The sequence below is a fragment of the Nuphar pumila genome, chromosome 13 (genome assembly GCF_984573655.1).
Source record: "Nuphar pumila chromosome 13, dmNupPumi1.hap1.1, whole genome shotgun sequence".
NCBI lineage: Eukaryota > Viridiplantae > Streptophyta > Magnoliopsida > Nymphaeales > Nymphaeaceae > Nuphar > Nuphar pumila.
In genome coordinates this window covers 12,474,057-12,762,414 of record NC_143261.1, presented here as the reverse complement: position 1 = coordinate 12,762,414, position 288,358 = coordinate 12,474,057, and the positions used below count along the sequence as shown (strand labels likewise).

Below are 288,358 nucleotides of genomic sequence, written 5' to 3'. Positions count from 1 at the left end.
TCTCATCGTCTGTCGCATTCTCCTTCACCTCTTCCTTCTCTCGCCGATCATCTCCCGTCGCATTCTCCTTCATCTCCTCCTTCTCTCGTCGCTCTCCGCACTCTCCTTCACCTCCTCCTTCTCTCATCGCCCGTCGCCCACCGCACTCTCCTTCACCTCCTCCTTCTCTCGTCGTATGTCACACACCGCACTCTCCTTCACCTTATCCTTCTCTTGCCGCCCGTCAGCCGCCGCACTCTCCTTCCCTCACTCCATCTCTCACCGCTGTGTGCCACCCCTGACAACCACCAAGCATCGGCGTTGTCGTGTGTCGTGTGCCACCGTTGATGTCTCTTGAGCACCGACGCTCCCGTGTGTCGTGCGCCAACCACCCGATGACCCCCAAACAACCTGATTCGTTCACAGTGCCTCGTGGTCCGACAAGGTCTGAACATGACTGGGCTCTCACCCTCTTCGATGCCCCCTTTCAGGGGACTTGGGTTCAGTTCGTCGGTGAAGACGCTTCTACAGACTACAACTCGGTAGGCAAAGCCTACCAAATTCTTAAGTTGAGTTATTCTTGGTTCACTCGTCGTTAATAGGGGAATCATTATAAGTTTATTTTTCTCCGCTTATTGATATGCTTAAACTCAGCAGGTAGCCTCACCTGACCTGGGGTCACTAAGATGAGATGAGTAATCACCTTTAGAGTTCCAGCAAACTTCTGACACTTCATGCGAGCTGTGGCAATCCACTGCACATAGAGTGCATGGCTGTGGTAATCCACTGCTTGCCTCACTGCATTGTGCCGTGAGCCTACATTCTAACTGATGGCATACCAATAAAAAAGGCATCGCAGGCCAATCCTCTGTTTATACATTTGTGCTTTGCAGGTGCGTAGTTGAGCTAATTGTGTGATGCTTAGTGCTAAGCATCGCATGCGGCTAAAAATGTCATGCAAAAAGAAATAAGAAAAATGCAAAGGCAAAAGCATACAAATCGGGTAAATACCCATGGTGAGTAAGTGATGTAGGCGCATCACAGGTTATTTATGAATATCTAGGACTACTTTGATGGAATTCGAAGATCATGTTGAGCATGATTTGAATGTATGAAAATAAAAATGCTCTTATTTTTGGAGTTCAGATTCCATGTTAGTCATGGTAGTAGTTAGCGGGATATTGGAGTGTGTTTCCTGCAGGTAAATGTTTGACATTGTTTTGATATGAATGATTTGAATGTATTGCAATGTTGATGTGACTGCATCCATGCTTGCATGAAGTTATTTTCAATTTGATTATGTCTTCCATGTAAAATTGTATCATGAAAACATGCTTCAAATGAATGTATCATGTTGATGAATGTGATTTCATCATTCTAAATATCCTTATGATGGGTGTAAATATGATGTGATGGTTTTGCACATAAAAATATTAAGTTATCAATGTTTGCATCATAGTTCTTGTGATTGAATGACATCATATATATATATATATGAATGTGTGTGTGATATATGTATCAAATCATTATATCCACCATCAATGCATGATAAATTAGATATTTTTCTTATCATAGCATTTTTATGATTCTTTTTTAACTGGTTAGGATAATATCCATAACATCATAGGACAAAATGGCTGCAAATCGTGAATGGATGTATCGTAGGATAGTTGACAATGAGGTATCGCTTGAATATATAGATGGTGTTGACAGTTTTATTGAATTTGCAACGGCAAGTGTCAGTACAGTGGATCTCACTAGTCGGATCAGGTGCCTTGCACGATGTGTAAGAACAATCAATTTGTAGAACCTCATGGTGTTAAACATCACCTATACAGGAAGAGTTTTGTGAGTGATTATCAGAATTGGACGCTTTATGGTAAAGAATTTTGAAATAGTTTTGATGCACGGGTAGATGTGGTGCACGATAATCTATATGTGAATTTGATATGTAATGCTGCAGGACCAGAATTGGGTTCTGCTATGGGTCCTAGTGATGTATCAACTTAAGTGGAGGAAGAAGCAGTAAACGATGCAGCTAGTAGATTTTATGACTTACTTAGAGATGTTGATGAGCCACTTTGAAATGGTTGCGAGAGTCACACTATCTTGTTTGCAGTTCTTCAACTACTGAATTTGAAGTGCGGGTATAATTTGAGTCAATCATGTTTTGACAGTCTGTGTTCTATTGTGAAGAGTATGTTGCCCAAAGATGAGAAATTACCACAAAAATTCTATCGTGCGAAGGTTATGGTCAACACTCTAGATATCGAGTATCAAAAGATAGATGCTTGTCCAAATCACTGCATGTTGTATTTCAAAGATCAAGAAAAATAGCAGATAATGCCCGTCATGTGGGCATACTCGGTTCATGCCAAAGACAAGAGGCAATGGTAGCACGAGGTTAAAAGAAGTGTTATACAAGTTGCTTCGCTACTTTCCTCTCACCCCTAGATTGCAACGATTGTATATATCTTTGAGGACAACTAAACACATGAGATGGTATGCAAATAAAGTTTGACATGACGAAAACAAGATCATGCATCCTGTTGACGTGGAAGCTTGGAAGCACTTTGATCATACTCATCAGACCTTCACAATAGAAGTGAGAAATGTTAGGCTAGGTTTATGTACAAATGGATTTAATCAATTTGGGGGTAGATCAACCTCATACTCGTGTTGGCTAGTATTTTTCATCCCATACAACATTTCTCCAAGCTTGTGTATGAAGCGTCAAAATCTTTTTTTGTCTCTATTGATCTCTGGTCTGACCTCTGCGGGCCAAAATCTTGATGTATATTTAAAGTCATTGACTAATGAGCTGAAAATACTGTGAGATGATGGTGTTCTCATGTACGATGCGCACAAAAAATAAAACTTCAATATGAAGGTTGTTGTTCTATGGACAATCAGTGACTTTTCTGCATATGGTATGTTATCTAATTGGAGCATACATGAAAGGTTGGCGTGTTCGTACTGCATGAAGATTACAAAATCTTTTAGATAATCCTTAACTTCAAATTGGTATTTGGGGCACTGAGTGAGACTAAACTTGTCTCCCTTAGCAACAGGGGTGTCACTTAGTTTACAATCCTTCATGCCAAATATATCAAAAATCCTTTCGATATAGCTCTTTTGTGATAATTCAAGAGTACCTCAAGAACGATCTCGATGTATCTGAATTCCTAATATAAAAGAAGTGTCACCAAGATCTTTTATTTCAAATTTTTTTGTCAGAATTTTTTTGGTTTCATGCAACAAGCTTATATCATTACTGACAAGTAGTATGTCATCGACATATAAAACCAAGAAAATGTATTTACCCCCATTGAACTTATGGTATAAGCATTTATCAACCATATTCATCTCAAAACCAAATGAGAGAACAACTTGATGAAATTTATGATATCATTGACGGGAAGCCTGCTTAAATCCATAAATGAATTTCTTTAATTTGCAAACCATTTTTTTGCATTGCTTGAGACAAAATATTCTGGTTGCACCATATATATTGTCTCATCAATGTGACCATTAAGAAATGCAATCTTTACATTCATCTTATGTAGCTTCAAATCAAAATGAGCCACAAGTGCCATCATTATTTTAAAAGAGTCTTTCGTAGAAACTGGACAGAAAGTTTTTGTATAGTCAATGCCTACCCTTTGAGTAATTTTTTTTGCAACAAGATGTGTCTTATATCTTTCTACATCATCCTTTGAATCTCTTTTGGTTTTAAATATCCATTTGCAACCAATGGTTTAACACCTTCAGGTAATGCGACAAGATCCCATACATCATTATTTTTCAAGAATGTAAACTCTTCCTACATGGCATATATCTACTTTTGAGAGTTAGAACTCCATATAGCTTGTTGAAAGTTGACTGTATCATCTTCCTTTAAGCCAGTATCACCCTCATGTTCTTGAAGAAAAATAATATAATCATCTAGAATTGTGTTTCTCCTCTCTCTATTGGATTTCCTTAATGACACTTGTTCTTGACTTGCTTGAGGTGTTTCTTGTGGTTGTTGAGTTTGTACTTCAGGAGTATAAACTTAATTTTGGATAGGGGGATCTTGAACATTGCTTTGTTCTTGATTTATTTGAATAATGTCAAAAATAAAAATCTGATCATTGTTAACAATAACTATAGAAAGAGAAATAGATTCTTCTTCAAAAGCAATATCTTTTACCTTATCACCTTCCTCAAACTCAGCATCCTCAAAGAAACAAACATTTTTCGTCTCAAAAAATGACTTAATCATAGGATTATAAAATTTATAACCCCTAGACCTTTCAGAATATCCAACAAACGAGCAGCTAACTATTCTTGAGTACAGTTTTTTTTCATATGGCATTGCCTCAGCTGGACATCCCCAAATATGAAAATGCTTCATACTAGGCTTTTTGCATGTTCATATTTCATATGGGGTTTTGGTTATTGCTTTAGTGGGTACTCTATTTAGTATATAAGTTGCAGTCTTTAAAGCCTCTCCCCAGAGGGATTTTGGTAAAGTAGAATGACAAATCATACTCCTTACCATATCCTTTAAGGTCCTTTTTCATATGTCAGCAACATCATTCATTCTAGAAGTGCCTGGCATGGTGTATTTTGGGATGATACCGCATTCCTTTAAGAATTTAGCAAATGGCCTTCGATGTTGTTCACCTGATGCATCATATCTACCATAGTATTCACTACCACGGTCAGATCTGACAGTTTTAATCCTTTTGCAAAGTTGAGTTTCAACTCCAGCTTTAAATGATTTAAACGCATTCAGTGACTGAGATTTTTGTGAATCAAATATAGGTACCCATAACATGAACAATCATCTATAAATATAATAAAATATTATTGATTGTTCCAAGAAACTGTAGGAAATGGCCCACAAATATCCGTATGAATAAGTTCTAAGATGTTTGTTCTTCTATCGACACCTATTTTCCTTATGTTTGTTCATTTTCCTTTTATGCACTCAACACAAACCTAAAAGTTAGTGAAATCAAATGAATCAAGAATTTCACTTGTCACAAGCCTTTCAATTATTTGTTTAGAAATATGACCTAGCTAATTGCTTATGTCATAATAAAACAGAATTCTCATTGGCTAATTTATGTTTTGTACAACGTGAACTTGAATGCAAGGTTTCATAATATGAGGCAATAGTATTAAGTAAATATAGGTTACTGACTACAGATAAAGAACCGGTTTCAATAAGATTTGAATCAAAAAACAACTTAAACTAATTTTTTCCAAATAAACAAGAATAACCAAATTTGTCTAATGCAAAAATAGAAGTCAAGTTTTGTTCAAATGATGGTACAATGTATGTTTCTTTTAAATCTAAATAGCAATCAGTCTTTAATAATAACCTAAAGGTCTCTAATACCTCAACTTGAACTAATTTTCCATCGCCCATATAGATGAATCTTTCAGCATCAATTGATGTTCGGTAACTTAAGCAACCCTGCATAGACACACTTATGTGAGTAGTAGCACCAAAATCCATCCACCAAGTTAAATTAACCTCAAAATAAACCAAAGTGGGGAGGATACATTTCTTTTCACGCCAAGCATAATATTTGGTACAATCCTTCTTCATATGACTCTCGCTCTTGCAAAAGAAACAACTGAACTTTGTATCCTGATGTTTTTTCTGTTTCTTCTATGATGAAGGGTCCATTGCAGCTTTCTTATCATTTTTCCTTTTCTTATATTTGTCTTTAGAGGTAACTACCAAGTGAGCATTTTCTATCTTTTCTTGTTTCATCATTTTTTCTTATTGCACATAATATAAAATAAACTCATTTAGAGTTCATGTATCCTTTTGGCAGTTATAACTGACCTTAAATTGACTGTATTGTGCATAAAGAGATATCAGAATTAAATGTATGAGTAAGTCTTCAGACAACTCTAACTTTAGTGCCTTTAATTTTGAAGAAAGATGAGACATTTTTATAATGTACTTTCTTATGTTTCTTTTACCTTTATACCTCATTGAAACAAGACTCGAAAGGAAAGTGCTTATCTTAGCCTTTTCATTTTTAAAAAAACATTTTTCAATTTTCTCAAAAAAATTCTTAGCGTTAACCTCTTTAGACATAGCGCCCCTGAAGGTTTTTGAAATGGCATGTTTTATGATCATAAGACACATGCGATTGGAACGATCACATCTTTCATGGTTCTTTTTATCCTCAATAGAACTCCTATCTGTGAGAGAAGTATGTTGATCCTCTTGAAGTACAAGATCCAAATCCATACATCCGAGAACAATCATAATGTTCTCTTTCCAGTTTTTGAGGTTTATGTCATTCAAAACAAGAATTGAATTAATATTTGCATATATTGTAGAAGTAGAAAAATTTATTGAATCAAGAGCAAAACAAACCACAGCAAGGTCACAATTAATATACATATTCACATGCATTAACATTAATTGACATATTTAAATTATAGTGAACCCCATCACAAGATACCCAGTACAACATTGATATTTAGTCTTTAGACAGAAATGTCAACTTGTAAGTGGTACTCTCATTACAGTAATCAAACATGAACAATTAATTCTATCAAATAACAGGTCTTTCTTTGGACCAACTCATTGCTCACATGAAAAACTTAATAATCATCTCATATTTATTACTGAAAGTATATTTGAGCTTGGCCAAATAGTAATTTTACTTTAGGTTTATCACTATTCGCATGAATCTCAAATATACAAACATCTTAATATTCTAAACAAGTCAATCTTCATAAGAGAGGTTACTTTGGTAACATATTTCAATCAACTCATTTTAGAATATTAGACCCTTATTCCGAAAATAATACCATGTTTCAAATATAATATGTGGTTATATGTATATAAGCAAAATAAAAAATAAAACCATAATCCAAATAGGGTCAAAAATATATTTGAAGTCAACTCTCTAAAGTGACTTGAAATGCATACTTAATGGCCTGAACCCAATAAAATAAAATAAAAATCTTTAAAAAAAAATTATGAGTCCATAGAACATGTAAAGGGGTCTAGCCCATCGGTTCGGACCAGACCTGACCTGCGGGTCAGGTCAGACTTGACTTGACGTAGGCTGGATCTAATGCATAGGTCAGGTCAAAATTGACCTGACATGGGTCAAACTACACCCGACCTGGGTCAATCCCCGAAAACCAGATGGGGACCGAACTAGGTCGGCTGCCAGACCCTGGTCACCCAGCAGTGGCTAGGGCAAACCAAAGGCCCTAGACCATCGTCGTTGAATGTTGGTCGATGTCTGACGAGGGTGACCAGCTGAGAGCCAGTCGGCACCCCCACCCCCCGGTCGTCTGAATCCAAAAGGGAACGGTCGATCGGCCCCTCCTCCGTCCAGTAACCCCCTGATCAATCGAAAGCACATGGGGAGGGTCGTTCGGCCCTCCTCTATCTGTGCCCTAATGTCAAACATAAAAAGGGGGGGTCCGACCCCCCCCCCACACCCCCCCACCAAAACTGATGAGAGGCTGGAGAGGATTGTTTGATCCTCTCCTCCTCCTCATTTCCTGTGCAGGCATCCGAAGGTGCCTGTGCCAAATACAGGACGATGCTCGATAAGCCACCTAATGTCGTCTGGTGGCCTGTGGCCACCTAAGGGGTGCGCCAGCTCTGCAGTTGGTCATCGGTTCGAGCAAAACCCCAAACCACACCGTCGACTGCAACAAAAAATAAAAAAAATATTATTAACGGCCCCTAATGTCGGCAGTCAAAGGAGAAAACTGAATCTGATAGGATTTTGATGACCCAAAAAATTAATGGCAAAATTGAATATTTCAACGATTTAACAAGAACAAGAAGTTCGGATACCAATTGTTGGATTCCTGATTAGGAAAATCATATTTCTTGATCCCTAATTTTTTTTCATGCTAAATTATTGAAAAGATAAAAAATAAACAAATAAAATATAATGCAAAAGCATACTCAAATCCATTGTTGCATCGATGGATCTTGATGATTAGATCTTCCAAAACCTCTATAGGTGGCCTTTTCTTCTTCTTTAAACCTAATAAAAGAGTGACAGATTTCTTTCTTAATGGGAAGGCAAAAGAGAACAGCCACTATATATGGTTTTGGGGACCATAACCTAATTGTAACCACCCTATAGTCTTCTTTTCAATTCAACCCATCATAAAATAGAAAATTGACATATGAAGGCAGATAAGGTATCTACATATTAATATAACCACACTCTATAAGATGTCATATGGCCCAATCTTATAAGATAGCTTTATGGGCCTCCACCTTAGTTTATAATGGGTGATTAATTATATATGTAGGCCCAAGTGAAATATCTAAGATCTCCTCCTTATATAAGTACATCTTGCTGAGTCAATTGACACCAAACATGATATTGCACCCGAAGCTAATTTTAATCAACGATCAAATAACTTTAGTCATGGTCAAGGCGAGTTTATTAGAGGTAGATCAAGGGGTTGAGGTCAAGGATGCCCAGATGCTTGTTGTTATCAGCAAAACAACAACAATAACCAGTTTATCCTGTGCAATATTGTGACAAACCAAGCCATGTTGCTCAGCAATGTCATCTCTTATAGAGAGAGAACCCCATGGTAGATCAAGGACTTATTACCATGTGTCAGCTTATAATTATTGAGATGAAAGTTGGTATCCTAATTTTGGTGCATCACACCATATGACTCCATATCACAGCTCTTTATCTTCATTCTGATTACCATAGAAACGGCATTTTCCTTATGGCTCACGCTCATGTTCCAATTCAATTTTGACTATATGCCTTGCCTAGTGTGGTTTACCTAATCATTCTCTTACCTCTCTTGAACTTTTGTTCAAACAAAAACCAGATTACATATTCTTGTGTTTTTTGTTGTGATTGTTACTCATACCTTAGACCATATCGCCAACATAAACTTGATTACATGTTGTCCAGTCATGTGTTTCTTGGCTATAGTTCTTAAAATGATAGTTATTTTTGTCTCAATCCTAGCACCCATATAGTTCTTGTTTCTCGTCATGTTATGTTTAATGAGAAAGATTTTTCTTTCAAAACTCATGACCCACCTTAAGAAGATGAAAACGTTGTAGTGGAGATGAGACAAACAATAGAGTTCAATGAATTTTGAATAATGTTTTCTATATGACAATGTTGGCCATATATATAATGTAGGTATCCACGTATCTTGCATGGGATATGATATACACAATAAGTTGCAACAGATCACGTAATGATAGAAATAGGTTACAAACTGATTTGTGAATCTCATCTTGACTTATCGTCAAGATGGTTGGCCATATCGCATATTCATTGTTATCCATAGATATATTCGTGATACTCCCCCCTCAAGTTGGAGTGTGAATATCCATAACACCCAACTTGGGCACAGGAATAGAAATCGATTTCTTCCTAAGGCTTTGGTGAAGACGTTGGCAAATTGTAAATGTGTAGGCACATGTTCCATGGCTATTATCCTTGTTTGGATCGTTTCACGATCTAGGTGGCAATCTAAATCGATATGTTTCATTCATTCATGAAATACTAAGTTGGAGGCAATGTGAGTTGTTACTTGGTTATTACAAAATAGTTTCATTGGACCTTCCTGGTTGTGACCGAGATCCATTAAGAGAGCTTTCAACCATATTAATTCACAAGTAGTTGTGGCCATCGCACGATACTCCGCCTGAGTCGAAGACCACAATATTGTGGTTTGCTTATTCGTCTTTTAGGAGAGAGGACTAGAACCCAATAAAGTAAAGTATCCAATTACCGAGCATCGGGTCATGGGGCAGCTTGCCCAATCTGAATCACAATAAGCTTGTAATTCTAGTTTTGCATTGGATGGTAGAAGGATCCCTTTTGGGGGGGGGGGGGGAGAGACTTCAAGTATCTAAGGACCCGCAATGCAGCCTCATAAGGAGGGACCCATGGGTCCTGCATGAATTGGCTCAAATTATGGATCTGGTATACAATGTTCGACCATGTAACTGTGAGATATATGAGACGTCCTATCAGTCATCGATATCTGGTGGGATCATCCAGTGCATCACCATCTTGTGTAGTCAGACTTAATTTCTGGTCCATGGGAAAGTCTATCGGTTTTTCCCCAACAAGTCATGTGTCAGATAGCATGTCTAATATATATTTTCTCTAGCTTAGAAAGATCCTAGTGGGCGACCCTGTCACTTCAATGCCCAAGAAATATTTTAATCGGCCCAAGTTCTTCAGGTGAAAACGTGAATTTAAGAATATCTTGATTGATGAAATCTCATGTTTATCATTACCAGTGATAAGGATATCATCCATGTATATCAATATGATGATGAATTTGGACCATGTTCGTTTGGTAAAGAGAGTATAGTTTGAATTGGATTGAATAAAATGCACATCCTTTAGGGCTAATGATAATTTTGTGAACCAATTCTTAGAAGACTGCTTGAGACTGTAAATGGATTTATTCAAACGACATACCTAATACTCCCCTTAAGCGTGAAATTCTGGTAAAAGTTGCATGTATACCTCTTCATTAAGATCCTCATGAAGAAAAGTGTTATTGACGTTCAGTTGATAAATAGACCATACACGGTAGAAGTGAGAGTGAGCAAGCAGTGCATGGTGGTCAATTTGGCCACAAGGGTGAACATCTCGTGATAGTCAAAACCCTTGATTTGAGTATAGTCCTTGGCCATGAGTCTGGCCTTGTATCGCTCAATAGACCCATCAAACCAATGTTTTACGTTATAAACTCATTTACAACCAATAGGATCCTTGTTCGGAGGAAGAGACATTAGGGTCCAAGTATTGTTGGCTTACAAGGCACCAATTTCAGCTGCCATTGCATCTCACCAATGGGAGTGCTTCACTACCTCACTAAATTTGTGTGGTATGTCATCAGAAAGAACAAAAGATAAAAAAGGCAATGTGTGAAGAAAAAAAATAGAGAAAAGCAAATGATAAGCTATGGGATGTGATGTACCAGAAGAGAGTTGATCGATACTTGTCAGTGAACAGAGAGAGGATGGGGTTCTTATAGACGTACACACATAGTCGGTGAGGTAGGAGGGTTTGGATCTTTGATGCGTGGAGCGACGCAAAGGGTGAATGACTGTCAGCTCTGCAAGTGAATCAATGGGAGACCACGCCAGAGGAGCACTCTAGGCATGGTCAGGGTCATTAAAGAATGCAAGTGAAAAAGGAGGCTTTGGAGGAACGGTGTCAGGAAAACCAAGAAGTATACCCACAGGTGTGGATAAGATAGTGTAGTCTTCAGTGGGAAGGTCCTGAGGTTGTGGTAAAATGAGTACGGTGACATCAGGACTTTTATCATGAAAGGGAAAGTAGGTCTCGTAAAATATGACATCCCTACTAGTGAAAACTTGGTGATTTTCAAGATCATAAACCTTATATCCCTTTTGTTCAAATGGGTAACCAATGAAAATACATCATCTGAATCTGGAGGCAAATTTATCATTAACAGGAGAATGATTGCGAGCATAACATAGACAACCAAAGATGTGCAAGTGGGTGTATTCAGGTTTGGTTTGAAAAAGAACCTCATAAGGAGATCGGTTTTGCAACACTAGAGTGGGTATACTATTGATCAAATATGTGGATGTGAGAACACATTCTCCCCAAAAGGAAATTGGCAGATTTGCTTGAAAACGCAGGGCACATGCAATTTCAAGAAGGTGCCTATGTTTGCACTCATCTCTCTCATTTTGTTGAGGAGTTCCTACACATGATCGCTGATGATCTATTCCATTTTGATTAAAATGTGTTTGCATATTATGTTCCATAAATTTAGTCAGTTCGAAAACATTGGACCGTACTCTTGAATTGATTTTTAACCATGGCACAAAATTTCCATAGAATGAAAAAGTTTCTGATTTTAATCTCATGAAATAAACCCATGTGCATCATGAAAAGTCATCAACTATAATTAGAAAATATTGTACACATGTGTGTGATGGTGTAGCTTACCCATCCCATATGTCATAATGACCTAGAGCAAATGGTTGGTACTAATACTAGAACTGATTGAAAATGGTAGTCTAGTTTGTTTAGCTCTATGACAAGCATTACAAATGTCAATGGAATGAAAATTAATTTCAGCATTGTTGGTTGTACTTTTTCAATGATATTTTTAAAATAAATTTTTCAATAAAAGTTTGGGAAATCGACAACCAAATATAAATAAAAACCGACTTCCACAATTATCATGAGTTATGAGTCGAATCCACAGGGAACGGGACGATATTCAAGATTTAATCTAAATATTTCACTTTATTAATATTGCATAATGTCTACAATGAAATGTTACAAGTTAATTCAAACACTAACTATGAATAAAATTAACTAAAAATTACGAAAATCTAAACTACGCTACTCAAGCACTCCTCCAAGTAAAAAGGGCATTTTCATCCTTTCACCAAATATGGCATTCATGTTCTCCACTTTAATGAACCTTTAACCTGCAGTACGCTTGCCAACCTAAAAACAATAAAGTAAAAAGTCAATAACTAAAATCAATACAATTAATTCAAAAATGCAATTAAAATTAATTCTAAAAATAACAACTACAAGTAATTTGTAATTTAAGTAAAAAGACACTAAAATGTAAGTTCTAATCAAAGTGGCTAATTTATGCTAAAACTAATTATACTAAATGCTATAAAAACAAACTATATATTCTGCAGAAACTAAGAAAAATTATAGAAAACTAATTAATTATTAAAAGGTCTGTTTTGCCCTCACTCTAGTGCAAGAATGACTTTCTGACAGGTTTTTGAAAATAGACAGTTTGAAGGGCCAAATAGAATCCAAAAATTGTAAAATTTGTTTTTTTGGATTTTTGACACGTGCAGGAATCAGACTCTTTTTACATATTTCAAAAATCCATTCTGAATCTCCAAATATAAGTGTTTCAAGAATGCTTAAAAATATGGAATTTTGTTTGTCCCAAAATTTTAACTTCCGAAAAAATAGTTTTTGAAAAATGCTTAAAAATATGACCAAATTAACTCTGAATGAGTTGAAATTTGGTTTGCAGACAGAGGACACATGGATAAAGAGAATAGAAAAAAAATAGATTTAAAATTTCACAAAAATCCACATAAAATAACGAGTTCAAAAGGCTAGAATTTATGGTTCAAAAGTTCAATTCAAAACTGCTCAAAGTTCATTCAATTCATCAACTAACGAATTTAGACTTATGCAATAACAGACCAATCAAACCTAATACTCTGCTAAAATACAGTAAACAGAATTTAGTTATGCTAAAAATTAAACCTAAAAGTAAAACCTAACTTAACATGAAGGAATTAATCTTAATCCTAACAAGCAAGTGATCAAACACTTAAATTAAATGAACAAACCTAAGCTAATGTTAATATTAAATAATCCTAGATGCACATCAATGTTAACCATCTCCTATATGGGACCTATTCAAATATAAAAAAATAATGACTATGAAATGAAAATATGAATATAAAAGACCTACCTAATTCAACCAACGAAATTAATACACGGATTAGCTAAGATGAACCGTCCCCTATGTGGGACCTACTTGATATTTAAGTACATAAATAATATAATGAAATGCAGCATGAAATACAATTAACTACTAACCTAACTAATATCCAATGCTAACTATTAAATGATATGCAATAAACAAAATGTCTAAGTCAATATTTCCTAAATTAAAAAAATTGCAATTAACTACCTATATTATCCTAACCTAATTAAAACAAAGGGCAATTAATACATAATTAGGCTAAATGGAATTAAGGTGGGGCCCATGATATCTTTTCTTAAAAAAAAATTCTGACCTCTCAAAGTCAAAATCGCCAGCCCTATTGAGCCCACACGGTTTTGACTAAAATATCTAATTAAGAGGAGATCTATTCCTAAAATCAAGAGTTTTGAAATTTAAGGTGATTCAAAATTTTGAATTACTTTACTTAATTGGATCAAAAGAGATCTTCAAGGAAGACCTAGAATTTCCAAACTAAAATTGCACAAAAATTGGAAACCCCTACTTAATTACCCAAAATCGCCTACTCTTTGAAATTCCCAAATTGCCCTTCTTTCAAAATTCAAATTCTCAAAATTATGATAAACTATACTTAACCTACTGTATATCATATCTAAATGAACTGATGCATGGTTAGAAATGGAATGCCAAAAAAAGAAAATCATTAATGTTAATTAACCATATAAGAAATACCTATAGTAATTTAATTAATGAATGACTAATTAAAATTGATGCCCTAAATGCATTAAACACCACATCAAGACTTGCTAAAGCTAAATTAAACTTTCTAAAAACACGTCAGACCTTGCTGGATCAACAATGGTTGCCATCTTCCTTGGAGAAGACAACAACCTCTAAAAAATTTGATTTTACCAAGAATAAAAAAACTAATTTTTAACTAGCAAAACAAAGCAAATTAAAATCTATTTTTATTTAAACTAAACCACTAGCTAGACTCAATCTTAGGATAGTGAAAAAATAATTTTTACCTACTGTAATCTGCTAAAAAAATCATAACATCAAACTTGGAAAACGTCAAAATCAGCTAGAATATGTCTAGCCGATTTTTACAATTTGGCTAAAAAAAGAAAATTGGAATGAATGAATACCTTAATTAAGACCAAAAATTGACCTTAGAATAGGGAGAATATGATTTCAAAATCCTGCAACTATAAAAAAAAATAGAAAATAAAAATGAATTTGGACACGACTTGACTCTATAAGGTTTGACTCAATCTAATCTAGAAGAAGGGGATGAGAAAGACGCACCTTAATGGTTGTCCGATGATGGAGGGGGGAGGAAGAGTGGTTAATGGAGGTTGAAATCACCCCCAGCACATCCTTAATGGTCTGCACGGTTCCTCTACGTTGTTGCACTCATCCAAAAGTCAAATCAAGAAAGGGAAAGAGGAAGCAAAAAAGAAGACTGCATGGGGGAAAGGATCGGCCGATCCTCGTTGATGTAGATGGCACACCACCAAGTAAAACTTCTGCAAGATTTGTAGCACCTGCAAGAAAACCCGCACATACACGGCAAAGATAAACAAAAACAAGATTATAGAAGGAGGAGAAGAGGAAAGGAAGAACACGCAATAGAAAGGGCGTGTGAGAGAAAGAGGAAGAGAGAGAGAGAAGAGGAGAGAGAAGGTTGGGCATCAATTCCAAGACTTCAAAAATACCTAGGCTTTTTTAAACTATTTATACCTCTAAAATCTTATCTAATTCTAAAACCTACCTAATAGCTAAATTAATTTTAACTAAATACTAAAACTCTCTACTATTTTTAACTAAGTACCTAAATGCATTATGAAGAGAGGGTTTTATCAAAATTCATGGAATGCATCTTAGATCACAGGGTTTTATGGATATTTTAAGATTGGATCTAGTCCATGATCCATGATTTGAGCTCTTGGATCGGATCTGGATCTAAATCCGAATATCTTTATAAATCACTCTAAAACTCTAAAAATGCTCTATTTTCTCCATTTTAACTCTGATTTAAGTGAAATTTGAATCGTAGCTCTTTCGTGCCTAAATATGTCAATACATGATTCTAATCCTTCAAAACACAATAAAATGCATGAATATTGTATGAAACTGATGTGCATTTCATGCATCATCAATTGTCTTTGTTTAGAAGGAAAACACGATCACTAGACGGATGTCCAAGGCGCATATGCCAAATATGTGAGTTGACCTTGCAAGAAATCTGAAAATCTTGATGAGGGGATTGAGTTTGAATTAGGTGGTATAGCCCATCTCGCAGTTCACCTGCTCCAATCGGTTTCTTCGTTGTTAGGTCATGAAAGACACAAAAGGTAGGAAAAAAGACGACATTACAATTCATGGAGTTGGTTAGTTTTCCCACTTAAAGCAAATTATATTGAAAATTTAGAACATAAAGGACATTAGTCAAAACAATTAAATTAAAAATGTGGATGTTGCCCCACATCAATGAGCAATGCATCTTGATCATTAGGAAGCTTGACAGGACACGGTTTTAAAAGAAGAATGATGTCCAAAATGTGTTCAAGGTGTGGCGTCATGTGATCTGACGCTCCTGTATCAATGATCCAAGAAAATGGTGAGGATTCAGATGACTTACTTGCGAGAATAGCTTCGGCTTATTTAGCATCTCCATTCAGCCAAGATGCAAGTTGGCTTAGTTGGTCCTCAGATAAATGCGATAATATGCTGCCCACTGTGGAGTAAGATGGGTTGCTCCCACTTGACGCAATATTAGATGTTGTCTTCCCAAATTCCACATTTTCTTTGCCTACATTCTTCGGGTGATTGAGAGGATATTCGTGAAGTGCATAACATGGTGCCTTCACATGTCCGATCATGCCACAATGATTGCACTTAGGATGAGCCTTCCCTCTTTCCATATCATGCCTTGGGAACGAACTAGACCGATTTTGGGAATTATTCCTTTTGATCATGAGTGTGTTAGCATCGCTTTGGTGCTGAGCGGATGGAATCAAAAGTCGTTGGATCTCATCTTGAGAAACTATTGAGTACACCATGTACACATGCAGCAAAAGCTCAATAGTTAAGATTTGGCTTCAGAGAGACCCGAGGGACTCGTTAAGGCCCATCAAGAATTGATAAACATTTTATTTTTATTGGCACTCATTAAACTCCTTAAATGCACCACATGTGCACTTAGGTATGGTTGAATATGATGCAAACTCGTCCCATAAAGTTTTGAGTGTAGTGAAGTAGGTGGTAAGTAAGAATTGTTCTTGCCTAAGATCTGAAATTACCTTCTTTAATTCATAAATGCAAGTAGTGTTATCTAGGGGAAAATGTTGCTCCAAGTCCAACCACACATCATGTGCTTTGTCTACATATATGACGTTGTTCGTGAGCTCCTTCGATAAAGCATTCAAGATCTAGGATAGGACCATATCATTACATCTGTCCTAGGCATCCAGATCCGTTGAATTTTCACTAGGTCGTGGAAGAGACATCAACAAACATCAGTATGTTCTTCGCACTCAAGGACATACGCATGGCCCGTCTCCAAGCCAAGTAATTGTCACTGGTTAATGGCGACGAAACTAGCATTGCATCTGCATGGGTTATCTGAATGGTGCAAGTAAAATGGTAACTTGTCATCTTCTCCTCCATTCCAAGTGACTTGTTGGTGTTGCTTGAATCATCCATGGATATAGATCTGCAACAACAACAAGGCTTGTCCGGTACCCGTCATGTACGAACCATCAAGACAATTAACTAGCAACTTCGCTACCTTTATGTATAATGAGATGGGGGGCATGCAGGGGCGGAGCTGGGGGGGCAGGACTGGGCTGTAGCCCAGTCCTGCCTCAGAAGCCGGGTCGGACCCGGGTCGGACCTGACCCAGATCCGAAACCCGGTAGGGTTTCAAAACAGGGCCCCTGCCCTCTGTTACGTATTGTATTATCTTTCTCCCCAGTCCCCCATCTCTCTCTCTCTGCTTGCAACAGCCGATGACGTCGGCGGAATCCAGATACGGTCATCGTCGTTCGGTGTTGGCTTCAGTGTCGGCTTTCAGTGAGTTGCAAAGTTCCTCAGCAAGCCTCGGTCAGTGATCTTTGAATCGAACTCTCTCTCTCTCTAGGTTGATTCTCATTTGTCTTTCAGTTTCTTCATTAGTTGAAAACGAAAATCTGTCTTCATCAATTCATTTAACAAAAAGTAATCTTGTAAAAGAGGTTCTTTTAATGTGGGTCATATGAAATAGAGGAACAAATTGAAATGAACAGTTGGGTCTTTGTTTAGATTTGCCCAGTATCTTATTTGGATTTGGTTGCCACTCACTAAGTACCTAGTGATCTCAGACGTTGAATGTAGATTCATTCTTTTGCATCAGCAATAAGAAAATGGATTCACTGATTATGGTGAATTGGGTCTCTAGGGACCTGTGATCTAGTTCATTTGAACTACTTTTGCATTTTGATGGTTGAACCAGTGAATTCTGTAATCCGGATCTAGCCTTGAACAAAGAGCACTAAAATGTTCCCTCTTAATAAGTTTAGTTTCTTTAACATTTTTATCTTTTTTTTGGGTGGTTATATTCAAGATACAGTGTCTTGGTGAATCTTGATTGAAGAATCAGTACATGATGGTTTTTGCTACCACCACATAATTTGATGCTTTTCATGGCAGTGTTGATCCAAAATTAATTCGTTCTTCTGGTTATTCACTTGGAAAAGTTAAAACATGTAGCCCAATTTCAGGAGATTGCTCTTGTTAACTCGTTTCAAGCTTCTGGATGCTTTAGTGAGTCAATCAGGATGTCATTGTTATGCTTATAAGTGCCTCTTTTTTCTTCTATCTTTAGAACTATATTGATTATTATATCACTTTTGCAATTGATGCACTTAGAAATTTTGTTGAATATTTGTTTTTGGTGGCAATGTCTAATAGGTTCTTATACTCCACATATATCTTCAGATGTGCATTACCAATTTGTAATCAATAGTTGGACATGTTTAGTTAATTGGGTACATTTATAAATAAGAAAGGTCTTTTAGGAGTTATTTTTCCTGTTGTTTACTTGCAAGGGAAAGGCCAAGCAAGTAACCGTCGGGGCCCATTTTAGTTGGTACTTTCTTATTTTGATTTATTTTGTCATAAATAAAATTTATGCATTGTTATGAACTTCAAATTATCGCACCAGTGTTATATATTGCCATTAGATAATGTTTAAGAACTTTATGTTGAGATTGAAAACGACTGCAGCAGATAGTTTGATTTGTCCATATGAAATAGATTTTTATTAATAATTATAGCCATTTTTTATTTTATCTCAAAAAAAAAAAATCGGGGGCGCTGCCCCCGAACCCCCGACTATCACACCAGCTTTTTTTCTACACCCTTGTTTGCCCCCCCCCCCCTCACATGAATCCTAGCTACGCCCCTAGGGGCATGATCAGTCGAGACGTCCTACTTGCTTTGATACCATAAGAAGAAACGATGTAGTGGAGATGAGACTAACAATAGAGTCCAATGAATTCTTAATAGTATTTTCTATATGGCAATGTTGGCCATATATACAAGTATGGTATCCACGTATCTTGCGTGGGATATGATATACACAGAAAGTTACAACAGATCATGTATAGATAAAAAATAGGTTACAAACTGATTCGTGAATCTTATCTTGACTTATCGTCAAGATGGTTGGCCATATCGCATATTCATTGTGATACACCTCGCAAACCAACTCAATTAAACCAGCCATCTGCAGTCCCTATAGCCCTATCGATGCCACCTATGCCCAAGTCGTCCTCAACTGAACCGCAACCATAACCCTCAACTCAATCCACACCCACGTCATCTAATCGTGAGCATGAGTCATCCTCTCATTCATTTGCTATTATTCTCATCGTTGACCTTGGTTCACCTCCTTCTCAAACACCTATATCCTCACCTGAACTTCCCCCTCCACCTCAACGCATGCATCCCATGATCACTCGTGCTCAAGATGGTACACTTAAACCTCCTTTATTTTGGGCCACCAAGCACCCTTTCCCATTGTTCTTTTCACTGAATTATTAACTGATGTTGAACCAACCGCCTCTAAACAGGCTCATACTCAATCTCATTGGTGTGATGTTATGAATACCTGAGTTTATTGTTTTACTCAAAAACCGCACTTAGACTCTTGTCCCTCCCCATCCCTCCCAAAACTTCATTGGTTGCAAATAGATGTATCTCATCAAGAGGAAAGTGGATGGGCCTCTTGATCGATACAAAGCATGTTTTGTGCACAAATGGTTTCACCAAGAAGAAAGTAATGATTATTTGGAAACCTTCGACCCAGTTGTTCAACCCCCAACAATTCTGTTTGTTCTCACTGGTGCTCTCAACCAGCAATGGTGGGTTTATCAGTTTGATGTGCATAAAGCCTTTTTACATGGCTCTATTGATGAAGAGGCCTACATGGAGCAGCCTTCGGGGTTTCGTGATATCAAGTTTTCCAACTATGTGAGTCAGTTAAACCATGATCTCTATGGCCTTAAACAGACCCCTCGAGCATGGTGCTGGCATTTGAGTCAAATGTTGATTGCCCGTGGCTTTGGAAAATCTGGTACAGATTTCTCTCAGTTTATTTTATGTAAGCCTACATTAACTTGCATTAATTATGTATATCTTGATGATATAATGGTCACTAGTAGCTCTCCTACATATGTCACATCTCTTATTCAACAATCAAGCAAATGCTTTTTTGAAGGGTCTTAGACATCTTCACAATTTTCTTGGCATTGTGGCAGTTCCCACACCTGAAGGCTTGCTATTATCTCAGCAAAAATATATTTGTGATATTCTCCATCGCACCAATTGTTGGGTCCAGCCCTATCCCTCATTAATGGTATGGGGAAGTGGATTAGCCACCCACTTGTCATTAATGTAGAAGAAGTTGAAGGGTTAGCCCTATCCCCTCATTTAATGATGTGGGGAAGTGGAATAGCCACCTAACTCCCATTAATGCAGGAAGTTGAAGAGTTAAAACCTCTTCGGTTTCTGGAATGAGTCTAGAAGGCTCACTTCTAGAAGGTTCATATCTAGAAGACTCTATGCCATCTATAAATAGGGGTGTAGAGGTTGTGTGCTAGATGAGAAGTGAAGAGTGGCTGTGTGAAGTGTGCAGAGAGAGAAGGAGTAAGAGAGAGAGAGTAGAAAGAAGTAAAGAAAGGAAGAAGGTTCGTCACCACGCATTGATCCTCAGAGAGAGGTGTTGGTTGTGGTGTGGGCTTTGACTCGGGTTGTGCACCCGAGAGGTAATCTTGTATTCATTTCTTTTTGTCATTTCTTTGTTGTTATTATCTTTAGCTTTGGGCAAGCTATTGGACGTTGTACTCTCTACATTGTACTCTCTACTTTCATTATAGTGGATTATTCTCTCTGTGCCCCGTGGATGTAGGTCGTGTTGACCGAACCACGTAAACCCTTGTGTTGTGATTTGATTGTGCCTTTGTTAGATCCTATATTGCTTCCGCATATTTTTGTTATCTTAATTTCTCTACAAGTGGTATCAGAGCTGGTTCGTGGAAAATCATGTCTTCTAAATCAGTTAGCTCTAAGTTTGAGGTGGAGAGGTTTGATGGTAAAGGAAACTTTTCCTTATGGCAAAGAAGGGTGAAAGCTCTACTTGCACAGCAAGGGTTGCACAAGGCTCTTGTCGGGAAGGCGAATAAGCCAGAAAGCATGACCGATGATGAATGGGATGATCTTGACTTGAGGGCTGCTGGTGTGATTGAGTTGTGTCTATCAGATGAAGTCATGTGTAACGTGATGGAAGAGAGGACAACAGCGGGATTGTGGTTGCGGCTAGAGAGCCTCTACATGACCAAGAACTTGTCCAACAAGTTACACCTCAAGAAACAACTTTATAGTCTTCGTATGAAGGAAGGTACTCCCATTCTTGACCATCTTAGTGTGTTTAATAAGATTATTGCTGGTCTGTTTAGTCTGGATGTTAAACTTGAAGATGAGGATAAAGCTTTGTTGTTACTAACCTCATTGTCACCATCTTATGAGCATCTTGTGACAACCATAATTTATGGAAAAGAAACATTGGATATGGAAGAGGTCACAGGTACGCTCATTTCCAATGAAATTAGGAGAAGACCATCACCGAATGAGGATTCTGGTGAAGGATTGATGGTGAGTTCATCCAAAGGCAGGGGTCGGTCAAAGGACAGGAAAAATGACCGCAGATATAGGAGCAAGTCTAGGTCAAGGAAGGACATCACTTGCTACAATTGTGGAAAGAAAGGGCACTTTCAGAATCAGTGCAAAGAGCCAAAGAAAAATAAGAAAAAAGGGAAAGAGACAGAATCATCAGAAACCAAAGAAGATACCACAGCCACAGTTGAAGGTGAGCTTGTGATTTTGTCTACTACTAATGATCCATGTATCTGTGTATGTCAGGATACAGATTGGGTCATAGACACAGGAGCCTCGTGTCATGCCACACCACAGAGAGAATATTTCAGTACATACAGGACCGGTAATTTTGGTGTTGTCCGAATGGGAAACACAGGAACGTCAGAAATTGTAGGTATTGGAGATATTCATCTCCAGACCAATCTTGGGTACATGTTGGTGCTCAAGGATGTCAGACATGTTCCAGACTTGAGGTTGAATTTGCTTTCAGTAGGAAAGCTTTATGAAGATGGCAGAAACAGTGTTTTTAGCCAAGGACAATGGAAACTCAACAGCGGGTCATTGGTTCAGGCCAGAGGAAAGAGATGTTGTACTCTTTACAAGATGCAAGGCAAGGTATGCAAGGGACAGTTGAATACAACTGAGGACTCTTCTATTGATTTGTGACACAGTCGATTAGGCCACATGAGTGAGAAGGGCTTGCAGATTCTTGCTAAGAGGGAGCAACTCCCAGAGTTAAAAGGTACACGTCTAAACCCGTGTGTTCATTGCTTAGCTGGTAAGCAACATAGAGTATCCTTTGTTAGAAATGCCTTTCATAGAAAATCTCACATTCTGGAGCGAGTTTATACTGATGTTTGTGGTCCTTTGAGAACAAAAATTGTTAATGGTTTTACTGATGTGAAAACTTTCAGTGGTGCACTCTATTTTGTTACTTTTATAGATGACTTCTCCAGGAAGGTTTGGGCATACCCTCTGAAAACCAAGGATCAGGTTCTTGATGTATTCAAGCAATTCCATGCCATGGTTGAGCGAGAAACAGGAAAACAACTGAAATGCATCAGGTCAGATAATGGTGGCGAGTACACAAGTCCATTCCATGAATATTGTAAAATTCATGGAATTCGCCATGAGTTGACAGTTCCAGGTACCCCACAACACAATGCAATTGCAGAAAGGATGAATCGTACAATTGCAGAAAGAATCAGGTGTATGCTTGCACAATCCAAGTTGCCAAAGAAATTCTGGGGCGAGGCCTTAAGGACAACAGTTGATGTGATCAACTTGTCTCCTGCTCATGCCTTAGCAAATGATGTTGCAGATAAGGTATGGTCAGGAAAAGATGTGTCTTACAAGCACCTGAGGGTATTTGGATGCAGGGCATTTGCACATATCCCCAAGGAGGAGAGGTCCAAGCTTGATGATAAGACGAGACAATGCATTTTTCTGGGATATGGTGATGCCGAATTCGGCTACAGGCTATGGGATCCAGAGAAGCAGAAGGTATTCAGATCCAAAGACGTGGTATTCTTTGAAGACCAGACACTTGAAGATATCAAGAAAGAGGTGTCAATTCAGACTTTTGCAGGTAGATCTATCCACTTAGATCCAGTTACTCCTCCAGTGGCACAAGTTGAAGGAAGAACAGTGCAGGAAGATGATGCAGAGGCGGATGTTGATTTACCTGCAGGCCATGTTGAGCAGGAAGAAGTTAGAGAACAACCTCTTCCAGAACCCCAATTGAGAAGATCTTCCAGAGAGTCACAACCTTCCAGAAGGTATTCTCCACATGAATATGTGGTGCTTACTGATGCAGGTGAACCAGAGAGTTACTAGGAAGCACAAGAGTGTGAGCAGAAAGAGCAATGGCTAATAGCTATGCACGATGAGATGGATGCATTGCAGAAGAACCACACTTATGATTTGGTGGAACTACCAGAAGGCAGAAAGGCCTTGAAGAACAAGTGGGTTTTCAGGTTGAAGACTCAAGAACAATGCTCTCAACCAAAGTACAAAGCTAGATTGGTTGTGAAAGGCTTTGGTCAAAAGCAAGGTATTGACTTTGATGAGATTTTCTCTCCTGTTGTTAAAATGTCTTCTATTCGTGTTGCTCTAGGTATTGCTGCTAGCCTGGACTTGGAGATTGAGCAGCTAGATGTGAAGACTGCTTTCCTCCATGGTGATTTGGAGGAGGAGATATACATGGAGCAACCAGAAGGCTTTAAAGTCAAAGGTAAAGAAAATCTTGTATGTAGGTTGAAAAAGAGCTTGTATGGGCTGAAGCAAGCTCCAAGACAGTGGTACAAGAAATTTGATTCATTTATGGCTGAAAATGGATACAATAGATCGACTGCAGATCATTGTGTCTACATAAAATGGTTCAGTGAGAATTTTATTATTCTCTTGTTATATGTTGATGATATGCTTATCCTTGGAAAAGATATGTCTATAATTGACAGGCTTAAGAAGGAACTGAGTAAGACCTTTACAATGAAGAACATGGGGCCAGCAAAGGAAATATTGGGCATGCAGATCTCTCGTGATAGAAAAACCAAGAAGATATGGTTATCACAGGAGAAATACATCGAAAAGGTGTTGGACAGGTTCAATATGAACAATGCAAAGCTAGTTGGTTCTCCTTTTGCAAGTCACTTTAAGCTGAACTCGGAGCAGAGTCCATCAAGTGACGAGGAGAAGGAGAAAATGAAGAAAATTCCTTATGCTTCAGCAGTCGGAAGCTTGATGTACGCGATGGTATGTACGAGACCAGACATCGCATATGCAGTAGGTGTTGCTAGTAGATTCCTTGCAAATCCAGAAAAAGAGCATTGGGCAGCAATAAAGTGGATCTTTAGATATCTCAAAGGGAGCTCCAAAGTTTGTTTAAGCTTTGGTGGTGGATCACCTGTCTTGACAGGTTACACAGATGCAGATATGGCTGGAGATATTGATACGAGGAAGTCCACATTTGGTTTTGTACTCACTTTTGCATGGGGAGCTGTGTCATGGCAGTCAAAATTGCAAAGGTGTATTGCTTTGTCTACTACTGAGGCAGAGTACATTGCTCTTACAGAAGCTTGCAAAGAGATGTTGTGGATGAAAAGATTCTTGATGGATTTGGGTTTTGAGCAAGACAAGTACTTGGTGTACTGCGACAGTCAGAGTGCCATTCATCTCGCCAAGAACCCGAGTTTTCACTCAAAGTCAAAGCATATAGATATCAGGTACCATTGGATTCGAGATGTGTTTGAGAAAAATTTGCTTCATCTTGCAAAGATCTCCACAAATGATAATGGTGCAGATATGCTGACAAAGGCCTTACCGATGGAGAAACAAAATACATGTCGGCAACTGGCCGGCATGAACTTCAATTGATTAGTTAAATTGAAGTATCCCCTAGGGCTGGAGGGGGAGATTGTTGAGTCCAGCCCTATCCCTTATTAATGGTATGGGGAAGTGGATTAGCCACCCACTTGTTATTAATGTAGAAGAAGTTGAAGGGTTAGCCCTATCCCCTCATTTAATGATGTGGGGAAGTGGAATAGCCACCTAACTCCCATTAATGCAGGAAGTTGAAGAGTTAAAACCTCTTCGGTTTCTGGAATGAGTCTAGAAGGCTCACTTCTAGGAGGTTCATATCTAGAAGACTCTATGCCATCTATAAATAGGGGTGTAGAGGTTGTGTGCTAGATGAGAAGTGAAGAGTGGCTGTGTGAAGTGTGCAGAGAGAGAAGGAGTAAGAGAGAGAGAGAGTAGAAAGAAGTAAAGGAAGGAAGAAGGTTCGTCACCACGCATTGATCCTCAGAGAGAGGTGTTGGTTGTGGTGTGGGCTTTGACTCGGGTTGTGCACCCGAGAGGTAATCTTGTATTCATTTCTTTTTGTCATTTCTTTGTTGTTATTATCTTTAGCTTTGGGCAAGCTATTGGATGTTGTACTCTCTACATTGTACTCTCTACTTTCATTATAGTGGATTATTCTCTCTGTGCCCCGTGGATGTAGGTCGTGTTGACCGAACCACGTAAACCCTTGTGTTGTGATTTGATTGTGCCTTTGTTAGATCCTATATTGCTTCCGCATATTTTTGTTATCTTAATTTCTCTACACCAACATGCTTGGCGCCAAGCCTATCAACATTGCTATGGCTTCCTCTAACCAATTGAGCTCCATTGGCTCACCGTTTCATGACCCAACCTTATATCGTAGCACTATTGAGGCATTACAATGTGTTATAATAAGCAGACCAAATTTGACTTTTGTCGTCAACCATGTTTGTCAATATATTCATTCGGCATTCTAAATCATTGGGGTGCCATCAAGCGTATTATGGGCTTCTCATATGGCATTCTAAATCAACAACTCTTACAGTTTTCTTGGATGCTGAGTGGGTCGGTAATCCAAATGATCGCAAGTCCACCTTTGAATATGATGTCTTTTTAGGCCCAAATAGAACTCCAAGAAACAGCATGCTATTGCACATTCGAGCACCGAGGTACTATGTTGTCGTCAATGCCGCTGCTGAAGTTTTCTGAGTTCATTCCCTGTTTTGTGAGCTTGGTGTCCTTGTTCGTTTGCCACCCACTCTATGGTGTGACAATGTCTCTGCTATGTATCTTGCTGCCAAACTTGTCTTTCATGGCAGAAATATACACATTGAAATTGATGTTCACTTTGTCCATGATCGTGTAGCTAAACGGCAACTGAGTATTGGATCCACATCCAAAGTTCAATGATCAAGAAGGTGGCCCAAATGAGAAAGACTTATAGGATAAGAAAGCAAAGAAGAAGGAATACTTGAAAGATAAGAAGTTGATCTTAGAGAGGACTCCAAGGTCGACTTCCCTTTTCTAAAAAGATGTAGTTGCCTATGACAAGGCCCCTATTTTTTGGTGATTGTACATGATGAGGATTTGTATCTCTTTGCATAAATAAATTAATGGAGGTCGACCCCCACTAAGAGAGAGTTTGATGAGGTTTCCTGTGGATGTAGGATCATCTAAATTCAAACCACGTAAATCTGTCATGTGATCTTTTCTTGTGTATGTCGTTCTCAGTGTTTGTGTGGCTCGATTTTACCAACTTGGCTCATTCTTGTAGTAGCGCTAAACCAGCTCCAATTCCTAGCAAACCTGAAAAAAAAATGCATTTTTTAAATTTGAAAATAATATAATTTGGAATCTATACCCACATGAGCAGGCTCAAACTCATTACAAAATAAACACATTCTTTCAAAGCTGTAGGTAATATGATTTTAACTCTAACTTATCAAAGAATAATAAGGAGAATTGCAAGGTGCTTGGAAGCAGCTACTTTGTGCAGTATCTATGTATCTATCTTTTTTCTAATTTTTTTAACAGAGGAATAAAGGTGATAAATGCCCAGGGATATCTTTAGTGAGAAGCTAGACGTCTTGCCTCCAAAAGAATCTCCATCCACAGCACTCTCCGAAGAAACATCCCAAATTGTTGGGAAAAAATGCTCACTTTTCAAACCGCCAAAAATTTTTTGCCAAGCAAGTAAAACAAAGCAGCATGGTTTATGTTGGGAAATCACTTAATATGATTCCATAACACCTCTAACTTCTAGACCCATGCCAAATCAAACTATACAGCCCAAAAATCACTCATCATTTACTCATCATCACATACTCTCAACCTTCTCTGCTTTTCTTTTTTCCCTTTGTTTTTCCTTTTTTTTTCTTTTTTCTTTTTCCTTTCTTTTTTTTCTTCATTCACCTATCATGGAGGGCTCTAGCTGTCTACCCTGCATTTTAAGTAAGCTGTATAAAACCTCAACTTTTTACACAAGGTCCAAAAATTTTCATTGCTTCCCCAATAGCATGAATCTCTTCCTTCTCCTCTGCACTTCATTGTGTGGCATGTACTCAAAGAAGTTGATGACACAGATCAATGCTGGTTACATTCACTGAAAAGAACCAATACTGTTAGCTGGAGGTATGCACTGTCCTATCATCTCCCTGCTAGAGGAAAATGACTGGCTAGTGAACTCAGATCTGCTCAGTAACTCATGACGAGTTTCTCCAGGAGGAACTCCTGAGAAAGTCTGTTGTACACATAGTGACAAATATTGCAAGATTTATGAAAATCTTGCGATAATATCGCGAGAGATTGTCCGAAAGTTTAAAACAGCAATTTCTCTGTGAGATTTTCAAAATATCCCGAGATTTATGAAAAAACATAAATACCGCGATTTAAACGCGATATTTACATTTTAAACGGCTATTTACCGTGAAAAAAACATGCATTTTTATTTTTAAATAATTTTTATTAATATTTTCATATAAAAAATAATTTTTATGCTTAATTTATTTTTTTATTGCCAAGATTTTGCTGAAAAAAACATGAGATTTATGAAAAAAAAATTCAATTTCTCAAGAGTTTTTGAAAAACGAGATTTTGCTGAATTTGTCACTATGGTTTTACATGCCCCTCTAGTCCAACTCCTCTCATTCGAGCAGCCAACTTATCAATGTTTGAAATAGCAGATACATTGGAAGCTGATGAAGAGTGTGGAGGCAAAAACCAATCGCTCCAATCATCCTGCCTCCTTATTTTATCTCCCTACATGTAGATATCACTCGCACCAAGCAAAACAGAACAGAATAAAAGAGTGTGGTAGAAGGCAGTCCCGGTCCATTGCCATCCCTATTTACAAGCAAGATTTGCCAATCCAATAGTGAGCATCTACCCGGAATACCGCCTCACCACAAGGCAGTTTTCGGTAACCATTGCAACATCAGTTCACACTAAATCAATATTGGAAAGAATTTCTAGAGAATGAATGAATAAATCGATTTGTTAAAGCGGAATGACTTGAATAAGTGGCCCCGTGCTCGCAACAAGCTCAAGCATCATTATGGAGGGAAATGGTATCACTATGGGCAAAGCAAATGCTAAAAATTTTGTCAACCATGTATGAATGCAATAGTTAAATTGCCCTATCATCCAAAGATTAATGTGGCATATGTTTAGGTTCTTACAATGCAATCGAATGGTTAAAATAGCTATATGCATCGAAATTGAAGCACATTGCACAAGCAATGAACAAAAAGGATGCAGATGTTGTCTCCTTAGAGGCTTTTGTTTGAGAAGATTTAACAATGACTTGGGTAGCCCAATCAAGATATAAATGACAGAATTGACCCAATGCCAGAAGGGTCACCTGGAGTTGTATTAGTTGTAAGGAGGCGTTTCATATATTTAAAAGGAAGTTATATATTGCATTAATACAGTGTTATTTTTGTTCTAAACATTCCACTTCTAGCAGATGGCAGCATTTCAACAAAACTTTGTTAGATCAAACTTAAGAGGGTATTAAACAGTGTCATTTCTATTTGGTTCTTCCTAGCTTCGCTCTACCTTGTACTTTCTCAAGTTTTATTGGCTGATTTTTTTTTTTGTTTTTTGTTTTTTTTTGCAATTTCGAGTAGCCATGCTAGTAGATAATAAGCTAAATGAAACTTATAAGATCTTAAATCACCATGAGTATCAAAGACCCGGCAGATGATGAAATAAATCTCTTAGATTGACAAGCTGGGTTGGTATTGCCATTCATCTCTATTAAACAAACGTATATAGTTATTTAGGCGTGGATGTCTCATATTGAAAACGTATTCCCTAGTTTGTTTTTTTATGATATTAGTTGGATACTTCTCTCTCTCTCTCTCATATCTTGGTCTATCCCAAGACCAAGTCTGAAGTCATGTCCCAGTCCAAACATAGATATGCCCAGGCAGAGACTGATAACTTCGCCATGCACGCCCATCAACAGTCGAGTCCCAGCCATAGCTTGGTATATAACGTGGAGAATCCCCAAGTAGATACTCAGGTCTGACAAGGGATTATCCAGTTAAAATGTCCAGCTAAATCTTTCTTGATATTGTTCACCAAGACCACGTAAAATGTTGGACTCAATGGGTCTCTGAAGTCACCCTCAACATTCATGTTTGGCTCGACTGAAGGTGGGCCTTCTTAAGTAGTCACAAGTTCAGTATCACACTCTGCCAAGAGCCCTTGTCTTATGGTGTAGATGGATTATCCCAAGTTGGAACCCAACATTTCTAATGTACAATACTCCAGAGCGACACCACAATCTTAGCTGAGAGGTCTTGGGTTCAGAATCTAACACGATTATCCCCACATTGTGGGGCTGCCTAGCGAAAGAAGCTTGGAAAACCAGCAAACCAGATAATTCACCTATCCTTATCAGACTCCACGAGATCATACTATGAGTTGATGCTCCATAAAAGAAGATGGTTACGGTGACCCATCCATGCTCAGTAATGGTGATCATAGATCAAGGGATGCCAGACTGCAAAGCTCAAGCTGCTCCCAACCATATCCAATGTTGAAGCTCTTACAAGTGGTAATGGAGAGGATTAGACTGAGTTGTTTAATAATATACTATTAACTGATTCCCTTGCTTAAAAGAGATATTCATGGGAGCTCTATTCTTTGGTAACCAGAACTTAGGCCTTCAATAAATAAAGGAATCGAAATCATGTGTTAGAGAGGGAGGGAAATTGCCATACCCAGATTCAACACAAGCTGGTAAATAGGTCAGGTCCAATAAAGGAAGATGGAAAGATCTGGAAGATCCCCACCAATATCAGTTGCATACCTTCTATTCAGGGACAGCACCAAACCATGTTTTTCTGTAAATGCACTAAGGCTACAATATGCTTCCCACGGTCATAATTCAAGGGTATTAAAAAGTTCGACATAGTTCAGAGTTCCCTGCTACTCTCCCCTCTTTTTCCTGTTTTCCCATTTGCAATGCACGTAAAGAGACACAATGCATCTGATATGATAAAGTAACAATCCATCTCAAGATGAACAACTCCAGCATGACAAAGTTTGAGAACCCATAGACGAGGTACAATAATCAGCAATCTCATGTTGCAGAAAAAGTTAATACCACGTCTGCTTTGTAAATCTGGATGCAAAGAAGCAAAGAACGCAAAGGGTGGAGGTTCAGGAAAGGTAGTTACTACCATTAGTAGGGGACCTTTTCTCATGCCTTGTGATATATGATTGCTAAAGGTCCAAACAGAAAGCTCCCAACTTCATGCTAAAGACTTTCAATTCCACAAACTAGATAAGCTATAACTACCACTCAATGCTCTCAGCAGAAATATAGAACCCATGAAATAGAATGGGTGTGTTTCTACATCTAGGCAAACTCCATAATTGCTTAAGTAAACAAAAGCCAGAGAATTGGCTTGAATTATTATAGAATCACACTTCAAGTGCACCAATCAAACCAATTTACAGTCTACTTTCAATCAATGTGTTTTATGAAAAAATAATAATGAAGGTGAAGTTTCAAGGAATTATTATGTATCTATGTAACTATCTTTTTTCTAATTTTTTTTAACAGAGGAATAAAGGTGATAAATGCCCAGGGATGTCTTTAGTGAGAAGATAGATGTCTTGCCTCCAAAAGAATCTCCATCCACAGCGCTCTCCCAAGAAACATCCCAAATTGTTGGAAAAAATGCTCACTTTTCAAACCGCCAAAAAATTTTTGCCAAGCAAGCAAAAATAAAGCAGCATGGTTTATGTTGGGAAATCACTTAATATGATTCCATAACACCCCTAACTTCTAGACCCATGCCAAATCAAACTATACAGCCTAAAAATCACTCATCATTTACTCATCACCACATACTCTCAACCTTCTCTGCTTTTCCTTTTTTCCCTTGTTTTTTTCTCTTTTTTTCCTTTTTTCTTTTTTCTTTTTTCTTTTTCCTTTTTTTTTCTTTTTTCATTCCCCTATCCTGGAGAGGTCTAGCTGTCTACCATGCCTTTTAAGTAAGTTGTATAAAACCGCAACTTTTTACACAAGGCCCAAAATTTTCATTGCTTCCCCAATAGCATGAATCTCTTCCTTCTCCTCTGCACTCCATTGTGTGGCATGGACTCAAAGAAGTTGATGACACAGATCAGTGCTGATTACATTCACTGAAAAGAACCAATACTGTTAGCTGAAGGCATGCACTGTCCTATCACATCCCTGCTAGAGGAAAATGACTGGCTAGTGAACTCCGCAGATGATCTGCTCAGTAACTCATGATGAGTTTCTCCAGGAGGAACTCCTGAGAAAGTCTGTTGTACATACCCCTCTAGTCCAATGCCTCTCATTCGAGCAGCCAAATTATTAATGTTTGAAATAGCAGATACATTGGAAGCTGATGAAGAGTGTGGAGGCAAAAGCCAATTGCTCCAATCATTCTGCCTCCTTATTTTATCTCCCTACATGTAGATTAATTATAAGTTTATAACCCAATAGGAGCAGTTGCCGCATCTTACAAACAGACTGTTTTCAAGACCATGACAAACATACCTGAATTTCTACCACAGACGAGCCTCTCATGGAATCCAGTATGAATGGAATGTTGTTTGTTAACTGCCTAACCTGCACAGGGATGCTAATGAATTTTTTTTCCTTCCATAGATGAGAAATAATATGTGCAGATAAATGGCATTGATGCCCAAATCTCTCAAAATGGATGCAGGCAGAGCATTGACCTAAAAAACTAAACCATCCCAAGTACAACACAAGGGAAAACAAGAATACTCATGCAAACCAACCATATCATACTTGCAGAAGAAGCAATACATGAAGTCCAAAGAATCAATATGATTAGAAAAGTAATTAACACAATGTGATTAGAAAATTAGGTTGGCGTAATTGCTAAATGAAATGACCATACCAGACAGCTAATGGATCAACCATATGGGAGTTCAAATGGTTATGAGTCTCACAGTTACAGGTCTTTAGTAGTATTATTAATTTATCCTGAAGTTAGTCCAGTGTTAGGATAGACAAATTCATAAAAAAGCATAAATGTGGAGATAAAAGAATCACAAGCTCCTCTTCTAGAAGGCATTTCTAAAAATTCTTTTTTACACAAACATATATATGCATATATATATAATAACAGAATAGTTTAAAGATAGCATGTAAATATAGGGCTTTAAATATCAAATTCATAAATCCAATATGTGCGACCAAATATTAGTCAGTCATCATTATTTAGCATCATTGCATCTAAGAAAAACTGAGAGATATCATGTCCCTTGCTCCATGGTTATCAAACTTTTCAAAGGTATAAAAACCCGAACAGCCAAAAAGGCTAAATTTGTCATTATATTTTTAATTACCAATTTAATAGATATGCTATCATCAGTAAAAAGATTTGTCGGAAATGAGGATAATCTTGTACAGAGCAGTTCAATCAGTAAAACAGCTGCAGGTCATGACTTCTTCGGGATGCTATCAAATGGCCAAGCTGACCAGCTCCTTTTTAATTTAGTGAATTGGATCAGATAAGATGAGCTACGATTCGAAGAAATAGTTTAGCTTTTAAGGAAAATATTTAAGCTAATAATCATGTTCCAATAAAATATGAAGCGCCCATATTTCAACAGGAGTGAAGGACAAAGGGTCTGCACACCTGGCTAGGTAGGTTGGTTTAAGGCATTCAAGTTGAAGGTGTCACGAGTTCAAAACCAGGGATATGCATCCCTTACCTTAAGAGAAGGCCAATGCAAAATATAAAAAAAAAGAGAGAGAGCTATTCAGGTCAGTGGATAAATGAGAAAGTTCTAACAAAAAAAATATCTGCAATTTTCATATAAACCAATTTAAATGCTTTTGAAGTTATGCATGTCTACCCTTTTTTTTAATGACCAAGGAGAAAACCACCAATTTTCTGGTTGCCAGCAAGTACCATCATTTGCTGAGACCTGTTTCTGGACCACCTCGGTGTAACACCCCAGTGGCCACCCTGCCCACCGAATGGAGGTCCTAACTTCAGTCTGGTGGCAAAGGACACACCCCATGGGTATTGAACTCATGATGTCTTTCAACTTGAGATACAAAAGCCAGCACCACACACACACACACACCAAAAGCAGTGTGGAGCCCTCATGGACACGCATGTGACTTGCATTTCAAACTATCATTTATAAATTCTGTTTAAAATTCAACCAAGAATAAACTACACACAACATATAGGTTCTAAGCCATTACATGTGACAGGCAAGGTGTTTAATATAATTACACCATATTAAACATATCACAGATACATGCTAAATCATATTGTAGTGCACATATCTTTACAACCATATCAGTATGTCATACAATAAATGATGCCACAAGGGATTTTGACCCTACTAGTGACAGTCCCAAGCCCGGATAAAGCAAGAGGGTCGTAGTCGATAGCAATCAGCTGTAAAATTCTAGCCACATTCTATGAATATGATGATACAATAAGTGCTATAGTTGTATCATATGAGTTAACTGCACCAAAACATTGTATCATACGAGTCAACTGCACCAAAACATATAGTTTTGGATGAAACTTTTTTTTTACTTTCTGCCAGTTTTGGCCAAACATTTTAGAACAAATAGGGTCATCTTCACACCATTTTCACATACAATACACTAAAGAGCTCATTACCCTCCCATTATAGGTTCATACCTAAAAAATAAGGTTCTTAAAATTTGCCCTAAATTGACCACTACAGGTTCAATTTCTACAAGATATATGGGAGTTTTCCCTAATTAAACCTTTGGAAAGCCCTAGTTCACATGTGAGGCCATCAAATTGCATTTTTAAAGGAGTAAGAGGCAAAAGCAAGAGATAAGAGGTTAGATCTATTATTTTTAACGGAATTTCCAAAAATATTTTCTTTTCTTTTTTTATCAAAAATGAGCGACAAGACCCAACTTGAGACCATCATGTTCCTATACAAAAAGAATAGGTTGGCTATTCAATGCAACTACTGCAAGGAGTAAGGAGCTGCCTCTAATAACTTAAAGAGAATAGGTTGATGCTTAGAATGCTATGGAGGAGAAGACACACAAAAGCCCACATAATTTGCGTAAACCTTATTGATATGGGATGCCCTAGTGGGCAGAATACAAAAAGGCATAAAACTTGTGGCAAATAACAAAGATGCCACGTATACACAAGCACATGATTCAAACAATCACTATTATATTGCATCAAATGGAAGGGAGATAACTAAAATACCACCAGATTCATTTGACTAAAGCAATCGATGTGTTGAAATTGGCAGCAAGATGTTTCATAGCATTTATTTATCAAGTGGTAAGATGTTGATTGCTCTCTTTTTATCTATAAATAACATGAGAATATGTGGATATTGTTGCATGTTGCTGACAGATTTATTATGCACAATGGGTCACAAATATCATGTCTTAAGAAGATTTTACATGATAAATTTCAAATGAAAGCCTATAGTGAGCTACATTAACCTATTGGAGTTCCAGTAGGCAAAAAAGATGATTCTTTGACTTTGAATTATGATACATATGCGCTGGGTTTGCTTAAGTGTACAGGGAGGACCAATTGCAAACCTATGTAAACTCCCATAGCACTTGACACGCACTTACAGATTAAAGAGATCATTGTCAAAGCCAAAAAGCATATGTATAGCTGCTTTGTTAGTACACTATTGTACTTAAGCCTTATACAACCAAGATAAGTATATGCATTGAACCAACTATTGAAATTTACACATGCACCAAGAGTTACTCATCTCAATGCTATTGACAGGACATTGAGATATATCAAAGGAACATCCACAAAAGGTCTGATATGTAGGCAGTTGTATTCTCCTCAACCTACACAAGAATTCACATTTGTAGCTTACAAAGATGCCAATTGGACAGATTATTTAAAAACTAGAAGGTCAGTATCTAGTCCAGTACAACACAGTGTATATTAAATTAATAAGTATTTTATTCGTGAACCCACTTCTTAGAAGGCCATTGATCAAGTATCAGCCTCTCACAAAAGACTCAACAGCAGTAAAAGTTATGCATTCCTTGGCAAAAATGTACGTTTTAGTTAGTTGGTTAAGCAAAGTGACCTTTTCTATGAATGGTTCTTACCTGGTGTGGTCATTTTGATTTGGATCTCTAAGGCCCTGCACACGTAGGTTTCTCAATTACATACATGATTTAGAGTGCCACAAGTACTTTTAACCCTCATGGTAATGTGTTCCCTTCCTGCTTGTTTTTGTGGAAAACAATAGTCCCTTTCTTCATTGGTTCTTACCATCTAGAATTTGCTATAGTAAGTTACTCAAGTTGCTGTTTAGAAAGATGACTACAAAGACAAACTAACTTGCACGGGAAACCCTTGCATGTTAAAGTAAGCCAGGATTGCAAGTAAAATTATCCTTGTGTGCTACAAGGGGAACCACTGCATTGATCCAATACATATTTTCTAGATTTGACTGTGAAGCATATCTAACATTCATGCAAAAACCATGCTCCTCAGCAACAAAGAGAAGTTTCAGGCCTTATTCATCAGCTCGCTGTTAGAAATGTCGTGTTTGTATGTAAGGGTAAAGTGGTCAGATGCTGTGTTTTGTATTGTAATGTAATATGCTGAATGTATTAAGGGTAAATTAGTCTTTTTCAATACCCGAATACAATGTTTATATGTTGATTAATGAAAACAGAACCCACAAGGAAATATCATGGAATTCTTGGCTACACACCTTCTTGTCTTCTTCCTCTCTTCCTTTCTCACGTGCATGCTTTGTTGTCAAAAGCGAAACCTAGGTGGGCTAGGCACAAGGCCACCGCCTAGGCTTATGGGTCCATGGGGTAGGGCTCTGTTTTTTCCACCTAGGCTGCCTAGGAGACACCAATCCACACCTAGCATGCAGGGGCATATTTGTCAATTTTTTCAATGTTTTTGTCTCCTTCCTTTACTTTTTTTCTCTTCCTCCCTCCCCAAAAGCTTTCTTTTTTGTTCTCTCATTTTCTTCTTCTCCTGCTTTTTTATCTTCTTTTTTTACTTCCTCCTCCTTTCCCACCACCCCCAAAGCTTTCTTTTTTTGTTCTTTCATTTTCTTCTTCTTTTGCTTTTATTTTTTACCTTCTTATTTTTATATTTTTTCCTTCTCTTTTCTTCCTCCTCCTCCCCACCCCCCCCCCCTTCCCTTGTGCCTTCTCTTTTTCTTCCTCTTTCTCTTCTTCTTCATCTTCTTCTTTTTCATCCTTTTTTTTTCCTTCTTCCTCCTCTCGCCCCTCCACTCTCTTCTTTTTTCATTCTTTTTTTTTTGTTCAAATGTTTGCATGTGTTTTTAACACACACACACAAAATCTATTTTTTTAGCTCTCTCTCTCTCTCTCTCTCTATATATATATATATATATATATATATATATATATGTGAGAACAGGGTTCATCCTGACCCATTTTCCTTTACATCACCATTAAGACCCTCCAAATGTCAAAGTTTTAGGCATTTTATACTCAATTTGAACCCTTAGATATGTTTATCAATACTTATTTATTGAGAAACAAGCTTTATTTCAAATTGATTTGGTGTAAAAATGTGTATATTTTATCATGAAATTTTAGTATGATATCAACCGATGATTTTTTTTACCTCTTTAAAATACACACTTGAGCATAAAGATGCTTAATTAATTACATGTTTTCTATTCATCAACAATCATAAACACATCTAACGGTTCAGATCAAGCATAAAACATCTAAACACTGATTTTTGGAGGGTTCTAACAGTGAACTAACAAAACAGGGGCAAGATAATCCCCCCTCTTGATATATATATATATATATATATATATATATATATATATATATATATATAGTAATCCGATGGTGTGCCCCAAGTTTTGTTGTATGTTCAATATTATGCAATTTCATGAATTTTGCAACATGTTACACTGAATTACACACTTCACCCATAGTTACAATCATATGTTTGTTACTAAATTTAACTATTTATTATAATATTTTTGTTTTTCTTGATTTTTATTTTTCTAGTCCCGACTAGTCTTTTTAGGGGTCTTTTGCCTAGGCTCCAACTAGCGCTTTTGACAACTAAGCGTGTATGCAGTTCTCAGTGAAGGCACGGACTTTAATTCACTTCTCAAACATCTTGATGCAGAGCAAGATGAACCCGGGTCCATACAGCGTGACCCAAGAGGGGCCCGGATTTACACTCTGGGGATCGGACCCAGGCAACGGATCCAACCCAGATATTGGTTCCCAGACATGGGGAAGAGGTCTCGCTGCGTACCAATTCCAGACGAGCACAGAGGGTACCGGGCGGACGGCTCCAGATCCAGCAGCACACCGAAGGGGTATCGGGTCCGGGGCCGGACCCGATACTCGGATCTAGCCAAAGCCTTTAAAAACCCCTCTTGGGTTGCGTGCACAGAACGGAGAATAGAAAAACCGCAGCAACGTTGTCTTTCGTTGTTTCTCTTTTGTTCCTTTTCCAGCAAACTTTTGCCCTTGATTATTCCTTTTTTTCTGTTGCTTTCGTTGTTGCTTTCACGCCCTATCAGTTCTTGCATTTCCAAGTATTCATCGTTGTTTAGTGGAAGTTCCATTAAAAAGAAAAAAGAAACAATACAGCACCATGTTTTGGGTGGCTGTTTCCCTCTTATTATTGCACATCATACGTTCGTGAGCAGCGTGCCAACCATCTCAGCAAACAGGAGCATTGCAATCGACCTTCCACACGGCATCAGTTGGTAGGTCTGCCCAGTGACAGTCCCTTAACATGACTGTTTGGGGATTCTCACGTGACAGCAAAGAGCAGCCACATCAGATTCAAAATACCGTGAAGGCTCCATCGTGCCCTCCCTGTATCAAATGGTATCAGAGCCTCGGGCATCCTCTACCGCCGGCAGCATGCCACCAAACGTGAGGAACGATCCGGCGAAGGGAAGGGAGCAGGAGGACACTGGCAGCGACGGTCAAATGTCGCGTATGATGGAGATGATGACTCGAATGGACGAAAATCTGTTGCATGTCAACCGGGACATGGCCAGCATGTCGAAATGACTCGATGGGGTCGAAACTCGGATCGCGGTCATCGAGTCGCGGATGGAGCCGCATACGGTGACTACACGTCAAAGGGGTTCGAGAGTGGCCGACGATGTTGTCATCCTCAATGAAGCTGCGGCAGTCGACCCAGATCAGCCGATGCACGTTCAGTCTGTACAAGACAAAGGTCCGAATTCGACTCTCCCTCCCCTATCCGATCTACCTCCTTCGCTCCAGACGAACCAGAGGATCCACGCAGGTATGCCCCCCCCCCCCCCCGGTTTACCCCTTTCACTGTAGCAGACTCCTGCGGCTGCACCGCTGGTCGAACCTGCCCTGCAGGACCCCAGTTTCACGCTGGGTCCTGCCGAGGGTCCAGGCTCGTGGTCGCGAGCCGCTGGGATGGCACCTCTGATTGGGTCGTGCCAGCAGAGTCCCAGCATCACGTTGGGTCGGGTTGTTGATCCAAGGGTGTCGACCCGACCCAAGAAGGCGATTGTTTTTTATGATTCAGTACGTGGGAGCAAGAAAGCAAAAAATCAATGGTCGGGTCCGGGCCCGAGAGGGTCCAGACCTGAGTTCGCGAATACCGGACTGGGCCCAGGTTTCGGGGACCACCCTTTGGGTCCACGGGAGCAAGTCCGAGTGTCGAAACCTCTAACCTGACTTACCCAGTTGGGTTTGGTTCGCGGATTGCCATGAACCTAACCCAACCCATTAATTTTGAACCTCAAAATGGACCCTTTACCGACTCAAACTCATATCGGGCCCGAACAGAGCTCCAATTTGGATTTGAGCCGGGTCACAACAAGGCCCATAATCATATGGATCGTGGATTGAGTTCAAATCAAGCCTTCTATCCACACAACTCGATCCTCGATCCAACCTATCCAAATCTGGGTCCGACGAGTGGTTTAGGACTTGACCTGATCCATATCCAAACGGGTAATTCATCCCAGTACTGCACTACCCAAATCCAGTTCCCTTACCCGGCCCAAGCCTTTAACCCAACCCAGATCCAGAATCACGTACCAAACCCAATCCACTACCCCTACCCTAATACAACCCATAACCCAGACCTGTACTATCACGTTCCTATCCACCTAGAGCCAGAGACCCGGCAGCTCCATCCCCCTTACCTTGGGCCTCTTGTCATACAGGTGCCACAACGCCAACCACAGATAGCTCCCGCCCACGAACCAGCCAGACTGAGGCAGATTCAGTAGGGACCGACGCGACCAGAGCGCCGACAACAGGTTGTCGGAATTCGTCAACCCCAGCAGCCAGGCGAACAGGACCACAGAGATGAAGCAGTGTGGGATGATGACACCTTCTAGAACGAGCATCCCACAGGAATGGTGGAGGCCCGACAACAGAGAGCACCAGAGTGCCCCTCCACGTATGGGGTGAAGTTGGAGCTTCCTGAGTTCGCAGGTCGGTTTGATGTGAAGCAGTTCTTCGATTGGTCATATGTCGTCCAGTTCTTCTTCGACTACCACGATGTCGCTGAGCATAGTCATGTCTCCCTAGCCTCTACTTGGTTGAGAGGCCTAGCACAGACATAGTGAGTTGAACTGCAGAGGTCAAGGGAGCGGCAGGGATTAGAGCGCGTACAGACTTAGGAAGAGATGCAGCGGTTGATGCAGTCTAAGTTCATAACGTCCGATCACGGCGAGAGAGCCTAACAAGGAGTACCTGACCTTTTGTCAAGGCACCAATACTGTGGCGGATTACACTATTGAGTTTCATCGTCTTTCCCCACAAGTGCAGATCGAGGAGACCGCCCGCCAACAGGTCACGAGGTATATTTTTTGTCTCCGTCCTGCTATTTCTGACGACTTCAGTTGTATCATAGTTGAGTCATTGGATCAGGCAAGTAGTTATGTCATGAATGTGGAGGAGAAACTGAAAAGGAGGCAGGAACATAGGAACATCCCGTAGTGATCAGTCCAGTCAACCCAAGTCGAGTTTCCCAACCAAGAGAGCGAGCTCCCCTAGGAAAGAGGACTCAAAGTCCACCCTTGGAGTCGACCCTAGCAAACACGATCAGTTTGGACCCGCGTACCATACCAGATCCAAAGGTAAGCCCAGTGAGTTCATTGTTCGATGTTTTACGTGTCTAGAGTTAGGTCATATTGCGTCCCAGTGTCCCACCATGAGTAAAAACACCCATCTTGCAGAGGGCATTGTTGAGTCCGCGTCCGATAGTGATAACAAGGGTGAGTCGCCTGTTGAGAGAAATGAAGAGATGAAAGTCATAGAGTTCGATGGCAGCCTTGAAAATTTGTTAACCATCCGTCATGTTTTGACCACATCCCGAGAGTCAACCCCGACAAAATGGTTGCGGAATAATATTTTTAGAACCCGGTGCAACTGTGAAGGGCGGCGCGCATGTGATGTTATCATTGATACAGGAGCATGTGAGAATACGGTGTCTGAGAGTATCGTGTCCACCTTGAACTTAAAAACAGAAAAATTGTCTTAACCCTATAAAATGGCATGGTTCAAGAAAGGGAACGAGGTACCCCATCACCCTGCGTTGCCTAGTTCGATTCTCCATGGGGGAGCATTACCACGATCAAGTATAGTGTGATGTGGCCCCTATGAGTGCGTGTCACATCCTTTTGGGATGCCCCTGGCAGTTTGACCGTAAGACCATATATGATGGCCGTAGGAGCACATACACATTTGTCTTAGAGGGTCATAAGATAGTTCTTCTTCCCACCAAGGAGACCGGGTTTCCCCGACTCACGGGCCAAGTACACCAATGTTTCCTCCTTGAGCTGCCCGAAAATTGGCATATTTCTCCGACATTTAATGTGTATGATCTAAATGCTTACTGTGAGGACAACAAGTCGTCAGAGTCGACTTCTTCCCAACCAGGGGAGAATGATGCAGAGCAAGATGAACCCGGGTCCATACAGCGTGACCCAAGCAGGGGCCCAGATTTACACTCTGGGGATCGGACCCAGGCAGCGGATCCAACCCGGATATTGGTTCCCAGACATGTGGAAGAGGTCTCGCTGCGTATCAATTCCAGACAAGCATAGAGGGTACGGGACGGACGGCTCCAGATCCAGCAACACACCGGAGGGGTATCGGGTCCGGGGCCGGACCCGATACTCAGATCCAGCCAAAGCCTTTAAAAACCCCTCTTGGGTTGCGTGCGCAGAACGGAGAATAGAAAAACCGCAGCAGCTTTGCCTTTCGTTGTTTCTCTTTTGTTCCTTTTCCAGCAGACTTTTGCCTTTGATTATTCTTTTTTTTTTTTGTTGCTTTCGTTGTTGCTTTCACGCTTCCAATTATTCGTCGTTGTTTAGTGGAAGTTCCATTAAAAAAAAAAAGAAACAATACAGCACCACGTTTTGGGTGGCTGTTTTCCTCTTATCACTGCACATCGTACGTTCGTGAGCAGCGTGCCAAAAATCTCAGTAAACAAGAGCATTGCAGCCGACCTTCCACACGACATCAGTTGGTAGGTCTGCCCAGTGACAGTCCCTTAACCTGGCTGTTTGGGGATTCTCACGTGACAGCAAAGAGCAGCCACATCAGATTCAAAATACCGTGAAGACTCCATCGTGCCCTCCCTGCATCACATCTCCATATTAATAGTATTCTTGATGACATGCCATCTACATTCACTAAAGAAAACCCAAATAAAAACACACCATTCAACAACTAGATCGGCTAAGCAGCTGCATTTTGGCTTGTAATTTGTAAATGAGTTGTCAGTAGTTGTAAGATGGAGAAATTCAGCAAAGAGATGTAAATCAGGACACAGTTGATCTTTCTCACAGAAACGACGATAAGCACAAAAGATTTTAAGCGATCACAGATGAACGGAAAGAAGGGAAGAAAAGGAGTTGACACTTTATGTTTTTATGAGGATCCACAGTGACAATAGTTATTGAAGTCAACATTCTGGCATACAGAAGAAAGCAGAAAGATAGTGATGTTGGACAGAGCCAATTCAACCATCAGTTTCCTAATTGCAGAAAGAAGACAGGTCTATGAAACCTTTCGCTTGTATCAACTATCAAGTGAAGTAAGATAGATTCGGAACCAAGAACCAGTAAGGATACTTTTAATAATTCTTAAATGAAATAGTTATCCTCAAAACCATAAATACCAGAAGCACCAAAGCCAAAAGTGTTACTCTTTGCCAAAAGAAGAGCAAGCACGAGGAAGCATGCTTCCTAGTAACTTGTCATTTGCTTCCCATGTGCTTCCATTTGGCTTCATATTTGTTTCTCATGTGTTTCCTATTACTATATGTCATTTGCAGAATATAAGTCTTATATTCACTTTCATGTTCATATTCGTTTCTATCTCAATTCCTATTTTATTCCACTTCTGCTTATATTGCCTCATTCATGTTTCATTTATTGCTTCCCACCACAATGCTTCATATTCCCCACTTTTATTTAACACTTGCTTCTTATTTTTCATTTCACTCACCATTTCTGGTATCGGTCTTCAATTTGGATGACTATGGTCAATGCCAGAGACTAGCTGATGATACAAACAAATGATAATTAGAACTGCCAAAGAGCATCTAAAAATCAAAAATAAGTATGGTAAAGTGGGTAACTTATTGATACATAATGGTGTAACACTGATAAAGCAAAAAGAGATACAGTACACCCATGAAACTAGTTTCATGGAGGCATCCTAACTCTATCGTGTGCATTGATACAGTTACATATCGGGCAACAAACCCAAAAAATGTGTACTGTATGACCTTGATACTACCAGAAACGCAATTTTTTGCAAGTCCAACCGATATATAGAGATCATTTTTAACCACTCAAGAGTACCCAAACTCATTTTTCTCATCTTGGGATATCTTTCTAGGGTTTTCTAGAATTAGAGAATTGGGAATTTTGGGGTTGTTCTTGTCTATTCACTTTACAACCCGAATTGGCATGGAAAGGAAGTTGATTTGTGCTCTTTGTGGCCAAGGAAGGTGATCTCTACCCTTCTCTTGTGTAAGAATCATAGTAAATATGGTCTCAAATGAAATAGCATGGTAATGGAAAACCCAAATCAAGCAAGCCGGTTGATATCATAATGCAACTTTTATAAGAGGAACATTGCCATGGGGTGTCACAACTAAAACATCATTTAGTTAGAACAGGCTATAACATTGCCCCTTACATGTTGAAAGACAAATAGATGCTGTGAAATAGCAATGAAAAACAAACGATTAAGAACTTCAGTAAGAAAGTAAAAAAAAAATCCAGATAACAATAATGGATCCCAAGCATCATGCATTCAAAACCTTTGTAAGTTGGTGAAAATGGTATGTAGAACACTTGGCTTGGAATTTTCTAGAGGGTCAAAATAAACTTAAATGTGGCGTTGAAGTCTAATTCATAGACTTATATTCCATGTAGGAAAATTTAAGAGTTTAGAAGATGGATAAATTTGAATGTAATTAATATTTTAATTTCTAGACTAATCTAAGATGAGTCTCTTAGAATCCTTTGAGGCCTATCAGTACAAATTTGGTTTGCTCTTGTAATCAACTCATTCTATGAATAGAGAGTTTCTTTGAGCTATTTTCTCCTTCTCTCCTTGTGGATTTAAGGATTCCATTATGTTATTTCCTCCTTCTCTTCTTTCCTTGTAGATTCAAAGGATCTTCCTCTTTCCCTTGTAAACTCAAGGAATGCCTTGTGCATTCAAGACAAAGTTTTAAAAGAGAATATTGTGGATTCAAGACCAACTCTTTAAAGAAAACATTGTTCATCTCCCGCACTTCCGTCTACGTCAAGATGTTGATAAGAGTAATCTATTGCATCCATCTCTAGTCCAACCTCTAATGTAGCATTAGAAGTTGCTAGGTGTGAAGTTAAGAGAAAAGAAGCAGAAATTGGAAGTGATAATACAAACAGGAGAGAAGAAAAGGATGCTCAGGAAGACATAGGTGAACAAATGAATGTTGCAATTATGACACTTAAATGCATAGTTGAGGAAGTGAATGTTGAAAATTAGAAGATGATTTTAATGATGCATGCAGTCCTTCCAATGCAGCAGATTCATTTTATTTTCAAGTGGCAGACATCATGAGTCATGACTAGTAATGACTCTATGTATAAAATGCCCTCATATTATGATTTGAGAGGAAAACTTCTTGATGCAAATGTGAAGAAATGAAGAATTATGGTGAAAAAATTAAGTATTTTTGGAAAGACGCAAGGTGTAGCATAATAATAGATGAATGGACAAGTAATAGGACAATTTTTTTAAATCAGTTTTACTTGCCAGATTTGTCTAAGACAATGGATGAATGATGTCATGTTTTTTTGCTACAACTTGTGGCTAAGGGAGAGGATTATAAATTTTATTTCACATTTTCATATTCACAATTATGATTCAAAGAATAAAACATCGAATAATTAGTAATAATACATCATTGTTAGGGGAAAGTACAAAAGCTATCAGTACAATGCATAGAGAAAATTTTGACCCCATTAGCTTAGAAAATTTTGATATGTTAAATGAACATGCTCAAGAAGAGTTTCGCCTGTTGAATTAAAAAGGTAAAATGGAAAGGAACAGAGGTAGATGATGAAGAAAACTAATAATGTTGACAATGATCTTAAGAAGCACGAATCATATGATGCTGATGATAGTGATGCTGAATTGATTTGAAAGAACACTTTATTCCATGGTTGCCAGTTGAGGAAGCGGGAGCGGGAAGCGATACGGGAAGCGGGAGCGGGAAGCGAGGCACTTTCAAAATTTTAGGAAGCGGGGAAGCGTGGGACCACTTAGGAGCGATTCGGGAAGCGTCTCGGAAGCGACCTAGGAAGCGTCTCGGAAGCGACCCAGGAAGCATCTCGGAAGCGAGGGGGAAGCGAAAAAAATAAAAATAAAAAATAAAAAATACAAAAAATTTGAAAAAACAGGGGAAGCGAGGGGGAAGCGTGGGGGAAGCGTGGGGGAAGCGAGGGGGAAGCGTGGGGGAAGCGTTGGGGAAGCGTGGGGGAAGCGCGCTTCCCATTAAAGGGAAGTGCGTCCCCCATTAAAGGGAAACGCGTCCCCCATTAAAGGGAAGCGCTCTTCCCAAAAAAGGGGGACGCTTCCCCCCACGCTTCGGAAGCGCGACGTTTCGCGCTTCCGAAGCGCGCTTCCCCTTTTAGCTAGGCGCTTCCGGTAACTCTGCTTTATTCTACAACAACAACAAACAACAACACTTTATTCTATTTGGAAATTTAGATTGTAAAACTTAAACATTTTGGTTATGTTATGAGTTTGCTCTATGTCACACGGACTCTTCTAACAGGGGACCGCACCCGCGTCGCACCCGCACCCAGGTAAGGTGAAGTCCACCTGGGTGTTAGGTGTGACACAGCTTCCTTTGTGTTAGGTGAAGTCCACCACACTGAGATCCATCTCTATCCAAAAGTAGATTCAGTTAACCTTAATCAAGTCCATCTTTATCTATATTATATATATAAATACATAAATGCACACACATACATGTAGTGTTAACTTAAAACTGTTAAAATTTATATATATATATATATAGATCAGAGTTACCGGAAGCGCCTAGGCAAAAGGGGAAGTGTGCTTCGGAAGCGCAAAACAACGCGCTTCCGAAGCATGAGGGGAAGCATCCCCCTTTTTGGGGAAGCGCGCTTCCCTTCTTCCCTTTTATGGGAAGCGCGCTTCCCATTTATGGGAAGCACGCTTCCCCCACGTTTCCCCCACGCATCCCCCATTTTTTCCATTTTTTTCGCTTCCCCCTCGCTTCCGGTTCGCTTCCGAGACGGTTCGGAATTTTCTTCTAAGTGGTCCCACGTTTCCCCGCTTCCTAAATTTTTGAAAGTGCCTTGCTTCCCACTCCCGCTTCCTCGACTGGTAACTATGATATAGATATAGATATAGATATATATACCCTCCCCGCACCCACGCACCCAAGTTTTTTTAAAGTGCCGAATTGCCGCATCCGCATCCGCATCCGCACCTATGTGACATAGAGTTTGGTTTATTTAGTTTGCTACTTGGCTAATTTGCATTTTTTCTAGTAGTCATGAATCTTGTTACTAGTTAAATTCATTTGATATTTTAGGTGATTGATCATTGCTCGTCATTTTCTGACTTTTATTTATAGTTTGTAATTTTAATTATAGCAATATGAAATTATTGGTATTTGGTGTTACTAGTAGTAGCATGTAGCATATTATATATGATCAAATATCAAAAATTAGAATAATATGAAATTTTTATACATTTATTCAATTTGGTTCACAATCACCATTATTTGTATTTTTTTCTTGTTTTCTTTTTCTAATTTTTTTAAGTGTGCAGTTTTTACCATACATAACGTAGAGTATAATACCATTTTTTAGCAATTATGCTAGAAGCTACTGTTAACAATATTGACAGAAATGACAATATCAAGCCAACACTAATGCAGAAGAGAAGATATGTCCAAAAAGCTGAAACCATCAGAAAGAAATTCAATTTCCCAGACTTTGAATGCAATCAACATAAAATTTTAAAGAGTAGGAAATAGTTAAGATGACTCTAGTGCCAATCAGATTAAATGTGCTTATTTTATGTAGCAAAGATGAATGCAATTAAAACATCTGTTACGCTTACAGCAACAGTTTTTAATATAAGGAAAAAAAATGCACTGTCCAAATTTCAAGGCCATATATTTTCACCATGAACTTTTAAAATTTTAAACCAAAAAAAAGGTGTTTCAAGGTCATCCAAGCAGTTCTAAGCAACATTAACATAAACCAATGAGAAAGTAATGACTGCTCTCAAAAAACAAGCTTAAGACTTTCATCAAAATTCATTGTGAAAAGCTGGCAGAACTACGAAATTCTAAGACAGGCAACATAATGGACTTGTTCCAACCCAACATAAAAGATGTTTCCCATCAGACTGGAGTAAGATCACTCTGCTCCGATGGGTTAGTCATAATATGCACATTAGCAGTACATCAAAACAATCTTCTTTTTGTGAATATCATGTTCCTGTTCTTCAGATGTTAATAGAACAAAAAGAGCAAGTTAACTTTTTCAGAGTTAAGAGTGTTCCATTTATTCAATATTGTTACCTCATGGTCTTATTATAAACAAGGTGTTCATCTGGCTTCCACTACTACAACCACCAACACTATGTGCATGTATGTAATGGACAGAAGTTAGAATATGACATTTTGATGACCAAGCGAGAAGAATTCAATTTATTTATACAATTCCCATGTCAAATAACACTTTGATTCTTAAAAAATGGTAACCATATAACAAGATAAATAAAGCACAATGATTTACAACAATTAAATTTTTACAACAAACAACAACAACAACTACGCCTTCATCCCAAAACAATTGGGGTCGGCGATATGAACCAACAAAGAAAATCATTTTGGGTCTTCCACATGAATCCTTCTCCTCCATTCATTTCTATCCAATGCCATGTCCTCGGTGAGGTTCAAAGCATTCATATCCTTTCCTATCACCTCCATCCATGTCTTCCTAGGCCTACCCCGACCTCTTTTAACTAATATATTTTCCCATTTCTCCATCCTTCTAACTGGAGCATCATTAGGCCTTCGTCGAATATGTCCAAACCACCGTAAACGATTCTCTCTCATCTTATTTTCAATGGGTGCAACGCCTACCTTCTTACGTATCTCCTCGTTCCGAATCTTATCTTTTATTGTATTTCCACACATCCATCTCAGCATACGCATCTCAGCTACACTCATTTTTTGAATATGATGTCTCTTGGCAGCCCAACATTCCGTACCATATAGTAAAGCGGGCCTAATAGTCGTCCTATAAAACTTTCCCTTCAACCGCAATGGCATTCTACGATCGCACAACACTCCAGTTGCACTCTTCCATTTCATCCACCCAACTTTTATCCTATGATTTACATCTCCATCAATTTCTCCATACTTTTGAATGATAGATCCCAAATATTTGAAAGAATCATCCACCGGTATTTCTTGCTCACCAAGCTTCACTACACTCCCATCTCTATTTCGTGGCTTACTAAATCGACATTCCATGTATTCTGTCTTACTCTTACTCAACTTAAAACCTCTTGCTTCCAATGTCTGTCTCCATAATTCTAACTTAGCATTAACCCCAGCTCTAGACTCATCAATCAAAACAATATCATCAGCAAACAACATACACCACGGCACATTTTCTTGAATTGATCTCGTAAGCTCATCCATCACTATAGCAAATAGGAAAGGGCTTAAAGCATATCCTTGATGTAACCCAACCGTTATCGGAAAATTGGTTGTCACCCCTCCACAAGTGCGGACATTGGTTACTACTCCTTCATACATATCTTTAATTATACTAATGTACTTGAGAGAAACACCTTTCACTATCATTGTCCACCAGAGAACGTCCCTAGGTACTCTATCGTAAGCCTTCTCCAAATCAATAAAAACCATATGCAAATCTTTGTTCCTCTCTCTATTTCTCTCAATAAGTTGTCTAAGAAGATGTATAGCTTCCATAGTAGATCTTCCAGGCATAAAACCAAATTGATTCTCCGATATCATGACACCCTTCCTCAACCTACACTCAATCACCCTCTTCCAAAGTTTCATAGTATGACTCATGAGTTTTATACCACGATAGTTTGTGCAATCTTGTATATCACCCTTATTCTTATATAGAGGCACCAAAGTACTCTTCCTCCACTCATTAGGCATCTTATTTGTCCGCCAAATCTTGTTAAAAAGATTTGTCAACCATTCTAAACCTTTCTCTCCCAAGCATTTCCAAGCCTCGATAGGTATACCATCTGGGCCAACTGCCCTTCTTGATTTCATTTTCTTCAAAGCCTCTGCAATTTCTTTCTTTTGAATCTTGCGCATGAAGTCATGATTCATCTCATGAAAAGGAATGGAAAAGTCTCCAAGATCCTGAGCATGACTTTCATTAAATAGCTTATCAAAATAATCTTTCCATGTCTCCTTAATCTCCTCATCTTTGACTAAAACCCTTTGCGTTTCATCTTTGATACATCTAACCATACCCAGATCCCTCGATTTCCTATCTCTCATTTTTGCAATCCTATAAATATCCTTCTCACCCTCTTTGGTATTCAACTTGTCATAAACCTCCTTATATACCTTATCCCTCGCGTTTCAAACTACTTTTTTAGCTTCCTTCTTTGTTGTCATATACTTCTCCAAATTCTCATTATCACGACTTTTACTTAGATTTCTATAACACTCTCTTTTAATCTTAATAGCTAATTTGACATCCTCGTTCCACAACGATGTATCCTTACCTAGCGGTGCACCGCCTTTAGACTCACCCAATACCTCCTTAGCCACCTTTCTCATGCCACCCGCTATCTTATTCCACATAGATTTTGAATCCTCCTCGAGACACCAAACAACTTCCTTAACTACCCGCTCTACAAACATTCCTTGTTTAGCTCCTTTCAGTGCCCACCACTTAATTCTAGGATCTATCCTATGTCTATCCCTTTTGCGGCATTGTCTAATTCTAAGATCTAAAATTAAGACTCTATGTTGTGTAGCGACACTTTCTCCCGGTATAACCTTACAATCGATGCAACAACCCCTATCTCTCTTTCTAAGTAGGAAAAAATCTATCTGACTCGTATTAACCCCACTTTTAAATGTTACTAGGTGAGACTCCCTCTTCCTAAACCAAGTGTTTGCTAAGATCATATCATAGGACAAACCAAAATCTAAAATCCTTTCTCCACTATCGTTTCTTTCTCCTATACCATAGCCTCCATGGATACTCTCAAATCAATCCCTACTAATGTCTACATGCCCATTAAGGTCACCGCCGATGAAAAGCCTTTCTCCATAAGATATCCCTTGTACTACTCCATCTAAATCTTCCCAAAATTGACGCTTAGTGGAATCATCTAAACCTACTTGAGGTGCATAAACACTAATAATATTAATAATATCCGTACCTAATACTAATTTAATAAGTAAAATCCTATCACCCTTCCTACGGACCTCAACTACATTATCTATAAACTCACGACTCATAACAATCCCTACTCCATTCCTATTCCTATTTATTCCTGTATACCAAATCTTATATCCCCAAGGTTCTATCACTTTTGCTTTCTCACCTACCCATTTGGTCTCTTGTAGACATAAAATACCAATCTTTCTCCTACACATAACATCTACTAACTCTACCAACTTACCAGTTAAAGACCCTATGTTCCAAGTGGCTAACCTAATTTTATGGTCTTGGACTAACTTCTTTACCCCCACCCGTCCAACAAAGTGAGGGAACCCTTGCCTATTTGACACCACACCCGAGCGCCGGTGTGACGCGTCGCTTCCGGGCGACGACCTAGCAACCCTTGCCCATTTATCACTGCCTCCAGGCCTATAGAGTACAGCGCGTCGCTCAGTAGGGAACGCCCCAACGAAATTCTCATATTGGTTCATATTCATAGGGTATGACTAAGTTTTTATGTTGGCTGTCACAGGCCTACCGTGACCCTCCTCCTTTATCCGGGCTTGGGACCGGCAGTGTATAACTAAACAGTTACACACAGGTAGTGTATAACAATTAAATTTTTGTTTTTTGTTTTTAACATACCAAAAATGGAAATGCTGGATAAATAAAATACATGTGAAAACACAAATGGTTAACCAATGGTTGTATTTAATGGATAAAGAAGAGGAAACACCTTCGAATGTAGAGATACATCTCAAAATAAAGGAAGGATCAAAGAGAAGAAATAGATGCCTTTGTAGGCATGTAATAAATCTGGTATCTGTGTGTCCAGAACAGCTACGAAGAAGAAGGGGAGACGGTATAGCTTGTGGATGCAGTTTCACTGATCCTACGATCCCGATAGGAAAATCGTGTGATATACTCCTTTATTTATAGGATATAAAATACAGACCTTCTCAAAACTCTCTAGACAAGAGAGACCTGCTCAAATAGGAAACCTTACACAAATAGGAAACCTTATACAAATAGGAGTCATACATAAACAGGACAGCACGAGACATCAATTCCTGAATGTTGGACCTGTATTTTGGATTTGGATCTTGGAAATGAGATCTGGATGTGAAACCAATATCGAAATCCAATTGTCGTTATCTCTTAATAGCCTCCCTAGCTCAATATTCGGCTTCAATACTTGAACAATCTATGGCGCTTTGTTTACGACTTGAGCAAGAAATTAAATTACCCCGTGCCAAATACACAATAACCTAATATTGATCTTCTTTGATCTGGGTCGTCTGCCCAGCTAGCATTTGAATAGGCCATGACCACGAGAATTTTTTTTATGATCTCCTCTCGTATAAAACAATTCATCAACTAAGGTGCCCTTCAAATACCTTAGAATCCGCTTCACTACTTCCATATGAGTAATTCTTGGTTGATGCATGAATTTAGATACTTGGCTTACTGCATGCACAACATCTAGTATGGTGAAAGTGAAATATTGTAACATCCCTACAATACTCTGATACTCAGTAGGGTCATTATATAACTCACCACTATTAAAACCTAATTGTTGATGTATTTGAACAGGTGTTAATAAAGGCTTACAGTCAGACATATTTGTTTTGCATAAGAAATATATATAGTATATTTATGAGTCAAGACTAGACCATCTTTCCTTTTATCAACTTCAACTCCCAAGAAGTATTTTAACGGACCAAGATCTATCATCTTAAAACATTTGTTCAAAACTTTCTTTATTTCATGAATATGTTCATCGGAGCTTCCTATAATAATGATGTCATCCACGTATATAAGCAAAACAGTCATATATCATTTATCCTTATGAATGAACAATGGATGGTCAAGTGAAAATCTGAAGAAGCCATGTCTTTGTATTTTCAGAGAAAAACTCTCAAACCATGAATGAGAGGCTTGTTTTAGCCCATATATTTCCCTCTTAAGCTTGCACACATATTCAATTGGATCATTTTCATTGTATCATTTGATTGATCCATGTAGACGTTTTCCTTTAAGTATACATGTAAGAATGCATTCTTAACATCAAGTTGATTAAGAGTTCAACCATGATCTACTGCTAGGGACAAGACAATATGTATCGTCCCCATTTTCACTATTGCGGTGAACATCTCTTCATAGTCCATGTCATAATCTTGAGTAAAGCCTTTTGCAAAAAGTCAGACCTTATACCTTTCAATAGTCCCATCTGGTTTATACTTAATCGTATAAACCCATTTTGACCCTGTAACCTTCTTATCCTGAAGGCCTTTTAACAAATTCTCATATTTGATACTCATGTATTGCCTTCATTTCCTCATTCATGGCTTCAATCCATTTCTTATTTTGGGAATAAGTAATTGGTTCTTGTTTTTCTATCTGCATAGGAAAAGTTTGATGATTTATAGTGCAATTTTCATAACTTACCCACCTTTCAATAGGATGTTTGGCCTTGTTTGACTGTGTTACCACTTCATCAAATTGGGCGATAGTATTTTCCACGTTTCCAAACTCATACATGACTTTACTAGTTGCCCCTTGTTCCCCATCTTCAAAATCGGCTGCCTCTTTATTTCTTCTAATATAAGCATGGTCTTCTTTATCTCCCATCCATAGTTGCATTTTCTTCAAAAGCTTCTTTTTCCTAATTGTGGTTCATTGGAACTCCTTGTGGTGTGGAAACATCATTAGGCCTTGAAAACAACTTTTCATCTAACCATGGCTAATAATATTCAACCATATCCTTCTTTATTTTCTGAACTTGTTCTGCATTGGAATCAAACTCAAAGAAACTCTCATCAAATACCACATTTTTTGAAATACGAATACATTTAGCGTTAATATCATAGCTTAGGCCTTGAAAACAACTTTTCATCTAACCATGGCTGATAATATTCAACCATATCCTTTCTTATTTTTTGAACTTGTTCTGCATTGGAATCAAACTCAAAGTAACTCTCATCAAATACCACATTTTTTAAAATACGAATACATTTATCGTTAATATCATAGCACTTGAATCTCTTATGATTATCAGCATAACCAACAAAATTGCAAATGTGAGCTCTAGGTTCAAATTTATTTATTTGGGATTTGTCTATATAAACATAACAAATGCGCCCATAAGCTCGTAAAGAATCATAATCGGAATGCTTTCCAAACAAGGCATAACAAGGAAACTTGTAATTCAAAATCTTCATGAGCTATTTCACATGGGTGCGGGGGTGCGGCACTTTCAAAAAACTTGGGTGCGGCGGTGCGGCAAAAATATAAAAAATTATATATATAAAGTCCAAAAGTTGGACATAAATGGCCCTATGTGCGTTGACTGCGCCCAGGGTCAGGTTGACAGCATCGGTTGCGGGTGCGGCACCTAGTTGCCGAGTCCCTGTGACATAGTTCATGAGCAACATATTTATAATGTGAACAAATGAGTGAAAAACCTTCGTCCAAAGACACAAATGAGTCTTTTCGGCATGCAACATTGGTAAGGCACTTTTAACAATATGGCGATGATTTCTTTCTACAAGGTTATTTTGTTGGGGTGTGTAAGGGCAAGATCCTCTTTTGTTAATTCCATTATTTTCAAGATAAGTAATGAATTCCTTCAAAGAGTACTCGCCTCCACCATCACATTGAAAATTATGAATAGAGAGTTGATTTTTGACTAACATATGGAAATTCATGAATATATTGAACACTTCATGGTTATACTTCATAAAATATATCCATATATAGCAGAAAAAATTGTCAATAAAGAAAATATAATAACGACTACCAGAAGAAGAAGCACTGGGTGTTAGCCCCTATACATCAGAATGCACAACTTCAAAATGTTTCAAAGCTCTTTCATTCAAGGAATTAAAAGGAAGAACACGACTTTGCAATTTGACAACTTGGACATATAACGCTATCAAACTCACACTCTAAACTAGATTATGAAATAAGCTTACTAAAGGCCAATTTTTCAATAAAACCACAACTATATTGAGCAAGACGATGGTGCCAAACATTAGTTTTATTTGAAATAGAAGACTTAAACAAGGCAAATGGACTGGATGACTCTATACTAAGCTTCGAAACAGAATAGACTAATTTGGATATAAGATCTTCCTTGAATATGTGCATGTTTCCTGATATTTTTCCTTCAATGGATGTCCTCTTTATGTGAAGATCCTTGACCCAGGGACGAAATAAATACCACGTATGAATTGGTATTATCAACAAGTTTATAAAATGAAATGTGATTCTTCTTAACATTGGGGACAAAAAGGACATTAGAGAGATTTAAGGAACTCCACTTAAACAAAGGGATAGACACGTTTCCGGTGTGTAATGGGGTGACGAGTCTCATCTTCATAAATGATATTATCTTTACCATGACCTCATCACATGTAATATGGTTAGTAAGTATCCGTTGGGCACAAAATAAGATACATATGGTATCGAATTGTATTGTAAAAAATAGTAAATTTTGAAAAAATAAAAATAGAAATTTTAAAAAATCAAAAATGACAAAAATTCTAAAAAGTCATAACAAATGAAACAATAATGAAATGCACAAAATGCAACCATAAAATAATACATAAAGCATTTATGTCTCTATGAGCTACATAAGACGTCATCAATCATCAACTATCTCACAGGAATAATGCAAAATACTAATAAGATTTTTTTACTTTAACCCAATTCCTTGAGTGAAAAAATGGTGGAAATGCACTATTGATGAAATCGCAAAAGTCATTCCTCTTGTACATGGATCATCCCCCAATCGCTCTCACGGCTCCTAGGGGTGTATGATACCTCTCTAATGGCCTCTACACAAATGAGGGAGCATGTCCTCAAGAGGTGTTTAAAACCAAAAAAAGTGAAATTATTTTTCACCCCTTTTAAAGTGCGCCAAAAGTTTATCGTATGATACGGACACGATACACACTTGTATCGCGATATAAATTCGCATCATTTTTCTAAAAAGTAACGATATGTATCGTAGTGTAATGTATAATACGCTACAATACGTACAACATTGGTTGGTAGCTCGAGAATCAAGATACTACACCCTTTGATAATTTTGCTTTAAATTGAGTTTCGCAATAGCAGCAAGTAGTAATAGATTGTCTATTGAACGTTGACTCTCCATTGTTGGTCCGCTACTTTGACCTCTAAATTGGGTCTTGCCTTGATTTTTGTTTCATGTCGTCTCATGATTATATCTGGGGTCATTCTTGGACCAACAATTCGCTTTGATATGACCTGGTTTCTTGCATATGAAGCAAGTAGGAATAGGGCAACGCCCTTGGGCAGTGGTATTAGAGAGAATATTTGGTGCAAGTAGAATGCCTCGACCTCCCTGATTGCCTCCACGACTACATCCCCTGCCTCCTCTAAAATAGTTATGCCTTCCACGGCCTCGTGAGACATTAGTGACCAAAATTTCCTGAGCATCATTAGAGGCATTAACATGAGCAGTAAAGGTCATCTCATAGTGTAATAATTTAGCTCTTAAATTTTTTAATATGGAAAGCAAATCCGGTCACTGCAAGGTGGTAGAGAGGACTAGATAATCAAAGTCAAGACCACTGAGAGCCTGTTGAACCACATCTTTATCTAATATTTCATACCCCACCATCGCAAGTTGATCAATGATGTTCTTATCTTATTAAGATATTTCATGACTGATATGGAAGCTTTCTTTAAATTCTAAAACTCCTCCTTCAACAATATTACCCTAGATTTGGAGATCTAAGAGTATGTCTGGACTAATCTAAGTCCATAGTTGAAGAGTTGTGCGATCATCAGGCACCCCAATAAGTATTTCTTGTGACAAAGTGGAAATAGTATAGGCAACCAATGCTTGATCTCTCTTCATCCACGAAATAAAATCTGGATTTATAATATGAACAAAAAAATCACAACTCCTTTGTCATGCTTTTTCACTTTAATAACACATTTTGGTGGACGGACAATGGACCCATCAAGGTATTCAGAGAGATCTTGACTCCTAATGAAAGAAGTTATTGGTCTTTTCCAAGTCAAGAAATTGGTGTTATTCAGTTTTTCATTAACTAGTTGGGGTAAGAAGATAGAAGATAGGGTCAGAGAATTTGGATCCATGAATGAGAAGGATAACAAGAACATGGACAACAAGAATATTCAACCTACTATCATGCAAGTATCAAGAACAAAACTTAAAAGTTGGGCCTACCCCTTTTTCTCGATCAGTATGTATTTCATAGCAGTGGAGCACGAAAAACAAACTGATCAGAAACCAAAAGTTTTTTACCTAAAAAAAATTATATGATACCAAGTTATGTGACATGATATATATCATTGTCACTGCTATCGTTGATATTTTGAAAATATTGCCATACTATCGGCTATTTCAAGGTAGCCGATAATATCGAGAATATATCATGATATTTTTAAAATATCATGATATTCTTTTAGAAAAAATCGTTTTTATTTTAAGTTCGCATTTTTTATTTTTCTATTTCATTTATATTTTAAAACCTTTAAAACATGTTTCTTTATATTTTTGAAAGAAAATAATGCAAAACTTATTATTTTCTTAGTTTTTTTGTTGTTATTTATATTTTTTCAATTTTTTAAACTCTCGAGATTTATCAACTTTTGAAAATCTCTCCAAGAAATTACCTTTAACAATACAGATGACTATGATATATATTAACTTTTATGCAAAAATAGGGCTGAATATGCAGGATTCAGTGCAGATAAACAGGACTGAATATGCAGGATTCAGATTTTCAATACTAACAAATCAATGAAGTGTTTATGACATCAAGATCAGGAAGAACGCATAAAAGATTTTTTGTAGTTGACGTCAATTAGAGAAAAAAAGGGGAAAACAACAAATATGGTTTTGCTGAAAAAAAAAATTTATAAAACAACATTAACAACAGCAAATATGATTGGGAAAGGCTGCAGAAAAATGATTAGGTGCTGAAATAGGGATCTTAAAGAAGAAAGGAAGAAGAAGAAAAACAACGGACAGAAATTGGGAAAACCTGAAAAGAGGCAAATGGATAGTTGAAAACCCAAGATCTCTTAGAACTTACCTTGATAGACGCAACCAGACAAACTCTTGCTCTGATACCACAATAAATCTGGTATTTGTGTGTCCAGAACAGCTACGAAGAAGTAGGGGAGACGGTATAGCTTGGGCTGCTGTTTCACTGATCCTTCAATTCCCAATAGGGAAAATTGTGTGATATGCTTCTTTATTTATAGGATATGAAATACAGACATTCCCCAATACAACAACTCTCTAGAGTCTAGACAAGAGAGACATACTCAAAAAGCAAACCTTGTACGAATAGGAATCTGCACAAGTAGGAAACCTTACACCAATATGAAACCTTATACAAATAGGAAACCTGCACAAATAGGAGGCATACATAAACAGGACACCAAGAGACATCGATTCCTGAATGCTGGACCTGGATATTGGATCTGGATCTGGATCCAATATCCAGGTCCAGTTGCTGTTATCTCTTAATATCATGGACACCAATAATGGATTAGGAAGGAACCAAAGGGGCCTCTTAATAAACATAGATTTTCAAAAGAACAAAAAGTAGAAAAAGGTAAAACAGAAAAGAAAAATCAAGCACACGCTTCAAAATCAAACGAACAGCACCAGGTGCCTGACATATTGATTGTATTGTTCAAGATTTAAACAACTGTCACCGATATCGCTGATATTTTTAATATATCATGATATTATCGGCAATTTCAAGCTTGCTGATAATATCAGGAATATATCGCAATATTTTCAAAATATCAGCAAATCAAAAATATCCAGATATTATCATAATATTTTTAAGTTTTTTTATTTTAAGTTTGCATTTCCTATTTTTTTGTTTCTTTTATATTTTAAAACCTTTAAAACATGTTTCTTTATATTTTTGAAAGAAAAATAATACAAAACTTATTACTTTATTAGGTTTTTTGTTCTTATTTATATTTTTTCCAATTATTTAAATTCCCGAGATATATCAAATTTTGAAAATCTCTCTGAGAAATACCCTCACCGAGAAATTACCTTAAAGGATAAAGGTGACTATGATTTAAACTGCCTTAATAGTCCTAGTTAGAAAAAAAATATGGCACCATTATTGACATTATTTTAAATGGCATTAACTGCATTGCATAGCCTTCTCTTCAATTTAACGCACTAAACTTTTGGTGCCCCTAGAATTTCTACCTTGCCCACAAACTTTTCAATGACCACCACAGAAACAATGTCTAATAGGACCAGCACTTGGTAGCCAATTCTTCTTTAAAGATGAAGCTCCCTGCTCATGTTTCTCAATCACAGAAATTCAAGAGTTGATGTGTCGCTCTTCCTGCTCACAAACAAGGTGAGGTTGCACTTCATTACATACACATACATACATACAATCATCTGCAAATGTAAAAACTAGTTTCAAGCAATAGAATAGGCATAATCTTACATACGTAGATATAATGAAAATTTGCAAATGAAAAAAACTTATTTAGGGGAACAGATAATCCCACAGGCCTATGTACCACAGTCACATATATTGGCCCCAGACTCCCAGGTATAATTCAAAATGGCAAAATCTCAGGATAATATTGGTTTTTCAACAGATTATGGGAAATACTTAAAATCTAAGAAATGAAAAAATTAGAAACACTAAAAACTGAATAGGTTTTTTTAGGCAATTAAATAAGAGATTTTTTAGGCAAGTAATGAAAATGTTTTAAAATATAAAGAAGCTAAAGAATAATAAATTCATATCTAAATAAGGAATTCAATAAGTGATTCATATGAATCAATAGTATTCTTTTCATGGAGTTTTCCTGTTATTCATAGAGCTATAAAAATTATTTCAGTGCAATGACCACTCCAAGAGCTACTTAACACATGCCTTTGTTAAGCAAAAAATCTCAAATATTTTCAGTCATGAGAAACTGTCACTATAGATAAGAACCATGATTACAGCATTAGTGATTAACTATGTTACAAAGATAAGGATATGATAAGATACGACTCGAGTTTGACACATGAGCTTGAAATTTTTTGGAAAAATAGGACACAAGAACGTGTGTGTTTTATGTTCAATCAATAAAATCTAATTGCTGATATTTTAATATATAACAATTTATTCTATTAAAATGTTATTAAAAAGTATTAAAGAATATCAAAATATATTATTACATGTCATACTCATGCCACACACGACATCCACTTCAAATAGCGTGTCACTATGACATAGGTGATTAATGTCAACATAAAATCAAAGTAAGCGGATTAATAAAGGCACGATGAGAAATGAAGCTTAGCATAGCTTCTAGAATGCAATGCACCTTGTTTACTCTCCATCTAGTGTGTGCTGGCAGCAAGGAACCCGAGATTTATTCGTTTGTAAGCTGCAATTCAGGATTATTGTATTGTTTTTGTGCTATCCATAAGTAAAACCAAGGTTGTCAGTCGAGAAAGTGGTAGCGAGAAGCGCGGCACTTCTAAAATTTTAGGATTATTGTATTGTTTTTGATGTTTCTCCATTATGTTTCTCCATTATGCTTTGATGTTTTCTAAATATGGTGACATCTCTGGCAGTACATGTGTGTGCATGTAATGTTCATATGTGTAGAAGTGCAAGGCTTACAAACACAGATTCAGGGATGCGTACATACTTTCTTAGATGCATATACATATATATGAATTGTGAGGTACACATAGAGTTTGCAAATGTAAAAAAATACAAAAAGCAGTTCCAAGGAATAGGTGACATCACAGGCCTTGTGCTTATTGTAATGCACATGCAGGCATTTGTGGATGTGTGTGAGTGTCCATGTAGTTAGTGCATTTTCATGTGTCTGTGTCTGTGTCTGTGTCTGTGTGATGTGTGGAAGTGCAAGGACTCTCACTTGTTAGAGTTGAAAGGAAAAGATGAGTAGATTAAGATTTAACCTGAAATTTTGGACAAATTAACACAGATGAAGTACATATATGCAATAATGAACTATACAACTATATATATAATTAAAATGTGAAGAAATTGGCTCCTACTGCAGTAACTACCATGATGGTCGTAATCTTACTTCAGAAATAAAACTGACATCAACATCATCTCACTGCATGAAGATGTATCCCCATACTCCACATACATATATAAATAAAAATATCCAACTAGATAATGACAACAGCTACTTACTAGTTCAAAATCATTCACAAATTGTGACCCTAATCACATTAGAAAGTCATTAGCAGTTTCCTATACATGATTTTACTTATTTCAGCCTTATAAAAGCATAGCACCTCCACCTTCCATTGAGAAGCTTTATTGAAAATTTCCCAAACCCAAATTAAGCAGTAACATCCCTTGATATACTAGCAAATAGCTAGTCTTGATAATGGCAATGTTTCTTTTAATGTAAGTGAAGAGGGGACTTATCTCCGAGTAAGCCTATCTAATAAGGTAAAAATGAACAAAAACAAAACAAAGTGAAGTATCGCATGTAAAATTGCTCAACTTGTATAAGAGCAGAATTGAGGACAACATTTTAAGTTAGAATAAATCAATTGGACCAACTCATGAAAAGAAAAAATGCATCACTGATTCCTTGACAACTAGCAAGTTTTGGCATACATATTTCTTCATCCAATTTATATCCACAAAAATGCCTAGTCACATCACGCTATTATAAAGATTCGGAGAAAAGAATCAGCAACTAGTTAACAATAAAAACAATAAAATCAAGATCATGGGAATTTTAGAACAAATTACACAGCTAATAAGCATATATCTATGACCGCATAACCCATGCAAAAGCAATGTAAGCTAACATTACACTGCAAGAGAAGTAAAAAAACCAATATCCTCATGCACCAACTAAGCCTCCAAAACATAAACACATTTACCTTGTGTGGTTGTTGGCGGCAGAATTACAAATCCATTCATTATTAAGTGTGGTATTGAGGTCCACAGAATTACAAATTAAATCACTAAGTCTCAAAACCACTCACTCGATTGAAATTCGCAATCACAGAGATAGGAACCCATCCTTGCTCATCCATATTCTTCCGCAAATATATATCTTTACATAAATTGTCAGCACTGCAGCAGATCAAAAGTATCAACAGGACAAAGAAAATCTCATAGCAACCAACATATTCAAACTTCTTCTTCTCTGCCACTAGCAAAAAGAAACCGAAATGAACTGAATCCTAACAGTGATCCACAGTAATCAAGTAGCTTTAATAAAATTACCTGAAGTAATACTCTATCTGTTTAACTAACATTGCACAGAATTGAGGATCCGGTGGTGGGAAGAACACAGCAGGTGGTCGAGTATGTGCGATGTACGGCATGGCCCGAATGGGCTCAGTGGGAGATGGGGGCACGAGACATAGCTGAGGAACGATATCTAAAAGCAAAGCACAAGCGATCAGAAAACACGAACCACATTACACATTGCCAGAACAGAGAGAAGAGAGCTCACCAGGATAGACCACCGGACTCGCATAACCTCGAGAGGGGTTCATAAACGGGGCAGTAGCAGGCTGTCGGATAAAATTCCGCGGACCAAACCTCTGCTGATGATGAACATCCCGTCCACCATAACCTCGATTCGAACTCCACTCGTAATTTGTACGTTCCTGGTCGCGGGCATTGCCCCTGTTCGCGTAATTGTTATTATGGCGGGGGTTATCGGCCCATTGATGAGACACATTCCCCCTCCTAAACGAATTCCTCGAATGCTCGTTGCCGGTGTGGCCCTGAGAACCAGACCCCCCCGATCCCGACTCCCAAATGTTCTTCTGTGTGGGATCTTTGGGGCTCTGCTCTTGTCTATCGGAGGTATTGTCCGAAGATTCTGCCCCGGAAAATGTGGTGCCGCCGTTTGCATTATTACTACGTTTGTTTAGAGATTTCTGTCGATTTGGGGACGTATGATTCTGGGTGTGATTTGTGTTTGCGTTTGGATCCAGTTTCTGTGGAGATTGTGGCATTACGAGAGCCTAAAAGAGATATCAATGGGGGGGAAAAAAAAGAGAAAACACCAGCAATCGTTCATCGACGAAATCCCAGCAAGAATTCGCATGCATGCAAGAGGGAACCGAAAGCAGAAGGGGAGAAAAAGCCCACCTGAGAAACCGGCAATCCATCCACGGCCGGCCTCGGCGAATCGGCGGATTTCGAAGGAACCCTCGTTGATTCCGATAGCGCCGGCCAGGAGGCCGCCCCCATGATCGGGCCGACATCCACCGGAGAGCCCACCTCATTGGAGGGCTTGTTCCAGGCGTGCTTCCTCACGGACGGGGAGCCTTCGTTCGCCTCGTCCGTTATCTTACGCGGCGAGGCGACGACGGAGGCGGCGGTGGGGCTGCCCGTCTCAGGCGCCGACTTGGGCGGCGAACGATCGGAATCCGGCGAGCCATTGGCGTCTTGCGGCGGAGGCGAGGAGGGATTGGCGGAGGCGGAATCGGTATCGCCTCGGACGATTTGAGACCAGGGGCCGCGCTGGGTCGCTTGGCCGGAGAATCCCGGCGTCCTCACCGGATTATTGGATGGGGAGTCGGTGGCGGAGTCCATCTGAGGGCTCTGTGGGTGTCTGCAGGGAACAGTACTCTCTCTCTCTCTACAGAAAGATATGAGAAATAGGTCTCTCAACGAAATTTATTAGAGAACTTTTTTTTAGAGAAAAAAGTGTAAATAAAATTAAATCAGATTTGTTAGAGAACTAGGTCTCTCTCTCTCAATAAAAAAAAATAGGGAAATAGGTCTCTCTTTTTCTAAAAAAAAATAATAGGAAATAGGTCTCTCTCTAACTTTTTCATGACAGTAGTCCCACTCTATACTTTTAAAGAGAAAGATTCTGGTTTTCTTTGGGGGTGGGGCTTGGTTTCCCAACCCAACTGTTACTAAACCTCCATTACTCACTCAACCCCCACGTTGATTGGCAAATGACCAATCTGCCACGGCCTTTTTCTTTTTTGATTTTTGGATTTGTTTGGATTGCTACGGTTGAGCCTAGCAAGCTTGGCATGGGCTCAAACTCATCCGACTTTGGCCCCAGGCTCGGTATCTATAAACGAACTGAGTTTGATCAGTGTTGATGGCCTGATCAAACTCGATAACCACGTTTAACTAATCCCAGGGATAGGGTGATGTTCTTGAGTACAAGAGGTGGCGGGTTCGAATCGCGCCACCTCCACTAAATGTTTCTTGGCTTTTTATTTGTAGGTAATGTTGCTCTTTTGTAACTCAATGTGTGTGTGAGAGAGAGAAATTAGATTGTCCATTTGTTTAAAAAAATATATATTTATATCAGCAGTTTTTAATAGAAGGCAAACATATTTGAATGGTTAGTTATTTACTTGTTTGTTTGTTGGGATTAGAAAAGATGCAGGGTGGACAATGAGTTGGCATATACATGTGAAAGATGTGTGCACAATGTCATTTTTATAATGATATGGTCAGCATACCTCAACTCGAACCCAACCCGTTTATTAAATGGGTCGGCTGTGGCAAACACGAACCCGGACCGTTTAATAAATGGGTAACCCGACACGACCTGCCAACCCATTTAATAAATGGGTTGGGTCGGGTGAACGGGTTCTCAGGTTCGCGGGTCAGGTTGGCAGGTCGGGTTGGCGGGTTGGCATACCCCTAACACAAACCCGACCCGTTTAATAAACGGGTTAGGCGGGTCGACACGTTTATTAAACGGGTTCATTTTTTCCAAACCCGCCTAAGAGGCGGGTTGGCGGGTCGGGTTGGCGGGTAGTGTCAGGTTTTGCCACCCCTAATTATAGGGTCGCAAAGCAAACGGTTGGCTTTTACAAATCTGATCGGATCCAACTCCCTAATATATTTTCTGATCTGAAATCAGAACCATTTACATCCCTACTTGATTGAATTAGACATCGAGATCATTTAGCATTTTAATTATTTAGCGTTGTACTGCTTTAAGCATTAAATGATGTGGGTGTGAAAGCCAGGAGGACGATGCGTGGTCCTAATCTTGAGGGTAAAGTCCCAAAGGCTCCACTTGATAGGCTCCATCCTAGATGATAATGACACTTGAAAATGTTTGATCCAGATTCGACCAGTACCAAACACTATAATGTGAGGGTTTGGTGATAAATAAGAAAGTGCAATTAGAATTCTAGTTGAAGCCGAAGGGACAGATTAATATATGGTGTCAGTGCATGATTTATAAAACTTCATACCTAATATGTTTTTTACTAAGATCCATAATTTTTCAATGTAAAAACAATAAAAAATATTATTTTATAGGGTATGGTGCGGGGCCGGTTCATATAATCCTTATAGAATTAGGGTATGGTTTCTCTTATAGTAGGTCTGATTGATCTCAAATGTCCAAAATTTTTAACTTGTAAATTTTAAGAAAAATTAAAATTTTTGGTAGTCAATTCTTTTTCAAAGCTAAAAACAATAGTTCAACGAAAATAGTGGTTTGCAAAGACCGAATTAGCAAACCTTGGGCAGATTACAGACAAGATTTCCCATAAATGAATTGGGTCCTAGTATGTCTTAGATTTCAACCCATATTTTCACACATCCATTAAAATCATAAAGATTCAGAACAAGCTTTATATTGGAATTGAGTTATACAAAAGTTCATTTACAAAAAGTCAAAATGTTCTCAATAGCCAACAACATAGAGAATGAATTCTTGATAACATTGTGCTATCGCCTACAACATCAGTCTACTCATCACATGGATCCCATAAATGGGTTAGACTCATGAAAGCCTCGTAAGTACAATAATATTAGACAAATAGAACAAGACTAATACAGGTATTTATTATGCTTTAAATATTAGATTGTACTCACTTAAATGAACCACAAATTTTTATAAGTGGGTTATCATTTCTATTCCGAATAAGCAATATGTACATCACATCTTTGTTTCGATAATTATCTATTTGTAGGTGTTCAAAAGATGAAATTGTAGAAACAACTTAAACAATTTAGGAATTTATTATTTTATATAAATTGATAATCCGAATGTCTAGTTAAGTTTGATTCAAAGAGAACAATATAATTACCAAGAGAGAAACCTCAGAGGTAGAAATAAAACATGAGATGCATCTTAACTTTTACAGAATTTGTAGGATCTACCATCTAGGATAATAATTGATAGTCATGTTCTCTAACTCTCATAACCGAAAACACCGAGTCATTGTCACTAGAGAATGTAATTGCTAATAACATTATCCATCAAAGTTTGTACCTCTTATCCTCTCTCTTAATAAAACTCAAAGATGAATGGGTGTATCAGGTCTTTTTTTATCTCGCAAACCATTTATCATGTCCTGGTCTTTTAAATTGAATTGAGCATCTTGTCTCTGAAGGCGATCCAAGTATTTATACGTGATTTTCTGTAATACGGTGCATTATCTTACAATGAGATTTGCTATAAACCCCAAATCATTGATCATCAAACGAACATATATAGCATGTCTGATAGTATCACAATGATGAGAATGATATTGGTTTCTCAAAAAAAGACCAACCGAGAAAATCTGAAATTTTATGACTTCGCAAACTTTAGGTTGTAGGGTATATCTAAGTCATTTATGGTTGCAAAATGGAAGGACTTAACATAAGTATGACTTAGGTATATGTAGTCGAAGTCTCGCATTTGTCAGTTCAAAGCGAAGACTCAATTGTGCAAATATGAATTGTGGTAGTCTCTCATTTCAAAGGTTGAACCGGGTAGGATCAATGTTTTGAAGAATACTCCAACATTTGAAGGGAGTCTGATACAAACATATGTAGAACCTTTAATGTATATAAATATGAAAGTCTTATTTTATTTGCAAGATAAGTAGTGCATGTGGATGTTGATTATCTCACGCATGCATATGTAAAATCCGAGTTTTATTTTGTTAAACGTCGGAGGCATCCAGACTTAAAATCTTGCATGTAAGCTCTTTTTGAAATTGAATTAAAGCAGAAGTGCACAAAATTATGACTTTAAATAAATACTTGCATAATTTACACTATAAATAAATGTGCCCCTAATTTAAATAGAGTAGCAGTATGCAAGATTGCATACTCTAAATAATTATATATTACATATAATACATACATAACAAAAAGATATTCGCCAAAAGGCCATCGTAAATAAAGGAAAAGTACGTTAAATTGTGCACTTAAAATAAATGCATAATTAAAATAAGATAGGAGTATGCAAAATTGTGTACTCTGAATAATTATATATATATATATATATATATAATACATATATATCACAGAAGCATCCCCCAAAAGACTACTGTAAATATCGTGAAACCACACATCTAAAATAAATGCATAATTCAAATAAGATAGGAGTACGTAAAATTGTGTATTTTAAATAATTATATACATATATATAATACATATATATCAAATCAGTGTCAGCCAAAAGGGCGTCATAAATAAAGCAAAAGTGCGTGAAACTGCGTACTTGAAATAAATGTGTAACTCAAATAAAGTCAAAGTATGCAAAGTTACATACTTGAAATAAATGCATATGTATATATGCATAATAATATTATATTTTTACTTAACATAAATATAAATACATATATTAGAACTGTTCAACCGCTATTATCGCATGTAATTTTTCTTACCTCAAAGATATTTTGAATATTCAAAAATTTTGAGCGTAGGTGCAAGCTTGCTCATACCGAAGGTACATATTGTCGGTTGCATCAATATGGTGCGCTCTAAAGTTTTTTATGGAAATGTGTAAAGAATGAGGTTATAATACTATTTTCTAGTGAAAAAGGCGATCATCACATCGATAGGGATGAACACGAACTTTGCTCGAGCTAACCAGACGGAGTAGGGCACAACATCGCTAACTCAAGTGACTCGACAAATGAAACGACTGAGTTGGCTAAGAAGTGTTTGCAGACCAACACACGACTTGGCTAGGATTTACCCAAGCTGAGTTCATTTATGGATAATGACCCAAGCTTGCCTCAGTTAAGGGAAAATTGAATCGAGCTCGGTAAAGATGAGTCAAATCAAGCTCTATTTTGAGGAAATCGAGTTTTGAATTGATTTACATTAAATGAGATCCATGATCATATCTGCTCAATCAAACTGAGTCAGTCTCAGAACAAAAAGGGAGGAGGCTCAACTTAATTTGGAGTTAACCCAGTCTTGCTTGATTGGGCTTGAGCCAAACCTAATCAAAGAGGTATGAGGTTGGGGGCCAAAGGTTGAGCCGACTGAGCTAGCAAGCCGAGCTAAATTTGGTTCCAAAAAGGACAAGGCGAGCCAGATCGCCGAGTTGGCTTGATCTCATAAAAAATAGGAGTCGTGCTCAATAGGAACTAACCGAGTCGTGGCTCGGTAGGAACTAACAGAGTCGTGGCTTAGTTAGGGTCTAATCGAGCCATGGCTTGGTTTGGGGGGTCTATTTGACTGAGCTGAGCTATGATCGAGCTCAACTTGCTTTTGGTCAAGTTTGAAGCAGTAGCAGTAGCAACAACTGCTGACAAATATCTGGCACGCCAAGCCTGAAGCTTAAGACACACCTTGTCAACAACCGGTGCTCATGATGTTTTAGAGGTTGGCTTGACTTGTAGGGAGAGCCCCAAGTACTTGATCGGCAATGATCCTAAAGCGCAGATGAAAATTTTTTCCATTGAGTTTTGACTGGTCGGATCGCCATTCAAAAGCTTGATCGAACACTTATTTTCATTGAGCCTCAGCCCAGATAAAACTGTAAAAAACATGAGAATAAGCCTTACGCGAAGCATCTGTTGCAGTGAAGCCCTTTCAAAGACTAGCATATCGTCTGCATATTGTATAATATGCCCAGAAAAAACTTGGATATCCAACGACTATACGAAGCCCCTTGTTTGCGCGCGTCTAAGAACCACCGCAAGTCCTTATGCCACTGTATTAAACAAAGGCAAAGATAATGAACATTCATGTCGTAGGCCGCGCTGCAATAAAAATTGCTCACCCTTTTAATGGACACCATGACTTGTGCATTGGTAAGGAGCTCTCACACCCATCTGGAAAAATGACTGTCGAATCCCATGTGATTCACCACTTGCAAAAGAAAAGGCCAATACACATAATCATATGCTTTATTAAAATCAAGCTTCAACACAAAGTAAGGAGTACGAATCGCGTGCATAGAATGAATGACCTCTGAAGCCGAGATATATGTTTGTTGAACTCTCCTATTCAAAATAAAAACAAACTGAAAATCAGAAAATAGATTAGTTGCCACCAATTTTAGTCTTGATACTAAGACCTTTGCGACTATACGATACAAGACTCTCATTATGAAAATGGGACGGAAGCACATAATATTTGTGGCGATGTTTTCTTTTGGAATGAGGGAGATTAATCTGACATGACATTGCCTAGGCAGTCTAGAGTTACGATGAAACTCATCAAACACTGTACACAAATCACTCTTCACTACTCTCTAAAAAACTTTGAAAAAATCTACAGGGAAACCATCTACTCCCGATGCCTTCCAACCCGACAAATCTTTAATTGCGTTCATGATTTCTGCTTTTGAAAACCTACGTTGCAAGGTTAAGAGCTGATCCGGTTGAAGAGAAGGAAATAACTCATGCCCCAATATTACCCTCCGTATTTGGCAGAATAGAATAAAGCTTCTCGAAATAGTTAGAGATCGTTGACACAAGATTTTGCCCTTCCCACAACACCCCGTCAATTATGATCGATTAAAAGATACTTCATCTAAACCGATCGGAAGCAAATGAATGGAAAAAATAAGTATTTTCATCCCTTGTCCCCAACCATTTCACCCGAGCACGCTGCTTCCATTTCAACTCCTCTTTTATCATTCAACGTTTCAATAACGTCGTCTGATCAACAAGTCTGCTTTACAACCCCTTCAATTGTGCGTCCGACAATCCTTCGGTGGAAGATAATAAGGTGAACAATGATGAGATTTCTATCTCTCATTCAACCATCTCATGAAACTTACTCACAGACCGCCTTTGCAACCAAAGTTTAATATCTTTAGCTAGGCACAAAAGCTTCTTTTGATATCGGATAGCAACCCTGTCTTCATGAACCCTCGAAGTCCATAACCCTTCAACCATTGAATGAAACTCTGATTCAGTCAACCACCACTGCTCGAAAGAAAATCGACGAACTGATCTAAAGCCTCCTCCCCATTGCATGATCACCTAACCATGGACAGACACGGTTGGGAGAATAATCCACCTCTTTATATATGGGATGATTTTGAGGAATCTAGTTAAAATTAAGACTCTATCTAGCACCCTACAATATGGTCGTGCTCGTCGGTTAGACCAAGTAAACCTTTCTTCAAACAATGGCATGGGGTATAATTGATTAACGGCAACAAAATCTTGGAATCCTCTGATCGACGGATTGGACATCACTAAATTGTCCGAATCTTAAATGAACAATAAACAGTTAAAATCTCCCAAAAGAATATGGCAATCACCATCCAAAGTGAGCACTCGATTTAGATCTTTCCATGACAATAATCTCCTAGAAGCGCAAATTTGGGCCATACATCGCAGTAAGCACGACCATACGGTTCAGAGCATGTACACTGAAAGCGATCAAAATCGAAAATTGACCGAAGTCCACTTGAGCCACCCCCAATGAAGACTTCCTAAAAATTAAAATACCCCCTACATGATTAGCAACCGCTTTAAAACAGAAACTCGCACCCCTCCACAGCTTTGAAACCGAAGCAATAGAAACCTCTTGCATCTTTGTTTCATAAATAGCAATCACATCCAAATTTTCCCGTCTAATCCAATTAGACAAGAATAAGCATTTTGTCGGGCAATTTAGGCCCCAAATATTTCAGCAAGCCATCTTCATTGGATACAATATGGAAAAATCCAAGGTCTACATGTTCGGGGTGAACGACGTGGCGAGACAACATCTCTCCTTTGCACGCGAGATATATTTGTGCTGACATCCCTTCCATTTCGTGTATACCCCAAATGAGAGGATGTTGAAGACACATCATCCGCGGAAGGATGGTTAATTGATGAAACCACAATTGTAGCATGGACCTTAAGATTCTTTGAGATTTTATGTAGTTGCGATTCAGATAACTCGATACTTAGTAGTTGTGCTGTCGTCGTGACATCAAAGCCCATCACTTGAGAAAGCAATCGGTTACCATCCCCCTTTTCCGCCTAAAGATTCCCCTTCATTAATTTCGTGCACAATGTCTATTTGCATCGCTTGAGGAGCCTCGAAGAAGTCGTGGTCTCGACCCACCCACCCCGTCACAAACTAAGGAGGGAGCTATATCCGCCCGATAAGGAAAAGCTCTTGTTCCAAAACAAGAAGTGAGAGAAAAGATACAGGTCGTAGGAGTTTCCAAGATGATCTGAAATGGTCCCATGATGATATATTTTATGTTGCCAACCGTCAAAAAAATGATATGGCATAAAAACGAAATATCTATGCACTAACAGAGAACAATACGTCCTTCAGGGGCTGCTTTCTCACAAGTTTTCAAAATAGGGCGGGCAGAATATGAAGCGTCAGGGATCACAACATCTAATTAGTCATAAACCTGATCCTCTAGCCCAGAGCAAGTAATGATGTTAACATCTTCATGAGGAGATTTTTTATCTAAGAATCGAAAAGGGGCCTTCGGTATTATGGAGAACTGTGACGACCGCTCCATCGCGAGTTCGCAATGGTCATCCGCTGAAGACGCAAGTTTCAGCGACAATGGAGACTTTCCAGTGGAAATTTGGTTTGTCCAACGAACGGGAACCCAGATGGATCCCACCCGAAAGGCTTGAACGGGAGCTCGAAAGATTCGAACAAACATAACTTCTGCATATTGTTGAAGGTAACCTTCTTTCGTGATTCGCCTGGTGCATTTACCGGATCCGAAGGCAAATGATCAGAACAATGAAAGCTTCGTCGGGCGCAGCAAACAGGGGTGAGTTAGAGAGAGAATGAGAGATTGAGTTAGGGGGTTTATAAGCGTCGGGGAGGGTCCGTTTGGGGTTTGGATCCAAACCCTTTCTATTAAAAAGGGGGTTTGTCAATGTGGGGGGGCTTCCCATGGACTATCCCCTCCCCCTCCCCCCCCCCTCACCCAAAAAAACAAAAAGATCATTCTTACCAGCACTGCTATATTTGTTGGGTGCAATCAACACCTTGTAATTTGCCGATATGTTGACGATAAGTTTTTTTTTCTTTCAATAGCAATTTTAACGATAACTTAATAAGAAGATGGTTACCACGAGCTATGTGCTGGTATGTCAAGAACTCAGACTAGGAGATAGTAGACCAAAACATGTATCATTACCAATATAAACACAATAGCATCTATGATAATAACTAGGACTGGACAAAGGGCCGGGACGGGCTTGACCAACCATTGACAGTCAGGGTCCGGTCAAGCCCATCACATCAACTGGCCAGACCAGGTTTAACCCCCATTTTGGTCTGGCCTGAGCATAAGGCCAGGCCTATGGCCTGGCAGTCAGGCCCAGGAGCCTAAATTTTATATATATTCGGGTGGGCCAGGCCAGGGATGAGCCTAAGCCCAGTTTGGCTCAGGTTCTAGTTCAAAAACCAGGTCCAAGCCCAACCCAAATAGGTCAGGCTAATAATAACCACAGCAATTATAGGAAACCCTCTCTGGGCCTCTGGCAGATCGCGGAAGGCAATCTCTTTTCTTAGGATCGCTTTTTGCACTTTGAATCATAGCCAACCAAACAAAAAAAAAAGCAACTCAAAAAGTTTTTCTTTTCTTTTCTAGAAAAAAGGTGCAGATGGGATATAAATAGAAAAAAAAATCTAAAAGAAGTTTTGAAGCTGCAAAATCATGCCGTGCTTTTGTAAGATACAGGGATTACAGTAAATTCTGTAATTCATTAAACCTTAGAATTGCAAGCCCAGCTAATATAATCATAGTGAATTCATTTTCATACAGATGTTAATTGTCCTCTTCTATACCAAAAGGAGGGGGGGAAGGGGGGGGGGGGGGAACTTGTGTATTTGGATGGTCTCAAAGCTTCCATATGAGAGAGAGAGAGAGATTGTTGATCTTAAAATCCAGCTGCATGGAAGGAAGAAAACCAAATGATCATTTCTTCTGTGAATCCTTCCCCTTTGATCCAACCAGCGTCATTACTAACCGGGTACCGGCAAAGAGGGCATGTCCTCTGGCACAATTGCAGCCATCTATCAACACAAACCTTGTGAAACAAATGGCAGCATGGCAATCTCCGGATCTCATCGCCCTCCTTCAATCTTGACAAACACACACAACACTCCATTCCAATGGATGGATGTTGTTCACTAGATGCAACTCCAATTATGCCTTCCAATGAACCATTGAAACTCAATCTAGCGTCAATGCCCATGATCCCCAAAACTAAGTGCATAACATAATTCATAGCTGGTAATGCAACAGGAGAATTGCATCGGCTGATGGTCTAAAGCTGCATTCTGTTTTTGACAGGAAAAATGATTTAATAGAACCGGTTGGTTGGCCTTTGCTTTGTTAGTAAGGATGGTGGTTAGTTTGGAGCTTACAATTCTGACGCATTGACAGCAGAAGTTACACCTATATGTGATTAAACCACTGACCTTTTCTTCCTGTAAATCGAGCAGGCTTTTATCTTTCAGCATTTTATGGTTGAATAGGGCAAACATTTTCCAACAAGGAAAAGAAAATGGAGGTTATGTTTAGTAGAAGCATCAAATTTCTTCCACATAGGCTAATGAATATGTACATTAAAAATAATCTATTTATCAACAAGTATATGATAAAGGTAGGAAGAAAATAACACCAATAATGATTGTGATGGTTTAGTATTATAGGAATTGAAATAATGTGGCAGTACACGGTTTGCCATTTTCACATTGCCAGGAGTCCTTTAATGTAATTTACCATTACACTAAGAAAATAGTTAATTAGGAAATGTCAAATCTAAGTTTACAAATAACAGGAAAAAAAAAAGGCACATAAAAAAAGATCATAAACACCGGAAAACATTTCCCATTACTTTGATTTTAGCGATCTGGGAAAAGCAAGTTAGGAAAAAATTGTCACAAAGATCTATTGAGAAGTCATTGGTTACTGCAATACAGCTTTCTATGACAATTCTGGGACGGCTTAGCAGAGACAAAACTACATAAGGATGGTATAGCATGACGGGTATCTAACAATGAAGTCGACATCGGAGCCCCCCCAAGACTGGTTTATCCTTCCACACCTTATCACTCAAGCCAACAGATTCTAGCAAGACTTTGCGCTGCGAAGTTACAGTCCTTGCCCAACAAGATGACAATGAAATCCATCAAATTTGAATAGCATGTTAGCCACCTCGTTATGCATCCTCCTTGGAACTCCCCTACCTTCAGACAATCTATTTGTCGCTCCAACAATATCCCTTCTTGATGATTCAACAATGATCTTCTGGCTGTAGGGAATCATCTTCAATATGTCCATCCAAGCTACCCACTCATTCTGCAAGTCCTGGTGATGCCTAAATATCCACCCCAAAGCATTCTGCTGGCCCAACTGATCCCGTATAGTAAATCCCACTCTCCAAGTATCGATATATAGAAGTACAGTTTTTTTTTACAGAAATATACTGGTAGGGGTCCCCCAAACCCCAGCTTGACTCGAAAAAAAAAACGAAGCCAACATCTCACTTCATCAGACACAGTCAGGGTTGTTATGAGAATCGACCAAGGAGATCTGGAACAATAAGATGCGACACCATTTACAGTTTCAACAAATTGCTGCTGAAGCCCTGACTCTCTTAGCACATGAAAACAATGAGCAGAATCCGATCCAAGGGTTAGTTTTGGCTGGATTAAGTCTGTTCAAATCAAGCATTTAGCATGATATTAAGTTTGTTCAAATCAAGCATTTACCATGACAAGATATCTTGATTCAGTACAAGAAGTTGGGTATTAATATCAAATTGTTGCATTGTTAACATAAACATCATTATCCAAAGGCATATCCGTATGTTTTTTTACAATCATTTATTGTTGCTAACAAATCCCTGTAGAGAGTATGTTAAACATAAGCACAACAAAAGCTCTCTAACTTACCATAGTGTACGCAAGATTAAGCAACTATTAGCTGTGTAAAATGCCATCATGGGAATGAGTCTTCATGTGGCAAGTCATGCAAATGTGTCCTTATGGCTGTTGGTGTCGGATGTGCCTTTCCAGCCAACTAACCATGGTTCTAAGTAGGGTTGATGCTTCTGGCGAGAGAATCTGTCATTGGTGCAGGATTGACAGAAAGAATCCCCTACTGACAGAAATGGTGCCAGGATGTGCCTTGTTAGCCCAAAGACTAATCTCTACCATAACATTGTAGCTAATTTTTTTTAGGGAACAATTCACACTGTGTACGTTGCCTGTCATAGGGCTAGTTTTTCAAACCACAACGGATACCCGTGGATGGCACTTTTACTAATTCACAGTGCCCAGTGAACAAAGCCAACTTGCGAACAGGATGACAATAAAGGATCATATATGCTAAGCCCAAAGAAAGAGGTGATCAGACCAAACTCACCACAAATGAAGGAAAAAGGCTAGAAAACAGTACCTGGAAACACTCCTGACAAGGAAAAAAACACTACTGAATCTTCAAATAGCCACTTTTAGTAAGATCTGTGCCTGATCTTAAAGTAGATACAATTGAACTGTATAGGCAAAATTTGGCCATTAGCAGAAATACTTACTAATTGGCCATCTTGCTCCTGATTTTAGGATTTTATTTTCAGCTTTTGTTTCCAAATAGAACTACGGATTTAAACTTTAAAGATTATGGTTGTGCACAACATGTGGTCAGCTCATAGTTTCTGCTTCAACAGTGTATTTTGCATGAGCCAGGAACCACTTCATCACAGTTTTGATATGCTTCCAGAAGTCTCTAACAATAGTACCATTGCGCAGGAATGTAGTTATGCCAGAATATGCACACCCAGTTTGGTCTAACAAACACCAGAAGCTACATGAAAATGACATCATCAACCATGATTATGAATACCTCACATACAAGCAAATGCAGGTGACATTTTTGTCTACAAAAATGAAATTATGCCCATCTGCTTTCTAGAAGGTATCTGAAGCTTTAACGCTCAAATCAGTAGTACTCACTCCCTTATTTTCGTCAGGCTCAACATCAGCATCAAGCACCTTCCCATCCTTTGGCACCAAACACGGTATTCCATCAACTATCTACAACAAAGACAAGCAAATGGAAAATTATAGCATAACACAATTTCAAATTCGTCTTTTTCTTTCCAGAAGAAAAAAAGACAATGTTGCATGGCTAATCAATTGAATAGTAATGTAATCAGTAATTAATTGAATACAATGGTTTGACCTATACAGTACATACTGCATGAACCTCTTAGCATTGATAAAAAGCTACGGTGAGTATGCCCATTCTTTGAATTTTGATATCATAGTCAGTTAAAAGATCTGTCTTTTTCCAAGAGCACAAATGCAAAACCTCCAGTATTTCTCGGCATTCAGATATTATGATGACCAAGCTTGGGCTTAGCAACAGATCCTAGAAGACAGCACGAGAAAGTTTCCAACAGGCCCACTTCTGAAGCAAGATTTCTTTTGCTAGCAACAATATGGACAGAAATTACCTCTAGTGGCAGCTTCAAGTTTAACATAATAGACAAACAGCTAGCACCCAAATGTTGATGCTTATGACCACCGAAATGAATGTTAAGAGTTGTTATCATACAATTACGAAGGCCAAACTGTATTAGTAGCTCAGTGGTCATGCCAGTTCAACCCAAATTTCTCGCTAGATTGCAACATCTTATGATGGATCAGTGCTAACATTCTCAAAATAGTCGACCACGGTCTAGGATGACTGGGTCAAAAATATGCTAAGTTGAGCTAGGTCATGTCTTAGATTAAAAACCTAAGATGTCTTGCAATGCAGCATACAAAGTGCATCCTTTGTGTTGTGCCGCTGCAATGTCTATGATGAAATTGACATACTAAATGTGTCCAATAACAAGCGAAAGCGCAGGGATGGGACTAAACACAAACACAAGGCTTGAAAAAGCTTATGAATACAAACAACATGAAATATTGAGATTAACAATTATCGCAACAACAAATTGAAAGAAACCTGAGATGGGCAAACAACTTAAATATCATGAAACACACAACTGAAGAAGACATCTTCATTCAATTTTCTCATGCAGAACAACAAAGTCATTGTACGAAGAAACAAATGACCTCAGATCATAGTGGCTATCATAAATCACGAAATATAATGCGAGAACCAAACACATCCATCACAGCATTCAACAAATCAAAATACTATGGATCATAATGCACAAAATAAATGGTACCCAAATTCATCTTCGATACAAGCGATCTAATAACCCCACTAATCAAAATTTGCATCCTTTGCCAAAATTGTGTCCACCCATCAAAAATTTTCCTTCAGTTAACCATTACATCACCAAAGGAAAAGCGAGAGAGAAAAAAACATGACACTAAACGCAGCACCAATCCACCGATCCAACTAAATTAGAAGGTTGAGAGAACGGCTTATGCAGTACAACACAACAACCCAACTTATCCCATTCTTGGGTTAACATGTAGTCCTGGCCGTCCGAATCAGAGAGAAATCAATTGCATGGGTTGTGTCAACCCAATCGGAATTCACAGATAGATTCAGCATGGTCCAAATGCTAGGAACCAGCTCTGGAATCGTGTTTTTTCCACGAAAAACTCGCTTTTATGATCCAGCACATTGTAGGCCGTTGATTATTCAAGGCTCGTAAAATCGTGCGTATATGTCGTTATCGGACGATCAAAGAGCCAATTCCCACTAACACATTTGCAAGGTTAGTTTCATGAAAAAAAAACACTCATTCGGATGTCATGGCGACCTGACAATACACTAAATCCCCATTCATGTGGATAGACGGGAACATCGAAGCACCTCAAAGCAATCTTTACAATGAAAAAACTAATTTCTCATTCTTCCGCAACAAAATTCAATAATTGAAGCCAAATTCCTTAACAAACACGAACCAAAAGGAAGAAGAGAAAGAAATCGGGCAAAGGGGCGAAGAAGAAACTAACGGGGTAGGAGACGCGCAGAGCGTCGGAGATCAGAGAATTCGTTTCCTCGCATACCCTGACCAAAATCAAGAAACTGAATCAGAGAGAATGTGGCGATAGGGGAAGAAGAAAAAGCGGAATAAAAGATGGGATTAGAAGGTACAGAGAAGAAGAAGAAGAAAAGCTGGGATTCGAAGGTACAGAGAAGAAGAAGAAGCCCTATAAATTCTCACCTCAATGGCTGTTTGGAAAGAGGGCAAACAAGGATCTCGGCGAGCTTCTTCGCGACTCCGGCCTCTCTGAAAAGGACGGCGCTGCCCTTCACCATTTCCGTGTCTTCCGATTTCTATTCCCTTCCGAGTTCCTCCCAATGACTGATTTTCATACCCTAAATTTACCGCCAAACAGGCTCTTAAGACCGAACCGGACCTTTCGCATCAACAGAACCGAGTTGGGGGTTAGGGTAGACCCCTCTTCTACAATTTGGGGTTCGAACTTGCAACGTCCCAACACAAGGTGACGTGCACTAACTTGTCCTGCCAGATAAGCGGATCCCCCGTTGGTGATATTTTCAAACTATCACTATCAGTATATGAAAACTGATCAGTCAAAGTTCTTCAAAATCTCCAAATACTTGCCAGCATCTCTCCTTACGTCACAATGATACGGTCATTATGGGTATGACACGGGTTCGGAAAAAAGATGCCTTGTCTGGCAGCATAATACCACCATCGATCTACAAAGAAACTAAAAAGTTGAAAACGAATCAGTAGAAGGAATCTATATCATAACTACCACTCAGAACTGAGCTACATGATGATGGATACTAGCATCTTCAGAAATATGTTTCTGTGAGAAGTAATTTTTGCAAGGAAACATTTTTTGGATCAGCTCACAATAAATAAAAGTCATAAAAATTTATTCTTACCTTATTTTTTTGGCATAGGCTAAGCCCCAATCGACATTTTCATGTGTATTAATGTTGTCACGGGCTAATTTTCGCTCAATAAGCCCATGCGGCGCAACATTCCTCCTTGCCGTCACAAGCCTTCTAATCGTTATCTCATAGCCACTTTTGTCACGGACATGGAATAGCTCGCAACCTGTAGCACGCTAGACTAACAAATATGGTCAGACTAACGGCCACAAGCCACCCACAAACACTTTCAATGTACTGAATCAGAATATTGGCCCTGTGCGCTACCCCGCGCACAACTGCCTAACGAAAGTTCTTCAAGCGCATCTTCAAATGTGTTACATGTTATCAATGCCCCTTTGTGCATAGTCGTCCCATACCAACTAAGCACTTTCGAGAAGGGCACCAACCTGCCTTAGCTTGGCATGCCATGGTGCACATCGCAGCTCCATGCACAAGCCAGTTGAAACCTCGCCACTGAAGGATCCAAGCCTTTCGACCCCCAGTCCGAAGACCAGTTGATGATTTCATGCCATAGCGAAGAGCACCACCCAAACTCATTCGCTGGCGCATAGGCTCTCTCTTGCCTAGCCCCGAGTATCTTTACTCGGTTGGAATCACCTAGTGTGACTCCTGGGGGAATTACTCCTAACCCACACACACACCCATGCGTCCAATCGTCTCGCGTGGGACATCCGCAAGTTGAGAGGTTCTTTAGCACTCTCCAAAGGCAACACCCTCTGGTCCGCTGGCACTGCTTAGCCAAACAACGCTCCATGTATGTGCCGCCATACAGCGATGCACTAACGACGATATTGTTGCCTATCGCATGCCATGCTACCACCGCACGTCACCGATCAAGCTGACGCATACCGCGCGTTCTTAAGCTCGATGCATTTTCCACTCAGTAGAGCTTCGCACTGCTCATGCCCCATTCCAAACTCGGCCCGGGACATGCTCCCCCACCCAAGCCATTATACGTCCTCGATAATGTTGGTGTAGGTAAGAACGCAGTTACCTTGATCTGCCAGTTCCCTTAGCCAGCAACTGAACAACAACCTTACGCTTCAGAATATCGTGGTAAAGATGTCCCATACCATCCAACCACTACTTTACTTCAACGATTCGATTCACCAATCTTCAGTTACGCAATTTTGCATCGCAAGAATAAACCATCTTTGTTCCTTTCAGTGTCGCACATGAATAACAAGGTCTCCGTGAACCTTTTCTTTTTTAGTGTATCTTGCTCAGGATATTGATCTGCTCTGATACCAATTGTCATGGGCTAATTTTCGCTCAATAAGCCCATGCGGCGCAACGGTCCTCCTTGCCGTCACAAGCCTTCTAATCGCTATCTCATAACCACTTTTGCCACGGACATGGAATAGCTCGCAACCTGTAGCACGCTAGACTAGCCAATATGGTCAGACTAACGGCCACAAGCCACCCACCAACACTTTCAATGTACTGAATCAGAATATTGGCCTTATGCGCTACCCCGCGCACAGCTGCCTAGCGGAAGCTCTTCAAGCGCATCTTCAAATGCGTTCCATGTTATCAATGCCCCTTTGTGCATAGTCGTCCCATACCAACTAAGCACTTCCGAGAAGGGCACCAACCTGCCTTAGCTTGGCATGCCATGGTGCACATCGCAGCTCCATGCGCAAGCCATATGAAACCTCGCCACTGAAGGATCCAAGTCTTTCAACCCCCAGTCCAAAGACCAGTTGATGATTTCATGCCATAGCGAAGAGCACTACCCAAACTCATTCGCTGGCGCATAGGCTCTCTCTTGCCTAGCCCCGAGTATCTTTACTCGGTTGGAATCACCTAGTGTGACTCCTGGGGGAATTACTCCTAACCCACACGCACCCTTGTGCGTCCAATCGCCTCGCGTGGGACATCCGCAAGTTGAGAGGTTCTTTAGTACTCTCCAAAGGCAACACCCTCTGGTCCGCTGTCACTGCTTAGCCAAACAACGCTCCACGTATGTGCCGTCATACAGCGATGCACTAACGACGATATTGTTGCCTATCGCATGCCATGCTACCACCGCACGCCACCGATCAAGCTGACGCATACCGCGTGTTCTTACGCTCGATGCATTTTCCACTCAGTAGATCTCCGCACTGCTCATGCCCCATTCCAAACTCGGCCCGGGACATGCCAAACTGCTGCAACATGTGCCAAACAGCTCAAACAGAAGGTCCCCTATATCGCACGGACAGCACTAGGAGTGCATGGGGGTGTCCGTGTGTAGTTCAAATCCCCCATGGGGCGTAGGCAAAGGCCTTGGGTGCGTAGGCAGGCGGCTCTTGGTGCGGCGATGTGGTCCCAACCATGCCAAGTGGCATGGGGTTGTGCAAGTGAGTGCACAACGCCGGCGAACGAGTTTGGGTGGTGCCGTTCGCTATGGCAGAAAATCATCAACTGGTCTGCGGACTGGGGGTCGAAAGACCTTGTCCCTTCTATGGTGAGGTTATGGTATGGGTATGCCCATGGGATCATGATCTGCTCCATGGCACGCGAGGCCAAGCTATCTGTGCGTTGTTGGTGTGGATGGCTGGAATTCAGGAAGGTTGGCTCGAAATGATGGTTGGAGGCATGGCATACATCGATAAAGGCTTTGGGGATGTGCCATGCTCCCCATGACCCGTGTTGGATGTTGGGTAAGTTGGTAATGCCGTGAAGACATGTTTCAACTATTGCCAACACGTGCTTGCTTGTGGGAGTAGTAAGGCATGGTTGACTTGGCGGTTGAAGGTGCTAGCCGGTATGGGACGGCTGTGCACGAAAGTGGCGATCAGATACGCAATGAACCATGTTCGAAAGGACTTATTAGAAATTGCTAAGTTGACATTCCGCTGGGTAAGAAGTTTACGTGTGGGAAACACGTGCTGTGAGGCTTACTAGGCCGTGTGGCCTAGTGCCGCACAGGCCTTCCTTGGCTTTAAATGCGAAAAATTTGGCCTTGGAAATTTAGCCCGTGACAAATGTAGTGTATATGTAAAATGTAGTTGAGTGTGTGTCTCTATGTGCGTTGTAAATTTACAATACAACAGTTATACTATTGGTTTGCTTAAGTAATTACATTGATTATATTTTAATTATTCATCAAAATATTGTAAATTTTGTTGCACTTTCATTCTGTAAAAGTGCATTAATTGTTATGTTGAAGAGTGGTTTACTGGTTCATTGGTTCCTGTTTGTTATTTTGATTTTTTTTAAGATTGTTTATTAAATTTAATATATTTTCAATTTGATATTTTTTTCAGTTCAAAAAATGGCACCTAGAGATCCAACATGAAAGTAAAGTTCTATATCCCACCCATGACAAGAGACTCATAGGACATATATAATGCAACTATTGTCCAAAAGTGAAGAAGGGTGGGATTGCAAGGTTAAAACATCATTATTGGACGGCACAATACATGGAGTTAAGCCTTGTCCAAATGTGAAAATTGAAATAAAAACTTCTTTTGTAAGCTTTTATACAAGTATAAAGAGTGTAAAGACAAGAACAAAGGAAATTTATTTAAAATTAGAAAGAGTGAAATATATTATAGTTCAAAATCATCAACAATCAATCGATAATGAAATGAAAGTTGTTGACAGTAAAAAGACATGCAAATACAGTTGGTCCAATGAATTATTTTGTCATCAAGAAAGCACAACAATCTACAATCAATAGTACTTTTAAGAAAAAAATATAGAAAGGATGTGTGTTGTGCTATATATAGTTTTTTTATGCAAATGCTTTACCATTCAACCTTTGCAATAGTCAATATTTCAACTCGTTGCAAACTATGATCGAGGATTCAAGTCATTCTTTTATCATGAGATGTTGACATGGATATTGAAAGATGAAGTGGAGCACACACATCAGTTGTTAAAGAAATTTAAAAAACCCATGGACTAAGGTTGGTTGTAGCATCATGGTTGATAGTTGGACTGATGTGATTGAAAAAACTTGATTAATTTTTTTGTTAATAGTTCATCTAGAACAATGTTTTTAAAGTCTTTGGATGTCGCCTCAATAGAAAAAACAACTGAAAATCTTTGTAAATTATTTGAAGAAATTGTAAAAGAGGTTGGTGAAGAACATATTACAAGTCATCCCAGATAATGCACCAAACTATGTAATTGTTGGGAAAATGTTACAAAAAGATAAAACACTTTATTAGATGTCATGTGTTACACATTATTTAGATTTGATGTTTAAAAATATTGACAAAATTAACATTTTTCATAGTACAATACAAAATACAAAATACAAAATGTATAACAAGATACATGTATAATTATGCATGAGTGCTTAACTTGATGAGAAAGCACACAAATAAGAAGGAGCTTTTGCGTCCAATAATTACACATTTTACAACTTCATATTTGACTTTTTCACAGTATTGTGTGTCACGAGAAAGAGTTGAAGGTTATATTCTTATCTCCAGAATTTTGATCAAGTCATTATTTTAACAAACCTAAAGCTAAAACAATATTTTATATTATTGTTGAAGATCACAAATTTTAGAGTGCAGTGACATATACAATCAAGGCAACAATGTCTCTTGTAAAAGTTTTAAGATTAGTAGATGAAGATGAACGACCTCCAATGAGCTTTTTGTATGAGGCAATAGATAGGGCAAAAGAACAAATTACTTCTAACCTTGCTCATATTGAGAAAATGTTCAAACCCATATGAAATATAATTGATCTAAAATAGAATGTGCAACTTCATAAAACTTGACATGCAATCAACTATTTTTTAACCCATATTTTCATTATGATGACAATTTCAATGTAGACAAAGAGATTATGAATAAGTTCTATGATTGTATTGGAAAATTAGTAGTAGTAGTAGAGTCTAAATAAAGATTTTTAGGCAAATAGATGAATATATAAAGACAAGAAGGTTATTTGTCACTGAAATTGTAATGAGAATAAAAAAATGTAAAAGTCTTGATAAATTTGCAACTATTTTGGTTTCTTTTGAAATTTATGGTTTATCTTAATAATGCAATCCTTCTTCTTATTTTTTATTTATATGTTGTATTTGAATGAAGCTAATTGGTGAAACTCATTTGGCCATGCGACCTTCAAATTGAAAATTTTTTCAATTCGGGTTTTAAGTTTGACATGTAGTGCATCGGATTGTGAACACAATTGGGTCACTTTCTAATTGGTAAGTAACTGTGTATATTGTTTTTATAAGACAAGTACAATTTTAACTTTTCAGTATATAATTTAAAATCATTCATGATTTGAAATTATATTGTTACCGATGCATACAAAACATAAGGCTTTGAGTAGTGTGGCTTTCCGATGTTGTTGGGTACCTCAGATTTTTGCTTCCCTCTTCACCATTCCCTGAAAAAAAAAACTGAATAAGAAACAGAAAACACACAATGTTCACTCTTGGAGTCTTGGCTAACAAAATTTTCAGATAACCATATTCTCTCAACTTCTGCTCCCTTGCTGATTCATGGGGAAGCTCTTGGAATATTGCTCACCTTCCTAGAAGGGGAGATGATTGGGGGAGACTTACATGCTGAAAGCATAGCATTTTCATTAACCGTTAGAAAGGCATTGACACTTTCATGAATATCCAAAAGATTCCGGGAATTTCAAGAAGGAAAGAAAGCATTCTATTCCTTGGAGTCCAAAGTATAAGTGGGTTTCTGCATCCACCCGCTTATCAGTACAACCGGAACAAGGCTTGTCCCAGTAGTGGGGTGTGCATCCGCACCCACTTATCCAGAAAAACCGGGATAAGTTGGGAAACTGTGTTTTTGATACTCAATTCTGTTTCCCAGCTTATCCCACCTTTCAGGATAAGTAGGTGCACCAAAAAACTCCATTCAACAGCATCAAATTTCTAGCTATGACATTTATCAAATCAATTTGCTAATGGGATTGGATAGAAAGAGGGGTATTGCTAGTGATACCTGGGGCGCAGTAGAGAGGTGAGAAGGCAAGAATTGCTGCCATAAGAAGTTAAAAGAGATACATATCAAAAGGAGAGCTACAAGAGACCCTATATATTTAGATAATGTTGATGCTGATGATTATATAGCAAATAATGAAAACCATATATTATCCGAGAGTCTTTGGTTGAAAGACTCAAGGCTAGACAAGATGTGACAATGCATCAAGGGCCACAAAGAAAGTCTAATAAGAGGAAGGCATCATCATCAAGTAATCAAGGTAAACTGGTTATTTTACTTTTTTGCACATATGTATTTTATTAATTGTATATTGCATATAATTTGATGCAAAGGAAAAGGAAAAGTGCAGAAGATGGATAAACAGAGAGTGAAAAACCAGTTTATATGGATGACTCAGATGATGATGATGACATTAAAAACTTGGAGATTGATGAAGATGAGACACAAGATGATCTTGATGGAGCATAGGGTCGTGGGAAACTTTTATTTGAGTTTTGGGTTTTTAGTTTTGTTTTTCATATGAATATTGAACGTATATCACCACTAACTTCAACCTTGTGAATTTTGTTGCACTTTTAATTTCTAAAAGTATAATAACTCTAGTTGTTATTTTATTAGTTTTTACTTCACAAATCATAAATTTATTTATTTATGTTGTATTTATTGATAAAATTCATTTATTTCTTTATGTATGTATCTATCTTGTGATCTTTCTATTGAGTATGGTATTGTGCTTTTGATCATTGGCATCTTTTTAACCAATTAATTATCTTGTGATCTTTCTATTGAGGAAGGTGTGCATGCAAAAAAGTACTACAAGGAACTATTATTTTTGACAACTTTGACAACCATATCATCATAAGTTTCTATTTATTTTTCATTCTTATATTTATTAATTTCTCGCGACCTGTTATTATAAAGTGAAGAAAATGCTAAGTGCTCCCTTTGTTGATCTACAAGTTCGTCTGTATGTTCTCCTTAATGAATTATGATTTGGCAAATGTTATCTGGTGTATCTTAAATATTGATGAAATGATGAGTTGGTTATGTTTAGCTTATAATTATTGACAACAAATTTTTTTGTCCATGCACCCTGTAATTTTGTATTCTTGAACAAGCAACTATTTGTGTAGCAGCTGCTTGAAATTCGTTTTATAATTTAGTGTATATTCTTCACTTTATCCAATTGTTCATTAATAGCACATAAATGATGCATATTTATTTATATTTTTTTATTTAGTTGATTTTTTAATATTTTTTGTGAAGCTTAGGCTTTAGGCCTTGCTACGCCTCAACGCTATTCACAACACTATTAACATTTGTATCCGTGTGATGTTGGAGGCAGTATAGAGCCTTCTGTCGATGGCCTTATCGAAGCCCTAGACAATGTGAAAATTACATAATTTCTATTATAAAATTTTAGTACATTGTGACTCGTTGATTTTTTTCATCCTTTAAACCAGTTTTGGACTTAGAAATCTCTTATTTTATGTATTTTTTTTTTACTCTAGAAATATATGGATATCACATATGTATGATCAAATTTTCAGAATAACAGAAACAGTGGGTTTCCAAAGAATATGTACACTTGTGCATTATGTGTGCGGGTAGGGATGTAAACAGTCCTATCACAAACCGATACTTGACCCGAATCCGAGTATGTTAAATGAGTTTGGTAGCCAAATCTGGATCTAATTATTAGATCCAGGTTTGGTATTAGGTTTTGCATTCAAACCCAAACCCAAACCCAAAACTGACTAAAAACCTGACCTGATTAAGGCTGAGCCAGCGTGACCAGGTCATTGTGCCGGGTGTGGTTTCTTCTAATTATAAGTTCAAAAAAATAAAGTTTGTTAGATCTGAGTTTGGCATTATATATATTTTTTAATCGAATCCGATTAATCCAAACCCAATTAAGTCAGATTTCTAAAATTAACAACAACAAAAAAAAACTTTTGACAAGCTGAACCCTAAACCATGTAGTTATTCTATACTCTACCTGAATATAAAAAATTGCAGTGAACTTGCAAATGTTAGTGTCATCCACCTAATATGCATCTATAGAACATATTAACGGCATCGTAGAGGAGCATCGCTCATGAACCCCGCAAGAATTGGCGCCTAGTGCATGCAGATATGAAACTACTAAAAACAATAAATTAACAGAAATTAAAAAGTTCACTAAAAATATAACACAATTCATTCATCTTTCATTTCCAACTCTTTACAATCAATAGTTATAATGAAGAGAGAAAAACCCTAATTTTGCTACGGATTTAAGATAGATCCAAGAACCAATATGGATCTAAGATGGATCTAATATGAAATAAAAATCCAAAACAATATCCTAAACTAAAATTCAAACTAAGTAATTACAAGAAAACCAAATACATAAAATAGATCTGAATGAACCCTATGAACCCGGTAGTAACTCACGCCAGCTCCTGGAACAGTACCACACTAAAAAAAGGTCACAATGTATATTTGACTATCTTCCTAATTGGGTCCAAATTTGGTTGCCTTAGACTTTGCATAAACAAACTTACTACCCTCAGCACAGGGAAAGTCAAGTATGTTTTGAACTGGATCCAAGTAACAATCTGCTATGATCCACCCATATCTAAAGATCCCAATCAGGTTTTACTTTGACACGACACATTTAAATATACCTATTACTACTTAACAAGCTTACACGAGCCAAGCCGAGCTGACCACTCGCTAATCGTTATTCATGCGCCCACTTGTGGAGCCGATTTCACAAATTTGAACAAGCTCTTTAGAAGCTGAGCCACGAGCCGATTGTCTGTTTCCTAGGTCAAAGTAGGAATGCAAACGGGTCAGATTCAGGATGGAGGGTTTGCAATTTATGGCTGTTCGGCATCGGACTTACCCATGTATTTAGCTGTTTCGGATCAGAACCGTTGAATCCCTAAGTCGAGAACCTGGTTTACTCACACCCGACCCGAATCAAACCCTATAGGGTCCGAGTATGATGATAAATAAGAAGACTCAATTAAGACCAGTGTCCGAACCAGAAGGTCTGATTAATACATGGACCCTAGTATAGTTTGTAAAATTTTATACTAAACCCGGATCTGACCCGAGTTCCGATTAAGACCTGCAAATTTTCAATATAAAAATGATAAAAATATGGTTTTACGCAGTGTTGTGAGAGGCGTACGCCTCAGTACCTGAAGCGTACGCCTCAGAGGCGAGGCGCACGCTCAAGGTACTGAGGTGTGCTGTGATGCGCAAATTGCCCCTCATCAACCTCCAGAACCCCCTCCTTCATCCCCAAGTCTTCCTCCTCCGCCCGATTCGTCGGCTGTGCTAACCCCAAGTGCCGGTGTATCCACCGCCACGTGCCGGTGTATCCACCGCCATGTGCCGGCCAGCTGCTCCACCGCCGCTCCCTGCCTCCCCTCCCACCGCTTCACTTTCATACCAGTTGTGAGAGGTGTACCTGAGGCGTACGCCTCAGAGGCGAAGCGCAGGCTCAACGCCTCGCTTCGCCTCATCGCAGGCTCAACGCCTCGCTTCGCCTCATCGCATTTAACAACCTTGGTTTTACGGTGTTTGGTTTATGTGGTTCTTATCGAGTCCGAGTATGATTTTTTTATAGTGGACCCGATTAGAATTCGGTCTAAACCCGATATTATAGTCGAAAATCTGCTCCAAGTCTGATTCCACTTGAGTCTGAACCAAATCCGACCCGTTGACACCCTTAAGTAAAGTCAAAACCATATATAAACGGATCCACCAGTGGATCCACTCAGAACCGAACCGTTTTACAACCGTGGACCAGAAGAATTCACGTTTCCCCTCCCTCCAAAGTCCAAACCGACGTAACGCGGAAAAGAGAATTCAGATTTCTCGAGAGAGAGAGAGAGAGAGAGAGAGAGAGAGAGAGAGAGAGAGAGAGATGAGGAGGGCTCAGAGCGTGGCGTCTCACCTCCTCCGCCGTGCGGCGTCCCTTTCGTTTCCCGGAGGATCCGTGGCCGTCGATCAATGTGGGATCGACGGTCATCAGCGGGTCGCCTTCTTCGCCTCGCGCCCTCGCCCCTTCCTTCTCCCCGAGACCCTAGAAGAAGGCTCCGGGCTCCGGAGGGCCTCCCTCTCCCTCTTCCTCGCTGGAGCGGTCTCCTTCTCCGTCGCCGCCGCCACCTCGCTCCTCTCCGGCGACGCCGAGGCCAAGGAGCCCCCCGCCTCCGGTCTCGTGCCGCGGAACGTCGTGCTGTACCAGTACGAAGCTTGCCCTTTCTGCAACAAGGTCAAAGGTGATGGATCGAGTCTTAGTTCTCCTCCTCTGGTTCCGTTGAACTTTGATCCGTGCCTTTTTCTTCTCTGTCCCTTGTCGACTTTCTCGTTGAATAGTTGTGTTTCTTTTTTGAAAGAACGTTGAATGGTTGTGTTAATCAGCACATTAGATAAATCTTGTGTTTTCTTGTGATTTTTTCTATGTTTGTGTAATCTTGCGGTAGATTACATACTGATTTTGCGTTTTCGATCGTTCTGTTCGTTCATTTTTGCGCTTTTGATTGTGGTTTGGTTGCGTGTTGCTGGAGTTGAGTACCGAAGTAGCATTCCTTAGTGAATGAGTACGAAATTAGTAGTCATTAACCATTTTCTCTCTTTTTCTCGGATTTGTTTTAGGATCGCGTGTTTGGGGATAATTGATGAAGTCAAGCTTCAAATGGAATGGAAGTATGGAATACTTAAATCATTGTTTTGTTATTGGAATGCATCTAAAACACACCTAAAGGTGTTGACTTCACTTAATTTTATTTTTACCATATAATTTTTTTTGCCAAAAATCATTTTAATTGGTTTCAGACCTTATTTTGTTATAGACAAACATTGTCTGGTCCATTTTCTGCTATTTTCGAAACACGTTATAAATGTAAACTGGGCAGCTCGAATTTATATGCTGCCACTTGCTTGCAAGAAGGTATACATTCTAAGAAAGAAATTGTGCTAATTGTGAGATAGATTATAGGCAAATTATTTTGTTTCTTCTAGCTCGACAGTCATATCTCTGAGTTTAACTTTTCATTAAGATGCAGAATGTAAATTAAAACTAAATTTCTGCGTGATTTATTATTAGACGAAGCAAGTGCCCTTTGGCACCATAAATGAATGTTTTGAGGCAATCATCACGCTTTCAGGAATTAATGGAAAATTCCGATTAACTTGTCCAGAAATCCTCAATTGCGTGTCATTGGAATACATGTTTCTTCTTTCTTTTTTAACTCATGAAGGTACTCTAACATTTGGTTAACAAAGGAAACAGAAAGAAACATCCTGGATGAATGATCTATAAGGAAATCCTTCTTCAATTTGAAGAACTAGAGAACAAATTTATATGCTGCAACTACTTAATCAGCTAGACAAGAAAACATTTTTCTTTCTTGAAAATATACAGGAGTTTGGGTTTGGTCTTTCAAGTTGGCATCACCCATGGCGTTTGAGGGGAAGGGATGTCTCAATATTTGAAATTGTGTCCGTGTTACTTGGGCCACGTTTGGTTTCAATATCTTGACGTAATATTCTGATCCCAATAATCTTTATTCTTGTGCCATTGTTTTTGTTTCTTGCTTTGTGCAAGCCAAACACCTAGTGATACGGCTCAACTAAGTCCGCCCCACACTTGGGGTGTGCTTAACTGGCCCAAGGCCTTGAGCCCCTAGCCCACCTAGCTCATGCTGACTTTGTTTGAATTTTAGTTCATTTCATGTAATATGCATTTCATTTCATTTCATTTGTTTTCATTACATTTCATTTGAGAATGGGTATAAATGGGACTTTGGGGCGTAGGATCATGCATTTGAGTGGGTCTTACCCAATATCCATCTCATTGGGTTTAAATGCCCATTGGTGCCACTTTTGGAGATTATGTTGAATGAAATTGAACTTCTCCCCTTGAACTCTCTTCTCATTCTTCCCTCTTCTTCCTCTCTTTTCCTACTTGAATTCCTTCACTTTGAGATCCGATCAGTGTTGTGAAAAGCGTTGAGGCGTAGCGAGGCGCTCCACCAAAAACCGAGGTGAGGCTTAAGCCTCGAGGTGTAAAGCGTAAGCCTCAAATTTTTTTTTGAAACTTTAAAAAAAATATCTAAAAATACAAATAAATAAAAAAATGCTTTATTGATGAAATAACAACCAATAAGAAATAGAAAATCTCAAATAAGTACTAAAAAATATGAGATTAACATATAAAAGTAACTAAAAACTGATTATATAACTGAAAAATATATGAGATTAACCAAAAAAAGTTAAAATATACTAAGAAACTGATTACATAACTGAATTAACTGGAAAACATATGAGATTAACCTACAAAAGTTAAAATACATGAGATTATTTTAAAAAATATGAGATTAACATATAAAAGTAACTAAAAAAACGATTACATAACTGGAAAATATATGAGATTAACCAACAAAAGATAAAATATACTAAGAAACCGATTACATAACTGGAAAATATATGAGATTAACCAACAAAAGTAAAAATATATGAGATTATTCTAAAAAATATGAGATTAACATATAAAAGTAATTAAAAAACTGATTACATAACTGGAAAATATATGAGATTAACCAAAAAAAGTTAAAATATACTAAGAAACTATGTCACATGGGTGCGGGTGCGGGGGTGCGTCACTTTCAAAAACCTTGGGTGCGGGGGTGCGGCAAAAAGAAATATATATATATATATATATATATATATTGATGCAGTGGAATACCAGCGTCTCGGGTGCTTGTGGACTGAAACTGAAAACACGACCCCTTGTCGTGTGTTGAACAGCGAACATATTCAAAGAAGGAACCACCGAAACAGTGAAACGTAATCTTTACTCTTTATTTTCAATGGGCGTCAAATGAGACAAAGCAAATCAAAATAACAGGAAGCAAGGTAAATGAATAAACGATTCAAAGAAAAGCAAGGGAAAATATCAAGGGAGAAAAAGACAGACAAAAAAAAAAGACAAAAGGGAAAAGCTGCTATGATTTTTCAACGTTCTCTGCCTGCGCACAAAACCCTAAAGTGGTTTTTAAAGACTTTGGTTGGATCCGGGTATCGGGTCCGGCCCCGGACCCGATGCTGCTCCGGCATGATGTTGGATCTGGAGCTGTTCGACCCATACTCTCTGTGCTTGCCTGGCATTGGTACACAGTGGAACCTCCCCTCCATGTCTTGGAACCAATATGGAAATTGGATCCACTGCTTGGATCCGATTCTCAGAGTGCAAATCCAGTCCCCTACGTGAGTCATGCTGTATGAACCCAGGTCCATCCTACTCTGCATCATTCTCCCCTGGTTGGGAAAAAGTCGGCTCCGACGACTTGTTCTCACAGTAAGAATTTAGATCATGCACAGTAAATGTAGGAGGAAAGTGCCAATTTTCGGGCAGCTCAAGGAGGTAAGATCAGTCTAATAGATTCGCGAGCCGGGGAAGCCAGGGCTCCTTGGTGGGAAGAAGAATTATCTTGTGGCCCTGAAAAACAAATGTGTACGTGTTCCTACGGCCGTCATAAATGGTTTTATGGTCGAATTGCTAGGGACGCCCCAAAAGGATGTGGCACACACTCATAGGGGCCACATCATGAAAAAGGTGAATAGTGTTTCGGGTCTGGATCCTGTACCAGACCCGAATTCACTCATGCATTAGCCCAGACTCGAGTTCATTCCTGTATAAGTGTATAAGCTTGTTTTATATTTGTATCCGGGTTCGGATATTACACCAGACCCGACCCGACCCACTGCGTACACTTAAGTGTATTAATACAAGCATGAGGTCACGATTTCTAAGGTGAAATCGTGATAGCCGCAGTCGACTTTTGCATTCCTCTTCTCGTCTCTCTCTCCCCCTCTTTTTTCTGTTTTCTCTCTCTCAATGTAGGTACAGATGGAAATCTAACATGGTATCAGAGCGTAGATCCATCTAGAGGCAAAAAAAAATTCTGGCTCGTGACAACGATAAGGAATTTGAGGTTTTCGTTTCTCTCTCTCTTTCTGTTCTCCTTCGTCTCCCCCTTTTTTTTCTGTCTGTCCCTCTTTCTAAAACTTCCTGTGTACTCACACCTCACGTGAGTTTTCCCTTTGTGAATATGTGATTCACGTGAACCCTATTCACGTGAATCCAGATCGTGGATTGACAACAACATTTCACGTGAACTGGTTCACGTGAAGCATCAAATTTCTCCCAGCCATTAAACTCGTGAATTGATTCACGTGAGACATTAAATTTATCTCTATTAATTATTTGATCCCATTTTATTCTACCTTCTCCAAAGTTTATCTCTGCATATTCAAATGCTATAATGTTTCCCTTGATTCTTTGTGTTTGTTGTGCATTATAATCCTTGATTATTCTTTACTGTACCAGCCAAAAAAAAAGGGGGGAAAGGGATACTTAACGTGTGATTTTTTTTTCTTTTCGCGTAAGCCTTCTTCTTGGTGCATAGAAAAGTTCAAGTTCCTTCATTCTCTGAATTTAACAGTCTGTGATCCTCTGACAGCCGCAAAAAAAAAAGGTGTTGGACGAGGGTTGAACATTTCTGTTGATTCTTATTCTCTATGGATCCCTATCACTCTCAATCAAATCTTTCTTCAAGTTTTCTCAACCAGCTTGTTTCTGAGAAGTTGAATACCTCAAATTTCTTGATTTGGAAGAGGCAAATTATTCCTTTTATAAAGAGTCAAGGTCTCTTAGGCCACCTGGATGAAACCACTCCAGTTCCACCAGAATTTATTCCGAGAGAAGAAAAAGATGATAAGGGGCGAGTTCAATCGTGTATGTCAAGAATGCTGAATTTCTCAATTGGGAAAGAAAAGACCAATCAGTTGTTGCATACATCACATCAACCCTGTCTCAAGAGATCCTTCTTGCCATTCCTGACAATTGTACAACTCTACAACTCTGGGAACGTCTGGTTCAAACGTATTCGCAGGTTTCTCAAACAAGAGTAGTTTTTCTAAAAAGAGAATTTCAGTTGTTAAGAAAAGATTCCATGACCATCATGGAATATTTGAACAAGATAAAGGTCATCACAGATCAGCTTGCAGTTATAGGGTGTGTCGTTAGTGACAATGACATGGTGCAACAAACCCTGAGTGGATTGGGATCTGACTACAATATGATAGTCACTTCACTATTGTGCCTCCCTGTTCTTCCTACCTTTGATGAGCTACGAGCCAAATTGATCCAGTATGAAATGACTCTGAAGGGATTCTCTGAAGAAACTCATAATCATCCAAATTCTCAAGAAGTTTTTGCTACAGGAGTGACTTATGGTAGAGGACGGGGACGAGGAGGACAAGGGCGAAGTGGACACGGAGGGCGTGGTTTACTTCCCACTCCAAACATGTTTACTCATGCGCATGGAACAAGATCCATCCCTACTTGCTTCCTTTGTAACAAAAAGGGGCACATCAAGGCGAATTGTTGGCATAATCTAGAGAATAAAGGAAAGAGTCCACATATAGAAACCAAAAGAAAGTTCACAAATACTAGGGATAGTGGAGAGATTAAAGATTTGCTGATATCTGCCTTGTCAGAGTTAAAGTTGAAGTAGAGTGATGAAGGCACTTGGTTTGTCGATTCCGGGGCAGCGACTCATGTGATAGGCGATGCAGGTAAAATTTCTAATCCTATCCCTTATTTTGGAAAAAGTAAGATTGTCACTGGAGATGGATCCCACCATCTCGTTTCACATGTTGGAATGACTGCCATTCCCATGTCATATTCCACTCTTACTCTTTCTGACGTTCTTCATGCTCCTGACATTAAGAAAAATATTGTCTCCGTCTCCAAACTTATTGATGATAATAATGCTTCAGTTGAATTCAGTCCCTTCTCTGTGCAGGTCAAGGACCTACGCACGAGGGAAACATTCGCTGAAGGAAAGAGACGAGGCAACATGTATGTCTTTGAAGAAGCTCCATGTCATGATGTTCGCTCTTCTCACCTTCGAAGCTTTCATCAGAGTCGTGTTTATCCTCTTCTGCTAGTGTTTTTAGTATATCTGAATGTAATAAGTCATTCTTATGACATAGTAGGTTAGGACATTGTGGGAGTCATTTTATTGAGAAACTTGTTTCTAATAATCTCATTCCAAAAGAAAGCCTTAATGGAGATGAGAGCAGTCATAAATGTTCTAGTTGTCTTTTATGCAAGAGTCATGTGTTGCCTTTCCATTCCATTAATAAGAGAGCTTTAAAACCTTTTGAGATTATTTGTTCTGATGTGTGGGGACCCGTCCCAATTGTCTCTGGGTCTGGAAGCAGATATTATCTAATCTTTGTTGATAGTTATTCTCGATACACTTGGTTATATTTCATAAAAAATAAGTCAGAAGTCTTCTCTTTGTTTCAAAGTTTCCTTTCTTTGGTCAAAAACCAATTTTCTGAGTCCATTCAGTTTTTCCAATGTGATGGAGGTGGGGAATTTTCATCCCATGATTTTATTTCTTTTCTTCGAAATAACAGAATAGGAAGAAGGGTGTCCTGCCCTCACACTCCTCAACAAAATGAGATTGCTGAACGAAAACATAGACATATCGTTGAAAGTGCCATGAGTATGCTTCATGACAACAATCTTCCTATCAACCTATGGACATAAGCTTTTCATTTTGCCGTGCATGTGATAAATAGATTGCCGATGGTCGTTCTGCAAAATAAGTCTCCTTATCACTGCCTCTTTGGAGCTCATCCTAGTTATCATGATCTGCGTGTTTTCGGATGTGTTTGCTATGTGCATATTGATCGGTCTCTGAGAAACAAGTTTCAAGACAAGGCCCAGAAGTGTAGGTTTGTGGGATACGCAGATGACTACAAAGGATATAGGTGTTATGATCCCACCAACAAACGTATCAGAATCTCAAGAAATGTTGTCTTTGATGAACAAAATTTTGATGACAAAGCTGATGCAACGAATATACCAACTGAAGTTTATTATCCTTGGTTGAGTTCAGAACTTTTTGCTAGCTCCAGTGAAGCATGTTCATCAAATTGCGTGCAGCAAGAAGAAGAGATGTCTGAAAACACTGAGACGTCGGGGCCACAACATTCAGAAAAAATACCGGGCAGATACAAAGGCATTGTCTATTCTAGACAGAGACCGATAACATCAAGCCATTCAAATTATGTCTCAGTCAGCAATCCGACTCCTCCTCACACTCTTGAGGTCAGAAAATCGAGCCGCATACGACATCCCATTGACAGATGGGTTAACTATAACAACTTCTCCTTGGATCTTCAACTGTTCTTAACTGCTCTCAATAAGGAAGATGAGCCCACTATGTACTACCAGGCAACCACTTCTACCAAGTGGGTAGAAGCCATGAATGATGAAATGCAAGCTTTGCATGAATGTGGAACTTGGGAAGTTGTTCCTAGACTGCCTGGCAAAAATGTTGTCGGATGTAAATGGGTCTACAAGATAAAGTACAAGCCAGATGGAACCATTGAACGATACAAGGCAAGGCTCGTGGCAAAAGGATTTACTCAAGAAGCAGGGCAAGACTATGATGAGACTTTTAGTCCGGTTGTAAGAATGGTAACAATTCGGATTATTATCTCTCTGGCTGTTGAACATGGGTGGAAGTTGAGTCAGCTTGATATAAAAAATGTTTTCTTGCATGGGGACTTGAAGGAGGAAGTGTATATGGAGCAACCCTCTGGATATCAAGAACAAAATTGTAAAACCCATGTGTGCAGGTTAAAGAGAGTTATCTATGGTCTGAAGCAAGCATCTCGGTCTTGGTTTGATAGCTTCTCACTAGAGATTCAGAAACATGGATTTTCACGTTCCATGCTGGACCACTCATTGTTCATTTTCAGAAGTCAGACTGTGACCACTCTGTTATTAATTTATGTCGATGATATTGTTATCACAGGAAACTCTGCCGTCCACATCCAAGAAGTAAAAGACTTACTAGGTCAGAGGTTCAAAATGAAAGATCTTGGAGCTCTACGCTATTTTCTTGGTGTAGAAGTTGATAATCAGACTCATGGCTTGACACTCACTCAACACAAGTACACCGTGGATGTTCTCCGCAAGGCAGGCATGAAAGACTGCAAACCTCTAGGAACTTCGAGTGTGCTTCATCAAAAACTTAGCGTCCATGATGGAGATCTGTGTGATGACCCCACCAGGTATCGAAGCATAATAGGAATGTTACAGTACATCACATTCACTAGACCTGATATTGTTTATTCAGTCAATCAAGTGTCTCAATTTATGCATGCGCCACATACTGAACATATGGAAGCTGTCAAGAGGATCCTTAGATATCTGAAAGGGACTATTGGGGATGGACTGACATACTCACCACAACCATATGGCAAAGATGAGCATAGACTCACTGTATATTGTGATGCAGACTTGGCAGGAGATCCTGATGAACGAAGATCTATATCAGGATATTGTGTCTTCATTGGAAGAAATTTAGTCTCTTGGAGCAGTAGAAAATAAAAGGCTATCACTAGATCAAGTACTGAGGTTGAGTATAGATCTATGGCTGCTGCTACTGCCGAAGTCACATGGATCAGACATCTACTGACTGAAGTAGGAGAAAAGATCTCTCACACTATCTTGCTATGTGACAACCAAAGTGCTATAAACATGTCATTCAATCCAGTACATCACAGTCGTGCTAAGCACATTGAGATTGACCAACACTTTGTGAGACAAAAAGTCGAAGAAAAAGAAATTGAGCCTGAGTTCGTCAATACTGAAAGGCAAGTTGCAGACCTATTTACGAAAGGGTTAACAAAGGATCATTTTTGGACGCTTAAAGGCAAGTTGTGCATGGTCTATAACCATGATCAACTTGAGGGGGGGTGAAAAAGGTGAATAGTGTTTTGGGTCTGGATCCTGTACCAGAACCGAATTCACTCATGCATTAGCCCAGACTCGAGTTCATTCCTGTATAAGTCTATAAGCTTGTTTTATATTTGTATCCGGGTTCAGATATTACACCAGACCCGACCCGACCCACTGTGTACACTTAAGTGTATTAATACAAGCATTAGGTCATGATTTCTAAGGTGAAATTGTGACAGCCGCAGTCGACTTTTGCATTCCTCTTCTCGTCTCTCTCTCTCTCTCCCTCTTTTTTCTGTTTTCTCTCTCTCAATGCAGGTACATATGAAAATCTAACACATCACACCACACTTTATCGTGGTAATGCTCTCCCATGGAGAATCGAACTAGGCAACGCAGGGTGATGGGTACCTCGTTCCTTTTTTTGAACCATGCCATTTTATAGGGTTGTGACAATTTTTCTGTTTTTAAACTCAAGGCAGACACAAGACTCTCGGACACCATATTCTCGTACGCCCCAGTATCAATGATAACATTACATGCGCGCCCCTCACAGTTGTACCGGGTTCTAAAAATATTATTTCGCAACCATTTTGTCAGGGTCGACTCTCGGGATATGGTCAAAACACAACAGATGGTTAACAAGTTTTTGAGGCTGCCATCGAGCTCTACGACTTTCATCTCGTCATTTTCCTCAACAGGTGACTCACCCTCTCTCTCACTATCGGATGCAGACTCGACAAGGCTCTTTACTAAATGAGTGTTCTTACTCGCGGTGGGACACTTGGATGCAACATGACCTAACGCTTGGCACCTAAAGCAACGAGTGGTAGACTCATTGGACTTACCTTTGGATCTGGTGTGGTATGCGGGTCCAAACAGATCGGTTTTGTTAGGGTCGACTCCTGGGGTGGACTTTGAGTTTTCTTTCCTATGGAAGCTCGCTCCCCTGGTTGGGAAACTCTACTTGGGTTGACTGGATTGGTCACTACAGGATGTCCTATGTTCTTGCTTCCTTTTCAGTTTCTCCTCCACATTCATGGCATAACTACTGGCCTGATCCAATAACTCGACTGTGATACAACTGAAGTCGTCAGAAATAGTAGGACGAAGACCAGAAATATACCTCGTGACCTGCTGGCGGGCAGTCTCCTCGATCTGCACTCGTAGGCAAAAGACGATGAAACTCAGCAGTGTAATCTACCACAATATTGGTGCCTTGACGCAGGGTCAGGTACTCCTTGTAGGCTCTCTCGGCGTGATCTGACGACATGAACTTAGACTGCATCAACCGCTGCATTTCTTCCCAAGTCTGTACGCGCTCTAATCCTTGTCGCTCCCTCGACCTTTGCATCTCAACCAACCATGTCTGTGCTAGGCCTCTCAATCGAGTAGAGGCTAGGGAGACACGACGGTGCTCGGCGACATCGTGGTAGTCGAAGAAGAATTGGATGGCATATGACCAATCAAAGAACTGCTCTGCATCGAACTAACCTGCGAACTCTGGAAGCTCCAACTTCACCCCATACGTGGAGGGGCGCTCTAGTGCTCTCTGTTGTCGGGCCTCCACCATTCCTGTAGGATGCTCGTTCCAGAAGGTGTCATCATCTTACACTGCTTCATCTCCGTGGTCCTGTTCGCCTGGCTGCTGGGGTTGGCGAATTTTGACGACCTGTTGTCGGTGCTCTGGTCGCGCCGGTCCCTGCTGAATCTGCCTCGGTCTGGCTGGCCCATGGGGGGGAGCCACCTGTGACCGGCGTTGTGGCACCGGTATGACAAGAGGTCCAAGGTAAGGGGGATGGGGCTGCCGGATCTCGGGCTCTAGGTGGTTAGGAATGGGATAGTATAGGTTTGGGTTATGGGTTGGATTAGGGTAGGGGTAGTGGATTGGGTTTGGTACGGGATTCTGGATTTGGGTTGGGTTAAAGGCTTGGGCCTGGTAAGGGCGTGGGTTTTGGGTAGTGTAATACTGGGATGAATGACCCGATTGGATCTGGAACGAGTCAAGTCCTAAACTACTTGTCGGACCCCGATTTGGATAGGTTGGATCGGGGATCGAGTTGTCGGGGTAGAAGGCTTGGTCTGAACTCGATCCACGATCCATATGATTATGGGTCTGGTTTTGACCCAACTCAAAATCAAACTGGAGCTTCGTCCGGGTCTGATATGGGTTTGGGTCGATGTGGGATCCATTTTGTAGGCCAAAACTAACGGGTTGGGTCTGGTTCGGGACGAACCACGAACCAAACCCAACTGGGTAGGTTGGGTAAGTAGGTTCAGAACTCGGACCCGCTCCCGGGGACCCAAAGGATGGTACACGAGACCCGGGCCCGGACCCCATGTTCATGAACTCGGGTCTGGACCTTCTCAGGTCCAGACCTGTCCACACGGCCCCCCTGCTCCCACTCGTGGGTTTGCCGCCTTACGGCTCCCACACGCGGGCTCAAGGGGGAAGGTCACAACCTTCCCAGGTCGGACAAAGGAACCTGGGTCCCCTGTAGTGCCCAGGGGGACGCCGGGACCCTGCAGGTTCGACCCCCCTTGTGGTGCGGGTTCCCCAATGCGAGGCCACGATCCCTAGCCTGGGGCAGGACCCAACATAACGCTGTGGTCCTGCAGCTCGAGCCCAGCCAGCGATGCCGTGTCAGGAGCTCGCTGCCACGACTGGGGTGCCGTCGCCCCTTGTTGATTCGGTGGGAGAGAGCCTAAAACTAGGCGATCCACAGTCGTAACAGGGTCCAGTTGGAGAGGGTGTACCGGATGAACACTGTTGTCCCCTGCATCCCTGTGCAGAGTCTCTCCAACGTCTTCCCGACGCTCCGCGAACTGGTTCAATCGCACCTCATGTGCGTCCACCTTGGACTCCAGTGCTCCCAACCGTGCCTCAACCACATCCATCCGCTTCGACAAGCCGACAACGTCTTGGCCGACACAGCAGATTCCCATCCATTCGGGTCATCATCTCCATCATCTGCGACATCTGACCGTCGCTGCCGGTGTCCTCCTGCTCCTTCCCCTTCGCCGGATCGATCCTCACATTTGGCGGCACGCTGCCGGCGACGGAGGATGCTCGATGCTCTGATACCATTTGATGCAGTGGAATACCGGCGTCTCGGGTGCTTGTGGACTGAAACTGAAAACACGACCCCTCGCCGTGTGTTGAACAATGAACAGATTCAAAGAAGGAACCACCGAAACAGTGAAACATAATCTTTACTCTTTATTTTCAATGGGCGTCAAATGAGACCAAGCAAATCAAAATAACAGGAAACAAGGTAAATGCATAAACGATTCAAAGAAAAGCAAGGGAAAATATCAAGGGAGAAAACGACAGACAGAAAAAAAGTCAAAGGGGAAAAGCTGCTGTGATTTTTCAACGTTCTCTGCCTGCGCACGAAACCCTATAGGGGTTTTTAAAGACTTTGGTTGGATCCGGGTATCGGGTCCGGCCCCGTACCCGATGTTGCTTCGGCATGATGTTGGATCTAAAGCTGTCCGACCCGTACTCTCTGTGCTTGCCTGACATTGGTACACAATGGAACCTCCCCTCCATGTCTTGTAACCAATATGGGAATTGGATCCACTTCTTGGATTCGATTCCCAGAGTGCAAATCCAGTCCCCTACGTGAGTCACGCAGTATGAACCTAGGTCCATCCTGCTCTGCATCATATATATATAAGGGGGGTTCGGGGGTTCCCCCGGCGCGGGTCCCGTTGCGCGGTCAGCGGGTTATAGGGGGCAGCGCCCCCCATGTTTTTTTTTATAAAAATTCCGGAGACATTTCATAGGGCAATTTAAAAAAAAATCCAAAGATGGACCAAAATGACCTTGGGTGCGTTGACCACACCCAGGGTTGGGTTGACCGCACTGGGTGCCGCACCAGCACCCGCGTCGCATCACGACGACGCGGGTGCGGCACCTGTCTGGCCGAATTCCTGTGACATAGCTAAGAAACTAATTACATAACTGAAATAACTGGAATATATATAAGATTAACCTACAAAAGTTAAAATATATGAGATTATTCTAAAAAATGTGAGATTAACATATAAAAGTAACTAAAAACTGATTACATAACTGAAAAATATATGAGATTAACCAACAAAAGTTAAAATATACTAAGATACTGATTACATAACTGAAATAACTGAAAAATATGAGATTAACCTACAAAAGTTAAAATATATGAGATTATTCTAAAAAATATGAGATTAACATATAAAAGTAACTAAAAAATTGATTACATAACTGAAAAATATATGAGATTTACCAACAAAAGTTAAAATATATTAAGAAACTAATTCCATGACTGAAATAACTGAAAAATATACGAGATTAGCCAACAAAAGTTAAAATATAGTAATATACTAAGAAACTTATTACATAACTGAAATAACTGGAAACAAAAGTTAAAAGATAGTCAGTGTATTCATGCATTAGGTTATTAAAAAAGGAAAGAGCCCAGATCATAAAACGAAGATATATTACTGATAGCATATTGCAATCCACTCTGGACGTGGATGATGCCCACCCAACATCACTCCATGTATTATCTTTATAAACTTCAATGTTCATTCCTTGTTGTAGCAAACTGCACATCTTAAGATGGATGGTTATGGCTGGATCAGTTGGAAATGACGTAATGGACTGTTCCATTGGTCAAATTTAAAATGGTTAGACACTATTAATGTTGCCATTTGCCAAAAAAAAATTCCTGAAGGGACACTGTAACGGGAGAGAGGGGTGGAGTGCTGTAGATATAAGGGGGCGAGAGAAGGAACCTTGGTTATCATTATGGACCGTTAACCTTCACCTTTTTGTTGTTGCATTCTTTTAATTGATTAGCATGGATGATCATGGACTGGCCAGCTCAAACCATGGGTGACTTCTACCTAGTCCACCAGAAGACAGGGTTGAGCTGGGCTGCCTGTGGCTTGCAGGCAGCTCAACTTGATGCCCAACCTAAGTGTGATAAGGAAATTACACATAGATGAGATTATCTTGGTTGTTCAAATGATATTATCTAATGAGGCAGAGTTTCTTTCTTTGTTGTTGATATGATGATGACTATACTAGATGCAGCTTCTAGTTCTTACCCTTGAGTGCTAGTTAATAACCTGGGACGGGAGGTATCTTATAGGTGGAATGGGATAGGTTGTATCTCTATTGCTGACCAGATGAGGGGCATTTTGGTGTCTTGGGTTTGAGTAATAGTTACCAGGTTGATGGGTTCTCCATAATGGTTCATGACTGGCGACACATGTATTCCGGTATGTTGGGATCTCCATAGTTTGCATGTTCCTACACTAGCAAGCCAGTGTCCTTCAGAACTATGATTTGAGACTGAAATGGTACTTCTCTCATGCGCATTTCCGTGCAGTGAACTCATGATATAATCAAATAGAGGTATCACTGTTATAGGCTGTACTTCAGATGGGTTGTAGTCTGAGAGAGAGAGAGAGAGAGAGAGAGAGAGAGAGAGAGAGAGAGAGAGAGAGAGAGAGAGAGAGAGAGAGAGAGAGAGAGAGAGAGATTTGGTGTCTTGTCGGTGATGGAGGAGAAATCTGTGGAGATGAAATCTGGCCTGTTCAGTTAGTAAGAGGCACATCTTTCTATTGCCATTGATTTGTATTTCTTGATAGCGTTGCTATTTCCTTAAATTTAATAGTGGTGTAGGAGTCCATGGGCTGGACGTCCCCCTATGTGGGCCCAACCCAACCCAAGGTGTCTGCTGCATTTCTAAAAAAAAGGAAGAAATTAAATTCTAAAAATTTCCTAAAGTAAGTAAAGGGATTTTTATGGTTTTCTAAATGAAATTTTGGAAACTAACCTAAGACAGCTTAGCAATTTTCTAAGCTACATTTTGGGAAAGAAGCTACCATAGGGTGGGACGTCCCACCCTAGTGGGTTCCTTGACCATGGCTGAAATTTATTTATAAGGTAAGTTAATACATGAACTAAGTTTTTCCTAATACCTTAGGCTAAAGATTTAAAACCTTCTAAAACTATTAAGAAGGCTATTTGACTTAGGGTCCTTAGGAGTTTGAAAAAGATTTTAGAAGGAAGGCTTTAGGCTGAAATTGGATTTAGAAAAAGAAGTTTTCATTTAATATTTTTGAAATTAAAATCAAAGTTTATATAAATAGAGAGGGCTCACATGCCCCCTATTTTTGCTCTCTTTCCTTCTCTCTACTCTCTCTCCAAATCTCTCTCTTTCTCTCTTGATTTTCTTCTCCCAAATTTGATCCAGACCACCCTCTTTCTTCGTCAAGGTGGTTTACCTCCATTGAAGTGGAGGCATAGTTGCGAAGGATAAGGACCAGCCAAAGGATTCGGCCGGCCCGCTCATCTCGGATTTTGGTTTTTCGGCTATTTTTGAGGTATGGGTTCTAAGCCGATACACATAAACTAAGATCCGTATGCACAAGCATATTTCAGGTAAAACTCGGTTATTGAACCCGTATATATGTCCTAACATTGTTGGGTATTGGTTTCGCTTTCGATAAGTACCAAAATCGGTTTTTGAGAAAAACCTTGATTTCGGTATGAAAACAAGGTTTTTCCCAAAAAATATTTTGTGAATACTGAGTTGATCTGATCTGAGGGAGTTTAAAAAAAAGTAAGAAAAAAATTTGATGTTGGTGCTATCGTTATCGAGCCCAGGTATGTGCACTTTCGAGTTCGGTTATGAAACTGTTTAACGTTCTGATCCACACATGGATCAGACCTGTACCAGATTGGGAACGATCAAGATTAGTTCGTAACTGGTCTGGGACTGACTGGGTTGTTTAAAAAACAACAACAAAATAATGGGCATTATGGGTGTAAATGCTCGGGTACAGGCTTGGGGTTGCTCGTATAGTGGACCCGACTACGTGAACTGATCCATACCTGGATCAGTCATGCGAGTGTGACAGTAACAGGATTCAGATAAGTCCCTGACTGTGTCGGGACTGATCAATGGTTTAAATTTTTTTTTATTACATTCTTGATGTCCCATGCACTCGTATAGGAGTCAGGTAGAGGTAGGTGTGTTAGTCGGATCTTCTCGATATCGTTAGTGAGAATGTTCATAGAACTGATCCACCTGTGGATCCGTTCTGAACCGTCTTGAAAACATACCAGACCAGTCCTTAAGTGGTCTGGGTCTGATCCGTTTCAAAAACAAAAAAATATTTTAGGTGTTAAGAGATGTAGATGCCGAGTTCGGTCACACCACTACTCGAACTGTTGAACCATCCAAAATTCGATCATAATTGATGAACCATGTTTCCTGTTTGAGTTAGATCCACCTTTTCACATTTGAATTGGCATCACACAAAAGGAGGATAAAGAAAATTGAATTCTGAATATGCATATCTTGATTTCATAAATCTTGCACCCTTCTGGTAGGTGTCATAAACCATCGCTCAGTTACCCACTAAGCACTAACATAAATAATTTTTTATATGTACTTGATACTGTTATCAAGTGTTAATGATAATATCATAATAATATAAATATATATATTTTATACCAATTCAATATGCATTCATTTCCATGGGTGGGCTTGAATTGGATGGCCGATAACAAGGCACCTCTAATCAATAATAACTTGCCCTTAACAGTCAAAAGCCAACTTTCTCACTGCACATAAGTACTAGTTGGTATGAACTATTATGCATGACAAAACATTCTAAAGCCTTCAGTTCTTTTCAGTGTAGTTACAGAGATCATGCCTCTCAGGTTTCCATAGCACAAGCCCAAACAAAATTATCATAATCATATACATCTAAGAATGACACTATCATGGTCACCTCATCAGTCGGTATATGAGGGCAAGTAAATCCCCATCTTTGCTTTATATTGGGTCTGTTCTGTCTCAAAAAGAAGAAGAATACATATAGGCATCGACTGCCCTTGTGATGCCACAAGCCACTTCTACACAGCAGATCAGTGTTGTTGTGTTGGTCGATGGGCAGCAACTGCTGCACCTCCTTGGTTGCAACAGGCTGAGGTCAGCCCGACCCCAGCTTGCCAATATGCAATACGTGGCCAGCAATGTGCGACCTTGCTGGTGCACCCCGACTGAGATAGCAGCGGGCTACAGGTTCACCCCAAGTTTGCCACAACTCAGCTGCGGTTTTGAGGATATATATATATATATATATATATATATATATATATATATATATATATATATATATATATATATATATATATATACTGTTCATGCGTGAGCAGTTGGTCGTGTTAAGTTACCTATGCAGTTGGCACCTGACCACTACCCGGTAAAATGTTCATATTTCTTTCGTTCAGTGGAGTTTTTACGAATGGTTTGAGGCGTATAAAAGCTGACAAAATTGTGTATGTTGCTCTTATCTCTGTCTGGGTACAGAACAATGACTGTTGTAACATCACAACAGATTCTTGCTTAATCGGATCCCGAACCGAGTATGGACCAGTTAGGCTATGCAAAGTGTTAATTCCCTATATGAATGCATGCTCAGTAAGCTTGAGTTTGTGAGCAGTAGTGCTGTGTATATGCATGCCTTGACTTCCAAATAAGCATGACATCGGGTAAATCATTATTGCATGCTTACAATTAAATAAACACTGTTATTGAATTGCATATGCATGTGCATTGTGGTATGTCATGTGATTATGTGTTGACACATGCTATTAGTTATATTCAATGCCTACGAATGAATGCATGAATGAAAAGTGAATGTGTTACAATTTGTATGTGGGTTATGAAATCATTATTGACATTCAATCATGCATCTCCAAACTGGAGGCATGAATCTTAGTAATAGATTCATTATGTGTGTGCATGAAAAACCAATAGAAATAATGTAATTAAAAGAGTGATATGTGAATATTAATTCAATTGAGGCTTATAATAAGAAGGTAAACGATACTTTTGGTTCCGTGGGATTAAGTTTTGAGCACGGAATGTTGATCCTCCCCAACGAGATAGGGGAAGCCTCCACATTAGCCATGAGGTGACAAGTTAAGGAACTCATGAGTGTAGTTTGATGCATCAGGATGGAGGTGTTGGGAGCTCTTTTTTGACTAGGTTGTTCTTCACTCGGGACTAGTGAAAGGTGTTCGACCTGGGTTATCCCATAACTTGTTTGAATATACCCCTCTTGAGCCGTGGTCCTAATCTAGGTTAAGCCCGTGTAGTACCCACAAAACTAAAAAGTGAAACCTTAAATGTTTATACATTTATATAGTCAAAAAATATATCACGTAAAAATAAAACTTAAATAAAAACAATTAAAGTCAATTATACATGAAAAGGCTATCAGTTCTTTATCGGTAAGTGTATGCATTATTTACCTACTCATCTATAAAATTGTAATTATTTCTGGATGTTGTTCTTGTATGCAACTATGATATCATGCATTCCTGAAATTGATAGTTGCCTGAATTAATGTGTGAATTTATTGAAATATATTCATGTATATTGATTTAGTTTGCCTTTGTCAGTATTCTCTACCAAATTTTCATGAGTCTGACCCGTTTTATGGGTTGTCATGTAAAGTATGATGTATAACTGCGGAGCGAATGCTGGGGCAGCGTCGAGAGCCAATCTTTTTCTTTTTTGGGGATAGTTTTGAAAAAACATTTATTGTTATTTTGCATTGTAAATACTTTATAAGAATTTTAAATTATTGAGATTAAATTAAATTTTAATAGTGAATCTTGTTCGCATTTTAATTTAGTTAGGATGATTGTTTGTTCTGTAACCCGCTCAAAATATTTAACCCACAGAAAAAGGTCGTTTCTGCTGATTTTAAAAGAAAAAAAATCGTGATTTTTTTCGGGTTAAAATTTGGGGTGTTAGCATTGCTATTGCAATTTTTTTAGTTTGATTATATCTGAACTCTTTTCTGTAACTTTGAATGATGTTCCACACTTTTCTGGTTTATTTATGCTCTTCCTTTGTTGGAAACCATCCATATTAAAATTTGGTAAGTAGATGGTGAATCAATGTCATAAGTTAGAAATAACCATTTCCTGATGCTTTTGCATTTTTGATTGGTCAACATGTTGGAATTAGGGATCTGTTATTTTGAATCCCTTGACATTAGCAGCAGTAATTGTGCAGTGTGTGTGTGCACATGCACACATTTTTTTTTTATTCTGTACATCTCACTTAGAAACTTGACATTCTCTTTCAGCCTTCCTTGATTATCATGGCATTGCTTACACTGTTGTGGAAGTTAACCCCCTCAGTAAAAAGGAAATCAAATGGTCTGATTATAAGAAGGTTCCCATACTGAACGTGGATGGTGAACAGCTGGTTGATTCATCAGGTTTGTATATCTTGGTCTCACTGTGGCATGCTATGTCACATGGATACTCCGTCCATTTATTTGCTACTCATATTGAAAACTTCATAAAAATGGTTGTATCTACAGCTGTGTCCATGTCACATAGGTGGCATGTTGTTCTCCCATTGATTGTTTCAATTTTGGACAACAATTTGCTCAAATCATAAAATAATCTTCCAGTTTATGTTTCTTCTTCATTGCACAGATCCATATCAAAGATTTTTGTGCCATTCTTTTTTTTTTAATCTAAGGAGCACAATGGTGATTACTTACAGATATAATTACCAAGTTAGACACCCGGATTCATCCTGAGAAAGCAGCTGTTGGTGATGATTCAAGTTCCGAAGAGAACAAATGGCGGAGGTATTCTCACTTTTATTTATTATTTTTTTTTCTAGTTTTACAAATCTCTATCTAAAATTCGATGAGGCTCTTGACTAGCTCAAGCAACCAATTGATTGCCATTCTATAACCTTCCAGATTGGTCATGGGTATGTGTTTTTTTTGGCCAACCACTTTGTCGAACATTATATCCTAACAATTACTTTTTTAAAATAGAAAACGTGTGGTTGTTATATTATCTGTTATCTGTTGCATAACTATTTTTTCTAATAATAAATGTTTGGAACACATATCTGAATTCTTATACTGCATCCTGGTTCAATTCATTTTTCAGTGCGTTCCACAAGTTGATGTGATACTGCTCTCCTTTAGCAGAAGAATCTGAGATTGTTAGCTTTCTTGAAAGTCACTCAGTGCAGTGTTTATTGCACGCATCTGTTGCCTTCTGAATAGTTTGTGACTTTGTGCATTTGCTCAGTGAGGTTTCTCACTAAATGTCATGATGACACTCGCTTTAGATAAACTTGTCTTTTCATGAGTTGCAATTAACTTTGAATTCTTCACCTATCTTAGCAACATTGGCTTGCATTTTGATCATGGTGTAGGTGGGTTGATGATCACCTGGTGCATGTGTTATCACCAAACATATACAGGAATACCTCAGAGGCCCTGGAGGCCTTCAATTATATAACGGACAATGGTAAGCTGTCTATATCTCTCCTACTAAATTAAATCCTCTGCAAAATACATTTTTAGTATTATTGTGCTTTAAGGTTATCTGCTTGAGGATTTGCATGTATGTGTGTGTGTGTGTGTGAAGTACTCTGCCTGGATTTATAATGAAAGAATTCACTCACATGGTCGCTTGGTCAGTAGCTCTGTGGTCCAACATGAACCTAGCCACATGGATACAAACTGATAACTCTATCCTGGTTGTAACCAGATTTTTGAACCCTTTGTCTCATAAAATAATTAGAATCTCATACCCTAAATGAAGTCCTCAGATATTTGGTGTCATGATTTTTCTAGATCTCTTGGTAAAGATGGCGTTTTAGCTCCAAAACACAGGTGCTTGTTGTTTTCAACCACAAGTAGTTCTTAGATGCCTTTCCAAAAGATGTTAGATTCATGGTCCGTTGGCCTGACCGGACTGTTGGTGAGAGTTTTGTTTTGGATCTCTTATGTGGATTTTGAAAATTGTGTAGGCTTAGTATTTAAACAGACATTTGTTGCTTGGCCTTCTAATTGACTCCAATAACCATCTCTGCCATTTGAAGTGCAGGGAATTTCAGCACTACCGAGAGATTTACAGTGAAATACGCAGGAGCTGCAGCCATGTACTTTGTTTCAAAGAAGCTTAAAAAGAGGCATAACATCACTGATGAACGTGCAGCTCTATATGACGCGGCAGAAACATGGGTAGATGCTCTTGATGGAAGGGATTTTCTTGGTCTGTCCATTGCCTATTTTTTTTCTTTTTTGGTTTACTTGTTTCCTTTCAAAGAAATAACATAAACTCGTTACACTTTACATAGGGGGCTATAGACCAAATTTAGCAGATCTTGCTGTCTTTGGTGTTTTGAGACCAATCAGATATCTAAGAGCTGGTAGAGACATGGTTGAGAACACACGAATTGGTGACTGGTACAAGAGAATGGAAGATGCTGTTGGAGAGTCTTCAAGAATTAAATCTTAGAGAGGCAGGTAAGCGGTCACATGGTTTCTCACCCTCCTCACAGCTTTTGACATGTGCGGTAATTTTTTCAGAGAACTGCTGTTCTAAATTTTTTGATATATATATATATATATATATATATATATATATATATATATATATATATATATATATATATATATATATATATACAGTCCGGCCTATTGCATGCCATGATATTCATTGCGGAATGAGGTAAATCTTGATTGGAGAGCACATCATTGTATACTATTGCCTATTAGGATGTTGGGGGAATGATCCTCGTTAATAAATTTTTTTCAATTATAACCTATTGGATATAATGGTGCGTGATCTTCATTTTTTGTGATATTTCCAAGGGTGACGAGGAGACCTTTCTCCCATTTTATTCTTATGTACAGCGGACCCCACATTTGTTTATTTGGAAGTGCATATTGCATTGAGTGTTTTTGATGTAGAAATATATTTTTTTCAATCATGAGATTATGTTATATTGTGGATGTTGTACAGTTGGACCGTAGATAAGATCTAGTAGAAAAACACCACCTTATTCACTGTTTATTTTATTTTGTGGATCTAACGGCTTTGCATCATGTGTTTGCAATGTCTAAGCAAGCTCTTCACGGAAACGTCATGACTCAAATGATCATGTTTTTACGTCAGAAAAACATGGTAAGGTGCAAACAGTAACAGAAGCCATGTTGGACAATCTGGGTTTGATTGAGCTGATAGAACTTGTCTATATGATTTTCTAAATTGGTAATATGTTAAATTGACCGTAATAAAGCGCACGTGCATAAACACACTTTAAACTTTTTTATATTGAAGTTAGCAATGTTTAATTGATTGAAATGGCCAAAACATGCTAAAAAAATGTTTTTGAAAATATATAATTATTTTAAGAGTAGTTCTTTTCTTGCTTTGAAGAAAAAGGAAAAGTAAAATAAAACAACAACAAAATACATGAGTGATTTTAATTTGAAAAATGAAAGTAATTTTTCTAACCCTAAAAACGACTGTATTTTTTAAACATACATTGGTTTTGAGGGTGTTTTGGTCACTTTAATATACCAAACACTGCTAATGTTGATATAAAGGCCTATTAGTATTAGGATGTTGGCTCGCTAATAACCTATTTTTTAAAATACTTTTGTAGATCAAGCTTTTATAAAATACCTTGTTTGTTTAGTCAAGCATATGTTTTGGGCTATTCGGTTGTATTGCATAAGCAGGTTTCTTGAGACCTTTTAAATTGAAAGCTTACAGTTCAAAAGAATTTCCATGGTTGAAAAAATCATGTTTTTATGTTAAAATTGATCATATAAGATGTACTTGGGTTTCTACTAGAGTACTGTATAGCTGAGTGTGGTTTTTTTTTTGAGGGGGGATTGCCCAGCCGGGGTTAGTCCGACCCTGACCAGTACATGAATCAATGACAACTTACATATCTAGATGTGAAGGAAACCAAACTGGTGGTTTATCCTTCCAAAATCGCACACACTCCACGACCCCTAGATTCACTAAGCTTTTTGGGACATTGTTACACTCTTTAGGAATTCAAATGCATAAACAATGAAAGCACAGCTCTCCACAGGCCTTTTGCATTCAGCTGAGAGAGAGATGTTTTAGTTTTGAGCAATGTTGTCACTTGTCAGTATGGGTGTATAGGCTGATATGCATCATATCGCCAGATTTTTTTGATCGCTCTAGGCCTGAATCCGCTATTTTTTAATACATGTAATTTTTTTTAAATTATTTAAAATTTATTTTAATAAATTTAACGTGTCACACTATGATTGACACATAATAATTTATTATTATTTTTGGGCCAATGCAAACTCCGCCTGTGTATAACTGTTTAGTTATACACTGTTGGTCCCAAGCCCGGATAAAGGAGGAGGGTTGCAATAGGCTAGTGACAACCAATATAAAAACTTAGTCATACCTTATGAATATGAACCAATATGAGAATTTTGTTGGGGCATTCCCTATTGAGCGATGCGTTGTACTTTATAGACCTGGAGGCAGTGATAAATGGGCAAGGGTTGCTAGGTCGTCACCTAGAAGCGGCGTGTCACACTGGCCCCCGAGTGTGGTGTCAAATAGGTAAGGGTTCCCTCACTTTGTTGGACGGGTGGGGATAAAGAAGTTAGTTCAAGACCATAAAATTAGGTTAGTCACTTGGAACATGGGGTCTTTAACTAGTACGTTGGTAGAGTTAGTAGATGTTATGTGTAGGAGAAAAATTGATATTTTATTTCTACAAGAGACCAAATGGGTAGGTGAGAAGGCAAAAGTGATAGAACCTTGAGGATATAAGATTTGGTATACAGGAATAAATAAAAATAGAATAAATAAAAATAGGAATGAAGTAGGGATTGTTATGAGTCGTGAGTTTATAGATAATGTAGTTGAGGTCCGTAGGAAGGGTGATAGGATTTTACTTATTTTAGATCTTAGAATTAGATAATGCCGCAAAAGGGATAGACATAGTATAAATCCTAGAATTAAGTGGTGGGCACTGAAAGGAGCTAAACAATGAATGTTTGTAGAGCAGGTAGATAAGGAAGTTGATTGGTGTCTCGAGGAGGATTCAGAATCAATGTGGAATAAGATAGCGGGTGACATGATAAAGGTAGCTAAAGAGGTATTAAGTGAGTCTAAAGGCGGTGCACCGCTAGGTAAGGATACATCATGGTGGAACGAGGATGTCAAATTAGCTATTAAGGTTAAAAGAGAGTGTTATAAAAATATAAGAGTCGTGATAATGAAAATTTGGAGAAGTATATGATAGCAAATAAGGAAGCTAAAAAAGTAGTTCGAAACGCGAGGGATAAGGTATTTAAGGAGGTTTATGATAAGTTGGATACCAAAGAGGGCGAGAAGGATATTTATAGGCTTGCAAAGATGAGAGATAAAAAATCGAGGGATCTGGGTATGGTTAGATGTATCAAAGATGAAACGCAAAGGGTTTTAGTCAAAGATGATAAGATTAAGGAGAGATGAAAAGATTATTTTGATAAGCTATTTAATGGAAGTCATTTTCAGGATCTTTGAGACTTCTCCATTCTTTTTCATGAGATGAATCGTGACTTCATGCGCAAGATTCAAAGGAAAAAAATTGCAGAGGCTTTGAAGAAAATGAAATCAAGAAGGGCAGTTGGCCCAGATGGTATACCTATCGAGGCTTGGAAATGCTTGGGAGAGAAAGGTTTAAAATGGTTGACAAATCTTTTTAACAAGATTTGGCGGACAAATAAGATGCCTAATGAGTGCAGGAAGAGTACTTTGGTGCCTCTATATAAGAACAAGGGTGATATACAAGATTGCACAAACTATCGTGGTATAAAACTCATGAGTCATAATATGAAACTTTGGGAGAGGGTGATTGAGTCTAGGTGTAGGAATGTTGTCATGATATCAGAGAATCAATTTGGTTTTATGCCTGAAAGATCAACTATGGAAGATATACATCTTCTTAGACAACTTATTGAGAGAAATAGAGAGAGGAACAAAGATTTGCATATGGTTTTTATTGATTTGGAGAAGGCATATGATAGAGTACTTAGGGACGTTCTCTGGTGGACAATGATGAAGAAAGGTGTTTCTCTCAAGTACATTAGTATAATTAAAGATATGTATGAAAGAGTAGTAACTAATGTCCGCACTTGTGGAGGGGTGACAACCAATTTTTCTATAACGGTTGGGTTACATCAAGGATCTGCTTTAAGCCCTTTCCTATTTGCTATAGTGATGGATGAGCTTACGAGATCAATTCAAGAAAATGTGTCATGGTGTATGTTGTTTACTGATGATATTATTTTGATTGATGAGTCTAGAGCTGGGGTTAATGCTAAGTTAGAATTATGAAGACAAACATTGGAAGCAAGAGGTTTTAAGTTGAGTAAGAGTAAGACAAAATATATGGATTGTCGGTTTAGTAAGCAACGAAGTAGTGTAGTGAAGCTTGGTGAGTAAGAAATATTAGTGGATGATTGTTTCAAATATTTGAGATCTATCATTCAAAAGTATAAATAAATTGATGGAGATGTAAATCATAAGATAAAGGTTGAGTAGATGAAATGAAAAAGTGCAACTGAGTGTTGTGCAATAGTAGAATGCCATTGCGGTTGAAGGGAAAGTTTTATAGGACGACTATTAGGCCCACTTTACTATATGGTACGGAATGTTGGGCTGCCAAGAGACATCATATTCAAAAAACGAGTGTAGCTGAGATGCGTATGCTTAGATGGATGTGTGAAAATACAATAAAAGATAAGATTCAGAACAAGGAGATACGTAAGAAGGTAGGCGTTGCACCCATTGAGAATAAGATGAGAGAGAATCGTTTATGGTGGTTTGGACATATTCGGCGAAGGCCTAATGATGCTCTAGTTAGAAGAATGGAGAAATGGGAAAATATATTAGTTAAAAGAGGTCGAGGTATGCCTAGGAAGACATGGATGGAGATGATAGGAAAGGATATGAATGCTTTGAACCTCACCGAGGACATGGCATTGGATATAAATGATTGGAGGAGAAGGATTCATGTAGAAGACCCAGAATGATTTTCTTTTTTGGTTCATATCGCCGACCCCAATTGTTTTGGGATGAAGGCGTAGTTGTTGTTTGGGCCAATGCAGAACGAGAATCGGTGGCCCAACAATTCAGGGCCGATACTGACAACATTGATTTTGAGAGCATCAACTTCTTGACGAGAGTTAGGCCATCTCCAGTCTGCTCCTTTCTCAGCATCTTTGAATATAGCATGCGCTGGATATGGCTCTTTTGAGAGAGAGATAGAGAGAGAGAGAGTTATGATATTCCTGTGATCCAACTGTTATGATCCAACTTGTACTTGTACCTATCACTGACAGTGACAGGTATTCAATCGGGTTGTTTAAGTAACCACACTTTTTTTTGGGGGAAATTTTCAAAAATACAGCTAAAGTTTAGGCACTAATAGAAAGGCAACTATGTTTGGATAATTTTTAAAATGTGCCTAAAAGATATCATGGTTAATTAAAGTGGCCCAGGAATTTACTAATGCCAATTTTGCTGCTAAATGCATTGTAAATTTATCATATTACCCTCTACATCATATTTTGAAAAAATGCACCTAAAAGAAGAGGGAATCTTTGAAGGCTTATCTTCTAAATTAACTCTCTTAACTCATCTAGGATTAGTGATAACTTAGGTTAAATGGATGATTTTTTTTTTATGGGTGCGAAATTTCATCATAAAAAAAGATTAAGGGTACAAAAATTTAAGTGCTTTTTAAAATTTTTCCAAAATTTAAGTTTTTTTTGGATTAATGCCCAAACTTTAGGCCCGTTTTTCAAAAAAATCCTTTTTTTTATAAAGAGAAGTAACCACGCTCTTGTTAAATAATATTATTTTGTTAGGTTTGAGATATCAATTTTGGTCACTTTTGTACTACGGCAATGAGCGCATAATGATTCATTGGATCACATCAATGATTGGCCTATTACGTGGGTCCATGCTCAAGCAAGTGGGAGATTCTTCTATCCCATTTCTCAAACAAACCAACAAAACTTTTGGTTTGTTTGAGAAACCCATTTGATATGAGCAATTCAAGCCGTTGATAATGATCCGTTGATCATGATCTATTTGCCATCTCCACACACTATGGTCACGTTTGAAAGACAAAAAAATTTTATAGATTTTTTTTTAATAGGCAAGCTGGGGTTAGGCAGACCCCTACCAGATATCTCTTAAGCCCCGTGTGTCAGAGGCATTCGAACCTGGGCCTTCAGCTTGGCACAGGACCTTGCTTACCACATGGGATACCACCTTGGTGGTTCTATGATAAGTCTTGATATGATAACTTTTTATAATGCAAAATTTTGACTTGTTTGTGTAGCATGAGAAAAGTCGAATGAAAAAATGTGAGGAAAATGAGAGAGAGAGACCTGAAAATGGTGGTGGTGGAAGATGAATTTAGCTCTTGTTGTAGCTGCCCATCGAATGAGATGTGTTGTGGGTGAATGGTTGCCCTAATGCAAAAGTATTTTTTGATAGAAAAAATTCCTCCACCCCCTTCAAGCGAAAATATTTTTTGTATAAAAAATTATACTTAAAAAAATATTTATTTAAAAAAATTTCTCTCATTTTGGAACAGTTGGAAAAGGATAAGTTTTTCAAAGTAAAAATAAAAAAAATGTGTTTTCTCTTTTTGTGAATTAGTTTCGGCTACTCATTTTTTGCAAATTAGTTCCTGCCTTATTAGTTTTTTATAAAATGGAAAGACTCCGTGGGGGTAGAAATGTTAATTTATCTGTCCTTAAACGTCCATTAACCCTAAGTTAATGAAAAGGCAAGGACCAATTTTGCATATCTCATGAGGCAAAATTTATTTTGCAAATCCATAAGGCAACATAACATGGGAAAGGAGCACATATTCCATACATGCTACTATAATAAAGTTTCTTGGAGTCTGAAAATCTTTTTACAAATATGGAGCTAAAAAGGTGCAAGCATGAACACTTTTGCTTTTGACGCCTTTGCACTTGTACTTAACAATCTAACAGGCATAATCAAGGGTAAAAGTCATGTTCGCATTGATTTTCAAAGATTGTTGAAAATCAATAGCAAGACCTAACCAGGGTCTAACATGTGGAGTTTCTTATTGACCAATTGTGAATCCATAGACACAAGGGATTTGGTGTAGTTGGATGAGGCTTAAATCGTCTAAGTTGAGGGGTAAGCCCTTGGAGTTTTATTCGAGGCTGAGCAAGTGCGACTAGGTCTCTACATCTGGAACGGTTTGTCCGAGTTAATTTTTTTTTATGAAAGATCCATGCTTTTGAATTAGTGAGAAATATTACTATTTAACGTCATCAATTTGTGTGTGTGTGTGGTGGGGGGGTGGTGGCACTAGGCCTCACGGCCTAGTTAGCCTCACAACACGTGTTTCCGTCACGTAAACTTCTTATCCAGCGGAATGTCAACTTAGCAAACCCTTCTTTCTAATAAGTCCTTTCGAACATGGTCCATTACGTATCCGATCGCCACTTTCGTGCACAGCCGTCCTATACCGACTAGCACCTTCAACCGCCAAGCCAACCATGCCTTACTACTCTCACAAGCAAACACATGTTGGCAATAGCTGAAACATGTCTTCACGGCATTACCAACTTAACCAACATCCAACACGGGTCATGGGGAGCATGGCACATCCCAAAGCCTTTATCGATGTATGCCATGCCTCCAACTATCATTGCGAGCCAACCTTCCTGAATTTCAGCCATCCACGCCAACAACGCATAGATGGCTTAGCCTCGCGTGAGTGAGAAATTTTTTTTCTATTTGTATACAAATTCTTTGTTGCACATCTTGTCAACAGAAATTCAATACGCTGCAGGCTTGAATCGGTTATTTTTTAATAATTGCAAAAAATACCCAAAAATGCTTTTTTAAAATTTATTCTAATGGTTTTAACATGTGTCACATTATGATTGATTGACACACTATAACTTTTTATTATTTTTGAGCTGATACAGAATGATTCAGTTGAGTATCGGTATCGACCCCAATACAGCTGAATCATTGGCCTAACGATTCAGGGCCGATACCGATACTGACAACTATTCAGGGTCGATACCGATACTGACAACATTGGTCTGGATGATCTAGTGTCTACTCTGAGCTGACCTAATTTCTCGGGAAAGCATCAATCGTTTCAATTGATTAGGAAAAGGGTTGGGTAGGAAATCAAAATCAGACTTGGTCTTGGTTATTATATCACTTTCTTAGTGGTTAGACCATCAACGTCAACCAGGGGAGCACCAGTCTTGCGACATTAAAGTTTCCCCCTACCATTGACTCGTAAGATTTTGACAGAAGAAACTCACAATCTCTTGGGAGAAGAAGCTCCCCGACCCGAACCTAACACAAGATGGACCCATTTGTAGGGTCCAAACTTTAAAAATGTTACCCATTTGTAGGGTAGGTTGTTGGGTCAATTATCAGTGAGCTGATATCTTTTCATTTTTTTATGACGAAGTTCCCTGTCGAAACGTGTAAATTTCGGGTGGGATTTACCGGCACCCAAACCTTCACTGAGCCCACCAGGGAACGATGCTCGTAAATTTGAACCTAGACCATCTGCCAAGCGGCCTAGGACCCAACCTACTTTTCCAAGCCCCCTTTGGGGCACATGCATTTTGTATTTGAATTCTGATATGATAAACCCGAATCTGAATCCGAGTATAAATCATATTCGATTTCGTATCCAACCCGAATCAGGTCAGTTATAGGATAACCACCGATCCGTAGACATTTTTTTTAGGCTCACAAGCAGAAGCGTGGTGACTCCCTGGGGGCAAGGGGTAGGGGTAAGCCCATGGAGTTTTACGCTGCAAGGACAGCAATTGTAAGTATGCTTGTTATATAATGATAAGTATGCTTCCTGCTTGCTTCCTAAGCAATTCTTTGTAGTTTCTTCATCAATTCCTTTCTCCTTGCTTCTCCCTTGTCTTGTATTCAATTAAGTGTAAATGTTGGGTTTTAAGCTAGTTGGTGTCAGATTTGGTTTTATGTAATTTTATCCAAACCTGAATCCCAAATCAAACCCGATTAAGTTGGACTTGGAAATGCCTAAACCCGACCCGTTTACATCCCTGCACATTAGTGACTGTGCATGCCGTGTTAGATTCTTGAATCTATGATATGCTGCCCCCCAAACTTATCCTAAAAAGATTTAAATATATAGCTCCATGGATGAAAAAGGACATAAAGTAGCAAAAGAGAGACAAGTAAAAGAACCGGTCCAATTATTGGTCAAATTGGATCATGCATAACCCGGCAATGTATCTTTTGAAAAGTGGGTCTAGTATATACTAGATCCAGATTCTGTTCACATCTCACAGTGGAGACTCCAGGACCTAATCGCAATCTGATTCCTTGCAGTAATGGAAATTGTGAAGGAATGGGCCGTTTCTAATCCAAGAGAGAGAGAGAGAGATGATTTGTCTTTGAGAGAGAGAGAACGGGAAACGTAGAAGAAATTATAAAGCTGTGCGAGAGTTGGTGTAAAAAGTAAGAGAGAGAGAGAGAGAGGGAGGAAAAAGAAGAGAGAGAGAGGGAACGTCCCCGTTGACTACCTCTCTCTCTTTCACAGGCCTCCGCAGGAGCAGAAATTTCTCATCTTTTTCGTTAATTCTTCTTCTTTAACGATAATATATATATATATATATATATATATATATATATATATATATATATATATATATATAGAGGGAGAGAGAGGGGATATGAAGGAACCTTCCTCCTCTTCCTTCTACATAAACTCTTCTCCCTCCCCCCCTCCTCTTTCTCTCCCTCCTCCTTCTCGGCTCCCTCCCTAGTACTTTCCCTATTGGGTTCTCCCCCTCGATGGGGACCTCCGACGCTCTCTGGTTAGCTTTGATCCTCCTCCTCGCGACCCTCTCGCTAATCGGGCCATCCGACGGCCGGACGTTCAGCTTCGACGTCCACCACAGGTTCTCCGATCACGTCCGGGACTGGATGAGCTCCGCTGCCGGCTTCTCGGTCGAGGACTGGCCGGAGAAGGGCAGCGTCGACTACTACGCCGCGCTCTTTCACCACGATCGGGTGCTTCGCGGCCGGAATTTGGCAGGAAACGGCCCGCCGTTCACCTTCGCCGACGGGAACATGACCCTCCACATCAATTCTTTGGGATTGTACGCGTTCTTCGCTCCCTCTCCTTCTCTTGATCTTCACGTTTTTTGCTGCTTGTTCGGAGTATTGCGTAAAAGCGAGGGGTTTTACTCTGTTTTTTTTTTTATGGCTTGAAGTTTGTACTATACGACGGTTGAGATAGGGACGCCGGGTGTGAGCTTTCTGGTGGCGTTGGATACGGGTAGCGATCTCTTCTGGGTGCCGTGCGACTGCTCCAGTTGTGCTTCTCCTAGATCCGTCAAGGGTTTGCCTGTATGTTTCAATCACCTCTTTCTCGTTCTTTGATGAATTTGTGGAGCTTTCTGATGGAATTTTATCTCAATTACTTTTGTACGTGGAATCATCGATCAGTGGGTCTAAGTTACGAAAAGATCTTGTTAATTGATTGATTGATTGATGGTTACTATGTAGTTAAACTCAATCGGATTCGTCGATCATGGTGTAAGTTTCTATGTTTCTTGAGGTTTTGGGGAACAATAGAATTTTGACGTTAAAGGATGGGAACGTTGATATGATTGGGGTTTAGGTGGCAACAAGAAGGAAACAAACTCTCGAGTTATTGCATCTCTGAATTGATAAGCGTTTGTTCAAAAGTTTGAGTTTTGCTGGTTTTCTGAGTGCTTCTTTCTTGTTGCATTGTATTGAAACTAGTTAATTCTGTCAATTACTCCGTGACTGTTGTCTCTTTGAGTTTAGTCATGCACCCATTGACATTACAGAATGTTGGGTGCTCTCAATTGTGTCAATCGTTCTAGAATGCCGTACTCGAAATTTGATGATAGGTCAGGAAAAACTGCCATGTGGATGGGTTGTGACTTTTGGGAAACATTGGTCAAGGATAGTGACTTGGGCATTCTCACCTGTACAGAAGTAAAATCTTGTTCGTTCTTTATTCATCTCCTTTGAATGAAGGCCTGAAACTATTTGGCATCTGTCTATCACTATATCGACACATTCCTAGTTACTGAATCTACAGTAAGAAAAAAACCTTACCTCTTTATCTGTTCATTATATTGTTTTAGGGTGTTGAGCTCAACATTTACAGTCCTATGATGTCTACAACAAGCAAACATGTGACCTGCAGTACTAGTCTCTGTGGTTCACAAAGACAATGCTCTGGAACAACTGATCTGTGCCGTTACAAGGTTGCGTATGTTTCTGCTGATACTTCATCATCAGGGGTTCTAATAGAGGATGTTATGTACCTAACTACAGACGATAGCCAGCCAAAGGCAATCAACACCTCAATAGTATTTGGGTACGACTTTTTTTTCCTATGCATGGAAATTCTGTTTCGCATTTAACTGCTCAAGTACAAGCTGTTCGATGAATACAATTTTTAATGATTAAATTTGTTATACCCTTGGTCATTTTGATTTCAAATTTCTAGCATCAAAAGTCATCTTGTGTGTTTCTTTCACAATGCAGTTGTGGACAGGTTCAGACTGGCTCCTTTCTTGATGGTGCTGCTCCAAATGGTCTATTTGGGCTTGGGATGGAGAATATATCTGTCCCTAGCGTTCTGGCTAGTTCTGGCCTTATAGCAGATTCTTTTTCCATGTGCTTTGGTCGTGATGGTATTGGAAGAATCAACTTTGGGGACAAAGGTAGCCCTGACCAAGAAGTAACTCCATTTAATGTGGATCAACTACAGTGAGTACCTTATTCACTTCATGAAGTATGTGTTGAAAACACAACATTTTATATGGTTCACAAATGGATTTGAAGGTTTGCACTTTAGTTTGCTTTAATAAAATGTGCAGCCCAATGTACAACATTACTATTACTGAAATACAAGTGGGTGCTAAACTTATCAAGAAGAAGCTTTACGCGCTGTTTGACACTGGGACCTCTTTCACTTATTTAGCTGATCCAATCTACACACTTATTGCAGAGAATGTAAGTGCTTTGACAATTTTTTACTAGTAGATTTATAGCTTATGTGATTCTTAGGCATGTAGCATTTCTTTTGCAGTTTAACTCACAAACTCATGATGCTCTGTATAAGCCTGATTCCAGGCTCCCGTTTGAGCATTGTTATAATACCAGGTAATCAACCTGCACTTGTACGTGTCATTTAATATCATTTAAAAAAAACACTGTATATGAAATCTAATAATTTTGTCGCATGCAGTTTGGACAAAAATTCCACACTTAATATTCCAGAAATCAGTATAACAATGGATGGCGGGGGCAACTTTCCTGTGAAATTTCCCATATTTTTGTTCTCTACCCCGGTAGGTAACATGCTATATGGTGGTACTGCAAACGGATCTTGCTACTTAGACCTTATGATCTAGCTTATCATGATATGCAGGTACACCGTATGTATTGTCTCGCTGTTGTGAAGAGTAATGGTTTGAACATCATTGGCCGTAAGTTCCTTATTCACCTTCAGTAGTTATTTCATATTTGTTTGCCTTATTTTTTGGGGGATATTCTCTCTCTTTCTCTCTCTCTCTCTCTCCTTTTCAAATGTTGAATTTACAACAAAAGAAAGAGTTCTGGGTTTATTTTCAACTTTCAACTTATGTAGCTTTTGATCTTGGCAAGCATTCTACCATTCTTTAGGGATTGCATATATTTAAGAATCTCCTTTTTGAGATGAAAAAATGTCCAAGGCATGAAAGATGAAAACTCAATTGTGGTTTACTGTAGAAGAGAATAAGCAAAGCATTTAAGTCTGAACGATAAGAACTTTAACTCGGTGGATCTCTAGGCTACTATCCTTTGTGAAAATACCTTAGCTTTGGTATTTGTATTAATTGCATTTTTGGCAAGTTGCAACAGGGAAAGCTGAAAGAAAAATGAAGTATTAACAAAGATTAGCTTGATGCATTTCTAAGGCAAAAAAATTGTGGATGAACACTGGTATTCTTCAATTCAAATTTCAAAGTATTCAATAAATTAAATAATTGAGGGATCCAAAACTTTTAGCTCCACAGATCACGTCCAAGCTTTCATCTTCAATGCAGAGTTTTCTGATGTATTAAAAATGTTTTAAACAATATGGCCAATGTATAGCTACTGCTTCAGTTAAGTCTGCAGTTTGCATTAACCAGATAGTACTTTTTTCTTTTTTCTTTCCAAAATCAAAAGGTGAAATTGCTAATAAAGTAATTGATGTGTGGTTGGCTGTGGGCTTTGCACCCCTAGCTTCCGATATCTAGAATTGAATATAAAAACCCAAATCAAAGATAAGTATAAAGTGCAAAAGGGTGCCAGCGGCCATTGCGGCAGCCATCCCTTGGTTTCTGGGGTTCGAAACTACATCTAAGAGCATGCCTGATGGTAAGGTCTGATGATAACCCTGTTACATGGATTTTGCTGACTTGCTAATTTTCACGCTAAGTCAGCTCTGCCCTTAAAGAAATCTTAAAATTTGGTAGCAAAAAAGGAAGTAGAATTTTGAGGAAAAATACTTTTATCACTCTATTTTGACAAGTCCGTTTGATCAAGGTTAGCATCTGCTCATAAGTGCTTACCAAGATAGCGCTGTCTTTAGCCACATTGATACACCGCAAGGTGGTGTTCATAATGTAAACCTTGTGATAAAGCTAGTCTAACAAATTTTCCCAATATTTCATTATTTTTGTCTTCCTCCTCTTCATTTGTTTCCAGATTGATTATGATAATTCTGCTGCCCTGTTATCTGCAATAAGTGGCAAAACGTGCATCCTTTTACACAATACATTTACAATCAAGCTTAGACTGAAATGAACACAAATTCATTTCATGATTGCTAGAAACTGGCATTTCTGAAGCTCGATTCCGATGACATGGGAAGCAGTCTTTTAGGGACATAGGGTTTTAGGCATAGATTTTCATATTGATTAAAAAGCTGCAGAGTTAATGAAATATGATTCTTATAAGAAGGAAAAATGGTTGACTTGATTTAATCAAATTGAGATAAACCAGATGATATTTTTTATAGTTCTTAATAAACACAAAGTTTTACTCATCCTAGAATATGCATTTAAAAGAATAAGCCAAGGCAAAGATGTTCAAAAGATTCTTCTCTTTATAAGAACCTGTACACTTTTATGTATTCTTTTACCTATAGTTCATGTACGTGTTAAGCTAGAATTATATGGACACGCAAAAAATGACACTGGACATGCCATTTCTGTGCAGTTTCCTATTAGGAATAGTATATATTGGGACGGAACTTGGTCAAAATCTAAAGTATCCCTGTGACATAGGATAAAATTCATGTTATTTGCTGCTTAGTAGTTATTATGGTATTATTAAATAATTACGCCAAAAGGGCTTGGGTGTCAGTGACCCCACCCAGGGTTTACCTCGCAGGGGTCAGGTAGGGATGCAAATGATTCAGATTCGAAACAGCTAAATACATGGGGATTTGAATTGGAATCGGAATCGAATCCGGAACAGCCAAAAAGTGCAAAACCTCCATCCAGGATCTGGTCCATTAAGTGGCCTGGTTCTCGGCGAGGGTGTAATGAGATATTGCGGAAATATAAAAAGTGCATACAAGCACTTACAACAATGAATAAAAGAGACAATATCACAAATCCACTAAGAGACAATACAAGCACAAGCCTTTAAGAAGGCAACAATATAAAAAGCCTCTTATTGAAAAGAGAGAGAGCTCTCAAGAATGAACAATATACAAGGGGATCACCCCTATTTATACAAAAGGGAGAGGAGAGAAAGAGAGGCAAAATGCCTTAAAAGGAGAGCCCAAAAGGGGGCTCCCATGGAGTCGTTGGGAGCCCCCAACGGTCACATTTGTGACCGTTGGGGGCTCCAACGACTCTATGGTTGGAGCCCCTTTTGGCCTTTAAAAAATACAAAAAATTAAATGAAAAAATAAGAAAAGAAAAATACATTTTAACAAAAAACTGAAAATAGTTGTTTTCTAAAACAACTATGTAAATTTACAAAAATACCCCTATCGGGTATTGATGTAATATTATATATATATATATATATATATATATATATATATATATATATATATATATATATATATATATATATATATATATATATATATATATATATATATATATATATATAAGATATACATTTTAACACCCCCCCTCAAACTTTACGGGGAAATGACAGAAAGTTTGCCAAGAAGGAACATGAAGCGAGGAGTCGGAAGAGCTTTAGTAAAGAAGTCCGCCAACTGATATTTTGAAGTGACATACGGTAGCGTAATTGTTCCTCGTAAGAATTCGTCACGAACATAGTGGCAATCCATTTCGATATGTTTTGTACGCTCATGGAATGTATGATTGCTCGCAATATAGATGACACTCTTGTTGTCACAACATAATTTTGAGGCTTCGGTAATATCAACTCTTTAAGCAGACTGTGAAACCATACAAGTTCTATTGTCGTGGTTGCCATAGCCCAATACTCAGCTTCCGTGGATGACAGTGAAACTTTTTGTTGCTTCTTGCATCGCAGGCAATCAAAGAGTCCCCTAAAAAGACACAAAAACCAATAGTTGAGACTCGATCATTGGGATTACCTCCCCAATCTGCATCAGTATAAGCAAGAAGATTCAAGGAAGAAGAGGAGGATAAAAATAGCCCTTTATTGATGGTATTCCGAATGTAGCGGATGATTTGGAGAACAACACTCATATGCACAGTTGTAGGAGCATGCTGAAATTGGCTAACTGAGTGAACCACATGGGTGATATCTGGTCTGGTGATGGTTAAATAGGTAAGAGACCCAATGAGTTGTCTGTAAGGTGTGGGATTTTCCAATATCCTCGAGAAGAATATGCAACTTCAATTCCAAGAAAATATCTAAGAAAACCTAAATCAGACATATCAAAATTATTGTTTAACATATTTTTAACATCAATAATACTATTTTGATCATTCCCAGTGATAATCATATCATCAACATAAAGCAACAATATTATGATACTAGTACCTGCATTTTTAACAAAAAGAGCAGTGTCAGTATAACAAGAGTGAAATCCTAACTTTACCATGATATCACTGAAACGATCATACCAAGCCTTAAGAGCTTGTTTGAGGCCATATAATGCCTTCAAAAGCCGAAGTGTTTGACCTTGCTTAACATTAATTCTGGGTGGCGGATCCATGTAAACTTCTTCACTTAAACTGCCATTTAAAAATGCATTTTTTACATCAAGTTGATAAATAGGCCATTTTTTGGTTGATGCGACAGCTATTAAGGTTCTGACACTGGTCATGCGGGCTACGGGAGCGAATGTTTCTTCATAATCAACGCCATATTCTTGGGAGTATCCCTTAGCGACTAATCTAGCTTTATATCGTTCTAAAGAGCCATCGCTTTTAGTTTTAACTTTGAAGACCCAGCGACACCCAATAGGTTTTTTGTGTGAGGGCAGATTAACTATTTCCCAAGTATTAGCCTTTTTTAACACATTTAGTTCAACTTGCATTGCTTCAACCCAATGTGGTATAGATTTAGCTTGATTATAGTGAGCGGGTTCAAAATAAGAATGTAAGGTTATTAAACACGCCCGATAGTTAGGGGTTAAGGAATCATAGGATACAAACCTATTTGGGGGTATTGATATTCTAGAAGAATGTCTAACTTGTGGTTCCTCAGTAGATTCAGAAATTTGAGAGTATTTTTCAAGGGCACTAATAGGATTTTCTTGATTTCTTCTTGAGTAAACATTTATATTTATATCACTATCATTTATATTTGAATCACTATCATTTGAGGATATTATATCAGGATGGGACACTTCACGTGTATCTTCTATGTTTTCAAGAAAATCTTCTTGTATGTCATCAATAAGATCATATAAGAATATATAATCAATTTCATTTGTTTCTTCTATTTTATCAAAACCCTTCTCTTCTTCTAGAAATGTTACATCTTTTGAAACATATAGTTTATCATTTTTAAAATCATAACATCTATACCCTTTTTTATTTTCACCATATCCTAAAAAAACACATTCAATTGCTTTTGGAGACAACTTATCCCTTTTATGTAATAAGACAAAACATTTGCAACAAAAAATACGAAGACGATTGAAATCAGGTGAAAATTTGAAGAGTTTTTCATAGGGAGAAGCATTTTTTAATTTGGAAGAAGACATTCTATTGATTAGATAAGTTGAGGTTAGAACGACTTCGGCCCTAAACTTCTTTGGAATATTCCTAGAGACAAGTAATGTTCTAGCGGTTTCTATAATGTGCCTATGTTTCCTTTTTGCTAGGCCATTTTGTTGAGGAGTCTTCGGACATGACTTTTGATGGCAAATTTCATTTTGGGTTAAATAGTTTTGAAATTCGTGGGATAAGTATTTACCACCGTAATCGGATCTTAAAATAGATATGTTATTTTGGAATTGATTTTAAATCTTTTTATGAAAATCTTTAAAGGAAGTAAATACTTCTGATTTATGACTAAGAAAATAAATCCAAACATACCGAGTAAAGTCATCAATAAAAGTAACATAATATGAATAACCCCCTTTAGACATAACCGGAGAAGGCCCCCAAACATCCGAATGCACCAATTCAAAAGGTCTTGATGAGAGAAAAGTTCTAGTTGGAAATGGAATAGACTTCATTTTTCCAAAAATGCAATCTTTGCAATTAATTTCTTTTTCCTTACAAAATTTGTTTCCAAAAGGAAAGAGATACATTTTGGAATAACTTGGATGACCAAGTCTTTTATGCCAAGTTTCCATGTTTTTTTCTTAGACATAAGAACAAAAATAATTTGTAGGGAGATCGAGATGATCCATATAATAGAGGTCTCCCTTTCTATGGCCTTGCCCAATCCGCTTCCCGGACCAGAGATCTTGCACAAAGCAACCATTAGATGAGAAAGATATTTCACATCCATGGTCGGCAATTTGAGAGACCGAAAAAAGGTTTAAATTTAGTTTGGGAACAACTCTTACTTTTGGAACACAAAAATTTTGAGAATCTTTAAAAGAGCCAATACTTGAAATTTTAAAAAAAGTTCCATCGGCCGTAGAAACACAAGAGTCCTTTGAATTGGTGCAAACATCAATAAGTGCATTTTCATGGGGGGTCATATGAAAAGACGCTCCAGAGTCAAGGATCCAAGAATACGTACCGGGTGAAGATGACGAAGCAATAGCCGCACCCGATGTGGAGAAAGAAACTTTTAGAATTTGCTGGAGAGCCATAGATATTTGTCCAAGAGTTTCTTTGATGTCATTGTTCTTGCCTTCATCTTCTTTGGTGGTAGTTTCTGTTAGAAAGTGAGTTGGAATACATTGGGTTCAATAATGAACCCATACATATGCACGTGAAGTGCAAATATACCCATTAAAGGGAAACAACACAAGCACATAATGTGCTAACCCATAAAAAGGGAAAAATATGACATAAAGTCATAAGTTGCATATCATTGAAGAAACAATGGACAAGGGGTAAAAACCCCATTACAATGGAGCATAAGCTCCCTCAAGAAGTAATGGGCATAAAAGGAATACTCATAATAACCCCATTACATATGATGACACTTAGATAATGGGCATAAAAGGAAAAGACTTTTAAGGCAATAAACTTGTAATGAAAATAAACCTTGAATGAAACAATATTCCTTTTTAAAAAAGAATACTCATAATAACATTTTGGAATAAATGCAAGTAAAACGTATCTTCAACAAGATACTACAACCGATAAAATAATATTCTTTAGAACAAATGTGTGAACATACACACCAAGAACACTTGTGAAAAAACACAAGAACACATGTGCACAACGAGCACAACATACGGAATCACAAATGTGCAAATGCACTCATAAGATTCATAAACAAATAAAAGGTTGGGCTATAATCCCAAAACATCTTGATTTTAAATGTACCTTAAAACATTTAAGGTTTCAAATACCATATGTCCATCACATTTACATAGAAGCATCCATAATATCAATGGCACAAGAGAAAAAATGAGTGTCACACTCATAATTAGAGATCAAATAACAAATCATTTTAGAGTCCCAAGGTGCCCATAACTCACCTTAACAACCATCTATAATATGGAAGGTGGACAATCTAAAAATGATACAACACGAGGTGCCCATAACTCACCTCGACAAACATCTCTAATATAACAATACTAAGGCCAAATAAATGATGCATTAAATAACATGTGATGGACAAACATAAATGCCACAAAAGGGCAATAAACACATAAGGAATCATTTTCCAAATAAAAGTTTTTACAAAGAGGACCGATTAACAAATTGAATCAAAGGTCCAATATAATCCATCAAAACAATTTTGCATAAACACGAATTATGCTTAATCTTCAAAAGAAGTCTTGTACACCAAAAAAGGCTTACTATGCAACATAACATGAAATATTAAGCAACATCATGTGTATGAACCGATTTGGAACAAACAAGCCTTAACTATGAAAGACATAAGGTGCAATTAAACGGTGAAGTTGGTGAAGTTCAAAAAATAACAAACTTAGGCCAATATAGGCATTCATAAAGATGGTGAAGTTCGAAAAACTTATGAAATCTACTATTGCAACTTAAAAATGATAAACAATCATGAAATCTTCATAAAAGAGTATATAATCACAAGAAGATAATAAGGACCGAAAGGCTCCTTAAGGAGAGTTTAAACAAAAAACATATACAACTCCCAAAGAAGGAGAAAACTCCATTAAAGTGGAAGAAATCCCAACAAAATAGATTCATTAACAAAACCTTATGATAAATAAGATTGTACTATGGCTTAAATAAAAAGTAAACATTTATTGAGGAAAAATTTAACACTCTTAAGTTTTATCAAAAAACATGACTTAATAGATTATTACCTACTCCTAATGAAATAAGTACACAATAAACATTAGTGAAGACCATAACTTTTGTAATGAAATATGCGGAAAAGCAAAAGAGTGCATTAAGCACTTACAACATTCACTAATGAACAAACAAAAGGGCAAACACCAAAACCCACAAGAGACAATCACAACATATAAATGTCTCTTATTGAAAAGAGAGAGAACTCTCTAAATGTTGAAGATGGAAAGAAAATCACCATATTCCATAAGATCATTTTAAAACTTAATTCAACCGGTATTATATATAAAAAAAACTTTCTTAATTAAATGTTGCTCATATAAAACGGACACATAATATGGAATTTTTCATATATGCCAAACATTTTTCAAAAAACTATATTTCACAAGCATTTTAATCTTAACATACCTTTCTTTAAAGACTAAACATTCATATGAAGATATTTTCATAAACAAGGTTAGGTTTAAAATGTAAATTCAAAGTTCCAACGGTCATAAATTTTTACCGACCTATTAAAGCAAGTTTTGAGCAATCATATATCTAATTTTTCGCCAAACAAGTTATCATTTAAAGTTTTTCAAAGAAAAACATACGAAAACGATTCAATGGAGTAGCAAGTAACTCAAAAAAGACATAATGACAAAAAGCACACATAAAGAAAAGAACATATTACATTCTTCATACAATACTCAAAGAAATAGAATGCATACCGAATAACTATAAGAAAGACAATAGAGAGAAACGAATACTTCACCATTTTTCTTTAACAAATTCTTGAATACCACGCTTCCCGATGCACCAAAGAGCAACTCGATCTCAACCTTGCTCTGATACCATGTTAGAAAGTGAGTTGGAATACATTGGGTTCAATAATGAACCCATACATATGCACGTGAAGTGCAAATATACCCATTAAAGGGAAACAACACAAGCACATAATGTGCTAACCCATAAAACCCATAAAAAGGGAAAAATATGACATAAAGTCATAAGTTGCATATCATTGAAGAAACAATGGACAAGGGGTAAAAACCCCATTACAATGGAGCATAAGCTCCCTCAAGAAGTAAGAAAATACAAAGGGGAGAGCCCCTGTTTATAAGCAAGAAAAGGAGCCACAAAGGGGGCTCCCAAGAGAGTCGTTGGGAGCCCCCAACGGTCACATATGTGACCGTTGGAGGCTCCCCAACGACTCTTTGGGGAGCCTCCCTATGTGGCACAACAGCCGAAAATTAAAAAGGAAAAAAGGAAGAAAAATAAAAAATAAAAATGGAAAATTACAAGCAATATTCCAAAGTGGAATATGCGCAAAACAGGAATTTACAGAAATACCCTTTTGGGTGAATAAAGAATATATATTTATATTCATATATATATAGATATACATATACATATATATGTATATGTATCTATATATATATATATGAATATAAATATATACGAGATTACAAATGACGATAATACATATTTTAACAGTTTCTTCAAGAGAGGCCACCTTAGGCTTGAAAGTTCCATTAAGCTTTGAACAAGTGAGTTTAATGTGACCCGACTCATAGCAATGATGACAAACAATCATTTTTCTTCCTCCATTGTAGTTTCCTTGTTTCCCAAAATGAGGAGGTTTATAGGTTCTAACATTGTTACCCGGTTTTGATACGGCAAGTACTTCATCAACATGTTTACTCATGCCAAGCCTTGTCTCCTCTTGAGTGATTTCGGCAATAGCATCCTCAATAGGAGGAAAAATAGATCTATGGAGAAGTGAGGATCTCACTTGCTCAAATTCGGGACGTAGCTCAAAAAGGAATTGAAGCAATCGTTCTTGTTCCATTTGTTTTTGTCTTAAATCAATATCTTCCATAGAAACCCATTTTGGCTCCAAGAGAGTCAATTCATCCCATAGTGGGTTTAGGGCACTATAATAGTCTTGAATGCTAGAATCACCTTGTTTGGTGGTTTTAATCTTTTTTTGCAAGAAATATGCTCTTGCAAGATTCTTTTGGGTATACATACCCTTCATAAAGGACCAAGCCTCATTGGCTCTACGAAATTTAGCTATATTAGCACATACCTTAAGCTCAACATTGTTCATAAACCACGCAAGGATTTTTGCGTGATTGCTTTCCCAATCTTCCACTTCCTTTTGATGATTTTCAATGGCCTTGAGGCGAGCATCTCCTTTAAGAGTCTTTTCTTGACCTTCTTCGTTCTTTGTGAGCATAAGCTTAGGTTCCGGAACGGTGCCCATGACAAAACCCCAAAGTTTCTTTCCTTTGAGATTATTTTCCATTGCCGATGCCCACATCATATAATTCTTTCCATTGAGCTTGAAGGATAGGTCAATCTTTGCCTCCATGATGTTGCCAAGAAGTGAGAAGAGATTCACCAAATATGAAATACACGAACCACACCTTTCCTTCAAGAATCGAGTGGCTCTGATACCATGTAATGAGATATTGCGGAAATATAAAAAGTGCATACAAGCACTTACAACAATGAATAAAAGAGACAATATCACAAATCCACTAAGAGACAATACAAGCACAAGCCTTTAAGAAGGCAACAATATAAAAATCCTCTTATTGAAAAGAGAGAGCTCTCAAGAATGAAAAATATACAAGGGGATCACCCCTATTTATACAAAAGGGAGAGGAGAGAAAGAGAGGCAAAATGCCTCAAAAGGAGAGCCCAAAAGGGGGCTCCCATGGAGTCGTTGGGAGCCCCCAACGGTCACATTTGTGACCGTTGGGGGCTCCAACGACTCTATGGTTGGAGCCCCTTTTGGCCTTTAAAAAATACAAAAAATTAAATGAAAAAATAAGAAAAGAAAAATACATTTTAACAAAAAACTGAAAATAGTTGTTTTCTAAAACAATTATGTGAATTTACAAAAATACCCCTATCGGGTATTGATGTAATATATATATATATATATATATATATATATATATATATATATATATATATATATATATATATATATATATATATATATATAAGAGATACATTTTAACAGAGGGTTCCTTGTCATAAAAAAAAAGAAATTTCTTGCATTTAAGATATTCACACCAATATTTGTCTTTATTTTAGTTATGCATATAATAAACTAAATTTGCAATCATATAGTTGAAAAATTAAAGATAAATAATTTAGATCTCTCAGGTATTAAATGAACACATACTTTATATTTTCCAAGGCAAAAAATTTATATGATTGGATGTGGTAGTAGTATCATATAGTATGACAAGTTTGACTCTTTATTTCTAAATTTAAAAAGCTTATTAATTCACTCCTTAAACACTTGCTAGTAAACATACCTGAAAAACCCTTGCTTCTCACTTCCGCTCCCCACATCACTTTTCTGTTCCATTTACCTTCTAACAATTCGTCTTGCACAACTTCCTCTGAATTTGTACTGCCAGTTGGCATCTCTCTCTCTCTCTCTCTCTCTCTCTCACTTGCACAGGCACTACAGAGAGCTTCATTTTGTCATATGGGAGGTAACTATCTTAACACCAAATATCTTGTCATCTTGTATGCAGAAAACTTCATGACAGGACACCGGATCATTTTTGATAGAGAGAAGTTTGTCTTGGGTTGGAAGACGTTTGATTGTAAGCACCGCCCATTCAGGTATTTGTTTGCAGTGAATCTTTCCTCCCAAGTAAGTAATGCATTTTTTTTTTCAATTCAGGCTACGACACTGAGGGTTCCACTACACTATCAGTAAGGCCCCCAGCTGTGTCCTTGCCTCCGGCATCCGCTGTTGGCCCCAATAATTTCAATCCACAAGACGCGATAATAAATAAGCCCCCGAGTTCATCTGCACCATCTTTTAGTCATGCTACACAGGTTCTTGGACTAAGTTTCATCATGATTATGTTTATTATTTTATCAAATTTCTTCTGATTTCCCCCCTTCCCCTGGCTCTACATGGAATTTATTATCCCCATGTACTATTACCATACATGTATAATTGCAGCTATTTGGCCTGCCATTGCATTATAGGCATTTCTAGATTGGATTTTCCTGTTGTACACTAGAGCGTGGATTTTCACCATGTAAATATGAATGACTTGAATCTTTGATGTTTATTGACAGGAATTCTTTTGTACTTCAGTGTCAGTTGAAAAAATATATATGTATATAAATCCCATCATGGACTGCACATTGGTTGGCCTCTCTGGTTGCCCTTGAGGTCCCCCCTATCCACTGGGGAGTACACCCAGCTTCGACCTTTCAGCAAGAGACACCACCCGAGAGAGAGTCTACCTTGTCCACTGGCCCCATAAAACGTGTTTGTTTGTGAACTGCAAGAACAGGATTTGTTTTCATACGAAAATGGGTCATTTCCCACAGAACTGTGTGAAACAGAGGCCCTTGATGACTCTCTCTCTCTCTCTCTCTCACACACACACACACACACACACAAAGAATCTTTTTTTAACGAAAGAATAGGCTTGAAGGGATGTTGTATTGCAACTTACAAGTTCATGACTGAAGGTAACAAATTTCATGCAGAATAGGACACGTGGGCGTGGATTTAAGGGGAAAATAAAACCATGAAAATTTCAGTTCACACTTTACTCATGTTTCCAGTTCTCATATTCTGTGTGTGGAGGTGGGCGGGGCCATGGGCCTCGCCTTGGGCCCAGGCCCGATCTGAACTGGGTTTAAACCCGGCCCTGCCAGTTGAAGCGCTGGGCCTCTGGCCTGTCAACAGGCTGGTTAAGCCCATCCAAAAACCAGGCCAGGCTAGCTCGTTGTCCAGCCCTTGTAAACAGTCTTCAAAGCTTTAGTCTGTTTTTCATTACTGCCAAAGCTTGAGGTGTGATTTTGGAAATTTCCTTAAAAAAAATCATCCCAACTTCTTGCACAAAAAATGAGAAGTATACACGATCAACCTGGTTCATTTTCATATACTAATATGGATCTGAATCCAAATGATATAGACATCAAAAAAGGCCTTTTTTTTCTCGGGCTGTGAAAATTACAGCCTAAAATTCGGTAGGTGGAACTGGGTCCCCTTTTAACCCAATGTTCCGTTATCTTTTGGAGGGAGTCTGTCTTATGGTGACTGGTGGGGCACCCAAACAAGTTCCGAATTCCACAGTGCCAGAAACAATTGCATCATAGGTGGCTTAGCCGGTGCCTGTCAGTTTGAGGATGAAAGCTCGTTCAGAAATGTAACTTGACCCCAACAAGTGAACGATGGGTATGCTAACAGAGCACGCCGTGCTAGAAGATTTTCATGATACTTGTCACTGCCCTTTGTTGTCAATCTCTATAGGAAACCAAGGGGTTTTTGGTGAACGCCGTGCTCAATTCAAATACTTCTCTTTATGTCTTTGTTCCCACAGCATAATGAGACGAGGGTTCAGATCACTGGTTGAAAGCATAACTGAAACTGTAACTTCTGCCAATTGTTAGCCCATACAGCTCTTATTCCTTGCCAAGCCACAGCTATGTGGAATCAGACTGACCTTACTCCAAGCGAAATCACCAATAATTTTCACAGCGCATATTTCATCTTTAAAATGATGAAAACTGTTTGTCCAAAAATGAGCCTTCGGAATGGGGCATGTGCAGAGTGGAGCTCTACTAAGTGAAAAATGCATAGAGTGTAAGAACATGCAGTATACGTTGGCTTAATCGGTGATGTGTGATGATAGCACGACACACGATAGGCAATGTTATCGTCGTTAGTGCATTGCTGTGTAGCAACACAGACGTCAAGCACTGTTTGGTTAAGCAGTGCTAGCGGATCAGAGGATGTTGCATTTGGAGATTTGGTTACAGATCACTTAGTTTGTAGGAGTTTTTCATGCATAGTGTTTGAATGCACGAGGGTGCGTGTGGGTTAGGGCTAACTTTTTCATGGACCACCTTAGGTGATTCCAACCGAGTATGGTGACTCGGGGTTAGGTGAGTGAATGCCTAGGCGCCGACGAATGAGTCTGGGTGATACTCTTTGCTATGGTGTTCAATCATCAACTGGTCTTTAGACTGGAGGTTGCAAAGTCTTGTTCTCTCAGTGACGATGTTTTGTTGTAGTGTGTGCATGAAGTCGCAATACGTTTCATGGTACGTAAGACTAAGGTCAAGTTTGTGCTCTTTTCGAAAGTGATAACTGGTATGAGATGGCTATGCACAAAGTGGCATGGACTAGATAAAATATGCATTTGAAGATGTGTTTGATCAGCTTCCACTAGGCAGCTGCGCATGAGGTGATGCGTAGGGCTAATGAAATGATTCAGCACATGTAAAAGTGTTAGTGTGTGGCTTTTGACCATTGGGTTGGCCGCAGTCCGACACATTGCAGGTTTGAGAAAAAATTCTATGCCTGTGACACTGTTTGTGTCGCAAACAAATGTTGGCCTATGCTCAAATTTTGATGAATTTTATAGCCGAGTGACAATCACCACAGGTGTACAGATTCTTGATGACTCTCAGAGGCATTCTCGACCTTGTGTTAATAAGCCCAAGTGCTACAGCCAATTTCTCTCTATGCCCGCAGAGGATGTGTTCCTTGTCCTGCTCGTCTACGTCTCCCAGGACGATGTTAGCATGTGGAAGGTACCCTGCCTTTCTCATCTCCATGTTCAAGGTTTCCAACTCATTTGGGTATGTGATTTATCCCTTGCTAGCAGGGTGTGAACCATGATGTTTATCTGGATCCAGCTGCCCCCTGGGTTCTTTTTCAAACCAATACTCCTCATCATATCTCTAACTCTGTCTACTCCATCCCACCTACCTACAGACTACAGTGGCACATTTATTATAAACAAGGACAGTTCCCAGCATTCCTTGGCTGCAATGCAAGTAGGTGCTCTGCTGCAATCTCACCTAAATCGACGTTACGATGAACTCTGAAAGCACTTAATAAGGCTCCCCAAACACTGGCTTGATGGGCATGTTCAATATCAATGAGCATGCATCATCAAGTTTTCCTGTGCGCCCCAGGAGGCTAACCATGCATGCCTAATGCTCAACCTCAGCAGGGACACCATGTGTTGCACTACGCCTAGGCACAGCACACCGTACGTACCCGTCGCGAGCCAATGCCGTGCAGTGCACGCGACGAGCTGAGTATTCATTCCTTGTAGGCGCGAAACCTCCACTCAGCGCACCAGTGCAGCTTTACGCCAGGCCAGCACAGTCTGCACAACCTTTAGCCTTTGGTGAAGATGGCGCCCAGTTGGAAGGAGTCCACGTGGACAGCGTCAAGGGTATGAAGTCAGGTATGCTGGAGCTCAACAATTTAGTAGCCACATCAGCAGCTTCCTAAGGAAGCTACTAGAGCCTCTAAGAAAAGTTAACAAGTCAAAGGGGCTCAACGTCTTGAGGAAGCCAACCAAAGTCTATAAATAGGTTTTAGAAGGGTTCCTTGGTAGGCATCTAAGGATTTGAGATAAGAATGGACTCTTAAGGGATAAGGCCTCTTTCGAGGATTGGCATCACGTTGTGAGGATTTGTCTTTTTCATTTATTTATTTTGTCTTGTTCTTCTTGTCCTACATTTACTTCCTTTCTCCTCTATTTTTTTTTTTTTTTACTTTACGTAATTCTCAATTCATTCTGCCAAACAATTCTTGCGTTGATTTGGAGCTTCATTCACGCTGGAGAAGGTCGATCTTACCTCTGACTATAGGCTCAATTTGATCGGTGGAATTTGATAAGGATAAAGTTTACACGAATTCTCATAGTCCAAAAATGATAAAAAGGTGTTCAGGACAACTCAAATGCACAGAGTCTAAAAAAGATAACTCAAATGCAGCTACTCAATCAGGAGTCTCATAAAACTGACATTATCGTTTTTGATAGAATAAAAATTATCATTTTTTTTATAAAATTGTCAAAAACTAAAATTCACAAGTGTTGTAGAATAATGTATTACAAACCCTGTAAAACTCAAACTTTGTAATACTGTAAAACTCTTTTATGATTATAAATATAGTGCTCGGCCTCTTGGTGTATAAGAGAGTCGAAATCCGAGCTTTTCATTCTCTTTGAAGTTTTTTCATGGTATCAGAGCTTTCAAGCTCCAACGAGTTATCAATGGCCTCTTCATCATTCTTTTCCTTTTCTATGACCCAGTGAAATGCCATCGCTAGCCTTGTCTCGATAAAAATTAAATCGGGACAACTATTTGTTGTGGAGATCTCAACTTAAATAAGTTATGATTAACCATGGTCTCCTCAAGTTTGTCGACAACTCCTCTCCTCAACTAGATCTCTTCATTGCCGCGACAGATGGAGGTAAGATAGAGAATCTAAATTATCCTATTTGGATTCGCTTTGACCAGTTGGCTCTCAGCTGGATCAAAACTACTGTTTCTGAAGTTGTTCTCAATCAAATCCTGAGAACAAAAATGGCCCATGAAACCTGGCTTATTCTGAAAAAAGTATATGGATCTCAATCCCCTTTGAGACTTATGCTTCTGAAGAAAGATTTGATTTTTATTAAGAAAGAGAGCATGAATATGTTGTCCTATCTAAACCGCATAAAGTTTCTAGGCAACTCTCTTACTGCCGCCAATCATCCCGCAGAAGATAAATAATTAGTTCAAATAACTCTTAATGATTTTTCTCTTGAATACGAAAGCTTTGTGACTTTTGTCACCACTAATCCGACCCTGTATACCTTCACAGGTCTATATTATTTGATTATTAACAAAAAAAAATATGTGCTTTTAATTCATGCCAAGCCTCTTGAAACCCCTGAACCTCATCAAACCACCTTCAGGGGTCGAGGTCGTGGCAACATTTTTTATCGAGGTCGTGGTAGGGGATAAGGAAGAAATTCCTCTCCAAACACATCTAATAGTAGCCCTGTCTAACTCAAGGTGGTCATGGGGTTGCCACCTGTCAATATTGTGAAAAATGAGGACATATTGCCAAAACTTGTTGGGATATTTCTAAATCATTTGCAGCCATGTTTCTTCAGCAATCCACTAATGACTATTGGTATCCTGACACTGGTGCTACGAATCATCTAACCATAGATGATCAACAAGTCTCTCATAAATCACAATATCATGGGGGTGAGCAAATCATGGTTGACAATGGTAAGATGCTTCTAATCTCGTACACTGCTAATCTTATTTTGAAAGCTTATGACTCTTTATTTGATTTAAAGAGTATTTTTCATGTTCCTTCTATTATGAAGAACCTTTTATCTGTGAGCCAGTTTACTTAAGATAATGATTGTATTTTTGAATTCACCCCTTTTGAATTAATCGACAAACATACAAGATTCGTCTCAAGAGACCGAAATCCAGTGCGAGACTATATCCAATCAAATTTGATGATCATATGCAGGTGGTGGCATATGCAAGCAGAATGACTTCTTTTAACATATGACACCAATGTCTCGGGCATGCAAATAAGAAGATTGATTCTTACTTAAACTCTCATTATTCTATTTTTGTAAATAAAAATAACAAAATAAAAGTGTGTGAGAGTTGTCTTATTGGCAAAGCTCACAAACTTTCTTTTGGTCACTCTTGCTCTTCTACAACATCTCCACTTGAACTTTTACACATCGATGTTTGGGGGCCTGCTCCAGTTGCTTCACGTGAAGGTTTTTGCCTTTTTCTCCTCATAGTAGATGATTTTTCTCGTTTCTCATAGTTTTTTTTATTGCATACTAAGTATCAAATGTTTGAGTGTTTTAAGTCTTTCAAGCATGTCACTGAAAAGCAACTTCAACTCTTAATCTGAGATTTTCAAACTGATAATGGAGGCGAATTTACCATTTGTGATTTTGAAAGTTTTTTATGGGACCATGGCATAATCCACTATTTTTTGTGCCCACATACCTCAGAACAAAATGAGCTTGTTGAGCGCAAACATCGACATGCCGTTGAAATAGGGCTTAGTCTGTTACATAATTTCTCATTGTTATATACCTTCTGGGTCAATGCTTTTCGCACTGTCGTTTACATCATTAACCACCTTTTCACCCTAGTACTTAATCGTAAGACCCTGTATGAACTTTTCTTTCTCCCAACTATCACCATCTTCGTGTCTTTGATGCTGGCTGCTACCCTATATTTAACCAAAGACTACTCTCTGGATTTTTCTTGGCTATGCCTCTCGCCGTAAGGGCTACCTTTGTTTCAACCCCTCTTAACTTCACACCTATATTTCTCGCTATGTTTACTTTGATGAGTCCATTTTTGGACATGTCTTTCCATTTGCTCGTTCCCTATTGCCTAGTCTTTCCAAGTGGGGCATTTCTCCTCCTGTCATTCTAACCCCTCCTGATCCTCTTTTGTCGCCTCCTCCTCAATAGACGGTCCCTCCTGATATACCTATCCCTCCTACTTCGCTTGTTCCTTCTTCTCCTGTGAGCCATATTCCCGCTCCTGATCCACCTGATTCTTCTTCACCACTATCATCTATATCTCCTTTTCCTGACTCCATCATGAGTTGCCTATCTGACCATACTCACCCCATGATCACTCGTTCTATGACCAACTCTCTTAAACCCCATGTATTCACCACCACCTACTATCATCTACCTCTTGCTTGTTTTAGTTTTGTCCTACTCACACCCAAACCTACTTCGTTTAAAGAGGCTAATCTTGACCCTAAATGGCGCACGACTATGAAAAAAGAGTTTAATGCCCTCAAAATCAATCACACTTGGTATTGTGTTCCTCCTCTACATCACTATAATATTATTGGATCCAAATGGATTTTTTGAATTAAACGACATGCAGATGGCTCTGTGGCTCATTACAAAGCTCGTCTTGTTGCTAAGGGTTTTCATCAAGAGGAAGGCATTGATTTTTTGAAGACTTTTACACTACAAGAAAATCGTGGATTAGCGACGGACTATATCCATCGCTAATCCGTTGCTAAACAGTTTAGCGACGGCTTAGCGACGGATTAGCGATGGATAAAGACCATCGCGAATTTTTGCTCGCTAATTAGCGAAAAAACTTATCTGTCGTTAATTCCGTCGCTAATTTGCAACAGATTAGCGACGAATAATGTCCGTCGCTAAGCTGTCGCTAAATTTAAAAATAAAAATAAAAATAAAAAAATTTGATCCCTGTCGGGCGGTATTCCGGCAGCAATAAGCCGGACTTATACCGCACCCGACATGCATTGCACAGAACCAGTGCTCTCCAGCGTCGCCGTCCTCCGTGAACCATCCTCCGTGAACCGATGCTCTCTGGCGTCGCCGTCCTCCGTGAACCATCCTCCGTGAACCGATGCTCTCTGGCATCGCCGTCCTCCGTGAACCGGCCTCCCGCACCGATGCCTCGAGGTTAAAGTGGTTCGAGTCTCCCTCCAACTTCACCCCGGACGGAAGGACGATCGCAAAGGAGAAAGACAACATTCCGTCTTCAATATTGTCGTTCCTTGATAGTCCAGAGGCCGACCACTTCTTCTCATCCACTGCAGCTGCTGGCACCGCCATCTTCGGCTCCAACGAGCTGCCAAAAGCTGAGGTTCCGGCCACCGCTTTTGCGTCTGCCTCGTCGCCGTCCTCCGTGAAATGGCATCCTCCGTGAGACGGCGTCCTCCGGCGTCGCCGTCCTCCAGCGTCCTCCGACGTCGTCGTCCTCCGTGAAACTGCCTCGTCGCCGTCATGCTCTCCGACGTCGTCGTCCTCCGAAGAAGTCAGTTTAAATCGAGCGCGGCCGATTTAAATTTCGAACGGGGAGAGAGGGAAAATTTCACGCTCTATTAAATCGAAAATTAGCGAGGGATTTAGCGAGGGAATTTTTCCGTCGCTAATCCATCGCTAATTAGCGACGGATTAGCAATGAAACAACTTTCATCGCTAATCCGTCGCTACTTAGCGACGGATTCATGAAGAAAGTTTTCTCTAGCTAATCTGTCGCAAAGTTGCGACGGAAAAAATCCGTCGCAAATTTCCGTCGCTAATTAACATTTTTCTTGTAGTGTTAGTCCTGTTGTGAAACCCACCACCATCCGAGTTGTTCTTAGTCTTGCAGTTTCGTCAGATTAGTCGATACACTTATTGGACTTTAATAATGCCTTTTTAAATGGTCTCCTATCTAAAGATGTTTATATGGCACAACCTCTTGGTTTTGAAGACTCCTATTTTCCTCAGCATATATGCAAACTGGATCAAGCCTAGTACGGTCTCAAGCAAGCTCCACGTGCCTGGTACGAGCGTCTCAACTCTTATCTTCAGTCCCGCAAGTTTTGCTTCTCTCTTTATGATACTTTGTTATTTATTTTTCAAGATCACGATTTGGTTATTTATTTATTGGTTTATGTTGATGATATCAAAAAGTTATACAATAATTTTTTCTTGTTTCTTTGGTCTCAACTTTCTTTTAAAATTCAATGCGAGTGGTCGAAATTCTAGCTGGCAAGCATGTGGAGGTCCTAATTGATACGAGATCTACACATAACTTCGTGAGAGAGGAATTGGTGCAATCTCTCAAGTGCACACCGCACCCACATCCACGTTTCGTTGTTATGGTTAGTGATGGGAGCCAATTCAAATGTGGCCAACTGTTCTCGGATTTAGAGTTGAGTGTGCAAGGGTCAAAATTTGTGGTCGACCTATTCGTTTTGCTCATGCGAGGTGCAAACATCGTATTGGGTGTGTTCGTTAGGATGTGTGACATGTAATTTTACGAAAATGGTCATGACATTTGAGCATGCCGAAAAGCCAATGACTGTGCACAAATGCAAAAACTGCTAGTGAGTGCGTCAGTAGTGAGCAAGCACTCAAAATCTTCAGCGCTATGCATATGGCGCAACTTTATGTCCCCAAGCCCGTTGAGAATGACAACACGCCTAGTGGACTTTAGGCCATTCCAAGTGACTTGGACAATTTACTCAAGGAATATGTTGTACTTTTTAGCGAGCCTAAGGGCTGCCTCCTCCTAGGTCCCAGGATAACATATCACATTATTTCCAGGCATGGGACCAGTTAGTGTCAGACCATACAGATACACTTATGCATAGAAAGGAGAAATTGAAAAATTAGTACAAGAAATGTTAGAGTGGAGTAATTAAACCCAGCTTGAGTCCCTACTCATCGCTAGTACTTCTTGTTCACAAGAAGGACAATACTTAATGCTTTTGTATCGACTACAAGGCATTGAATATCGTGGCACTCGAGGATAAACATCTTATCCCTGTTATTGATGAATTGTTAGACGAATTGCATGGCCCAATATATTTTTCAAAAATATATTTATATGTCGGATATCACTAGATTCAAATGGCGGATGAGGATTGATAAAGATCACGTACATGTGATAAAGACCAAGTTCAAAGAGTCTGCATGATTCAAGAGTGCAAACGTGAGAGAGAAACTCAAAGAGTCCAGTTCCAAGTCAAGACTCTCAAACTATCCAAGGATTATAAAAAAACGATAATCATAAGGTTATCAAAAATGATATTTAGGACTCTCTCAGTGACTACAATAATCTGGACAAAAGTCTCTAGAGTCTTCTTCTATATCACTTGTATCACCATTTTATGATAAATATTATCATAAAACGGTAACCCATGTACCATGTAAATGCATGTATTATCATTTTATTGTACTCTCTATTAGTTTGTAAATATCATTGCTCAATCTCTTTGAAAACAATGTGAGAGAATATTGAGCCTTTCAATTTTTTGTATAGAGCTTCTCAATATTGTGTGATCCTCTTTATGGTATTAGAGCCATCCATCTCCAACAAGCTTTCAATGGCCGCTTCATCGACTTTCTCATCCTCCATGACTCAGTGGAATGCCATCGTGAGCCTAGTCTCGATAAAATTAAATCAAGACAATTATTTATTGTGGAGATCACAATTCGAATATGTTATGATCAATCAAGATCTCTTCAAGTTTGTTGATGGATCTTATCTCCAACCAGATCCCTTCATTACTGAAGATGGAGGTAAGACTGAAAATTTGATGTATCCTCTTTGGATCTGTTCTGACCAGCTAGCCCTTAGTTGGATTAAAGCAAGTGTTTCTAAAACTGTTCTCGGGCAAATTATAAGAACTAAAACGGCCTGTGAAGCCTGGCTTCTCTCAGAGAAGTCATATGGATCTCAATCTCCTTTGAGACTCATGCTTCTGAAGAAAGATCTCACTTTTATCAAAAAGGAAATTATGGATATGTGATATATTTGGACCGTATCAAGTTTTTAGCCAACTCTCTTGCAGCCGCCTACCATCCTGTAGAGGACAAAGAACTCGTATAAATAACCCTAAAAGGCCTCCTGTTTGAATATGAGAGCTTTGTTACTTCAATCATCACTAATTCAACTACGTACACGTTCACAAATCTATATGATCTACTCCTCAATCAAAAACATCGTGTACTCCTCACTCATGCCAAGCCTCCTGAAAACCTAGAACAATAGCAAACTTCCTTCACGACATTCAGAGGCTGATGACGTGGTCGTGGTCCCTATCAAGGTCCTGGTAGAGGGCAAGGGAGAAGTTCATCTCCAAATTTGTCAAATAATATGCCCTAACTGCAGGGAGGTCGTGGAGTCATCACTTGTCAATATTGCGGCAAACGTGGCCATGTGGCCAAAACGTGCTGGGATATCCCTAAAGCCTTTTCAACTATGTCTCTCCAGCAAAACACTGATGACTTTTGGTATCCTGACACTGGTGCTACAAATCATCTAACTATGGGTGATCATCAATTCTCTCAGAAATCCCAATATCAAGGGGGTAAGCAAATCATGGTTGGTAATGGTAAGATGCTTCCTATCTCACATACTGGTAATCTTATTATGAAAGCTCATGAATCTTCTTTTGACTTAAAGAACACTCTTCATGTTTCTGCTATCACGAAGAACCTGTTATCTGTTGGTCAATTTACTGAAGATAACAATTGTATTTTTGAATTCACGCCTTCTGAATTCTGTGTTAAAGATCAGCAAACATGCAAGATTCGCCTCAAGAGACCGAAATCCAGTGTGGGACTTAATCCAATTAAGGTTGATCAGTTACAAGTGGTGGCATATGCAGGCAGAGCAACATGCTTTGATGTATGGCATCAACGCCTCGATCATGCAAATAAAAAAGATTATCTCTTTTTTAAACTCTAAGCACTCTATTTTTGTAAATAAGTTCAACAAAATAAAAGAATGTGAAAGTTGTCTCATTGGCAAGGCTCACAAGCTTCCTTTTGATAAATCTAGTTCTTCTACCACGTCACCTCTGGAACTCCTACATGCTGATGTCTCAGGACCAGCGCCAGTATCGTCACAAGATGGTTTTCGGTTTTATCTTCTTATAGTAGATGATTTTTCTCGGTTTACATGGCTTTTTCCGTTACAAACCAAGTCCCAAGTTTTTTAGTGTTTCAAGTCTTTCAAGTATATTACTGAAAAGAAACTTCAACTCTCCATTCGCACTTTCCAATCAGATAATGAAGGAGAATTTACTAGACATGAGTTTGAACAATTTCTGTGGGACAATGGTATTCTTTATCATTTTTCGTGCCCTCATACCCCAGAACAAAACGGTCTTGTTGAGTGCAAACATCAACATGTTGTTGAAACCGGTCTCAGCCTACTACACACATCCTCTTTGTCTAACTCTTTTTGGGTTGATGTGTTTCGCACTGCAGTCTACGTTATTAACCGTCTCTCGACTCTTGTTGTTTAACGCAAGAGCCCGTATGAGCTTCTCTTCGGCAAAGCACCTGAGTATAACCATCTTCGTATTTTTGGAGCCCATTGCTATCCTTTGCTAACACCCTATCGCGCTAATAAACTTCAACCCTAGACCCTCCCCTGTATTTTTCTTGGATATCCCTCTTGTAATAAAAGCTACCTTTGCTTCGACCCTATTCAACGTCGTATTTATATCTCTCATCATGTTTACTTTGACGAGTCTGTCCTTGGACCACCATTGTCACCCTTCCTCGCACCTCCAGCATGGGCTCCTCCCTCTTCTGTTGGCATGCCTTCTCCCGTTCCTCTTCCCTTGCCCTCCTCACCGTCGACCGCCTTCTCCCGTTCCTCTTCCCTCGCCCTCCTCACCGTCGACCTTTCCTATTGTCTCTTCCACTTCTCCCCCTTCCTCTCCTAACCCTTCTTCTCCTATGAGTCCTGCCTCTTCTTCTCCTATGAGTCCTGCCTCTGACTCACCTGACCCGTCCCCTCCCATCTTTCTTTCTGAACCAACTGTCACTCGCCCCTCTAATCACTCTCACCCAATGGTCACTCATTCCATGACCAACTCCCTTAAACCCCGTGTCTTGACCGCCACTAGGTACCTAGTGTCCCTTGTTTTAATTCTGTCCTTCTTACCCCTGAACCCACTACCTTCAAAAAGGCCAATTGTGACCCCAAGTGGTGCGCAACCTACTGAACCTCCAGAAAGTTAGGGCCAACATCTGGGTTAAATATATCGAGTGTCTCATCTAGAGCAGGCAATTTGTTGCTGTTGATTGAACGTCCTGTGCAACCTTCGCAGCCTGTGATGTGCATGTATCTACTATAACAGTGGTTGTAAAGCGTTCTGTAGTGAACAACATAGAGAGTGCGTCTCCGCTACTGTTAATTTCTTGTTTCTTTTTGCCGTGACTGTGCGCAGTGTGTCATCAGAGTTGCTGTAGGCAGTTGTGAGGCTTTGTTGTGGCATACCTGCAGCGTGTGATCCTGGTGTGTGCGTTGCGAGTTGAGAACTTTTAACACCATGCTCCTTTGATATGCTCTGAAAATAGTACCACCCTTCTGTTAACCCCCTTTCGCTACATGCAGAAAGAACACAAGTAAAACTGATTGAATCGGGTCTCTGCCCACTTCTTAGCATTGACTGAAATAACTGCAGGGCTTCCTTAGCCATCCCATGCATTCCATAACCACGCATAATAGCATTCCAGGAAACCAGGTTCCTCACCGGCATCGAATCAAACACGAACTGTGCATCAGCTATCTTCCAGCATTTTGCATACATATGTATAACAGCACTACCCACATACAGATCATAAACGATTAACCGTTTGAGCGAGAAGCAGTGAATTGCCCTGCCATGTTGCAATGATGCTATGTTGGCACAAGCAGGTAGCAAGCATGGAATCGTCACAGAATTGGGCTTAACTCCTGCATTCTGCATTTCACGGAAGAGCTCCAATGCTTCAAGATCCTTCCCATTCAGGGTACAGCAAGCAACCATTGAGGTCCACGAAATAACATTCAAAGTCAATTCCTGATCTTCCATTTCTCTGAAAACCATCAGCGTGCCGTCCACAAGACCATTACGAGAGAACCCGGCAACAAGCGCATTACACAAGCCCACATCCTTCTAAGGCATTTCATGAAAAACTCCTACGCATATCCTCAGTGCACCCACACTTCCCATACATATCAACAAGAGCACTAACAATACATGCATCCCAATCTAAAGCGCGGTTCATCGCATAGGCATGAATCTGCTTACCAACCATAACCTTATCTAGATCGCCAAGAGCAGGAAGAACACATGAAACTGACGAACCATCAGGCTTGAACCCTTGGCTAACATCTCAACAAACACCATAACAGCTATTAGAAAGTAGCCATTATGTGCATTACCGGTTATCAAACCATTCCACGAAACCAAGTTGGGATCGTTCCCCGATGCTCTTATCTCCACCAAGAGTGATTCTGCCTCGTCAACGCATCCTGTTCGAGCATAGCCTGCAATCATGGCGCTCCAGGAGACCAAATTCCGAACAGGCATTTCATCAAACAATCGGCGGGCATCATCCAATTCACCACATTTGAGATACATAGTGATCAAAGAAGACCGGATGAAAGAATCGGGATTGAACCCATTAACGAGCACGAGATTGTGGATCTGGCGGCCGACACCGAGTGCCAACAATGCAGAACAGGACCTAATTGCAGAAAGGAATGCATAGTGGTCGGGAGGGAGGCCGGACGACAGGGCGCCCGCTAAGACGCGGAGCGCGTCTTCGAATCGATGGTGGCGGGCGTATAGATTGACGATTTTGGAAGCAAGGAAGGGGAATTGATCCCAGAGGCCCCGGTTTGCACATATGGGAGTGGGTTTGTTGGATTTGAGAAAGGGAGGAAGATGGGGCGAGGCATTGGATTATAGGCATTTGGGAGAAGCTGCAGAAGGCAGGCAGGAGGGAGAGGGGAAGATGGCGATGGGAGGAGAGCAGCAAAGTTTTTTTTTATCTTTTAAATGCAATCACCAGGTATTATTCAACGTACCACTGGGGTTTGAACCTGCAACGTCCCACCATAAGGAGACGTGCACTAACAGCTCCTACCAAACTGAGCCCTAGGCTCGACTCGTATAAGGCTATTAAAAGTAAGAAATATGTTTTTGTAAATCCTATTTCCTCCAGCTCAAAAAACAATTAATGTTTTTTTTTTTATAAACAAGGTAGCTTGAACTAGGCTAGTTTAGCTCGGACTGATTATGAGCTGGAACTCGGCTTGGCTCGCCCCAAGCATGAGCCATGCTTGAATAGTTCCAGCTAGTTTACTAGCCTTACTACACCACAATTTTGTAATCTCTAGGGAATATTAGGGATGTAAACGGATCAGACTTGGGTTGGATTCAGGCAACACTGAGTCTGAACTAGCATCAGCTAAAATAGAATCCAGATCCGACTAACTTAAAATCCGATATTTAAATTTATTGAATTCGGATGTTAGTCGGACTCGGACATGGATTAGAATGCAAAATCCAATACCAAGTTCAGGTCCGATTATTAGTAGAATCTTACTTGCCTACCAGATCCGACTACTTGAATTTAGTCTCGAGTCATATGTCGGATAATATCCAACCCATTGACATCCCACTAGAGATGCTTGGTGTTCTAGATTGCTTACAGGATGGTCCCACTCAATGTATGTTTTATGTAGTTATTATTGCTTTTCTAAGTAGCATGGAGAAACCAGAGCTATGGTTTGGACGACCCGTTACCCATTTATGGCCTGAAGGTGTGATGTTGGCCATGGACCTGAGTGGTGTCTGTGTGTAGTGTAAAACACCATGAGTACTTCCCCTTGCCTATCAGTGATAGCTTCTTGTTTGGCTTGGGCCGAACTCTCGACCTCCTTCAACTTAAAATCCTCAAGTCAACCTACCTAACTAGGTGTTCAGAGCACTTAAATTTGCTCATGGGTTTAGGTTTCTATATATTGTCTTACAATAGGAAGGCTCGGCTGCTCGCAACAAACTCGCTCGCTTCGTCAAGCTCTTTACGTGGAGTGTAGAAGATCACTCTATGCTCGCTGTCTACTCTCGAGCCTTGTCTACAAAACTCGCTCTCATGCACAGAGAGCGAGCGAGCGAGCGAAGACAAGTCGTGAGCCGTGAGCCATGAGCCGTGAGCCGTGAGCATGCATAACCAAAAAAAAAATGAAAACAAAAGTGGAGTTTTGATTCATCCACATGTGCTACTTACATGACCATAACAAATGCTAATATACACCATCCATTGGAAGGCCCATACTCTTCCTGTAACATATAGCTGTGCTTCCTAACAAGAAGAAGGTGCTCATTCTTCTTTCTTGTGGTCTCATTGGCTGTCTTTGCGCTGAATAAGGTGATCCACTGGCATATTAAGCCCACTGAAACTAGTGAAACCACCAAATGCTTGCACTGAAGATGGATGCCTGCTAGCAGTTCCTATGAATTGTTGAATTTGTGCTGAGAATGCATCTTCACTCAACAACTCTCCCTTGTACTGCTGGACCACCAAAACGGAGACGGACACAAAATCCGGCGATGCCAACAGGTCGCCAATCGGCCCCAGCTCGGGGCACTCGCTCCAATCCGTTAACCCGGTAGCCACGGGGGACTTCCACAGGTATTCGTTCCTTCCAACAATGAACATGTCGTGCTTGCGGTCTATCGACCGGATCACGGTCACCGTCTCATCGCCGTCGCACACGACGACCTCATTGTACATTACGGAGTTGTCGCTAACCGTCCTTAGTCGGAAGTCATTAAGGAACTCCTCATCAATCTCCTTCTCTTGATCATCCAAGATATTGGCAGTCAGGGTATGGTCCATTTCCAGTGGGTCTCGGTTCAGGTGGGCTGCTGGGGATGCAGCTGGGTGCCTGGCATTGTCACTTACTATGAAACGTAGCACGGTTAGGCTGATGCCCTCGTGCTCTGCCATACGTGTCGCATAACATAGCGCCTCCCGGTCATCGGGCCCACCAAAGAATAGTACCACAATTTGGTGCGACATGTGGATAGACGAGATGCCGGTGGTCCCACTAAGACCTCTATCAATGAGCATGGCCACCGAGCAAGGTGCAGTAGCAAGGACATGCTGGTTGACTGTCCGGATTCCAGCACTGGCAGCCTCATTGCTAGTAAGAATAGTAGGCTGCTTGTGGAATGGGAGTATGATGAGTGCAATTCTCTTCTCTTCAGCCACATTGCATATGTCCTCATTCATGGTTGAGTATGGGGAGATGGAGGTGAGTGCTTGGACATGGACGCCGCTGGCCTCATGGTAGTCGTTGAACGCGGCGATTATGCGGTCGTTCTCGTCGTGCGGCTTGGAGTGCTTGTGGTGGGAGTTGCCCATGTTGGTGCGGAGGTCGTGGACGATGAGCATCGAGGCACGGCCCGTCAGTTGGACTAGCCGGAGGGCAAAGACGGTGAGGGGTGACTTCTTGGACGCGTTTGAGGCCTCCAGCAGGTTGATCATTGTTGGAACACAATGCAGGTTGTGTACGCATGTTAGGACCCGGAGCTCTGACTCGTACTTGGCTCGTTGGATGGTTCTGTGCTTGTATGGGATGAATGGCAGGGTTCGTCTGTAGAGAAGGGCCACAATTGGAGCAACTACTGAAGTCATTGCAACTGAAGTGAAGACCATGATGGAGAAGGATTCCCCACTTATTGACTGTAGATGGAATCACCAACAATTGGTGCAACAATGTTAGGGGTCCAATCAGGAAATCATGTCATATGCTAGGTCAAGAAGCAGGCTGAATCAGGTGCAATCACATTGCACATTTCTGATGCACCGCTGCTGCACCTGAGCACCCTCCATCTTTTTTATACTGCTTGTCAGGTGTGACTCCCAATAGCATATGGTGGATGCTCAAGTAGGGGTGGTCACCGGGTTGGCCCGGCCTGTTTAGAGCTCAGCCCGGCTCAGAGATGGCTTGGCCCGTTTACTAACGGGCTGGGTTTTGACTCAATTCTTAACGTGCTCGGGTTTGAAGAGCATCCATTGGTCCAACAGGCCAATGTAAAGAGGGCTAGGTTCAGCCTGGCCCAGCCCAAATCTATTTGTAAATAGTAAAATTAACAAGTTTTCAACTTCTCATGCCCCCAATTAATTATCATTCTAGTTTTGATAAATTTAATATAACTAATTAGGTAAATACTAATAGTTACTAACTTACTATGCAATAGTTATTTTCTATTTTTTATATTATTAGAAAATTAATAAATAACTCAAGCCCATCTGCTCAGCCCACCTATATAACGGGCTGGGTTTAGCCTGGTACCTAACGGGCCCGGGCCTAAAACCTTGTCCCAAACCCGGCCCATGGCAGGCTGGGTCAGCTTGGCCCATGGGGCGGCCCAGCCTGTTGTCCACCCCTACGCTCAAGTGTCATAATCGGTTTCTCAATGGTTCAGAGAATCAGCCGATTCAGAATTGGATCGAGTAATTTTAAATCATCCTTGTTAAATCTTCCATTTTTGAAAAAGTAAAAAAAAACCATTAAAAAATGTATTAAAACACAAAAATAAGGTAAATGGTGACTTATAAGGTCCAAACAAATTCTAAAATATGCATTTAATGCCTAAGCAATCAAATAACCGATAAATATTATAATTATCAGAAAACCAAAAAGTAAAAAGGAAAACCCATTTGGGTTGGTAACAATTCGATTCGATAAGATTATGACAACATTGCTCTAAACACAAGACCGCCTGGCTAGGCAAAGGAAATTGATGTACCTTCTTGTCATAGAGTTGGTTCAACAAAATCACGTCCACAACTCCCTTTGTGTTGGTGAGCAGGCCAAGCAGGAACCCCTCAAGAACGGTCAGACCGTAGGACATCCCCACGAGCATAGTCCCTATCCCCTTCACCAATGCAGAGCAAAGTATGACCACTATCAGAACCCATGAGCCCGCAGTTACGTCAAAGAGGTTGGTCTTCAGCCCTGTTATGGCGAAGAAGAGTGGCAGGAACAAACCAGAAGTGAAGTCCTCTAACTTCTCTATCAGTGCCACAGCAAGCGGGCCGTCCGGTATGATGAGCCCGAAAGCGAACGCGCCGAAGGCCGGCCGGAGTCCGATAGTGTCTGTTAAGAAGGAAAATCCCACAACTCCTACCAATATTAGACACACATAGAGCTCGTTGACAGCTTCTCCTTCTGGAGTTTGTAGCATAACCCATTGAATTGCTGGCCGAACAATGTAGACCAAAAACAGTACAAAAGAGACCCCTGCCAAAAATTGAAGTTACATTAATCTCTTGTTACGTTATCTCTGCCAGTTTAGAATTTTAAAAATGACATTTTTTTTTTCAAAGGCAAGCTGGGGTTAGGCAGACCCCTACTAGTTATACAACTATACCATTGGGTTTTGAACCTGCAACATCCCAACACAAGGTGACGTGCACTAGCTGCTCCTACCAGACAATCGGAAATGACATTTGACCCAACAAAACTTCTATGTAATTTGTAAAATAGTAGGGCAGGACAACGGGCTGAGCAGCCTGTGGCCTGGCCCAAATGGTTCGGGCTTGGGCTTAATTTTTAGAAGAAGGCCCGATCCTACAAAATCTGAGGTAGGGTCAGGTTAACACAAGGGCTTTGTGTGTTTGTGTATATATAGTAGGCCAAGTAAGTGATTCCAAAAATGATTAATTTCTTCTTGGATCCCAACTATTCTTTTGAATTTTTTTAATTTTGGTTAAAAGAATTTATCAAGTACTCAAAGAAATGAGTGAGAAATGTTTTGAATACACGATGACTTGCAACCCAATCTGAATTAGGCCTATGGGCTTTGTATTAGACCCGATTCCAACTCAAGCTGCACCTAGGCTTGACCCGATTAGTCAGCAGGTCGGGCTTGAGCAGGCTGGCCCATCGACCCCCTGATCAAGCCTGTCCACTAAACGGACTGGGCTCGCCCAGCCTGCTCATTGCCCAGCCCTTTTAAATAGTATGTTTCCATGCATCTTTGTGACATCTTGGGAAATGCTATGCGTCTGTTTTTTATACAAAAGCAATAATATAGATAAGTAACCATGAGAGAGAGAGAACGTGGGGATATTAAAGGCAGATAATCGTATGAGGGCGTTACCTACCAAACTTAAAATTATGAACTATATTAACAGTTACCTAAAGCTAAATATAGATAAGTAAGCATGTGAGAGGCGTACGCCTCAGAGGCGAGGGGCACGCTCAAGGTACTGAGGCGTGCTGTGATGCGCAAATTGCCCCTCATCAACCTCCAGAATCCCCTCCTTCATCCCCAAGTCTTCCTCCTCCGCCCGATTCGCCGGCTGTGCTAACCCCAAGTGCCGGTGGATCCACCGCCACGGGCCGGCCAACTGCTCCTCCGTCGCTCCCTGCCTCCCCTCCCACCGCTTCACTTCCATACCAGTTGTGAGAGGCGTACGCCTCAGAGGCGAAGCCCAAGCTTAACGCCTCGCTTCACCTCATCACATTTAACAACCTTGGTTTTAAGTATATTTTCTCACGTCCAACACCTTACATGTGATCTATAGGTTTTGTTTAGTGGGAACCAGTTTTTTGATCCCCGGAATCTGACCTGCAAAAAGGTTTTTTGGGCTATCCAAAATCAATGGCTATGAAAGTATCAGTTTTCTTCGACTTATAAAAACATGTTTTTGCGTAGAAAGAACATGATCCAAGAGTCGATTCTCACTAAATCGATCATGATAAACACATCTAACGGTTCAAATATATCACAAAACACTTAAAACCTATAAGGAAGAACGAGAAATAGGGCCTAGTATGTTCAGTTCTCTTTTAAAAGTTACCAAATTTCAAAACCCATATATATAAAGCATGAGATTCATTAGTCTCCTCAATTCTATTTATTAAATAGGGTCATACCCATGATGAAGACCATGAGATTTACTGTTCTGGATTTCAGGATAGCCATTAAAAGGAGGGTTTGCTCCTGTTCTACATAAGTGATTCTGCGAACAGGTTCTTTGATTTGAATTGGAATTTTTTTCTTTTTTCTTTTTATTTATTGCTTGGTCCGCGGCCGTTGATCTAGTAATAATAAATGAATAAATAAGATGCACACGTACCACATAAAATCACCCACAGAGGAGCCAATTTAGATGCTTCCTCCGTAGCGAGGCCACCAGCCACAATGAGCATCAACCACATGACCATATCATTGACGATGGTTGCAGACAGTGAGAGAGCTCCGAGTTCCGTGTGCACGAGTTTGAGCTCTGCAATTATCTGCGCTAAGATCGGGAAGGAGCTAACTGAGAGGAGGACGCCACCAAGGAAGACCACCAGCACGCCGTCCGGGATGGTGGCGGAGAAGACTTGCTTGACGAGGAAGTAGGCTGCCAGCGACACGAGGCAAGGTGGGATGATGCCCGCCACCACCAGCACCACCGCCTTCCTGCCGACGCTCTTTAGCAGCTCGGCCAGGTCCAGCTGAATGCCCACCATGAACAGCCAGTAGACGAGCCCGATGTTCGCAAATGTCTCGAACAGGTTAACGCTTGGTACTGGGATGAAATGCTCTCGGAACGAGGGTATGAGTTTGCCCAACACTGAAGGCCCCAACACGATTCCCGCCTGCATATGATATGAAAGTAATTAAGTGCTCATGTCATCGTTGTCCAAGCAGTGAGTACCCCACCAAAAGAGATGATGTCATCATTTTACAATGGATGGTGGTGATTGAATTGATGGACGGTAGTGATTTCAAAATACAAAAATTTGTTTGTATTTTATATATAAAAAAAACTGAAATATGTAAATCAGCAAAATATGTAAACTAGATAAACTGAGATTTTCATAGGTTTTTTTTGTAAATCTAATTTGGTAGATGCATTCGGCGTGGTCCATTTGCTTGTAATCGACTAGCTAGCTACTCAATATTTATGAAAATTCTATGCCGTTACTTTTCAAGCCTTAAAAGATTTTTATTAGACATCAAAATCAGAAGATCTAAAAATCTGTTTTTATAAAAACCAAACATCTAGATTGCATCCGTAAGCTAACATTTAAAAAAAAAAAACTTATAAAAATATATATGCATACCAGTTTACTCATTTCAGTCCCTTGTATCTGTCCTTTGATTTTGTTTTATTTGTAGCATGGTTTTGGTGCAGAGGTGCCTATGTGTTTACTTCGGGTTTATCATTGCTATTTTGAACGTGTCAACCTGATTGGATGGATTTTAGCATGATCCAAATGATAACTGGCTTTGAGATGGTTTATTTAATAAAAAAACCATCTTGGTTGTAGGGCTGTTCATTTTTCAAGGCTCATAGTATGATGCTTATGTATCATCCAAAAGCCGATATTTCTCACACACCAAACCATGCACATCATGACTGTAATGTTAGTTTCATGAAAGACGAGGGGAAAAAAGCTCATCAAGGCTCATAAAACCTATATATATATATATATATATATATATATATATATATATATATATATATATATATATATATATATATATATATATATATATATATATATATATATATATTAAAATCCCACCTTCTTATATATGCATTTATAAGTAAACCAGACCATAGATGTAATTTGTTATAATATGGTTCATTTAGGTAGCATTTGCATCATGGGACGCAGGCTGCCTGAACGCTAGCATGCTGGATTCTAGAGTTGGCGGACCTGATGGCGATTCCAAACCTCCTGGTGAAAGACTTCAATTTTTTATTAATTTTGTTATTTTGGCATTTGACCCTGTAGATGTGATCGGTATTATCGTCTAGTTAAAGATCATCGTCCTTGGATCATGTTTTTACAATGTGTATGTTGGATTTTCTTAGAGCTAAAAAAAATCAAAACAGACTATAAAGTACTGAACTTTCAACCTTAAAAAAAAATATCGTCTTTTTATATGACATGACCGATCAATAAAAATAATCTAGCAGTCCATCTTTGTCATATTTCATATATCATAGATATAATATTCATGGAATACACATCAAAAATAAAATGTCCCAAGAGTCTACTCCTATTTTGCAAATCGGTTCCACTCGTCCCCTATGTCATCCCTATCTTTGTACCTCCTTGAGATTTCATTGATGCCAGTGGTTTTGATCAAACTGGATCGATAAATGTAATCGACAACATTCATTTAGTAAAGATTGACATTTAAATAGCCAAAATTTGTCCTGATTCAAACAAAACACAATTTTGTGATTCAACAAATCATATTTTTTTCATTGAAAAAAATATGATCCAAGGGTTGATTTTTATTAAATCAACTATGCTGAATGCATCTATAGGTTCAAATTTGATCATAATAACTTGCATCATAAGATTTGAGAGGGGTATGAAGATAGGGGATGAGTGAAACCAAACTCACTATTTTGACCATGCTGTACACATTCATGAGGTCAGATTTACAAGTATATATATATATATCACATTTCTTACAAGGATCTCCGAGATCACGCGTGGCTGCCGGAACGGTCGCATCAAGAGCTCCAAGACCCGGCTAGTCAGTAGCACGCCTGTGAGTTGAATGATGAAGAGAGGGAGAGCAAATGAGAGAGGGTTCTCGCCCAACCATATGCCCTCGCTGGTTACCCTCTGGTATCTGGGACAGTTGAAGCCCTCTGCTCCAGTTGCACTCTCATTGGTTGCCATCTGAGACGTTTTGGACTTGTCACCCTAAACCCACAAAGAGAGAGAGAGAGAGAGAGAGAGAGAGAGAGAGAGAGAGAGAGATGGGTTCTTGGGGGTTGGAGTAACTAACGGTACCAGGAAAGAGGGTGGTCATCTTACATAGGTTGACCACGTAGAAGGTGGTTAGATATGTTCGGAGGATGGTCAGTTGTATGGGTGGCCATTGAATAGAAATATCATGTGGAAGGTTGTAGGCCACAAGTCCCCTCAAGTGGAGGAGCTTCAACCTTTTACCATGGTCATAGGTATCCCCAAAGATTTGAGAATATCACCATATATTTATGCTTATATATATACTTGATTTACAAAGATCTAAGCTTCAAATGCAGAATCTACCATTTAGATCATGTTTAACATGTCATACTATTTTATACCATTTCTAAACAACCGTTATTTTATGAATTGTGAGCTGTTATTTTCATTGTCATATAAATTGAATCTTATGATGTATTAGACACGATTAAACCTTCTATTTTTTTCACTGTTTTATATATTTTTTCACATATATATATATGTATATATATATATCAAGAATTTGAAAAATCTTTAAATTTTATCAAGATTTTAAAGAAGTATGGAGAGAGAAGATGAAAGCATGCTAAATGATTTTTTTTTGAGATTTTTTGGTATTTTTTTCATAATTCTAACTATATAGATACATTTGGCATAGTCTGTTTAATAAGAATCAATCCTTTTTTTGAATTTATCACCCGAAGAAACTGCACATGTAAGAAGACCTTGTCACGCTGGCGCAGCCTGCCATACCTACGATGGTATTGTTGGCAGTGTAAAACTCTGAGGCTAAGACCCCTACCCCCAAGGCCTATGGTACACATTGGCTTATGAAGAGGGGGTGACGCCCATGGGAATCGAACCTTGACTACCCCGTCTAGCAGCCAAGGCCCCACCCCACTACGCCAACCCCCTCTTGGGGCTATTAAGAATCAATACCTGGATCATGTTTTTTTTTTTATGAAAACATAAAAGATATTTGAAACCTCAAAAAATTATAAAGATTTTAGACCATCAAATTTTCAAACCTTATAAAAACCTAACTACACGTAGGATTAGAGTGCTTCAAAATAAAATAAAGTAAAGCACATCTGAATGGTCAAAATTTTAAAATAAAACAAAAAAACTCAAAAACCCATTTATCATGCTCTCTCTCTCACTCTATATATAGAGGATTTTATTAAATTGTTTTTTTTTGGAAGAGAGAGGGAGAGAGAATAATTAAGAAAGCTATTTACATGGGCAGGGATGTCAAGGGATGGGATATATATGATATCCCATCCCATTAGTTGGATTGGCTCCCATTGGCAATCAGATTCAGATTTGATTTAGGATTTCATGGCCGAATCTGAGGGATATCCAATTTTAACGGTATCTTAATCCAATTACATGTATTTTTTGGATTCACTATTAGCTTTTTCCGAATCCGAGTTCGATAACCAACATTCGATTGGTTGGATTTGGTATTGCCTACATATAACCTGAATCTGATCTTTTACATCCCTATACATGAGGATCTTATGTGGATGAGAGAGAGAGAGAGAGAGAGAGAGAGAGAGAGAGAGAGAGAGAGAGGCTAAAATTTGATAAGTAAACCTATCTAGTTCAATAATAATTAATATTTGATATTTTTAGGATCAAATGACATTGCTGGATGATTAGGATAATATTTGATATTTTTAGGAACAAATGACATTGCTGGATGATTAGGTCAAACTATCTTAGCAGGATAACTTGGCTGACAACCCACAGGTCTATCCCGTAGCTTCACTATTTAGATAATAATAATAATAATAATACATAACTTAAGTCACAAGTCTTGATGCACAATCGATTCATAATACTATTAAGGTAATGGTTTAGGATCCAAAGCCTCAATAGAGGTATTTGGGACTCTAATTGAACGAGTTTCAAGCCTAGACAAGGAGATGCATCTGTGTGTAGATCTGCTAAGTAACTGAAGGGCAACAAAGTGAACATTTAGTCTATCACCTCCATAATTGAATCCAAACTTTGTATAATATAAACGGGTCCATGCATTAAACTATTCACAAGATCTAGATTAGTTTAATTGCAAAAATCTTTAAATGTGTGAGAAAGGTGAGAGACAATTCACAGATTGAAAAACCATGAATGTTATTTTCTTGTGCTTTTTTTTAATCTCAAATTCCATAGTTTCTTGGCTTTGGTATTGATTTTTGCAGTGCTCAAGAGTGACCTTCTTGTTCATTTTGAACATTGGACTGCATTCAGATTTTGATCTTGACTTGGTCTGATCTCGCTTGACCTCTCTTTTTAGTACTTGGGATAAATTTAATCTTCAAGATCAAAACCGACTTTTGACCAAACCTTTAATGGACTTTGATTCATTGGATTTTTTTTGGACCTTTATCAGAACCTGCTCAATGCGCTCTTCATGGGCATTTATGGTCAAACAATACCTCAGCCCTCTCTCATTCTTCTTACCACTCGAGCTCTGTTTTCCTCTCTCTTGTTTCCATGAACTCCCTTGCTTTCTTAAGTTCTCTATGATGCTTATTTTTTACTCTCTCTCTCTCTCTCTTTTAGTGCTTCTGACATTGACATATTCAAGGCTTTTCTTAAGTCAAGCTTAGGGTCTCTTACTAAGCTAAGCCTAAGGTCCATCGCTACCTAAGCTAAGCCTAGTTTCTCTATCTAGCCTCTAGTTCAACTTAGGTCAACCTAACCTTATCACATGAAGGCGAAAGCTCAATTGTATCCTAAGAGTGTAATTGCACCGGTACCCATTACACCAAGGAGTTGATCTTAAGTGAAGCAAATATTGCTTGAAATATAGAGCACATAACGCTTCCCTCCTAACATGGCTCATGCTTAGTTGCCTTACCCACCAAGTGAAGCATTTTCCAACAAGAAGACCACTCAAGTTCACCCAGATGCCTAGCTATATACCAAAATTTGCCTAAAGGGCATGGTTTCGACTTTGGATCCATATAGGTGTTTTTATGCATTTATCAGCAAAAAGGATAAAAAAAGGTGGGTTGCACAAAATTGACCTAAAGAACATCGATTGGATCCATATGGATGTAGCCTTTTCACACATTCATCTAAAAAAATATGAGTTGGCTCCAGATCAGCCTTGGATTCCATTACCTAAAATGAGATTTAGGTTAATTAAATTTGGCACCAATGCAGATCAGATCTCATATATGGGTCCCAGATCTTGCAGTTTCTCACATGCATAGAGACATATCTTGAGAGATTTATGATCTTGTGAAAATATCGCAAGATATTACTTTAAATTTAAAAATTGCAATTTCTCATGAAATTTTAGTCAGAAACATAAATAACACGTTTTAAACATGATATTTATGTTTTTCTCAGCTATTTATCATAAAAAATCATGTATTTTATTTGTATTTATTTGTAAAAAATAATTTTTATTAGTTTTATTTAAAAATATTCATATATATATATATAGATAGATAGATAGATAGAAAGAGAGGATGAAGATTACCCTGCCCCTGTTTTGTTAGGTCACTATTAAGACCCTCCAAAAATCATATTTTTAGATGTTTTATATTCGAACATGTAATTGAAGTTGACCTTTCATTTCTTTTTCTCTTTCTCTCCTATTAAATAATATATTTATTCTAGTTGGGTCATATATAGCTTACTAATCAATTTTTTTTAATATTCATACAGAGAAACCGCCCTCTGTATCATAGACCTAGTAGTGCTGGCTCTGCATGCCATACTTACTTGCAGTCGCTGTCTTGGCAGCATGAGACATTAGGATAAAAGAATTGCTAGGTTGTTCTCAGATGGTAATTATTACAAACCATATGTAACATATAGCTTCAACACAATAATATTTGAAAGGACACACAAATTGCAATTCAACTTATTGGAGAGAGAGAGAGAAAGCACCTGACTGGGCACAACGACGATTCTGGCATGGCTTCAAGCAGATGGGATCATGGGTAGGGATGGCATTGGACTGGGGGACAACGGGACCCCGCCTCGCCTCGCCCCGCGTGGACCGGGGATGAAGGGCATGAAACGGGTTTGGAGGAGGGGATGAAGGTTAAAATCTATCCCCATGCGGGGATGGACTTACGCTTTCCCCCACCCCGCCCCATCCTCAATCCTTTAAGGAATGACTATAGACCAAGGGGAAATGGGGCCCCGCCCCGCCTCACCCCCGTTTGGACTGGGGATGGAGGACATGAAACGGGGATTGAGGCGAGGGTGGAGGTTAAAATCCACCCCCCTGCGGGGATGGAGGTAGGGATGAAGGTTCAGATTTTGAAACAGGGCAGGGGTGGAGACCTTGTCCCCCGACCTTGCCCCGGTCCACTGCGATCCCTAATCATGGGAGAGGTGTCTTTTTACATAATTGAACGAAAAATCCTTTTATTTTATTTTTTATTTTAAAGGCAAGCTGAGGTTGGGCTAGGCAGACCCGTGCCATTGGGTTTTGAACCTGTAAGACGTGGACTAGCTGCTCCTACCACACAAGCCGAGCCTCTCGTTGGTGAACAAATCAGTCTTTTAACCTAGGCTAATCAAGATACGATACGAGCCCGAGAGTTGGTTCAAGCGGCAGTTTGAGAATTATTTTGTTAACTCAAGGGCCTATTCATAAAATTTCAAAGGTAAGGCGGGTCTATGTAATTAGATCAAAAGTCAGACGGGTATTTGTAAATTGTTCAACTTTTTGAAAATGCATTTTTTATGTTAAAATAATTGCATTTTTTTGTCAATATTACATTTTTTTATTGTGAAAACCTACGATCATGGGTGTGATTTTTTTTTTTATATATTTATACTGAGAAACCAGCTCCAAGATCAAAGACTTAACTGTGCTGGCTCTATGATCTGTTGTAGTTACAATCACTGTCCTGGCAGCGTAAAACTGCATGGGTTTTGCAAAGAAACTTAAAATATGTAATTTAAGTGAAAATAAATTTATGTTTATTTATTTTGTTATGTTGCTTATTAACTTTTACTCTTTGTTTGTCCAATAAACTTTCATTCTTAGCTTCTTAAACATCACTCACTTTTCCTCATGATTAGTGAACAATTCACATTTTATGATTTAAGACATTTCCAAAACACTCGCTTAACACTTTGTAAATCACTTCTCGCACCCTCTGTGACAAATATCGTGAGATTTATAAAAATATCATTGATATATCACGAGAAATTGCCTAAAAGTTTGAAACGGATTTTTTTCACGAGATTTTCAAACTGTGACAAATATCGCTATATTTATATTTTTAAAAGACATTTATCATGAAAATGCCTGAGATTTTTATTTTTAAATGTGTTTTATTTATATTTTCTTATAATTTTTTTTTTGTATTCCCAAGATTTTTGCCAAAAAACATCAAGATTTATGCTAAAACTCTTCTGACCAGATGAACGGGGCTCTCATGAGTTGCTAGATGGTTAGCTTGCACTTTCGGGTACCCGGTCCAACTCCAACATGAATTCTCGGGTATGGGCAATAAAAAACGCTAACCCGAAAAATGTTCAGGTACCCGACTTGAGTAATATGCTGATCGGGTTTGGGCCATGATTTTTGCCGAGTACCCAACTTGAACCGAGTATTTTATATGTATTCCTAATAAAAATTCATTTATGAAATTATGCGAGTCGAGGTTTGGGATTTCATTTTTGTGACCCGAAAAAACCTGAGCCCGAACACATACTAGGCAATTTTTTATTTGGGCGGGTTCAGGTATACCCTGTTGGATCGAGTACTCGGTCCATTGACAGCTCTAGCAGTGCTGCTCATCTGCCAGGGGCAACTCATGAACATCACCAAGCTCATTGGACGGCATGAAGCTGGGTGCATTCTCCCGTGAGAAATAAAGACTTATGTACCATTTGGATGATAATCAAATACCCTAGTTAAAACTGAGTTTTGGGCGTAAACTGGGTTTTGGGTGAAAAAACCAGGTTTTGAATTGTTTGGGTGACACTGTTTTTTTTTTCAAAACCTAGTTAAATGAGAAAGCCATCCTCACCAAGTTGAAAACTTGGTTTATAGGGAGTGGCTTTTCCACCCTCTTCCACCCTTACTCTACTCCCTCACCACCAGCCCATCGTCCGATCATTTCCGGCCGGCTACCAACCTAAAAGTGGCTAGCTGATGCATTTTTTAATTGTTTTCTTTTTAGATTTTTGGGTGGCTGGCCATATTTTTTTTCTTAATTTTTTTTTTATTTAAGTTATTGGATTAGCCCACCATTTTCGGACGGTTGAACTGGTGCTGCCCAACAAGAACAACATCGGCCCGGTCATTTTTCGGCTAGTGGCTCACTTTTTTTTTTTTTTTTAATTTTCGGTCACACACGTTGAAAACCTGGTTTTTGGCAAACCAGGTTTGCCAAGACCAGGTTTTGAGGGGAAATATAATTTTTTTTCAAAAGTAGGTTTTTGCACCGTGTCATCCCTTCCCTTGGAGTTTCATGCTCAGAAACTCGATGAAATAGGCGATTCTTCCTCATTTATTGAGAAAAAAAAAATTAAAATAATATAAAAAAAGCCTTAGTGCTCGGCTTTTCTTGATATTTAATCAAGCTTTCCAAAAAAAAAAGAAGACAAGGAAAAGAGCTTCATTTGACCCATCTCTTACATTGCAAATTTGTAATAATGTCACCCATCATTAGGGGTGTCTATAGGCTCGGGTTGGCGGGTCATGTCCACGGGTTGGCGGGTCAACATACCTTAACACGAACCCGACCCGTTTATTAAACGGGTTGGCTGTGACAAACACTAACCCGACTCATTTATTAAACGGGTAACCCGACACAACACGATTAACCCATTTAATAAACGGGTCGGGTAAACAGGTTGGCGGGTTAGCAGGCAGGTTGACGAGTCAGGTTCGGGTAAACGGGTTGACCCACCCGCCTAACCCGTTTATTAAACGGGTCAGCCGGGTTGGCATACCCCTAACACAAACCCAACCCGTTTAATAAACAGGTTAGGCGGGTCGACCCATTTACAACACAAACCCGTTTAAGCCAAACCCGAACCCGGCTAAGAAGCGGGTTGGAGGGTCGTGTCAGATTTTGCCACCCCTGCCTATCATCATATATCTCAGCATCTGAATCCAATAGAATCAACAACAACATCTAGGGATGGAGGGTAGATCCGAGCTAGGCCGGGGGACAAGGTCTTCACTCCTGCCTCATCTCAAAATCCTGGCCTTGGTTTTGATTTTAACGTCCATCCCTGCCTCCATCCTGGCTTCATGTATTTCATCCTCAATTCAAACGGTGGACAGGCAGGGCAGGGCACAAAAAAGCATAAGTTCATCTTTGCACGGGTTTTGATTTTAACTTTCAGCCTTTCCCCATCTTTGTTTGATGTCCTCCATCTTCTGTCCAAACGAAACCAGACGAGACGAGGCGGGCCGGCCTGCTATCCGGAACACCATAAATATTCAAACCCAATCATAAATACATCACTAGGCACAAAATGACAGGCACTTTATAACGAGAGGGGGCCCTTTATCTCCTTTTCAAGCCAAATCTGAACCGTACAATGCTAATCAATGGATCCCCCATTGGTATTTAACGTGGGGGTACAAACCATGGAGATAAAAGGCACAAAAGGGATCTTTGAATCAATGAACAAATCCCAAATTAACAAAAAGAAAAATTCAAAAGTAAACGTCGAAAACAGGGGTGTCAACTGCTCGGGTTTGGTTCGGACCCATATAAAACCAAACTCAAACCTGATTTGAGAGGATGGTTCCTGGTGGGGACCCAGGTCTAATAGGGTTCACCGTAGGAGAAATCATACCCCGATTCCTGTAAGGATTTCACAAACCAGACCCATACCATACTCAGGTAAAATAATATTTATTTATCTTTTCTACATTGAAAATTTGAGATTCTTAGTTGAAACTCGGGTCGGGTTTGGGTCATATATGAAAATTTACAAACCATACCCGACTCCATTTATTAATCGGATCCTTCAGGTTCGATCCAGATTCTAATCGGTGCTTATTGTTTATCACAGTATATAGGGTGTGGTACGGGTCGGGTCCGAGTCAAACCCGACCCGTTGACACCCCTAGTCCAAAACGATATACCAATTATCAAATTAAATATACAAGAAAATAAAACCCTTTATTTTATTCAATAAAAAACAAAAAGAAAATCGGAGAAGCTTAGCGTCTTGGCGGTGTCAGGTATAAAAGGAGGGTTCGATGAGAAATTAGGGTTTTAGGGCGGAAAAGAAGAAACGAAGCCGTTCTAGGGCTAGAAAGGAGAGGAACAAAGGTAGTGGCGAAATCTCTACCTAGTTTTTTTTTTTCATGAATACAAAGTTTGGATTGACTTTGTTTTCGTTAACCTGTGGAGAATATCTGTGATTGCGTCTCGTGATCTGGTTTTTGTGATGTTTTTTTTTGTGTTTTTTTTTGCGGTGGGGGGGTGTGGTTCTAGGAAGATGGATCGGTACCAGAGGGTGGAGAAGCCACGGCCAGAGGCGCCGATAAACGAGAACGAGATCAGGATCACCACGCTAGGCAGAATGCGGAGCTATATCACGTACGCGACTACTTTGCTTCAGGTAAACTTTTCGAGCAAAAGTTTCGTTTGCTTGGGTTGGTTGTTGTTGTTGGTTCTGGATCCGATGCGTTTTTTAATGTTGTTGTTGTTCCGTGGTTCATGCACTGGTTTTCGTTCCAAAATCGTGTTTTTGGTTCCTGTTGATTAGTAGTTTCTGAGGAACGGGCCTCTATGGGTGAACGAGAGATAATAAGATAGAAAGTGAAAATATGTTTACAAAATGGATTTTTTTTAATTGGCATTGTGGCTATATACGAGTTCTATTGTTTTAAATTTTTCTTGTTTTGATTTGTTTTTGCTGGTTCTGGATTTGATGCGGTATTGCCTGGTTTTTTCTTGAGTTAATGTGCTAGTTTGTCTACCAAAAGTGGATTTTCATTCTTATTTATTAGTTTTCTTTGAGAAAAAAAAAACAAAATCAATAGCAAATTTGCAATTCGATGGTGCTATGCGGGAAAATTACTGAAACAACAAGGAGTTTTCATGAATTCCCGTTGCGGGGAAACACTAGTTTTATTGTTTTAGGTTTTTTCTTTCCTTGTTGCATTTTTTGTTTGCAACTCCATCCGATAAACTAGCATCCTGAAAACTGTAGAACGTGGGATTTTGTGATATGGGGTTGCGTTATGGAGAGATGAATCCGATAAAATACTTCATTTTTGTATGGTACTTGTTTGGGCACGTTTTAAGAGTGATTTGGATGTTGGCTGAAGAGGAAGAAATGAAGAGTATGGTTGCCTACTGCTTCTTGAATGTTGTAGGGGGAACTGGTTTTTGTTTGGCTGGTGGCATGGATTCATGATCAGGACATATGGAGCGGATGTTATCGGTCTAACTTTTGTGCTTGTACTTTCTTGATGGGGTGAATTTCTATGACTAGTTTTTATTAGCATTTTTTGAACATATATTCTCACTCTTCAGTTTTTCTTAGCATTTTTCAAACATATATTCTCATTCTTTGAGCAAGAGAGTAATTTATAAACATTGGTGGTTTTATTTTCTTTCCTTTTTTCGGCCCTTGAGGCTAAGCCTGCTTCAGGTTTATTGCTCTTCCCTCCTTTTTGTCCACAACCATGCAATGATGTTTAGGAGTCCATTTTCCATTGATGTCAATCAAACCTGCGCCTTGCATCTAATTCAGCCAATTCTTGCTGCTTTTATTGTTGATTTTGCAGGAACCTCACGCTTGTGCTAGTAATTTGTCATCTCATAAATCTGACTGTTTTGTTGATATTTGATGGAGCTTGTCACTCTGAAAATGTTTCATGTGCTTGTTGAGACCATGGGGGGGGGGATTCCTGGTGCACATAAGGAGTCTCCTTGTCCAATTTTGAAAAAATCTACTCATGTAATTGAGGATGTTTCTGTTCAAATGCAATGTTGATGGATTTTGTGTTTGACTTACTGATTAGAATAAAGGAATTGAGCAACCATCTGATCAGTCTTTATTGAATGATTTTTCCTTGTTTATAGTGGTTGGGAGGTGTATTGGACGGATAACTAGAAGTCTCTGAAAGCAAGCATTTGACTCTTTTTCTGCATAGATTTTGTGGAGATCTCTCTCCCTTTGCAATGACCTACAGAATCTTTGCTTTTTCTGTTTTTCAGCCGTTCACCACATTGTCTTCCATACAAAACTTTATGCCTCCATCCAATACACAATGGTCTTTTCATCTGCTACAAAACCGTACTCGAATCATGAAAATGCACTTCTATGGAAAATCTTGAGGAATATAACTGTTTCTTTAAAGTAGAAACATAAACACTTTTCAGGTGTGAAAGATGCTTCTTATAATCTTATCTTAACACCACACACACAATGGAAGGAAAATGGACAAATCCAATGCAAAGGTATCCCTATATTATCTGCATTAACCCAGAAAGCCAGTGAGTAGATGAATATGCAAAAGAATCAATCAGTCAACTGGTTCAGTTCCTGTGTCAAGGAGGACTGAGAAGTGAGAATAGTGACAAAAGACTTGGCTATAAAATAAGGGTTATAAATTCTTTAGGAATCGAAAATATCTGTGGGGAAAAATCTTGCAACAAAAAATCTAGTTTCAATAAAGATTCATGAATGATGACATGCAACATGAGTTATTTGCGAAAAACTTTTTGGAAAACATTTTTCTGTACAAAATGAACCTAGTCCATGCACATCTAACTTCTATGAAGTGCACTCGGATCCAAACATGAACCACCTGCTCCAGTAGAGATTGTCTGCCACAGCCCATTTATTACAAACATAATATAATTAAGAAGATTTGTTTGTACTTAGTACTTACAGTCATGATTTTCTTAACACCTTTATGAGTGATGTATGTTTTTACTCTTGTAAACAGTGTTTAAGAAGGGCTTCTTTTTTTTTCTCTTGAACTATGTGATCATTGATGCCATTTTGTTATTAACCACATATGGAGATCCTAAAGGATAACAGTGGTCTCATGTAAGCTTTGTGCAAGTTTAATTCTGTTATTAACCACATATGCCATTGCTCATCAAGTTTTGTGCAAGTTTAATTTATTTGGCAAGGAAAGTGGTCTCATTGATATATTTCTTGTTCTTTCATTCTTAAATTAATATTTGAATTGCTAAATGTGCGGTGAATGCTCTTCTGATTAACTTGCCCAGATTTATTATCCTGTTAGTTAATTTTTCTTATTCTCTTTTCACTTATGCAATCTTGTATTGCCTTATTTTTGTGTACATATCTTGCTTAAGTCTTCCTATTTGGGCTCTCTGTTAATTCATGTTGAGAATTGTAGATCTTGCAATTGTTTCTTTTATAGGAAAAAGGTTCAAATGAAATTGTCCTAAAGGCAATGGGAAGAGCTATCAACAAGACTGTTATGATTGTCGAGCTGATTAAGGTAGATTATGATTAAGTTCTGTGACAAGATGTTCTTGTTGTCTTTTACTCTTTATTCCCAATAATTATTTTCATGTATATATATATGTAATTGAGGATGCTTCTATTTGTAGAGAAGGATTGTTGGTCTTCATCAGAATACATCAATTGGGTCAACCAACATAGTTGATACATGGGAGCCATTAGAAGAAGGCCTCCTTACGTAAGAAAGTGTTGCGTGATCTTTCTGTTTTTATTGTTTTGGGTGATGGGGACTTGACCAAGGGGATTGCCAAGATTGTTAGGTTGGCAAACTTCAAGCAAATAGAAATAACTCCTTCCTTATCAGTGGGCATGATCTTGAATGAGGGTAGCTTTGAAGCTGGCATCCCAGGAAATCCTGTGGATGATGCAACTTAGCCAGCCCACCTTGATTTTACAAGGCATAGTAGTTATGGTCATGCATGAAACAACAGAAGCTTACATGAGCTCGCTGTTACATGTACTGATTTACCTTTTATACCCTCTTGTTTACACAGGTTGGAAACAACTCGGCATGTCTCAATGATTACAATAGTCTTGTCAAAGAAGGAACTGGATAAATCATCTGTAGGGTGAGCACATTTTTTTTTTCTCTGCATGCTCGCTGCTAACTTCATGAGCTTGTGGATGATCATTTATTGCAAAAGATGGTTGTGGAGTTTTGGTTTTCCCCATTTTCAATCAATATTAGAGAAGTTCATTCAAAATTGTAATGAGAGAAGTTCATACAAATGTCGTTACAATTATTGTGCTTATCTAAGTGGTCTGCTATGATTTTAAAGTTCCTTATGCTTATGCTATTTTTTACTGTTCAAAGGATGATTACAGCTTATTTATTCTGGTCTCATGCATGTTTGAAATCTTTTTGAGTTTCTCGTAACCGTTTGGCCCTTTTTTTTCACTTTTGGTCACATAATGAAACTGAATTTCTTTATGACCTGCATGCTTATTGGTGGTGAGGATATATTGATAGTCCCTGAGATTTAGGTGCTCTTTTGAAGGTTGTGAAAGTGAATTCAATGAACCTATTGTTTAATCGTACAGTATTATAACAATTCTTTACTCAAATAGTCTAGGTTATGGCTTTTTGATGATTAAAAGCAATGTTGTATCATATCGGTACCCATATTGGTTGGGCAAAAATTAGCCTATATTGTATTGCAATTTTTTATTAAATAAGTTCCAAAATTTTCAAAAAAAAATGAAGAAAACTCAGAAAAATTAGCAAAAAATCTAAAAAAATCATAACACATGAAACAATGATGAATTGCATAAAATCACATATGAAGCATTTTTGTCTCTATGAGCTACATAAGCCTCTCGCAAGTGAGAACATGCCACAGGACTCGTACTTTCATATTACATAAACATAAACAAAATATTATATAAAACTTCAATAATCATAATCAGTGTTGTGAGAGGCGAACACCTCCTGAAGCGTACGCCTCGTTACTTGAAGCGTACACCTTGTTACCTGAAGCGTACGCCTCATAGGCGAAGCGCAAGCTCAAGGTACCGTGGCGTTGTAGTGAGGCGTTTGCAGGCTCGAAGCGCATGCTACACATGGGTGAAGTGCACGCCTCGCATCGAGGCGCGCTTCGCTTCTAAGGCGTACACATCATGCTTCTCTCCATCGATTGAGCAAGGCAGAGGGGCACCAATTCTCTCTCTCTCTCTCTCTCTCTTTCGATCCACCTCCACTCAGCACCACCACCCAACGAACCTCGCCGGAAGGTCGCAACTTAATCATCGAATTGGGCTCACTCTTTCGAATTTCGACGCATATCTGCTGCTGCTCCTGCTCCAGCGTTACAAAGAACGCATGTCCCGTTATGCATGTGAGAATCCGCCCTCGTCATACCGATCAAACAGAAACGGTGAGGGATCCCTAGAAATTTCGACAAGTGGCGTACAAAGCTGGCGATCTCGACGAGCAACGACGAAAATCACAGGGAGAACCGAAGAATTGCAGGGAAATTCGAGGGTTTCAACGAAGCTCGAGGGGAAATCTAGGGTTTCGACGATCAAACAGGGAGATTTATAGGGGTTTCAGACGGCGGAGTTCATCCGATATCACCGATTGGGTGGCCAGACGACCGGAGCTACCGCCTACGGGTCGCCGAAATCCTCATGTGCAGTGGGAAGACGATCGGCCGGATGAAAACAAGAAGATGAAAAGAAAAATGGATTTTTGATTTTAAAATAAATCTTTTATTATTCGGCTCTCCCAATTTCCCTCTTTGATGGCTTCGTTCGTATGCCTTGTTTAGGGCGTTTTCTATCGCTTCGGTCATGTGTCTATTAGTAATCTCTCCACGTATTGCCATCTGCATGCCCATCCGAACCGATTTCGATATGGACTCGAGTTCGGTCTTGATGCAAACAAATCCGGTTAGATAAACGGTTCGGCTTCGTAAGCCCGAAATATAAAACATTACTTTAATACTTAATATGATTTTAATGCCTTTTAATAGTGTTTCACTAAAAATGTAAGTTTATCTATCAAATATCAAAAATAAGTTTTATTAATTAAAAATAAAAAATCAGTGTTCTCTTTTGGCTTACCTTGCCTTTCTTTGAACATCTTTATTTTATTTTCTTATGATTTTGTACTAAAATAAATAAAAGCAAATTAGTAGTTCTTATTTAAAATTTTTATTATTTTATTAATATTATATATTTTATTATTTTGATCATGAAGCATATGCTTCAACGCCTCGAGGCTTACGCCTCGCTTCATAAGAGGCTCAACGCCTCGCTTCGCCTCATCACATTTAACAACCTTGATCATAATCATCATCATCTTCTTCTTCTAAAATGAATAACAAACCATACAACTGATAACGGACAATGTAAATAAAAGGCAACTACATAATTTAAATTTTAAATACAATTAAAGCCTTAACTAACAATATTAAATTCACATTCAAGTCATACTAAAATATCATAAGTCATAACTAAAGTTGTAAGACTTTATGATAACTAAAAACATTACATTTATCCACCGTCTTACGTGTCAATCTTTATCTCTAAAGTTCTAAACTATAAAGATCTTAAAACTAAACTATCTTCTAGAGCCTATTTGCCAAGCATTAATACAATAATTCTTAGGTGTTGCATCCAACTTCCGTGATAACAGGCAAGTGTGTCATCATTACCATCTTCAAAATCTGAAACAATGTTTTGAAGTCCTTTGCATTTTTGCAAAATTCTTCTTTGAATTTTTTTTAGTTCAACGATAACATCAACACGAAAAGTGTTGGGAATAGATGGATAGTCACATGGATGTACATTTTAACAAAGACCCGTAATATATTGCTTAAATCTATACAGTTCACCTCTAATAATAACACCATAAAACATACATCTCAATGATGACCCTGGTTGTGGTACATCATCCATGCTTCTACAATATTGCCATGCACGATCATCTCTACAAGATATACGTGAAGGCGTCATCGAAAGATCTAAAATAAAACATAGCCAGTTAACCATCAAATACAAATATAGGCATACAAATATTCGACAAATTGCACCAGCCATACTTTTTCCCAAAAAAACTCAATAAGAAGGAAATAATAGGAATTTACCTCAACCCACCTCATTGAGTGAAAAAATGGTGAAAATGCATTGAGTGAAAATGCGTCGAGACCCTCCCCCCTCTCGCTCGCTCTCTTGTTGGGTCGGCAGGGAGGGGCTGAGCCTCGCCCCCCCGCTCCCTCTGTTTTCGGCAGGGGAGGGGTTGAGCCCCTGTCCTTGCTCCCTCTTATTTCAGGGGAGGGGCTGAGTCCCTCCCTTTTTTTGGTAGGGGAGGGGCAGATCCCCCCTCCTTGCTCCTGATTTTATTATATATAATATATATATATATATATATATATATATATTATATTTTTATATCAAGATAATGTCTGTATAATTGATTTGAAAATTATTTTTTTTTGTGTTTTCAGGATAAAAATGACGGATAAAGGGAAAGAACTTGCATCATCCTCATCCCAACATGTGAGTTCTGCTGCTAGTTTTGCTGATACTTGTAGTGGTATTGATGATGTTGGGGCCACTATGGGTACATGTAGATAAACTTTCAAAAACTGGAGAAGGAGGTGGTGGAAACAAGAGATATCGATGCAAGCTCTACAAAAGAGATTTTGTTGAGTCTTACACAAGAGTGAAGGCTCATCTGTTGAAGATACCAAGACATGGCATTTCAGGATGCAAAAAAGTTGATGAGGCAATGCAAAGATAATACAAGAAAATACAAGAAGAATATGAGAAGAGAAAGACAATGACCGATTCTTGTGCAGTTAGTGTGCCATTTGCAAGCCACCAAGAAGATGCTGAAAAAAAAGAAAAGTCAATGTAGGACGTAGAGGAATGATACAAGCAACATTCAATACATATGGAAGAGAAGAATTAGATTGAAAAGTTGGGAGTTATTTTTATTCTAGTTCACTCTCATTTAATGCAGCTAGAAATCCTTATTGGAAGGATTTAGTAACATCCTTGGCAAATTGTAATTTGAGTGGCTATATGCCTCCAAGTTCAGAAAAAATCCGAACCACACTTCTTGCAGAAGAGAGGGTAAATGTGAAGAGATTGCTGGAGATTAAAAAATATTCATGGGAGCAAAATGGAGTTTCTATGGTGGATGGGCAAATATTCAAAGGCGTCCACTGATCAATTTCATTGCTTGTTCACTTAGTGACCCAATATTTTTGAAAGCAGTTGATGCATCTGGGGAATATAAAAATGTAGAGTATTTGAAGGAGTTGTTTATAGAAGTCATAAAAGAAGTGGGTGATCAGAAAATGGTATAAATCATTACAGACAACGCTTCAGTTTATAAAAGTGCAGCGTTGAGTTTGGAGATTGAGTACCCTCATATTTTTTGGACTCCCTGTGTAGCACACAGCTTAAATCTGGCCCTAAAGAGCATCTGCAACTCCAAAGAAGAAGAAAATTCACTAGCATATGCTTTATGTTTATGGATTGAAAATTTAGAAAGAAATGTCAAAAGCATTAGGAATTTTATTATTAACCACCATCGTGCTTGTTGCACTCGAAATCTTGAAGAGCCTAACAACGTGCCACAGGTATGAGACTTGGTATGTTGCTTAGGGTTGAAGAGGTGTGTGTTTGCATGTCACTAATTGTGTCATGTGCCTGAGCTTGGCACTGGATTGTTCTGGAGGTGTGTGGCATGTGCACAGGCATGGTGCTGAGCAGAAAAAGGTGTGTGCATGCAACGGATTGGGTCTTGTGCTTGAGTGTGGCACTGGGCTGTGAAAGGAGCGTGGCATGTGCACCGGCATGGTGCAGTGCAGATGTGACAACAGATGCATGGATGTGTGTGAAGTGCGGTGGAAGTGCTCCAGGAGTGATGGATTGGTTGGTTGTAGCGTGCACGCGGCAGTTGGACCATCCCCGTAGCAAACATGCCTTGCCCATGTGTGCAGAGCTTGGTGCGCATGCACAACAATGGTGTCGCATGTTGCATGGGCCATTAGCGTGCGGGACGCACTCGGTGTGCAAAGCACAACATGCAGTGGGCATGCGGCTGCGGTGAGCTTGGTAAGGGCTTGGCATGTGCATCAATGTGCGCAGTGTGAGCATAATTGCGTGCACAATTTTTGAGGCGATAATCCAATGAGCATTTGAAGTTGTTTGGGGCCAAGATCGAAGATTCACCGTATAAATGGACTATGGGGAACGCGTGGGTGAAGGCGGATTTGAAAAGTTCGAAAGTTGAAAAATTTATGGTTCCCCAAGTGTTATTCGGGTTCCTCTTGCTGGCAGGGGTCTGGCTCTTAAAACACCTATATAGGAGACCTCCTGTTTGAGCTGTCTGGCACATGTTGCAGCAGCTTGGCATAGGCACCCCCTATATCGCACGGGCAGCACTGGGAGTGCATGGGGGTGTCCGTGTGTAGTGCAAATCCCCCATGGGACGTAGGCAAAGGCCTTAGGTGCGCGGGTAGGCGACTCTTGGTGCGGTGGTGCGGTCCCAACCGTGCATGGTGGCACGGGGTTGTGCAAGTGAGTGCACAACGCCAACGAATGAGTTTGGGTGGTGCTTTTCGCTATGGCATGGAATCATCAACTGGTCTTCGGACTGGGGGTCGAAAGACCTTGTCCCTTCGATGGTGAGGTTATGTTGGGGGCGTGCCCATAGGGCCGCTATCTGCTCTATGGCACGCGAGGCTAAGGCATCCGTGCGTTGTTGGTTCAGATGGCTGGAATTGAGGAAATGTGGCTTGCAATGATGGTTGGAGGCATCGCATGCATCGGTAAAGGCTTTGGGATGTGTTATGCTCCTTGGCCTGTGTTGAATGTTGGTTAAGTCGGTAGTGCTGCGAAGGCATGTTTCAGCTCTTGTCAATGTGCGCTTGCTTGTGGGAGTAGTAAGGCACGATTGGCTTGACGGTTGAAGGTGCTAGCTGGTATGAGACGACTATGCACGTAAGTGGCGATCAGATGCACGATGGACCATGTTCGGAAGGATTTCTTGAAAAGAAAGGTTTGCTAAGTTGACGTTCCGCTGGGTAAGAAGTTTACGTGTGGGAAACACGTGTTGTGAGGCTGACTAGGCCGTGAGTCATAGTGCCGCACGGGCCTTCCTTGGCTTGAAAGGCGAAAAATTTGGCCTTGGAAAATTAGCCCGTGACAGTGCTAATGCTATATTTAATAGGCATTCTGACCTAAAATTGTTGAAGGTCGTTGAAACACGTTTTGCATCCATTATTGTGATGGTGAAGAGGATTAAAAGAGTGAAGAATGCTTTGGTTAACATGGTGACTGAAGAAAATTGGACATTCTATCGTGCTGATGATGATATCAAGGCTCAAGAAATTAAAAAATGCATTATTGATGATGAATTTTGGGACATAGTGGTATACTTTTTTCAATTTATGCAACCTATTTGGGAAACGTTAAGAGAAGTTGATAAGGATGAGCCCATGCTTCACAGAGTTTATGAAATGTGGGATAATATGATTGAAAAAATACAAGCTATAGTTTTCAAGCATAAAGAAAAAAAATCCCGCATTGGATGATTCAGAATTTTTTAATCATATTCATTCAATTTTAGTCAGAAGATGGGGTAAGAGCAACACTTCTTTGCATTGCATGACAGATTCTCTTAATCCAAAATATTATGCAAATAAGTGGCGGGCTGGTGGTATTGGTCGTGTCCCTCCAAATTTAGACACAGAGCTATCAAGACATAAAAATATGTGTATGACAAGACTTTTTTCAAAAGCATATCTTCTACATCAAGTCACACAAGAGTTTAGAAAATTTTCATCTTCGAGATTATATGCATCGACATTATTCGCGAGAGAAGAGGATAATATAGATCCTATCACGTGGTGGTCAACATTTGGATCAGAAACACCTCTTCTTCAACGTCTTGCATTAAGATTGCTATCGCAGCCTGTTAGTTTATCTTTTGAAAAAAATTGGAGCACATATTCTCAAATCCACAACATGAAGAGAAACAAACTCACCAGCAAGCGTGCAGAGGATTTAATATATGTTCATTCAAATCTCCGATTACTTTCGCGAACTTATGATGAATACATGTACTAATTTGCTCTCTTAGTTATTTGATTATTTTTTAGTTTTTCATTTAAATATACTTGTATTGTATTTAATATTTTCAAATTGGGTTTGTAACGTAGACAAAGATCATCCAAATTTTGGGATGTAAACCCAGAAGAGTGTGACTTCGAGGGAGAGCATGATTTCAACATTACAAACATGGATTTAGCTGAGCCCAGTATTCCTTCTAATGATGCATTTGATGATGAAAAAGAAAATTATTAAGATCCATTACTTCATGAGGATATACTTTGGTATGTTATTTAGTTCTTTTTTGCTTACTTATTTGATTGATATTTAGGTTGATTTATGTAATTGCGTTACTTGATTGATATTTAGGTTGATATATTGCATGCATGATGAATGATATTATGATAATGTTAACCGTTAAAGTTTTAAAATTATATATATATATATATATATATATATATATATATATATATATATATATATACACATTTTTGCCCTGCCGCACCCGCACCCATGTGACATAGATCCTTCGGCTTTTAAGATCTTGGTTGAAGTGTTGAAAATGACTGCGATATGGTCCATCGTCTTCTTACCTTTTCCTTTTGCTCATTTGGATAAAGACTTATTAGCAAGTCTTTGCAATTAGGTAGCTAGTGTCATGTGTTTGCTCTAGGGGACCTGTCCACCTTTGCTTGCTTTTTACTAGGAACAAATAATTGTTCATAATGTTGCTTATGATGGCGGCTCTCACTTGTACATTAAACTTGTAGTGTGTGAACATGTTGTAGGTGAAACTGTTTCACACATATTTACATTATGTTTTGTGCCAGCTAAGTGATGCTCTATCCTATAAATGCCTCTTGTGGTCTGTTTATGATAGTAATTGCAAATTACATGTCCTACGAGTTTGGGATCTTTAGTGGGATTTGAAACTTTAACTCCATGATCCCATCCTACCTCTTTTCCCATTGTTCAACTGCAAAAATACATATAAGAAAATATATATTAACACAAAAAATTAGATTACAAGTACCATTGTTTGATAAAAGACACATTCAAAATAACAGAAGAAGATTTTGCTGCATTTTATGATTTAATAATTCAATAGTCAACAAATGCACAAACAAACAATAAACTAATTGTAGTTGCAATATGAATAATGAATACAAACATGCATGTGTATATGAGAAACCAATAAGTGCACAAGATCTTATTTAACCAAAAAATATGAACTAAGCATAGATCATACAAAGGGAATCACAAAAGTGTGGCTCATGTGAAAAGCTTGACCTTAGCCAAATGTTTGTAACTGTTCATGATGAGCCAAATGTTTGAGTTGTTCATGATGAGATGTGGAGCCTGATTCAGAGTTTTTGCCCTTGCAGAACGGAGGGTCCGGGGGCTCCCTCCGGCGTGGGTCTCGATTTCTTATGGATCAGAACCGACTTGTTTAGGTTTAGGGTCGTCACCCTTGCCTTTGTATAAATTCTTTCTTTTCTTTCTAAAGAAATGAAGTGAATGATGACTTAGAGGATCAATCAAATTATTAAATGTGCATTTAATACTTAAAATTTATAATAACAAACAGATATCATAATTATCACAAAATATTAAAAAAAATCAAAAACCGATTCAGGCCGATTTTCAACAAACCAGTGAAGTGTCGATTTGACTAAAATTATGCTCATTCGATTTTGTTTTAACAAAAAAAAAATGATCCCACCCATGTCAATGTCATCAGAAGGATGGATGATGTTCAACAAGTTGCCCTCATATACAGACAAACTGGAAAAGAGACGTGAAGAGCATCGGTATGTCAAGGAATAACATATAATAGAATGTGATAATTCTTCATATATATAAACAAAATATGGTGCATTGAACATGGTTTTTATGTCGACCAAAACATCATATACAGAAATGCGCACTGTCAACAAAGTCTTAAGATTTGACATAGCCAATTGACTGGACGAAAATATTTTTTTGGTAAGGACTCTAGTAGGATATAACAGCAACTCAGAGCTAGATGAGCATTTGGAAATGAGTGATGAAGGTAGCCTGAGACTTACGTGCATAAGCTACCTTGAGGAAGACGTGTAAATGGGCTGAGAATGAGAAGAGATAAAAGAAGAGGAGAACGAGAGAGAAAGAGAAAAAACTAGAAATGAGAGAGAGAGTGTACCTGTTTCGGGGCTCCACCACGAGAGAGCGAGAGAATGCTGTGAGAGCCGAGAGAGAGACTGCTGTGAAAAAAAAAGAGAGAGAGTGGGGTGAGAAAAAAAGAGGGGCTTAAACATAAAGGCCCCCGACCCCTTTATGTTTAAGCCCTAATTTTTTGTCAAATGAAGGTTTTGACCTTCATTTGACAAAAATTATTGAGGCATATGCGCCTCAAGGCGTATGAGGCGCACGCCTCGGGGCTTTTACGCTTTGCCCATACACCTCAAGGCATAAAGCCCCTCGCCTTGAGGCGAGGCACGCTTTTTGCGCCTTGAGGCGCATTTTTAATAACACTGGACTCTCCTTTTTCTCTTATTTCTGTTTATTGTTATTCTTCCTTCAAAAATTATTCTTGTATATTCTTGCAGCAATGTCTTCGGAAAATAGCAGTACTTGACCACTTGTTCTCCTATAGCTGACTGTCGGCCTCTAATTCTATCAAAAAGAAAAAAAGGATTCTTGACTTGTTTATTGTCCAGATTCCAGAACAGTTACCAATCAGTGTTGTTCTGTTTTGATGTACTGCCTAAACCTGTTAATTTTTATACCTATGGTTTTGGCTGTCCTTACTGTATTCACCAAAATTCCTGGTTATTTGAACCATACTAAATGCTGTTGTTCCAAAGAACACTTAACACATTTTTGTCAGATCTTGTAAAAAATGTTTTTATGAACACTTCATGTTATATGTACACGGTTTCTCCTATTTTTTAAGCATATTTTACTGTTAGTGATGCATGAAGAAATTTTATTTAAAAACATAAAAAGGGTTCATATCATGCTAATGTCATGATATATTGAAAATATGCAAGAAATGTGATTGATCATGATTTTGTTGGGAGTTCACTTTTTCTGAATGTATCATTAATTATAAATTCAAAATGTACCACAGATGTTTGTTGCTATGATTAAAACAACATTTTTATTGAACTTATTGATTTGTCTTCCATGTTGTGGTGCTGTTTGTGATCATCGTTTTGGTCCCAATGTTTCCAAATGAAAATCTAGGGATGAATATTGAGGGGGAACAAGCTTGTGATTTAGTTTCATTCGTTGCTTTGTTACTTGAAAATGCTCAATTTCACACATTTGTGTTTTTTATGCAGATATCAGCCACCTTTACCTGCAGAGCAGGTCAAGCCATTGAATGATTTTGATTACGGAGCAGGTATAGTAGTGTTTCTGCTTCAAACCTATACACTCATTGAATGCAAGTCGCTGACAGCTCAATGTTTTTAGAGGGCTCTCCGGGTGCAAGTGGGCGGGGTCGTGGTGGTCGTGGGTGGGGGAGAGCTAGAGGTAAAGTCAGGCCTTAAGTTTTGTTCACAACTTTGAGCAGGGTTTCACCTTTAGGCTACTGCTGATTTGGCTGCACTGCAGGAAATGGCAATGCTGGTATTGAGTACGGAAATGGTGGCTGGGACAGGGGCCGGAGATACAACCGTGGTAGGGGTCGTGGCTTCCGTGGCCGTGGAAGAAGCTATTATGGAGCCCCAGCTGATAACCATGAAGAATCCGGACTCTACAGTAATGAGGCATCCACCCGTGGTCGAGGTGCTACATCCTTAGCTTTTATTACTCAATTAGTTTCTATTCATGTTACTTTTCAATGTAATTTTAGGATGCGCTTGTCATGTATCTTGGCAGGGCGTGGTCATGGTAGGGGACGTGGGCGCGGAAGGAGTCATGGATTGAATGATTCAGTCAATGCAGCTGCAGGCACTGTAGCTGCCTAGCTTGTTGATCATCTTTGAGCGCATGGGCTTTATGCTTTTATTGGATGCCTGCTCCTAAGTCCTTGTCCTTGTTATTTTTTATTAAATCCTTAACCCGAAATGTCTGTATTTTTCATTCTGGAGGATTGCCGTTTTCATCTTGTGGTCTATGTTCCTTTTTAGGTGGGAATATTTTTATGTTAGATTGTTAGGGACTCAGTTGGTCTGATTTATATTCAGGCCATTGTAGAATTAACTAACAGAGCAGTACATTCATTCATTGATTTTTTCCTCGTTTAACCATTCTGCTTTCCAATCTTGATGTTGGTCTGGAAAATTTATGTATCCCATGGTGTATTAAGAATAATTCGACTAATTTCCATTGAATAATACATTAAGTGGTTTTAGGAGTGAAACTTCCATGTGAGTTTTGCTACCAAACTTGCCCCCCCCCCCCTGTATAGCCAGCTTCGGCGATTTATGATTTGATGAATTTATGTTGGGCAATGTGACCAGTGAATGATGATGACCAACCCCGAGAAAAAAGTAGAGCACTCGCGGGCGAATTGCGAGCCCATTTGTTTCTCCCGAAACGTTGGGAAAGTGGTCCGTTTTGGCAAGAAAATAAACGTTTTCTCACCCTTTCTCAAACAGACGGACGCTGATTGTCCCCCGCACGTTCATAATTAAACGGGTGGATTTCTGTTTCTAAGAAAAAAAGGAAAAAGAAGAGAGTCGGTCGAAAAAAAAAATCCAGGAAGGGCATCCCCATTTCGGCTGGTGGGTGGCAGAAAAATGGCCGGCGGCATGTTAAGAAACTAAAAAAAATGTCCCATCTCCTAGATGAAAAAAGAAAGATTTGGTCACCTAATTTTTAAATTTTAAATTAGTTTCAGGCTATTTTCGACAGGCCAAGGGCTAGAAACGAGTGCACTAAGAGGGGTGGGGGTTATCAAGTCATCTCTCTCACAATCCAGGTTGAAAACTTGGGAGAAGAGTTTTTTTTTTTCCTCACTTTCCCAGTTTGCTGCAAAAACTTGATTTTTAGCCTAAAACCCAGTTTTAAGCGGTCATCCAAAGTGTACTTTGAGTCTTTAACAATTCAGGTTTTCCAAAAACCTGAGTTTTTGAACATTCAAGGATTGCTCTACCATTATCCAAACGGTTAGACTTTCTTGAAAATTGCGAGCCCAATAAACATGATTTTTTGTCACCTAAATTCCCAAGAACCATAATTAATGATACTCCCACTTAATAGAAGCTTCAATTTCTCAAATTTTGAGTATTTTTTTTATTCATCGGACCCTATAGATATGATCTACGATCATTAATTAGTGGCAAATAAGTTTTGGATCATTATGGCATAAATGTAAGTCTTTTAAGATCTTCAAAAATCAACGGCTCACAATGTACCAAAATTCCATGACTTAAAAAAACTATTTTGATATCCAATAAACATGATCCAAAACATGATTCCTATCAAATAAACTGTGTTGAGTACATCTATAAGATCTGATTGAGAAGATGCAAATTACAACTATGATTTCTAGTAGGTGGGGTGGGTGCTCCCGGATCACGGTAGCATTACTTGCCTATCGATCTGGACAATATGAGCAGATTTTTATAAGGTTTAAGAATCAATCATTCAAAAGTTTTATAATTTTCAAAGTTCATAAAATCTTTTTTTTTATCAAAAAAATACAATCCAACAGCCTATTCCTAACAAATAGGTCATGCTGAATAGATCCGTGAGGTATGATTTGCAAAGCATGACTTAGAACATTGAAAATCAGCATTGTCCACATTGCAGAGTTTGAAATAGGTGGATTGGAACCCACAAGGACAGTCAATATTTAGAATATGAGGATACCATTTGAGAAAGAGAGACTTGCGACTTTTGTGATTAGACGGAGTCATTCAGTACATATAGCATTAATTTGATCATGTGGTAGACAAAATCAAGAAATAAAAAAGCGTCAAATCTTCGATCAATTAAAGGAGACGAAATTGATAGTGAAATTGGCGTTCATTGAGAAAAGAGTTGAAGAGGGTAAAATTTCACTCAACCAGGTTCTTTCCCATGAGGTGCCACGCAGGGTAAGCATTGATTAGCTATGTTAATGTGGGTCCCACTTACTCTGACCGACTATTGCATAGGGGTAGGATGTCAACGGGTCGGGTTTACTCAGACCCGACCCGTACCAAACCCTATAGGTTCTCCGTATGGCGATAAATAGGAAGACCCAATTAAGACTCGAGTCTAAACCTGCAGGTCTGATTAATGGATCTGGGTATAGTTTGTGAAATTTTATATCAAATCCGGGCCTGACCCAAGTTTCAATTAAGACCCATCATTTTTTAATGTAAAAATGATAAAAAAATATATTATTTTATCAGGTATGGCCCGAGTCTGGTTCACGTAGTTCTTATCGAGTCTGGATATAATTTCTCTTATGTTAGGTCCGATTAGATTCGAGTCCAGACCCGAAAATCAGGGCCATTCCACTGAGTCCGAACCAAACCCGACTGGTTGACACCCCCCCTACACAGGGGACACTCCATATGACACGCTATGCAGTGGTTGGGGTGAGTGGGACCCACAGGGGCTGAGCATGCATTTGTCCATTGCTTGCGTGGCCCGAAATAAGTGTCCACCCACTCATCCACGCTGATCCAATTGCTTACATCATGCATTTGTCCATTGCATGTGTGGCTCGAAATAAATGGCCACCCAGACGCTCATTCACTTTTCTCTCTCTCTCTCTTTCTCTCTCATAGGCAATCATGGAGGTCGCTGAGGACATTGTTATTGTGGGTGCTGGCTTAGGAGGGGTTGGAACTGCTCTAGGACTTCACAGGTAAACGGCATGCAAGACTCTCTCTCTCTCTCTCACACACACACACACACACTGGTATTTCCAATATGAGAACTGTGTGACTATACAATCCGACCCTTTTTGCTGCAGAATTGGATTAAGAAGCGCGGTTTTGGAATCGGCTGATAGCCTCAGAACGACTGGGCATGCTCTTACACAATGGAGCAATGCCTGGAAGGCCTTGGATGTTCTTGGTGTCGGAGATGCAATCCGAGAGCAGCACAACAAACTCCAGAGGTCTTCTTTTGCTCTTCCTTGTCTTTGTCTCTTTTCAATCCTCTGAAAATTTAAGAGAAAAAAAAAGTCTTTTACAAGCAGGGGCTAGATAGAATATGCAAGAATGGTTCAGGTCTTCTATAATTAATTGATTAGAGAAGTCTTCACAAACTGGCTGCTTCAATGTGCAGGTTGACGGTCATTTCCATTGTCACAGGATTAACTGTCACAGATAAATCCCTCGCCAGCATCGGAAAAAAGTGAGAAATATCAACAATGAAACGATTATATGAGCTGTTATTATTTTTTTTTATTGTTGCTTGCTCTGTTTTGGTGGTTCCTTTTGCTTATTTTTTTATTTTGATTTTGTAAGTGTGAGCTACACTCGAGTGAACCATAATTCATCACAAAGTCATGGGAGGGTGGTGTATGTTCGCCGCCGATGATTCACTGAATCCCACGTCTGTGTTCGGGGGTCTGAATGAGCACCGTGTATACAAACACATGGGGCTCATATTCCCGTGTATGTTGACATCACTTAGCATTGGAGTCTGCTGTAGTTGCAAAGACTTAAGTACTCTTTCTTGCTATTTTTCTCATAAAACAATGGTTTGAGAATTTGAGAAAATGACAAAAATGCCCTTCATTCAAAAAAGAAAAAACAAACAGTTCAAAAAAAGGACAAACATGTCCTCTATCCAGAAAGTCAAGGATGATGTTGACTCTTTAAAGTCTACCCAACAAAACGAACCTTAATCGTTTCGCCGATGGTGAGCCGACGATCCGATGGTCATCCGACGAAACAAACCTGAGTCATCAAAAATGTCTGTTTGAACTTTTTATTGTCATCTTCTTCTTCTTCTTCTTTCTTCTCCGTAAAACACTGTAAAACCCTCTCTCTCTCTCTAGAGAAGAAATCAAGGGAGGTAAAGAGTTCTCCCTAGAGAAAGCCATGAACATCAACCATCTCACTCTCTCTCCCTTCTCTCTCTACTTCTGTGCACATCCAACAGACGATCCTACATTGCTCCATCAAACACCGACTGACCTGCACACTGACTGTAGCATCGTTCAACTTGATGAGTTGTGGAGCCTGATTCATAGTTTTTGCCCTTACAGGAGGGGGTTTGAGGGCTCCTCCCAACGGAGGTAACATCATTCAACTTGATGTGTTGTGGAGCCTGATTTAGAGTTTTTGCCCTTACAGAAGGGGGGGGGGGGTCCGAAGGCTCCTCCCGACGCGGATCCCGGACCCCCCTCCTGTAAGAGCAAAAACTCTAAATCAAGTTCCACAACGAATCAAGTTGAACAATGCTACCCACGCTGGGAGGAGCCCCCAAACCCTCCTCCTATAAGGGCAAAAACTCTAAATCAAGCTCCACAACGAATCAAGTTGAACAATGCTATCCACGATGGGAGGAGCCCCCAAACCCTCCTCTTATAAGGGCAAAAACTCTAAATCAGAATCCATAACTCATCAAGTTGAATGATGCTACCCACGCTGGGAGGAACCCTCAGACCCCCCTTCTGTAAGGGTAAAAACTCTGAATCAGACTCCACAACTCTTTAAGTTGAATGATGCTACCCACGCTGAGAGGAGCCTTGAGACCCCCCTTCTGTAAGGGTAAAAACTCTGAATCAGACTCCACAACTCTTCAAGTTGAATGATGCTACCCACGCTGAGAGGAGTCCTCAGACCCCCCTTTCTGTAAGGGTAAAAACTCTGAATCAGACTCCACAACTCTTCAAGTTGAATGATGCTACCCACGTTGGGAGGAGCCCCCAGACCCCTCTTCTGTAAGGGTAAAAACTCTGAATTAGGATCTACAACTCATTTAGTTGAATGATGCTACCCACGCTTGAAGGAGCCCCCAAACCCTCCTCTTGTAAGGGTAAAAACTCAGAATCAGACTTCACAACAGTCAATGTGCAGGTCAGTCGGTGCTTGATGTAGCAATGTAAGATCTTCTGCTGGATATGCACAGAAGTAGAAAGAGAAGGGAGAGAGAGAGAGTGAGAGGGTTGATGTTCATGGCCTCCTCCAGGGGAGATTTCTTTCTCGGATAATCCTGCAGTGCAGAGGCTGGGTATTAAATAATCATCTTCGGGGTACTTAAGTCTTTACAACCACTCGTTTTCAAGAATCGTCATTTTTTTTGGCACCAATGGAGGAGAGGGTACTTAAGTCTTTGCAATCACATCAAACTCCAATGTTAATTAATGCTGTCAAACATGGGGATACGAGACGCAAATGCTTACATACGTGGTGCTCTTTGGGACCCTCGAACATGAGATGTAGCTAACTCCCCTATTCGGGGGGGGGGGGGGGGGACATATAACCTGCTTCGCAAAGTCATCGGTCCGCAGTTTTATGGGGTAGCATTTGCTACCCTCGTCGGGTTAAGAAACCCCCTAGTTGGAACTTGTACAACGGGTTGGGTTTACCAGACCCATCTGACCAGTACCAAACCCTATAAGGTCCGGGTATAGTGATAAATAAAAAGACCTGATTAAGACCCGAGTCCGGAGCAGAAGCTCCGATTAATACACGAATCAGGATATAGTTTCTGAAATTTTATACCAAACCCGAGCTCGACCCATGTTCCGATTAAGACCCAACAAATTTTCAATGTAAAAATGATATAAAACAATGTTTACCAGGTATGGCCCGGGTCTGGTTCATTTTGTTCTTATCGGGTCTGGGTATGGTTTCTATTATTGGTGGGTCTGATTAAACCTGGATCCAGACCCGATACCATACCCGAAAATCAGAGTCAGGTCTGGTTTCACGTGGGTCCAAACCAAACCTGACCCGTTGACACCCATACTTATAGGGGAGTTTGTTTTGATCCAATCGGACTTTAGTCAAAATAGTAAGAATAGACTCTTGAATCATAGTTTTTTTTTATGTAAAAATATGTTTTTCTGTAGTTCGAAAATTTGATTTTTCAACACTCATAAAGGAAAACCATGATCTAAGCTCAGTTTCTACTGAACTTAATATGTAGATTACATTTGAATGGTCAAACGTGCAAAAAAACTGATTTTTTAAAAATATTATAATTTTTTTATTAAAGGGTTTCTTGCCCTACAAATGTGTTGGTGGTTCATTTGTTAGAAATGAAGCTTTGAAAACACAATCTTTTCCATTGTAAAAATTTGGTGCTTGTAAATCTCTCAAAAGGCCTGCTTATGCAACTTTGTTTTTGACAAGAACACGCCCTTGACTAAAAACAAACCATGTAGATTAGGGGTGGCAATCGGGTCGGGTTGGCGGGTCAGCATACCTCAACCCGAACCCGACCCGTTTATTAAACGGGTCGGCTGTGGCAAACACGAACCCGACCCGTTTAATAAACGGGTAACCCGACATGACCCGCCAACCCATTTAAGAAATGGGTTGGGTCGGGTAAACGGGTTTTCAGGTTCGCGGGTCAGGTTGGCGGGTTGACGGATCAGGTTGGCGGGTCGGGTTGACGGGTTGACTGGTTGACGGGTTGGGTTGGTGGGTCGGGTTGGTGGGTTGGCAGACGGGTTGGCGGGTTGACCCACCCGCCTAACCCGTTTATTAAACGGGTCAGCCGGGTTGGCGGGTTGGCATACCCCCAACCTGAACCCAACCTGTTTAATAAACGGGTTACGTGGGTTGACCCGTTTATTAGACGGGTTGGCTTAAGCCCAACCCGAACCCGCCTAAGAGGCGGGTTGACGGGTCGGGTTGGCGGGTCGTTTCAGAAATTGCCACCCCTAATGTAGATCGATGGCCTTACTTTTGATCCAAAACTTTTAGTGGTATTTGCTAGAGAGTAAAGTACAGTCTAGTATAGTCAATATTTTTCCTTTAAAAGGTGATTCTTTTTTTTTTTCAAAATAAAATGATATGAGTAAAATCAACATTTGTATCTGACCTTATCCAATGTGATAAATCTCCTGATGAAAACTACCAACGGGAGCTCCACTTGTCTGGTAGGAGCAGCTAGTGCACGTCATCTTATGTTGGGACGTTGCAAGTTCAAATCTCAATGGTATCGTTGTATAACTGGTAGAGGCCTGCCTTAACCCCAGCTTGCCTTTAAAAGAAGAAAAAAAATCCGCTGATGAAGGAAATTATGTCTTTTCAGCCATGATCTTGAAGTCCGCTGTGTAAGAAGACAAATGCTGGTGGAGACTATGGTGAAAGAGCTGCCACATGGTACCATCAGGTTTGGATCCAAGGTGGTATCCATAGATCAGGATGGGGACACATATTTGATCCATATGGCTGATGGAACTCTTATTAGAACCAAGGTACTGCTGAATGCCCACAAAATAATTCAATATGATAAGAGGGATCTTTTGCTGCTTTTTTTCCTCTAAAAAGGTAAAAACTGTTGATGATTTTAAGCTGTGGTTGTGGACCTTCATGTTTCCATGAGTCATAACATGACTAATCGAGTTTTTGAAGAAAAAAAATTTTTTTTGACCAAGTACTCTTTTAAGGCTTTAACACCATTAGCTAAAGATTGTTCTCATAAAGCCTAATGCACTTGCAGGGCTGGTAAACTAACTGAGCAGTTGGTGACTTGAGTTGGTTGGCTCACTAACTTGTTCATGATGGGTTCACATAGCTGGCAAGTCAAGCCATGAGCAGCTCATTTAGCTTAAACGAGTCAAGCCCGGCTCAGCTCGAGAGAGCTCATATAGATAAAAATATCTATTTTTTATGTATAATATATGTTTTAAGTGTAATATATAAAAATAATAATGCATAAAATATATATAAAAAAAAAGAATGAGAAAATGTAAAAAATATATGCATAAAATATGAACTATTAAGTGTAGCATATATATATATATATATATATAACATGGAATGTTTTCAGATGAGCCAGCTTGTGTTTGGCTCGTCGCATTAGGGATGAGCTTGGCTCGGCTAAAAAATGAACATGAGCCGAGCCACGATCGAGCTCAATCCACTGGTAAACGAGCTGAGCGAAAATGTTCGGTTTGTTTAGCTCAAACCAAATTTTACTCATATTTTAGATACAAAACCTGGTTTGGCACCCAAAACCAGGTTGGTTTTGGTTTTGGTTTTGGTTTTCAACCTAGCTTTGTCAACCTAGTTTTGGGAGTCATCCAAATGGGGCCTAAGAAGTTTCACATCAGATTAAAGAATCATGTTTGGTTCGGCTATTAAAAGTATAATTATAATAGATTTGAGTCTAAATTTGGTTTTGTAATAATCATGATTGATGAACGGTAGAAGGACATTGAAAGCATATAGTTGAACATTTAGCTACTTTTAATAAATAGCAACGTGTCCCATACTTTATAAGCTGCTGTAAGAAGTCATTTTATGTAGGTTTTGCTCTAGTACATGGGTGTCCCACACGTTAAGGGCATGTTTGTGTCATCTCCTCTGCCGAAATCGAGTCCGCAACCCACTGGAAGTGAGGAGGAAATTCAGATCTCTTACAAACTTGCAGGTCTTGATAGGATGTGATGGTGTGAACTCGGTTGTGGCGAAGTGGCTTGGGCTTCAGAGGCCAGATTTTTCAGGAAGATCTGCCATAAGAGGAAAAGCAAACTATCCTGAAGGTCACGGGTTCGAACCCGCGTTCGTCCAGTACTTTGGGAATGGTATTCGTTTTGGAATACTCCCTTGCGATGATAAAACAGTCTATTGGTTCTTCACTCTTTATTCAAGACCTCAAGGTATATAAACCATGACCAACTATTTCTTGGTTAGTCAGGATTTGATCACATTATGATAGTGGATGGTTGCAGCTGTCGCCTCACGAATTGCATTATGTTTGGCTCTTTGCCAGACAAAGGAAAAAGATATCCAGCCAATGTTGATAGTACGTAACAGATTTGTCCCTCCTATGCTTTTAACCAAAGATATTGGAATTCACCCCAAAAGATCCTATCCTTTGACATATGATGTTAGATGACTTATGTTGATTTTAACCGGGTTAAGATGAGTACACATTCAGGTGGAAATGTGGTCTGATCCTAGCCGTTGATTAGACATCTATTATTGAATGTAGAGTGGGCCCATCAATGTCAGATGATGGGATATATGTATGCTATCAAATTCACTCAAGTCATATTGAATATGACAATCCCCACCACACATCCCACTTGATCGAAATACGTGCGTGAGTCCCCTTCATGGTTTCCAAGCGAGATGTGTGAAGGAGATTGAATATAACTGATGATATTTTTTGTTTTAAATTTACATGAAAAAACTGCCCCAGGATCAAAAGACCTAGCCGTCCTGGCTCTGCCAGCCGTACTTACTGTCCGGGCAACATAAAACTTCGTGGGCTTACCCCCTTGTCCTCAGAGAGCGGTCACGCTTCAGTTTGCACAAAGATTTTGAAAAATCAAATAAGGTAGGGATGATTTTGGTATCACTTATCAGGTAGGGATGATTATGGAAAAAAAACCCATTGCACCAAGCTTCTTGCTTCTTAAAATGAGCTTACACCATGACATTATAGCTGCTCTCTCTCTCTCTCTCTCTCCACACCTTTAGATCATCATGACTTTACAGCTGCGTCACAAATCTCTTTTTTCAGGATTTTTTCTGCAAGGGAAATTCTCACGGTAAATAAAAAAAAGGGTTTTTGCAAGAAATTGTAAACAAAAAAATTGACATATATATATGCAATTGAAGAATATGAAAGAAAAAGATATGATTTATTGAAAATAGGTAAAAGCTTTAATGTCTTTGCAGTTTTTGAGGATTCTACTTGTAATTTTTCACAGTAAAATGTGAAAAGATCAGGTCCAATATGATTGCACAAAGATTTGTGCATTTAAGCACCTGATCGCACCCCATCTTGGGGACAGGGCCTGTCAGGTGTGGGGCCCAAGACCTTATGGATGGCGATCGGGTTCTTAATGCATAATTTTTGTGCAATCATATTGCACCCGATCCCCTCTCCCGCAAAATCGCAACAAGTTCAATTTATCACTGATACTTGTGACATGGTTCTGGTTCTCTAGCACAACACTCGAACACGTACACACACACGCGCGAGGGAGGAAATCTATTATTGTTCTAGACCACAGTCTTGCTTGCGCGGACCCAGCCACCAAATGTTGCATATAACCATGCAGATGACTTTTAACATAATTTATTTACAATATTAATAAGCTTAATCATTTTCAATATAACATAAGATTGAACTTTCAAGAAAAGAAGGTACTGTATATAATTTATGTTTTGCACTTGTTCTTTCGTGTTTGATTTCAGATGAAGCTTTATTGAAAGATAACCCATTAAAGCTCAGGGAACTTGTGTTGAGGGGAATAGAAAGTGCACCACAAGCAGTGAGCGTGATAGAGCACACCGGCTTGGACTCTATAATCTTGTCACCTCTGAGGTACAGGTCACCATGGGCGATGCTGTGGGGTGAGGCTCGCAGGGGGAAGGTCTGTCTGACAGGTGATGCCATGCACCCAATGACTCCTGATATTGGCCAAGGAGGTTGCTCCACTCTGGAAGATGCTGTTGTTCTTGCTAGGTGTTTGGGTGAGGCCTTGTTGGGGTCCCCAAAAAGTGAAGACAAAGACAAGAAAATAGAGGAGGGGTTGGAGAAATATGTGAGGCAGAGGAGAGGAAGATGGTTCAATCTCATTTTCACATCGTACTGGGTAGGGAGGGTGCAGCAAAGCAATGGTATGGTGGTCAGCTTTTTGAGGGACAAGTTTTTGTTAAGAGCATTTTCTATGATCCTATTTGAGAGGACCATGTTTGACTGTGGGAAGCTTCAAGCCTGATCACAATAGGTTTGGTTGCAAACTTTGGAGTTTTAGGAGCCTGTTTAGCTTTGGCAATATGTCATCTGTTGTGTTCTCTCTCTCTCTCGGCATGATAAGTGATGTTCAAAGTTTTTGGCAAACAGGTTATATGTTCCCCCCCCCCCCCGAACAGGGCAGTTAGCTACATCTCATGATCGGGGGTCCCAAAGAGCACCACGTATGTAAGCATGTGCGTCTCGTATCCCCATGTTTGTCAGCATTAATTAGCGTTGGAGTTTGATAAGATTGCAAAGACTTAAGTACCCTCTCCTCCATTGGTGCAAAAAAAAATGACGGTTCTTGAAAAGGAGTGGTTGTAAAGACTTAAGTGCCCCGAAGATGATTATTTAAGACCCAGTCTCTGCACTGCAGGATTATCCGAGAAAGAAATCTCCCTTGGAGGAGGCCATGAACATCAACCCTCTCACTCTCTCTCTCCCTTCTATTTCTGCTTCTGTGCACATCCATTAGAAGATCTTATATTACTCCATCAAACACCGGCTGACCTGTACATTGACTGTTGTGGAGCCTGATTCAGAGTTTTTACCCTTACAGGAGGAGGGTTTGGGGGTTCATCCCAGCGTGGGTAGCATCATTCAACTAAATGAGTTGTAGATCCTGATTCAGAGTTTTTACCCTTATAGGAGAGGGGTCTGGGGGCTCCTCCCAACGTGGGTAGCATCATTCAACTTGAAGAGTTGTGGAGTCTGATTCAAAGTTTTTACCCTTACAGAAAAGGGGGGTCTGAGGGCTCCTCCTAGCGTGGGTAGCATCATTCAACTTGATGAATTGCTTTCATCATGTTCAGTTGCTTTCTAGATTATACTTTGAATTCTGGTGCATTTTAGATCTATCGATTTGTATGTAACCAGAGCTCATTTTAATTTTAAATTTTTACTGCAACTTCATGCATATGTCTTTATGCTCTCCACCAAAAATCAGAACATTCTAAGTTTGTTTGACCCACTTTAAATATCGAGATTCAAAACCTGTTATTTTGCACCGTCACGATTTTAGCAGAATCAGGACCAACTTGCGGAAGTGATTTCTCCCTAACCAGAGATGATCTTTCCGATCCGTAAAAAGGGTTGTTTTCTAAATTGAATCTAGTTTGCTTATACCAAATTTCAGCGATTTCTATGGTGTTTTCGTACCAGTTTCGGGTAAAAAACCATAACCAGTCTGCCTTATTTGAGTGACATAGGTTTTTATTTCATTTTGTAAGAGTCATATCTCCCCAACGGAAGATCATTTTCCAAATCCGTAAAAAGGGTTTTCTTCCTCTATGTGTCTAGTTTATATCTGGAAAGTTTTATAACTTTTTATGCTCATTTGATATTTCAAACCTGTTAAAAATCGAGACACATAGAGGAAGTTTCAAACTTTTTAAGTTTTATAACATTTTATAACATGTTTGTTATAGGGAGGTGTTATAACTTCCTCTATGGGTATCCGTAAAAAGGGTTGTTATAAAATGTTATAAAACTTAAAAAGTTTGAAACTTCCTCTATGTGTCTCGGTTTTTAACAGGTTCGAAATATCAAATGAGCATAAAAAGTTATAAAACTTTCCACATATAAACTAGACACATAGAGGAAGAAAACCCTTTTTACAGATTTGAAAAATGATCTTCCGTTGGGGAGATATGACTCTTACAAAATGAAATAAAAACCTATGTCACTCAAATAAGGCAGACTGATAGGGGTCTGGTTTTAGATCCAAATGGGGTATCAAATGACTATAGAAATCGCGGAAAATTTACAAGAATAAACTAGACTTCATAACAAAGATATCACTTTTTACGGATTTGCAATCCGATCTCTGGTTAGGGAGATATGGCCCTGACAAGTTGGTCGTGATTCGGATAGCGATTTGTATCACAAATCGCTGTAGTGTTTAGCGAGAAACACTACAAATCGCTTAACACTACAGCGATTTGTGATACAAATCGCTATCCGAATCAGGATCAACTTGTCAGGGTCATTTCTTCCTAACTAGAGATCGAATTTCAAATCCGTAAAAAGTGGTGTCTTCGTTATGAAGTCTAGTTTATTCCTGTAAATTTTCAGCGATTTCTATGGTCATTTCATACCCCATTTGGATCTAAAACCAGACCCCTATCAGTCTGCCTTATTTGAGTGACATAGCTTTTTATTTCATTTTGTAAGAGTCATATCTCCCCAACGGAAGATCATTTTTCAAATCCGTAAAAAGGGTTTTCTTCCTCTCTGTGTCTAGTTTATATCTGGAAAGTTTTATAACTTTTTATGCTCATTTGTATTTCAAACCTGTTAAAAATCGAGACACATAGAGGAAGTTTCAAACTTTTTAAGTTTTATAACATTTTATAACATGTCTCGGTTTTTAACAGGTTCGAAATATCAAATGAGCATAAAAAGTTATAAAATTTTCAGATATAAACTAGACACATAGAGGAAGAAAACTCTTTTTACGGATTTGAAAAATGATCTTCCGTTGGGGAGATATGACTCTTACAAAATGAAATAAAAACCTATGTCACTCAAATAAGGCAGACTGATAGGGGTCTGGTTTTAGATCCAAATGAGGTATCAAATGACCATAGAAATCGCTGAAAATTTACAGGAATAAACTAGACTTCATAACGAAGACACCACTTTTTACGGATTTGAAATCCGATCTCTGGTTAGGGAGATATGACCCTGACCAGTTGGTCCTGATTCGGATAGCGATTTGTATCACAAATCGTTGTAGTGTTTAGCGAGAAACACTACAAATCGCTATAGCGAGGTCCAACAACACTAAAAATCTCTGTGGATCTCGTTAGAGACCCGAAAACACTATAAATCATAGTTAAAAGACCGAAAAACACTACAAATCGTTGTAGGGCTCGTTGGAGACCCCAAAGCACTATAAATCATAGTTAAAAGATCGAACAACACTATAAATCATTGTGAGGCTTGTTGGAGACCCAAAAATACTACAAATCATAATAGAGACTCATTAGAGACTCAAAAAAATCATAACAATAATTTGCTGAAGAATTTTGCCAATCAAATAACGATTTGTTGAAGAAGTGCTACAACAGTCATGATATGGGGGCCAAAATCAGAATATTTATAAAATCTGGATAAAAGGTTCTGGTATTTAATCAAAATAAAATAGTAATTGACCATGAAAAATTCTGAAAATTTACAGGGATGAACTAGACACATAAACGAAGAGGACCCGTTTTACAGAATTGAAAAATGTTCTTCCATTAGGAAAATAAAATTCAAACAATATGGATCAAAATCTGAGCCGTTAAAATGACACAGGGTGACATGGTTATGGTTTTTTACCCAAAACTGGTACGAAAACACCATAGAAATCGCTGAAATTTGGTATGAGCAAACTAGATTCAATTTAGAAAACAACCCTTTTTACGGATCGGAAAGATCATCTCTGGTTAGGGAGAAATCACTTCTGCAAGTTGGTCCTGATTCTGCTAAAATCCTGACGGTGCAAAATAACAGGTTTTGAATCTCGATATTTAAAGTGGGTCAAACAAACTCATAATGTTCTGATTTTTGGTGGAGAGCATAAAGACATATGCATGAAGTTGCAGTAAAAATTTAAAATTAAAATGAGCTCTGGTTACATACAAATCGATAGATCTAAAATGCACAAGAATTCAAACTATAATCTAGAAAGCAACTGAAAATGATGAAAGCAAACTGCACATGCGTGAAAGTTCAAACATGAGATCTAATGCCTTAAAATATGAATGGGTAAAAACTTTGAATCAGACTCCACAACTCTTCAAGTTGAATGATGCTACCCACGTTGGGAGGAGCCCCCAGACCCCTCTCATATAAAGGTAAAAACTCTGAATCAGGATCTACAACTCATTTAGTTGAATGATGCTACCCACGCTGGGATGAACCCCCGGACCCCCCTTCTGTAAGGGCAAAAACTCTAAATCAGGCACATAAGTAGAGAGAGAAGGGAGAGAGAGTGAGAGGGTTGGTGTTCATGGCCTTCTCCAGGAGGAACCCTTTACCTCCCTTGATTTCTTCTCTAGAGAGAGAGAGGGTTTTACAGTGTTTTACGAAGAAGGAAGAAGAAGAAGATGACGATGGAGCAATGTAGGATCGTCTGTTGGATGTGCACAGAAGTAGAGAGAGAAGAGAGAGAGAGTGAGAGGGTTGTTGTTCATGGCCTTCTCCAGGAAGAACTCTTTGTTTCCCTTGATTTCTTCTCTAGAGAGAGAGGGTTTTACAGTGTTTTACGGAGAAAGAAGAAGAAGACATGTTTGTTTTTTTTTTAAACAGAAAAAGAAGAAGACTTTGAAGAGTCAACATCATCCTCGACTTTCTGGATGGAGGACATGTTTGTCCTTTTTTTGAACTGTTTGTTTTTTCTTTTTTGAATGAAGGGCATTTTTGTCATTTTCTCAAACCATCACTTTATGAGAAGAATAGCAAGAAAGGGTACTTAAGTCTTTGCAACAACACCAGAGTCCGATGCAAAGTTATGTCAACATACACGGGAATACGAGCCCCATGTGTTTGTATACGTGGTGCTCATTCAAAGCCCCGAACACAGACGTGGGATTCAGTGAATCATCGGGGGCGAACATACACAACCCTCTCAAGTTTTTGTATGCCAACCACTTAATAAATCTAAATATCAATATTTAAGAATAGCTCGAGTATTAGCTGGGTTCATGCATGTGAAAATAAATTTGGTTTAGTTTTAGGCTGCATGTCACAATGACACGTCGACACGAGGATTTGATGTGGGCTCGACTCAGAAGTTCGAAACTTTTTTGAAAAAGTAGGATACAAGGATGCCATTCTTTTAGATTTTTAATCAATAAAAGATTTTTGTTTATTCTAATATTAAAAATGCATTTTTATTGAAATAAAACCTTAAACATTAATTAAAAGATAATTAAATAATATTAAAATATTGTCCATACATGTCGGTGTCTATGTTCACGTATCCTGAAAGTGTCGGTTGTGTCACTAGGGTCACTCTGCAAAATGGCATGTCCATGTGACATAGGTTTCAAGGATTTTGGCTCATGAAAACTAGCATCCTAAGACACAATGGGTTTGGCCCAGTGGGATGGGGCCTGGATCGTTTGACGGGCAGTCTAGGTTCAAATCCCATGGGCATCACCCCTGCATAAGCCGAAGCTTGGCGACTCCCTGGGGTCGAGGGGTAAGCCCTTAATTAGAGTTTTATGCTATAGAGACCCTAAGTATGGCAGGCTGAGCCAGCACGGCTAGGTCTCTGCGCCCGGAGTGGTTTCTCCGAGTGAAAAAAAACTAGCATCCTAGACGATATAGCACAAGGGTACGTATATGTTCATAATGTGTATTATGGACCAACTCAAACCGTGTCTTTGTGAAGGGAAAATAGGCCTCCTGTAGCTGGTAATTCCACTGTATGACTGATCTAGTTATGAAATAACCAATTTTTATTCCTCTGACTGTCCTATACAAAAAGAAAACGCAAAGATGACTAATGCCGAGAACCATAGTCACAATCTCCGTTTGGGGATTTTCTCAGCAAGCAATAATCTCGCGTTAGTCTCAGAAAAATATCGGGATATTTAAATGTTAAAATATAAGAAGAAATGTACAAATGGATTAAAAATGTCAAAAATATAAGACTATATGAAAAATGTCAATATCACATTAGTAACACAATAATATTGTTATAGCTTCAAAATAGTTGATAGTTTGAAAATATCTTTTTTTTATTATAGCAGGTTTTGAAAATATCGTGCTGATATGTGTTACTATGCCCTGAAACAAACTGAATCTGTTAGCACTAACTGCAGGACACGGATATTTTCACAAGAAATTGTTCTAGGAAGGGTTTCGGGAAACTGGTTTTCCAAAACATATGCTATTGAAGATCCATTTCTCCTACTACGTGTTATGCTGTACACTAATGGAATGACAAAAACATTTTATGTGAGCAGATCAGGGTCAGAGGCTCCTGTTATGAAAATAGAGCTGGTGTCTTGTCCGTTCTTGAGATGAACAATATCCAAATCCATCATAAAACTGTTGTTACATTTAGGCTCTGTTTGGGAGCCGGTGATGAAATCGATGGATTTGGCAACATTGAAATCAGTGGCGGAGCCAGGGGTGGGCATGGGTTGGCCATCGCCCACCCCAGAATTAGAAACCGAGTCGAAATATGATACGACTCGGGTCTTCTTCTTCATTCCGCACGATTTGGTGGTTGCATTCTTTCCTTGTGAATGCTTGTCGAAGAAGATCAGAGAGGGTGGTGCAGGAGTGAAGATCAAGCCTTCTTGTGATACAGAGTACCCTATGGAACCCAGACGCAAAAGACGGTGGACATGGGATGGAGCCAGCCGAGGGAGTTGCTCCGCCTCATGCTGTGGCGAGGACCGTCCCCTCCGAGAGGGAGCTGAGGAGGCACCTCAGTTGGAAGACCTTCGGCTTGATGCTGGATCACCACCGAGAAGGAGGTGGCTCAACTACCGAAACAGGCTTTCGATCTAGATCTATGATCTTCACCACCACGGAGGCTTTGAGCCATTGCGCCACCGATAGAGGTCGATCATCACCACCCGAAGTCTGCCCACCCAACTAAAAACTTCTGGCTCCGCCACTGATTGAAATCCACCATTTATAACACCATCGCCCCTCTAAACACGGTTCTGATCTCGTCTCTCCTCACAAAACGGTAAACTCCAATCAACCGAGATGCTTGGTATTTGGTGAATCCCCCCTCACTACTCTCAACCAAGTCTTATATATATATATATATATATATATATATATATATATATATATATAGAGAGAGAGAGAGAGAGAGAGAGAGAGAGAGAGTAATGGGCCCATGTTAAACCCATTTGGTACTAAACCACATGCTAAATAGGTTTTTCGGGCTTTTTTAGTTTTATTTTTTAAATTCTGACCCTACCTATGTACTTGATTTTATAGGGATCAGCTCTTGAAAAGTTTGACTCCAACACATGGGTGGGTTTTTATAAAGTTTGAAAAATCAACGGTCCAAAATCTTTGAATTTTTTTTTGACTCCAAACATCAGTTTTTTTCATTGAAAATACATGATACACATTTATCGACTGGAACCGAATAAAAAACACAGAGAAGCTGAAAAACACATTTAACATGTTGTTTAGAACCAAATGGGTTTATCACGGACCCATTCCTCATATATATATATATATATATATATATATATATATATATATATATATATATATATAAGTGAATAAGAATATTTCGCTGTGATGGGACGTAAACCCACAAGTGGTGTCCCTGCATGGTCAAAGCTGGGTGTACACCCAGGTGAGCAGGGGAACCTCAATGATGTAGTCAAGCTGGGTTAGGCAGACTCTACCAGTTCATTGAATGTAAAGTAAGATATACAATTCACCCATGCAAAAGTGGGTGCCAATCAGAGGCTTATCTTTCCAGATCGATCCTGTTAGCACCTCCTCTAGCTAATCCAAAAGAATCACAATCAAAAATTCATTTTTACATTGGTTAAAGCTAATACTAACGCTTTCATAACTATACAAAATATTCAAAAGAGATAGGGGGAAGTCCCATATGGAGCCCCTCCCATCCAAAACCCGGCACAGGATTCCGGCCAGTTCAGCCTGACCAGTCTCGATCAAAACCTTTCCAGTTATATGAGGTTCTTTTACTATTTTTTTCCAAAGCCCTCCATTCCCTGCCTTCCAAGCTGCCTCTCAACTGCTGTTTGGATTTTCCCTTAACACCGAAAATTGCTTCATTCCTCTCCTTCCATATTAGCCATATCATACGCCCCAGCTGGTCTTAATCCCTTTCTCCATAAATTTCCAACCTGACCATCTTTCTAGATCCTCCTATATATTTCTTGCCGGTGTCCATTCCACACCAAATAGGTTAGCCACTCTTTCCCACACCTGCGCCACCCACAGACAATGGAGGATCAGGTGTTCCTCATGCTTGCATAGCTCATATCTGCTTGCGAGTTGAAATCCTAATTTCTTCAGCCGAATTTGGGTCACAAGTTTGTCATCCTTAGCCAATCTAAGGGTGATCACCACCCTCGGAAGTGCTCTTTGGTACCAAACCTTCTTGAATAAGGCATTGCTTCGACCTTTCCTTCTGGTATGGTCCCATGCACTCTTCATAGATAAACCTTCTATTGCTGGGGTGTCATTCCTGTTGTTCTATCTCTGTCAGTATCTGCTTAGGCAGTCTTACCCTAACATCCACAACTCTCATCTGAGGATGAACATTCGGGTCCACAACCTCCCTTATGGTTATCTCAAGTCATTGTACAGGATAGGCTCAGGGGTAGTTGTTGTATGAGAGGCCCCTTGTACATCCATGGATCAAACCAGAATTCTGTGTTATTGTCATTTACCACTTTCCACAGTATTCCTGCAAGTACTGCTCCAGCTCCATATCTGACCCCATGATTTAATGACCTCCCCACAACCTTGTTTGAGAGTCCAAAATCTGAAGAATTTGAAAGAAATGCTATAGGACTCCTAGCCTGACGCCTTAACAGCAGGCTATTATGATCAGAAATCAAACGATGTAAGATTCACACCACTGTGTTTTGGAATTTTTGAATCCAGCTTCCATTCAGAATGGTCCTGTCCAAACGGCCACCCCGAAATCTTAAACGTTCTTGACAATTTTGCCAGGTGTAGTTTGGTCCCTCATGTACAACTTCCATTAACTCACAAGCAGGGAAATTAGGGGCAATTTGGGAATTTCATCAGAAAATTACTGAAACTAGACCCCCAAAACTGAGAAGGAAACGACAGGGAAAAGGGGGCTAACATGGTTTGGTTGTTGTTTGACCAGGATGATGTCAGCATCCCCAGTTGGCGTTAGGGGTGGGGAAACGGCCCGATGGGCCAAGCCTACCCAGCCTGCCATGGATCGGGTTTGGGCCATGATGTCGAAACCCAGTCTGTTATATATGTGGGCTGTGCTCAAGTCGACCCCTAGGCTACGGCCTGATGGGTCTGAGTTATTTATTAATTTTTTAATAATATAAAGTTTTTAAAAATTAACTATATATTACATAATAATTTGAATAAAAATATTAGTATTTACCTAATTAGTTTCACGAGAACTTTCCATTTGTTATTTATTATTGTTTACCTAATTAGTTGCAGTAATTAAAAAATTAATTACACGAGAACTTGGTTAACTCATAATTTCAGTCAAGCATTTATGCATTTTAAGATTGGGTGAGGCGGAATCAGCCTGCTTCGCAACCTGTTGGAGTTGTTCTGACTGTGGGAATCCTCCGAGTTTCGGCATAACCTTTGTTGATTCTGGAGTCACCAAAGCCAAGAACCGGTTCACAGAATTTGCCTTCAATCCATAGGATGCGGCCATTCATTGTACATTTGGCTATTCTCACCATCAGCCAGTTGACGAATTTGCGCCCTGAGTCAGCCTTTTTCGGCATTTTCCCGTTGCATGAGTAATGGCTCCACAAAAACCGCAAAACTTGATGTTCTCGTAGAGCAACTCCTGTTGCAGGGTCGATTCTCCCTCAATGACCGAAGCATGTTATATGTTCTCCCTCGAAACACGCACGTGCATGTTCTCGGGTCTAAATGAGCGCCACATATGTAAGCACGTGGGGCTCATTTCCCCGTGTGTGTCAACATCGCTTAGCATCGGAGTCTGGTGCATTTGCAAAGACTTAAGTACCCTTTCTTGCATTAGCGTCATAAAATGATGTTTCGAGTAAAAGACAAAAATGTCCTCCCGCCAGAAAGGGTTAAAATCATCATCATTTTCGCCCTAAGGAGTAAATTCCTCTGCTTTAACAGAAGCTCCTCACAATATGTTGCCCTAAACGTTATGGATCACCCTTTAGCGATGCACCATTTGTTGTAACAAGAGCTTCGATTGATGATGCACCCTTTGTCGTCGTTTGCTATCGCCGGAGCACCCTTTGTTGCCGTCTGCTGTCGTCGAAGTACCATTTGTCGTCGTTTGCTGCCGCCAGAGCACCATTTTCCATCGTTGTCGTCTATTATCGTTAGAGCACCCTTTTGTCGTCGTATGTTCGTGAGAAATATCTATTGTTCATCATGATACGAGGGTGCAAACGTCGAACTGAGTAGATGGAGAATAGCAATTTACAACAGAGATAATGATGACAACGTCAAACTGAGTAGAGTAGCAATTTATAATAAAAATCAGATAAGAGAGTAACGATTTATAGTATAAATCAAATAAGAGAGTAGCGATTTACAGTAGAAATCAGATAAGAGAGTAGTGATTTAAAGTAGAAATCAAATCAGAGAGTAGCGATTTATAATATAAATCAAATAAGAGAGTAACGATTTACAGTAGAAATCAGATAAGAGAGTAACGATTTATAGTAGAAATCAAATCAGAGAGTAACGATTTACAGTAAAAATCAGATAAGAGAGTAGTGATTTAAAGTAAAAATCAAATCAAATCAGAGAGTAGCGATTTACAGTAGAAATCAGATAAGAGAGTAGCGATTTACAGTAAAAATCACATCAAAGACTAACGATTTACAGTAGAAATCAAATCAGAGAGTAGCGATTTATAATAAAAATCAGATCAAAGAGTAACGATTTACAGTAGAAATCAAATCAGAGAGTAACCATTTATAGTAAAAATCAGATCAAAGAGTAGCGATTTACAGTAGAAATCAAATCAGAGAGTAGCAATTTACAGTAGAAATTAGATAAGACAATAGGGATTTACAGTATAAATCAGATCAGAGAGTAGCGATTTACAATAGAAATCAGATAAGAGAGTAGCGATTTGCAGTAGAAATCAAATCAGAGAGTAGCGATTTACAATAAAAATCAGATAAGAAAGTAACGATTTACAGTAGAAATCAAACCAGAGAGTAGCAATTTACAGTAGAAATCAGATCAAAGAATAACGATTTACAGTAGAAATCAAATCAAAGAGTAGCGATTTACAATACAAATCAGATTTTTACTGTAAATCGCTATTCTCTGATCTGATTTTTACTGTAAATCGCTATTCTCTGATCTTATTTTTACTGTAAATCGCTAGTCTTTGATTTGATTTCTACTGTAAATCGCTACTCTTTGATTTGATTTCTACTGTAAATTGTTGCTCTCTTTTATGATTTTTATTATAAATGACTACTTTTATATCTGTTTTTTACTGTAAATCGCTACTCTCTTATTTGATTTCTACTGTAAATCGCTACTCTCTAATTTGATTTCTACTGTAAATCGCTTTTTTCAACAGAGAGAGAATAAAAAAAAAACACGGCCGCTCGGAGAGAAATCTTATTGCTCTTTTTAACCATTACAAGAGAGAAAGAAAAGAAAGAATTTATACAAGGCAAGGGCGACAACCCTAAACCTAAACAAGTTGGCTCTGATCTATAAGAAACCGAGTCTCAAACATAAGCCCAAAAAAAAATCTTTCGGGGGGCGTTGCCCCCCCTGAACCCTTGCCTACTGACCACGCAACGGGATCCATGTCGGGGGGGGGGGGGGGGGAGCTCCCAGACCCCCCTTCTTGCAAAGGCAAAAACTTTGAATCAGGCTCCACAATTCATCGGGTAAGAACGAGAAGACGGTCATATGTTATAATACAAGCTAAAAACAAAGGCGAAACGTGCAAATCTATTTAAGGGGAGCAGGAGGACATTTTCATCCAACACATATTTATCTTATCGGAGGACATTTTCGTCAAAAGCATATCTACTTTTTTATATGTTATTTTATTATAAAGTCATCGTGGGCAACATTGGCATATGAATTATCGTGGGTCCCAAGATATTCCTCCGTACACACAGGAACACGCGAATTTGTGTTTCGAAGAGAACACACACCGCCCTCCCCTCAATGACTATATCGACATTGGGGGGCAAATAGGAACTCAAGCAGAACTTCCATCTTTAGACGGGCATATTGGATTCGTTCCTCCCAAGCTCTGGTGTAGTAGTCAGCGTCAACGAGCTCGCCGCCTAGCGATTAATCTGCTATCCCTTCAAAAACATCTCTCGTCTGCGGAAAGCTCTGGTAGTCGAATCCATAGAGGTATCACCGAGTGCACCTCAAGCTTCATCGGCATTAATTCCCGGTTCGTAACCAGAGTACGTCCAGCCACTCGCCATGCTCCCTTCTGCGAAAATTGTTTCAGTTCATCATCTGTGTTAGCAGTGATGAGAAACAGCGTGTCCCTAAAAGTAGAGAAGGTGATTCCTTTCATCCGCGACCAGAACTTTTTAAGCACCTCTATCAATCTTTTAAAATCATACTAACCAAGCTTACCAATGCCACTCCTTATTCAAGGATTACTAATTACTATATGAATGTATGAATATGGTAGATGTCTATGCGACTAGATCTATAAAGCAACAGGCATTGAACTCTAAACTTATCACTTGCAAGCCAAACATTCCAACGATATACACTATGATATAAAATCTGTGCTAAAGAGTCTACTTAAGACTAGTTAACGAGCCTACACGATTTGACTCATGCCAAACACTCTTTTGTGTTCGGCTTGCCAAGCTTGTATCATGAGTCCAAAAAAGTTCTTTACAAGCCGAAGATGAGTCAAGCCACGAGCACCTTGTCTCGTTTGCGAAGCCCTAGACTGTGGCATGTCACTCTTAACAAAGATTGTATGTATGATCAAATCAATATTTTCTTTTTGAAAGCCAAGCTGGGGTTAGGCAGTTATACAATGATACCAGTGGGATTTGAACTTGCAACATCCCAACACAATGTGACTTACACTAGCTGCTCCTACCAGACAGGCGGAGCCCATATGGTAAGAATCAATATACCTCACATATGATGATACTTCCATGAAATCATAAGTGTGTATCATGTAATACCATGCTCCCTATGCATCAAGTTTGGATGAGATATCCTACCGACTAGTCCAGTTTGCATGGATTCAGTAATGGCCCTTGTTGAAAGACATTTAAAGGTTTGGAAGAATATGACTTACCTGGATTCGCAAAATCAGTTTTAGAAATATAGGGACGTTGTTTACAGATCTCGACCATCCTTTACTTGACAAGAAGGAAAAAGCCTAGACCAGTTTCTTGATAACCGTAGCTTTAAGTGGATCAGCACGGATTCAAGTATAAAAATAAGATCAAACCATGCATGTCTCTACTGAATGAATTAAATAAATTAAAAGAAATAGTAGATGATTTGGAAAAAATACTTTTTTCAGACTCAGGGTCCGTTTAGCTTTTACGCTCCTTTTCGTTCGTGAGCACCTCTACGTAGGTATGATGGTTCTTAAATGGCTTAGGGACAAAATACCAGCAGAGTTTGAATAGGGTTGTTTTGCAGGACCAACAATTCAACATCTCATTTCTTGATGTCGGGGTCCTAGGGGCCAACCCTTATTTATAGGACTCAGAATGAGATTCGGGTCATGAGATCTTTTTGGATCTGAATCCAACCTTATTAGGTCTGAGTTTATCCCAAATGAGGATAAGACTCATCCAAAAGAATCTTCTCATATGAAAGTTCATCCAAGAAGAGACCTCCCGCCCTAAGAAATGCATAAGACGGGTTGAGAAAAGATAAGGATAAGCCAAATGACTTATTCACACATTTGGTGCAGCGGACGACAAAGCGGTTGTGTCATCCCATAGCATATGGCATTTCGTTCTACCACCCCATAGCGGACGGTGTTCCTTTCTATTGTCTAGTAATAGACGACGATTTGTTCTGCTGTCCCATATCAGACAACATTTCGGTGAGCCATCTGTGAACACCCCAAATTTTTCAAAGTTTTGTAAAAATGACCTTTTTGCCCCTGATCCCATTTTCTGAGAAAATCAAAGCTAATTTTCAGTTGTTCTTCGGATTTTCTGAATCAAATTCCATTCAAACTCGATTTTCGGAGTCGAACCCGGTGTTTAAGGTCCAAATTTGAGCCTCGTTACTCGATTTACAAATTGAAATTATAAAATACCAAAAACATTTTCTGAACAGCTCAAACAACTCATTCGACACCCATTTGGATCCACTATTTTATATTTTCTCGATTCGTGCGAGGTCCAAACCTCGAATATCACCTCAAATTCCGGGTCCAAATTCGCTTTCTAAAGAATTTTTCAGAGAAATAGCTTTGAATTCTCAAAAAAACTCTCTTTTGTAAATATTTTGCAAAAATACAAAAAAAAATCAATTTTAAATATTTATTTCCTCGCAAATCTTAAGATTTTATTCTAAAAATACAAAAAAATGGAAAAATAACACAAAAACCAAAAAAAAATGGAAAAACTACGAGAAAAACAAATGGTTTTAAAGCTTTTTAAGTTAATTTTTCTGAAAACCTCAATTTTTTAACCATTTTACAAAAAAAATCTTAAAAGGGGACCCTCTTTTTGGAAAAGAGGAAAACTTCCAACGGACTCCTCCCGCGCATTTCCCTCTCCTCTCTCCATCGTTGATCTTAAACTACCCCCTTCGTTCCCCTCCATTGATGCTCAACGAATTTTTCTCTCGAATTATCCACTTTCTCTTTAAGAAGGAGCCTCCATCGACCCTCGAGGCACCCAGTTTTTCGATCGATATTTCTTCTCATCGAGGTTTTTCTCTGAAGCATCAATCATTAACATCCATTAAATCCATCATCGAGTTTCTCTGCAAAAATCCATCATCAACGTCTATTCTCCACCGCTTCTCGAAGGACGACCACCATCCAAAAGAACCAAGGCATCAATTCTCCTTCAATATCCGTCGATTTCTTCCATCGGGCACCCGTGGATCGATTTCGCTCCTGGAGGATCGATTATCGTCAAGCATCACACATCTTCTTGGATAAGAAGGGAGCCGACCTCCTTCTCCAGCATCCGCCTCCCTACTACTCTTCTTATTGATTAGAAGGAAAACTTGAAAAGGAGATAGAAGGAGAAGCCTTCACCCTCCCTTTTTTAGAGGTTTTGCGAACAAGGAAATCGATCCAGTCTCTTCCTTCAAGATACAAGCGAGTCAGGTAAGAGCTCCTCCTCCCACTAATTTGAATTTTCCTTTTGATCTTTGGTTTTGTCCCAATGAACGCATACCATGTAAATCTGATTTGTATATAACAAATCAGTTTACACAGTGCAACAATAATGGAATAATCCAATTCCGATATTTTTTTTTACGCTTACCTTTATGCTTTGCTGTTTTATCTACATCACGATCTATACTCTGTATTATGTTAATTTCCCTTCTTCACTTCGAGCTCTCTTTTGATTTCTCGTTTCCTTTTGATTATCATGTGACTTTTCTGTTCATATCTTGCTTTTTAATCTATATCATCACTCCCAGCTTCGTATTGTTCATTATATCCTACATCTCTCTGTTATCTATTCAGTTTCATATGATCTACATAATTTTCTACATCTTGCAATTTCCATTTATGCATCATATTACTCATGTTGCGTGTATCCCACCTCCATCACACAAGTTTCATGCAAATTAACATCTGCACATCATCTGGTCAGGATGGCTGCTGAAATCTCTGTTTGAACTGTCATAAAATCCTGATTAGCACCACAGATGGTCTTCGTGATGGACCTGGCTTCACCGGACGATCTTCATCCATCCACTATGATCTGATTCCATAAAATTTTGGTTGGAATAACACCATTTGCATTACATCACTTTTTTTTTTGGCTTCGGTTTGAGATCATCATTTGGGTTTTAATCTCAGTTTCATTGATTGTTTGTTTTTGTTTCCCTTAACTACATTCTTCCCCTTTTTTTCCCTTACTTTTTTTTAAGGCTCGTGACCATTTGAATCATCTGCCACTTTTTTTTACATAATAGAAATTTGTGAACCCTCAGTTTGATTCAAATTCTGTAATATTGGGTTGAACTAGCACCCTTTCTTTGCTGTTTGAATGTTTTTCCTCTGCATTGGAAGGATATGCTACACAATGGACTGCTGAACAGAGTCTTCATCACAAATCAACGTAGATTCCCATTCTTCAACATGCTGACATCTCCTGCTAACACAGCCAGCGAATATGTATATAGACGTTACCCTTAACTCAAAAGGTCCCCCTAAGTTGTTCCCAAGCTCTGCTAATCCTTTTAGCAACTTCAGTGGTTAGAGGAGTCAGGTCCCTTTTCATGTGAATTCCTTGAAAACGAGTTTTGATAGCTAAAGGGTAGAAGAAATCAAGTGTGGTAGGAGTTATGAAAGGACTGAGTTATTGACAGGTAATCCCTATCACAAAGAGATATTTTTGCCATCTCACCAGGGCTGAGGTTGCAAGATCAATTAGCATGGTGGTGCACGTGTGTACTGGCCTTGGTGACAGTCGAATGCTATGAACATCTTCCTGTGTTTTTATTAACTCCTGCTGCAGAGGGGTTTAACCCAACCTGAGAGATTCCAAGCTTGTCGTGTGGGATGCCCAGTTATATTTGGCTGTGTCATGTTAAATCCAATCAATTTCCTTTTAGTTGCCTAGTGTCATCTAGTATGATATTAGGCTTGATCCTATTCATGTAGTGATTGTGCACCATTGTGTTCACAGCATACTTAATAGGTAACCCCATTACACAGACTCAGACTGTTGTTACCTGACTTTCATTGTTGCTATTGCAATAGCAGTCATATACATCTCCAGCATCAAATATATATATATATATATACATATATTGAGGTAATGTACATTTTTCTTAGGTAATCTTATTACCCTCTTCTAAGTTAATGTTTATATTGAAATGTTATTTATATCTGTCTGATGTCTACTTTTCAGCAATAATGAGCAATGAGGTTTGTAATTTTCTTTCTGCGTGCTAAGATATTAACAAGTGGTACATGCATAAAGAAATGCGTGTCAACTTCCACCCAATTAAAATCTGAGTCACTATGTCTGGATGAAGAAAGTACCTGAGATGTAGAATGTTCTCTTGACATTAAACTCCTTGCATTTTTGTGCATTTCCTACCTACTGTAACTCCATCTATACAACCTTCAGCCTGATGCTTTCAGCCACATTTTCATCACTTGTTAAACCTTTCCCACCACCACTACCTGTTGCAAGTCATACGTATGCTATGGTAACATCCATTTCCTGTTACTTCAACACCATCCGTACCCCTTTTAATATCACATTTTAGTTAGTGTCATCTGCATTTGTTGCTTGCGTTATTTATTTATTTTTTTCTTATCCTCCATCACCCATCATAACCATTGCTGTAGATACAACAATACTGCACTTCTTCTTCCCACGCCTGCTGTAGGCTCTTCATCATCAGCTCATCTTTCCATCTTTACCAATTGTATCTCCCCTGTGCCTCAACACAGCATGTTGCATTAGTCATTCTATCACCTGTATGACTGTTATCACATCTATTATTTCTTACAACATTCCACTTACCTGTTGTAATTACAGATCATCGCCTCCTTGCATTTCCTGTAACTTCCGCCAACAATACCCTTTATATCATTCACATTTCTGCATACTTTACTACTTCATGTGCACATCGTAGTATATACTTTTCATTTCATCTCCTCCATTCCAATTTCCCCTGTATACCTACTTTGATCACCAACATCACCTTCAGCATGCTGTCACCACAGCACAACCACACCAGCCATCACTCATATACCTTTCACTTACACGCCTTCCAACCATTACACCACCTCAAACCCCTGCGGCATAGCCTTTTGTTCTTTCTCCTGTCAACAGGTCTGTGTCAATGACCTTCCAGCAAACTCAAAGTGCCAATACCATTTAGTAATCTATAATCACGGATAGGCCAAAATATTTCTGCTAGACTATGTCGAAATGCAATTACCCCCTGTCTGCTGGCACGGAAGGGTAATCCATCAGATCCCAGGATGCTACTAACCTCAGTCATGGTGATGGATACTCCTTCGAAAGGAGCTTCCAAAAAACCTGTTTTGTGGTTATTAATTTTACTGTCTATAATGGGATTCGTAACTGTTAGACTCATTTTTGAAGTTGTCCACCATCCTATCATACTTGTGGATTATGGTCATCTTTAGGCCAGCTGCTGCCTTTACATCCCTGCTACAGCCCCTTATCTCATCTCCTCTCTCATGCCATATATATGTATATATATATATGTACTTATACATATACATATACATATACATATACATATGCATGTGTATATACTTATGTATAAGCATATATATCATTTTTTTTATCTTTCCATCATTCAAATCTTGGCACATGAGCATTTTTTTGATATCCATGTGATATATGCCACTTTTTCTTCTACTTTTTATGTTAATTCAGTTGTTTTGCAGGGAATATGAGGAGAATATCATCACTTGAGATTTGTATTTTCAAATATAAACCTTGTAATAAGTTAGATCTTAATGAGAATCTACATTTCATGTTTTAGATAGAATGAATGAGCATATAAATGTTATAAATCACTTACTTCCATGTCATTTTTATCTCATTTCCCAAAGATCTCACAAATGGAAACACGAATGGCACGTACACCATTTCGTAAGAGGTAATTAATCCTAAGTTGATGATTTACATCAATGGCCATAGTCAGGATGTAAACAAAACTTAGGATTTTTATCTTTTATAAAATAACATTGGATCCACACTGAATCCTTTACAAAATTCATCATATTTTCTCTAAATATTTTTCTCTTTTATCAGAGTTTAGTCTAAAATTGATTCAATACATATATCAATGGCCATAGTCAGGATATATTGAGAATTAATTTCATTTTAAACTCTATAAAAGTACAAAAAAATGTATTTCATTCTTTATTTGAATTTAGATATGATTATTATATAATACATTCAATGACCATAGTCAGGAGTGTATCATATTATTAATCTTATTTATATTCATTTAAAGAATGAAATATGATTTTCAAATCTAATTTCAAAATTACTTAAATTCATTCATCATTTAGGATAGAATTGCATCATATTTTCAAAATTTCTTTTTCAAAAATCCAAGTGATTCTTTTTCTTCATTTCTCAGATCAAATCTCATTTATAGATTCAAATTCAAAATCCTGTCTCATTTTCAAGATTTAAATTCGATTTCAAAGTTCAAATTGACTTTGAAATTTCAAATTTGTGTTGTATTCAAACTTTAATTTTTAAATCAAAATCCAAACTTCAAAGTTCAATTTAACTTTGAAGTCATCTTCTGCTTCAAAAATCAAGTTCATTTTTTTATCTTCAACATCAAAATCAAAGTTTGAGATTGATTCTGAATCTCAAAGCTTGATCTTTCCTAAGTTTTAAAATTCAATTTGGATTTTTAAAACCCAGATCCATCTTTAAAGGTCATATTTTGGACTTTTCAGAATCAAAATCCAGAGTTAGATCCTAATCCCAACTTGGATCCAGATTTTCAAATACAAACTTCACCTTGGATCTCAGATCCAAAATCTATTTTAGGATCCAGAATTCAACTCCACCTTGAATCTCAGACTTCAGATCCAAATTCTATTTAGGATCCAGAATCCAATTCCATATTGGATCTCAGACTTCAGATCCAAAATCCATTCTTCGATCTAGAAACCAACTTCATCTTGGATCTCAGACTTCAGATCCAAAACCCATTTTAGGATCCAGAATCTAATTCCATCTTTTATCTCAGATTCAGATCCAAAACCCATTTTAGGATCTAGAATCCAATTCCATCTTGGATCTCAGATTTCAGATTCAAATTCCATTCCAAATTTTGGATCCAATTCCACCTTGGATCTCAGACTTCAGATCCAGATTCCATCTTGGATTCCAAATCTTAGATCCAATTCCATTTAAAATTCAGAATCCAATTTCATCTTGGATCCCAGATTTCAGATCCAATTCCCATTTCGGATTCTAAATCCATAATTCAATTTTAAATCTTAACTCTATTTAGAATCCAGACTTTGGATTTGAATTCCATCTTGAAATCCCAGATTTCAAATCAATTTCTATTCTCAATTCCAATTCTTAAATCCAATTCCATTTCATCCGAGATTTCAAATCCAATTCTCATTTTCGGATTCTAAATCCAGAATTCAATTTTGATCTCAATTTAGAATTCAGACTTTGGATTCAAATTCTATCTTGAATTCCAACTTTCAAATCAATCCCATTTCTCAATTCTATTTAGATTTTCCAAATCTCCTTCTGACTTCAAACTTCAAAGCCAGAGTTTAACTCCATTTCAGACATTCATCCAGGTTCAAAATTCTAAATTCAAGGTCCATTTATGACTTTGAAATTTTCTTTCTTCTCCATTTATCTCAACTTCAAAATCATTCCTTTCAAAGTCCAGATTTATTTTCCCAAACTCTAATTGTTCCAAAAACTTAGAACTTTAAATCTTAAGTTCTAAGTTAGAAACCATTTCTTCATTCTATTATCAGATTCATCTCAGAAATACTTGGAGATTTTCAAATAATTTTCAAAAAGAGCATACATCTTTGCATTGCACAAGCATGATTCTTTGTCCATTTAGACTTAGAATAAATTCTTAGATAATATTTCAGCAAAGCAAAAGGCATGAATTCGACCCTTGGTTCGATTACCCCTGGTAAAGGCGTCAGGAACGGTCGAACCTCGTACCAACGAGCGAATCCCGTCTTCCAGTTTTCCCACAAATATTTCAAAAATGGAGGCGAGTTATTTTCTTAAATATTTTTCAAATCAAGGTCAAGTGAGACCCCGCAAAAGAGTTCTTCTTCTCTTCTCTTTTTTTCTTTTCTCTTCTCTCTTCTTTTTTTTGTTTTTTATTTTCTCCCTTCAAAAAGGAGGAAATAGAGGTCTGAAAGGAAAAGAGAAGGAAGAGAGAGAAACCACAAGAGATGAAATTTTTTTTGATGATCACACTATCCTCTAGATGAATAACAAAATCTCCTTTATTGTCTGAGCTTTGAGGGGTATCTGATTCCTGCTTGGTACCTGCACACACTTGTTTTGAAAGGTGTCAATAATCACGCATTATAAAAAATTTGGTATCTACAGATTCTTCTCTTTGATATTAATTGAATATAATTTGATTTATGATAAAGAAGTAGACACTCAAGGCTTGAAACACTAGGTTGTCAAGACTAAGCTTAGTCCTGCCGAATGAGGTTTGGCTAATGTTTTTTAAGGAAAAAAGGATTACTGAGACCGTGATTGGTCTCGTCAAACAAGGTCAGACCAATTTGAAAACCATTGGATTTTGGGGATTAAGTGGGTCTCATCGAATGAAGTCAGACCAGTGTTTTTTTTTGAAAAATTGGGTTGCCAAGAGCATTTGGTGATATTGTCAAGTGAGGAATGTGTCAGTACAGGGACAACTCGGTTTTTTAAAGTGTTTATAATCTCGCCAAATGAGATCAGTGTCAAAAGTGAAAATGAATTAGGATGTGAAAATTGTTATGGGTCTCGCTGAACGATGTCGGGTCAGTTAAGAAACCACTTTATTTGCAACAAAGAGAGAAAACGGTGTGCTTCATGCAAGGGTAGTACAAGAAGAATGTGCTTCTCTTTCATGCCTTTTAGGCCCATTTGATTTTTTATGTCTTTTGATGATTTTTTTTTAAAATTTTATAAAAAACTCGTAAAAGAAAATACCAGGAGTTCTATACCTTTTATGGGTTGGTGAATATGATGGAGTTGCCCCAATAAGGTCTTAGGGCAGAGGTGTCCTTAGGATGGTCAATTTTGACATGAGATTTCTTGCCCTAGTTAAGGGAGTTAGGTAGCACTAAAGAAAAGCAAGATCCTTCTAGGTATTTTTTAGACTCAAGATCTCTATAGCTAAACTCTCTGATGTATACAATGAACTTTTATGATATGCAGTGGGACTCATGCATTTGTAGTAGCTATGAATGATTTAACATATAAGGTTAGGGATTTTTGTCTCTTTTTGCTCTTTCTCAAAGAATAGAACATTCCTAACAATTTGATCCCTATACTTGAGATTCTTATACTTTAGACTTTTCTTCTCTTAGGTTGGTCTAAAATAGCGACACTCGGCTTCATTGAAAATTTTGTCTTTCAATTCTGCATTGATTTTTAATGACTTGTTATAGGGATATGAGATTAGGTCTCAAGGCATTCATGTTAGGTCTTATGGTCCCTACTAAAGCTTGAATTCTGAAGAACTAGAGCTTGATGAGAATGCATTCAAGTACACTTCTTGACCCTAGGTAAGTTCCTTAGAATCTTTGTTTTTAACTCTGAATGTTCTTATTCCTCACTTTTGCCATCATTTGACCTGAGGTTTGACAATCATGAGTTTAATGGCTTCCCGGTCTATAAGGAATGCCTCTAGCTATCAAACCTCTATATTCAAATGCCATGTGAACAGAGTCTGTCACCTCGCTATGGGCTCAAAATAGGTGTCAGCCTAAATGCATTGTTCTCTTTTTTTATGCTTTTTCTTTTTTGGTATTTTGCTTTTTGCACTTTTCTTCTTTTACTTTTTCAGTGTTTTTTCTATCGATGTAAAAGAAAAAGGTTCCTCAAGTGGCCAACCTATGAAGCATATTTCTGTCAAATATATTCAACATCAGACCCTTTTCTAGAGAGTTGGTCACCTAGGTGGGTTCCACAGGCTTGACACTCATGCATTGATAATGATCTCATGCCCTTATAATTCATCTTTATATACCCATAAACTAGAAATATTGAATTAAAATACTTTGACCTTATTGTGTAAGTTCTTTATCTTTCCCTAAAAACTTGGATGCCTTATGTAGTAGACTTTTGTGTGCAAAGATACACTTGTAAGAATGACCATCTGAAAGAGAGCTAATATCTTTTAGGATAAGATCATTGACCTTTAATAATCTTTTAATGGCATGACTTGCATCATGATGGAGCTTTATCCTCCTTCTATGACTAATTGTAGTCAAGGTAAACTGGGTTGTTAAGATCGTTCTAGGTCTTATCGAATACGGTCGAACCAGTTCAAGGACAATTGGGATGTGAAGACCATTTTATGGTCTCGCCGAATGAGGTCGAGTCAGTGTCCAGGACAACTAGAATGTGGAGACCATTGTAGGTCCTGCTGAACAAAGTCAGTCCAGTGTCGAGAGGTAAACTTGCTTAAGAGATTTGGACTTTGAAATAATTTTATCATGCTCTATCCTTGGGTCTTAGATAGGTTCAGACTCCTTTGACATGTACCTAAATAATTTTGACATAAAGGCATCATTGGGAATGGTCTGAAAACAAAAGAAAGGTTTGATAAAAGCTTTTTTAATCTTGCCAATAAGAATAACATGATCCTACAACGAATAAGATAGCTTGGTCCCTGTAAAGAAAAACCTTTTTGAATTTTCTTAGCTTTTCTCATGTTTTTGGATTTTTGGAATATTTTTTTTTTTTAATTTTCAAAGTTTTTTTTTATTTTTTTAGGACTTTTCAAAAAGATTATATACAAAGTCCAGGTTTTGAAGGCTTACCTGGGGTCATGGGATACTGACCCATGCAAGATGTCTTTTCTGCTCTATACAATTATAATTATGCCCTTACTCGTGGCAACCTTTTTTTGAGTATACCGACTTTTTTCATATGGAGAGAAAGTGGTTGTTTGACTTTTATGAGCCTAGGCTGAGTTGATGCAATGGAAGTATCAATCTTATGTTATCTCTTGTGATGGGCCTCTCTACCGAGCTGATGATGGTTAACACCTTTATGAAATGATGCTTTAGGACCCATATGAACTTTTCTCTTTTGCCTATTTTTTGGGGGGTCGATAGATGATTTGGTGAGGAAATAAGGATGTGCTCTTTTTTACTTGGTTCACCCCATATTTTTTCTTGAATGAGAACATAGAGAAACTGTCATTTTGCAGGATGTGATCTTTCTTGCAAGACACAAGAGGGGAGACCTTGGTATGATCGTATGATGAGTTTAAGTGAATCGTAGTTTTCTGAAGGAACATCTCTGAAATTTTCTCTTTCCCTTATGTGATGTATCTTTTCTATACTTTCATGCCCTCTTGGTAGCACACATGGAAAACCACTGATGGATGGCAAGGACTGTCATTGCATGAGATGACTCGAGGAATGCAAACCATTGTATTGGTTGACACTTTATACTTGCTGGCCCATTTCAGAAATCATTCCTCTCTAGGCTCACAGGCTTGGACTTCTTCATCTTCATTGTTGTTCACGTATTCATTTTCTTGGGACTGTTCCTGCTCTTGGTTTATAAGGAAGTCACCACTTTTGATGTTGTCCTAGATAATGTATCGAAGGATAAAATATTCCTTGGCATTGTACTCCACAACTCTGTGGTACTAGCAGTACTTAGTCGGGTCATTTCCTTTCATTTATGATGGGTCAGACACCTTGGGCAACTTCAACAACTCATCCTTCAACAAGAGATTCAGGATATTTGACCAGGCTTGTTGGAACTTGGAGAACACTTTGTCCTTAGTCCATTTTGGGTTCTCACCATATCCAGTTGTTCCCAACCTTTTGGGTGTGGTTTTTTGGCCACCTGCTCTTCGGGCTTGATCATCTTGCTTGGACTGAGTTTAATCATTTAGCCTTCTCGCTCAGCTCATTATGAGGTTTGTACTATATTGATGTGTCCCTTGATCGGGTCAAACTTCTTATAGAATGTTTTGTCTCTACTGGTTTTTAGGAACCTATCATAGACTCCTCTTTTGATGCCTTCCTTAAAGGCTGAGGTCGGTATAGGTTTCGACTTGAGCTATGCTGATAAGGCTTTATAGAGGCTCAGAGAAGTTGTCAATCAGGATGACCAGTGCGTGGGAGTCTGAGATCGGCTCCTGCATTCTACTGCCCATGGACTATCATCGATTAATGAATTTGTGGGCACTTTCGTCCTACTTTTACTTAAGGTTATACAATTGGCTTATGGTAGGGAGGGCCTCTATATTAAATTTGAACCTTTTTATGAACAAATTTATGATATTCTTAAATTATGTAGAGGTTTTGCATGGTGAGTCATTCTAGGGCCTCTCCCTTTAAACTTCTAGGGAGTTAGTTGATTAGGTGCCTATCATTTTTTTTGTATTTTTTCATGTTTCTTATAAACAGGGTTAGGTGGGTTCTTGGGTCTCCTTTCTCATTGAACTTTAGGAATTTTGAATGGGTCTTATCACCTTTATCATTGTATCCATATGATAGGATGTCATCCATGAAGTATTCTCTCTGGTCCATGTCCATGTATCTCATCCTCAAGCTTAGGCCTTGGATCATGCCTTCTAGTGATTTGATCTTTTTTTTTACTCGAATGACATGGTTTGGACTGGATGGGTCAACTTGGGTCTGAGCTTTCTTTTTCAAATCCGACACTAAGAATTCTCTCCACTGAGTGTACTCTCTGTCCTCTTGTAGCTCTCGACTCTATCTAGTCCTTCTTCTGGTCTCTCTGTCAGCCCGTACCCTTTCATATTTTGATTATTGGACTCTTCTCTCAACTTATGCATGTTCTTGCCTCAACTTTTCTTAGATCTTTTTCATTTTCTTCTCAATCTTTTTTATGTTTCGTCTGGCTTGCGCTAGTACATTTCTTTTTCTAGACTGGGATATGAATGTGAAGTCTTGGTGGACTCACGAGTGCTAGAATTGTTTATCTCATAACCCGCATGGGGACTTTTATGAAGTTGGTGAGGGTGTCGTTCTTCGGACTGAGCTCTAAAATGTAAGGTCTTAGAGATTCATTTTTTGGTAGACTTATCCATGCCAAAATTACCCATTTTATAACCCGCCTTGGGGATTTTATAATATCAATGTAAGCACTGATGTGAGCTGGACTCAAAGAATATTGAGACATTTCTCCTTTTTTGGTCATCCATAGACTCATCAGTAATGTCAGTATAGGTCATTTCTTTAGGATCCTCATCGTATATGATGTTTTTCATCATATGAGGTGTCATCCTGTACGTGGGATTCTTCAGAGGTGCTTTCTCACAAATGAATTAGATATGGAGTTTTCAAGCTTTAGATCAAGTATTCATTATGCCCCGAGCAATTGGTTCACATAGGCCCAAACAAGAAATGAGATATTTTCAAAATTGATGGGCACCCTATTCTCCCTTGAAAGACGTGTCCATAGATATGCGAGGTTTCTTCAGGTTCTAGGGTTCAGAGTTCTCTTCTGGATCCACATCGATATACTCAAGCTAACAACTTAAGGGTACTAGTGCAAATGATCCGACTCCAATGGTACCACCATTGATACACTCAAGCTAACAACTTAAAGGTATTAGTGGGAAATCCGAATATCCAAATCATAAGACAAAAGATTTTTTAAAATTTTGAATAAAAGATGGCACTTTTCTTAGGAGAGAGGAAGATAAAAAATGATGAGTACACCATTAGATCAAGCAGTGTCCCAAACAAACTCAAATTTGTTAGAGGTTTTATTTTTCTTATTTTTTATTTGACATGCAAGTCTCTAGCAAGGGTATTTGAAATGTAATAGGCCTAGACCTAATGTTTATGCATGAGTTTAATACAAGACAAACTATACGATAGACAAAATTGGCTAAAAAAAAAACTAAACAGAAGATTTAGAAAAAAGAAGTGAAACAAAACAATGGTGATCTACACCGCATTGGTATAAATGACAGAGTTGTCCAGATGATGTAAGCTATCGGACGACCAATCCGTCAAATGGTAAGCCCTAACAAATGGTGGAACTTGCCGAGACTACAGACACAGTGAACGACATTGTCCTTGTAGGGTGTTGTCTGCAAACACAGAAGCCTGATAGCCACCTTCTATTGATGTTGCTGACAGAACCGACAATGCTATCTGCTAGACAACACTGACTGCCAAACATCAAAACTGTAGACACGCAGGTCTTTGGACTGCGAAACCCGAAAGAAAAAACTACAAACTTTGGGTCTGCGAATGACAACGTCTTGCTGGACGGCCAACCAACGACAGGACATGGTTTTTTTGTCCGAACAGAGAAAAAACCTGAAAAATGCAATTCTAGCTATAAAAATAAAAAAAAAGTAGGACATCCCACAGTGATTGCCAAAAATTGTTGATAAAATTTTAAAGGTTTTGAAGAATATGATTTACCTAAATTCGTGAAATCCATTTTTGAGAATGTGGGAATGCCGTCTACATGTCGACCATCCTTCGCCTAACTGGAAGGTAAAACATAGACTAGTTTGTTGATATTTGTAGCTTGAAGTGCACCATCTCATATTCAAATATGCAAATAAGATCAAAATATGTATGTCTCTACTCAATTAATTAAATAAATTTAAAAAAATAATAGAGGATATGTAAAAATACCTTTTTCGGATTCAGGGGTCCGTTTAGCTTTTATGCTCATTTTTGTATGTCAGTACCTTTGCTTATGTACGATGGTTCTTCAATGGTTTCGAGACATAATGCTAGCAGGGTTTGAATAAGCTTGTTCTACAAGGCTAGCAATTCAATAACTAATTTCTCTATACCTGAGCCCTAAGAGCCAACCCTTATTTATAGGACGCAGAGCAAGATTCAAGTCATGAGTTATTTTTGGATCTGGATTCAACCCCAGTGAATCTGAGCTTATCCATATGAAGATAAGACTCATGCAAAAGAGTCTTATTTGATGAAGGTTCATCCAAGAGGAGACCTTTCACCCTGATAAGGCGGTTGAGAAGAGATAAGGATAAACCAAATGACCTATTCATACATTCAGTGCAGTAGACCGTGAAACAGTTGTGCCGTCCCATAGCAGACATCGTTTCGTTGTGCCGTCCCATAGCGGACATCATTTCGTTCTGTCGTCCGGTAGCAGAGGACGGTCCATTTTACCATCTCATATCGAACGGCAGTTCAGTAAGCCATCATCTAAATGGATAGCAAAATCTTCATTGTCGTCTGAGCTTTGAGGGGTATTCAATTTCTGCTGGGTACCCTGCTTACACTTGTTTTGAAAGGTATTAGTAATCGGGCATCATAAAAAAAAATTTTGTGTCTACAGCCTTCAACATCAGTTCGTAGAATTGGTTCAAACTTTATATTAAATTTGAGAAAATCAAGTCTAAATCCGAATAGAAATCTCAAGTTCTATTATGTCGATTTTATACACTTATATCAAACTGAATCGTACATTTACTGGGACCAAAGAAGTACATAAGCCATTTGAATCCGGGTCTTTTTGATATTTACAGAGAGAAACGGCCCCGGGATCAGACAGCTAGCCACGCTGGCTCTGCCTGCCTTACGATCACTGGTCTGGTAAGTACTCTTTCTATCAAGATACAAACCCTAAACCCTAAACCCTAAACCCTAAACCCGGTCTGGTAAGTACTTTTTCTATCAAGATACTAAGTAATAACATGTAGTCACAGATCTCGTTCTCGGGGTTTCTTGGCAAGAGAAAATCTTGGCATAAATTGAACTTTTTTGTTTCTTTCGAAAAAATATCAGGTAAATCTTGGTACATTTATATCGAAAATTTTACCAAAACTAATAAAAAGTATGTAAAGCATTTTCAAATATAAAAAAACTAAAAAGTTGCAATATTGTTGCAATGAATGTTGGAATTAAGTGACATTTTGCAAATCTCAAGATTTTCCCCTAACATGTTTATGTTCTCTAAGTTATATCGAAGAGTAGCGGAATGGATCAGACCTGATATAGATCCAGATGTGAATCTGAGCTTGAGGTGTCATAGTTGTACTGTTCTTGGATTCATGTCCTATCGATCCATCTAAGGTAGGACTAGATCCGGGTCAGGGTTCAGATAGCAAGAAGGGCACTCAGTAATCTCTATTTTGAATACTTTTGTATCTAGAAAAGTTCAGATCTTAATTGCATCTAACGTTGGATCTGATTTATACCTTCTAAATCAGAACTAGGTCCATACACTACTCGGATCTTGTGAAGAAATCCAGTTTAACTTTTGAAACAGAAAAATAATTTTATTTACAAGATATTTAACGGGTAAATAAGGGTGAGAAATAAGATGAGCCACTCGTGTCTCAGCTTTATGCTCATGCTCAACTGGTAAAGAGCTCTTACTAACTTGTGAAATAGGCTTTACAAGCTCGAGCATGAACAATCAATGTTTGTTACTGCTCGGTTTGTATATTCTCGATTACTAATAATACATGACCTTTATATTATAAAATAAAGATGATTGAAGTGTTTGGCTTGCAAGCAATAAGTTTAGAGTTCAAATCCAATTACTTACAAGTTTGAAACAATTATTTATTTTATAAATCAGTTAGTTTGAGCTCGGCTGACTTAGTTGGTTTAGGGTTCAAATCTTTATTATTTTTAGTTTTTAAAAAATATATATTTTTTTATAAACGAGCTTTTCATGAGCTCAAGCTCGGTTGGAAAAAAGACAAAAACACCCTTTGTTCGTCTCATTTACCAGCGCTACAAATAGGGATGGCAGTGGGGCGGGGCGAGGTGGGGGACAAGGTCTTCACCCCCGTCCCGCCTCAAGATTTTATCCTCCACCCCCGCCTCCATTCCCGGCGGGGAATGGATTTTATCCTCCATCCCCGCCTTCATCCTCGTTTCATGTCCTCCATCCCCGGTTCAAACGGGGATGAGGCGGGGCGGGGATGAGGCGGGGATCGGGGAAAAGTGCACGTCCATCCCCGCCTCCACCTCCGGACGGGGATGAATTTTAACCTTCGTCCCCGCCTCCATCCCTGTTTCATACCCTTCATCCCCGGTCCAAACGGGGCGAGGCGGGGCCCCGCTTTCCCCCCGGTCCACTGTCATCCCTAGCTACGAATAAACACATGGTTACACATTGTTTCAGGTATTTTTAAAAGTATGTCTCCGTCCAATAGGGATGGCAGTGGACCGGGGCAGGGTCGAAGGACAAAGTCTCCACCCCCGCCCCGTCTCAAAATCCGGACTTCCATCCCTGCCTCTATCCTCGTACAAGTTTGGATTTTAACCTCCATCCTTGTTTTATGTCCACCATCTTCGGTCCAAACGGGATGGGGGCGGGGCGGGGCGGGCCGGGGCGGGCCGGGGGAAAGCGTAAGTCCATCCCCACCGCCATCCCCGTTTCATGTCTTCGATCTCCTGTACAAACGGGGCGAGGCGGGGCAAGGTCCCGTTTCCCACCCCCGGTCCACTGCCATCCCTACAAGTAAAAGCCGTTCAACCCAAACCTAAGATCGTTTCGGAAAAATCGCAGCGGTACTATATTAAAGAAACCGAGCGAGTTGGCATCCCTTTGCTCCTTTTCTTCTTCTTCACTCACTCTCTCTCTCTCTCTCTCTCTCTCTCTGCTGAACCAATTCGCAGAAGAGGAGAAGATGACTCAAGACGTGGAGATGAAGGAACATCCCGCCCCCTCTCTCTCTCAATCCTCCTCTGCTTCCCCGGTTCTTCAATGTAACGATCCCAACCTTACCAATTTTTTCTTTTCTAGGGTTTTTTTTGTGGATTTCTTTTTTAGGGTACCAATCTAGTCCTTCTGATTCGTTTGCTGCTGTTCCGGTGAAGATCTCACGGAGATCGGCGCCTTGATCGAGACGGGAGCGTACACGAAGGAGGTCCGCCGGATCGTTCGAGCCGTCCGCCACACGATCGCGCTGCGGCGGAAGCTCACCGCGCCCGTGCTGTCGGCCTTCCTTCACCACATTTTGGTGCCGGGGTCGGAGGTCCTGGTCCGGTTGTCTTCCTACCTTCCCAAAGTACGTCGAACAATGCCTTTTCCTTGTTTGATTCTTCGAGCTGGTATTCTCTTTTAGGGTTAGGGTTTTGATTCGGTTGTTTATTGGGCGCGTTTTCTTCTTTATTTGGTTTTCTTTGTATTGTTGCTCTTTTTTTAGGGTTTAATTTTGTACTGAGGTAATTCTTGGGTTTGTTTAGTTGTTGGCGAGACATAGTGGTTGGAAATGAACTGGAGTTGTGTTTTTTCATTGATTCCTGCAATGGGTGTGACCATATGATTGATTATTGACATGAATTTGGTTTACTTGTTATGTAAGTTACGTCGAATATAATGATAATCTGGTCCCAAAAAAAGCGATATTTTCTTTTGCTGGCGTAGGGTTTAGGCATTCTTGTTTTATCAGAATTTCACAAGCTATTTACATTGATATTCATGTCTAAGATTATTTGTTTGGGAATGGAGGAATGTCACTGAGGATCCTAGAAAATTCTTTTGGGGGGTCTAAGTCGGTTGAGGTAGTAGAAGACACAGAGGTTTTGAGAACTTTGTAAACATATTGTTAATTATTGTTTATAGTTTGTGATAGTATGTCTGTTTGCAACATGGCGTTGGCTGTGATATCTGGGAACTCGTTGGGCGGGTGGATGGGTGGCGGGGTTGTTTCTAGTTTGCATGTTCAGTGATAGCTACCATTTTCTAGCTCAGGCTTGGTTTGAGAAATCCTGTGCATGGGTATCTCCGTTTTGTTCCTTTCAAATGTTTTATAGTTGTAAGATAATCCACCATCTTTGGTGTTGATCATGCTATACAAGCTTTTTAGGTTTATAATGTGGTTTGCAGCTTTGGTTCTTGAAGCATGGTTATTTCTTGAAGTATTGTTTTTTTGAGATTGCTTTTCTTTGGAACGACTTGGGATACTTATTGATGAGTTGATATCTGAGGGTCCTGTTATTTAGTTTGGTCATAATATTCATGCTCTGTCCTTTTCCTATAGTCGTGGCTTTGTTACCAGTTATCCACACAAAAAGCAACTCTAGGGTCACACCATTATGTATCATTTTAGTTATTGAAGATGGAAGGAAACATCTCCTATATTTTCTTTATGGTGTTATCTTTTTGGCTCTTCTTAGGTTTGAAATTACCAGAAATAGATATGAGTACAAATTGAGAAAATGGAAGCTTGTGATATGATCGTTCATGTGTTTTCTTGAATATTTGGCCTTCTACATCTTAAAAATTGAAAGTAGTCATTAGGTGCCCACAACAAAAGATCAAGAGAAGAAATGGAACCAAAAGAGATAGAAATAGGGAAGAGAGCGGATGATGATGATGATGGAAGGGAAGAGATAGAAATGGTTTCTATTGGTCGACCCTACTCATTTTATTATTAGGCTACTAAAATATTAGAAGGACTAGAATGTCCTCTATACCCCACTACACGTTTTTACAAAAAAGGCCAAACCATAGCTTGTTCAAGTCATCGAGGATGAAAATGTTCCTCTTACAACACTCTCCCTTAAGTTTTTTTTGTTTGGGATAGTTAGAGAAATCTGTCAATTTTCTGTCTGTCAAAAATATAATTGGTTGACCCGTGCCTTGTTTGCAACATCTGGCAATGTAAAACCCCAGGTCTCTCTTGCCCACCAGGGAAAACACCTAGTTTTGACCTTGCAGCGAAGGACATTGAAGTCAGATTTTGAACTCACGGTGTCCCTTCAACTTTGTCCCTTTATGAGCCATCCCTTAGCTAGATGAATGGAGCCCTCGTGGGCACACTCTCCTTCGGGTTATGGATAAAAACATCTATCATCCCCAACTTGCCTACAAGTCCCATATTTCTTGCTTTATTTACTGCCTTTGTGGCAGTGTCGGCTAATTGGCCTTCAGTCCTTATGTGTGGAACTTTTAATATGTCATTCTCAATTTGTCCCCCAATAAAAGGACAAGCTATCCCAATATGCCTTGTCTATTCATGGTGTATTAGATTTGCAGTAATGTGTATGGCACAATTATTTTCACAATAGTGTATGGGTAGTGCGACTTAGATAACCATCTCACTTAAGATAGACCTTATCCACATTCCTTCACATGCATTGTAACTCAGTCCTCCGTACTTGGGCTTTATACTAGATCTAAATACCACATCTTGTTTTTTATTCCTCCATGAGACGAGGTTATACCAACAAAAGTACAATACTCAATTGTAGGCATTTCTATACTTCTATCATCTAAGGACTCAACCCTTTTGTAATGTTTATTGTTTCTGTAGAGGATTCTTCCTTCAAGTATCTTAATAAACTCAACACACCTTGAATATGAAGGCCAGCACAAAACTGCACTTTCCCCACTTAGGCCCAACCACTGCCACCTCAGTGATACCTTGACCGGTCCAAGCTTAACATAAGGCCAGCGCCTATATCATTTAGCCTTTTGAATTGTGCTAAACAGGGATGTTTGGGACACTGTGATTCAGTGAAGCCAATTGTGATATTTAATAGAAAGTGATAGGACTAACTTGATTAATCGGGATATGGCTTTGTACCTTGGGTATAACAGAGCAACAGAACGCGATATGATGGCAAAAATGAACTCTAATATTGGTTTTGCGTTAGCAAAAGGGAAAGAGAAAATCAGAAAAGAAATTAAAAAAAAAAGTGGATAGAGAGAGAGAGTCTAGATGTTTCTTTTCATAGAGAAAGTTTGTATATAAAGGGTCGTCCCTCACGCAGGAAAGAATAGAGTATGAGGCCCTAGAGAGTGAAGGTTGGAGGGCTGCTTTATTCTAGAATGCCTGTGATTACTTACCAATAAACAACAGGCCCTCGTCATCATCATTACCTTCTTCTGCTTTTCTTTTTTCTTTTTTCTTTCTTCTTTCTTTTTCATTTCCCTATTAATGGGGTAGTGATGACTTCGTTTAGCATATCTGCAGACGCCCATTTGGTTAAGCCATGGCGAGGCAGGTCAGGATGGCCTTTGCATTTGCAGGCAACCACTGCAGCCATGGCCCTTGGGCTTCATGTCTGAGCAAAGGCGAATCTGAGCCCCCAATCCCAACTAATAACATTTCAAACACCAAAACATACACATTCTCTCTTCATCCCTCTTTTCCAGATTTTGCATGCATGCTTGTTCTTGAAGAGGTCCATTGCAACTTTATGCAACATAACCCACAATTTTCACCAAAACACACTCACATCATACATGGTGTTTGGCCTTGTGATGGTGAGATATATCAACTTTTTATGTTTTTCAGAAGACCTTGGTATCTATCTTTGTTTTCATATGATTCTAATTTGTGGTTGTTTTATAGGGGTATCTATGGGATTTAACTCCAACATATTAGTTTCCTTCAAAAACTGTAACACATTTTCTTTGGAAGATTACTATTTCCTTATGTAACCTCGACCCCTTGCTTCGAGTAATGCTTCACCCTTGTGGTCTCTTCCTTGTCAATCGATTATCACTGTATCATCCACGTACACAATAAGAATGATAACTAGTTCACCTTTCTTTATGAAAAAAATGGGTCAAATGCACTTCTTTGGATCTCAGACTCTATGGTATCCTTGCTGTATCTTTCAAACCAAGTGGATAACCTTTTTCAATTTTTACACTACATGTTGTCCTATCCTTTTTAGAAGCCTGGGTGGAGCCAAGTCCATTTTTTCTTGAAGATCTCCATGGAGGAAGGCATTCTTCGCATTTAGTTGGTATAATAGCCATGGTTTGTGGGCGACTAGAGAAAGAATAACTCGAATAAAATTCAACTTCCCATTGTGCAAAAGTCTCTTGATATTTTGTTCATGTGTGTATCCCTTTGCAGCTAACCTAACATTATATCGTTCTATAGTTCCATTTGGCTTGAACTTCAATGTATACATTCATTTACATTGTACAACCTATTGCTTTCGGTTCTTGTCATGCATGAAGTTTAAGCACAAAGTTTGATCATGTTTTGATATCAGGTCCCTAAGGATTAGATATTGGAAAGCTCGAACAATTTTTCTATGTTATTGAAATTGAGTGGTTTGTGAAAAGGCTCCTCGGACCTTTTTGTCAAAGTGAGCTGGGGTTGTTGGGGTTTCAATTGTTTTTATCATCTTCAGCCAATGCATCATGAATTCATTTTATTTAAGAATCAATCTATGAAGCTCCCTAATAAGTTCATTTGTTTTGATATTTGTAACTTTGTGATCAGTTTGTTTGATGGGTATTAAAGATCACTTTTATCATAAGTGTGTGCAATCAATCACAATGTATAAGCGAATGAGGAGTTGCTAGCTGTCCTTCCAAGCTACATTTCTTGAACATTATTGGAATTTATGAACCATGTGTGATGCCAACTTAAAGCAAATGACTCTGTTTATTTTACCTATCTTTATATTTGAATTGCACTCTATAATACCACGGTCTTCTCCGTGTAATTTCTTCTAAGATCTCTTGTGGAAATGTGTATTGATATTGACCAGACAACTCATTTGTAGGATTTAATGCCACCATATGCACACCTTCTCCTTTACCTAGGCTATGTGACTGGCTATATCACATTTGTTTGTTAAATCTTCTCTGCAAATAGGACCTAGTGAAAAGAAACTTTTGTCTTTGTCTACATACTCTATGGCTTGAGTTGTTTTTGTAGGTTCACTACCTGCTATACTTGCCTTTGTCACTGGATATGATATCTTTTGTCTTGAACTGGTTTGTCTCTTCAATGATGGCTTCAACTCATTGTCTGTGTTAATGTGCTTTCTCTATTGCTTGAATTGGTTTGTCTTTTCAGTCATGTGCTTAAGAATTTTAGTTAAAAGATATCTTCTTCTTGTAGAGAAATTTTTGGAACAAATGAAATAATTGGATGTATCACTGTAGCGACCCACATGATGGTGCCTATAGGGAAGATATAAGCATAACTTCTTGATCGAGGAAATGTAAGCACTAAATTGCCATTTGAGAGGGCTCTACTGTCTTTAAAGCATAACTGTTTGAGATGGCTCTTTAAAAGAAGAAATTGAAAGAGTCCAGCTTGATGCTTACTATTTGCTCTGGGTGCTAAAGAGATATGCAACAAACAGACAACATATTGCAAAAGTATGAAGTAGAACCGAAAATGGTAAACTGAAGTTTTTTTTTTGTTTTTCTCCCTTTTTTCGTGAAATTGGCTTCTCTTAGAACTTGAACAGAATCTTAGTTGCTTTAAGCTAAACGTTTGTGAAAAAGGGGAGAGAAAATCACATCCCTTTGAAAGAAATACCAGGACATAAGATGTTGATGAACCCATCAAGGGCTAGATTTTCTCTTAGAACTTGAACATGATCTTAGTTGCTTTAAGCTAAACCTGTGTGAAAAAGGGAAGAGAAAATCACATCCCTTTGAAATAGATACCAGGACATAAGATGTTGATGAACCCATCAAGGGCTAGATTTTCTCTTAGAACTTGAACACAATCTTAGTTGCTTTAAGCTAAACATTTGTGAAAAAGGGAAGAGAAAATTGCATCCTAGACACCAAGACATAAGATATTGATGAACCCATCAAGGGGTAGATGTGTATGACTTGATTAAACCTTAGTTGCAATGATGGGAGAAGAACAATGGAAGCAAAATAAAGGGTGATACTGGTGGATAGAGTGATAGCCTAATAGGCCAGTGAGTGTGTGCCACTATGGAGTCTCGTCAAAAGCCAAGATGCAACCAAAGCAACTTAGGGCATCATTGGAAGTAGTCTAAGGCTATCAACACCAACTTCCTAGCAAACCTGCTGCCATAGCGGTCGATTCTTCACCACCTGAAAGGGATTTAACCAATGCAATCTACAGATTACTATGATTTGCCCAGAATCTAGTTGGGGGTGGGGGAGTCATTGGAGAATTTGGAATGTCATTGGCGAATGTGCTCGAGTTGTAGTTTGCAATGCGATGAGAGGTGTTGATTCCCAATGTAGTGTGGTGGCTCTGTGTGTTTATATCCCCAATCCCAATCTTCTAGTGAATCACATGGCCTCCCTTGATCGGGTAACAAGATACTATCCAATCCAAAGTTCATGTCTTGTTGTCCTAATACAAGCATTTTGACAATTGTCCTGATCATAGGTAGAGTTTAACCAAGGGTTTAGTAGTTAAATATCATTTTGTTCCCCTTTCAAGCCCTAACTTGGCATCTTATGTTCAATCTAATGCCATTGGGGGGGGGGAGGGGTTCTTAGGTTTCTCTTGGTCTTCCTCTTGCCCCTTCTCTCCCCTTGGTTGGTGTACTCCTTGGTCATTATTGCATGGTAACAGAGCTTGGAGTTGAAAGAATTGAAGTTCTCAGATTGGGTGGCAACAAAATGGTGGTTAAGACTCTATTACTGAAGGAAGCCTTGTTGGTTGGTGCCCCTTCATCTTCCGGCAACAAGGTAGTAGAAAAGGGTATGGTAGTGGGTTCAATAATAGATTATGTTGTAATGACCTTTCTAAAAGAAAGTAGGAGTGATTGGTAGTTTCCCTCTTCCCCTCACAACAAATATGATTTGACCTAGGGTTTGTCCCTTTTCAGTGGGTATGATGGTTCTCTTAGGCCCACTCCAACTCTAAACTCTGTAATGGGCTAGCAGGTTTTCCTCTCGCCTTCGGAGTGGAAGGCTCCAGTGTCTCAAGGGGGTATGCCATGTCTATTACCAATCTGCTTGGCTTGGAGGTGGGTTGTTTCTTTAAATATATTAGGGTTTCAGTTTGAGACTCAAGTAAAAGAGCTAAATGTCATGTTAAATGGCAAAGTGGGGAGGGTGGAGCAAGCCTTTGTCAGGGTGCCAGCAAAGAAGAAATAACTGCCCAAGGAGTTGGGGGTTACCATTGAGCTTTTCAAAGGACCTTTGCAAGTTGACCAAGAGGTCAAGGGAAAATTCATTAGTTCCTCATGAAGGTGTAAGGATTCAAAGAGTCTTCAATCACGAACCAAAAGTCCATCAACTTGAGTAGATAACTACAAAAGTGTTCTCTAAGGAATATACCAGAGTTACCAGTCGAGGAAGCGGGAGCGGGAAGCAATACGGGAAGCAGGAGCGGGAAGCGAGGCACTTTAAAAAATTTAGGAAGCGGGGAAGCGTGGGACTACTTAGAAAAAAATTCTGAACCATCTAGGAAGCGACCTAGGAAGCGACCTAGGAAGCGAACCGGAAGCGACCTAGGAAGCGAATCGGAAGCGAGGGGGAAGCGAAAAAAATAGAAAAAATGAGGAAGCATGGGGGAAGCGCGCTTCCCATAAATGGGAAGCGCGTTTCCCATAAAAGGGAAGCACGCTTCCCAAAAAAAGAGGACGCTTCCCCTCACGCTTCGGAAGCGCGACGTTTCGCACTTCCCCTTTTACCTAGGCGCTTCCGGTAACTCTGGAATATACTCACAAATCTCACAAAGAGAACCACAAAAAGTGTTTTCTAAGGAATACACTCACAAATCCCATAAAAGGGGATATATGTAATGAAATGGATTGAATCCAATGAACATGCAAGAACACACTTTCAATCAAGTAGAATACTTGATTGAATCATCAAACCACCCACACAAGGGTTACACTCACAAAGTCTAACAATTTGTTATTGCATAGAGTTACAAAAATGAGTTATGAATACAAGGCCTATTTATAATACATGAGGAGGCATATGGGGCAGCCCCATATGGCTGTTGGGGCTGCACCCAACAGTCACGTTTGTGACCGTTGGGGCAGCTCCAACAGCTATATGGAGCTGTCCCTATCACAAAAGGACAAAATAAAAAAGGTGAAAAAGAACAAAAATAAAAAATACAAAAAGCTAACAGTAAAATACAAAAAGCTAAAAGTATCAGCCCCTAATGGGCTGACGCCTATTTAGTGAAAAGACTGAAATACCCTTGATGGGTATTTCTGTTTACATATATTTATATATTCATATATGTGTATATGAATACACATATCTTAACAATATACACAAGAAAGCACGCAATATAAAAATTATTTTATTTAATGAAACAAGTGTGTGAAAGCATAACTTTACAAAAGGGAGAACACCCCGGTTTATACACAATAGGGAAAAGAGAGAGCACTAGAGATGAGAGAGGGACCTCCCAACAACTAGATTTCTAGTCGTTGGGAGCAAGTAGAACTAGTTTGACTTGGTCCCAAATATATAAAAATATAAATATATGTATATATACATACATATACATATACATATATACTATACTATATACACAAATATGTATATGTACAATTTAACACCCCCTCTCAAACTTACGGTAGGATAACCGAAAGTTTGCGTAAAAGAAAGTTAAACCTAGGAGCAGAGAAAGGTTTGGTAAAAAGTCTGCCAACTGGTACTCACATGTGACATAGGGCGGGTCAATGGTTCTTTGAAGATATTCCTCTCAAACATAATGACAATCCATGTCGTTGTGCTTCGTCCTTTTGTGAAGGTATTGTTGTTGGCAGTGTAGCATTCTTGTTGTCGCATCACATCTTTGAAGCTTCTAGAATCTTGATTCTCGTATCAACCAACAATCTTTCTTAACCACACCACCTCTGTTGTGGTAATAGCCATGACTCGGTACTCGACTTCACTTTTGTTACTTTTTTCACCTTTATGAGATCAATGAGTCACTTAAGAAAACACAAAAACCTATGGTTGAGTGCCTATTATTAGGATCACCTCCCGAGTTTGCATTTGTATATGCAAGTAAATCTAATGTAGGCGAGGAAGGCATAAACAAGCCTCTAGAAATAGAATTTTAAGATATCTAATAATGCGCAAAACTCCCATCTTAACCGATGTGGGAGTATGTTGAAACTGACTAGTTGGGTGTACGACGTGTGCTATATCAGGTCTAATAATTGTCAAGTAAGAAAGAACTTTGATAAGCTGTTTATAAGGAGTTGGATAATTTAGACGCTCCCAATCATCGATTTTCATTTTGATATTTGTTATTTAAGGAGTGTCAACCTTGACATACCATACCTGAGAACAATATTAGAAGCACAACTTATACTGAGATAATAAATACCCTTTAGTATAATAAGCACCTTCTATTCTTAGAAAATACCGTAAAAAACCTAAATCAGTCATTTCAAAACTAGTTTTAAGGATATTTTTAATATGTTGAACTCACTATTTGTCTCCTCCAGTGATTATCATATCAACATAGAGAAGCAGAATGACAATACCTGCATCAAAGTTCTTAACAAACAAAGTCGTGTCAGTCACACAGGATCTAAAGCCAATATCGAGTTTGTTTCAAACTATACAATGCCTTATGCAGACGAAGAGCCTTCCCTTGAGTTATACCCATACTTGGGGGTGCCTATGTGTACACTTCTTCCATAAGGTTGCCATTTAAAAAGACATTTTTAACATTCTTTTGATATATGTATCAATTTTTAACTGAAGCAACCACAATGAGGGTTCTAATTATGGTTATGCGAACAATAGGTGCAAAGGTTTCTTCATAATTTATGCCATATTCTTGCACATATCTTTTATCAACTAGCCTAGCTTTGTATCTCTCAAGGGTCTCATCGCTCTTGGTTTTTATCTTATATACACACCTACAACCTATAGAACCAAGTTTGAGCCTTTTCTAATGCATCTAGTTCTACCCTCATGGCTTTAACCCATTCGCAGTATTCCTTGGCTTGAACATAAGATAAAGGTTCTACATTCAAGTGAATTAAGGCTATGCATGCTTGATATTTAGATGAGAAAGGGTCATATGAAACAAATTTTGATGGAGGCTTTGAAACTGTAGATGATTTCCTAGTATGCAGTTCTTCATCTAAGTTAGAGAAATTTTCAAGTGCAAATTGAGGTTTTGGACATCCTCATCTAGAGTATTGTAAACAAGTTCGATCATCATGAGGTACTTCGTCAAGAGACTCCCTATCTCTTGATTCAATGACATTTTCAAAATCATAATCACAATCACAATCGTCAATAACTTGGTTGGAACCAAGATCAAATAAAAACGAGTACTCAGTTGCTTCCTTAGCTTGATCTTTATCAAAGAATTTTTTTTCCAAAAAGTTATATTTTTAGAAATATAGAATTTTCAGTCTTAGAATCATAACACCAATATCCCTTTTAGTTGTCGGCATAACAAAAAAAGGTACAAGAAATAGCTCTAGGAGAAAACTTGTCATTTTTGTTGGTTAATACAAAACATTTGCAACCAAAGATTCGTAATCTATCATAGTCAGGAAAGAGTTTAAAAAGTTTTTTAATAGGTGAAATATTTTGTAAAGAGGATGATGGCATTAAGATAAACAATTGTTAAGACATTTTCTGCCCAAAAAATCATAGGTGCATGATTAGCAATAAGTAAGGTTCTTGAAGTTTTAGTGATGTGCCTATGTTTTCTTTCTGTTAAACCATTTTGTTGTGGTGTGTGAGGATAAGATTTTTGATGTGTGATGCCATGAAGGTTAAGATAATTTTTAAAATCATTTGATACAACAAATTCTCTCCCTGAATCAATATGAAGTATATAAATTTCGTTTTCAACCCTATTTTTAACCAACTTATGAAAATTTTAAAGTGAAAAAAGACTTCAAATTTATGCCTAACGAAGTATATCTAGGTGTGTCTAGTAAAGTCATCCACAAATATGACATAATATGCATATCCACCTTTAGATAATACAGGTGCTGGACCTCAAACATCCGAATGAATTAACTCAAGTAGTCTAGATAAAACAAAAGTTCTATTATAGAATGATAATCTCTTCATTTTTTCAAGAACACAGTCTTCACAAGAGAAATCATTAAGATTACAAAAAAATTTCAAATTTAGAAAATATTAGATTTTTGAAACATTTGGATGTCCTAATCTTTTATGCCATATATTCAAATCTAATTTTTGTACATTACAATGAAAAACATCTTTGGGTATTTCCAAAATATCCATATATAAGAGTCCTCCTTCTTTATGGCTTTGCCCAATCAACTTCCTTGAGTGATGATCTTTCACTAAGCATTCATTTGAAGAGAAGGAAATATTACAACCATAGTAGGATATTTGAAACAGATAAAAGATTTAGGTCTAATTTAGGAATGTGTCAGATTTTTTAAATAAAAAACCTTTTTATTTTAAAAAATGTTTTTCAAAATTCCCTATTCCTTCAATTTGAAGAGATGTACAAAGCTGTAAAAACATTTGACATACTTGAGTTATGATATTCAGATAAGATATCATTGTTTGGGGTCATATAAAATGATGCATCAGAATTGAGAAGCCAAGGAAATTTACAGGGGTTGGAAAAAGATGAAACAATGACTCCAGTTTAAGAAGACGCTCCTTTGAGAAGAGGTTTAAGAGCTTCCACTAGTTGAGCTAGAGACACTTCCAATAGATGATTTTTGAGATGTGCGAATGTCACTTGATTCTTGTAGAGAACCAACCAAAGCGACCTTCTCATATGTCTCTTTTTGCTTAGGACATTGGGGCTTGATGTGTCCCAATTCATGGAAATAATGACAAATAGTTTTCCTTTTATAGTAGTCATTTCATCTTTTATAATGAGATGGTTTATATGCACAAACATAATGCCAAGACCGAGTCATCTTCATTTTTTGCCACATGCAACCTATTTTTTTCCATACTCAACTCCTCTATAGTGTCTTCAATAGAGGGAGGTTTTCCTCTATGAATAAAAATCAATTTAGTTGATTCAAAGTTTGGTCTCAAACCGTTGATAAATTGATAAAAGTGCTTTGCATCTATTTGTTTTTGGCGGAGTCTCAAACCGTTGATAAATTGATAAAAGTGCTTTGCATCTATTTGTTTTTGGCGGAGTTCAATATCTTCAGGGCAATGCCATTTTGGTGCTAAAAGAGCCAATTCTTCCCAAAGTTTAAACAAGTCATTATAGTATTCTATAATACTTTTTTCATCTTGGATCATGGTCCAAACTCTATCTTGCACGCAATATCTTTAAGAGAATTCATTATTTTGAGATACTCTCAGGCCTTGTTTGCATGTTTGAATTTGGCAAGGCTAGAGCATTTTTTAACATCCACACTGCTAATAAGCCAAGACATGAGCTTGACATATCTCATTCTTCATTCTTTTCAGTTCTTCTCATAGTTGGTAATGACTTTTGTCTTTTCATTTTCTGTTAGTGTTACCTCTTTCTCACCTTCTACCTTGGTGAGAACTAGTTTGGGTTTTGGATCAAATTCAGCTACTAGTCCAGACAACCCTTTTTTCCCAAATAAAATGCTTTATAATAGAAGCCTATGTTACATAGTTAAAATCATTGAGTTTCATGATTTAATGGTGACATTTTCATTGTCATCCATCATGCAAGAAATGGGTAGAGAGGGATAAAGAGAAGGGATAAGAGGGGAAAGAAAATAAAATGCAGAACACGAGTACTCCACCTATATCACGCCAACACTTGAATCCTCTAATGATGTACGATCACAATTCACAAGTACTTGCACAATCACGATCACTCTACCAATGTCTCAATCAAGAACACTTGAATGAGAATCAAAAGAGTCAAGTTTTGATACCATGTAAGGATTCAAAGAGTCTTCAATCACAAGCCAAAAGTCCACAAACTTTGGATAATAAAAAAAGTGTTCTCTAAGGAACACACTCACAAATCCCACAAAAGGAATCACAAAAAGTGTTCTCTAAAGAACGCACTCACAAATCCCACAAAGGGAACCACAAAACGTGTTCTCTAAGGAACACACTCACAAATCCCACAAAAGGAACCACAAAAAGTGTTCTCTAAGGAACACACTCACAAATCCCACAAAAGGAACCACAAAAAGTGTTCTCTAAGAAACACACTCACAAATCCCACAAAAGGAACCACAAAAAGTGTTCTCTAAGAAACACACTCACAAATCCCAAAAAACTGGATATACACAATAAAGCACACAATATAAAAAATGTTTTATTTAATGAAACAAGTGTGCAAAAGCATAACTTTACGAAGTGGAGAACACCCCTATTTATACACAATAGGGAGAAGAGAGAGAGAGCTAAAAGAGAGAGAGCATTAGAGATGAGAGAGGAACCTCCTATGTTGTCAAAGGCGCCGACTAGACATCTAGTCAGGCTAGTCGAAGGAAAAACTAGGAAACGGCTGGATTCCTAGTTTTTCCCATTCAGGGGTACCAATTTTCCCACCTAGGCGGTCCTTGCCTAGGCGGGAAAATCAATACCCTGCAACTTGTTATGTGCATTTTTTGCTTTTTTTTAATTAATTTGTTATATTTGTTTGCTTATGTAGATGTGACATTGAATTGTTATGTGTGTTTGTTTATGTATGTAGATGTGTCTTAATTCTTTGCCAGGTTTTGTAATATAACATGTTTACTATGCCACGATAGTGGGATTTTGTACTTTGTGCATTCGTATGTCTTTGCTGTTAGTCTTAATAATATTTGGACAGGTTTTGTAATATAATGTATACTATGCTTGATGATATCAATATCTTATGCTTTCGGACCTCCCAACGGCTAGATTTCTAGCCGTTGGGGGAGCAAGTCAAACTAGTTTGACTTAGTCCCAACAGCCAGAAATCTAGCCACTACTTGATCCCAAATATTATATATATATATTTAAATACAATAAATATATGTATATGTACAATTTAACAACTACATGGATATTAGAGCCTAGAACAACTAGAAAAAACAAAGATCCTTGGCAAATTGGCTCAAACAATTGATGTTGGATATAATGAGAGTTACAAAATACAAAATGGAGGACCTACCTATTCTAGCAAATGTGTCCTCTAGTGCAAGGTTTTAAAACCCGTGACTCGGAACTCGACTCGTTCTTTATTGACTCGTGACTCGGCGGGTCAACTCGGTGACTCGGACCGGGTTTTGTTAACTTTTGATTTTAAAAGAAAAACAATATATAAATTGTCAGTCCATGGGAAAGATGTATTATTCAGTACAAGAGTGATTCATCACGCCAACACCTTCATAGCCCTTGGGAATTACATGATCCCAATGGCACTGGTATCCTGTGTGATTATGGATTGCAGTCACTTGGATCATGCAATATACAGAGAATGGCAGGTCGAGTTAAGAGATTCATTATTTTGGACAAACAAAGAACACATAATGGAGTTGGACAGATTTTCTGCACCATGCATCACCTTGAAAGAATTCAAACAGCTATTAGCAGCTCGAAAGAAGATAGAATAAAATTTTCAATGCCTAAGATTAGAGGTTAGGAAAAGTGAAATTGTTGCAGGCCTTAGATTCATGATGCCCAGCTCTTAAATAAAAAAGATTCCAATTAGACAAAGGGCAGAAACAGAGACAGATGATATTGGTAAAATGACCCAGAAGCTGCACCAAATGCTACAGACTGGGGAAAAGTATCACTGTATAAGATAAACTATCATTTACAAGAACATAAAGTGGAAAACTAGAAGTTGCCTTGGACCTCTAGTGGTCCACGAAAGGGTGGTGATGGGGCAATGTTAGTTATAGAGGCAGAGTTTTTTTATGAAGTTGTATCATCATGTATGTAAAGTAATATGTGATATTCAGATAAGGAATCCTTAGGTCCTAACTCTCCAATCTCCATGTGTCTTGAAAGAAATCCCTGCATTTAGATGCATAGAATTCTTTGTTAATTGGGTTTATAAACTAGAATGCTTTGTTGTTTGATTTATATACTATAACAGTTATTTGTTCAAAAAGATCTTTCCTGACAGTCCATGGGAAAGATGTATTATTCAGTACAAAAGTGAATATGTGTGTGTGAAATACCCAAAAAATCAAATTTCAAACATCCTAGAACTCGGCCGAGTCAGCAGCCGAGTTTTCGCAGCCCGAGTTAAGCTTGCCGGGTTGACTCGTTGGAGGGCCGAGCCGAGCCGAGTCACCGAGTTGACTCGGCGAGTTTTAAAACAATGCTCTAGTGGTATTATTTTAATGTGGAGTGAAAAGTTATCAAGGACTTAAAGTGGGTGCTTTTTTTTCTCCATTCTTTTTGACAGGGGATTAAGTGATGCGGTGCATCTGGACCTACGTTCTGGAAAAATGTCATCGGATTCGAACGTGCTAACACGCTCCATCTTAGACTTTAAATGGGCAATTTTGATTTTTTTGTGAGCTTTCGGAAAAAAATTGGGATTAATTTTGATCCTGAAATGTTATGTATTAGCATTTAGGATTTATTTTTAACTTCAGGATTTTTCAAATCCAATTAAATAATTGGATCCAAATTTAGATCCAATAGCCCATTAGGATCTCTTTAGGTCTATTGGAGGGTGTAAGGTGTATTTTGGGTAGTTTTACTTTCATTAATTGAACCTGGATCCTCTTTATGTGGATCTGGATCTTTTTTTGATGAGCCTGGGTATTTGTCATTTGGGTTTGGATCCTCATTAATGAGGTCTAGATCTTTAAATTCAAAATTATGGATCCAAGAAGAAGCTCATTGGTCAGGAAAGAGGTGGATGACCTATTAGGCTTGTAGGAGGTGGGTCACCTCCCATTAGACCCAATAGGGGCAACTCTCATTGGTCCAAGGGGGGCCAAGAAGGGGCAGCCTTGTATTGCCCTTAATGGGAGGTGAATAACCTATCCCATTGGGCCCAGAGATGTGGCTATCCTAGCCTTTCCCCTCCATACGTTTTCCCTCTTTTCCTAAAAGAACTACTTGAGGATGTGGATAATTAGTTTTGTTGTTGTATATGAAAGAAACCCCTAAAATGTGAAGATTTTCCCATTCTCCACCTTGTCCCCATTGTGGCTGTCAAAGATGAGTGATGCTTGGAGATTTAATCGGCCGTATGTCGACCCTCAACAGTCCGTTCGTGAGTTGGGTACTCGAGAAGAACGTCGTTCATCGTTGACCAGCAGCCCATTGCAGGAGCTAACTGTTTGAGTGTTTTTTCTTCTGTTTGTTGATTGTGATTGCTACATCTTGTGTTTGGTTAATATTGTTTATTGTGACTGTTTTATTTCATAATTGAATAGATTGTTTTTATTTATCTGATAATCCGTGTGATTGTATTGAATCATGAATAGAACGTTTGGGTCGGTTTCTTATTTGGGGATTCCGAACAAACATTTTGTGAGCTGTAGTTGTTGGAGCAAGTCGGACATTTTTTGTTAGTGTTGTCTGTTGTGTTGTTAGTGTTGTCTGTTGTGGATGCCAAAACCGACCTTCCTAGGCCCCGTTTTGACGTCCTTTTATTTGATTTCTTTGAGTGTCACTCAATACTTGTATTCAACTGTGTTTCTTTGTTCACATTACAGTGATAGCACTGGTAATTGTTGAATCTGATTTAAGAGAGAGGAAGAGAGAAGCAAAACCAAGAAAGAGGATGAGGAGTAATTTCATTAGTTTAGAAAATAGGTTTACAACATATTAAAAGAGGGTCGACTACATAAAGCCCACTACAAGACAAAAGGACTAAAGAAGTGGGTAAATGCTAATTTACAACATATGTATAAAAGACTACATTGGAGGGTATTAGACACAAATGAAAATATGACATTTTCTCAACATTCACTCCTCAAGCTTGAGGTGATAAGAACACAATCAACCCAACCTTAAACAAGAATGATTAGAAAGCCTTCAACTGTAATTTTTTCGTAAAACAATAAGCTATCTGGTTCTAAGTTCCAATAAATGCCAATGATATAACTCCATCCAGATATGTCCGACCAGTAAAGTGACAATCTATCTCAATGTGCTTAGTCCTCCCATGAAATTCTGGATTTTTTACGATATGGACAGCACTCTGGTTGTCACAATACAAAGTGGTTGTCGTGACTATGTTTACTCCTATGTCCTGTACCAACCAAACAATCTCTTCAGTAACTTAAGCCATTGCACGTTATTCTGCCTCAGTGGGGGACAAAACAATCCTTTGTTGCTTCTTGCTCCATGATATTAATGATTCTCCTAAAAACACATAGAACCCTGAAGTAGAATTCCTATCCTGAGAAACTCCCCCAAAATTTGCATCACAGTATGCCTTCAACTCCAATAATGTAGTAGAAAAGAACAATTTATAGTGCATGGTACCTCTAATATATTTGATAATCCTTGTAATTGCTGCCAAATGAAATAATCTTGAGGCACTCATGAACTGACTCACCACATGGATTGCAAATGTAATATCTAGTCGCAAAATGGTCAAGTAAATCAAGCTCCCAACTAGCTGCCTATAAACTGTAGGGTCACTGAGTAGTTCATAATCTGTATACTTTAATTTGCAAGTAGCTTCCATAGGAGTATTTTCACTTGCTTTGTATCATTTGCAAGTCTTGCCTTCCCATTCAATTCATCAAGAAACCATCTGTGGTGCCAAAGGCACTACTGCATTGTCTAGAATTGGTTAATACAGACTTATTTGCAGTCATACAACAAGACACTCCTGAGTCCATCAACCATTCCGAAGTCAAGCTAGGAATACCTGCAAAAACCAGATGTACCAGTGGGACCAAAACAACTCGAAGAAGCAGTCAAAGAAAGAAGTTGTTGGACTGGCTAAGCTCAAGTCTAGAAGTGACAAAGGCTTGTGCATCAGGAGTGACAGTGAAGATGGAAGCCGTAGTAGAAACATGACTGTCTTCTTTACCACATTCCTCTCCCTGCAACTCCAAACACTGGAGCACTTCTTCCAATCTTCATTCCTTTCCTTTTTAATACAAGGGCATGCCTTTTTTATATGCCTCATTTTCTTACAGTAATGACAACACACATTACTCGTATCATACTTTAGAGATCCCATCTTTACCCCACCAAAACTGTTAGGCTATTTCGCTGCCACCGTAACAGAATCACCAGAGGAGTAGGATTGAAGAGATTTCATCTTAGTCTCCTCAACAATGATCTTAGAAAGCGCCTGGGTGACTGGAGGAAGGAATGTTCTATGAATAACAACACTTCTGCCATTATCGAACTCAGAGCACAACTTATCTGCCTCAACACTTTTAATCTCTGCATTACCTGATACTATCTTGCCCAGTTCTCTTGCATATGTATACTTGCTTGAGATAGCCCCAAGCATCCTTAACTTCAACAAACTTAGAGATGTTCATGTCCATTCTTGGTTCTACAAAGCCAAGATTTCATGTCTTGACCTTCACATTATTCATCTTCTATTATTTACTTACATTCTCCTAATTCACATCTCTAAATTTGCGCTTCATTGTAGTTCCATCAAGAAAACCTCTTAGTCATTTACCATCAATGATGATTACTATAAACTCAGACCAAAAGGAATAGTTAGTTTCATCCAACTTAATTGAAGTAAACTGAATAATGTCTCCTTTCTTCATTCTTACAACCACCTCTAACTATGATGCAAAGGTACTGCTCAAGCTCACAACTATAGCAAACAAACTACAATATGATATATACCAGACAAGAACTTAACAAGATACACCTTCAGACATACAATACTATAATAAATATGCACATAACCAACCGAAACCCAATAGCTAGGAACAAACAAGTCCAAAAACCATAACTCAGTCCAAATGAGTGCCTCAAAGCATAATACATATGCTATTTGGACTGAACAAAACCAAACACTGCCCAAAACTCAGCAATACTAGGGCAGTTGATCACAATAAAACCCCAAAAATGGGTTACCGCCTGCTAGTATCACCCCCAAAACACCACAAAGGTCCTCCAAAACACCAAACTTGCTTTCAAAGCATAACGCATATGCTATTTGGACTGAACCAAGCCAAACACTGCCCAAACTCAGCAAGGGCAGTTGTGCACAATAAAACCCAAAAAATGGGTTACTACCTGCTAGTATTACCCCCAAAGCACCACAAAGGTCCTCCAAAACACCAAACCTGCTCACCCAATCAGATTTCTTAGCCTCCTACAAGAAAAACAATATGAATCCAAGCAATTTCTGGACTAAAAAACTCAAAACCTGATCAGATTCAAGACATTTCTCAAATCTGGTCAGGAATTCCTCTACAATATAGAAATCCTTAGAAAAATCACCAAAAATTCAATACTTCAAATCACTTGATATCTGCTTCTAAAATCTTAAGAAATGTCCAAGCGATGAAAAGAGAAACAGGAGAGTTCTGTGAACATGATAACATAATCCTGTATGGAGGTTTATAAATGCTGTTATATAAGTCATTTCTAACATAGTGTTTCTTTATCCCGTTCCCTCGTGTATATGGTGAAAATTTTGAAAACAGTGAGGAATTGCGTCATTGCAGTTTTAGCTTGCAGGAAGAATTTGTAGAGCTTCTCATTAATTTCTGCATAATGCTTGTGTGTAGCCTGTTGTATCTGACCTTTCATGGATTTTTGTTACAGGAAGATGTTCATGATATGGAAGTTGACACTGCATCTTCTGCCATCCAAGGTCCTGCAAAGTATTCATTGCCAGAGCTTGAGATCTACTCATATTTGCTGGTCTTAATTTTTCTGATTGACCATAAGCAGTATGAAGAGGTAACATTTTTCTTTTACTACTGTGTTAAATGTTTTCTCAGGACTTGCCTAGTTCTATCTTGGCTTGTATATTGGTGTTTTCACTTGGTTTGGTCCCTCTGCAGGCAAAAGCTTGTGCTTCAGCTGCAATTGTTCGACTGAAGCAGCTGAACCGCAGGACTGTTGATGTGTTGGCAGGCAGATTGTACTTCTACTATTCATACAGCTATGAACTGACGGATAGTCTTTCTGAAATTCGAGGGTTAGTTTGGTACTAAATCGTATGCACCTTATGAAATATATGGTCCCTGGCACTTCCAAGTCAATTAAAGTTATCTGGTTTTGGTCCAGTCTTTGCACCATTCAACACCTTAAATGTACATGCTAGATAGGAGGTTCTTTACCTTCTGCTTAGATACTGCTTTTGCTGTACACAGTAATCTCCTTGCATTGCATCGCATGGCAACTCTTCGACGGGATGAACTGGGGCAGGTTTGTTACCTATCAATTTGTCCTTTTTAATCAACATATTATTGCAGATGTTAATATGTCCATTCTATCAGGAAACACTCTTGAATCTCCTCCTCAGGAACTATCTTCACTACAACCTATATGACCAGGCTGAGAAGCTTCGGTCCAAAACTCCACGTTTTGAGGCTCACTCCAACCAGCAGGTGTGGTCATTGCATATTTTAACTGTTGTTCAATCTTTATTGCTTGTTATTGATTTGGTCAGTTCTTTACCAGTTCTGCAGGTACCTATATTACTTGGGAAGGATTCGGACAATCCAGCTGGAGTACACGGATGCTAAGGAGAGCCTTCTTCAGGCTGCTCGGAAGGCCCCAGCAAGTGCTCGAGGTTTTCGAATCCAATGCAACAAATGGGCTGTTATTGTCCGTTTGCTGCTTGGTGAGATACCTGAGCGTACAGTTTTCATGCAAAGTGGCATGAAGAAGGCTTTGAAGCCCTACTTTGAGCTGACCAATGTATGTCCTTTTGCGTTCTCATTTCAAATTATTTTTAAATTAGTAGTATCTATGCTGATTTCTGATAGGGCACAGGCTGTTCGCATTGGAGATCTTGAACTTTTCAGGAATGTTGCTGAGAAGTATGTGAAGACTTTCAGTACTGACAGGACCCACAACTTGATCGTAAGGCTACGCCACAATGTGATCAGGACAGGGCTTCGCAACATCAGTATATCCTACTCCCGCATTTCGCTTGCTGATGTTGCTGCCAAACTAAGGTTGGATTCAGCAACCCCAGTTGTAGATGCTGAATGCATAGTAGCAAAGTCGATAAGGGATGGTGCTATAGATGCTACAATTGACCATGGAAATGGTTACATGCTGTCTAAGGAAACGGGGGATGTTTATTCTACCAATGAGCCTCAGTCAGCTTTCCACACAAGGATAGCCTTTTGCCTTAACATGCATAATGAGGCTGTGAGGGCTCTGAGGTTCCCGCCGAATGCCCACAAGAAGGAGAAGGAGAGCTCAGAGAAGCGAAGAGAGAGACAGCAACAGGAACAGGAGCTCGCAAAGCATATTGCTGAGGAGGATGATGATGAATTTTAAGTGAGCATTGCATTATTCCATTGTTTTGCCTACTTAGTTACTTGCAGCCATCAGTTTTTATTTATCCTTCAGTCGAGATTTTTGTTTGCTGTTGTGCCTACATTTTGTATCAGCTTTGGAACAGTGTTGTATTTTGCATGCTTTTGTCTTTCTGGCACTTCAAATAGTTCCTTGAAAATGGAGCACAGGATTTAGAAAAAATTCATGATTCAGAATGATTGTAATAAAATTGCCTGGTATACATACTGCTGAACAAGCCAAGATTTGTCATGCCTTGAATAGAGGCAATCTGAGCGCGTTATGAAAATGGGATTGAGTACGATTTAGGTACTAGGAAAGCGCACATAGTTTGTTGCCTATCAGAGATCTGATCACTAACTGTTTGCGCTGTCTGTTCAAGAAAGATGATCTGAAAGGTACATCGTCGATCCAGGACAGCAAGTCTAAAGTATGATCAGTGGAACTTTGATACACCACGTAGCCATGGGTCTCAGCAGACGCAACCATCACCTTCAAATTATTTCAATTTTTAAAAATGTCTACTACAGTATTCGTTATGCTTAGTTGTTTTGGAACAAAAAGCATTTTTTGGAACAAAAAACGTTTTTTTAAGCGCTTTTCCTGCTTCAGAAATTTAAGCGTTTTTCCTATTTAATAGAGAATTTTACACGAGAAAACTTTTTCACATATTTTGTCTGTGGAGTCGCTGCGTTCGATTCCCCGTTTGTCTTCAAATTAAACAATAATCACATGCAACACAAGACGATTTCAGGACTTAGAACATGCTCAAAATCTATTGACTTCGTCAAGGACCTTTGCTCAAATAAATGCTGAACCTTGGACATTCAGATTGAAAGGCTCCAATCATCACTAAACTAAGATTCATCAACAGGGTTGCCGATGTAATGACCCAGTAAGTCCCAAATGCTATTTAGGCTTTGTTTGAGGGCCTATGAAATGCCAAATCCAGGATTTGGGAACCTTGATATTTGCCAATACCTACCGCAGTTTTGGAGCTAGTATTTTGGCAACCGTCTAGACTTCGCATTTTCTAGACAGAGTAAAACTAAAGAGTTGAGAAGGGAGATGATAAGAGTATCAAAAGGAGCTAAAAATGATTAGACATCATCTTATTGCACGACATAAAACACATTCAGTACAGGAAACTTGGGCTGATCCAAAAGATGACTTAGTTTGATACGTTAGACATCATCCTATTGCAATTTAAGATTGACAAAAGCAATTTTAGAATATGACATGCAGGTGATGATAGGCCACAATAGTTATTGTTGTAAAAGGAGCTAAAAATGATTTATTTACTTATTAAACTAAATAGAAAAAATTCAGACGTCCTAAAGTTAACATTATGAACTCCAGGTAATTGAAGGCTGATGTTTGCGACTGGCTGGCCCATATAATGCTGCAGGCAGGAAAAAGACTAAATTATTTCACTAAAGGAAAGAAGTAACTGGCTAACACACAGAACATTTAAATTTAATAACGATGATTATCCTTTAGTTTTATGTGTCAATCCAGGTCATATGTATATAGATATGAGAATGTTGTATATCACAAGGTTGCCAAACTAAGAAGCGAAAGCGAGAAACGATACGGGAAACGGAAGCGAGAAGCGAGGCATTTTAAAATTTATAGGAAGCGGGAAGCGAAGTATCAATTTAAAAGCAAGATATGAATAAAAAATGAAGCAGTATGGTAACTGAATAGGAATCGAACAAGAAACAAATAAAAACTAAAATAAAATTGATCATTCTTATATTTCATGATTTTTCAGTAAAAGAGTTAAATTTTTGTTAAAATCTAGCAATGATGGCTACCAATTTAAAGAAAGTACATGAAAAGTGAGTGAAAGCATGAGAGAAAATAAATGAAAAACATGAAAAAAATGTTAGAAAAGCATATAGGAAGCATAGACCATGTGTATGGGAAGCATAGAAGAAGCGTGGGAGAATCGAGATTCCCATGAAGTTTCGGAAGCGAGAAGTATCGTGCTTCCGAAGCGAGTTTTTGGGAAGCGAGCTTCCCATCTACCCAAGAAGCTTCCGGTAACTCTGGTATATCACATAATCGATATGGCATGGGAGCTTTTGAAAAAAGGGGTAATTTTTTTTTTTTTTTTGTATAACAAAATGGATTAGTCAAAAGAAAAAGAGGATAACATGTAAATGTGCGAAGCAATCACTGTGAAGTATTAGCCTTGACATGGGTACACTAGACAATCTGAAGCAGAGTTACTGAAAACACACATGTATAAGGGGAAGCACGCTTCAGAAGCGTGAAACGCGGCGCTTCCAAAACGCATGGGGAAGCACATGTAAAAAAGAAGAAACGCGTCCCCCTTTAAAGGGAAACACATCCCCCTTTCAAGGGGTACGTGTCTCCCTTTAAAGGGGTACGCATTTACAAAATGTATTTTTTACCCTTTTTAAAAACGAAATTAACACGTGAAAAACAAGAAACTAAAAGAAAATATTTTTCTGAATAAGGGCAAAACAAACATTTTTAAAAAAATCGTGAAAACAAATAACAAAGGCTTAGGGTTTTGTTTTTCACCCGACTCCTCTCTCTCTCTCTCTCTCTCTCTCTCTCTCTCTCTCTCTCTCTCTCTCTCTCTCTCTCTCATTTTCGGCCACCGACGACCGGCGACCTCCTCCTTTGTTGATGTCCAATGACCGAAGACCTCCTCGAGCGATGTTGGCAATGTCTTTGTTCAGGTATGTTCTCCTCTCTCATCCACTGAGGTCCGACGACCTCTCTCTTTTGATTCACTCTCCCCTCTCATCCACTAATGTTCGGACGAGTCTGAGACTGCGTTTCTGAAATCCATTGATGTCCGACGACCAACTTTTCTTGGTTGTTCCGGATGTGGGTGAACACGGTAATTTTTTTTTCTTTAAACCAGTTCTGATGTCCTCTTCCTCTTTTTTCTTAAGTCTGTCTGAATGTCTCCCATTCAGATTTTTGCAATCTGTCAAAAAGTGAAATCAATGAGCACAATTACCATAGGGTGAGTGGCTTTAGACTCGAATAGGGGCTATCTCCGCCTTGTATAGGAATAACTGTGGGTACACCCCCTGTGATACGGGCATAACACTGACTGTCTTTGCTGATTCGGGTATCAGTTTTCTGATTTGGGTTTTAGATGAACATAAAAAGATCTAATTTCTTTTAAGGATTTTTGTTGAGATTTTAATTCTGTTTAAATTAGATGTGTTGGTTTAAATGTTGATCTGCTTGTTTCTTGTACTAGGTTCACGTATGATCAAGATTGTTTGTTTGAAATAAATTGATTGGCGTTATAGATTTTTAACATGCATCCTTCTAAAATGGGTTCACACGTTAAATCGATTGATCGATGCTTGTGTGTATAAGTCTGATGTTTATTACGGACAGGTTTTCAAGAATCATATATATAACCTTATGGGTTTTATACACAAATTTTGTTATATACATTGAGTCTTGGACTCTTGGCTGATTCATGTACTGATTCGTTAAATTTGATTTGATGGGCATTAAACCAAAATTTCTGATAAGAATAAATAGAACTATAGTTTGCAGTTCTTTTTAGATTGGATTTATCAGGCTTCTACCTATTTGTGATTTTCTAGTTTAAATTAAATCTGTGGTGTTTGTTTGTTTGAGATTTAGTTTAATTAAACTTGAATTTTAAGGCTTGATGCTTTCCTCTGTATTCATTACAGGTGTTAATGCTATTAGAAAAAGAAAATCTGATTGGTTTCACAGTTCTAAAATTTAGATTGTGACTGTGAAGCTGTGTGATACATATTGTCTGGATTATTTTAAGAAATGAGCATGATTAGTTTATGTGCGTTGACACTGAATTTGTTTAGTAAACCCCCACAGTAATTTATGGGAATTCGATTGCAAGGGACATTCATGGTTCACTTTGGGTCTCTTTTTTTTTCCTTTTGTTTTGGCATTCCAGTTTCATTAATGATTTGTGTTCTTCACTCTCCATCCTTTGTTGTTAATAATAGTTTTTTTAAAGTGTTCTAAAATGATTTCTATACTTTTATGATGCAGGTATATTTGCTTGTTCTTTGCTTCATTAACGACCATCACAAGCTATGATCATGATAATTATGATGACGATGATGATTCTTTGTACAATTTTGAGCATGAATCGTCTAGTGGTGTTGGGAAGGACAATGCAAGCAAGGGCAAGAGGTCTTTTGATTGTCCATATCAGTTTGAGGACAGAAATGAAAATTGTTTTGATGAGGAAGATGAAGAAGAATATGACTTGGATGACTACTATTCTGAAAATGACCAAGATGATAAACCACCTAGCATGCATAAAACAACAGTATTATGGTGTCATGTATTGAAACAAAAGAAGAGTGGGCAAGGAAAGCAAGGTGGAACCCATGTTTTTATGTGCAGGCACTGCAAAAATATTTATCATGGGTCATATACTCGAGTTTTTGCACATCTCATGGGATCTCCATAGGGACAAAGTGTTGGGATTGCCTTTTGCCCTGTAGTTGCAAAAAATGCAGAATTTACAAGAAAAATTAAGAGGCAAGTTCGTCGAGTAGAGGTTTCATCAAGTGCATTCGAGTTGAGGAGATCAAGAATTGATAATCCGAAGAAGCCTATTAGTATGACTACATCATCTAGTGGAAGCCGAAAAACAGTTAATATTCGTGATACCTTTAAAAAGGTAGAAAGAGATGATGTAGATAACAAAATTATTAGATTTTTATGTGCAAATGACATACCTTTCAATGTGCTTCGATCACCATATTGGGAAGAGATGATATTTGCAGTTAGTAAAGTGCCTGAATATAAACCCCCATCATATGAAAAAGCGCGAACAACGTTGCATGACAGTGAGAAAGAGTGTTCACAGAGAGTTAAATGAATTTCGAGAAAATTTTGAGGAGTTTGGAGTTTCCATTATCTCCGACGGTTGGACAAATATCAAGAACAAACGCTTGATAAATATACTTACATCAAACTGTTTTGCTCGATGTTCTTATATGCAAGCGATTTTTCTAATGTGCAACAGTCATCTGCAAACATTGCCGAGTTTTTGAAGACGGGATTTAAACTTGTGGGGCCTTCTAATGTAGTGCAAGTGATTACAGACAATGCAACAAATTGCAAGTTGGCAGGTGAAGAATTAAAACAAACGTATAAGTATATTTTTTGGTCACCTTGTGTTGTGCACACACTTAATTTGATCTTTAAGGATTTGGCACATGAGTTTCATTGGTTAGGAGAAACATATTTGCGGAGTAAAGAAATTGTGAAGTATATCACAAATTATTCAAAAGCACTAGCAATCTTTAGAAGCAATGAAAAATTAGAGTTAATAAAGATTGCAAAAACAAGGTTTGCTTCACATTATACTACTTTGAAACGCTTGCTTGATGTGAGGGAGAGCTTGAGGCTCACAGTAATTTCAGATAGATGAAGTGAGTGGAAGTAATCATGCACGAATGAAACTATAAAAAAAATGGTTGTTACAACAGAAACAAGTGTTCTTGATGAAGAATATTGGGATTTTGTACGTTTAGCATTATTGATTACAAAACCCATATATAAGAGGATTAAATTTTGTGATCAGAAAGTCCCTATAATTGGTGAAGTGTATGAAGGCATGGACAACATGTTGGGGAAAATCAAAGACAATTTAAAAGGACAACCAGATTTATATGAAAAGATTCATCAGATTATCTCACATAGATGGGATAGAATGAATGTGCCTCTCCATAGCCTAGCCCACATGCTTACTCCAAAATATTATGAGTCAGCGTATCTCAAGATCCCAGCAGCAGGAGGGGTCAAACGAGTTTCTCCTGGTAAAAATTTTATTCTATCTATTTAATAAATTTTAAAGTTTAATGATTTAATTATTTTATTATTTCATTTGCATTTTCTTGTTATAGTTATTAAACATTTTTTTGTAGAAAAGGATAATGATATCTTAGACGGTGCAATGCTCGCGCTTGAAGTCATATCTGCTGAAAATGAAAGGTTATCTACACTTTATAAGTCACAACTTGTGGCTTTTGCATCAAGAAGTAGAAGATTTAGCCGAAATGCAGCAATAATAGATGCATTGAATCCTACAATGTCGGTGCTTAATTGGTGACGTTTTTATGGTGGTGATACACCTGAGTTGAGAGCATTAGCCATTAAAGTTTTATCTCGACCTATTAGCACATCTTCTGCAGAAAGATTGTAGAGCACCTATAGTTATATTCACAATGTTAAAAGAAATTGGCTCAATGAAGATCGTGTTGATACCTTGGTGTATATTCATTTCAATCTTCGATTGATTGACAGGTATAATTAAACTGTGTTGTACTTTTGTTTTGGTATTGTTTTTCTTTTTTTCTATGATTGATTGTTATCAATATTCATATTTTATATTCTTATAAAAGGTGCAACAATCGCTATAAAGAAGGACCTAGTCGAAAATGAGATATCAATCTAGAACTTCCTATTGTAGAAGAAAATACGTTGAGATTAGAGGACATGCGATGGAGAAATTTGGATGATAGTGCACAAAAATCAAACACTATTTTCAAATCCAAACCTAAAGATGCACAGCCAAGAGCTCCATTACCTCCAATAATCATACGTACAAATGAAGTTGAAGATGATACAAATCAATCCAACAAAGCTAGTAGAACTGCAGATATACAAGAGTGACCATCAGTTCCTCAAGGTCAGATTGATCGTTTCTTTAGCAGAAGACCTAGGTAAGGTATATTGATCTTGTATTTTTTATTTTTACTTTTTTCTATATATGTATTTTTTATATTTTAAATTAAGGTTTTTGAACATTTTTATTTTTTAATATATTCATTATATGAAATGAAGAAAGAGGCAGAAGGCATGGTCGTGGAGGACAAGAAGCACGTGATGATGCAGAAAGTTCTCGATCTATTGCTGACTTAAAGGGGAATAGAAAGATGACAGATTAATGAACTCTTGAATTTTTAATTATTCTTTTGATGATATAGTTGGAGTAGTCCAACTTAGAAACTTTTATGTTACTTTTTTTGTCATGATGTAATATTTTGTTGGTTTGATATATATTTTTATTTTGAACCTTGCATGATGAAGTGAAGTAGTGGATTATGTTAATTTTAAGTTTATAGTTCAAAACTTTATAGCTTATAATTTACAGTTTAGAACTTTATAGCTTAAAATTTTAACCATATCTTTATGTAATCTTTGAGTTTATTGATTTCTCATTTTCTATGTTGCAGAGATCACAAGATTTACAACAATCAAGTCATTTAATTCTTTCATTAAAAAAAATATATTTTTTAATCAAATTTATTAATTTTCTTAGTGCATTATTTAGTGCTTGTATGCATTTGTTAAATGGTTGCAACAGAAATGTGAATTATAATCTTCTCTTGATGTATTAATTTTTAAATGCTTAAAAGTTGCAAATGATGCATTTGTTAGATATGTGCAATTTATAATATTTATTGTCTTAGATACCTGCCATTGCAGTTGAAGGGAAAGTTTTATAGGACGACAATTAGGCCCACTTTACTATATGGTACAGAATGTTGGGCTGCCAAGAGACATCATATTCAAAAAATAAGTGTAGCTGAGGTGCGTATGCTTCGATGGATGTGTGGAAATACAATAAAAGATAAGATTCGAAACGAGGAAATACGTAAGAAGGTAGGCGTTGCATCCATTGAAAATAAGATGAGAGAGAATCGTTTACGGTGGTTTGGACATATTCGACAAAGGCCTAATGATGCTTCAGTTAGAAGGATGGAGAAATGGGAAAATATATTAGTTAAAAGTGGTGGGGGTAGGCCTAAGAAGACTTGGATGGAGATGATAGGAAAGGATATGAATGCTTTAAACCTCACCGATGACATGACATTGAATAGAAATGATTGGAGGAGAAGGATTCATGTGGAAGACCCAGAATAACAACAACAACAACAACAACTACGCCTTCATCCCAAAACAATTGGGGTCAGCGATATGAACCAAAAAAGAAATTCATTTTGGGTCTTCCACATGAATCCTTTTTCTCCAATCATTTCTATCCAACGCCATGTCCTCGGTGAGGTTCAAAGCATTCATATCCTTTCCTATCATCTCCATCCAAGTCTTCCTAGGCCTACCCCGACCTCTTTTAACTAATATATTTTCCCATTTCTCCAACCTTCTAACTGGAGCATCATTAGGCCTTCGCCGAATATGTCCAAACCACCGTAAACGATTCTCTCGCATCTTATTTTCAATGGGTGCAACACCTACCTTCTTACGTATCTCTTCGTTCCGAATCTTATCTTTTATTGTATTTCCACACATCCATCTAAGCATCCGCATCTCAGCTACACTCATTTTTTGAATATGATGTCTCTTGGCAGCCCAACATTCCGTACCATATAGTAAAGCGGGTCTAATAGTCGTCCTATAAAACTTTCCCTTCAACCGCAATGGCATTCTACGATCGCACAGCACTCCAGTAGCACTTTTCCATTTCATCCACCCAACCTTTATCCTATGATTTACATCTCCATCAATTTCTCCATTCATGTGGAAGACCCAGAATGATTTTCTTATTTGGTTCATATCCCCGACCCCAATTATTTTGGGATGAAGGCGTAGTAGTAGTAGTTGTTGTTGTTGTATACATGTTTTATTTTGTCAATGATGACATAAATCTTATTTTTTGATAAAATAAAAACATATAATTACATTTTCATTTTCCTTTCGATTCTTATTCGTTTCTCATTCGAATCCTATGTCGCTTCCTTCTTCGCTTCTTAGGTCGCTTCTGAGACGCTTCCTAAGTCGCTTTCGAGACGCTTCCCGGTTCGCTCCTAAGTCGTCTCGCGCTTCCCGCTTCCTAAAATTTTAGAAGAACCTCGCTTCCCACTTCCGCTTCCCGTATCGCTTCCCGCTCCCGCTTCCTCGACTGACAACTCTGATCTGAAGTGCCTAAGAATCCATGATTATACTATTGGCTTCATACAATTGTGTCCTTCACAACTTATGCATAATAGTTACACGTGAATAGTATTAGAAAAAATACGTTGGGCAGTACCTATTAAATATGATGTTAACAATATATGTATAACTTGGACAACAAAGGAGAGTACTAAATGCATGGATGCTTAATTTGTCTACCCGAAGACAAGTAGCAAACAAATTAAGAAATGAAAGGTAGAAGACAATAAATCAAATAATTGGCATACCTGTGAATAATAAAAAACAAAGGAATAAATCAAACATGATTTGATTTGAAAAAACAGACCAATTATTCAACAATAAAAGAAAGTCCCTGTTGACTATGATGACAACATGGTACAAATTCAAACAAGTCTAGTTTAAAACACGAGGCATGGAAACTTGCCAGTAGATAATCAATCCTTCCTTGTTTGGATGAATGGAAGATGCATGCCATTCATTTGTATTGGAGATTCCATAAGTTGTTATCCTATAGCTAGGATCAAAAAGCTGTACCTTCAGGTTTCTGTTTAGTACTCGATCCCCTATAAATAACTCTTGCCTTCTACATTTTAATAAAGCACGCATTCCTGCACTGGACACCCAAGTACATGAGTTACACTTACAAATGTTTTTACACAACAAATTGCAAGGAAACTGAAGGAAAGTAGTAATTAATTTAAAAATAAATAAATAAAGATAGACATCTCTTGATCTTAAACTAAAACTCATCAAGACCATGTTCCCAAGTCACACATAAGTGTGGTTCATTCAGATGCGCTACATGGTCCTCTGAATGCCTTCAGTTCAAATCATATGACTTTTTTCCCATTTATATGGTGTGCTTGCTTGTTGCAGCTAGTAGACTGCCTCTTATGAAATGCAATATGTACCATTTTATTCATTATATGACTGTTTTTTCCCATTTATATGGTGTGGTTGCTTATTGCAGCTATTAGACTGCCGTTTATGAAATGCAATATGTACCATTTTATTCACTGAAATCTTGCATACCACTGCTTAGTAACTTCTTGCATTGCTTCAGTTATTCTGTCTCTGATTAAAAAAAAATTAAGACAATTGTTTAGGCCTACCCATTGATTTTTGGGCTTTTGATAGTCTGATTTTAGGTTTTTTTCTGATAATGTTTTATACAAAAGCCTTTTGAGATTGTCATATAGAATTTCTGTAGAAAGCAGCATCAAGATTTATTCACTTGTCTAGAGGGCTAAAACTTGAATGATGAGCAACAAATAGTGAAATCTGATTATGATAAGGCAAGACGAATTCCTGTTGCTACTTCACACTTCACAACAATTCCTACTGCATAAGGCATTGATCCAACCTTGCAATGATTCTTGGGCATGCATTCTTAGTGCTTGTTAATAATTCTTGCTGGTTCAGGTAACACTTTGTTTTAAAAAATAGTGATTTCTACATCTACATAAAGGCCTTACACATTCAATTCTGCTGCCAAATTTCTAGGATATCTATCATTGTATCAGTGCATCTACTGTAGGCACTGTATAGAATGCACTTACTAACAATTTTCAGATGAATATGCTTACTGATGATGTTCGCACCTCTGCCATTCCCATTGCTTCTAGCCTGCCGCTCATCATGTACGGTCATGATGCCACATGAAAAAACATAAAGCTTTACCGTGAGCGATATTGCCTTTGTTGAGTGGTTCCTCTCTGTAGCATAACCAAGGTTGTCAAACTAGGAAGCAAAAGTGAGAAACGATATGGGAAGCGGAAGCGAGAAGCGATGCATTTTAAAATGTATAGGAAGCAGGAAGAGAGGAATAAAAAAAAGCAATACAAGAATTGAATGAAAATAAAAATGGAACACAAATAAAAATTAAAATAAAAGTGACTATTTTTAAATTTCATGATTTTTTAGTGTAAGAATTAATTTTTTGACAAAATCTAAAAATCATGACTGCCAATTTAGAGAAAGCACATGGAAGTGAGTGAGAAGCGTGAGAGGAAACACAAAAAATATGAAAAGCAAAGTGAGAAAACATATAAGAAGAATAGATGAAAAGCATATGAGAAGCGTGGGAGAATCGAGATTCCCATCAAGTTTCGGAAGCGAGGAGTATTGTGTTTCCGAAGCGAGTTTTCGAGAAGCGGGCTTTCACCTATCTAAGAAGCTTCTGGTAACTCTAAGCGATTTTCCGAATAGCCTCTGTTGCGGCTTCACCGCCGATGCCGGTGAACCCTGTCAAACCCTCACTGAACCCCCTGCGTCGGTGTCTCCCACTGCGCCGTCCACCTTGCCTTTCCCCTGTGCACTCGCCGACGACCCTCGCTGGAGAACCCTGTGCACTCGCCGATGACCCTCTTCTACCGACAACCCTCAGTCGAACCCCCTCTCCCCCTCGCCCCCATCTTCCTCGATTCGCTGAACCCCCTGCGCCGATGTCTCCCCCTACGACATCTTTCGACAACACCCCGTTCGACACTCGCCGGAGAACCCACGACGTCGTCTCCCACAGGTGCATCTGGTCAGGGATTGACTCGATATGCAGAGTGGCGTCTCAAGAAGTAGGCCTCTCTTGTTCTAGAGTTTGCTTGAGCGCTCTGTTTCAGCAGATCGTTCTTTTTGGTTTTCCCATCTATACTGGGGCCTGGGGCCTGGCAGATCAGAAAGAGGCCTCTTCCCTCACGATTGGGGCTTTTCCTAAACGATGGGTTTCGGCCTCTTCCCTCACGATTGGAACTTTTCCTGCACGGTGGTTTCCGACCTCTTCCCTCACGATTGGAGGGTTAGAAAGAGGCCTCTTCCTTCCCTCAAGATTGGGGCTTTTCCTGCACGGTGGTTTCCGGCCTCTTCCCTCACGATTGGGGCATTTTCCTGCACGGTGGTTTCTTTCTATGTTGTTTTGTTTTTTTCAGGAAACACCGACCATTGTTCGTCGGAGAACCCTACACGATCTTCGGTTTCCAGGCACTGTTGAGGCCTCCAGGTATGCTTTCCTCACACAAATAGGATTTATCTGATTTGATCATTGTGCTGCATTTCTGTTTTGGTTATGATTCATCATCAAGGGTTTTTTGTGTGTAAATCCTTTTTCTCTTTCTGTTCGGTCCCAAGCCCTAATATAGGAGGAGGGTTGCGGTAGGCCAGTGACTGCAAGCATAAAAACTTAGTCACACCCTTTGAATATAAACCAATATGAGAATTTCGTTAGGGCGTTCCCTACTGAGCGACGTGTTGTACTCTATAGGCCGGGAGGCAGTGATAAATGGCCAAGGGTTGCTAGGTCATCGCCCAGGAGCGTCGAGTCACACCAGTGCCCGAGTGTGGTGTCAAATAGGCAAGGGTTCCCTCACTTTGTTGGACGGGTGAAGGTAAAGATGATAATTCAAGACCATAAAATTAGGTTAGTCACTTGGAACATAGGGTCTTTAACTGGTAAGTTGGTAGAGTTAGTAGATGTTATGTGTAGGAGAAAGATTGATATTTTATGTTTACAAGAGACCAAATGGGTAGGTGAGAAGGCAAAAGTGATAGACCCTTGGGGATATAAGATTTGGTATACAGGAATAAATAGGAATAGGAATGGAGTAGGGATTGTTATTAGTCGTGAGTTTATAGATAATGTAGTTGAGCTCCGTAGGAAGGGTGATAGGATTTTACTTATTAAATTAGTATTAGGTACATATATCATTAATATTATTAGTGTTTATGCACCTCAAGTAGGTTTAGATGATTCCATTAAGCGTCAATTTTGGGAAGATTTAGACGGAGTAGTACAAGGGATATCTCATAGAGATAAGATTTTCATCGGCGGTGTCCTTAATGGACATGTAGGCATTAGTAGGGATGGATTTGAGAGTATCCACGGGAGCTATGGTATAGGAAAAAGAAACGAAAGTTGAGAAAGGATTTTAGATTTTGGTTTGTCCTACGATATGATCTTAGCCAACACTTGGTTTAGGAAGAGAGAGTCTCACCTAGTAACATTTAAAAGTGGGGTTAATACGAGTCAGATAGATTTTTTCCTACTTAAAAAGAGAGATAGGGGTTGTTGCATCGATTGTAAGGTTATACCAAGAGAAAGTGTAGCTACACAACATAGAGTCTTAATTTTAGATCTTAGAATTAGAAAATGTCGCAAAAGGGATAGACATAAGATAGATCCTAGAATTAAGTGGTGGGCACTGAAAGGAGCTAAACAAGGAATGTTTGTAGAGCAGGTAGTTAAGGAAGTTGTTGGTGTCTCGAGGAGGATTCAGAATCAATGTGGAATAAGATAGCGGGTTGCATGAGAAAGGTGGCTAAGGAGGTATTGGGTGAGTCTAAAGGCGGTGCACTGCTAGGTAAGGATACATCATGGTCGAACGAGGATGTCAAATTAGCTATTAAGGTTTAAAGAGAGTGTTATAGAAATCTAAGTAAAAGTCATGATAATGAGAATTTGGAAAAGTATATGATAGCAAAGAAGGAAGCTAAGAAAGTAGTTCGAAACGTTAGGGATAAGGTATATAAGGAGGCTTATGACAAGTTGGATACCAAAGAGGGAGAGAAAGATATTTATAGGCTTGCAAAGATGAGAGATAGGAAATCGAGGGATCTGGGTATGGTTAGATGCATCAAAGATGAAACTCAAAGGGTTTTAGTCAAAGATGAGGAGATTAAGGAGAGATGGAAAGATTATTTTGATAAGCTTTTTAATGGAAGTCATGCTCAGGATCTTGGAGACTTCTCCATTCCTTCTCATGAGAAGAATCGTGACTTCATGCGCAAGATTCAAAAGAAAGAAATTGCAGTGGCTTTAAAGAAAATGAAATCAAGAAAGTCAGTTAGACCAAATGGTATACCTATCGAGGCTTGGAAATACTTGGGTGAGAATGGTTTAGAATGGTTGACAAATCTTTTTAACAAGATTTGGCGGACAAATAAGATGCCTAAGGAGTGGAGGAAGAGTACTTTGGTGCCTCTATATAAGAATAAGGGTGACATACAAGATTGCACAAACTATTGTGGTATAAAACTCATGAGTCATACTATGAAACTTTGGGAGAGAGTGATTGAGCATAGGTTGAGGAAGGTTGTCATGATATCAGAGAATCAATTTGGTTTTATGCCTGGAAGATCAACTATGGAAGCTATACATCTTCTTAGACAAATTATTGAGAGATATAGAGAGAGGAACAAAGATTTGCATATGGTTTTTATTGATTTAGAGAAGGCATATGATAGAGTACCTAGGGATGTTCTCTGGTGGACAATGATAAAGAAAGGTGTTTCTCTCAAGTTGATTAGTATAATTAAAGATATGTACGAAAGAGTGGTAACCAATGTCCGCACTTGTGGAAGGGTGACAAACAATTTTCCTATAACAGTTGGGTTACATCAAGGATCTACATTAAGCCCTTTCCTATTTGCTATAGTGATGGATGAGCTTACGAAATCAATTCAAGAAAATGTGTCGTGGTGTATGTTGTTTGCTGATGATATTGTTTTGATTGATGAGTCTAGAGCTGGGGTTAATGCTAAGTTAGAATTATGGAGACAGACATTGCAAGCCAGAGGTTTTACGTTGAGTAAGAGTAAGACAAAATATATGGAATGTCGGTTTAGTAAGCAACGCAGTAGTGATGAGAGTGTAGTGAAGCTTGGCGAGCAAGAAATATCGGTGGATGACTGTTCCAAATATTTGGGATTTATCATTCGAAATGATGGAGAAATTGATGGAGATGTAAACCATAGGATAAAGGTTGGGTGGATGAAATGGAAAAGTGCAACTGGAGTGATGCGCGATCGTAGAATGCCATTGCGGTTGAAGGGAAAGTTTTATAGGACGACAATTAGGCCCGCTTTATTATATGGTACAGAATGCTGGGCTGCCAAGAGACATCATATTCAAAAAATGAGTGTAGCTGAGATGCGTATGCTTCGATGGATGTGTGGAAATACTGTTGAGAATAGGTGGTTTTATGTTAAGTACTCTTATATTAGAGTCTTTTTGAAATTTTACTCTTATAAGGATTTAGATGTAATTTCTCTTTTTTGTCTCTCTCTATTTAATATAGAGAGAAGCCCTAATCAAGTTTATGTCATTGAGTTTTCTGTGCAGCCGTCTCTCTCTCTCTCTCTCTCTCTCTCTCTCTCTCTCTCTCTCCCTCTCTCTCTCTACACAGGTGGCTGCCCCTGTCTACATGGTATCAAAGCTTGCGATCTCGGGAGCGTGATTTCGAAGAGGACTAATCGTCACCAACGAAAAATTTCAGACTGCGAAAAAAAAATTTATATCAGGTTTGCTGTTGCACTAGTGGGAAGATCTGATAACAGATCTGGGATGTCACCCAGATCTGTCGTCAGATCTAAGGATGGATCTTACCCAGATCTGTCGTGATCTCCTGGAGCTGTAAACAGATTTTATCTGGGTTTTTTTTGGATTTTTTATCGCCTGGCGTGATTTTCTGGAGCATGATGAGTTCCTGCTGATGCGTGCATGCTGTGATTGATGTGCTGCTATTTGGGTAACGCAGCAGGCTTCTGTGCTGCTGTATCGCAGCCGAGAGTTGTTGGCTGTTCTGGGCTGTTCCTGCCACACAGCAAGTGTTTGTGATATTGCGTGCCAGCCGAGAGTGTCATATTTTTCTGTGCTGATTGCGTGACTACCGTGATTCTGATTTTTTTTTGCTGCGTGTCATCGAGATATGATTGATCTATTTAATTGTTTGAAGACTGATTGTCAGTTATGCTCTATATGTTTTGGAAACAGCAGTTGTCGTATTCGTATGCTTTGCAACTGAATAGTATTGTTGGTCGTGGTGTGTTTGGGTGCAGCAATGGTCTTAACTCTCTGCTGGGGTGAGTTGTGTTTCGTGTTGTATTAGTTTCAGCTATACATTTGTCGTGGAAGCAGCAGGAGTGATTACCTGCTGGTTGTGGACTGTTTTGTGGAAACAGCAGGGCTGCTTCCTTATAGTGGTGGAAAACTCTACTTAAATACTTGTTGTTCTAGAGAACAGTATGGCTGAAAGTTCGAAATATGATTCGAAAATGGAACAGATTGGGGAGTATAAGGCGTTTGCCAACCCCTTCGCGTATGGCTCTTCTGTTAGGTTGAATGAAACCAACTATGCCAGGTGGTCCAGAACTTTTATGATGTCGGTATCTGGACATCGTCGAAAACACATTTTGTTGGAAGGCGAACCCACTGAAAAGTTGGGAAAATATGTTACTTGGGATGAAGATAATGACATAGTTATGTCATAGATCATGAATAGTGTTGAACCCCATATTGCAGATGGATTGATCTACTATAATTCAGCAAAACTGATGTGGGACAATCTTCGTGATACATACTCACAAGAAACGAATGTGAGTCGTATCCTGCAAGTCGAACAAGAAATATATAATTTACAACAGGGAAATCAGACCTTGGCCCAGTATTATGCTTCTGTCAAAGCTGCGTTTGAAAGACTTAATGCTCACAGGCCTCTTTGTTGCTCGAAGCAAAAGGATCATCAAGAACAAACCATGGTTGCTCGTTTTCTTACAGGGCTTTCTTCAGATTTTTCTGTTGCAAAAGTTCAAATGTTGACTGGATCTGATGTTCCCACTCTTGCTGATGCTTATAATCGTCTGAGTAGACTTGCGATCTCTCTGCCACAGTCTCAGCCTATAACTCAGTCATCTGCTCTTGTTGTCCCATCTAGTTATGGGCGTGGAAATATTCAGAATATCAGAGGACGAGGACGTAGACGTGGTATGGGAGGCAGAGGAAAGCTTCAATGTACATTCTGTGGAAAATCTGGACATTTAGAAGATCGTTGCTGGGATAAGCATGGTCGGCCAACATCTTCTTCATCAAAGTCATATACTCCTAAAGCAAATGTGACTACTCTCGAGGCAACAAATGTACAAGAGAATATCACTGAAAATGAAAGTAGTATCACCCTTAGTCGTGCAGAATATGATGAGCTGATAGCTCTTCGACCTCCTGTAGCTGGTGTTGCATATTCAACCGGAAATCATCTTCATCCGACTGATAGTAAGTGGGTTATTGACTCTGGTGCTTCCAGACATTTGTGTGGAAATTCACATGTTTTTTCAGATCTTAAGGATGTTAAGGCTCAGCTTGGAGTCTCTTTAGCCGATGGGAGCTCCTCCCCGGTTGCTGGTCAGGGAAATATTTCTATATCCTCCTCATTACAGTTGAATAATGTTCTTCATGCCCCAAACTTTCCTCAAAGTTTACTCTCTGTTAGTTGCCTTATAAAAGAAAAAAACTGTAGAGTGATTTTTGATCAAATGGGTTGTCATTTTCAGGATTTGCTGACGGGGAAGAAGATTGGTGGAGGCTATGAAGAAAATGGAATTTACTACCTACATCATCCAATGGGTTCTGTTAATGCTACAGTGGAACATTCACTCAGTCCTGTTCAGTGGCATCGTCGTCTTGGTCATCCTTCATTGTCAAAACTTCGGTCGGTCTTTCCTCAGATTCCTTCCACCACATCATTTCAGTGTGAAGCATGTCAGTTGGGCAAGCATCATCGAAGTTCGTTCCCTTCTAGTCAGAGTCAGTCTAGTAATAAATTGTTTGAACTTCTTCATGCAGATGTATGGGGTCCTAGTAAGATTCCTACTAGGACTCAGTGTCGTTATTATCTTGTTATTGTTGATGATTTCTCTAAGTTATCATGGGTTTTTTTAATAAAAGAACGATCTGAAGTTCCAAGTCTTATCAAATCCCTAATTCTTGAAATAAAAACTCAGTTTGAATCTATTGTCAAGATTGTTCGCACTGATAATGCTCTCGAGTTTAAATCAAAAGGTCTGTTACAATTTTACCAAGATCATGGCATCCAACCACAAACTTCCTGTGCCTATTCATCTCAACAAAATGGGGTGGCTGAGCGAAAACATCGGCACCTCCTTGATGTTGCCAGGACCATTATGATTCAATCTAATGTTCCTGCGTTATACTGGGGTGATGCGATTACCACTGCTTGCTATCTGATCAACCGCATGCCTTCGTCTTCTTTGGGTGATCAAATTCCATTACATATCCTCAAACCTAATGCTCCACTTTTTCCTTTATCACCAAAAATATTTGGATGTGTTTGTTTTGTGCACAAACTTGGCCCTGACCGTGATAAATTAGCTGCTCAAGCTACAAAATGCATATTTATCGGTTATCCCAAAAATCAAAAGGGCTATCGATGTTATGATCCTACTTCTCGCCGAGAGTATGTCAGTGCGGATGTATCTTTCCTGGAATCCTCTCCATATTACTCCATTTCCGGTTCCCCGCTGCAGGTTGGTCCAACTGAGTCTTTTCCATTACCTATACCTCCTTTTCCTTTGGAATTTGTGCCCTCATTACCAAACCAAACTTCATCCTCTTCCAGATTTAATAATCCACCATTGGTATATGTGCGTAGAGCTCCACTTCCGCAAGAGCCTTCATCTTCTTCTTCTCCTAAGGTAAGTTCTACTGACAATTGTGATCTTCAGGATGATGATAACAGGCCTATTGCTCTACGAAAGGGGACAAGACAATGTACCTTATATCCCATATCTCACTTTGTCTCCCATGCCAGAATTGGACATCAGATGAAGTCGTTTATCTCAGCCTTATCTGCTGAAACTATTCCTCTGAACTATCAACAGGCAAAACTTGATACTTGTTGGAAGTTGGCTATGCAAGAAGAAATGACAGCTTTAGTATCTCAGCATACCTGGGATCTAGTTGATTCTCCAGCAGATGCTGACATTGTTGGATGTAAATGGGTATATACAATAAAGTACAAATCTGATGGTTCTATTGAAAGGTACAAGGCCAGATTAGTCGCGAAAGGGTATACTCAGACATATGGAATTGACTTCTTTGAAACTTTTTCTCCTGTTGCACGGATGGGTACCATCCGTCTTGTTCTCTCAGTAGCTGTTCAGCATGGTTGGAACTTGTGTCAATTAGATGTGAAAAATGCATTTCTATATGGGGATCTATCTGAGACCGTTTACATGCAACAACCTCCAGGTTTCGAGGTTGAGGGGGAGTGTCAGAAGGTGTGCAGATTGAGAAAGGCGATTTATGGCTTGAAACAAAGTCCTCGTGCATGGTTTCAAAAGTTGTTTGACGTGATGTCCAGATTTGGCTTTAATAGATCAGCAGCAGATCATACACTTTTTATAAATAAAACTAGTTCTGGCATAGTTGTTATGGTGGTATATGTGGATGACATCATTCTTACAGGAGATGATGTGAAAGCTATTGAAGCCACAAAGGCTCATCTTCAAAAACACTTTGTTACAAAAGACCTTGGGTCACTCAGGTATTTTCTGGGTATAGAAGTCGCTAGAAGCCGTGAAGGGATGGTTTTGTCTCAACGGAACTATGTTCTTGACTTATTAAAGGAAACGGGCATGTTGGGAGCTAAACCAGCAAATATTCCCATGGACCATAAAGTTCAATTGTTTGAAGAAGGGTCAAAACCAGTTGATAGCAAAAGCTATCGCTCCCTAGTAGGAAAGTTATTATATGTAACTGTTACCAGACCAGATATTGCTTTAGCAGTAAGCAAAGTTAGCCAGTTTATGGAAAAACCAACTGAGGTACACTGGAATGCAGCCATAATGATTCTCAGATATCTAAAATCTTCTCCTGGAAAGGGGTTATTGTTCAGGAAAGGTGGAACTCTGGAGATAGTAGCCTATTCTGATGCTGACTATGCTGGATCTGTAGTAGATAGAAAGTCTACCACAGGATTCTGTGTGTTTTTGGGAGACAACTTGATTTCATGGAGAAGTAAGAAACAAAATGTGGTTTCCAGGTCAAGTGCAGAATCAAAATATCGGGCTATGGCCCAAACAGCTGCTGAATTGATATGGGTTCGCACTGTTCTTCATGATCTTCAGGTGAAGGTTTCCTCTCCAATGACCATGATGTGTGATAACAAAGCGGCAACATATATAGCAAACAATCCTGTCTTTCATGAGAGAACAAAGCACATTGAGGTTGATTGTCACTATGTAAGAGATATGATTCAAGCTGGGCATATCACTACAAAATACCTAAAGTCGGAAGACCAAGTTGCAGATATGTTTACAAAGCCTCTTGCTAGGCCAAATTTCTCCAAATGTTGTGACAAGCTGAGCATGATTGATATCTATGCTCCAGCTTGAGGGGGAGTGTTGAGAATAGGTGGTTTTATGTTAAGTACTCTTATATTAGAGTCTTTTTGAAATTTTACTCTTATAAGGATTTAGATGTAATTTCTCTTTTTTGTCTCTCTCTATTTAATAACTCCGCCTGTGTAGTTATACACTGCCGGTCCCAAGCCCGGATAAAGGAGGAGGGTTGCGGTAGGCCTGTGACAGCCAGCATAAAAACTTTGTCATATCCTATGAAAATGAACCAATATGAGAATTTCGTTGGGGCGTTCCCTACTGAGCGACGCGCTGTACTCTCTAGGCCCGGAGGCAGTGATAAATGTGCAAGGGTTGCTAGGTCGTCGCCCAGAAGCGACGCGTCACACCGGCGCCCGGGTGTGGTGTCAAATAGGCAAGGGTTCCCTCACTTTGTTGGACGGGTGGGGGTAAAGAAGTTAGTCCAAGACCATAAAATTAGGTTAGCCACTTGGAACATAGGGTCTTTAACTGGTAAGTTGGTAGAGTTAGTAGATGTTATGTGTAGGAGAAAGATTGATATTTTATGTCTTCAAGAGACCAAATGGGTAGGTGAGAAAGCTAAAGTGATAGAACCTTGGGGATATAAGATTTGGTATACAGGAATAAATAGGAATAGGAATGGAGTAGGGATTGTTATGAGTCGTCAGTTTATAGATAATGTAGTTGAGGTCCGTAGGAAGGGTGATAGGATTTTACTTATTAAATTAGTATTAGGTACGGATATTATTAATATTATTAGTGTTTATGCACCTCAAGTAGGTTTAGATGATTCCATTAAGCATCAATTTTGGGAAGATTTAGATGGAGTAGTACAAGAGACATCTTATGGAGAAAAGCTTTTCATCGGCGGTGACCTTAATGGACATGTAGGCATTAGTAGGGATGGATTTGAGAATATCCATGGAGGCTATGGTATAGGAGAAAGAAATGAAAGTGGAGAAAGGATTTTAGATTTTTGTTTGTCCTATGATATGATCTTAGCAAACACTTGGTTTAGGAAGAGGGAGTCTCACCTAGTAACATTTAAAAGTGGGGTTAATACGAGTCAGATAGATTTTTTCCTACTTAGAAAGAGAGATAGGGGTTGTTGCATCGATTGTAAGGTTATACCAGGAGAAAGTGTAGCTACACAACATAGAGTCTTAATTTTAGATCTTAGAATTAGACAATGCCGCAAAAGGGATAGACATAGGATAGATCCTAGAATTAAGTGGTGGGCACTGAAAGGAGCTAAACAAGGAATGTTTGTAGAGCAGGTAGTTAAGGAAGTTGATTGGTGTCTCGAGGAGGATTCAGAATCAATGTGGAATAAGATAGCGGGTGGTATGAGAAAAGTAGCTAAGGAGATATTGGGTGAGTCTAAAGGCGGTGCACCACTAGGTAAGGATACATCATGGTGGAACGAGGATGTCAAATTAGCTATTAAGGTTAAAAGAGAGTGTTATAGAAATCTAAGTAAGAGTCGTGATAATGAGAATTTGGAGAAGTATATGATAGCAAAGAAGGAAGCTAAAAAAGTTGTTCGAAACGCGAGGGCTAAGGTATATAAGGAGGTTTATGACAAGTTGGATACCAAAGAAGGCGAGAAGGATATTTATAGGCTTGCAAAGATGAGAGATAGGAAATCGAAGGATTTGGGTATGGTTAGATGTATCAAAGATGAAACGCAAAGGGTTTTAGTCAAAGATGAGGAGATTAAGGAGAGATGGAAAGATTATTTTGATAAGCTATTTAATGATAGTCATGCTCAAGATCTTGGAGACTTCTCCATTCCTTTTCATGAGATAAATCGTGACTTCATGCGCAAGATTCAAAAGAAAGAAATTGCAGAGGCTTTGAAGAAAATGAAATCAAGAAGGGCAGTTGGCCCAGATGGTATACCTATCGAGGCTTGGAAATGCTTGGGAGAGAAAGGTTTAGAATGGTTGACAAATCTTTTTAACTTGATTTGGCGAACAAATAAGATGCCTAATGAGTGGAGGAAGAGTACTTTGGTGCCTTTATATAAGAATAAGGGTGATATACAAGATTGCACAAACTATCGTGGTATAAACTCATGAGTCATACTATGAAACTTTGGGAGAGGGTGATTGACTCTAGGTTGAGGAAGGTTGTCATGATATCGGAGAATCAATTTGGTTTTATGCCTGGAAGATCAACTATGGAAGCTATATATCTTCTTAGACAACTTATTGAAAGATATAGAGAGAGGAACAAAGATTTGCATATGGTTTTTATTGATTTAGAGAAGGCATACGATAGAGTACCTAGGGACGTTCTCTGGTGGACAATGATGAAAAAAGGTGTTTCTCTCAAGTACATTAGTATAATTAAAGATATGTATGAAGGAGTAGTAACCAATGTCCGCACTTGTGGAGGGGTGACAACCAATTTTCCGATAACGGTTGGGTTACATCAAGGATCTGCTTTAAGCCCTTTCCTATTTGCGATAGTGATGGATGTGCTTACGAGATCAATTCAAGAAAATGTACCGTGGTGTATGTTGTTTGCTGATGATATTGTTTTGATTGATGAGTCTAGAGCTGGGGTTAATGCTAAGTTAGAATTATGGAGACAGACATTGGAAGCTAGAGGTTTTAAGTTGAGTAAGAGTAAGACTGAATATATGGAATGTCGGTTTAGTAAGCAACGGAGTAGTGATGGGAGTGTAGTGAAGCTTGGTGAGCAAGATATACCGGTGAATGATTATTTCAAATATTTGGGATCCATCATTCAAAAGTATGGAGAAATTGATGGAGATGTAAATCATAGGATAAAGGTTGGGTGGATGAAATGGAAAAGTGCTACTGGAGTGCTGTGCGATCGTAGAATGCCATTGCGGTTGAAGGGAAAGTTTTATAGGACGACTATTAGACCCGCTTTACTATATGGTACGGAATGTTGGGCTGCCAAGAGACATCATATTCAAAAAATGAGTGTAGCTGAGATGCGGATGCTTAGATGGATGTGTGGAAATACAATAAAAGATAAGATTCGGAACGAAGAGATACGTAAGAAGGTAGGTGTTGCACCCATTGAAAATAAGATGCGAGAGAATCGTTTACGGTGGTTTGGACATATTCGGCGAAGGCCTAATGATGCTCCAGTTAGAAGGTTGGAGAAATGGGAAAATATATTAGTTAAAAGAGGTCGGGGTAGGCCTAGGAAGACTTGGATGGAGATGATAGGAAAGGATATGAATGCTTTGAACCTCACCGAGGACATGGCGTTGGATAGAAATGATTGGAGGAAAAGGATTCATGTGGAAGACCCAAAATGAATTTCTTTTTTGGTTCATATCGCTGACCCCAATTGTTTTGGGATGAAGGCGTAGTTGTTGTTGTTGTTGTCTCTCTCTATTTAATATAGAGAGAAGCCCTAATCAAGTTTATGTCATTGAGTTTTCTGTGCAGCCGTCTCTCTCTCTCTCTCTCTCTCTCTCTCTCTCTCTCTCTCTCTCTCTCTCTCTCTCTCCCTCTCTCTCTCTACACAGATGGCTGCCCCTGTCTACAAATACAATAAAAGATAAGATTCGAAATGAGGAGATACGTAAGAAGGTAAGTGTTGCATCCATTGAAAATAAGATGAGAAAAAATCGTTTACAATGGTTTGGACATATTCAGCGAAGGCCTAATGATGCTCCAGTTAGAAGGATGGACAAATGGAAAAATATATTAGTCAAAAGAGGCCGAGGTAGGCCTAAGAAGACTTGGATGGAGATGATAGGAAAGGATATGAATGCTTTGAAACTCACCGAGGACATGGCATTGGATAGAAATGATTGGAGGAGAAGGATTCATGTGAAGGACCCAGAATGATTTTCTTTTTTGGTTCATATCGCCGATCCCAATTGTTTTGGGATGAAGGCGTAGTTGTTGTTGTTGTTATTGTATATATTATATATATATATATTTGTATATAAGTGTATATGTATATATTATATAATTTTAAACTATTTTTATTGTAATAGTTTTTTGCTCTTATAGGGGCATTTTAGTCTTTTACACCTATGCAATAGATACTGCCCATTAGGGGCAGTTTTGTCTTTGTACATTTTTTTGTATCTTTTGTCTTTTCCCTCTTGTATGAGGATATATTAGACAAAGTCCAATATAGTCATTGGGATCTCCCCAACGGCTATATTTATAACCGTTGGGAGCATACCAACGACTATATGGGTTCTTGTAATGCCTATATAAAGGGGTTAAACCCCCTCTTGTTTGCTAAAGCTTTTTCTAAGCATTCTACCTCAATAAAGGATTATCTATGTCACATGGACACTCCATTTTGTCCTTCGTTCCCATGTCGACAAGCGTCGACACCTAGACACGCCATTTTACCCTCCGTACATATGAGTTTGTATTCAATTTATAATTTATAATTATATTTTCAGTATATAATATATATTTTAGATATAGCATATATATTTAGATTATATTCAGTTTATTTTGTATTTATGTGATATTTAATATATATATATATATATATATATATATATATATTTAGCCATGTCCCATCAAGTTTTTGAAATGTCGTGTTGTACCCATACCTGTACCCGCACTCGTACCCAAGTGACATAGAGGATTATTTTTTATGTTTTTTGTGTTCTTTTGTGTATGCCCATTGGTGTCTCTTGTGATCTTATGTACGTGTCATTGCTTGGCTTATGTTTTGTCCCTTTGTGGACTTGTGCTTGTGCATATTTTGGCTATTTGTAGTCATTGTATGCATTTGTGTGCTTGTGTATTGCCTTTGGCATTTGTGTTGTCCCTTGTAGGACTTGTAAGTGTGCACATTATGGTATTTCATTACAAATTGTAGACTATGTTGTATCAATAATAAGTTTTAGGTAATCCATTCTAGTGACATCTAAATGAACTTGGCTTGATTGTGGGCAGTGTTTAAAGCAATTTAGAAGCATAATTGACTGAAATTCTGCCATCTCCAAATAGGGATGGCAGTGGACCGGGGGAAAGCGGGGCCCCGCCCCGCCTCGCCCCGTTTGGACCGGGGATGAAGGGTATGAAACGGGGATGGAGGCGGGGACGAAGGTTAAAATCCATCCCCGTCCGGGGGTGGAGGCGGGGATGGACGTACACTTTTCCCGTCCCCGCCCCGTCCCCGCCACGATCCCCACCTCATCCCCGCCCCAACCCCGGCCCGACCACTTTTCCCCGCAATATCCCCGCCCCGCCCCGCCTCATCCCCGTTTGAACCGGGGATGGAGGACATGAAACGGGGATGAAGGCAGGGATGGAGGATAAAATCCATTCCCCGCCGGGGATGGAGGCGGGGGTGGAGGATAAAATATTGAGGCAGGCCGGGGGTGGAGACCTTGTCCCCCGCCCCGCCCCGCCCCACTGCCATCCCTATCTCCAAATGACACTCATATAGAGCAAGGTTTGCCCAAGAGCAATGTTATAAGCATTTTAGCAGAATGAGCACTGTCTCACTTTCACAGTATTGGTTGGAAGACAAGTTCATGGTTAGAATATCATAGGGCAAGCAATTCCAGTTTGTGGATTGATTGCAACTTTTGCCTACTATGCACAGAAAAAGCTCTCATCATACTTCATAACTTCTTTAATTTCATGGCTGTTTCAATATAAAAACATAGTTTGGAAAAAATGCCAAACCGTCCATGTTTATATCCAATTACAATTATATCATAACCAAACTACTTAGAAGCACACAAGATGTAAATTTTTTAAAAACCATCTACTTATTAGAAGGTTTGACAAACTAGGAAGCGGAAGCGGGAAACGATACGGGAAGCGGAAGCAAGAAGTGATGCATTTTAAAATATATAGGAAGCGGGAAGCGAGGAATAAAAATATATATAAGAATTGAATGATAATCGAAATGGAACACAAACAAAAACTAAAAAAAGTGACTATTCTTAAAAAAAAAAAAATTTAGTGTAAAGATTAAATTTTTAACAAAATCTAAAAATAATGACTGTCAATTTAGAGAAAGCACATGGAAGTAAGTGAGAAGCGTGAGAGGAAACATACAAAAAAATTAAAAATAGAGTGAGAGAACACATAATAATAGATGAACAGTGTGGAACGCATAGGAAAAGCGTGGGAGAATTGAGATTCTCATCAAGTTTCGGAAGCGAGGAGTATCGCACTTCCGAAGAGAGTTTACGGGAAGTGGGCTTCCCACCTATCTAAGAAGCTTTCAGTAATAACCCTGGTTTGAGCACATACCCTGTAAAATAGATATTTATCTCTATTTTATCGCATGCAAACATCATCTTTGTGAAGAATTGCATCAATATGAACTGAGAAACCTAAAGAACATCTGCAGTAATGTGGACTTGTTTCTCAACTAACTATAGTAGCAACATGACTACATAAATGAGATAAGTGACAACTGATTTCAGTGTATTTTACTATCATACAGAAACATCACAACATGCCGCATGATATTTCTAGCTAGAAGCAAATAACAGCATCTACCAATCTCCGCGTGCTATAAGGTGCCCTCCTGGCCTGATGCGCAACAGAAACCTCTCGAAAATATCCAATACTGCTCCCTGATAAATGAGAAGAATTGTTTTTCAAATAAATCTGATTAAGCATTAGACAATGATGATTCAGGCAAGATATTAGCAAACCTCGTCTTGAAAGAGATCAGCATGCTCCCACTCCACATTTGTCACCACAACAACAGATGGCAACAGACCAAGGAAACAACCATCATATTCATCAGCCTGCAATACATCGAAGTCACATACTAAATGGAAGTATTCTGCTTTATTAGTAACTTATGGGCGGTCAAAAATAAATTAAACATAGTAACAATAGCACACATTATTTAAACAAAACATGAATTAGATGGCTGACTTTCCAGTGAAAATTTCTATGTGCATTTGATATAGGTATTCAAAAGAAATATTTTTATCCAAGGGAAACCCAAGAACGAACATCTCAATCATAGTAATATAAAATATATACATACATATGTATATATCATAGTCACCTATATCAATAAAGGTAATTTCTCGGCGAGGGTATTTCTCGGAGAGATTTTCAAAAGTTGATAAATCTCATAATATCTCGAGAATATGTCGGGTTTAAAAAATTGAGAAAAAATATAAATAACAAAAAAACGAAGAAAATAAGTTTTGTATTATTTTTCTTTCAAAAATATAAAGAAACATGTTTTAAAGGTTTTAAAATATAAAAGAAACAAAAAAAAATAGGAATACAAACTTAAAATAAAAAAAATCTCAAAAAATATTACGATATTATTGCGATATTTTTTATTTGCTGATATTTTGAAAATATCGCGATATATTCCCAATATTATCGGCAACCTTGAAATTGCTGATAATATGGCGACATTTTCAAAATATCTGTGACAGTGGTATATATATATATATATATCATGACATTGCATGATCGTACATTAAATTTTTGCCTTTCTGCTTGTTACCAAACAGCAGTAATATGTTTCCCCTTTTGCTTTTAACTTTTCCCTTTGTAAAGCTACAGTTGAATAAAACATGGAATGTCAATGTATAGTGTGAAGACTAGAAATCAAACTCGGACAGATACAAATGCATACCTCCAATACAAAATGACCACCACATCCTGAGAGGATGTGACCTGAAAAATGAAATAAAATAAAGAAACATTAACTTTGCAGAAGCACAAGTAACAATTGTAAGGAAATCAAGTTCAAGTTGCTGGTCACAGATTCAGAGGCTATATAACTAGATTTCAATCAATATGATCAGTTCAGAAAGAATACTAACATCAAAACAATCAAATGGAAAATAAGTCAGTTCAAGAAGATACAACCAGAAATATGTAGGTTCAGAATTAGGTAAACCAAACATATCCTGCATTTGATGCCAAGAGAGTGTGACCAATAAATCAGAAGATTCCACCAAAAGAAGGCAGGAAAATATTAAGGTGAATATGTGCCTCCTGGTAATAGGATTTGTTGGACAGGACAATGAGCCAGAAAATAGGTCACATGTACTGGGTTGTAGGCTGATGAGGGCTCAGATTGCTGAAATCAACAAAAACTGGTTTCCCATGACTAAGTCCTTATAGAAAGAGAAAGGACCATAGATATTGCTAATACTAGTGTTTAATGCACAAGTGAGGACATTAATTTAGGTTACTATAATGACTGCTAGAAGTACTTCACTGACATGATTTCTGTTAAATAAATTCCATGCATCAAATAGTTTGCTGACTTCATCACAAGTTCTTTTAGTGTATTGATTCAGGAAATGTCCCTAGCTCATCATAAAGTCTGCATTCAGCTCCATCTTTGACCTAATAGATTTATTCTGAATGCCACACAGTTCTTCTCTAATTACATTTCATGACTGTTTTTGCTAATCTCATTATGTGTGCTGCATCAATGTTCCACTAATTTGTACCTAAATCAACCCAATTATTTGTTCATACTAATACAAGGAAATGAGCATAAATCCTATCAAGAAACATTACTCATGTAGGTATAAACCACAATCCATTAGCAACCCATCGAGCTGACTAAGAGTAAAAGCCAATGCGCCTTTCAGGTTTTGACCCATCAAAGATTCACAGTCAAGCTCAGTCATGGTCACCAATATCAGCCTCAATAGCACCCCAATTCACAACCAGGCAATTTCTTGGGGTACTTCAAATTTTCTCAACAATATCCATAATTTTTTTTTAACATAAAAAAACTAGATGATCTTTTTTCAATAGTATAAAAGGTAGAAAGTTAAACAAATTTTGTGAAAAATAGAATAATAAAAAGAATGATATCCAAAATGAAGAACATAAAAATAAAATATCAATGAAAATATTCCGCAGATCGTCTGATATTTTGCCTATAATCTATGTCACACGGACTCGGCTAAGGAGGTGTCGCACCCGAGTCGACACGCCCCGACACGGGTGTGGACTCGGGTGCGGCTTCGGACTCGGCCCAGACTCGGTCAACGCCGAGTCAGACTCGGTCAACGAGTCCAGGCCGAGTCCGTCCACATTTTGGACTCGGTCAACTTTGACTGAGTCCAAAAATGTCCCTAAAAAACCAATTTTTTATATTTTTTATTTAAAAATATATATATAAAAAGAGGCACAGTGCTGTGCACAGTGCACAGTCTGTGACTGTGTGACTGTGCACAGTCTGTGACTGTGTGACTGTGCACAGTGCACAGTCTGTGATTGTGCACAGTCACAGTGCTGTGGACTGTGCACAGTCACAGTCTGTGACTGTGGCATTTTAAAAATAAAATAAAATTATATATATATATATAATTTTATTTTTGCCGAGTCCCCGTGTCCAAAAATTTTAAAATTGTGCCGCACCCGCACCCATGTGACATAGCCTATAATATCTTCTAGGAAAAATATGAAAATAAATGACAATTGACCTATAATATTAGCCAAAATAATATCATGATGTTTTCAATCTTTCAGCCACATTTGTGGCTATGAGGTAAACAAAAAAGTCCAACAAAACAAGTGATCATAAGCTCCAGAAATTTTGTTGATGCATTCACTTGAGTTTATACCAGAGTTACCAGTCGAGGAAGCGGGAGCGGGAAGCAATACGGGAAGCGGGAACGGGAAGCAAGGCACTTTCAAAAATTTAGGAAGGGGGGAAGCGTGGGACCACTTAGAAGAAAATTACGAACCGTCTCGAAAGTGACCTAGGAAGCGAACCGGAAGCGAGGGGGGAATCGAAAAAAATGAAAAAAATGGGGAAGCGAGGGGGAAGCGCGCTTCCCATAAAAGGGAAGCATGCTTCCCAAAAAAAGGGGACGCTTCCCCACGCGTTTCGGAAGCGTGACGTTTCGTGCTTCCGAAGCGCATATCGGGAAAGCGCGCTTCCCCATACGCCTAGGCGCTTCCGATAACTCTGGTTAAAACCAAGAGTGACGGCACTCTTGAGAGATTTAAGGCCGATTAGTTGCCAAAGGCTATTCTCAAGAGTATGGAATAGAATATGAAGAGACTTTTACGTCAGTCGCTAGAATGACCACAGTTACTGATAAAACAACTTTTGGGTTGGGTACTTTACCTTGAATACCGAGAAAGAGGAGGGGAGAAGAGAGGAGAGACTTTCTTGGAATCGGCAGCCACTGTTTTCTGTGTGCTGCACTAAAACATCATTAGTATATAAAATAGGTTTACAATGATATTTTTACAATGGCAAGATTGCCCCTGGTTAGTAATGTACAATACACGTGAACACGTGAATCTATTCTGTATGGATATGGATCCAGTACTGGATCCATATCCGATCTATATTCTAATACCCTCCCTCAAGTTGTGCATGGGATTGAACCATGTGCAACTTGTTCTTCAGATATCAAAAGCGGTTGCTTGTGAGACCTTTTGTGAACATGTCAGCAACTTGGTCTTCTGAAGGCACATAGACCGGTTCAATCTCTTTGTCAGCTATCTTTTGTCTGATGAAATGTTGATCAATCTCAATATGTTTGGTCCGTCCATGATGAACAGGATTGAACGCAATTTGTACAGCACTTCTATTATCACACATGAGGGTTGAACTTGAGATACTCTCTCCCATTTCTGTAAGGAGATGTCTAACCCATGTTACTTTTGCTGTGGTAGCTGCCATAGATCTATATTCTGCCTCCGTGCTAGACCTTGCCACAGCTTTCTGCTTTCTGCTTTCTGCTACTCCATGAGATAAGATTGCTTCCAATGAAAACACAGTATCCTGAAACCGACCTTCTTTCATCTGGGTCTCCTGCCCAGTCTGCATCTGTATAGGCCAATATGTCATGTTTCGGTATTGTCCATGAAGATTGAGCATATTTGAGGCCATCACCCACCGTGCCTTTTAGATATCGGAGAATACGCTTGACGGCATCCATATGACCAGTCTTTGGTTCATGCATAAACTGAGATACTTGATTTACAGAATATACAATATCTGGTCTAGTAAAAGTAAGATACTGTAACATCCCCACTAAACTGCGATACTTGCTTGTATCAGGATACAACTCGCCATCACAAATGTTGAGTTTTTGATTGACAGCACTGGGTGTGGGCACAGGTTTGCAATCTGTCATTCCTGCTTTGGCCAAAAGATCAAGAGTGTATTTGTGTTGAGTTAATGACATTTCCCCATCCTGTCTGTCCACCTCTACACCAAGAAAATACCTTAGTTTTCCGAGATCTTTCATCTTAAATCGCATACTCAGCAAAACTTTAATTTGTTGAATATGCTCTGGAGCATTACCAGTGACCACTATATCATCAACATATATAAGTAAGAAAACTACAGTGGTTCCATCCCTGTATATGAATAAAGAATGATCTAGTTGGGAACGAATAAAACCGTGGTTCTGAATATCTGAGGAGAAGCTTTCAAACCATGACCGGGAGGCTTGTTTTAAACCATACAATGCTCTGGTTAATTTACATACATATGCTTTTGGGTCTCCCTCTGCATAACCTTGAGGTTGCTCCATATAGACCTCTTCTTTTAAGTCCCCATGAAGAAATGCATTTTTGACATCAAGCTGACTAAGGCTCCACCCATGCTCAATGGCCAGGCCGAAGATAATGCGAATGGTTCCCATTTTCACTACTGGGCTGAAGGTCTCATCATAATCTTCACCATATTCTTGGGTGAAACCTTTGGCAACAAGACGTGCCTTGTATCGTTCAATGCTCCCATCCGGTTTATATTTAATTTTATACACCCATTTTGAGCCAACAACATTTTTATCTGGGGGACGACCAACTATCTCCCATGTTCGACACTCATGAAGTGCCTCTATTTCCTCGTTCATCGCCTCAATCCATTTGTCAGATTGAACAGCTTGACAAAATCCAAGTGGTTCTTCATGTTTTTCAACCTTGGATAGGAAAATCTGAAAATCCATAGAGAAGTTATCGTAACTTACCCATTTTTCAATTGGGTGCCTTATCCTGCTTGATCTTCTTGGGGCCTCCACGTTATTGGGGAATGTCATGTGTTCTCCAACAGGTGCATATGTTTGCGCTCTAGGTCTTCTGGTGTAGACATTCCCTTTGTATCTCTGACATTCTGTTTCCGACACCTTATCTGAAACCGTCTCATTATGTATGTCTTCAGGAGCCAAAGTGGTACATTCAGCAGCATGTGAAATAAGTTCAGCACTGAGCCATGGATTATACCAATTATCAGCCATATCACCATATTCACGATCATAATTAGCTTTATTTTCTGGAAAGCTATTTTCATCAAAGACAACATTTCTGGAAATTCTGATCCTTTTATTGATGTGGTCATAACACCTGTACCCCTTGTGTTCATCTGCATAACCTACAAACTGGCATATAGAGGCTTTGTCTTGAAATTTGTTTCTCATGGATTTGTCAACATGTACATAACATGTGCATCCAAAAACTCGTAACTCATCATAATTAGGCTGCATACCAAAGAGAACATAATAGGGAGACTGATTTTCAAGGATAGGCATAGGAAGACGATTTATCACATGAGTGGCAGTGTGAAAAGCTTTTGTCCACAGGTTGATGGGCAAATTACAACCATGCATCATACTCATTGCACTTTCCACAATATGTCTGTGTTTACGTTCAGCAATTCCATTTTGTTGTGGAGTATACGGGCAAGAAACTCTACGATGTATCCCATTATCTTTGAGGAAATCTAAAAATTCTTTGGAGGAATACTCACCACCTCCATCACATTGGAGAATTTGAATATTTTGGGAGAATTGATTTTTAACATAGGCATGAAAGTGACGAAAGATAAGAAAAACCTCTGATTTGTGTTTCATGAAGAATATCCAGGTAAAACGGGAAAAACTGTCAATAAAAGATACATAGTATTTACTTCCAGAAGAAGAAGGATTGGGAGCTGGACCCCAAACATCAGAACATATCATCTCAAAAGGAATAGAAGATCTTTTATTTATTTGATGAAAGGGAAGTACATGACTCTTGCAAACTTGACAACTGGAACACATTTTATTCTTTAATGAAACTGAAACAGACTCTGAAAGAAAACCATTGGACACTAACTTTTCAATAAAAACTTGACTACAATGACCAAGACGAGAATGCCAGAGATCTGGCTTATTACATTTGGACAAACTTAGGACATTTTCAGAAACGTGATCAGACTTGGGCTTCAAGACACTAGAGGCTGGATCTTCATTGAAGACATACATGTTTCCACGTCGCTCTCCTTTAGCGAACATCTCCTTCGTTTGAAGATCCTTGACAAAGACAGAAGTAGGAGTAAATTCCACAGATGAATTGGTAGAGTCAACAAGTTTAGATACAGAGACAATGTTTTTCTTTATATTTGGTGCATGAACATCAGATAAAGAAATAGATGACTCAGTCAAAGGAATAAGGACATTGCCTATGTTTGAAATAGGGTGGTGAGTCCCATCTCCAGTTACAATATTAGATTTTCCAGAATAGGGAACCAAAGTAGAGAATTTACCTGCATTGCCAGTAACATGAGTCGCTGCCCCGGAGTCAACATACCATATTCCATCATCATTCTGTTTCAAGTTCAAATTGGCCATCGCAGATAGGAGAAGATCCTTAGCATCATCACTGACTCGAAAGGTACCTGCAGTTCCTGGTGTAGCAATATTTCTATTATTTTGCGATCTGTTTCGATTCTGCGAGTTGAACCAACAATTGGCTTTGATGTGACCCCGTTTATTACACTGATAGCATGTGGGAACATTCCTTGAAAAACTGGCTGTGGAATTTGGTGTGGGTAGTAATCCGCGTCCACCCTGGATGGCAGTTCCCCTGCCTCTGCCACGTCCTCCTCGTGCTCGATCAACTATCATCCCTGTGGCAAGAATCTCATGCGTAGATGATTGTCCAGCTGAAGTATCAGACATGCTCTTCAGAGTCATTTCGTATTGAAGCAGTTTGGCACGTAATTCCTCAAAACTGAGTAAAGTAGGTAAGCACAATAAGGAGGTCACAAGGACGTGATATTCTGATCCCAAGGCATTCAATGTTTGTTGTACCTTTTCTTTATCTGATACTGGATATCCAACCATGGCTAACTGGTCCGTAATACTTTTAACTTGATTTAAGAATTCAATAATGCTCATTGCCCCCTTTCTTAACATCTGAAATTCGCGTTTGAGAAACAACACTTTAGCCTCTGATATCTGGAAATATGTCTGAGCTAAAACCTCCCACAAAACTTTGGATGTGCAATCATCAGGAATGGAAATCAATATCTCTTGAGATAATGTGGAAGTAATGTATGCAACAAGAGCCTGATCGCGCTTCATCCAAGAAACAAATGCAGGATTGCGAATAGTACTCGGCAATCCTCCATCTTCTTTGGTTTCGGTTATGATAAATTCTAGAGGTATAGGAGTAGACCCATCCAAGTGGCCTGAAAGGTCTTGACTACGAATAAAAGGAGCAATTTGCCTTTTCCAAGTCAGGTAGTTGTTGGTAGTCAATTTTTCTGAAACTAGCTGTCCAAGAAAGCTGGAAGAAAGACCCGAATTTCCTGAAGTATCCATTGGTAGCTGGTTGACAACGGGAAGACACGGCTTGCCTGAAGTATTAATGACTGAAACTGAAATGAAAACACTTGTGGCTGAAGCAGAAAGAGATAAAATAGGCGTGACAGGAAAGAAAAATTCCAGAAGTAGAAAGAACAAGGACTAGAGATAAAATAGGCGTGACAGGAAAGAAAAAAAATTCCAGAAGTAGAAAGAACAAGGACTCGATTCCTGTTGTAGAACAAAGGGCTCGACTGAAGTAACAAGAAGAAAAGGGAAAACGACAGAGCAATGCAAGGCTAAGTAGAAGAGAATAAAGCAGTCTGACAAAGTAGTTTTCAGACCAACAGGTGTGACAGAGATGAAGTATTTCAGAAGTAAAATAGGCGTGACAGATAAATGAAATATTTCAGAAGTAAAACAGGCAGGCATAAATATTTCAGAAGTAAAACAGGCAGGCGTAAATATTTCAGAAGTAGAACAGGCGTGACAGAGAAAAGGATAAAACAGGCGTGACCTGTTTGTAAACTTGACTGAAGATCGGCCCTCTGAAGAGAAGAATGAGCAGGTACAGGAACTCGGCCCTCTGAAGAGAAGAAGGAGCAGGTACAGAAGTAGAACAGGCGTGATAGAGAAAAGGATAAAACAGGCGTGACCTGTTTGTAAACTTGACTGAAGATCGGCCCTCTGAAGAGAAGAATGAGCAGGCCCTTTACAGGAACTCGGCCCTCTGAAGAGAAGAAGGAGCAGGCCCTTTCACGATCCCAGATGAAGATATCTTTACGCCCAGACAAATCGTTGCTCTGATACCATGATAAAACAGCTTTTGGGTTGGGTACTTTACCTTGAATACCGAGAAAGCGGAGGGGAGAAGAGAGGAGAGACTTTCTTGGAATCGGCAGCCACTGTTTTCTGTGTGCTGCACTAAAACATCATTAGTATATAAAATAGGTTTACAATGATATTTTTACAATGGCAAGATTGCCCCTGGTTAGTAATGTACAATACACGTGAACACGTGAATCTATTCTGTATGGATATGGATCCAGTATTGGATCCATATCTGATCTATATTCTAATAGTTACGACCTTAGTAGCTCTTGCCTCTATAAAAAAATGGCATATATATTAAATGGATGTTAAGAATGCATTTCTCAATGGAAGCTTAGTCGAAGAAGTGTATATGGAACCACCACCTGACATTAATATTCCTAAAGAAAAAACTCTTCATTTAAATAAGGTCGTGTATGGTTTTAAGCAAGCTCCAAAAGCTTGGTATGACAAATTTAGTCAAATTATGCTTGATTTTGGTTTTCAATCTTGTCTTACTGACATAGCTTTATTTGTTAAGAATTCTAATGCAGTTCTTATTATCCTTCTCCTCTATGTAGACGACATGATCATCACTAGAAGTGATAAACAAGGAGTTGACAACATTAAAAAAAATCTCAAAACAAACTTTAAAATCAGTGATTTAGATTTTTTAAAATTCTTTCTTGGTATAGAAGTTGTTTATTCCTCTAAAGGCTATTTGCTAACTCAATCTAAATTTGCTCTAGATATTGTTGACAGGTCTGGTATCTCAGATGAAAAACAAGTCAACACTCTCGAAGTTGTAAATATTAAGATGAAGATTGATGATGGAGAACCACTTGAAAATCCAACACCTTATAGACAACTTGTCGGGGCACTGTCTTATCTCTCCATTACAAGACCTGACATTGCGCATGTCATCCACACAGCAAGCCAATTTCAGCATGCTCCTACCACTTTCTTATAGGAACGGTTTTACGTATTATTAGATATATTAGAACTTCCATTTTTCGAGGACTTTTCTTATCTGCTTCTTCCTCCTTAGATTTAATTGTTATGCAGATTGGGGAGGCGATCCCAATAATCGACACTCAACTACTGGTTTCTGTGTATTTTTAGGTGAATCATTGATCTTTTGGAGGTATAAAAAGTAACAAAAAAAATTTCTCTCATCAACTGAAGCCGAATACAGAGTTATGGCTATAACCACTATGGAAGTAGTCTGGCTAAGGCGTTTGCCTCATGACATGGGTGTTCAAAGTATAGGAGCATCACGGCTATACTATGATAACAAAAGCTCTATTTACATTGCCAGCAATCGGACATTCTACGAACAAACCAAGCATATCGAGATGGATAGTCACTATGTACGAAAGAAATTTCTACACAACACCATTGATCTTCCCTATGTTTCTTCAGAATATCAACTGACAGATTTCTTTACCAAACCTCTCGCGGCTCCTCGATTTCACTTTCTCTTGGACAAACTTTCGATTATCCAACCGTAAGTTTGAGGAGGAGTGTTAAATAATATGTAATAATCTAGGCTAACTAGGAATTACCTTTTATTTAGTTTAGTTAGAATAGGACTTTTATCTTTTTTATTTTTACTTTTTTAGTCTTTTGACTAGTCAACTTTTTGACTTAAGTCAAAAAGGCAAAGAGTTGTTGGACTCCCAACGGTAGAGCCGTTGGGAGCCCCACGACTCCCTCCTCTAAGCCTCCCATTATGTGTATAAATATGGGGCTTTGCCCCCTTTCATTGTATGTTTTTCTCAAGGGTATTTGCCATCCAATAATATATTTTTCTTTCTTATTATTGTATACCCTTTTTCGGGTATTTTGTATAAACCTTTGTGGTTCTAGTGAATGATCTTTCTCGGCATTTTGGTTGAAACTATTTGAAGTTTCGATTGGTGATGATCCAAGAACTCATCTTCTTACAAAGTGTAGGCATCCTTTATATAGAGAGAGGGAGAGGGAGAGAGACACACAAATGTGTGTGCATTTAAAATTCTTAATCCAAGGCAATAAAGCACGAGTATCATCTTAAGTTCAACTTCTTGAACCACAATTCTAAGTCGTTATGATTAAAAACATTAAAATAATACATCTAAGTGGAAATTTGAAATAATAATATAATTAATGACAAATTTTAAATGAAAAAGCAGATAATTAATTAAAAATAAACAATAAAAACATAAAAGAAATAAATAAAAATTAAGGATATGTTGACCATTTCTGAGACAAGTTTCAGTGTCCATGACGTGTCAAGATGTGTCTGGTGTTGTGCCATATCAACACAGGGCATGCATACTAAGTGGACTGACCGTGTGACAGATGTGAAATATAGAATGATTACTCAGAGAGTCAGACATATGAGAAAAAGAAAGTACCAAAATAACATTTTGCAGAATTAAGTATAAAAATTATACTCCGTAGAATTCTGATACACCAAAAAGCTCATAATTGTATAACAAATAATAAAAACAAGGACCAAACACTTCCTAAACTGTGGCAAGCAGCATTCTTATAGCAGTATATGATTAACATGAGCTCCACTAACTGCAATAAGATTACAATGATCTGTTATCTTTCTCAGCCAAGCATGTCTGCTATGTCTGAAACATGCAAACAGAAAACCTAACTAGTGAACAAAATCTGAAAATTATTACAGATTAAGCAAAAGCAGCATTATAACCTTTTAAACTAGATAATAGGGTATAGATATAATCATTAAAAAGACTGCAAATATTCATGCTGCAAGAAACAACTTATTAAGATGGACACTTCAAGGGGAGCATCAAAAAGAGAGAGAACACCTTTTGAAAAATTATGAACTTGAACCATTTCAGCACTAGAAGTAGGAAATTCCCAACTAACAATCAGGCAAACAGAAAAATTGAAATGATCTGACAGAAATATCCAGTTAACAAGGTCATGAACTTGAATTGATAAGTGGAAGAAAAAGTGAAAAACAAAACCACTAATATAAATAGATGAAAGCATGTCGCTTTTTGCATGAAACAAAAATTTGATTGCAAGATTTCCATATACAAAATGAAATGCTTCATCTAGGTTATTCTTTTTATTGACAAAAATGCTTATTGTGTCTCCAAGTTATTTGGTTTCAACTGTCGCAGAAAAGGCCATGAAAATATAGCTGCTATTTATGATTGATGATTTTTTTTTTATATTTACATGGGGAAATCACCCCCAGGATCAGAGACCTAGCCACGCTGGCTCTGCCTGTCATACCTACGGTCTCTTTTCTGGCAGCGTAAAACTCTGTGGGCTTACCCCTTGCCCCCAGGGAGTTGCCACACTTCAGCTTGCGCAAGGGGTGATGCCCATGGAATTTGAACCTAGACCGCCCGCCTAGTGGCCTGGGCCTCATCCCACTGCGCCAAACCCCTTTGGGGCTTTATGATTGATGAACCAAAACTACAAACTGCCAAATGGGAAATTTTTAAAAGGTACTAATTGTATTTACATCACCTGAACTATGTGGTCTCCATTTCACAATGTCTTTTGAACAAGGACAAGATTCAATAAGAAGTTTATATGTACCAAATAATGAAGACACTAATTGAGACAGATCACCATGTGCTATATAGGGTTAATGCATACTAGATGTTTCTGATACAATTTGCAACTATTATTATGCATACAGGTTCTTCTGTTGTATATTAGGTGAATTAATAACAGAAAATCATAATCATTCTACAATTTGTTTCCAAAATTAACATCTATTAGAATGATAGATTATTATCATTGATATCATTAGAGATTCATTTTCCCTGAAGGATTATGACAAATCAGTGGAAAACCCTGACGAAATAGAAATCCAACAAGTCTCATGAACTTACTTACGGCCACCAGAAACAAGCAAGATGTGTTATTAACGATAAATTTTATACAAGAAATTTCAAAGGAAACAACAGAAGAGTTGACAAAAGGGACTGACTATCCACCTCAAAAATTATGATTAATTTTAAAAAACATACCTAAATTATTAGCGATAACAAAAAAAATACTCCTAAGTTTTAGAAATTTTTAGACACTTATGCGCCGTTATAAGTTTTAGAAATTGTTAAAAACACATGCATTGTTAATCAAGCCTATCTTTCCGTCCATTTAACTTGAGTTAACACTAAACCAGGTTGAGTTTTGAAGCTAAATTTACTAATTTAGCCTCAAACTTTATTTTCCTTTTGTTAATCTTCGGTATGCTATTCTTTCATATGTCCACCACTCTTTTCCACTGACCCAACTAGAGAGAGACCTGTGTGCTAGCAAGGATTCTTCCCTTTTCTCTTGTGATACCCATTTCTTCTAAAAAAATATGTTTTTTAGAACCCTAAAGGGCTAAACCCTGATGTCATTCTTATCGGTAGAATAGCAAAACATATTGTATTCAATGTCAAGTAATTCTCTAATGCAAATATCAAACTTTATTTTGTTGGTAAACAAATGTACCAATGTGCAAAACAAGATTTAAGTAGCCAAAACGCATTGTAGCCCCATCATCGCAAAATAATTCTTACCCCTAGGAGTCATCAGAATATCCAAAGAGTAAAGAAAAAGAAGAAAGAAATTCCTAAATTTACGGAGACCACGTTTACAATTGGCATCATCTATTTCCACAAAACAACATCAGAGAAGCCTCAATTCATCGCAGCTATCAGCAAGAAAAAGAGAGAGCGAAACAAAAATAAAATTACGAGTAACACTAACATAGGTATGCCAGACGCCTCTGCGTGCAAAATCTCCTCGCTGTCAGCAGGAATTTCAATTGACTTGACGATCGCTGTAGGCGCAACCAATCCGTCGTAATCACTCAAATTCGACCATGAGTGACCTAAGTGCAACCTGGCCCCAGCTTTCTCCAATCTAGACATATTGTTGCTCCATACCAGATCCGAACCACTCACCTTGAAACCCTGTAATTCCCAATCAACATTCCCTCTTAACAAGCTTTCTACTTCACATCCAAACCATCAAAATCCACAAGCCAGAACAGAGAAGATAAAATTTGTCCAGAAACCCTAAAACAACGAAACCGATGCATTTATGACTTCGTAATTCCATTGGTTTCGGCAGAAAAACCGCAAACACAGACGCTAGACGAGAGACTCAAGAATCTAACGATCAAACAATCCGGATCATTCAACACGATCGCTTTCTGTTCAAAAGCGATTACGTTTAGGTAACATAGAAAACATGTAGTTCCAGTAGAAAAGAAGAAGAAAAGAGGAAGAGGAGGAAGGAAATCTGTTGCCTGTTGCAGAGCCAGCATCGCAATTGCGGAGAGGCCGTTCCCTCCTACGCCGACGAAATGAATCCACTCCTTCTCGAGGCTTCCATCTGCCGCCTCGTCCTTTGCTTCAATGGAGTTGTCCTCCTTCGTGCTCAGCGATGCAGAGGCGGAGATTTCCAGTTTCCGATGCCTCGACGCATCAGGGCAAAGCCTCCGAACGAAGAGAAGGTTTTTCCGAAGAAATTCCGGCCGATCGCGTCGGAAAGCAGGAGGGAAGATGAGCGGATGGATAGCGATCTCTATAGAGTGAGGAAGAAGAAGGGGTGAGTCCGGATCGGGTGCAATTACATGGCACAAAATTTGTGCATTAAGCACCTGATCGCCCTCCATCAGGCCTTGGGCCCCACAACTGTCAGGCCTGTGCCCAAGATGGAGGGTGATCAGGTGCTTATTGCAAAAATATTTGTGCACTTATATTGCGATCGGACCATAAAGTGGGTCCAGGTCCGGTTTAAAGCATGCGGATTGGGTTCAATATTGGATTTTGTTCAAAAGGGTGAAATCTGATGGGGCGTTTGATTCACGGACTGCTCCCCTCTTTGCTGTCCGCACTTGATGCAAACATCTGCGTGAGATGCCTGGATCCAGTTAGGACCGGTTAAAACCCGGGTCTATTTCAGATCGTCTATTTCAGACCGGGTTCAACTCGAGTTCGGAATCCGATTCGGGTCCAATTTGAACCAGATTCATATTGAACTGGATTGGATCTATAATAGGGTTCAGATACCGATTATACCTGAACTAGATTAGGGACTGATACGGTTCTTTTCGAGACTGGTTTGGAGTTATTTTTTACCGGTGTTTTTCGGTTTTTCACAGGTTCCGAGATGCTAAAACTCTATTTTCATAAATATAAGAGGATACAAGGATTTTGGCATACGGTTAAAGGGTTTTATGAACTTTGTTTATACTTGGCACCAATTTTTAAAGTTCAGAACCGGTTCGGACCCTTGGATGACCTGTTCACGACTGTTTCAGACTGGTTCAGATATTTTTAAACTGGTTACATCTTGCAGACCCTACGTTTTACCCATTTTAGCTTATTTTTATTATCTTTCAAGCATTTTATTTGTGATTATGCATACATTATGTATAACTGATATTTGAATCAAGGATAGTGAGATAAGTTAGTGAATTCATGTTACAAAAGTAACTGGATGCATGTATGTTGTCAATTTTGTTCTATCATACAGTTTTATCCAATATTAATGTTATACTTAAATTCATAAAACGATGAAGAGACCCAAAGGGAGTTTCATCGTGTTTAGAATTTAAGTAGGCTAAAATAAAGCAAGTGTGTTGAGATACATTGTGTATGCGTATCCAAAGGTGTTATGTGTTGAAGGTCTAGATTCACATGAGCTTTAGTTTTATTAGCTATGTTCGGTAGGCGTAGTGATTACGCGTGTCAGAATTCTTACCAAAGTAGGACTCCGATGATCCCATACACTCGCCCGAAAATAAGCATATCAAGGGTCTCTTTTATTTATTATTTTTTCATTAGGTTTATCTCGTATATGCTTTCTTTTGATACATGTCTTTTCTCATGCAGTTTCTGGTTCTGTGATTTTAGATGGCTCGAGTACTATTCATTTTCTTGATGGATATAATTTTAGTGATTGGACAGAAATTGCCCTTTTCACATTAAGGTATATGGATTGGATTTGGCCTTAAGAAATGATGAACTTGTTGCCCTCACAGATCAAAGCACTGTTGAACAAAAAAGTACTTTTGAGATGTGGGAGCGCTCGAATAGACTTACCCTGTTGCTTTTGCAATTTAAGGTTGCTATGAATATTCGTAGTGCTATCCCGCAATGCAGGACAGTGAAGGAATTCTTGAGTGCCATTGAAGCATAATTTGTCAATTCGAATAAGAACAGGGCCAGTACTAGTACCCTAATATCAAAACTCATATCTATGAAGTATTCTGGATGGGGTAATATTTGCTAGCACATTTTGGAAATGAAGAACATAACGTCTTAGCTTAATGACATGAAGCTAACCATTTCTGACTCATTCCTAGTGCATTTAATTTTGGCATCCCTACCTATGGAATATGGTCCTTTTAAGATCTCTTACAACACACATAATGATGAATGTTCAATGAACTTATGTCCAAGTATGTTGAGGAAGAAGAGAGATTGAAAGTAGAGAAGGTGCAAAGTGCACATATGGTTTCTTATGGATCCAATGTAGGACAAAAAAAATGTATTTAAGAAAAATGCTAAGAAGAAGTCAGTAAGAGAAAAGTCATCTCAGAGTAAGCAACCTGATTCTGCTCCCATGAAGTACTTCTTTTGCAAGAAGAAGGGACATAGGAAGGAGAATCGCATAAAGTATAAGAAATGGTTAGAAAAGAAAGGTAATTTGTTATTTGTTTCTTATGAATGTAATTTATTATATATTTTTTAAAATAGCTGGTAGATTGATTCTTGTGCTACTGTTCATATTGCCAATTGTTTGTAGTCGTTCCTGAACAGAAAGGAACCAACAATACTTGAGAAGAGCATCTATTCAAGAAACAAGATGTGTTTGCATGGGAAGGGTGTTGGGACCTGCAGGATAACTTTAGATACCGGCATAGATTTGGATCTTCATGATGCTTTTTATGTTCCATCATATAGTAAAAAATTGATTTCAATTTCAAAGTTGGATAAATTTGGATATTATTTTAAATTTTAAAACTCCAAGTTATTCATATACAGAAATTCAATTGAAATTGGTTCTACTTTTGTTTATGATGGTTTATACAAATTAAACAAGAAGATCCAAACTCAAGAGTCTTTGACTTCTGAATACGCGTTGGTTGGGAATAAACGTAGCATGATTAATGATAAGTCTTACATGATTTGGCATTGAAGGTTGGGTCATATCTCTGAAAAGAGAATAAAGAGACTCGTAAATGCAAGAATTTTGAAATCTCTAGATTTTACTGACAATGACCTGTGTGTTGACTGTATAAAAGCTAAGCAAATAAACACATATAAAGAGAGTGTCAAACATAGTAGTGAGATATTGGAAATAGTCCATACAGATGTATGTGGACCATTTACCCCATGTTACACATGCAAAAGATATTTTGTCACCTTTATTGATGATTATTCTCGGTATATGTATCTCTACTTGATTTATGAAAAATCTAATATTTTTCAAATGTTTAAAGAAAAGAAGTAGAGAAACAAACTAATAAAGTTACTAAAATAGTCAGGTCTGATAGAGGTGATGAATATTATGGTAGGTTTACTGAGATGGGGCAAAGGGAAGGATCATTAGCATGATTTCTCAAAGAGAAAGGCATTGTGACTTAGTATACCATGCCTGGTAGTGCCTACCAAAATGGTGTAGCTGAGAGAAAAAATTGTACGCTTAAAGAAATTGTCAGGACCATGTTGAATTATTCAACACTTTCCATCAAGTTGTGGGATGAAGCCTTAAGTACTGCTGTGCATATTTTGAATAAGGTTCCTACGAAATTTGTGCCTAAAATTCTCTACGAGTTGTAGATAGGTAGGAAACCATCACTGTCATACGTGCACATATGGGGATATCGTACAGAGGCTAAGTTGTATAACTCTCACATTAAAGCCTTTGATCCAAGAACAACCATCAGATATTTCATTGGTTATCAAGAGAGATCAAAATGATACAGGTTTTATTGTCATCTCATTCATCACAGATTGTTGAAACGGATAAGGCAAAATTCTTTGAAGATGGTTCAGTCGGATTAAGTGCACTTTAAAATCTTGGTTTTGAGAAAATACAGGATCTAGTCTCACTACTTGTTGAGAAAAACACCGAGAGATACCATATTGTTATTTCTAATAATGATGTATTGATCACCCGGTTGTTGATGCATAAATCCAAAATGAACTCATTGTGGATAATGCAGAAGAGCACAAACAGGATAAACATATTCAATCTAAACTTGTAGAATGACCTATTTAGAGATCCACAAGGGTTAGAAAATCTATCATATATTCTGATTATGTGGTGTACCTTTAGGAGCCTGATGATTTCATGGATATAGATGATAACTCGTTGACTTTTATGAAAGTTGTTAAAGGCAAACAATATTCGCACTGAATAAAAGCCATGAAAGAAAAGTTTGACTCTATGGCTAAGAATCGAGTGTGAGATCTTGTCGAGTTACCTAAAAGAGTAAAACCCATAGGGTGTAAATTTGTCTTTAAGACCAAAGGGACTCCAAAGGTAACATAGAGAGACATAAGACAAGATTAGTTGCTAATGGATTTACCCAGATAGAGGGCATTGGTTATAATGAGACATTCTCACATGTCTCAACTAAGGAGTCAATGAGAATAATTTTGGCCCTCATAACTCATTATGACTTAGAGCTACATCAGATGGAAGTGAAAACAGTGTTCCTCAATGGGGATCTGAATAAAGAGGTATACATGGATCAACCTCTTGGTTTCTCTGAAGATGATTGTTTGGTTTCCAAGCTTAACAAATCGATATATAGACTTAAACAAGTCTCTCGATAGTGGCATATTAAATTTTTCCATGTCATCATGACTTTCAGGTTTACAGAAAACATCATTGATCGATGTATATACCTTAAAAAAAGTGAGAGTAAGTTCATTATATTGATGTTATATGTAAATGATATACTACTTGCAACCAACGATATAAAGTTACTTGAAGAGATAAAACAGTTTCTTACATCACATTTTGACATGAAAGATATGGGTGAGGCTGCTTATGTACTTGGCATAGAGATCCGTTGAGACAGAGCAAAAGGTTTTCTTGGTTTCTCCTAAAGATCCTACATAAATAAGATATTAAAGCGATATGGAAGGAGAATTATTCTCCTAGTACATCACACATATCAAAAGGTGATAAATTGAGCTCAAAGGATTGTCCATAGAACGATATTGACAAAGCACAGATGAGTGCTTATCCATATGCATCAGTTGTTGGCAGCTTGCAATACATGCAGACTTATTCATGTCCAGATATTTCTTTCGTAGTAGGGATGCTTGGTAGATTTCAGTCTAACCGAGGCATATCTCATTGCAAGGTTGTTAAGAAAGTCATGTGGTATTTGCAAAGGGCAAAAAATTATATGTTGCTCACACCATGGAGGCAAAGTTTATAGCATTGTACGAGACTACTTCGTAGGCCATATGATTGAAGAACTTCATATCACAGTTACAGGTGGTTGATTCCATTGAGAAGCCACTGAAGGTCTACTGTGATAATGAAGTTGTGGTGTCATTTTCCAATAACAATAAAAATACTACATCATGTAAGCATATAAAATTAAAGTACTTTATTGTTAAAGAAACGACAGATAATCATCCAGTGCATATTATTAATATTGGTATCAAAGAGATGATTGTTGATCATCTTGCTAAAAGGCTAGCACCGAGATTGTATTTTGAACATGTATTGAGGGTGTGCTTGTTAAACTCTTTTTGGCATATGCATATGAATAAAGTGATCACATACAGTTTTTTATTCTCATTATGGTCATTTTTGTTAATCTCATATGGATTATAGATTCAACTAAGGATTTGTAGAATAGATTTTAAAGACCAATCTATTCATCAAGTCATTCCCATAAGGTATTCGGTTAAGGGTTTATCGTTGGGACAAGTAAGAGAATGTTGGAGTCACCCACATATAAGGACTCTCCTAGAAGTGTCCCTATCGGATAAACCTTACCATTTAATGCTATAAAAGGGGTATTGATAAGAGACCACAATGCAGAAGCTAATCAACACAGTTGATTATTCTGGGATTCAGATCCAGCTCACCATCGCTGGAGGGCCTGCGCTCATCAAGCGTTGCGACCGGCTGAGGAGACGAACGTCTCAGAGATGATAGATCGGGTTCACTTATCGGCCATTATCTAACAAACATGGTCGCTTCAAGTATATTTCGTCTCATCTTTTACGCAGACGCCAACAAGCATCGCAATCGCGGAGAGGTCGTTCCCTCCTACGTCGATGAAATGAATCCACTCCTTCTCGAGGCTTTCATCTGCCGCCTCATCCTTTGCTTCAATGGAGTTGTCCTCCTTCGTGCTCAGCGATGCAGAGGCGGAGATTTCCAGTTTTTGATGCCTCGACGCATCAGGGCGAAACCTCTGAACAAAGAGGACGTT

The 288,358-nt window shown here is 38.8% G+C and overlaps 9 protein-coding genes and 1 pseudogene across 12 annotated transcripts; 5 read left to right on the top strand and 5 right to left on the bottom strand.

Moving 5' to 3' along the window:
* Window positions 1-30,888: 30,888 nt before the first annotated feature.
* LOC149817797 (la-related protein 1C-like) lies at window positions 30,889-63,155 on the bottom strand. Its single transcript, XM_089984412.1, has 6 exons — window positions 62,655-63,155; window positions 62,008-62,527; window positions 61,776-61,932; window positions 61,532-61,622; window positions 32,036-32,107; window positions 30,889-31,944 (listed from the first exon to the last, which is right to left on the bottom strand). Exons 1-6 carry the CDS (start codon window positions 63,099-63,101, stop codon window positions 31,651-31,653), a joined length of 1,581 nt encoding a protein of 526 aa, XP_089840538.1. The 5' UTR covers window positions 63,102-63,155; the 3' UTR covers window positions 30,889-31,650.
* A 12,277-nt stretch (window positions 63,156-75,432) lies between these two features.
* On the bottom strand, window positions 75,433-77,992 carry LOC149817796 (Trm112p-like protein). The gene is made up of 3 exons (XM_089984452.1): window positions 77,855-77,992; window positions 77,643-77,697; window positions 75,433-75,755 (listed from the first exon to the last, which is right to left on the bottom strand). Exons 1-3 carry the CDS (start codon window positions 77,947-77,949, stop codon window positions 75,630-75,632), a joined length of 276 nt encoding a protein of 91 aa, XP_089840578.1. The 5' UTR covers window positions 77,950-77,992; the 3' UTR covers window positions 75,433-75,629.
* A 10,358-nt stretch (window positions 77,993-88,350) lies between these two features.
* On the top strand, window positions 88,351-112,030 carry LOC149817795 (uncharacterized). Of its 2 annotated transcripts, none has more exons than XM_089984669.1 (7): window positions 88,351-88,759; window positions 107,482-107,616; window positions 107,910-107,997; window positions 108,582-108,676; window positions 109,259-109,426; window positions 109,512-109,680; window positions 110,029-112,030. In XM_089984669.1, exons 1-6 carry the CDS (start codon window positions 88,405-88,407, stop codon window positions 109,670-109,672), a joined length of 1,002 nt encoding a protein of 333 aa, XP_089840795.1. In that variant the 5' UTR covers window positions 88,351-88,404; the 3' UTR covers window positions 109,673-109,680; window positions 110,029-112,030. The 2 variants fall into 2 exon arrangements, with proteins under 2 accessions (XP_089840795.1, XP_089840794.1); XM_089984668.1 differs by having other exon boundaries at window positions 109,846-110,050.
* Window positions 112,031-118,936: 6,906 nt separating this feature from the next.
* LOC149817794 (Eukaryotic aspartyl protease family protein) lies at window positions 118,937-133,312 on the top strand. Of its 2 annotated transcripts, none has more exons than XM_089984209.1 (10): window positions 118,937-119,373; window positions 119,488-119,623; window positions 120,394-120,629; window positions 120,800-121,024; window positions 121,135-121,270; window positions 121,347-121,420; window positions 121,506-121,608; window positions 121,689-121,746; window positions 132,702-132,773; window positions 132,854-133,312. In XM_089984209.1, exons 1-10 carry the CDS (start codon window positions 119,066-119,068, stop codon window positions 133,066-133,068), a joined length of 1,563 nt encoding a protein of 520 aa, XP_089840335.1. In that variant the 5' UTR covers window positions 118,937-119,065; the 3' UTR covers window positions 133,069-133,312. The 2 variants fall into 2 exon arrangements, with proteins under 2 accessions (XP_089840335.1, XP_089840336.1); XM_089984210.1 differs by having other exon boundaries at window positions 118,975-119,373; window positions 132,702-132,792; window positions 133,261-133,312.
* A 12,173-nt stretch (window positions 133,313-145,485) lies between these two features.
* LOC149817793 (pentatricopeptide repeat-containing protein At1g20230 pseudogene) lies at window positions 145,486-146,344 on the bottom strand (annotated as a pseudogene).
* A 2,320-nt stretch (window positions 146,345-148,664) lies between these two features.
* On the bottom strand, window positions 148,665-155,979 carry LOC149817792 (cation/H(+) antiporter 15-like). Its single transcript, XM_089986084.1, has 4 exons — window positions 155,767-155,979; window positions 153,420-153,927; window positions 151,082-151,575; window positions 148,665-150,011 (listed from the first exon to the last, which is right to left on the bottom strand). Exons 1-4 carry the CDS (start codon window positions 155,977-155,979, stop codon window positions 148,665-148,667), a joined length of 2,562 nt encoding a protein of 853 aa, XP_089842210.1.
* An 8,268-nt stretch (window positions 155,980-164,247) lies between these two features.
* LOC149817791 (uncharacterized) lies at window positions 164,248-179,413 on the top strand. Of its 2 annotated transcripts, none has more exons than XM_089985816.1 (9): window positions 164,248-164,312; window positions 164,478-164,604; window positions 167,393-167,473; window positions 167,586-167,674; window positions 167,991-168,065; window positions 178,389-178,450; window positions 178,522-178,581; window positions 178,663-178,836; window positions 178,930-179,413. In XM_089985816.1, exons 2-9 carry the CDS (start codon window positions 164,482-164,484, stop codon window positions 179,016-179,018), a joined length of 753 nt encoding a protein of 250 aa, XP_089841942.1. In that variant the 5' UTR covers window positions 164,248-164,312; window positions 164,478-164,481; the 3' UTR covers window positions 179,019-179,413. The 2 variants fall into 2 exon arrangements, with proteins under 2 accessions (XP_089841942.1, XP_089841943.1); XM_089985817.1 differs by having other exon boundaries at window positions 164,263-164,312; window positions 164,482-164,604.
* A 2,343-nt stretch (window positions 179,414-181,756) lies between these two features.
* On the top strand, window positions 181,757-189,917 carry LOC149817790 (monooxygenase 2-like). Its single transcript, XM_089985815.1, has 6 exons — window positions 181,757-181,855; window positions 181,964-182,110; window positions 182,281-182,349; window positions 186,211-186,376; window positions 187,555-187,783; window positions 189,333-189,917. The coding sequence occupies exons 1-6, from the start codon at window positions 181,782-181,784 to the stop codon at window positions 189,857-189,859; spliced, it is 1,212 nt and encodes a 403-aa protein (XP_089841941.1). The 5' UTR covers window positions 181,757-181,781; the 3' UTR covers window positions 189,860-189,917.
* Window positions 189,918-219,988: 30,071 nt separating this feature from the next.
* Window positions 219,989-241,706, top strand: LOC149817789 (putative 26S proteasome non-ATPase regulatory subunit 3). The gene is made up of 8 exons (XM_089984267.1): window positions 219,989-220,177; window positions 220,289-220,479; window positions 239,754-239,891; window positions 239,996-240,132; window positions 240,308-240,362; window positions 240,434-240,544; window positions 240,618-240,857; window positions 240,933-241,706. Exons 1-8 carry the CDS (start codon window positions 220,099-220,101, stop codon window positions 241,446-241,448), a joined length of 1,467 nt encoding a protein of 488 aa, XP_089840393.1. The 5' UTR covers window positions 219,989-220,098; the 3' UTR covers window positions 241,449-241,706.
* A 26,197-nt stretch (window positions 241,707-267,903) lies between these two features.
* LOC149817788 (uncharacterized) lies at window positions 267,904-283,260 on the bottom strand. The gene is made up of 6 exons (XM_089986083.1): window positions 283,257-283,260; window positions 282,188-282,465; window positions 281,644-281,849; window positions 269,172-269,212; window positions 268,219-268,314; window positions 267,904-268,137 (listed from the first exon to the last, which is right to left on the bottom strand). Exons 1-5 carry the CDS (start codon window positions 283,258-283,260, stop codon window positions 268,310-268,312), a joined length of 534 nt encoding a protein of 177 aa, XP_089842209.1. The 3' UTR covers window positions 267,904-268,137; window positions 268,219-268,309.
* Window positions 283,261-288,358: the final 5,098 nt, after the last annotated feature.

Bases quoted from the DNA above. Each gene is read 5' to 3' on its own strand.
- LOC149817797 (XM_089984412.1), bottom strand. From the start codon at position 63,101: ATGGACTCCGCCACCGACTCCCCATCCAATAATCCGGTGAGGACGCCG. The intron at 62,528-62,654 runs GTGGGCTTTTTC...TATCTCTTTTAG, and splicing joins ATGGATTGCCGGTTTCTCAG to GCTCTCGTAATGCCACAATC. The intron at 61,623-61,775 runs GTAATTTTATTA...GATCTGCTGCAG, and splicing joins CAGATAGAGTATTACTTCAG to TGCTGACAATTTATGTAAAG.
- LOC149817796 (XM_089984452.1), bottom strand. From the start codon at position 77,949: ATGGTGAAGGGCAGCGCCGTCCTTTTCAGAGAGGCCGGAGTCGCGAAG. The intron at 77,698-77,854 runs GTGAGAATTTAT...GATTTTGGTCAG, and splicing joins CTTTCCAAACAGCCATTGAG to GGTATGCGAGGAAACGAATT. The intron at 75,756-77,642 runs GTTAGTTTCTTC...TCTTTGTTGTAG, and splicing joins CTCTGCGCGTCTCCTACCCC to ATAGTTGATGGAATACCGTG.
- LOC149817795 (XM_089984669.1), top strand. From the start codon at position 88,405: ATGAGGAGGGCTCAGAGCGTGGCGTCTCACCTCCTCCGCCGTGCGGCG. The intron at 88,760-107,481 runs GTGATGGATCGA...ATTCTCTTTCAG, and splicing joins TTTCTGCAACAAGGTCAAAG to CCTTCCTTGATTATCATGGC. The intron at 109,427-109,511 runs GTCTGTCCATTG...CACTTTACATAG, and splicing joins TGATGGAAGGGATTTTCTTG to GGGGCTATAGACCAAATTTA.
- LOC149817794 (XM_089984209.1), top strand. From the start codon at position 119,066: ATGGGGACCTCCGACGCTCTCTGGTTAGCTTTGATCCTCCTCCTCGCG. The intron at 120,630-120,799 runs GTACGACTTTTT...TTCACAATGCAG, and splicing joins AACACCTCAATAGTATTTGG to TTGTGGACAGGTTCAGACTG. The intron at 121,747-132,701 runs GTAAGTTCCTTA...TCTTGTATGCAG, and splicing joins TGGTTTGAACATCATTGGCC to AAAACTTCATGACAGGACAC.
- LOC149817792 (XM_089986084.1), bottom strand. From the start codon at position 155,979: ATGGCAACCAATGAGAGTGCAACTGGAGCAGAGGGCTTCAACTGTCCC. The intron at 153,928-155,766 runs GTAAGAAATGTG...TATCATATGCAG, and splicing joins GCGTGATCTCGGAGATCCTT to GCGGGAATCGTGTTGGGGCC. The intron at 151,576-153,419 runs GTACGTGTGCAT...AATTTTTGGCAG, and splicing joins TCTGTGGGTGATTTTATGTG to GGGTCTCTTTTGTACTGTTT.
- LOC149817791 (XM_089985816.1), top strand. From the start codon at position 164,482: ATGGATCGGTACCAGAGGGTGGAGAAGCCACGGCCAGAGGCGCCGATA. The intron at 167,474-167,585 runs GTAGATTATGAT...TTCTATTTGTAG, and splicing joins TGATTGTCGAGCTGATTAAG to AGAAGGATTGTTGGTCTTCA. The intron at 168,066-178,388 runs GTGAGCACATTT...TTTTTTATGCAG, and splicing joins CTGGATAAATCATCTGTAGG to ATATCAGCCACCTTTACCTG.
- LOC149817790 (XM_089985815.1), top strand. From the start codon at position 181,782: ATGGAGGTCGCTGAGGACATTGTTATTGTGGGTGCTGGCTTAGGAGGG. The intron at 181,856-181,963 runs GTAAACGGCATG...TTTTTGCTGCAG, and splicing joins ACTGCTCTAGGACTTCACAG to AATTGGATTAAGAAGCGCGG. The intron at 182,350-186,210 runs GTGAGAAATATC...ATGTCTTTTCAG, and splicing joins CTCGCCAGCATCGGAAAAAA to CCATGATCTTGAAGTCCGCT.
- LOC149817789 (XM_089984267.1), top strand. From the start codon at position 220,099: ATGACTCAAGACGTGGAGATGAAGGAACATCCCGCCCCCTCTCTCTCT. The intron at 220,480-239,753 runs GTACGTCGAACA...TTTTTGTTACAG, and splicing joins TGTCTTCCTACCTTCCCAAA to GAAGATGTTCATGATATGGA. The intron at 240,133-240,307 runs GTTAGTTTGGTA...TGCTGTACACAG, and splicing joins AGTCTTTCTGAAATTCGAGG to TAATCTCCTTGCATTGCATC.
- LOC149817788 (XM_089986083.1), bottom strand. The intron at 281,850-282,187 runs GCAACAGATTTC...TGGGAATTACAG, and splicing joins CGATGCTGGCTCTGCAACAG to GGTTTCAAGGTGAGTGGTTC. The intron at 269,213-281,643 runs GTTAGTGTTACT...TTCATTTTTCAG, and splicing joins GAGGCGTCTGGCATACCTAT to GTCACATCCTCTCAGGATGT.